Below are 288358 nucleotides of genomic sequence, written 5' to 3'. Positions count from 1 at the left end.
AAATAATATTCAACATATAATTTTTTTTTTCAATTTACAATATTTTACTACAACCTGAAATTTTTTGGTACAATATGTACTTTGATGAACACAGATATCTTTACAGCTATTTACATATTTAAATTTTGTGGAGCAACTAATCAATGTTATTATTTTATTTATTTATTTTNTTATTTATTTTTTTAACGAAGGTTCACAACAGCAGAGGTCATATAAACCCTCAGGGTGCTGGTGTCCCATTTCTGAGTATGTCGAATGCACGGCCGCTGGGTTCGAACCCGGGACCTATACCTTACAGTGATGAGCGCGTGTCAACCGTTGCGGGCACCGACGCCCCATTATTACTCTCTCACAAATTAATTAATCCATAATTTCATATTATTTTTTTTACAGTTTATATTAGGATAATATTAAGTTATGCTACAATCCGCCCTTTTTGCACGTTCTAAATTGAGTAGCACGAAAAACCATCTGCTCATTGGAAAGTCGCGTTAGCATTGGATTTGCAAATTCACTTCGAGAGTCGTCTTTGTATCCTCTGCTAGATCATGATTATTTATTACTCGAAATCCGAAATCGAAAACTTCTATTGAGTACAACTATATTTTCCAAAAAGTGAATTGCCGTACTCACCCCACCTCAAATTATTTCTACTCACCCCCAATATTCCTCTGGATGGAGGTCCCCTCATTTACGTTAATAACTTACATTCACGCCAACACATAAAACACAACACATAAACATTTAAAATCTCTTATTGTCATGAGGTAACAGCGATCCGTGCTCGCTGACATTCCGTAACGCCACACACGGATCAGTAGGAGCTGCGTAGGTCATTTTGCAGGCTTCGTTTTCTGCAATTGTAAAATTCCTCAACATTTAAACTCCTGGTGCGAAATAGGCTTTCCTTTCCCTTCTCGTCCTGCCCTACATGCCAATAAAAATACCTTGTTCTCTGTTGTATTTTGATGTGTGTTTATCGAGCTTAAATTTTTTAGTTTTTTTTTATATTTTTTTTATTTCTGAACTTTGTCGAATTGTAATAAGAAAGAAGAAGAAGAAGTAGAAGACCGCGAGGCTTCCAAATGATATTTGCCATTTTAACAGTTCTGGTTTCAAATACTGGTCAGAGCCCGTGACTTTTTTAATTGATCATAATATAAACATACGCATATATGTATTTATTAGTCATAATTGTCCGTGTTAATTATATTTTAATTAATTATAATTTTTACCTAAGGTGTTGGTTGTACAGAAAAATCCAGTATTACTGCGGTACTCGAACGCACGACCTTCGGCTGCTCTGACTAGCGGTATATACATAGCTCACGTGGTTAGAGCGGTGTATTGAGCTGAAGGGCGTGGGTTCGAATCCCGCTACTGGCACTAGCTTTTATCTTTAGCTTTCTTCTTTTAGCTTTAAATATAAAAAAAATGTTTAAAACGGTTTGACCCTTCGTATGACATGAATAATACATCATGAGTTTGGTTAATACCACTTTTCATACTTTTATTAAGACGTGTACTGATCCAAAAAGAATGGTGGTTTCCATAACTTTTATTTTGACAAACATCTCAGAATTGTTTTCATTAGATTGAAGAAGTTGTAGTGAGAATGGAAGTTGTTAAATTCGGATAACACTATCCTAGTGATGTAGGTATACTTATTTAACATGCAAAGCGGGCGGCCCGTGAGTCAAGCAGCTAATTCAGATGTCACCCTAATGAACCGTTGTTCCAACCACTTTCCCCCAAAACTGGGAAATAAATAGTTGATCAATTTAACCCCTTGAGTTGGGTGACAGAATGGATGGATTTTTCCGTAAAGTCAAGAACTTCTTGACGTAAAAGGGTCACAAATGTCGCCTTATAATTATGGAGAGGAATAACTTATAATAGGTTAGAAAGTAATAAAAGACAATAGATTCAATTATTTATTCATTTATGAAGGCAATTTAGTAATATATTGTAGATAAGGAACATTACTGACGAAGAGTAAGAAATATTTGTTTTAAGGGGTAGAATTTAAAAAATTTATTTTGGATATGTCTGATGAATGTTGTTTGGATATGTTTTAAAAGAGAGGAAATTCAAGTTTAGAACGGGCAGGAAAACAAATACAGTTGTTTAAATGCTATAAAAATTTTGAAATTATGTGTTTTGCAAAACGAGAAGATTAGCAACATAAAAGATTTATTTTAAATCGATTAATTATAGAGAAAATTTGGGAGTGAAACCTAACTCCTAATTGCTGGAAATTTTACCATAATTGTAACATCGTCTGCAAAAAGACAAAAATTAACAAAAGAAAAGAATCAATATAGTTAATAAATTAAAGAAACAATAGCGGACTTAAATGAGTGGGACGCCAGAAGCAGCATGAAATTCTAAAAATAAACAAAAAAAGACGAATTGAATCATTTGAACCTTGTCCTCAAAATAAATTTATAATATTGCAAGAAGAACACCTGAGATCACACGTTGGTGAGTTTTATGCTAATGAAGGTCAATATTTACAGAACCGAAAGCTTTTGAAACTTCTTGATAAATGAATGTTGATAAACCCGGAAGACGTATGACTCGAACTAATAGATCTGGACAACAAATGGTACAGGGGTTCCATTAGATGAAAAATATCGGCTTAATTGAAATTCTACTGGCCAAAAAATTTCAAGTGATGAAAACTTGCAAACATTTACAATTAAAAAAAAAAGCTGTCAAAATAATTCTTTTTAATTTCAAGTGAACCTTTTCTAAATGCAAATTAAATTTTTAATCTCTTTTTAGCTTTAAATTAAACTTCTTTAATTTCAAAATGACCCTTTTTTTAAAGAAATAACGAACATAGGAGATAGTATGAAATAAAGAATGCAACGTAAAATTCATGTACATTTGCGAATTTTTGCCCATTGTGCGGCGCACAAATAACTGTTAAACATTTACTAACCGAATGCGAACTACTGGCGCCGCACAGAACAACGTGTGGCTTTTCCTCGAGCTTGAAAGAGGTTTTGCAACACAGCAATGACAACAGCAAGAAAGTAATCAAATATCTGAAGCAAATAAATGCATATGGTCGCCTTTAAGGCTTCTCCACACGTGGTTTCATTTTCCCTTCCTGAAGTGAGTGTATTTATTGGCGAGAATGTGTGAGTGTATGGGTGGGTAGTGGTCGGAATATCGAGTACCCCACAGACCCACCAAACTAGGATAGATATCTCTTTGTGTGTTTTTGGTAGAATGAATGTATTTATTGGCGCGAAAGTGAGTGTGTATGGGTGGGTTGTGCAGGAATATCGAGTACTACACAGACCCACCGATTTAGGTTAGTATTAGGCTATAATATCTTTTAGAGTGAATGGGCGGAGGCACTGTTGTAATATTAAATGCGCCAGTGGCTCCGCATTTTTTAATTTGTAAATACAGAATGATTGGTTACTGTTTGAGTGAATGTATTTCTTAGTGCGATAGTAGTGTATGCATGGGTGGGTCTATGGTGGAATATCAAGTACCCCATAAACCCACCACCTAGGTTAACGTTTTAGATTAATTGTAATTTTAATTGTACATAATGTATGCAAGTATTTATTAGCATGAACGAGGGCGGGTCTTCAGAGGAATATCGAGTACTCTGAAACCCGCCTATAGGCTAGGCTAGGATTGAATGTTTGTGAATGAGATAGTTTCAGACCCTTTTCACCACGTGTGGGAGGGCTAAAAATGTAGAAATAACGTCCCAGAACACAACCAGAAAGATCGCCAGACTTCCTACAGAAAAGCTAATTTAAAAAAAATTAAATAAATAAAAATAAATAAATTTATAAAACGTGAGGTGGAAGCAATAGCCCAGGCAGCTAGCCGACCGAAAAAAAAATTTGCGAATTTTTAAAAATGATAAAATTGTTTCTTATCTGAAAATTAATTACAATTAAAATCAAAACTTATATAAAATTTAATATCAAAAGGAATAAAAAATTATTTTAATTGGGTAATTTTGCCCTCTTTATTTGTCTGCGTTTCCCCCTTTATTTATTTCTTGTACGTTTAAATAAATTTGATAACATCTTTCAGGTTAAAACAAAATGAACACAAAAATATACATAAAACAAAAAAACGAGATAATACTCAATATTCAACACTGGTATTATCACTTTTACTGTTATTCATTGTCACTTAGGAGGTCACGAGACCATTGACGTTTCAGTCGTCGGGGAGGATTATTTGGAAAGATGCGGGATGGAAGGTTTCTGACATGAGGGTTTGTGTGTCTGAATAATTGTTTGTGAAACTTCGTAAAAATTTTTTCACAACTTAACGGCACATTGGATATTAAGGTCATAGATTGAATACGTTGGAGGTTGGAACGTTTTGTTGAACCCCAAATTTATAACCCCCATGCCAGGGCTATTGTATTCAGCGGGTTTTTGGGTACAGAAGGTGAAAGTTAAATTTTTTTCTAGGTAATTTTTTTAAATTTTATTTATATTGATACGTGTCTCGGTCAATAAAATTTTTTTTGTACTTCAATCGGAGCTTACATTCGCTCGCTTGATTGATTATTTTCGTATTTTAGCAAAGTAATTTCTAATTTTATATTTTATATACCGATTTTTATTTAATACAATTTTACATAATATTTTCTTATCTTACTTCAAATATCGAATCGACTGTTCTAACTTTGGCATAAATGCACAACAATGATATAAAACCAATTTGAAAAATGTATGGAAATTATAAAAAATATTGTTGTTATGATCGTAGTGCTATCATTTAAATTGAAAAGAGTTAATATGAATTTAAAAAAGGTTAATGTTAAGTTAAAAAGTATTATTTTTCATTAAATAAGTTTAATTTGAAGTTAAAAAGGGTAATTTGAAATTAAAACGTGTTACATTGAAGGAAAATTTTTAATTTGAAATTAAAAAAGTTATTTGAACTAAAAAAAGGTTAATTTTAAGTTAAGAAATATTATTTGGTCATTAAATAAGTTTAATTTGAAGGAAAAATTTTAATTTGAAATTAAAAAAAATTCATTTGAAAGTTTAAAAAATTGATATTAAAAAGGTTTAACTGATTATTAAATTGTCATTCTGATGTAGTGTATCACAAATTTGGGAGGGTGACAGGCGAAATAAGTTTAAACTTTTGAAAAGGGGGCTAGGCGTTCGCAACGGTTTAGGCGTCGATGCGGCGCTCATCACTGTAAGGTAAAAGTCCCGGGTTCGAATCCAGCGGCCGTGCATTCACACCTAACATACTTACAAATGGGCTTATTTTTCAAAAACACCGGCACCCCGAGGGTTCATATAACCTCGTAATTTAAATATCCTCGTTAAAATAAAAAAACAATTGAGAAAAAATGCTAATATGACAAAATTTGAGAGATGATTTGCGTTTCTAAATTATTATTTTTCGATACGATTTTTTAAATAATCTGTAAAATTTAATTAATGAATTTATTTAAAGGTGTACTTAGAAAGATAAATAAATTTAATTTTAACATATCATTAAAAAAATCGTATTCCCAAATAGTTTAAGTTTTGTTTACAATATTACAGAAGACTCAACGAAAACAAACTAAAGTTCTCTCTCATCATTTGAACAAATAAAACTAGAAATAGAAAAAAAAATCATATAAATAAAAAAGGCAATACGTCAAATTCAGCAGAATTCTGGTGTTTGTTTGGTCTCGGAGAGTTGTTTCTAAACAGAAAGGCGAATTATGTTGCCGCCTGGATTTGCAAACACCCGCCTGCATACCTATGGGAAGGTAGGAGTACTTTTCCATGTGGGTGTAAATGGAAGCAAGTGCTTCATTTCACTGAACTGTGAATGGGGTGTGTTATCTATACCAGTCGACTACCAACCCCTTTTACAAAAAAAAATCTAAGGGTATCCTCTCGTTGGAAACATTGGACCAATTTTCTGTTTTCAACATTATATCTCACAGAAAATAATTTGGACCTAAAATAACATGACGATATAAATGAAAACCGTAAATTAGAAAGAAAGTGCATATTAGGATTTAAAACCGTTTTATGAAATGGAAGTTTGTCTTAGGGTCTGTGAGATGAGGCTGATATCCAGAAAAAATTGATCGGAAACTACCTAATTTTATGTTTTATAACTACTTTCACGTAATAATATTCAAACTTACAAACAAATCTTCCATGAGAACAACTTCCCTAAAAACAAATCAACATCAATTATAACCCAGCACTACACAAAACAACATCCTCCACAGTACACAACACATCATCAAACCAATCATACAAAGACAAATCAATATGTATGTCTATTCCATTCTTCCACACATTGTCACACAATTAAGTAAATTTCTCTCCTCAGAACACATTAAAATAGCTTTTAAAAGTGTTAAACAGTAAATACGCTTTTTCCCAAAGTCAAAGACCGAACACCAACAGCCGACAAATTCGATGTAATTTATAAATTAATTAATCTTTTCATGTAAGGTTTAGATTGAAATGAAAAAGCTAGTGCCTCGAGCGGGATTCGAACCCGCGACCTTCGGCTAAATACTCCGCTGCTCTACCACTTGAGCTATCGTGACTTCAATCCACTCGGACACCAACTTCGTATCCCTCTCGTGGCATAGCTGTTTCATTTCAACCAAAGCCTTACATAAAAAGATTAATTAATTTAAAGAAGTAATTTGGTCAATAGACCACTAAATATAATCGATTTAATAAGTAAAACGAAGTATAACTTCACTGATAGCTCCCCGTGGCCACTTCATATGTCGCCGAGAATCGAATCCTGATTACACAATATTTGAAAAATTGCAAAAAGGAGAGAAAATTCGAAAGGTTGTAGGTTGAGATGGGAAGTTGGTGTCCGAGTGGATCGAGGTCACGATAGCTCAAGCGGTAGAGCAGCGGCGTATGAAGCCGAAGATCGTGGGTTCGAATCCCGCTCGTGCCATTGACTTTTTTATCTCAGCTAAAAACCTTAATTAATTGTAATCTATCACTATCTATCACTTTAATAGTGGTTCAAAACAATTTTTTGAACGTAGTCAATTAAGTGGTCTCTTGTACTCTTCAATTTGCCATAAAGTTTTTAGGCCGTTTGAAAACTTTGATTTTGGATTTATATAAGCTGGAATCTGAACATGTATGTACATATATACACATTTTCAGGGTTGAGCTTATCACTTCTCGCTGTCTATTTTTTGTAAAACAATAAATTACTGGCAGGTCTCGAAAATCTTCCACCTCGGGTGTGGGGAGAGAGTACGTGTTCAGACATCGGTTTTATGCGTGCAACACTGAGATTAGGCTCCGGGTGCTGTCGACAGCTAGGCCAATTCAGCACCCAACGCATGGAGTTGTTAGATTCGAACCCATCCCTAACTACCTAACCTTAACCATTCACACTATCCTTCATTCTTAAATAGATTCTTGCCCTTTTACATACCGTTCACCCATTCACTCAATTAGGGTGGTGGTGTATTCGATATTCATCTTTTACACCTATTATTTAACCTAACCTAACTGACTTTCAATGGCGTGCTCAATATTCCGCTATCAGCTCTATTACACTACACATTCACTTGCAGCACATACTAGGTACTCAAACCTATCAGTTGTTTTCTTCACTTTTTGTAAAATATGGTTCTAGTCACAAATTTGTTGTCTACAACTATCCGGATTTCAAACATTAAAACGCATCATCAATTTTGAAAGAGGTGGTCCTTACAAGCACGTCTCTCGACACGAATTGCCAGAGTGAACCCCAGTTTTAATGTAGCTCAATTTTGAACGTGAATTGCAACTAAACTAAATGTTATCCTAATAAATATTGTAAGAAAGTAATTTTTAAATAAGTGATTAATCTGTAATGTAATTTTACATTTTTTATTTCAAAATTCTCAAACCAATCTAGTTCCCTCCTTTTATTGAAACTGTAACACTATTGTATTGAAATTTAAATTTAAATTGTGTTTTGTCTCATTTAATTGGTTCTTAAATTCAAAAATTTGTTTGATTCAGGCAAGGCTTCTTTAATTCACGTTCTAATTTTTCTGCTGATTTGTCATATATATTTAACATCGCAATCATTACAAGTAAGTTTGTTAACCCCGCGTTTTGACAAATTGTGAACCTTAACGTTCGGATTTGAGAGGAGGCTTTTAATTTAACATGCGTCTCTAAAAGCTAATCTAAAACCTTCTCGTTTAAAAATTCAATTCAATTTAACTTAATTTAAATATTCAATTAATTATACACAATTTTTTTCGAAATGAAATGAATGAAATGAGAAGTTTGTGGCATGGGCTATCGAAGTCACGGTAGCTCAAGTGGTAGAGCAGCGGCGTATTGAGCCGAAAGTCGTGTGTTCGAATCCCGCCTGTAACACAAATTTTTCATTTAAAATAAAATTGTGTAAATTAATTGAGTATTTATATATTTAATAGAAGCTGATAAAATTTAGTATTAATTTAATTTAGTCAACAATTCATGTCGAGAGTGGTGCTTGTTACTCTTTCAATGATAAGTATAAATTCTTGACATTCGGATTGTAATAAACAACAAAGTTGTGAGGAGAGCCATATTTTATAAAAAGTGAATCTACATACTCACCACGTCTTCATCATTTCTAACTTAAGTCTTATTATACAACAATGCAAACCAGTTTCCTCCAAAAATTGAGGACCCAGATACTCAATGCTGAATAAGCACGATTCTCGGCTGGCATTCCTACACGCTCTCCATACAGAGCCAAGAATTGCATACTTCAGTTAAGAAGGTGGGACACATCGACCAACCTTTCTTTACATACCGGACATATAACCTGGCCATGACCAAAAAGTAAGCAACCGTGAGTCCACGCCGTTTGAATAATCTTGTCTTGTGTTATAACCTCCCTTTACAACTAAACCGTTTATGCACCCTACTACTGCAAAAGGAAAAGGTTTGTAATGTTTTTATGGCCACTTGAAATTTTTTTAATTTGATCAAAACATCGCTTCTCCTGAAAAGCTGCATTTTATCTTTTTCGGTACAGTTTTCTACAAAACCTATCATAATGAAACTATTAAGTAGTAGAAAACAGGTATATAAAAGGTAGCGAGCAATATTGACCACAAAACACCCTTATTTAGAACTTTTTTTTTTCAATGAATTGGGAAGTTTGTCTCGCAATCGCTGTGCTAGGGTCTTTTTAAAGAGTACATAGAGTTAAATATTTCAGGGTATATATATATTAGGGTTATATGGAGCATGGTCATAAGTTACAACCGTACATATTCAATTAGTTATAACAAGTTTACGGCGAACATTTCCGCGAACTCACTAGTCTTGCTGGTTATTCTAGCTGTTTAAATGGGCAGCCAGCATTTTTCGGACCACAGGATTTTTTTAATTATTCCGTTTTATTAAACTACAACCTTTTAGTGCACAGAATAAAATTTATTATGGAGATTCGGAGATTTGGAAGCTTTTTTTTAGTGTTGCTAGTTAAGCATTCTACTTTGAAGTGTTTGTAAAGTTCCATTTTTCTCCAAAACCTTCGTTTTACTGCAACGATTATTTTTTTGTTTTCTAGACTAACAATAGGGAAACAAACAGAGTTAGAAATATTGATTTATAAAACGAGGTGAGATATAAATTAATTCATAGAAATGATGAATGGTGCAGTGAGTGCGGTGTTCAATCCTTTTAAAAAAGATAGTTCCTACTCACAGTAAGTATCGCTTACTGTGAATACAATCTATCTTTTTAAAAAGGATTAAATTTATTTTCTATACAAATGAGAGTTGAAATTGTTGAAAACTTTAGGTTGTTGCCGAGTAACGGGTAAGTATTTTTTTTCAAAGCTAGGAATTTGTAGTATATAAAGCGAAATCCAAAAATAAGATGGATTGGGTGTTACAGACAAAATAGATTTTGAGAAAATAGTACAGAAAAATGACAACATTTTGCATCTCTTTGAACAACTAAATAACGCTTCAAAATATGATAAAAAAAGAATTTTTTAGCGTTTGAGCTAAAACAACAGTCGCTTTAAAAAAATAAATTTATATCAAAATTTAAATCCACCGAGGAAGTGGAGTTAAAAAACAAATAAGAAAAGCCCAGTTCATCCAAAAAACTACCCCTCAAATCAAGTAAATTTTCCCTTTTACTCATACAATAGTTTAATAATGGTAATTTTATCCTTAATATTATCCTAGTAAGAACGTTAGTAATGATAGTAACTATAAAAGAAACAACAACATGATTTGATCAGAACTATTCATTGAAGATGACGCAATGCCGAAACGCATTTGAGTATTTCAACAAACCTGCCAACGCGCAGAAACCCAGTAAATGACCTTATGCCGGTTCAGCATGGGTTCATCGACTTCATCATCAATTATTGTATTTTTCTTTACTTGGAAATGTATTCAATTTACTTTTAAAAAAGTTGTTATTGTAATCGAACATTTTTATTTTATTTTGATTTAAAATCTCGCACATGGACAAATCCTGTCACACTCAAACTCCAACTTGACAACTTGAATCATTTAACTCTAGCTCAGTTGAATAAAAAAAGAATAAAACTTATTCCTGTATAAATTGAAGTTTGAAGCAAAATACACTTTTTTCCCCTTTTTCCTCAAGTTATCGAATTAAAAATAATTTTTCATTTTTATCATAGGATCTTGTATTTTTAAATAAAGCGTTGATTGCATTTCAGTCTGAATTATATTAATCATCTTGGGGACGCAGTGTTCTGTTTCGATCGGTGCCATCCGTTCATTTAGAAGAACAACTCATTAAATTATGCACATTTCATTTTTATTCATAGCCCTTTGTCCGAATGGGTTAGCATGAATTTAAAACAGCAGTGACCCTAATTAGTTTACATGGGGAAATAAAAATTTTCGCCGTTAGGTGGGCGGGGTATGCGCAGGACGAAAACATTACTTATGGAGTGGTTTAAGCAGAGTTTGGCTGGCTGGAGTATGATTGATGCTACGGCTCTGTTCTGTGTAGCAAATAGCCAAATCATTGTATTGTGTAGTTGAGTGGAGTCTACGTGCTTCGCATCCTGCCGCATTACGAGCTCGCTTTTAATAAATTACTCTAAGGATCGATCATCCCGGCGCACTCTTCAAATTCTTCAATAATACTTAGGGCCTAACAGAATCGGTGCCATTTTTCAGCGCAATATTCAATCCGATTCAGTTCTCTAAAAGAAGCGATTTCTTTCTTGGGACTCTCTTTTAAACTGGTGATAAATCTGAACGATTCTTCCGAATATTTTGAATTGATATTACATAAAACCAATAAATACAAATGTACACAGACTATTTCTCTTGAAGGAGTACTTATATAAAATGGAATAAGATTACAAATATCTATTAACTAATTATTTTTTGTCTATCTGATTTGGTGGACCAAGAATGTTCTGCTGAGAGCGATCAAGTTCATCAGACACGTTCGTACCTTGGCTTTACGGGAGCAAAGAAAAATTGAGTGTGATCGTCCACAGTACTTCCGCATGTCGAACTAAACTGTGGCCATTGAGAACTATGCCTGGGAGACCAAAACGCTGGATATTCCAAAAAATAGTAATCTACTCGGACAGTCAGGCTGAACAGGTAGTCAGCCGTGAAAGGTTCAGAGATATGGAGAGAGAGAATTGAAGCACGGTCCGACATTAGGAGTATACTAGGGATGATAGATAAGCCAACACAATTTCAGTGAGGACACCTATCAGCCTTGAACTCTTTGGCTACATACCAAATTACAAACATTGTCTTTCCATCAGGAAGGTTATGATTCCTCAGTTCAGAGGGAAAGTATTTCAAGGCAGAGGTGTGTGAAAAAGGTCTTGAAGGACCATCATGCCTGTTCAGCTTGTAAATAATTGGAATGTAGTTTCTTTTTTAGAATAACAGGACGAGTATACTTTCACCTCAGCATGGTTGCTTACGTAAAGTAGCAGCAATGTTATATGCAACCACCCAAGCATAGTTGCCTGAGGTGGTACCAATGTTACCAACATATACCTAACTAAAGTTGGTAACCGTAGCTGGTAGCAATGTTTTCACCATCCACTTCAACATAGTTGCCTGCCTACTTGCCTTTTCAATTTTCTCGTGGCTTTAACCATTTTTTACATATTAGTTCTGTTGTATGTAAAGTAACGAACCTTCTATGATGAACGTTCATTGCAAACTAGGGAATCTACCATAAAATTGGACATTCGAATCTTTCTTTCAATTTTATATGACTCCACAGCAAATGGACTTTGTAATTCATAATAAATTTGTGCTTCATTTAATTTGTAATGTTTCGACAATCCTATATTTGCGTAATATTAACTATAACACCTTAAAAAATAATTTTATTTTTTTGTTAAGGACCCGTCTAGAGACAAGGGCTAGCCTCCCGTTTATGGTTTATCACGTCGGTCCAGCTTAATGAGAACGGTTTCCCCTTTTCCCTATTTTGGTTTCATTGTTCATTGGAGGAGTTCGGACAATACCAATTCGGCGACTTATTGGTGAAATCATAAATTGGTGAGGGTGGAATGAGGGGCAATTATTGCAAGGACGTGAGATAGTGGGCTTGAGCCCAGGCGAGGCACCTGGGAAGCTCCCACAAAATCAGTTGTGGGAATGCGGGATCCCATCCCAGCCGAGGGATGCTAATCCCATCCCTTTCCAGGGCCGACAAAGATCCAAGATAACGTGTATAGAGGCCCTGTGGGTCCACTCAACCCAATCATCTACCCCAGGCCATCTCAAGAACCGAACCATTACCCTCTTTCTGTGATACATTAAATCAGATTTGCGATCAATTACTAGATTACTCGCAAAAATCCCATTACGGGGGGGAAAGATTAGTTTTATTGTTTCCAGAACATTCTCAAAATTGCTATTTCAGCAGGCATGAAGAATAATGTGACAATATTAAATCCTGCAAAAGACACACTTCTCTGATTTCTACAATCCATCTATCAATACATCTGAACATTTAAGACATAATTTTAGTTTTTTAGATTAAATAGCTTTATTTTTACTTAAAGCATTGCTACATTTACGCGGAAAAAACAAGCATCACCATGAATTTCTCGCAGCCATATTTTATTAAAAATAAATAATCGAATTAAATATTTACTGTTATAAATTTAGTACGTCAACTTTGTTTTCTTGTTTTTCTTAAAACCAGGAGGAATTGATTGAATGAAATATGGTGAAAAACAATTAAAATGAAAAATGATCAGAAAAACATTAGTTATTATGCAAACAAAAATACATACAAATTTGTGGTGTTTAGTGACAGATAATTAATGATTATTTGGATATCATGAGATGCGCTCTGGTGTGACGTAGGTTTAGAAAAAAAAATTATTTATCGTGCAAACATTTTTATCTTTATTGAGATCATGTTCAGGGCCTGGGGTTTGTAAATATTGTTTAAATTATACAAATACTATTTACTATATTATACAAATACTTGTAGTATGTAAAAAAAAGAATTTATACAATGATAGAAATTTTAGACTCAATCAAAATATTTATACTCACTCAAAGTTTTTGTTTTCTGTGTAGATGTGTCATTATTCTGTGTCGTGTTGAGATTGCCAGAGAGATATTGATGTTTTTTGTTTATATACGTTGGATTTTAAATGGGTGGGAAAGGAATTAGGGATAGAAAGACATTTTTCTATGAGGAGTTGGCTTGGACGTGAAAAGAGCCGACAATGGGAAAAATTGGTAATGGTTCGGCCTGATTAACATTTCAGGATTATACAGACCGGGGTAATTAGGGAAAAGGAAGGACAAATTGTTGAAGAATTAACCTGTGTAGAAATGTTTGATGTGTAGAATGTAATAATTGTTTTTTATGTTGTATTATATGTTTGGTGTGAGATATGAATGTTATTGATATTGAATTTGATTAACAGTATTATCGTAGCTGCGACTGAGTTTACATTTGTCCGTTCTGTAATTGATGATTTGTTTATCTCTGTTGACCTAAACCATTTCTAAAAAGTTACATTTATGTTTGTTTTGTTCTGTGTGTAATATTTTTGGATTGTTGAAGTCAAAATTGTGTTGGTGTTCAAAATGTTGGGTAGCCAGTGCTGTAGAATTTTTTTTGGGTTGTTTGCAAAAGTAGATATGTTGTTTTATACCATTATTCAGATATTGGGATGTAATTCCGATGTAATTTGCCGGATAATTTAAACAATTCATTTTATAACTTACATCCGACTTAATTTGTTACTGGTGTGGGATCTTTAATTTTGAAAAAAGCGTGCGAATAGTTTTATAGTTTTTGAAGGCTATTTTAAAGTTATCAGAAGAGAGAATTGTGTTTAATTTATGTGATAAGCTAAGCCGTGAATGAATGGGATGGATATGTATATTGGTTTGTCTGTACTTGATAGAGTTGATGTAGTATTATTAGTAATAGTGGATGGCGTTAGTGTTGAGTTGTAGTTGTTGGTAACTCTATTGATTAAGTGTCCTCATATAAAAATATGTTTCTATCCCTACTTATCCTTCCCCACCCCTTCGAAATCCAACGTATTTAAACATAAAACAGCAATATCCCACTGGCACTCTCAACACGACACGCAAGAATGGCCCAATTACGCAGACAACAAACACTTTGAATGAGTTCAAATACTTTGATTGAATCTAAAATTTCTTTGTATAAATTCACTTTTTTCCCACATCCTACATGTATTTGTAAAATTTAAACAAAATTTATAAATCCCAGGCTCTGAAGATGATCTCAATAAAGATCGAAACGTTGGCACTATAAAGAAAACGTTTTTGTAAAACATACGTCACACCAGACCGCATCTCATGATCTCCAAATAATCATTATTTATTAAGTAAAGAGAGAAAATGTGGATTTTCTAATTTATTAAGCGGTTTTTGCATAACTCTGACCAATAAGGAGATAAATGAAACAAACAACGTATCTTGTACGAAACCTACTGAAGAAAGTTCACCTTGGTTAACGCACAATCTGTAATTGATGCGCTGTTTAAAAATCAGAAAAAAAAACTTTTTATACGTATAGCATGGTTATACACTTCCGAAGGCTTTAGCTGCAGGAAACAAATCTGTTTTTAAAAACCCATTTCCCACCACTGCGTACTAAATATGTTTGAATGCCTGATAGATTAATACCATTAATAATGTGATTACAATTATGAGTAGCCTCTGAAAACGACCATTGCCGCGTGATGGAGTATGATTAATTAGGATAAAGAGGGAGGTGTAAATATGAGTGTACGGTTTTGGGCGGTGGTTGACGGGAAGAAAGATAAATGGTTCAACACAGCCTAGATAACCGTTAACTCCCCTAATAGCTTCTCCTTATTAGGCCATTGATTGATAAATGATTTCTCTTTCCACCGACAGCTAAGCGACACTCCTCTAATTCCAACAGATCCCGAATGTTACAATGTCTGTTTTCTTCCCTTTACACAGATTACTTCTTAAACAAACTTTCAAACCAGAAAAACCTTAAACTTCAAGAAACCAAAGTTTTTACTTTTCTAGGATTTATTTTTTCCATGTGAAACTCATAAACATAAAATTTCTTGTAAGAATTACATTATCAAAATAAGCACCATTTCCTTGATTCAATTATTTTATGCTTTATCATTTATTACTATTAAAACCTGTTTAAAAACATTGAAAATGATTTCAGGGTCATTGGGGGTACATCATTTGCCTTTATGTATGAGATATGTGTTAAGAAGTATTTACTAGCATGAATGCAGGTTGAAGGTATAGGAAGGGACCCCCCCCCCAACGCGGAATTGAATGCCATATACCTCGCACCGAGTGTAATACATCAAAAACAAGAAAAAACCTCCTGTATAGTATGCACGGATTTGCTGAGTGCGGTCTCAGGAAAAAAGCCTCCGTGGATCCACTAATAAATAAATCATAGGAACAATTAAAAGTGATCAAAGGTGATGGGAAGGAGGTCGTGCTGTTCTGGATTCTCGGCCATATAGGGATAGCCGGCATGAAGAAGCAGACAAAGCGGCTAAAGAGGCAAACGGACCACATCATCCTCTCCGCTGAGCAGATGAGATAAGATTAATGAAAAATAATGTAAAAGAAAAATGGGAAAATCGCTGGGCACAGTCTTCTACCAAATTGCGGCAGATAAAGACTGGAATTGGTCCTTGGTCCACGGAGGACGCAGGGTCGAGTAGGAAAAGGGCCATACTTAATAAGGTAGTTTTTAATTGTATATAATATGTGTTTATCTGTTGCGTTTTATGTGTTGTGTATTATGTATTGTTGTGAATGTACATTATTAGCGTGAAAGAGAGGATTATCTACCACCCCGAGGAATATCGAGTACTCTGGGGTAAGAGTGTGCTGTCTGGAGAGTGAAAGTAATTTATTAGCGCGAATGGCGAGTTTAACCCGCCCCGAGGCATATCGAGTACTCTGGGGGAGTGAATGTGACCAGATTTGTCTTTCTTGGGAAGTGACAGGATTTTACGCTGGGGAGCCGCCGCATTTTTTACGGGGGCGATGTCTACCGGCTCTTCGCCATTGCGGGGGTTGCTCTATGCTCCGGTCGCTGGCCTGTTTCCGGGTAGGTGGGAAGAGTGAAAATCTTTATGCGTTATGTGTTTATGCTTTTCTTATTCTCTTAATAAGTATTTTACAACCCGAGGTACCTTCGCGAGGAAAGCAAGATAAGCAAATAAGAGACAAAATATGAGAGTCAGTGAAAAAAATGCGCTAAAGGAAGAAAAAACGAAAAATTTTCGCTTAAAGCGCAGAGGGCCGGCGATGACCACTTGCAGTTTGTCGGCCCATTAATAAATAATACAATACAATATTAGCGTGAAAGAAAGACTTACCCTTAACTACATAAAGAAATATAGTATACTCAGGGAAAGTGTGATCGATGTCTACTGTGTCATTGTAATTTATTATTGCGAATAGAATGGTTTATCCTCAATTACACAGAGGAATATCGAATATCGTGTGTATATGAAGATAATATAGTGAGGTAATAAGCATATACTTCATTAGCGTGAATGGAAGGACTCTCTCCTAATTACTCTAGGAAAATGAGTATTCTGGAGTAGTGTGAATGTAATGTATTAGCGTTAATGGAAGAAATTACCCCAAATACCTCGAGGAATATCGAACCCGTTGAAATAGTATTTATGTGATTTATTAGCGTGAATGGAGTGACTTATCCCCAATTACTCTAAGGAATATCGCGTAATTTCAGGTAGTATGAATAATTGTGGTATTTGCTTGTAATTTATTATCGTCAATGAAAGAAATTACCCCCACATATCCCGAGAAATATCATTTACTTTAAGTTAGGATGAATGTAATTTATTAGCGTGAATGGAAGAAATTACCCCAAATACCTCGATCCGGGAAAATATTATTGTAATTTTCCATTTTTAAATATATTTTTGAACTTATGTGAGATGATTTATTAATGTCACTCAATAAATTCAATTCTTTATAGAATAAAGTTAAATAAATCACTACATCTTTATGTACATGATGTGTCAAATACATATACAGGGTTAACAAATTGTTTAACTAAAGCATATTCTAAAAGTGTTTTTCGCGTTGAGAGAATAGGAAAAAATTTTAATGTTTTTACCATGGAACCGGGTCGGAAAAGAGGTTTTCGGGCTCCCAGCGGACACACGATTGGAAGATGATACACGTCCTCGGCGTGCTTTACCTCCTCCTCACGCAAACGATATTTTACTCCGCACAATGCATCTACAAAAAGCGTACCTTTTTTACAGGAAAAACTTGAACTTGGCTTAAAAGTAACGGTTTTTTCTGATGAGGTGATAATCCAAGAAGCAGTACACAGGGTGGAAATCATGGGCCTAAAATTTAAGATCTTATATGAAATTGAACGCTGAGTAACAAAGTTCCTGAGTCTGGAAATCCTCCAGTACAGGGCTATGGTAAAAAAAATCTGACCTTATTTCTGAAATAAGTCAACCGCTGCTACTACCTACCATAAAGCAACTTGAAACAACATTCATAGTGCGTATATTTCAGGGTCGAATGAGACTAAAACCAGCCTGATTGGTTGAGAATTAGAACTTAATTTTTCAAAGTTGGAAGAGTGAGGGGCAAAAAAATTCACCGTTTCTGACATTTTTGTAGATAAACTCAAACGATGCACCCCTTTCTAAAAAATGTTCCGAAACAAAACTTTGTCGTGCTGGAATTTTCCGACAAATTAGCGAAAATGAGCGTAGTTTGGACTTCACGTAAAAGGTGCAAAGACAGGGGTACATTGAACAGTGATTAACAATTAATTTTATTATTGACAAACTTTTGTAATGGTTTTTTTAAAAGAATAAAGTGAAGTATGAAAGTAATATTCATTAAAAACTTCGTACAATTTGAAAAATTGTAAAGTAACCTCTTCAGATTTAACGTACAATAATTCACTCAATGTTGGATACCCATTAGAAAACAGAGTATTTCAATTTGTGTAAAAGTAATAAATTTACCGGGGGGGGGGGTAGCCAAGTGGTTAAGGCGTCAAGATCTTGACTAGTAGATCCCGCGGTCGTGGGTTCGATCCCCACCGTCGCCTCTGGACTTTTTCTGACGCCTAAGGGGACCGGTGGCCTCAATTGAAAGAAATTGACACGGCATTCATCAATAGAAGGAGCGGGATCAGATCTCAGCGACCCTGAATTTGGTCCAACCCCCTTCAAAAATGAGTTTCTTCGATGGAAGAACACCGGCACACCGGGGGCTCAAATTCACACTTGTGTTGCGATCCCCCCAAAAATGGAACCCATTGATAAAGTACAATAAGCTGTACAGCTGCAGTGCTCAGGAGAGAACTCCTCCAGTCTCCTCCAGTTCCTGGTATCCATTGTAAAAAAATAAAAAAATAAAATTTGTCAAAATTATAATTTTTCATCAATTGAACTGGGGTTGGTCTCATTTGACGAATAGTTCCATCACCGATAAAGTTTTTTTCGGAATATTTTTTAGAAGGGGTGCATCTTTTGAATTTATCGATAAAAATATCAGAAACGGTGACTCTTATGCCCCACCCTTCCTAACTTTGAAAAATCTCGCAAATTATAATTCTCACCTAATCAGACTGGTTAGAGACTCATTCGACGCTGAAATAAATGCACTATGAATGTTGTTTCGAGTTTTTTTTATGGCAGTAGTAGCGGTTCACTTACTAGGATATCCGGAGCCAGGTTTATAGGACCTTTTTTACTCAGCGTTCAATTTCTTATAAGATCTTGAATTTTTGACACATGATTTGAGGCCAGCCAGTATTATATATAAATTTTATTTTCTAGTCCACAATTATTATGTTAACGACGAGGATAGAGTTTGCAAGTAAAGGAATGGGACGATACATATTCTAACTAAATATCAGCCGTGAAACTAAAACTTTTTATCATTTTTTTCCAAGAGCGCGAAAGTCGTGGTGTGAGATCAGAATATGTAACAAATAAGAATAAGAAAAAAGTGACAAACGGTTTAAGTTTCGGGCCGGTAGATTTGTTTACGACGTTCACCAACTCCCGCTATGTAAATGTTAGAATGAAAATAAAAGTTTGCTTAGGTACTTTTCATGAAATTATACCGTCGATGCGGCGAGCGGAGTTGAATGTGGGTCGTGATGGAAGCGAGAGGGGACATTTACAAGTAAGTGCGCATTCATGATGGCGTTTGGTGTATAATAAAGGTGTACGAGGATTGTGACCGTCGTCTTCTCTTATCCTCAGCACACATTCGCTACATAGCATAATGATGGGCCTCCGAGTATTTCTAAAAGTCGAGTACCATCTCAATGAAATATGGGCCTCATAAAATAACTTCAGAGTTGCCATATTGCTTTATAATGTGGGAATTGGTTGGATAGGGAATTCATTCTCGGTGTTCTTCACACGTGATGCGAATCAAATGCGTAAATCTTTATTCGCTTCCATTCTTCAGTCTCCGCGGAAAGCCGGATCTACCTCGCCCGACATTTTTCCGATCGGCTTAAATACAAAGCGAAGCATATTCGGTCTCCTTCTTGTGTTTTTCATTTTTCCTAGAGATATGAATCCATTGATTCGTTCTGCTTTTTATACGTGATGAAAATGATTATTGTTGTCGTTTACCTTCCACAGGTTCCCCATTTGAATTGAAACAACACAGAAAGAAGGATTTTTTTGCGTCATGGTGTATCGCGGAATGGGATCACTACCACATTACAATACTTTTTTCATATTATCCTCTATAATACCTATATTAAGATTATTGTTCTGAGTAGTATCAAATACTCTGAGGTAGTTTGAATGTAATTTATTAATCTAAATGGAGTTGCTTATCACCAATTAACTTCGAGGTATATCTATTACTCGGGGATAATCTGAATGTAATTTATTTCCGCGAATGGAAAGGCTTGTCAACAAATACCAGGAGGAATATCGGATAGTTTGAGGTAGTGAAATGTAATTTATTATTTAATCTTTATGTAAGGTATTGGTTGAAATGAAAAAGTTAGATCNATTTGCAAAAAGTGGATTTATATTTCAAGAAAGTTAATTCTATTTGTGAAACGTGAATTTGATATGGTATAGTATGAAATTATTTGCGAATGTACGAATTTTAATTTGAAAACAGACGAATTTGATTCGGAAAAATGGTGAATTATATTTGTAAAAGAATTCAACTTGCAAAAGTTGAATTTGTAAAATAGTGAAATTGATTTGCAATTAAAGAAGAATTTAATTTAAAAAAATTATTACATGTCTTTTGATCGCTCTCTGTGTATTTATTTAATTATTATTTATGTATATATACATATATATATATTCATTTATTTATTTATTTAAGTAGTTATTTTAATTTTCATGGTTCACAACCCATCTCTTTGCTGCTATTAAGAACGACTATGCATCGTTATTTACTTCGTCTTGTTTATTCTTCCTGGAAGAACATATTATTTTTCTTGTTCAACTTTAATCGACCTTTTACTGAACTTAACTAAAGGCGGTAAAGACTAGAAACGTAAGTCATTGCGAATAGACAGACGACCTGCAGTTATCAGTTTCGATCAACGCGTTCCTTCACATTTAGAAGACACCACCTACTTTAATGTCTCATTCCGTCAATATTAAGTCCCGAGAAGCAATAAAAAATAACCTGTTTTCATAGATTACTGCTTAGACAAATATGCTTTTTCAACATTTCCAAACGTACATAACGCCAATAAAATCTGTTTAGATAATAAAAATTGGATTGTGATTTACTATACCTGACAGATAATAAAACAACTCCTAGGTTGTTGGAAAAGCATTATTTTAAAGTCTTCTTCCAGTGATTGTGTTTTTCTCGAATTTTCAACCACGTGTTTGGAGGTCTATGCGCTCTAGATGTTCAACGAAGCGCTTATTGACGATTTTTTCCGATAGCTTACCAACCCACTTAGAAGAGTAATGGGGCGGGAACTAGAGGCAAGGTGACCCGGCTTTCCAGCATTATGGAACGATTGATTTTGCATATTTTCACCCATCTATAAAACGTGATTAACTGAACGTCTTGTTGATCAGGGCGGCTAAATTAAAAACTTGGTTCACTCACATAGAATTGGACATAAATCCTATCCCTTGTGTTGTGTTAACTAGTAAAACTGATATTAGTTTATTGTTGTATCTTTCTGTTTGTAATCCATGCACGGATAAATTACATGATGGAAACCACAAATGATTTTAAAATATAAAATCCAGGTGTGTGAATAACTCAATGTGAGGTACTGACTGATCATTTGAGTTCATTCTCTTATTTCATCATATTTTTTTATCAAAACTTAAAGAAATATTAATTGGTCAATCAATGAAAACTTACAAGTTGATAGCAAAATTAACATAAAACCAAATTTAACTCAATTTTAAACAAAAAACTAAGTTCTTTCTCAATAACTATTTTTCTAATACAAACCTTTACTATCAACTATCCACTGCAAGTGCAATAGAAGTTTGAATTTTTTTTTTTTAAATGGCCTTGCCTTTATTTGCATAAGCCAATTTTTTACTATAGAATTACTAATTACTATGAGGATTCCTTTGTTTTATGCTTCAACACTCGCTTCTTTTAAAAATTTATACAATATTTTAAAAACTATTTCTTTTTCTGATGCTATTAAGGAATTAAAATTGAATGGCTTTTCTACTTCCGTACATCTATATATACGATTTAGCATCATATTTCTCGCACTTTCATGTTCCGGGCAATGCAATACAATATGTTGCATTGTTTCCGGCTCATCACACGTCTCACAATTAGGGGAGGGTCTTAAACCAATTCTCTTTAGGTACGCCCCACACATGCTATGATTGGGCCGTATTCTCATTATTGTTGAGAAAAATGCCTTACTTCCTTTCATTGTAGCTACCCAGGGGTTGAGTCGGGGTTCTGGGACCAACGTTTTAAAAAAGAAACCAGCGCTATCATTTTTATACCAACGTTTCCATTCATTTGTCCATTTTTCCGAAAGTACTCGTTTTATGTCGCTGCTAGGAATCTAGATGTTTTGGACCTCTCCATTTGTAGTCGCCTCTTTTGCCAACTTGTCCACCGTTTCGTTGAAGACCACTCCACAATGGCCTCGACACCAACTTATGGTTACTAACTTATTTTTGACCTCCAAGTTATATGCTTTACTAATTGTTTCTGAAACTAAGTAATCGCAGTTAGCCTTTGGGGAAAACTTTTCTATCTGTGTCACTGTGCTTCTACTGTCTGTGAAAACAGAGAATTTTGATTCTACTAACGAATCTATATAATCTAAAGCTTTTAAAAGCGCATACATTTCTGCCGAGAAAATAGACAATGTTGGAGGAAGCGAGAATTTTCTATAAAATTTATTTACTGGATCATAAATGGCACAACCTACTTTTCCGTTCATTACCGACCCATCCGTAAAGATCCAGTGATGATCTGGTCTACGATGATTCACCTCTTCTACGAATAACTTATTTGAAATATGTGCAGGATATTTTGAATAATCCTGTAAATAAATGGTATTCAGAATTGAATGTTTTTATGGCGTAAATTGGCCAGCAGAGAAAAGGTCACTTCCCCTGAAAATTTAAAAAAAAAACTCTTATCGGTATAATATAACCCATTTTTCACATTGAATAGAACCGTTTTTTTAAATTTTGTAGAACAATAATCAAGTCGTAGCTAGAAATGTAAATTTAAGGTTAAATTTAAAAAGGATGAATTTGACTTGCTAAAGAATGAACTGGATTTGAGAAATAGTAAAATTTATTCGCAAAAGGTTGAAGTTGATTAAAAAAAGTCAATTACATTAGATAATTAATAATTAAATAATTAATTTACAAAATGGTGAATTTTATTCGTAAAAATTAATTTAATTCTCTTAAAATAAAATTTATTGATAAAAAATGGAATTTGATTTGCAAAATGGTTAAATTTATTAATGACTTTGATTTGCAAATGAGTGAATTTTATTTATAAAACGGTGACTATCATTTTTTAAAAAATGAATTAGAGTATGGCCACGTGAACACGAATTACAAAATGTAAATATGAATTCGAAAAGGTTGAATTGCAAATTAATTGAAACTAATAAAGAAGAATGAATTTAATTTTTAAAAAGTGACCTTAATTTGTAAAGGGGAGAGTTTGATTTATTAAAGTTAATTTAATTCGCTGAAGAGTTAACTTATTTATTAAAAAGGTGAATTTTATTTGCAAAAAATGGATCTCTATTTCAAAAAAGTTAATTCTATTTGTGAAACGTGAATTTGTTTTGGTATAGTATGAAATTATTTGCAAATGTACCAATTTTAATTTGAAAACAGGCGAATTTGATTCGGAAAAATGGTGAATTTTATTTGTAAAAGAATTCAATATGCAAAAGTCGAATTTGTAAAATAGTGAAATTGGTTTTCAAAAAGAAGAATTTAATTTAAAAAATGTATTACATGTCTTTTGATCTCTCTCTATGTATTTATTTAATTATTATTTATGTTTGTATATATTTATTTAAGTAGTTATTTTAATTTTCATGGTTTACATCCAACAGAGTAACAGAGGTATTTTGATTTGCAAAAGGAATAATAAAATTATTAAAAGGGTGAATTTGATTTTCAAAAGAATGCATTTGATTTACAAAAATGTGATCCTGTTTTGTAAGAGTGAATTTTATTTGCCAAAGGGTCAAGTTGTTTTGTAGAAGTGGATTTAATTCATGGAAAAGTTGAGTTATTTTTCAAAAAGGCGAATTTAATTGGTAAAAAAACAAATTTGATTTGCAAAAGGATTAATAAAATTATTAAATAGGTGAATTATTTGCAAATGAGTGAATATAATTATAAAACGGGTAGATTTGATTTTAAAAAATATGAATTTAAATATCAAAAGATTGAATTTGATTTGCAAAAGGGTGACTTTTATATGGAATAAGGTGATATTAATTTGCAAAAGGGTGAATTTGATTTGCAATATGGTTAATTTAATTTATTAAAGGCTGAATTTGATTGAAAGGTGGATTTTATTTTAATAAAGAGTGACTAAAGGGTGAATTTGGTTTGAACAAGAGTGGATTTAAATCGCAATAGTGTTACTTTAATTTTAAAACTTCCAAAACTACCGTAAAGGAATATACAAGTATTTATTACTACAAGAGAAATAGAGAAATTCTAAAATATAAATGCATTTTTGTCAGCTTTGCCACTATTATTAATAAATTATAAACATATGTCATTGTAATTTCATTATATTAGTTCACCGATCGAGATGAACAGAGTGAAAGAAATGTCCGGCAGAATAGTAGAAATTAAAACAAGTAATATTCTAGTTTTTTAAATAAAGTAACAACACATTTTACCTAACAGGAAAACTCGGAATATTTGAAAGATTAAGCCCCTACTGTACCGAATAATGGAGGGGGGATCTGCGGGTTTCTGGAGAATGAAAACAGCCGAGACAATCGTCTCCAAGGTAATCCGAAAGCGTCGACATCCACATTTCAATTCCGGGCTTGTTGAAAGTTTCTCGAATAAACGCTGAAAAGTTTCTAATCCCAGTTTCACAAGAGATTCTAAAACAATAGATTTTCCAATAGATTTGTTTCTTTTAACGATTCTATTTATACACCGGAGATTATTACAATAAATGGTTTTAACATTTCTTTTCGCTACCTCCTTCTACCATTATATTGACACGGTTTCAATTCAAGTTTTTCCGTCATTTCGGCGTTTGTGATGTCAGTGGTTTAATTCTTCATTTTTTAACTAGTGTGTATCTGTTTTATCAAATTTGATACAGATATTTTTATGATAATTACCGCATATGTTTTATTGAGATTATGTAACGTTTTGAGGAGGCCCGAGCCCCAGAGTCAAAATAACCTAAGAAACTTCCGGTCCCATGGATCTGATGGGATTTTTCAACAAAATCTCGTTTATATTTGATTTCCGACCTAAATAATAAGTACAAAATAAAAGAAGAAGAAAAACGAATAAAAGTTATACTTTTTTTAGTCATTAATTTAGTCATTAATGTACAAGCATGCGTTTTGAAAGATAGAAAAATATTCCTCATTTTTCTCAAGCCATAACGCACTTATAATGTTAAATTAAATTAGAATTACACTCAGAAGACTTGAACCTCTTGGAAATTAGAAAATTGCTTGAGAGAGCGAAAGAATTGTCGAGCAAGTCACTTAGCCCGAAGAGCTGTCAATTAAGATTAAAAAGCTCTTGTCAAAAGAATCAACCGAATGACTCCAAACTGAGATCCAGCCTTTTGTCAAACCGGGTGTTTTGTTTCAGAATTAAACTCTTGAATATTGTCCAAATCTGATTAATTCACTCTACTACGACTTCACAAAAACACGTTCGAGTATAATCTGATGGCGAGAAAAACGTCTCGGATTTATTCTCACGTTTTTATTTCCTGGGGATTACAATTTTTAATAAATTTATGTCTATAATTTTGACAATTTTCGTGTCATTTATTAAAATTGGACATAGTTAAAACCAATAGGGAAATATGGGCTTTGTCTTATAAAAATATTGTACGTATTTTGTTCTTTGCGTTTACTAGATAATTATTCTTACGTTCTGGTTATTTTATTTTTTAAATAAATATATTTTGTTTGCAAGGCGTTAGAAACGTAACAAATTTGCATATTTGGTATGTTTTGTCATCATAATGTACTCTTCGAGCCGTCATCGTCTTCGACTCACTTTGCTCTAAATAAAACATGGTAATTACATCTCTTGCAGCACGTTATATTACGACAGAGACCTATAATGGTACCGAGCTGTAAAATATCCAGGAAACATATGGAAAGAGGAACGTGGACCAGGGAAGGCAAGAATGCGATGCAAATCAACTGTGGAATCACCTTAGGAATCGGCAGGTGGAATCTTATCCCTTCTTCGTGAACGTGACAGTTTCTGGAATTTAACACGTACAAAGACCTAGTTCAAACCTAGGTGCGTAACGTATCTACCTTAACTCCGTTTTGAAAGGACGATTTCATGATTGTGTAATTTCTATTAGAAAGAAGACGTTCTGTCATTTGTTGGATCTCTCATTTTTTGAAGTTTCCTGTTCTCTTTTTGAAACTAGGAAGACTTTGTGAGCGTCTCTGGCACGCAAAAATTTGCACAGGTACCAGTTTTTAATTTATTGTTTGTTTAGCTAATTTTCATTTATTTTATTTTACATAATATGTATCTTCAAAATGAAGTAAAGATTGTTTCTTTTTTGACGTTTTTTAATATTAATTAGTACCAAAGAAACCTAGGTATTTTTGAAAATTGTTGATCCACCTATGAAAACCCTGGGATTCCCAGGTACCAAGGATTTTTCCTCAGGCGTATTGTTTCGACTGTAAGTCTATTAAAGAAAATAGGCCGCTGAAGTTGGTTCAGAATCGTAAACCGGTACGTTTTGTGGAGTCCCGGTCGAAGAATCAGAAGAGTCACCGACGTTGACAAATCCCTTCAACGTTCAGGCCCTTCAACGATTCCCAGACCCCGCCCGCCAACTACAAAATACCTCCTCCAAGTCGAATCAAGTCAAACGTGACCCCTCGTTTTCTTTCCCTCAAACCATTCTGTTGTATTCATGGCATAATACATAATAACCTAAATGTCAAATAGAAACAGCCTAATTAGAAATTGATATAGGCAATTTCCATGGTAAGTGGTTTTAAAGATCATCGAAATAGTTCACTCCTTGTCGTATAATCGCTGACATGGAATTCTTTCGAGGTACATTAAACAGATTTGTCTCTGATGAAGATTAAATTACCGCAATCTCAAATTTACTGTTACATCATCAGTCTGAAACTCAAGCAACATTGAAAGTGTTAAACGAGCAAAGTTGGGAGTGAAATTGTTTTACATTCGCATTATAATTAATACAATTAAACTTCATAGATATAATGCCTTCTATGGATGTTTGCTGCATTCCAAATTTTTTTTACTTCTAACTAGAAAAAACTACATTTAAAAGCTGTATGCATGTAAAAAACGATGGCGTTTTGAAAGTGAAAGCGAGTGAACACTGATTAAAGATAAACCGGGATTTGCTTTTAATTATCTAAGGATACGAGTTCAAAATATAATTCCACTAAATTAAAATTTTCATAGAAAGAAAATTGTCGCGATCTCTGGCATCAGAGAACAATATCACACTGTTCAATTCGGTGTTAGTGTTTTAATTAAATTAATTTCTTATATCTATAACAGATTCACCTGGTTAGGTGTGATTTCACAATACTTCAATATAGAAATTATTTGATTTTCTCAACTGTTTCTTCAATCTATGAGGGGTAGCAAACGTTCTACCGAAGAAAGTGTAAGTTTTCTTATTTCTAGATTGACTGCAACTCCTACTAGATGTATAATAAATTTGTTATGCGTATTTTCCGCAGTCTATGCGTTTTTGTTTCACCAATATATTAAGGTATTTTTGTTGGGTAAAGACCGTCAGAAAAGTAGGGCTATCATTACCAGCAACTATTGAGTGCATTACAATCATTAGTTTCGTGTATTATTTTGCTTAGTGAGGTATGAATCAGAAGCAAGCGGTTTACAACAATAGCGAATCGTAACATTTTGGCAACAACTTAAAGTTATGACAAAATGCTACGCCGATTTTTAAAAAAACATGTGTTTCTACATTAATGTATGTGTCTATAATTAATTATGAAGAGTAATGATTTACTTGTAATTGTTCTGTAAATAAACGAATTGTTTCAATCTGGTGAAGAGGTGTTGAGAAAAGTGTTCAAATAATTAAAAAAAAAACACATTTTCATGAGAAGCGAATTTCTTTTTCGTTTGACCTCCAATTTAGGCCATAAGAACCATTCATACCGTTTCTTCTTGCAGTAGTGTATTGATATAAGATGGGTTGGTTTGCACAGTAGCTTCAGACACAAATTATACATAAACGAAGAGAGTTTTCAAATAGCGAAAGGGTTGAAATTTTATCTAGGCAAAATAGACCATTTGTTTCAAAGATTTCAAAAAATTAAGTGAAGCACTTCTAAAACTAAACTTTCATGGGATCAGTTTCATTCTCTGCCAAGAATGTTGTAGTTTAATAAAAAGTAATATTTAAAAAATAGTTTGGTCCGAAAAACGGTCCCTACCACCACACACAAGGGATACTAAATACGCAAGACTTGTGAGTGTTGCGGAAGTGTTGGTCTTGGGTTCCAAATTTTGATCCAAGATGAGAACTTAAACAAAATATTTCAAAAAAAAAATTGTATTACTTCAAATGCTCAAAAGCATTTTTGCTTAGATTCTTCAAGAAATATTATAGTTTACCGTGATCTGACATATTTTTATAAATGTATTAAATTAGTTCTTCATTAAACCAAATAGATATAAGTAAATCATTATAAATTCCATATTTATATTATGTTTTTCGAAATTTATACTTTGAAAAATTTATATCCAATTGCATGTTATTAATTGACTTATGAAATAGTCGCTGATCGAATGGGATCCAACGGAATGAATTGTCACTTAAACCCACGTTTATTGGATTATACCAATTTCCATTTAATATACAAACCTGACTATTCTAATGCAAGTGAAATTGAAACTTGTACCCTGTATTCTCAGTCTGTTTCTTCAAGTGAATTGAGAAATAATAGCTTTTATTAATGAGCAAATGAAGACTGAATTTGTTCCAGTTCGTGATTTTGTCATGCACTGTTATTCTTTCGGTCAGCTTGCTAATATCAGTATGACTTGAAATTCAAAACATCGCGCCAGGAGATGAAAACACGCCCTATCCATTGATAATATAAAGCGTTATTCGCTAAACTCACGAATAGGAGGGGAAAAGCCTTCACTCGCACAACGGCTGACACCTGATTCCTTCATCCTAGCTCCTTGTTCCTATAAATTAAAACCAAGAGTTTAAGGTAAAAGGGTTACAGATTAAAATGGATGAAATAAAGGAAATTTAATTATTAATTAATAACATAAAGGGTTAGATTAATTAGATTTATTTGTTGCATAATGCAGACAAATACGTTTTATATTAAAATCAGTCCCCTCGTCGGACGTTTTAGCAAGAACGAATTAAAAAATCGTGAAAACTTTTTGTATTTCGGAAATGCACTTTATGTTGCTTTGCAATATTATGACAACCAAGGTTAATAATTAGGCCATCGACTCTTTAACGTCTTTCCAGTAACTGATTAGTGACCGTTAGTCAGTGATTATTCGGAGATCGTGAGGTGCGGTCTGGTGTGAAGTAGATTTTAGAAAAACATTTTCTTTATCGTGCCAACGTTTCTATCTTTATTGAGATCATCTTCAGGGCTCAAAGTGTTTGTTTTCTGCGTAATTGTGCCATTCTTGTAGGCCGTGTTGAGAGTACCATGACACACAATAATGGCACAATTACGCAGAAAACAAACACTTTGAGCCCTGAAGATGATCTCAATAAAGATCGAAACGTTGGCAGGATAAATAAAATGTTTTTTCTAAAACCTACGTCACTCCAGACCGCATTTCACGATCTCCGAATAATAAATAACTAATTTATTTTGAAACGTGACAAAATTGAAATATTTGTTAATAACATTTTAGATTTTGACGTGTCAGAATATGCAATAATTTAGTAAATGTCCATCTCATATATTGCTGGAGATGAACATTAAATTTATGTAGAAAAATTAGAATTTGTGGAATATTTCCTAAGGATAAATTTATCATTGTCTGGTGCAACACATATTCTATTACAGGGCTAACCTTTATTCAGGGAATGTATTAATTAGCGTGAGTGCTTTGAGTACGCAGTACCACAGACCTACGAAAGAAGGGTAGTTATTATATTTCATGATAAAACGTGACAAAATTTTAGATTCTAATTTGGCAGACCAGGCAGTAACTCAAGCAGCGAAAAAACTCAATAAAGGATAATAACTCAAATTATTAGTTATTATCCTTTATTGAGCTTATTCGCTTGGGGGTTTTGTGTATACAGCACTATAGACCCAGAAAAATTGTTTAGTTATGATTCTATAGAGCCTACACTTTTCTTTTAACAGTACTACTTTTTGAAAGTTTTTCTTTTTTTATGAATGAATTTATTGGTGTGAGTGATTACGTAAATGAGGGTGCGTTTTTGACCGTATAAAAAATACACAGGTATCTGTGAGACATATCTATTACATTAGAGTGTGAAAAATTCGTGCCGCACAACCACAGGTGTGATCTATTCACAAGTACAAAAATTCTATAACAAACAGTGACTGGAGAAAGCAATAGATGGGATACCTTAAATTTACCCGAGCAATCAATATTTCCTGGTCCAAGGAAGTGTATGGAAGTATATCTAGTGATTATATATATATATTTGTAAAAATTAATGACTATCGGGCTGTATATGTATTACTATTTAATTAGACAGAGCGTCCTTTCCCAAGGTGGTCGCATAGAACGAATCTGATGTAATTAGTTGATAGCTCGAAATGATTCTCACTTTAATAATAAACCACTCGGCGCCGCGTTGGCGGAAATTTAAAAGAGCCGCTCTCTCTCGTAGCACCCATGCACTAATTTAATGGTGAAATTGAGCCAGGGGTACTCCTGGGCAAGGGGAATATTGCGAGGCAGTTAGAGGAGATTTAGTGGGAACGTTGGGTTTATGTAATATAGCAGAAGGGAGGTTGAATACCAGCTGGGGAACAGGCTTGAACAGCTCATGTATTAATTATATCACCACACATGCCTTAATTAACCTACTGTCAAGCAGGCACCAGCGTTTTTAAGATTGGGTTTAATCCTAAGAATTAGAAAAAACGTGCCAAGACAACGCGAAGTCCTAGTGTTAAGGAAAAGATAAAAAATCCTTCAGACAAATGATGGTAAGAAAGTAGATTCTTTTTGAAGAAATAAATTGCTCGTCAATTGAATTTTTATGACGAGTAACAGACAGCTTGAATAACATAACATAAGGGGCCTTCATGGAGAAGAGGCTAAAAAGTGTGTCAATTCCTCAACTTTTATAACCTTTACCCCGTCGATTACTGTCATCCTTCTTTCATTGCAAATGTTTAAAAGAAAGACTTGTATTATTGTAATATCTATAAAAAAAAGAAAGAGTATTCATAGCTAAATAATGCTGAACTGAATTTTGGGCAGGACATCTGTCATTAAATCGTTTCAAGAAACAAAACAATAAAGTCACAGCAAAACGGCTAAAGGAATGAACTAAATTCAAAACATCATCAACCATACCATTATACCAGACTAATTTCTGCATAAATAATTGAAAAATTAACCACAAAACAAAAAAATTAACGGTAATTGTTAAACCAATAAACTGTTGATACATTATTTTCTGTTTCGGCTGTATTGATTGATAAATATGAATAAACAGATGAACGAATGAATTCTATTATGGTTAAATATATACAGTTGAAAAGAAGCATAGAAATATTTTACAACAAAACAAAAAATATCTTCTTGGTTAAAAGCGTTAAAGAAAATAGCCGTTGGCCGTCTGCCGAATTGTTGGACCTTAGAAAAGCTTTCCAATTTAAAGCTTTAAAACATTATTGTAAATTACGACTTTCATGTTCGAAAATCAACAAATCAATATGGTTCAATTCTCAATGTTTGAAATTAAACCTAACCCCAACAAACATTCTTACTAAATGTGTGGTGATTAGTGACCGTTAATCGATAATTATTCAGAAATCGTGAGGTGCGGTCTGGTGTGATGTAAGTTTCAGAAAAATATTTTCTTTATCGTGCCAACGTTTCGATCTTTATTGAGATCATCTTCAGGGCTCAAAGTGTTTGGTTTCTGCGTGCCATTCTTACGTGTCGTGTTGAGAGTTATTACATTTTAATAAAGGCGACGTGGCGGGTTCTTGGGATGGGCATGTATGAGTGGCCTCGAGCAGAAGGGTTAGGGTGCGTCGAGAAGTAAGTTTGGGATAGTGCAGTTAGTGACGTAGTAAGGAGCTTTGACGATTTGTCTGAGGACTTTGAATTGAAAGAACCCCAAAATTCAACCCCGTACGCCAAAAGTGGTCGCAGTAATGTCGTGTATAAGGTTAGATTAATTTTCAAGGTCTAGACGGATTTAGGTCCTACGACTCTTAGTAGATGTTCAAGTCTTCTGTTAAGTTATTGATGATCTCAATAAAGATCGAAACGTTGGCACGATAAAGTAAATTTTTTCTGAAACTTACATCACACCAGACCGCACCTCACGATTTCTGAATAATTATTCTTTCTAAATTAAATAATAAGAGCAACTCTCGTACAATGTAAATGCCATAAAACCATATCAAATAATGAATTACATAAATTTTATTGTGAAAGTAGGTAGGTATAAAATGATTTTACCAATATCTTGTTCACATTAAGCTATTGTTTCTACTACATGAGGATAAATTAGATTACAATTCGCCGTCAAAAGTTAAATTTATCATTGTCAAAAAAAATACCATGGATAAAAAGATTAAAAGCATCAAGTACATTATACGTAAAAAACTCACATCAACTCCAATTAAATTTTACCCACGGGTGATAAACTTAACAAACATGATCCTAAATAAAGAAGAAAACAATTTATTAATTAAAGGCTTAAACTTTTTCACAATAACAGCACTAGATACAACGAAACTACTATCCCTTAGTTCACCAGTTGAGTGTAGTAAAACAAATAGAAATATAAATGTGCTGAAATAATTAAACCAAACTCGATTAACATAAATGTCAAAAAATTGAAATATCCTATCTATGAAGGGTCTATTTATATGAAGGTTAAAAGTAATAACAACTTTAAAACCTTAATTAATTGAGTAATAACAACGTTATTTTAAAAGAGGACAAAGGAAACACACACACGTTTACCACAGTTTTACTTATTAGGACCAAATCGGCCGTATAAGGCCTGTACAAGGTAGGTTTATTTTTGCGGGTCAAGACAGTACAGTCTGTATAGTGATAGCAAAAGAAACTGAAACTCACAGACAGATACGCGACTCATCGGTAAACATAATAGAATTCCAATTGGTGCTCTCTTCTAGGTGCTTGCTGCACCATAGTCTCCTGAGTTGCTAGTGGCAGGCTGTTGCTGCAGATCCTCTCAAAAGGTCAAACGATGCGAGGCCAATCGGCCTTGCAGCAATGACAATATTTCTGTCCTCCCTTCGCGTCGTAATGCCAGGCCTCCTATTGGCACTTCCAGTCTCTCGGAATCGGGCTAAAGCCCGGGAGACGACGCTCTGAGAAGCACCAACTGCCTCTGCGATATCCAATTGCCGGTGACCTCGATGACTCCTTCGCGCAATAATATTGCGATCTTCTGGTTCAAGATTATGTCTTTTCATGGTTAAAGAGAATACAAATGGATTAATATGTAGAAAAGACGAGAAAAGATGCTCTTTATAAAATGAGTAATCTTCATGTTTACTACTCTTAAGTAAATCCGTTATTAAAACTGAGGATTAACATTTGTTTGTTTTTGGTTTGCATTTTCTATTTTATTTCATCCAACTAACAAGAATATATACGTTAATTTAATTAAAACTAATACAATAAGAATAAATTAGAAACATCCCTATTGATTTTTGCGCAGTTTAGATTGAGCATTACACTATTTAAAAGGAGTTGTTGAAGATTTTGAGCATCATGAGTCGAAGGCTAATAGGTAAGAGGATATGTCTTTGGGATCAGTATGAAATCTTATTTCTCCCCCATTTTTTGTATTTTTCCAAACGTTCTTTGTTAAATATAAATTATATAGCTGTTCCAGTTCGTAGTTCAAAGACAGATTTTTAAAGGTTATTTTTGGCAACTGTTTTTATTGTAGTTAAAAGTGACTAATTGAGTGACCGGACGATTTTATTTATTTATTCTAAAAAACATACATTTCCACGCATGAAAATTCTGGTTTTATTTTGAAGGAATTCTTTGAACGAGCTAAATAAAAGACGTGTAAAACGAATAATCCCGTGTATACGTTATGGTATATTAACATATTTACACTGTTTACCCCAGTCAAATAAGCTCTCAAAGAGTGTCAACTGTCTGCAAAAGGCAATTACTCATTTTCATCGTAATTGGTTTTTAAAATAAAAAACAAAGAGGTTTTAAATTAAACAAAAATTATTAAAGAACTCTCACTATGAACGATCAAAAACAGACGAAACGAGCCCCTTTGAACAAAAAAGGATGTATTTGTGAAAATGTCAACAAATATAAACAGTTTTGATCCAGTCTGACACTTAAAATCAGAAAATTAAATTATATAAATTTCCATGGTTAATGTTGTATACGATCATGTTTTAACTGTCAACATAAAGATAACTAAATAGAAACTTTGTCTTAGATTCAGTAAAAAAACAAAGAAATGAATATTTTATCCACGAATATGACCTATTACAAAAATAATGTAACAAATTAATAAAACGAAAAGGTCTTTCTTAAACGTGATGAAAAACCTTTAAGAACCTGAAACACTAACTGAAAAACTGACTTACTAATCACAAAAGTAGGCAAGATTAATGGGACCATTAAAAAAATCAGGCTGTAATAACAATACTAGAAATTTTATTTAAAAAAACTTTACCATTATAAATATCAACAAGAACTCCACAGAAAAATTTTAAAAGAACATCAAACACACCATGTATAAATCACCTCTGATCAAAAACACTTAAGAGTCAAGTATGAAAAATTTGCTAACAGGGCTCACACTAAAAGTTAAACTAATAAAATTAATTATGAATTCCAATTCACACCCACATACAATCTTTCATAGCAAACATAGCACAGCATTGCTAACGAAAACAACCACGTACTGGCGGATTTGAACTCCTTACAGGAAAAAATAAAATTAACAATATACTTAATTTTTGACGTATATACTATAAAAAAAACTAAACCTCTTATTAACTCAAAATTATTTTTTTAATTAAAATTAATTCTGTTTATCTTGAAAAAAAATTAATATTAAGCTAACCGTTCATCACTTCAAATGATCGCTTTTTAATTTCAACATAACCCTTTCTTTAAAAAAAAAAACGTTATGAATTTTTATATGTGATTAAGACACAGGCTTATTGTAATTAAAATAATAAAAATAATTATTCAGAAATCGTGAGATGCGGTCTAGACACGCAGCTAATTATTCAGAAATAATGAGTGCGGTCTGGTGTGATGTAGGTTTTAGAAAAACAATTTTTTTATCGTGCCAACTTTTCGATCTTTATTGAGATCGTCTTCATCGCTCAAAATGTTTGTCTTCTGTGTAATTGTGCCATTCTTGCGTGTAGTGTTGAGAGTGCACCACACAAATAAAAATAAATTAATTGAACTCTTAAATAATTAACATAAGGGAAAACAATGAGAAAATTACTTGCCGAGAGTAGCAATGTTTCACTCACCTTACAATTCGCTCCTGCAGGATAACGTCCGTCGGTCCGCGCCCAAGGCCTTAGAGATTTCCTCCGGAAATGATGAGGAAATGCAGTTAACACCTTGGCTGTGAAACATAAACAGCACTTTTCGGAAGATAATTTTCACGTGTTGCAATACGGATGAGAAATACTTCGTTGAGAGGGGAAAGATGTTAACTAATTTTATGTTAAGAACAACAAGGCGCTCGGCCAAAGAGAAAAACGTGTGTGTACTGAACAACTGACGGAAACAAGACCAGCCTCACACCGTCCGCCAACTAAGCCTCTCATCATTCCGCAAGCCAATTAGAGGTCGGAGGCTTCAAATAAAGAGAACTGAATTGAATTTTAATAAGAAGTTTTAATAAGGAAATATAATAAATTACACTTCGGCGTAAACAATATGTAAAGCGAAATTCCCGTTTATTTGTGAATTTTATAAAAACATAAAATAAGTTCTTATCTAAAATACAGCCTGGAAAGTAAATACAATTTAAATTAAAAATTACATATAATTAAATATTAAAACAAATGGTTCTTTTATTAATACGAGATTTACTAAAATTGGCCTATAAAGAAAATCATTTAATTTTTGTAGGTTTAGTTTTAATTTTAATTAATTTTCATGTGGCACTTTATATTTGTAAGAACCAATTTTTAATTTTAAACAGTTCTCAAATTAAAAGAAGAATCCTTTATTTCCATAATGATTTTATATAATTCTTAAACAACTTGACATTTTTTAAGAATTATAAATAATTTGTCCTTTAAAAATCATATGAAAAATAATGAAAAAATAAATTGATTTAAAAACAAACCTAAAAACGAATGATTTTTCTATTAATGAATTTTTTAAAGTTATTTTCGATTAAAAAATAAAATAAATACAAGAACCATTTGTTTTTCAATTAAATTTCATATAAGTTTTAATTTTAATTAACTTTCAAGTCCTATTTATATAAGATGCATTTTCTATTATTAATAGATTTCTCTAATTAAAATAATATTCCCTTGTTTTTCTAATATACCATTATTTTTAGTTTCAGATTGCACTGAACTAAGGTATAAAGAAAAGAAAATAGGCCAGGGTGCAGTGCTTAGGAAACAAAAACTCTCGCTCGCTTTTGGTTTGTAGCCTTGCTACGCCTTAATACTTGAAAAATTAAAAATATATAAACATAACAGCATCAACACTAAAAAGAAATCATAACTCCAAGCATTACTAATAATCCACGTACATAATTTACACAGGACACAGGATCAATGTCAAATATCTCGATTATTTTTACACGATGTGATGGTTGAACTTTATTAGACATACACAGCGAGACTGGGCAAATTATACTAGTTCAGAGAGTTCATGAATAATAGGAATTTCGATTAATTATCCTTTTTATCTAAGGTCTTGGTTGGAAAAGTTAGTGTCACGAACTGGACTCGAACCCACTACCACCGGCTCAAAATGACGCTCCTCTAACAACTTGAGCTGTTGTGACGGTGGTGTCACCATTGGTGTCTGAGTGAATCGATGTCACGATAGCTCAAGTGGTAGAGCATCGACGTATTGGTCGTGGGTTCGAATCCCGTTCGTGACACTACCTTTTTCATCTCAACCAATATCTTAGATAAAATATATAATTAATTTAAATAATTAATACGGTCAATTATGACTAAACATATATTAATTAATATATGTGGTGATTAGTGACCGTTAATCGATAATCATTGAGAAATCATGAGATGCGGTCGGGTATGATGTAGGTTTCAGAAAAACATTTTCTTTATCGTGCCAACGTGTCGATCTTTATTGAGCCCTGAAGATGATCTCAATAAAGATCGAAACGTGGGCACGATAAAGAAAATGTTTTTCTGAAACCTACATCACATCAGACCGCATCTCACAATTTCTGAATAATTATTAATTAATATTATGAATATTGATTATTTTAATATCAATCTCGTTGTTATTTAGTTGTCCTTCACTTCCTCGTGCGGTCGTCCATTGTTATAACTTTATAAAAATACAAGGGTATTGAAATATAAATCGACAAGAATTTATTAAATAAATAAAATAAATTTCCATAATTAAAACAAGTGAAATGTTATTACCCTTTGGGGTCATAATTGCAAACGACAAGGAATTATCTAAACGTGCGGGAAACGAGGCGTTAACGATGCAAGTGGCCGGAGGAGTTTTGACTTTCATACTTCTCGTAGTTGTTTGAATGATAGCGGCCCGTCTTTTAGACCGTAATCCTCGGCAGGCGATTCTCAAGGCAATCATTTTACGGCGTTATTTATTACTCGGCACTTTATCCTGAATACATATTTGGGCAAGAGGATTCCCGAATAGGAATAAAGTAAGCTAAAGCTGGTAAATCAAGTGAAGGTTGTCCCAGGCATTTACACAGGGCAATTTCCACCGGGTCCCGGCTCCATTCTGCACATTCGATAATGATCATAGGAAACTGAAACATCGTTGCCAGTTATTATACAGGGTGTCCTTTTTAGATGAATTTCTCTTGAACCAATAACGCTATCAAAAAAATATTAAAAAAATACGCTTTAATATTTTTAGCCTAGTTTCAGAGAAAAACTGTACAAGGTACATCAGGCCCAGTTCAATTTTCAAAATTTCAAATACGACCCTGTACAGCCTTACAGATCATTATAAACGAGTTTTTACGCTAAAAACATTAATGCAATCGGATTTTAAATTTTAAACATTGACAAAGATATGGCAAAAGGTTTTAAAAAAAACAGTCATTTGGTTTACAGTTTATTAATCCAATTTCATGTACAAACTGCCTGCCTTGCGTAAAAATCGAAAGATTCGCTCTTTTCAACCACTCTGCACCGGGGCTAAAAGTGATAGAATTAGGGGAAATGGATTGACAAACATTTTCTATCCTTTGCCGCAGAACTTCCTGATGATGTTGCTGGGTTATGATTGGCGTACACAATGTGTTTTAAATGACCCCACAGAAAATAGTCAAGTAGAGTTAAATCGGGTGACCGAGGAGGCCAACACACCTATCCCTGCTGTGACTGTTCAAATAACGTCTTACCTGTAAGAATTGTGTGCGGGGCATCATTTACGTTTAAATAAGCCGCAGTTAATTTTTTTCCGAAAAGTCCACATCAAACGTTGATACTGATGACAAGAGTACAAAATTCTCGGATTTTCCTCTGCCCACGTTCGAAAATTTATTATGCCATTAGAAGTGAACATGGATTCATCAGTTCATAGAATATATGGAATAAAGTTGTCTTCAGCGTTTGCGCAAGGAACGTTAGAAGCCTGTCATAATCACAGTCCTGAAGTCCCTGGACAAGATGAGACCGATACAGCTTCAAATTGTAAGTCCGGAGTACATCTCTAATTTTATTCTCTTCAAATTCACTAATTTCGTGGTCCGCTTGACCAATTAATACATTACAATTAATTAAGGTTTTTAATTGAGATGAAAAAAATGGCAAAAGGAGGGAAAGCTCATAAGGTGGGGTTGAGATGGGGAGTTGATGTCCGAGTGGATCGAGGTCACGATAGCTCAAGTGGTAGAGCAGCGGCGTATCTAGCCGAAGGTCGTGGGTTCGAATCCCTCTCGTACCATTAACTTTTTTTCATCTCAACTAAAAACCTCAATTAATTCTAATTTTATTGTTTGAAAAACTGAAAATCCTTCCAACATTTCGGAGAGAGCAATTCATATTTTCGCGACCATACAGTAAAATATTCAGATTTTCGTCGAAATTACAATACCGGTTTCTTTTTGCCATAACTTTGTCATTTTTAGACCAGCTTAAAATCCGATTGCACCATTGTTTCCAGCGTAAAAAATCTTTTTATGTGATTTGTCAGGATGTACAAGGTCGTATTTGAAATTGTGAAATTGAACTGGACCTGAGGTACCCTGTATAAATTTTCTCCGCACGTAAATATTTGAAACTAGACTAAAAAAAATTTAAACACGCATTTTTTTATAGAGTCACTGGTTCAAGTAAAATTCAGCCTGGCCATCTAAAAATAACAATCTGTACTTTAGGAGTAATAACTTACTCCAATTACCAATCCAGCTGCACGATGGACAATTTATAAAAGAAAACGTAAAGAGTAGAAATTACCTTAAACAAGCTACCGATCGTATTTGACATCCGGTCTTGCTGTTTTGGCTCAAAGACAACCTTCTCTTCACCTATTACCTTAACCTTCGAAGCTACCTCACCAGTAGTTCGAGTCATTGAAGGGTTGGCGTATTACTGAAAGCTACCTTCTCCTCGCTGGTTGTATTTCAGGAGAGTGTTTTGGCACCGTACTGTTTCGGATGTACACAGCTGACCACCCATCCCATCCTCAAACTACCACCCTAATCCTTGCAGACGATAATGACAATTCTTTAAAGTAACTCTGATCTCAACCCTCACCAAAATTGGCAAAAATACTGCTGCAATTGGAGAGGGCAAAACTCAGAGGAGTGGTGGGACTACTAACCGGTCACTGGTATCTGAGAAAACATCTACACAACATGGGTATATACAGCGATGACCCCATTTGCAGATTATGTAATGAGGAGGAGGAAACAGCCACTCATATCATCTTCGAATGCGAAGCAACAGCTCAATGAAGGTTTAACCTAGCGTACGAAAAAGACACAGGGAACCAAATTGCAGCAATAACAGTCAATGACTTGATGCTTCTGAGAAGAAGGATTGAGTCTATTGACTAAACTAGGGAACTGGGAAGGTACAATAAGCCAGAAGGCTGCAGTGCCCGGGGAGTGCAAACCCCGCTTCCTAGTATCCTTTTCTACCATACCATACCAACTCTGATCTAGTCATGTCCACTCCTAACCCTCAAGAAAACCTCACACTACTGCAGTCTTAGTATCAAAAAAGACTAAAATTAAATCCAGAAGATTCCGCTTACATAACCTTCACTATCGGCAAAAAGATCCGTCCTTCACTCTATTTCAATCAAAGGACAAGTCTAACGTGAAATCCTCACACACGATTGAAACAACAAGAAGTTATGAAAAGTTACATAACACTTTCAGGTTTTCTTGATAAATGCTCTAGCTTACCACTTTTAAACAAAAGGTTGCTTTATAACACCGTTGTGAAGCTGATAGGGACTTACGGACTGGAAATGTGGGTTCAGCCAAACATTCCAATATCATCCTTATCGAGAGAGCCTAATCCATAATCATCAGAAAAGTCCTTGATATTTCCTTTTATTAGCCCACCGAAACTAGCCATACAGACCTAAATATTCCTTTCGCTCAAGACTTAATCCACTCCCGTCATCGTCTAATTCATACAAACCTCCTAACCACTACAAATCCTCAAATATAAAATTCCCGACGAATTCCCTCCAACTCTCCTTCACCGTTTAAAAAGACAATGGCAGAGAGATCTCCTTTCCAGTGATAGTGAAACAAATCTCCATTGAACAGAAAACAATTAGGACTAATAGGAGTTCTACTAGTTGGTGTCTTCTCCATTCTTGTTTATTTATTTATCTTATACTTTCATTTTTAAGGTAAGTTATACTTTCATTAACGATTTGAAGGTAGTTGTAATGTACTGTAAATATATATAAAATCACCCGACATAAATATGTGAAAGACAAACTTCGAGACCATGGTAACCTTTAACATTAAAAATTGAATTTCTTTTTATACTAGTACATTGTCTTAAAATATTTAATAAAAAGGTTGTACGGTGTTTAAATTCGTAAATTCTTCTCGGGTACTTTTTTTACTCACGATTTTGTATAGCAGCGTTGGCTATACGAAAATCCCACCTTTCTAGTTTTTTTAATGTTTTAATTTTGTACGTTGTTTTGTTAAAACTTTATTGTTTTTAATAAAACCTACTCTTTGTGTTTGTAACTTTTAAAACAAACGTGTTTAATTTTGTGCTTTTTAAGAGGGGGCAGTGAACGTTTTTCGGACAGCTGTTTTTCTCCTATTTTTGTTATTAATCCACCTGTACTTGATGGATATCAAGTTTTTAAGTATTTCATATTAACACGATTCTGCTCACTACGCTGAATTAAACTTAAAGTATTACCATATTTTGGCAATTTCATAGTCATTTATTTGTCCAAAGGGAGTATAAATGAAAATAAAAATTGCTATTTTCGGTGTTCTCGCACTAAATTTTATGTATTATGACCAGTATTTTTTTTTTTTGAAATTAATATACTACAAATTCAGTATCGAAGATTTTTTAAAAATAGAAAATCGTTAAGTTTTGGCAACAACCTAAGTATGTGATAAAACATTACCCCTTTTTTATTTTAAAAAAAATTATTTCTCATCCCCACTTGGTATTTTGTTAATCAACTGTTTACTACAACTGTCCAGTCATTACATTGCAAAATAATAAACTATCGTTTAAATTTGATAGATTGTTTCAATGGAAAGAAGGTGTTTTAGAGTAATGTGTACATAAAAATACAATTGTTCAGGCCAGCGATTTCAGATTTATTACCGTTTAAGCGGGTAGCAGCGACCATTTTTCATAAAATAGTTGGTTTTCCTATGCTTATAACTCTATTTTTAATCGATGGATATTAATTTTAATAGACAATTCACATAGAGGGGAGCATGTACGTTATGTTTTTCCCAATGTTTTATTAGCGTATGCAATTCTTGGTTACAATATATAATTTTATGAACATGGATTACAGCAGATTTACAGCTATTTAAATATTTACATTGTGGGGAGCAAATAATCAATAATATTCTTTCACTTCCTTCCCTGAATAAACTTCACTGCCTGCTCCTCAAGAAGGAGGTTGCAATGTAATTTCCTCTTCAGACGCCTTATGGGTTTGTAAGGATGGGTTCTGTTGGACATGGCTTGGGCAGACTGTTGTTGACGTGTACACTGTGCTGACGTGACGTGGCCCACGTGTTTCCTCGTGTGATGCAAAAAAACCCAGATGTTAATTTAAATAGGAGTGTGCGGAACTGACAACAAGAGGGAACGTGCGGACTGACGGGCTGAACCCACCACACGCTTCCTGACGCGTGTGGTACCAATCGAACTTTCCAGTTATCTTCAGTGAGTGCGAAGGCCTGTTGCAAGAAAGACGGCACGGAAATGGAAGAGCTGCTGATTGAGTATGCCCGGAGCAACCCTGTTTTGTATGATCCGTTTTCGAAAGAGTACAGAAACCAAAATCGTTCTTCATCCTGTAAAAGTTGTGGCATCAAATGATGAAATTGTCCATGCTCCCTCCGAGTCTCAGTAATTGGGTGGATCCATATTCGAGTAGATTCCATCGCTGCAATCAGGCATTAAGACCCGGCGATTTCTTCTTCTTCATCAAGCCCATTTAAAAGCATGTTCTGGTAGCTCTGCGTCATTCCTCTTTGAGAGAGAACTCCTCTATGCTAAAGAAAACAACCGCTCATAAAGCGAACAAAACATCAACTGACGGACTACACTCATCAGTGTAGTGTGTACAATTGTACACGTGTAGTGTCATCTGACGAGAGGCCTGACGTGGTGGGTAAACACAGCTTTAGGGTTGTGACGCTACAGCAGGTTCGCGTCAGCTTGACCAAGCGCTCCCCATTTCAATGTTGTAAGGGATTGTGGGAAGAAAAAGGCCATTGGTATTCCCGGAAGTTGTGAAGGCGAGTCGCGAATCTATCGCTACTAACAATAAATAAAATAAATAATGTATGTCGTACGAATTAATTGCAGATTGTTATTAACATTAAGCTTCTATTTATTAAATGAAAATGTTAACGCGTTTCGGTAAGTGAGGCAGGACATATTTCACCTCAGCGGGAATGACGGCTTTTCGAGAGAGGGACATAGTGAGAAGAGATGTAAGGTATTTGTTCATCAATATTTGTTTGGATTGAAACATTGTCAACCTCAGAATGAGGAGTGAGGGTTTCGTGGACATGTCGAGCAAATGTATCGGCTTTTTTGCTTGGTCAGATTTGGCCCATGAACCATCGTCTCAACTTTACGTTTAAGCACCATACTATAAAATTTTACAGTAATTCAGAAATGTCTCAGGGTTAATTAGTTATTCAAAGAGAAGGGAAAAAAGCTGCCATTTTTCAGTACTATTTTCTATTCAGCGTGATTGATTACAACCAATATTTTTTTTATTTTCTTTGACATTTTATACTACAAATTCCTAGCTATAGATTTTTTCAAAATATTTAATGTTTACATTTTGGCAACCATCTAAACTTGTGACAAATTTGTTCAGCCTTTTTATATAAAAAATATATATACTTCTCAACTCCTGAGCGTTGGGTTTTCAATATTGCTCGCAATCTTTGGTTACGAATTATTACTCTATAAAACGGAAAAACAAATATTTTGAATGAATTATGAAGAGTTTTGGAAAAAAGTATACCGAAATGTGGAAGACTACCACTTGTCAGGAGAAACGAGTTATTACCCATTTTACGCAATAAAAAAGTTGTAAACCAATTTTTTGTAGTAGGAAGTTGATAATTATAAATTTTAATTGAGAAAGGACGTTTTAACAAAAAGTTAATATCCAAAAAACCTAAACTGTGGTTGGTCCAAACAACTATGGTGCAAGTTCATCAAGACAAAATTCACCCGAACACTTGATTCGCAACTTTCAACAATCATTTGAATCCATAAACCGTATTTCATGAAACTATATGATGCTACGTTTCTTATTTCTTTATCACATAAAAAAAATCGTTCAACTATATAAAGAGTTATGGAGAAAAGTGTACCGAAACCTGAAAAAATATTTCAGAGGAAGAAATTTTCTGATCGAGCTCGAAATTTTTCCGTTTGCCCGAAGAGGTTTTAGTTCGTGAAAATAAAAGTATGTGTGATTTTTTATGAGAGAATATACATTAAAAATCTTCAAAAAATATGAGGGATGGCCTAGTTGCACCAGAGCCCGATTTTTAACGTTAAAAAAAATGTATGAAGCACTTTTAAAGTCTGGGCCGCTTTCATTCTGTCCAGAAATGGAGTTAATTTAATAAATAATAAATTGTTAAATTGTTATTATTGTAATTATTTGGACACGATCGCGATCTTACAATTCGATTGGCGGTTGCCAAAGACAGAAATAAAACAAAGAAAGACTACGTCAAACATATTTTCCGAAAATAAAAATATTTTGCATCCCCTGATATCTTTATAAACAAAACTCAATTCACTTAGATTCTGCCATTTTTGAAATTGCATTACGACTATACCATCTTGACCGTACACAAATCACGAAAAATTGGCAATTTTCCAGCTCGGAAAATTAATTCTGATTTTCCCTAGGCGGCCCTATTGCATGAACCCATTTGTTATACTATTTTAGGCTTTGTAGATGCAAGTAAATTATGAAGAGAGAAAACTATATATATATATATATATAAGTTATGGTTTCGATGTAAGAAACTAATTTTTTAAAAATAACGTTTATTCAATATAAACTATAACTTTACCCAAGGATTCTATTTTAAAGTGTATATACTGTTCGGAGTCCCGAGTGGATCTGACAAAGAGGGGTCTTACAATACAATCTACATTTTAGGCTTACAATACATTCTCTGAATTTGTATAGGGGTAGAATCATTTGTTGCTGTATTAGTGGTTTCGTGAAGGCGTAACTCCTCCATGCCCAAATAAAGCTCCGGAGGTGGCTGATTGATGGGGGGTTGCAATCGCCAAGGGTTGTCTCCGCTGCGATACCATGTGAAGACTCCATAAGCTGAGGCTATGACCTATGAACAGTAGACTGGCATGGTCCGTATGCTCATAGACGTTGAAATGTAGGATGTCTTGATGATTGGCGAAACATGGTTGAGTTTCAGCTCCTCTAATCCCAATTTTTTAATGTTAATTGAGAATTTTGGCTGTTGATTCCTGCCTAATCCGAGCTTAACGTTACTAATAATTGTCGGATGCCCAGAAGTTTTGGAAGAGTGGTACAATCGTCTGTTCTTGTAGACCACTTTACTGCCGTTGATGTTCAGAAATACTCCGTTCAGTCGTTTTACTGCAGTCCCATCCTGGCGGCTTACACTAACAGATTCTTCAGTAGGAAATACAGCCAAATACTGGTTGAGCTCAGGTATCCAAGTCAGGTGATTGTCGGTTACGACGAGTTCTGCGTATGTACAGTTCGATGGATCACCAGAAAGAAGTAAGGCCTTGTCGCACAGGTTGTCCTTATGGTTGATTTGTTCGTATGAACATAGATACAATTTAGTTTGTTTACAATTATTATTTAAACTTAGTATATCTATTTTATGAATATGCGTTTTGGGTTTAAGAAAATAGTTAAGATCTTTAAAATAGATCCTACACCATTAAATAAACCTCTTTTTATTCTAGCATTATTCTTATTTTTTACAAAAACTATTTCTAACTTTTCTACAATTACATGTTTAGTGTGATTAATTAATTTTAACAATATGCCTTGTTTTACTACTATTATCAGTATATAATCTACATTTTTACTATTTAAAAAAATATTATTAGAGTATAAAATCTTAGATACATATACATAGACGAAGAGGGGTCTTACAATGCAATCTACATTTTATGCTTACAATACATTCTCTGAATTTGTATAGGGGTAGAATCATTTGTTGCTGAATTAGTGGTTTCGTGCAGGCGTAACATATATATATAATATACANTTAAAAAAAGGTTTTTTATCGAATATGACAAGTATTATACTTTAAAAAATAAAGTTAGCTAAAATAAACTAAATTTTAAAAATACTAAAGGATTTCATCTATCTGTGAATATTGGGAAACCACCCTTGATTTTTTCAAAAACTATTCAACTTTAAAAAAAATTAATCGAGATGTTTTACATAAAAGCTCCATCTCACCTATTTCAATAATTTTATTGTTGTTAAAAGGTGTTATTCGCCATTGTTTCAATTCCAAAATGATTTTTCGTATAGAATTTATATTTGTTTATCACAATAGCATACATACGCATTCCAAATTGAACTTTAGTTTCGGTAGTTAAGTTAAATTTAATATATTGAAGTATACATGTATTAGTAAGTTGACACCCTGTATATATTTAACTTTATACTTAACGTTCCTGAGATGGAACAGCGTAAATTAGAAAGGAATAAAATGGCACCCGAACATTTTTATCCTTTCAGAATCCAATTAAAATTGGTAAGTTGAGAGGACTTTTTTTCACAGCCCAGGATGACTTTTAAATAATGAAATCTCCGGAATACGAAAGTATTCTGTAATGGGACACGTATGAAACCCTAGGTGAGTACCTTTCCCTAGGACATTTCGACTGACGGGTTCAATTTTTTTCAATATAGAGTCGTATCACTTTTGATTTTCCACGGGTGAAAAAAACGGGTAACAAACTCAAAGATTGTTCTTTTTTAAATGAACATAATAAAGACGATTGCGGGGTGTCTAGGCGTCAAAAGCCTAATTTCCATATTATTGTGGTTGATAAGGCGAACTTTGTACCTTGCGTGACCTAGTATATTCTACTTATTAGATTCTGTTAAACAGTAATTCCTATTGTTAAACTAACCATTTCGTTTCAATCGCACAGGCAAAAATGGACGATGTACACACGAACTTATGTTCACGGGGAAATATTTTGTTCTAGGGGGTAGAAAAACTCGAAACTTCAACGCGAAAAAAAATCTTTTTTTTAATATTAATTATTTTATTATTTATCAAATATTTATTGCCATAAATAGTCGCAAGAGTTTCCGACTACGATAAGTGGTTCAAATAATTTTTGAAAATTTTGAATCAAGAGTTCATGTTTGATCAGAAAATATTTTCTTTTTTCATTTGGTTCATAGTTATTCAAACAAAGATATATTTTTGACTATATTGAATTAAATGAATTGATTTTTTTTTTTTAATTTGAGAATCAAGTGTTCGGGCGCCTTGATAAACCTGCAACTCACCTTCCCTTAAGCTTTTGGCAACTCATCATTTGTAACAAACGAACTTCTCAACGAAAACATCGTCTATCAACCCCCATGAACAAGAAATATAGATTTGAAAAGTTTTTATTGCTTGGATTTGAGAAAAACGGTAACCAAGCGAGCCATTGCTCCTTTTTGTCCTCTGTTTGAACAATTAAATGACCCTGATATATTACTGAATTACTGTAAAATTATTAAACATAAAGTAAACATTTCCAAAGTAGCAATTTTAACTGACCCGAAAAGTGTGGTATCTCCTTTTTAAAAACGAGTAGATACTCCAGCTGCTATACGCAACTTGCAAGTAGATGTAGATATTATATTGCCATCGAAAGACTATCTATATACATGGACGCTTAGGCTACGTTGACGGGAGTCCCTGTAATACGTACGGGGTAGTGGATGGAAACGGTGATGTGCAACTTATAGCCTATCCTGTTCCAGCGGCATTTTGCCTACTCGTGGCGCCACTATTAGGTTCTCTTAGGAGACTGAACAAAAAGAAGACCGCAGCCTGCTCGTTCGATGGAGAAAAGACGTAGCAAATACAATTGGGGCGGTTGTTTCGGGGTAGAACGAGTGTAACCTAAAAAGGTTGAGCTTGCGAAGCCCTGGGAACAACTGAGCCAGGAGCTGGCACAATGTTAGTGCCTCTTGGACGATATGTTATTGCAGTAAGCCGCAGAAGAGGGGTATGTCTAGTGTCGTTCTCATCATCTACGAGGTGCCCCTAATAGGATTCTTGTTCGAAGAAATTGCAAGAGGTGTAGGGGGCGGAGAAAAGTCAGAAGGGGCGGTTGGTCTCCGAGGTGGAGCGGGCGTATCCTGAAATGGCGAGCCTGCGAGGCTTCGGGGACTGCTCGGAGCTTGGCGGGTTGGTTGCCTCTTGGAGGATCTCGATGAAGACATACCCCAGAAGAGGTGGATCAGTAGATCAGATCACATTGAACGAGGGGGTGGGATACGTGTGAGGGCAAGCGCATCTTGAAAAATTCTCTTTTTTCTCAATCCAGTTCCTGAGACTGTGCAGCGGGTGCTCCTAGGAGAAAATAATGATGTAGCCTTGAGAGCGTAACACTCTCTAAAGCACAAGCTGCACGGGTTTCCTGGCGACCATGATCGCCTTTGCATGCATTTAGACGATAAGACCAAGGAAGTGTACAGCATGCGAGGATGCCAAGACTACGCCTACACAGTCTCTCGAGATGCGTTAAGGGAGTTGTTGGGTTGCGAGCTGATCTCGGACGGCGGGTGCTGCATCAGAGGCACACGTGGGTTAGGGTACCAGATCCTGTCCTTTATATTTATATGTACGGACCGGGGAGATGCATAACCATCTGAACTGCGGGACAGCGAAATTTCGATCCAGTTCAAGCCCAGCTGCATGGGTAAGGACTCGCAGTGGCTTAGTAGCGAGACCCGTAGCGGGTACCTAGAGAAGAGGTTGTGTTTCATCCGTGGTCGAGGACTAGAGCCCTTGCGAATGACCTCCGAGTAACCTCCCTACCGCGCGGGAGTTGGAGCGATCGGACTGCCGAAGTGTACAGCGTACGAGGAGGCTGTCTGAGCTGACGGAGTCCCATAATTGCGTGAGGAATGGTGGACGGAGGCGGATGTTTTTCGGTGGTGCCGTCTGGTCTTCCTTTACCGAAAGCATGGCCTCCACTAGGTGGTGGTTAGATGTTCCACTTAAATCGAAAGCGCGGTTGGAGCCTATCCGGAGGTTTCGACGCTAGCGGAGCCCCTACACCCAGGGAGTTGTCTTCCCTATCTAGGGAGTGCGCGGGAGACTTGGTCGATGCATATCGACCCCTTTTGGGTATCCCTTTACGCGCGGCACACGGTTGACTGCACAATGTTAACACACCCCGTCGGAAGGGGCAAGCGGGAGAAGTCGACATGTCGGCAGAATGCAGCAGCATGACATGTGGGCTTCACCGAACCTCACGGTTTAAGCATATTTTCCGTGCGCGGAGGTGAGCTTCTAACTCGAGAATCTAAACGTGTGATAAGGCCGATGTGCCGGGTGCGCACGTTAAAGAACCTCAGTGTTAAAAGACATTGCGACCCCCCCCCCATAATCGCGGCAAAACAAATATATATATATATGTATATATATATATATATACAGAGATTGACGTATTTATGTTTTTTACAAGCGATCCCTTATTACTATGAAGACCGACTCAGTCCCAACATTTCCAAGGATTGAGACGAGTATAACCCAAAAATAGGTCGAAAGCTTGGCAGTAACAACTGGATTTCTTCTTTAAGACAATACCGTGATCAAGAGTAGTGGCGATAAAATGTCTCAGCTTTATTTTTATAACAAAATAAATTTCTATGCTCATGAATGTGTAAGTGGGTAACGACTATTTTTCGTACGAACAGTTTGTTTTCATTTTTAACTCTAATACTACTCGATGGAAATTAATTTTGGTAGATGTTTCACATTCAGGAGAGCCTGTACTTTATGTTTAAGCACTAACGTTAAAACTTTACTCTTTCAGTAATGTTTTAGGGTGTTTTAAACGAGTAATTTGTATTTTCGGATGCGAAACATTAATTTGATTGTGTGCATCATAGAGTATTAAAAGGCAAGAAAACTAATACAAATTAGTACATATCCTGTATTATATACCATTTATCATGTTTTACATACATACATTCAAATACAAAAAACAACTGGACACCGGATGTTTTTTGTTGTTTATTTCAAACTATATGTATCTTTATCGTAGATTACAACATACTAATGTAAATCCATACCAGTTTTTTACCTAATTTGGCACTGCATTGTACTTTATTATTTAGGCCAATTATTTCATATTTTAAAACAATCTAAAATTAAAAATATACAATTAGTATGAAAGTTCTTCTTATTCTTTAAATAACATTTATTGTTTATTTTAAATAATTTTTCATGTGGTATTTTAAATAAGAACCCATTTAATATTGTTAACAAATTCTTAAATAAAAAATACTACTTTATTTTTATACTTAATTTTATATAAATTTATAATTTAATTGTAATCCATTTTCATGTGACTTTTTTGCAAGAACTAATTTTATATTATCATCATTAAGTATTAAATATAAAAACGAGTTTTGTACTTTAAAACACAATTTAATTTAAAGGAAGAATCTTTTAAGATATGCGTTTAATTTTATATAGTTTTACATTTTGTAAAAGCGTAATTGTTTTGTATTTAAAACATCTCAAATAAACAGGAAAATCACTTTAATTAATTATTGTAATTCACAGAAGAATCACATTCACATCCTTATATTTTTTAACGCTTTAAAGAAAGGATTAATTTGAAATTGGAAACGTTTAATTTGAAATGAAATGGTTTGTTTGGAGTTAAAAAGCGTTGATTTGAAATTGAAAATGATTAATTTGAATTTAAAAAGTGTTAATTTGTCAGAAAAAAGCTATATGTCGTGAGATTTCTTCGTGTGTTCCACGCTTGGTTAAGCCCAGAAATTACACTGAAGATGGCGAAATGCCAGAACACGTCTGACAGACCAATCCAGCGAGGATAGGCACTCTACATTATCCGGTACCTTTATATTATATATACCAATACATGTTGAAGCAAACTGCGTAGATAATAAAATATGGATTCGAACTGTAACTTTACTGTTGGGAAGAATAACAAAATTTTGGAGAATGTTTTAATTCTATTTGGTGTTTTTGATTTTTTTTGGTAAAATTTAACAGCTTAATCTTTTGTTTCAGTTATAACTGAGCTGGTGGAGGCCGTGGAGGGGAAAAACGTTGAATTGCCCTGCAATGTAACGCCGCCCGGTCACGATAAAGTTTACATGGTTTTCTGGTTCCGGGAAGATGCTGGGATACCCCTTTACAGGTAAGTAATTACTTTTACATCTTAGCTCCCCCCCCCAAATGACTTTGCATCTTGCGTAAATAATCAGTTTCTGAGGGCAGTTCCAATTGGATTGAAATTAAATTTCACGCTCCTCTCTCATGGGTGAAAACAGTAAAAAAGTCTTATTTTCTCGTGAATTACTTAAAATCCTAGAAGGTGGAGAAACAGTGCCTTCTGATCGTACTGCCCTGATTGAATGGAGGGAGAAAGAGGGATATGAACGTTTGTTTATTTTATCCCATGATTCGTTCCATGAACAATGGTCTCCTGGTGAGGATATTTCTTCTTTTTATATTGATAGATTCTACTCGTATAAGAGACTGCATAGATACAATATAAAGCAAATATCTACGCAAACATTTCGTATACGTACGTTTGACTATTTGCGTAAATTTCATGCGCATAGATTTACATAAGTTAAAATGTCTTCATTTTCTTAAGCCTCTTTCATAAAACCTAAGACTAATAAACCTATAGTGTTAAGATTTATAGAATTATTATTTATAAATTTATCTAAATAATAATCCTTTCAATCCAGAGTAAAATTTAATTTAGAAAATTGCCAGTTCCTTCTTGATAAGAATGCTTTTTATCTCAGAATGCTCCTCAAATTCAAATTAATAAAACCAAACGTACTAGGAAAAAGGTGTTTCATTTAATAATGATGCAGACACTCCCGGGTGCACTGACCGAACTTAATTCTTGTCGAGTTAATGTATAATCCAAATGATAAATATTTCACGGGAAACAAGTCCGATTCCGTTGAAATTAAAATTAACGACTAATTAATTATGAGCGTTGTAATACGGACCTGTGTGTCGTGCCGGAAAAATTCTGTAATAATTATGGATTACGAGACGGAAGTTTACCTTTTAAACAAGAAACTCATATTGTATGTTAAATAGTTTAGCTATTTCTTCAACAGTGACTAAACAGTGTACAAAAAAAAATTAAAAAGATGAATACGTACGATCACGATGAATACAATTAAATAATTAACCAGTGGATTTATTCTAAAACTTAAAAATTAGACTCTTTTTAGAACCATTTTTTTTTTGCTTTGATGCATACGGCCAGGGTTCCGTGTTGCCGGCGACACCACCCGCCAAACCCGTGCGAGCCGACCAATGCCGCCCCCGGGAAGAGCTCACCCTTTTAGACTTATTTTTCGACAAAACATTTATTTTATTTTTTTATTTTATTTATCAATTACATCAACGATATTTTGGACGACAAAATAATATAAAGACACATTTGATGGCATTATCATAAAAGATAATTTTACATTCATTGGGCGAAGTGTTTTGTTAAAATGTACATTATATATATTCAATTAATTAAGGTTTTTTCAGTTGAGATAAAAAAGTCAGTGTCACGAGCGGGATTCGAACCCACGACGTTCGGCTAAATACGCTGCTACTCTACCACTTGAGCTATCTTGACTTCGATCCTCTCGGGCACTAACTTCCCATCTCAACCCCACCTTTTGAATTTTCCTTCCTTTTTACCATTTTTCAAATGTTTTTCGAATCCCTCTCGTGGCACTGACTTTTTTTATCTCAACTTAGAAAACCTTAATTAATTGCATGTTATTAATTGGTCAAGTGGACCACGACAAATAGTGAATTATATATATTTTTACATTTTTCCCTTCCTGACAAGTTTTTTTTTAAAATTTAGGAGTATTCCAAGGGAGACGGGGTTGTTTGATTGTCAAAAAATTATATATAATTGGAACAGGATGAGTCCAAGGATATAGCCTTGAGATACATCAGCATCGCTCAGTTGGAAGAGAAATGATCGGACGGAAACTAGGAATTGTGTCGAAATAGGAGAGTGGGAAGTTACACACCATTATCGTCTATTAATTAGGTAGTGTTTTATAAACATTACATGAAAGCATACTGAACTGGCATTATGAAGTTTTCATTTATGACGAGAGCAATGCAGATGATAGGGCCAACATCAGAGCCACTGACATTCTTTAAGCGAGTTATGTTGTTAAAATATTTATATTAATTCAAGAAACAGGATAGGTCTAAGTTTAGCGTCGGCGAGCAACAACGGCGTGTAGTTCGGAGAGAGAAGTTCGTATTAGAACTAAAAATTTTCTACATAAGTGATAGGAGAGAGGGAAGTTTTTATGCCAGCACTTTCTATCCGGGCTGACTGGTAGTGGGTTATAGTCAATGCATGAAAACAAACTGAACGGGCATTATCAGGCTTTCATTTATGTACACAGGAATGCAAATGATAGCGTAAGCATAAGAACCATTTTTACATTCTTTAGGTAAGGTGTTTTTTTAAAAATATACAAAAAAAATGGATTCAAGGATAAAACCTTCAAATACCGATAATAATGTCGTTCTGTTGGTAATAAGTTGATCGAAGGAAACTCTGAATAGTTTCTGATAAGAGGGGTAGACTATTTTTATTTATATTCCATCAGTCTACTGACCATACTATTATTCCGGATAGTGTTAAACAACTTTGGCATATCGACTAAAACCATCCAAGAATCGTTACATTAAATGTTAGCGTTAAATTGTCTACTATCTAACTAGAATATTATTGTTCAAATTTTATGTTTTTCCCGTTTGGTTATAAACGGATTGGAAGTCCAATAAAATATTGTATACCGTAAGGGGAGCTGATAAATTCTTAGTCATAACACTATTCGAAGCGTTTTTGCTTACAGTGCAAAACTACTTATGCTCCAAATAAGAATAACTATACCGGGCTATTAATTATGCATAGAAAAAACATAACTCAGTTGTGGTTATTGTATAACGCAGATTTGTTTTTGAGAAGAAAAGTAGAAATTTCAAGTGGATCAGATGAAATGTTTCGAATGACTAGGGTCGTTATCGAGGGTTTCCGAATTGCCAATCCTCAGATAATCACTGTCAATTTCTACTCCTTTACTGTGGTTTTGCTTCTGCAAGCATATCAACCGATTTAAAAAAACAAAAACTTTATGGAGACACAAATCTGACTAGGTAATACCAATGGACTTTATAAAAATCTACCACTAGAAAAAGCAAGTTTAAAAGTTATTTGTTTATATTTTTATTATTATTAGCTTATATTTTTTTAATTTTGAAGCAACTTATAGAGTAAAGTAAATGGCGATGGTAATATTGGTTTTTTATACCATTTAAAATGTTATTACATGAGTGTTCTCCCTTCAAAAACCATGATATGATCTAAACGTAATGATTTTACACATGAACTGTTCCTCAAATGTATACACACATACTTTACAAAATATAAATTTTTAATTATTCATGGAATGCAGTGGTAATATGCGGCATGCCGCTACTCGATAACGCGAATGATATCCTGGGCGCAGACGTCAATCGCACATGTGCGTTCATGAGTCTTGTAAATCAAATAAGTCATTTGCGAAAACAAAAGGCACACAGCCGTTCGTCGACCAACCTAAATGGGAGAAACGTTCTAAAATCCATTCATCCGAATATCGAAGACAGCCGGGGGGTCGTTTCTACAAAACGAACCACTGTATTTGCTAGAAGGTTTTAACTTTTTTTTCACAAATATGACTTCACGTTTATTTATTCATGTAAATTTCGACAGGATTATAATTTGTGATTATTTTAAATTTTGTTTACTTTGGCCCATTAAGCTCGATGGCTGGCAACCTACGTTCAAAGCTCAATCTTGTCTAATCTTCCCGAAATGAATATCTACGTCATTTCATAAAAATGTGGCACAAAATTGGATAAAACCTACAAGGCATGCAGTAAAAATATTCGCTTTGGTTTACTTTCGTTTACCACGGGTCTTCTCATGAATGGCGGAATGCATTTTAAGTCTAAACCTTTTTTATGATTCTAAGCATCTGTTGCTTCCAAAAATTGCATTAAATTAAAAAAAAAATATCACGGTTGTTGGGTGCCATTCAAAGCGTAACGCGGACCAACCAATAGTTCCCTCTGCTTTCTGAATCTCAAGTGCTCGTCATCGTCGAATCCGATTTAAACATTAATTAAGTTGATGTAATTTACTGAGCGTCCTGGGTCACCACCATTTATGAAAACCAACTTACGAAAAAGTCGAATTCGTAAAATTTGCGAGCTAGACTAAACCCTCACGACTTGTGAGTGTTGCGAAACTGTTTGTTTTTATGCCGTGTTGTGTCAGTCAGCTTAATTCAGTAGAAAAAAAATTATAATGTTCAAAGTCCTGAAAACTAAACCTATAACCTGAAATTAATTATTTAAAAAAATTTCTGAATTATGTGAATTTTTTTAAATTTGATTATTTGAACATATGTGTATGTTCATATAATCAAATTAACAAAAATTCACTTAATTCAGAAATATTTTTTTAAATAATTTATTGCAGGTTGGGTCGGGAAGACCTTTACGAACTCCTCCATGATCCTCCTCAGCGAATTTTTTCAGTTTTTGTAAATTCTTTTTTCTTCGTGCTTTATTAAACTTAACCTCGCTTTTTTCAATCTGTATTGCACATTAAAATGGAACGGCTTTCTTAAGCTCATCCAACCTCTTTCTCAGATAATTTGGCCGTTTTTTTAGGTTTTCTCTTTCGGGCTTTATTGAACTTTGCGATTCGTACATTAATTTGTTTTACGTTTCGTTGGGAAAGATTTTCCGAACTCTTTAAATTGGAAGTTCCATTTTAATCTTTTATCCTGTGTAGGGATTGATTAGTATCTTTTTTCTAGAGAGGATAAGAAACTGCTAAATTGACTGAATAAGAAGAGCTTAAAAAGATTTTTACAAACGTGAAATAAAAAAGTGCTATGAAGTATAATAAAGCACATGTGAAAAAGGATTAAAACAACTACCAAATTGACTGAGGAGGATCTTGAAGGGTCTTCAAATGGTTTTCCAAACAAAACATAAAATAAAGAATGTACAGTAGAGGTTATGAACTTCCTTACAAGAGGAGAAAGGAGAAAACTGCCGAATTGGCTGAGCACGAGTTAAAAAGAGATAAGCTAAGTGAAGGTCAAAATGAGTCTGCCTTTTTATCTTACATTACTCTAGAATATTGGTCTTTTATGCACAATTTCCATTATTATAATGAAATATCGTAAAGTTTTCTTTTTCATATCGCCCACGGGTGTTTCTTATTCCTAATATTACATGTGCATTCTTCTGCTGCACCAATTTTCTACATATGCTTCCGGCAGCATCTAGCAGTCTTATGTCTTATATGCCTTGTCATTTTTGCCTTAAATCGTGATTATACCGTTATTTTATGCGATGTTCTTTGATAAAGTTTTTCATAAAGCATGCCTTTGTCATATAATATGATCGTATTGAACCGATGACATACTGTCAGCCTACTGTTTGATATTAATTTGCTATGTCGCAAAAGGGTTCAAGACCGGTAGGTGCCCTCATCAAACTTTCCTTGGCAAGTTAAGTTCATCCTTTTTGCCCTCTGCTTAGTGCCCCGTGATGCCCAAACAAAATTTTGTTTTGTCTTCGAGGTCTATGACGGGAACTTTACAGGCTTTGGAATTTGGATTCCTTTAAATAGGCAGTAGGAATAAGTGTTTTTTTTTAATTCCAAGACTTAGGGGCATTAAGCCCAAAGGCGCCAGCAAACGCTATCTTATTTTCACCAAAAAAGTTAGTATAAACTAGCTACCGTACTACCAATTTTAAAGGAAACAGAAAACACGTTAAAAATAAATTTGGAAATTGGCTGGTTAAATTCCTTTTTCACTTTAGCACAGTTTGTAAGAATCTCTTGTCTTCTTAATTTTTTTCAGATATCAACTTTAATTGAACGCATGTTTTTAAATTTTAATTTGTCGTTATAAAATAGTGATTTAAAGTTTGCGGGTAAGGGATCACATTTCAAATAAAATCGTGAGATTTCTCACTGTTAAAAATAATGTCACAGTACGAACATTATTTAAACTTAGTTATATTTTATCCCTGAATTTTTCTTCAACTACATTTGTTAAATAAAATTTTCCTGAAGAAAAGGAGCAATTATTATGTTTGAATAAATAAAGTTTTTATAGAGTAATAAAGACAAACTCGAAGGCGTAACGGGAATGTCGGTGAAGGAGCATTTATGTTACAACCCCCCCCCCCCACGTAACAATGATTAACCGCTCCCGGGATCTTCCTACTGTTTAACCCCCAGCCCCTTTATTTTCAGTTATCCGCGGCCCTGACTGATATTTGAAGAAATACCTTTACCTACATTTCCTTTTTTTTTTCGTTTTTCTTCTTTTTTTATGTCGGCAACGTTGAGCAATCCCTTTCCATTTTTTGAACCGCCCGAGGCTGTTTTTTATTGACAGTTATGATAATGTTCCAAGTTTATTTGAAATTTATTGCACTTTTCGATAAACATTTTCCTCTCTTTATTTTAAAGAATCCTTCTGTGATTGCCCTATATAAAATCAAGTTAATTTATCTTTACATTTTTTTTTAAATAAAATTATTTATTTTGTAAAAACAAATTTTTTAAAGGAAATATCTCAACGTTATGTGTAGGAGTGAAACATATTTAATAGAAAAAGGTAAAGATCGTTCCGTGGTTCGTGGTCAATTAAATGATGAAATCATGATCATAACAGTCAAAATTTATCTTTCAAAGCAAATACTAATTTATAAGAGGAGTTTTGCCTGAACCTTAATAAATTCTATTTGGTCACAAGTAAATTTTGCTTTGATCCGATTACTTAACGCTATGCCCTCACGCACGTTTAAATCACGGCATCAACATTACTTGCATGAAATTTGAGATGTTCCACCCCTCTTTGCTAATTTATCTCAGAAAGCGGAGGATCTGGAGGGTGGTTAATTGGCTTTTCTCGCATCCCTACTACTTTACCGTTAAATTATTTTTAAACGTAACATTTTCAATTACATAAATGAACTCCTGTATGATAATGTTCAAATAGCTTAAATCAAAGTCATCTTCAATTTTCGTAATCAAGTCGCTTGTTATAATTTTGACTGTCTTTTGAATTACGAGATATTCGAATAACATCAAACAATATAAACTTAAAATTAATTTAACCCTGATAACATTAATTTTTTTTTTTTTTTTTTTTTTTTTTTTTTTTTTTTTTTTTTTTTTTTTTTTTTTTTTTTTNGAGCACCTTCTTCAGATTGGATGGCATGCCTACGCGCTCCCTGTAGGGAGCCAAGGCATGGCATGTTTCCAGTATGTGGGACACATCGAGCAACCTTTCTCTGCATAAGGGACAAATTAATTATTAATTATGTAGTAAGAAATTTTATTACAAATGAGAGGGAATAGAAATAATAAAAAAAAAACATAACAATCCCTGTTTTTTTGTTTAATTTTCAAATCGTAGCATACATTTGCATTTGAGGATTCATCTATCCATTCCATTTAATGAAAAAAATCATTTGAAAATGGGTCCCCCAAAAACATTACTAGTGAAACTTTATTTTCAAGTATTTTTTTATTACTATATTTATTTCTATTGAACTATTCGGAATGGAAACCGATGAATACGATTGGAAAAAGGGAGAAATTTTATTCATTTAATTATGAAAAACAAGAATTTTATTTGGAAAAAAGTAAATTTGATAAGAAAAAGAGTGAATTTGAATTAAAACATCGTTAATTTAATATGCATACACAAGAGTGAAATGGTTTTGAAAAATAGAGAATTTGATTGACAAAAAAAAGAAAGAATTTATTTGCAATAGGTTTTATTGGATTTACGAAAAGGTGAAGTTGATGTTGCAAAAAGTGGGTTTGATTTGCAAAAGGGCAAATTTGATTTGAAAGAGTGAGTTGTATATGAAAAGTATGAAATTGATTTACAAAAAGGCGAATTATTTTTCGAATGGTGAAATTGATTTCTGAAAGGGTAATTTTAATTTGAAAAACGTCATATTAAAGTTGCGGTGTCGTGGTTGAATTATTGGGCAGTATTGTTTTATTTTTATTTTATTTTATTTTTGTTTTTGTGGGGTGGGTATCTTGTTCTAAAGCTTTTCCAATAAAAAAGAGATCGAATTTTTATTATCAATGCCTTCTGTCTCTTCTTAAAAATATTTCAACCACTAGTTTTCTGATTTCGTAAAATAGTAAAAAAGATAACTTTTGAGATGTTTTCAAAAGAAGCCTTGTTGACGACAAGCAATATAATATGAAATCCAATTGTTCCAAATTTAAAAAACAAAATTTATTGTACAATCCTTTCAAAAGAGTGAATTGTTTATAGTTTAAAATAGGCTAGGGAAAAAAATCATTAAAACGTTTTGTACATTTTCGATATTTTGTTGTTTACATGTGTATTTACTGAAAAACTACCCAGGTAACAACGAAGTAACACTGACATTAACATTAACTACAATTAATTAAGGCTTTTAGTCGAGATAAAAAAGTCAATGGCACGAGCGGGATTCGAACCACGATCTTCGGTTAGATACGCCGCTGCTCTACCACTTGAGCTATCGTGACCTCGATCCACTCGGACACTTACTTCCCATCTCAACCGCAGCTTTTGAATTTTCCCTCCTTTTTGCCATTTTTCAAATCTCGTGTAACCGGATTGGATTCTCAGCGACAAATGAAATGGCCACGGAGAGCTTTAATGAAGTATACTTCATTTAATTCATTAAATTCACTAATTTCGTGGTCCGCTTGACCAATTAATACATTACAATTAATTAAGGTTTTTAGTCGAGATAAAAAAGTCAATGGCACGAGCGGGATTCGAACCTACGATCTTCGGTTAGATACGCCGCTGCTCTACCACTTGAGCTATCGTGACCTCGATCCGCTCGGACAGATAATTACGTTCTTAGGTAAGCAATAAAATGCGATTCTTATTCATTTAGGAAAACGTTTTTCGTGTAATACGCCTGCAGACCTACAATTTTAGATCATTTCTGTTATAAAAAAATGCTTTGTCGGATATAATTTGTATATTTGTGTAAATAATCCAAATTGAAATCAAAAGTTAAAACAATCTTTGATTATTAGGTTGAGAAATAGCGTTGTACGTACATTGATCGATGTGAATCGAGTATATATCCATTAATCTCAGTTCAAAAGGACCCCTTTTCCATTCTCGATATACCGAAATCAAGATTATTTTCTTTTTGCAACAAACATTGGTTGAAATTCAACAGCGTATTGTGTTTTTCCGCTACGATTGGATAAGAATAATGTTAGCTTACAAGTTAGTACGATATTTAATTAATCGTTTGCTCGGAATCCAATAAACATTATTGCATAATCTTTCCCTTTGGTCCTATTCGTTTCGAGGAATGCAATTGTCGGCCATAAAATTCTTTTTGTTTTAAAACTGATACTCGAATAAAAGTAGGCGAGTATCGGTGGGAGGAGATGAACGCAGAATCTCGCTCATACACCGGGTCCGAATTCAACCGGAGTAACGGAATGAAGAATTTAAAGAAACTTAACAGGCCTTCTATTGACGTAGGAAGCACAAGTAACTTCTAAGGGAGAACTGAAGAAGAAAAAAAAAGTAACTTTTCTTATTAAGAAAAACGAGAAGAGAAGTTTTAAGAAAAAACCCGTTTGATGGTGGGAAGCAATGATAAAAACTACTACAGAATGTTGATAAATTACACTCGTAACTGGAAATTCCTTATGTACAAAAATCGTGTAGTTTTATATTACAACTTTTGATTATTGCTATCAAACTGTTTATTCTCGGGTATAAAGCAAGTATAATTTGAAAGAAACGAAATCGATATTGAGGTAGAACAACGTAAGTAAAACATGACGCTGCTTATCACACCGCTCTATATTATTAATTTGACAGATTACGTCCAAGTCGAACCGGAAAAAAGTGTGGATAAATAAAGAATGGTTTGTCGTGTATAATTTGTCTAAAAGTTGAAGTATAGGATGAAAAGATTTGAAAGTTGAAGCTATTAAGGTTTTCGAAGAAAAAAATATCGAAGATACTTGAAAAGTGAAATTTTTGATGTTTTCGAAAAAATCGGGGGCATTTGAAGGGGATGCTTTCTTTTATGATTTTGGAAAAAATCTGAGGAGTAAGAAAGGTTCTAAAAATAGAGGTGAAAAAACAAAACAAAAATGAAACTGAGAAATTATATGAAAAACATAACAAATATACGATAAAACCGACTATTCGATATGGAAAGGAACACGAAAATTAAAGAAATCAAGTTCTCTCACTTAGAAAAAAAGACGGCTCACTGGTGAGAGATAATAAAGACAAAGCGAAGCTCCCATTTTCGACCTGATAACAAGAGAAATTTTGAAAAATTTCCCGAAAAAAGGAATTTTAAAATTGGGGTATTTTTAACGCAGCAATATGACTTAGGAATGTCTATAATGTTGTTTAAGACATTTCATTAGTTTCAGAAAGTATTTTACATATTGGGCACAATTTTCGAGCCGATAGGTATTTGAAGTCCATGAGAAACCATGCTAGGAAAACCAGGTAGATCACCACACGGAGTATCATGCTACCGCCCCTTCACATTGCTTCTTCAGTCATCTCAAATTATTCAAAAAGTTATGCTAAAACGACTGGAACCTTTCATTAAAAAACGAACATTATACCAAGCTACCAGTTTGGTCTCATAGCCAAGCACTTAACCAGCCATTTTAAAATTAATGTATGTCTCATTTGACCAATTTTAATAAATAAATGTTTGATAATTTAAAAAATTGAATGGCAAAAGTTTTGAGGGTTTTAAAAAAAATCGTAAACATTTGAAAGGCAAAAATTATTGAGGTTTACGCAAGAAAAAAATCGGAGGCATTTGAAAGGCGAAATTGTTGGGGTTTGCGAGAGAGAGAGAGAGAGAGAGAGAGAGAGAGAGAGAGAGAGAGAGAGAGTGAGAGAGAGAGAGAGAGGGAGAGAGAGAGAATTGGAAATATTTGGAAGGTAAAAGTTTTGAAGTTTTCGAAAAAAATCGAAAGCGCTTGAGTGGAGAAATTGTTGAGGTATGCCAGAAAAATCAGAGAAATTTGATCATCGACATTTTTAAAATTTTCAAGAAAAATTCGGAGCTATTTGAAGACGAAAGTTGGAGATTTTCTTAAAAAAATCGAATACGTTTGAAAAGCTAAATTTTACAGTTTGCGAAAAAAATCGAAAACATTTAGAAGAATAAAATATTGAGATTTTTGAAAAAAATATAGTCATTCTTGAGGTTTCTAGAAAAAAGCGAGAGATATTTTAAGGCAACATTTTTAAGATTATCGAGAAAAATTCGGCAGTATTTAAAAAGCAAAAGTTGTGAAGCTGATGAGATAAAAAATTGAAGGCGTTTGAAAAGCAGAATTTATAGGATTATAAGAGCAAAAATCGGAGGCATTTAAAAGGCCAAATTATTGAGTTATCCCGAAAAAATAGGCATCTGACAATTTTTGATATTTTTGAGAAAAATTTGGAGGCATTTAAAAAGCGATGTTCCTGAAGTTTTGCGAAAAAAGCACAGGCATTTCAGACGAAATTGTTGATATTTTGTGAAAAAGCAAAAACATTTGAATAAAAAATTATTTTAAGTTTTCGAAAGAGAAATAATTGGAGGTGATTGAAAGGTGAAATTATTGAGGTTTCCGACAATGTCGATCACATTTGACAAATCAAATCTTTTGTGGTTTTCAAAAAAATCAAACGTTTGAAAGACAAAATTTGGATATAATGATAGTATTTCGAACTGGAATAAAGCAATGTTGCTACAAGATAGTTTATGTGTATAATATAAAAGTTGTTTTTCCGCGCTCTCTAAAAGAAAAAGATTTCTGGAATGTTTCTTTTATTTTATGTATTTACGTACACAGTACTACCTAGACGTAAAGGAGAAAGCATAAAATGGTAATCACAAAAAAAAACTGACGAGAAGAAAAAGCCTTGCCGGCCCGTGTTTTCCTTCCACCTTTAATTATACGAGTAAAACAAGGATGTTTATCTTGTGTTTACCCCTTTTCTTTATGTAACACAAGTTTGATACTCCCTTGCCAGTCGAAGCCCTTTTGTCGACTTTCCTTTGGAAAACACCCGGTCTAATAAAGGGTAACCTAATTGGTAGCCAGTCTTCTTAATTGGATTCGATGGACGCTAATTAATTCCTAACAGGAAAATTTTTAGGCTTACGTTACCAATGTCTAAGAGCCTTTCGCACATTAATGAGGGTTAGGTAATAAATAAACAAGACGTGAGACTTCATAATGATACAAAAAGCCTAAGGAAGGATTTTTACTTGAGAACTGACAACCCATCCTGGGTAAAGTTTGTTTCGTAAAGTTCGGCAATGGGTAAACTTTATTTATAACAGTGTATCCGTCTATGTATTAGCGGGGTAAATATAAATTTTTATTCACAATTGAAAATGAATCCCTTAAAGAATTATAAAGTCGGGTGTAGTGTGTAATCTTTTTTTTTTTTTTTTTTCCGTTAGTCAGTGCTTATCTCCGATTTTGCACCAGGTCACAACTTTGATCATTCTGTTTCAAAACCCTGTTAAATTGTTAATCAAAAATTTGCAACGTAAAAGTTCGGAGAAATCTGACGAAATTTCAGCTTTCAAAAATTCCAATTTTTTCAGTCTTCATAAATCTAATCGATTTATCCTATTTGTTCTAATATATTGACTTATAAATGTGCTAAAAAAATATATAACCAAACCTAATTTATATATTATGTTTAAATCGTTAAAACAACTATTTTGTGCAGATTGTAAAATATATACATCTTGAAATTTTCTATGAATAAACAACATCCTTAGAGGTATCGACCACTTTTCCCGCCTGATCATTCTGGATCAAATTATGGCCAAATTTAGTTGTTACTGCCCAGCTTTCGACCTATTTTTAAAATCATCATAGCAAGACAATCTTAAATATGACTACATATTGATATATTTAAGTTTTTTTACATTCGATCTCAAATTTCCTTGAAGACTATAATAACAATAACAAGGAATTGAAGGTCATCAAGAAAATTTAAGATCGCCTGTAAAAAACATAAATGTGTTAATCTGTAAACATATTTAAAATAGTTTTATTCCGATGATGACTTTAAAATAGCTTGGTAGTAACTGAATTTGCTTTTTCTTCAGTACCATACATCGAAACTGAACAATGACAAGAAACAATTTAAAACTAAATATAATTTGTAAAATATATAAACGAGCTACAAACGTTTTCATTTTTCATATTAACTACCATCTATCTCTTCACTGAATTATTAAAAATAATTTATTTTAAATTAATAATTTATTTTAAATTAATAATTTATGTGAACAAGAAGATAATATATGTATACACTCAGCGAAATAATTGTTTGTCAAACGACAAAACTCATTTAATTTCCTTTGTAAACTAATTACATTTACAGATGAGGAAATCTTCAAATGTGACTTCTTGAAACTTTTTAATTGTATTCTCGTTTTAATCTAATTTCCATTGCGATTTTTTCTCCCTCAAACTACCCTTCTCTTATTAAGTTTAGCGAAATTCCGGCCCCGAAAGAGAACTAGTCGCCCCTTTTGTTCTTTCTTGTGTTTCAGGTTCTAAAACTTTTCATTTAGACTTTAGTTTAGATTGAAAAATTAAAAATGGTTCAATTATTCATGAAATTGAAAGATTAACAATATATTTAGGGAAAATCTCCACAAAGTCATGTTATTTACCCTTTCTTATTTTCATTTAAAGTGGTTTATTGGAAATTTTTAATCAATTAAAATAAAAAAACACGATTTATATTATAAATACGCACCCCGACCTCCCAAGCCCATCAGGCACACCATCATCGGACCCAGACACCCCCTCCCTACCAAGCAGAGCCCCAGATTGTTTCTTGTCTAATAAATACCACTTCATTTTCTTGATTTATTATTTCTATGTTATTTAATTTTTTATTCATTTAATTCTTTTTATCTGTATAGTAGATCATATTTTATTTATTAAATTGGCTGCTATCAAAAAGCTGAATAATTTGGCAATATTTTCTTGGTTGTCCCCTGATTTTTTCATATAGCGTATTCGGGAGAGAATAAAATTTTCTTAAGTCATATTGTATGCAACATGATAGTAAAATATGTTTTCTTTTTATATGATTTCATTGCATGCTTCGTCACGGGTTTTTCTCTCTTGACTTCTCTTCAACCTAAACGATGAAGGCCAAGCTTTTATGGTAGACTTAATTTCACGAAGTTTATTGTTTGCAACTGAATGCCAGGTTTTGTGCTATTGTAAATATATTTTACCACCACCTACTTAACAAGGTTTCCATCTCCAACTGCCTCCTTGGAAGCTATATCAGTTCTCCATTGCCGAGGATTCCCGAGTGACCAGGGATCCAGAGAAAAAATACTCTTTTCCCTTGCTGCTCAAAACGTCTCAATGAGTACAGTAGATCCTGTACCATAGGGTTATTGCTGAAAGGACGATTAAGGTGTCACAGTGAATAACCATTATTTGCTCGTCTGGATTGATAATATTGGAGGATTTATTTATGGCTATCATTTCTGCGCTGAAGTTTGTGGCGCAATTTGACTTTCTGTCATTGTCTCTGAAGAATCTTTTTTTTTTTTTTTAAATTTAATTTATTTATTTGTTACCTATACAGAATTGTATACTATACAAATATGTACACATGCATGAAATATCACACAGCACAACACTAGCACTAATGCCAGCACTGCACCGGTAGGACACATGCTTTGAGGAGCCAGCCATTGCTGGCACTCAGTTTATATGATTAGGGATCAAGGAGGTCCCGAGGCCATCGTCGGTTGAGGCGTCGTGGTGGGTTGTCAGGATGGGAATGAGTGGATAGGGCTCGAGCCGTATGGTTAGGATGGTTTGAAAGGTTGGTATGGAAGGTTTGGAATCTGGACTGGATTAGTTCGTTGGCAAAAGGAATGTTGAGGTCTTTGTGGATAGTGAGGTTAGTGACATAATAGGGTGCTTTAACAATTTGTCTAAGGACTTTCGATTGGAAGGACTGGATGCGCTGGATATTGGAAGGCTTGGCAGTGCCCCACAATTCTACTCCATATGTCCATATTGGTCTTAGTAAAGTCTTGTATAGTGTTAGTTTTGTCTTAATTGTCAAAGTCGATTTCGGTCTTAAAAGTCTTCGTAGTAGTTGAAGTCTTGTATTAAGTTGCTGTTTTTTAAGTCTTGTGAAGAATCTAAGATGTTCTTTGAATCTAATTTCCTTCCTGTTTTCCAATGTATGTGTCTCCGCATTGACATGTGATGCTAAAAACACCGTTATTATATAGCGGGTCAGTTATGTCAACGTTTCTTTTCAGCAGTTTTCCTGTGTTATTTTTGGTCCTTAGTGCTGTTTTCAGTCTAAGTTTGTGGAACAAGTTGGTTAGTCAAGTTTCTTTTTCTCTCTATGTGAATGTTATCCATCTGTTGTTGATTTGTTTTTCATTTTTTCGTTATTTTTAAAAGTTTTTCGTGGCAATGTTCGTTTTTGTTTGTAGTTTTCAGCAGTGAGTGGGATTGTTTTTAATCTGTGTATCATGTGTCGTAGTGCTGAAAGTTTATGTTGGTGAGGGTAGTTCGATTGTGCGTCGGTTGCAGTGGGTATTCTGTATATGTGGAAGTCGAGTTTCTTTATGGCTTTGGTGAGTGTCATGTCTAGGAAGTAGTTGCTGTTGTTGTTTACAGTTTCTATGATGAATGTGATGTTTGTATGCATTGTGTTATTGTCCCTTAGTATGTTTTCTGGGGATGAGTTTTCTGTTATGGCGAGTATATCGCCGACGTATTAAGATGGAATATTCCATTCTTACCCATATTATTGGGCAATGTTTCTCTTCATAATTTTGGAGAACACATCTGCAAGAATGGCAGATGTTGAGTGCCCAGTTCCTAGACAGACTTTTAGGGTGTATATGTCATTTTTGAATTTGAAGTAGTTTTGTTCGGTGTTTATGGTTTTTAGAAATGCGGAGGCTTTTAAAAGGCGATATTTTATGGGTATTCGAGAAAAAAATAAGGTATTTAAAAATAATTTTTTTTATGTTTTCGGAAAAACAATGGGAAGCATTCACAAGGCTAAATCTTTGAGGATTTCAAAAAACTAAATCATTTGAAATACAAAATATTTGAGGTTTAAAAAAAATCGAAAGCTTTAAATATGCAAAATTTATGAGATGTGAAAAAATCGGATGCATTTAAATCGCAAAATTATTGAGGGATTTTTTTTTTTTGGGGGGGGACGCTTTTGAAAAAAAAAAATAGAAGACATTTAAAAGGCAACGTTTCGAGGTTTTCTAATAGAAATTAGGGGCATTCATTTTTTTAATAAAAACCATTTTATTTAATAAAAAAATTTAAAAAAACTGTTGAAGCAACTTTGAAAACCAATAAATACGACATTTTATATCAAACAAATAATATACATTTTTGGGTTGAAGGATCAGATGTTTTCCATCTGGTTCCTGTTCTTTAACCTAATTATTATTCAGTCTTCTCCATTTCATCGAAATGCAAGGTTATGACAACCACTGGAATGCTGGTTCGGTTTACGTACATTCAGATTATGTCAAGAAGATTTAGATTTTATGTCATTTTAACCGATAGAAAACAACAAAAACTGCTCAACCTTTTTTTTTTTTTTGTCAAATTCTATTTTTTACAGAGGCAAGGTTTGCGTAATTACGCCCATTTCATAAGGGCCGAACTAGAAACCATATCCAAATAATTTTTGCGGTGCTTTGTTTCTTGTTAAGAAATATTTTAACCCACTTTGCTAAATAACTAATGAGTGTGGAAAAAGAAAATTGATCATACACATTGCCCTGTTTGTAAAAATCTGTTTGGGCTATATATAGTCAATCTTATATATATATATATATATATACAGGGTGAATTGCTACTCGTGNACGAGGGTTCGCAACAGCAGAGGTCATATAAACCCTCAGGGTGCCGGTGTTTTTGAAAAAAAGCCCATTTGTAAGTATGTCGGATTCGAATGCAGGGCCGCTGGATTCGAACCCGGGACCTTTAACTTACAGTGATGAGCGCCGTGTCAAAGACTAAACCTTGCGGCCACCGACGCCCCCATTTTATCCTCTATTGTACAACTAACCAAATTGAGAGTCATACGGTACTTGATATTCCCCCACCGACCGTCTCACACTACACATTCACGCCAATAAATACATTCACTCTCAGCACACCCCAAGGGCACAAAACTATTAGTACTACGTATATATAAAAATCAATCACCTATAATATAACTAACCTAATTGAGGGTCGATGGGATTCTCAGAATTCCGCCATAGGCCTTCTCACCATTCACACGCTTAGTCATTATTAAATGCATACCATTCTCTCAGTTAGGGGATGGAGTATTCCATCATTCCTTTTACCTATTATAAATCTGATCTAATTGAGGGTCAATAGGGTAGTCGATATTCCGCCATCAGCCTCACCCTACATATTTACACTAATAAATACATTACCTCTCAACACATTGGTGGACACTGAACTATATACAATAAAACAATACTGTTTCCTCCAAGAATTTCTACAGGGGGCCTGGATATTTAAGCACAATTATCACATCAAATGACATTCCTACTCTCTATATGGAGCCAAGGAATTGCACTCTTAAGTTGGACACATCGAGCAACCTTTCTCTACATGCCAGATGGGAATTTTGGCCCAAATGTGAGAGTCTTTGTGTCAACCTCGCATAGCCTATCCTTAACCGGGAGATGATAACAGTTTTTCTACGAGTCAGATCCTCCGAGGGTCCCTTTGAGTGCTTTTGATACATGAAAGCCTCACTAATTGTTTATTGCTTTGTCAGAGTCCGAGGGCCGAATAGCGGTGTTTAAGTCCGGAGGTTGGGACTTCCCGGCTTCCTCGTCTGCCTTTTCATTACTCCCCAGACCTATGTGTCCGGGTACCCAGACAACAACCCCTGTTTTACCGAGTAGCTGATTTGTGTGTTATTGCTATATTTATTTCCTCCAGCTTTTTACATAGAGAGCATTTACTAATAACTAATCTTTTGGAAGGAACGAATTGATATTACGATGTAAATTAATCCATTGATGATCATTTGAGCAAAGACGATTAGAAATGGAAGTAGTTTCTCAATCGTCGAATCGGAAACTGGCAAATGATCCGACGACATTACCCGATATGCCTTTGTTAAGGAGCGTGTTACAAAAACTTTATACAGCCTTATTTTGATTCATTTGAGAACTTTTATCACTTTGGATGGATGGTCGGGCTCCTTGAAACCAAACTTTCCCGACATCTATCTAAATAAGTCCGGGCGTAAAAGTGAACCGGTATCGTAAACGGGTTACATAATCAAAATATATGAACGCCTACGGGAAAGAATCGTGGAGCACTATTTGGAAATATGATGCGGTGTCATGTGTGGCTTTATCCCCGTTAAAAGACGCCGCCCGATTGAATGGAATTGAATCATTCATCTATATTTTCCAACGGGTTTCAGTAAACCCACTTACAACGCTAAGTGCCCCCGATCGGCTCTACTTTGTTACAACGCCGTAACATAAATCTTTCAGCCTTACCGACATTAATAAAATACTTTTCAGATAAAAAAATATCATCCCTGAGAATATATAAGTCGAACGAGAGAAGACAATACTATTGTAGACATCGGTTCAATCCAAATATCGGCATACGCAATTTTAATTGATCTTGGTCTAATAAAAAGACACAGATTATTACATTGAACATAGTAGTTGAGTCAGAATATCGATCGAGAGTCATAGTTCTCTTCAGTTATCATATTGTATACAAGGTAGGCAAAGACTGTCAGTTTCCTTGGAGGGATGATTCTTCGTTTATCAGCCTTTTACGGAACGAATCTAATTGTCTATTGACTCTAATTGTCACAAATCCTTGCGAATTAGGAAAATTCGTTCCGCGCCAATATGAGCATTTTCTACCCTATTTTTTTCTATTTTTTATCCCTGTTATTATAATTTTGATTTCAAATCATCTTGATTATACACTGTGCATTTTTCAATATTTATCGGACGAAGAATATAATCTGATAGTCGATGAAAGTGATATTTGTGAAACTGACCATGAAATTGATAATCATGCCAGTTCGAACATGGTAATGAAATAATCGATAACGACCGTGATGGGTTGTTTCTTTTTCTCGGGAAAAATACGTAACAAAATGCCAGTTAGAAAAGTGGCGATGCTCAAATTGAATACCACATAAGTCCACATTTTAATGTACAGGTTTTTCAAATTGAGGTCAATCTTTTGCGTTTATTATAATAAATTGACTCTTTTGCTTATAAAATTCTCTCTTTTGATAATTAAATTCACCAACTCAGAATTAAAACTTATTCTTTTGCAAATTAAATAATTTCTTTTGCTAATCAAATTATTTATTTTGCAAATCAAATTAAACCCTTTCGGAAAATAAGTTCATTCTTTCATCAAATAAAATTCACTTTATACTAATCAAATATTCCCTTTTGTATATCAAATCCACACTTTTGCTAATCAAATTCACCTTCTAGAAAATCGAATTTACCCTTTTCCAAATTAAATTCATTCTTTTCCAAAATCAAATTTATTATTATTTTTATTTACGGTAAATTATGACTGCTAAACATATATTGTTTATTATTTTTCGAATCACATTCATCCTTTTGTAAAGCAAATTCTTTTTTTTCTTTTTTTTGTCACATAGAATTCACTATTTAATCAAGTTTATCTTTTAGGCAAATGAAATTCATTCTTTTCCCAAATAAAATTCACTTTCTACTAATCAAATATTCCCTTCTGTATATCAAATTCACACTTTTCCTAAACAAATTCACCTTCTTTAAAATCGAATTCACCCTTTTGCAAATTAAATTCATTCTTTTCCAACAAAAACTTTATTATTATTTTTATTTACGGTAAATTATGACTGCTAAACATATATTGTTTATTATTTTTCGAATCACATTCATCCTTTTGTAAATCAAATTCTTTTTTTTCTTTTTTTTTTTTTTCAAATAGAATTCATTATTTTGCCAAATAAAATTCACTATCTAATCAAGTTTATCTTTTGGCAAATGAAATCCTTTTAACAAATCAAATTCTCTCTTTTGCAAATCAAATTTGTTCTTTTATTAATCCAATTCATCCGTTTGCAAACCGTGTATTTCTACATATATACCTTGTTTTAAAAAATACCACCAACTAATGTTAATTAGTAAGTAAGAAATCTATTACGAATGATTGAGTAAAAAATTATTTTAAAAAATAATAATCTAAAATCGCATTTCTTTAGTCACGTTTTTACTGGATAAATTGTAAAATGATTATCGCAATTTTCATCAAATCTAATGCATGGATGAACCAGCAAATGAAAATGTAGGCTGACATTTGTAAATAAAATTTCATTTTTAAACTTTAAAGAAATGAAAAAAAAAACACTTTCAAGTATTGAAAATAATTAATGCTAGAACGTCCAAGTATAAACAGAGTATGTATTTGCAAAAGGGTGAATTTATTTTGCAAAACGGAGAATTTGATTTGCAGAGTAAAGTATTTATGTTGCAAAACAATCAATTTGATGTGAAAAAAAGGGAATTTGATTTGTAACAGAGTGGATTCAATTTGTAAATCTAGGAATTTAATTTGTAAAATAATAAATTAATTTGACAAAAGGGTGAACATAATGTATAAAATAATGAATTTAATTTGCTAAAGTGGCGAATTTGATTAGTTAAAGTGTAAATTTAATTGGCAAAATGGTGAATTTGATTTGCTAAATGTGAATTTAATTTTGCAAAATGGTGGATTTCATTTGTTTCAAAGTGAATTTAGTTTGTTAAAAAGTTGAATTGGATTTGAAGAAGAAAAAATTTACTTTGTAAAAAGGTCAATTTAATTTGCAATGGGGCAAACTTGATTTGTAAAAAAGTGAATTTATTTGGTAAAGGGTGATTTGGATTTGTAAAATAATGAATTAATTTTGCAAAAGGCTGAACTTAATATACCAATTTGGTTTGGTAAATGGAGTATTTAATAGGCAAAAGAGTAAATTTAATTTACAAATGCTTGAATTTAATTTGCAAAAGGGTGAATTTTGTGAATTCTTGTCATACCCTTAGGGTGTTGCTGATAATAAATCAAACCAATACAATTGTCTGTTGTATCCCCCGTTCTGTACTTATAACCCACCGTCCAGTTCCAATTCGTCAAGAAATTTGATTATTAGGCCCGGTTTTAGTGGTTTAGCTACTGTTACATTTTACATTCCAAACCATTTCCTTATGCAGGTAAAGCGGGGAACACACTTACCCGATTAAACGCTGTGCGACGCTACCCAGTACTACCCGACGCCTTGTCACGTTTTGGTAGGGTGTGCACATCTATGCGACGTCAGGCGCACGCTACGTACAATCACACAGCATGTATCACAGTAATCACTATCTCAATCGCAACGCCTCATTTGTTCTTAATGCATTATTTTGAGCAAAACAAAGTAATAAATTGTTAGTTAAATTTTATGAGACAAACCATGTAATAAATTGTTAGTTAAATTTTATGAGCAAAACCATGTAATAAATTGTTAGTTAAATTTCATGAGCCAAACCATGTAATAAATTGTTAGTTAAATTTCATGAGCCAAACCATGTAATAAATTGTTAGTTAAATTTTATGAGCCAAACCATGTAATAAATTGTTAGTTAAATTTTATGAGAAACCATGTAATAAATTGTTAGTTAAATTTTATGAGCAAAACCACGTAATAAATTGTTAGTTAAATTTTATGAGCAAAACCACGTAATAAATTGTTAGTTAAATTTTATGAGCAAAACCATGTAATAAATAGAAATTATGAATGGTAGAGTGGGTGTGGAGTACAATCCTTTTTAAAAAGATGGTTCCTACTCACAGTAAGCCTTACTGTGAGTAGGAACCATCTTTTTAAAAACCATGTAATAAATTGTAAGTTAAATTTAATTGTTTTAAATAAAGTTATTTCGGTGTTTTGATAAATTTTCTTCCTTAACCATCATAATTTAATAATTTTTATAAAAATGAATTTTTGATCTCGTTTAATTTGGTTTACATTAAAATAAGAATGTTGGAATTAATATAACGACAATTATTACATATAATTAGTTTGAAATAAACTACAAAAAATATCAGTGTCCTGTTCTGAAGCTACTCGACGAAAATGGTGTAATTTTATGTGCAAAACCACGAAATAAATTGTTAGTTAAATTTTATGAGCAAAACCGTGTATTAAATTGTTAGTTAAATTCATTATATCAAAAACTGGTATTTCGGTGTTTTGATCAATTTTCTACCAAACCATTAAAATTAATTTTAAAAAAAAACTAATGAATTTTTGATCTCGGTTAATTTGGTTTATATTAAAATAAATATGACGTAATTAATGTAACGACAATAATAAATGTAGTTTGAATAAAAATATGAGTGTCCGGTTCTTTTCTCTTCGACTGTACTCGATGCTACCCGATGAAAATCTGGAGAGCGGGGATCGCAGAGCGTAGAGTAGGGTAGCGTTGCATGACACGGGCAGATGTGCACGGGGGTAATACAATCTTATGGAAAATTGGACTGTGGACTTGCGTCGGGTAGCATCGGGTAGCGACGCATGGCATAGCATCGGGTAAGTGTTCCCGGCGTAAGTGGTGTGTCAGTCTGTTAGTAAGTTCGTGGGGGGTTTCTTCTGCTTCTTCGTAGGATCTGCACTGTGTTGCTCCCTACCACTCTTCCTCAAATTGTCATTCAGTCAGCTGGTGACCTGTTTTTCATTTTCATTATTTGAAAAAACGAAATACGTACAAATTTGTACTGCGTATTTTAACATGTAAAGGCTACAAATAAATTATTTATTAAAAAAAATTATAATTAAAAAAAATGATAAATAATGAAATGTATCTATTTTGTGTATGTATTTAAATGTCTTATTTTGATAATTATATCTTTGAATTAGTAATGTTGAATACTTTCTTAAGATACCAATAGAAAGTAATAATTTTCTCAGTTTCTGAGCAGAATGTTTTACCAAGTGTTCTTTTATATAAAATTGTTGGACCGAGCCGGTCAGTGAAAAAGATTTAATCTCTAAAACCTCAACTCCATTTAGATTTAACGGAAGTGGATTTCATTCATTAGATAATTTCATTAAAATTACAACGCTCTTCTTTCTGTTGGGCGTTTCATATTTTAACCTCAACCTCCCCATCCACCAGTTGGGATTTAAAAAAAATATATATATTATATATATAAAACAAGTTGACAATGAAACGGTTTCTGCGGTTGAAAAGGGGACGGCTCGTCGGAGTTTTATAGCGATGGAAAGTAAAGGGTGTCCTCCCATCTCGCTCTTAAATGAACTGATAAGGCCGAAACATCTCGTCTCATATATATTCGTGTACACGCACTCTGGGTAGAAAAAAACTCTGTGATATATGTACTTGGACTAGATCCGGTCAGCTTTCCCGGAAATCAGTTCCAATAACAAATTTTTACAGGCTGAAATTTATTATACGACGGATGTTTAGGAAAGGAACTGATAAAAAGTGTTATTTATGAGAATCGCTTATCCTTCCCTCTTTTCCAATTTAATATAAATAAATAAATTAGACCTTTGGAAGTATAAATATTCGTAGGAGTGCGTCTGTCAATTTTGCAACAATACCTTCTTCATAAATTCTCTTTCGCGCTGAAATATTATTCAGCTGTTTTTAATGGCGTTTTATAACTAAAAATTCGTAACATTGTGTGTTTACATACGAATAATTGATAAACAAGTGCTTTAATTTAAGAAGGTAACTAGATAGGCTATCAATAATATATCTTCTGAATTTTTTTATGTTGCAGGAGTTGATTAAGAATTATAAAAATTATGTATGTCCGCTTGGAAAGGTCGTCAAAGTTGAGTTTTTCTCTCATTTTGTCAAGTGTAGCTATCTCGTTTGTTTGAATTTTTTGGTGGTTCCTCCTTAGATCTGGTTGTATTCCCTTACATCTCAGGAGTCTGTTGACACTCATATTCTCTCTGGTTTCTGTTTGTCGACTTTTTGATTAAATGTGGCGTAATGACGAAATTGTTTTCTATATTTCAACATAGTGATATATTTTATTTTGTACAAATATTTGTTTATTTATAAATGCATATTATACGAAAAATCAAGTTTGCCCTATTGCAAATTAAATTGACCTTTTTTACAAAGTAAATTTTTTCTTCTGCAAATCAAATTCAACCTTTTACCATGTCGGTAACATAATAATTATTCTTTGTTACGTTCTTGAAGAGTGCGAGGTGTTCTTCTTAACTACTTTGAGCCAATGAAGTCGGCAAATGACATGAGTTATTTTCTAAAAAGAAAGTTGTTTTCTCGGGCTTATCCTCGGCCTTCGCCTAGGCTCGGCATTAGAAGTTTCCCCTAGAAGACTTAAAGATCGTTTAAAGGAGTTAGAGTTTGTCTGATGTCCCCCCGGAGATCCAATAGATTGAAACTCTCCCTCCGTTGTTTTCCACATTTAAAACTTGGCGCGTTTTACAAAGGAATTAGGAAAAACACGGTGTCAAGGCGGTTACGTAATAATTTCAAATCCCATGTGAATCCCCACTGATTTATGAACGTTTAGAGGAATATACACAAAAACGTTTTTTTAAAATACAAAATCGGACGTGTATTGAAAACGATGGGCAAATTTTTGATTATCCGTACAGTAAAGATTAATTTTTGATTTTGTATCGATAAAATGCTTATTTAAAAATAGCCATCTTCCTGAATTGATTGTTCATGTGAGGTATTACAGCGTGAATATTATTATTTATTACAATTATTTAATGTTTTTAGTAGAGATAAAAAAGTCAATGGCACTAGCGGGATTCGAACCCACGATCTTCGGCCTGATACGCCGCTGCTCTACCACTTGAGCTATCGTGACCTCCATCCACTCGGACACCTACTTCCCATCTCCACCGCACCTTTTGAATTTTCCCTCCTTTTTGCCATTTTTCAAATGTCGTGTAATCGGATTGGATTCTCGACAACAAATGAAATGGCCACGGAGAGCTTCAGTGATGTATACCTCATCTTAAATCATTATTTATCATAACTCAAGTGGTAGAGCAGAGGCGTATCAAGCCGAAGATCGTGGGTTCGAATCCCGCTCCTGCCATTGACTTTTTTATCTCAACTAAAAACCTTAAATAATTGTAATATATTAATTGGTCAAGCGGACCATGATATTAGTGAATTTAATTATTATTTATTAAGGCAGAATTTAAGCCACGAATATACTATTTTATGTAAAAATAATATTGAACCATCATTATTTTTTATCAACGCCGTAACAACAGTTTACAGAAACCAGCACGATTTTTTCATACTTTGTTTGTTTAACCAAACTTTTAGAAACTGCATTCCGATTTAGATACGCTTTTTCTTTTCATGAGTGTCAACTAAACTTTGAATATTCGACGTATTTCATTAATTTTTCAACATCATTAAATTGTTCACAGTGAGGCCAAAATGTCGCCATCCATCTTACCATTTTTTCAAAACCTAGTCGTTCGAATATCAATGAAGAATTTCTTTTCTTTTGTATCTCATAGATTCCTACAAATTCTTTGTTAGTAATTATCGAATAAAAGCTTTTGTGTAATTACGTGAAGATATATCAAAACACCTTTTGATGAAAAACGTACGAGCCCTCATCCAGCCCTTTAAAATTCCTTTTTAACTTTAGATATAATAATTGAAAAAAACATACGGCAAAAAATGGAGAAATGGATTTTTCAGGTATGCCCAAAATTGAAAAATAAAATGAACTGATCGGTACGATTTATATTTATCGCTTTCTGACGAATCATTTTTTCAGGATATTTTTAACAAAAAAAAGGGCGATCTGAGGAAAAATTGCTCAACTGATTTTCCAGGATAATATCTCAATAAAATACTTTGGTTTTGGTACATTTCCTCGAAAACATTTTGTTCAAACGAGTTTTCTTTTATTTCTTTTTTTTTTGTAACCAGTAATAAGCAAATTAGATGTTATTTTATGAAACACCCTGATATTGACAAATACATTGTTTGTTTAAAACAAAGTGTCAAATTTTATCACAAATTGTAGGTTGTTGCCAAATTGTTGTTCTTTGTCCAAAGAAAATGATGAAAGGTGAAAAAATACAATTTTTCTGGAGAAGCGATTTTATGATTGTGCTTGAATATCCTCTTGCTGCCCAGTTCAATTAATAAAACGTTAGGTAGTCACCGATTAATTTCAACGCAGCGAGGTAAGAAACGGAGTTTTAGTTGGGCAAATAATTTTTTCACAGAACAAAAACATTTCTGATGCACTTTTAAACCCTAGAATCTCTTGGGACAAGTAGTATCATTTTTTTCAAAAACAATTGGCACCAATAATAAAATTAGTATTAGGGGAAAAATTATACATGAATATGCGTTTTTGGTCGGAAAGACAATCATTGTCCCCTAATTAATGCGAATTATTTTGCAGCAACATTTCAATTGAATGAACCACTCTCTACGATTATTTGCTTATATTGTTCTTCAAACTGATAAAATAATTGATTCAACATGATGAGATGTGAAAAAATACAATTTTCCTTGAGATGCGTTTTACTGGTCGAGCATATTGAGGAGTTATGAGAATGCATCAGTCTCACTATATAAGAGCAAAAGAAGTTTTAGAAACTTACCAAATTGTTGCTAATCGTTTGATAAAATGTAAATGGTTATATAGCTGGTATTTCGATCGCGATCGATTATTTATTTATATCAACATTTGCTGTGAAAATGTTTAATACGCACAAGGACCTTCAAGGTAGGTCAAGAAAACTATAATTTACTTACGGGATATAAAATGTAAGCGATCCTTGAGGAAAAACAACTCGTCCCATTGTTGGCATTCCTTCAATCATGTTTATTTGAAAATAAATAACTCCTATTTCGGATGATCCATAGAAAGACAATAACCACCTGATTTAATGGATTTTCAACTCAAAGAAACGTCCAAAGAAAACTTACTTATAGACTCGAAGTGATACTCTTTCAGATTTTCTGTGAGCTGTATTTTTTTTTTTTTTTGTCATGAAAGTAGAAAATATTGTACTGCTACACAAAATCTAACTGAAATAAGATTTACTTTCACACTTCGTGTACGTTTTGAACTCAATGTCCTGAGCTTTTACGACCCTAGCTAAGCCCTGGACATAGCAATATTTTTATTGCAAAAATTTCATTCATATAACTAAAAGTTCTTACAAACTACATATAATTTTTTTAATCGATCTTTCGTTCAACGTTTAATTCAACGAGAAAAACGTCTAGCATTGTAATAATCGCAGTTTCTATGGGCTTATAAATAAATAAGTTTTTGACGTTTTCACACACGACTAGATAAGTGAATTACAGAGATACGAGCAGGTTAAGGCAAGCTTTTTCTATTAAGCTTTCAATTATATATTTCAAAGGTAAAACTATTTATAAACTCTTTTTGCTTACAAGAAAAGGCTTACTTTTCGGTACACATTTCTCAAAACCATCATATAGAAACGATTCTTTTTTCACTTTATAGCGACATAATAAGAAAACTATCGTAGTGAGCGGTATTTTTTAAAACACCCAAGAGCTGAGACATGCACTGTTTGTATAAAAGACGAAAATATTTGTCACAAAGTAACATGGTTGCCAAAATTAACGAATCACTACGTTTCATAACCCGTCGTTACAAGTGTGTAGTCTACCAAGAGAAATAAATGAAAAAAATGGTAGTTGTTAAGATAAACAAATAAAAGCTTGATTGTTTCAGATATAACGATAGTCCGTTCGGGGAGTGGGCGTGCGTCCGAAGTTTAATTTTTATTTATTTATTTATTTTATTTTTTTCATTAGCCTATATGGCAATAGCCGTGCAATTTTTATTTAGTTACCCTTTTCCCGACACAACATTCACACTTTTTTCCACACAGTTTTATTTCCTTTAAGAATCTTACTATTGAGTGATATGATACCCATTTAGATTACTTCAACTTAAAATTGTTTTATACGTGAGCGGGAGTTTCAGGTTTTGAAATATGCATTCGAATCATTTTTCGTTTTATTGTTATTTTTGGGGTATATCATAATTAGGTGATCGAAGGTCTCTATTTCTGAACAGTAGTCACATAAGTTTGAATTTATTAAGTTTTTTTTAGTAGATACTCATTACAGATTGCGTGATTTGAGCGTTATTTACATTTAATTTTGCATATTTCCTTGTTTACCGCAGTACCCTTAAACCAGCAAGTACCGTATTTAAGATGTACGGATTTATAAAAACTTTCTTTATTTGAACGATGATATCTATTTAACCAAGAGTTGACATAATATATTTTTAGTTACTATGGAGTTCAGAATAACATTGGGATAGAGATATATCCTATCCTATCAGAATAATGTAGACAACGTACTTTCATCGTGAACAACAGATTCATTTGACAAGTGATCCATTTTTGGTGGGGTTGAGATGGGAAGTTAGTGTCCGAGTGGATCGAGGTCACGATAGCTCAAGTGGTAGAGCAGCGGCGTATCTAGCCGAAGATCGTGGGTTCGAATCCCGCTCGTGCCATTGACTTTTCTATCTCAACTAAAAACCTTAATTAATTATAATATATTAATTGGTCAAGCGGACCCGAAATTAGTGAATTTTTTGTTATATGTTAAATCTGAGTATGCCCAAATCCATGCAAATACAACTTTTCCTTTCTTTTAAGACTATTTAATTTCTCCAAAATATCAAATACGAGTTGGTTGTCGGTAGCCTTTAAATTTTGATTCTGAAATTTTAGTATGCAGCTAAAACTGTCCATGATTACCATGCATTTATTAATCGAAATAGAGCTTAATAAGTAGCTGAGGGCCTTTGAAATGGCGTAAAACTCAGCTGAGTATATACTGTGGCAATTTAATCATACATTCCAGCTTGTTTGTTGGGTCATAAAAAGCGCAACCAATATCTTTTTTATTTTAGAACCGTCTGTATAAATACTGTGAAAACGCGATCATTAGTCAATAAGCACATGTCGAACGATGTAATTTACAATACTACAATTCAAATGTTGGAAGTTGGGAAAGGATTATGTATCAATTTCGTCGGCCAGCGCGTCGTACTTAGTTTGGTACATGGCCAGGTTATCAAAACTTGTTATTGACTTACAATATTTGTTAACCCTCGAAACGGCTATCAACAAGTAGCAGCGGGTTTGTTTTTTTGGGCCAATATTTATATGTCAACGTTTGAGGACAAAGTAAACATAATTTGGAAAAGATATACGGATCTCCAGCCATTGTTTTTAAACTGAATTTATGTGAAAGAATTAGTCTTCTGAGGTCTAAGGGTAGTTCAATAGAGTCTGTTCGAATTATGTCGATTGGTAAAATCTTATATAGCCCAGACATAGCCGAATACTTTTATTTAGAATAATATTTTTTTGACGGTGCAGCATTATCATACAGAAAATATTTCTAATGGTAGCTCTATAAAATAGTAGAGACATCAAGAGATCTGCTCCTCATCGGTTAAAATTTTTAAAACGTTGAAAAATATTTCGGCTTTCTTGCATAGATTATCTCTTTGCCTATTCCAACTCAATCTTCTATCTGAATAAGACCTAGGAACTTGCATTCTTTAATATTTTAAAGCGTTCGCCAACAAGCAATTTTGTTTCCTCTACAGGGGGTTTTCTCTTCCTGGTCAACGGACATACAATCGATTTTTCCGTCGACACAAACATTGCGTTTTCTGATATCCATGTTTTTATAACTAACATACTTTGATTCGTTTTAAATATCGCGTTTTTAAATTACTTGTGTTTCTTATAAAAACAGATATAATAATAAGTTCTTTACGGCTCGAACTATATGAATTAATATCTTATGTATAAATTGCAAATAAAAGAGGGCTTAATATGCCTCTCTAGGAAGTGCAACGTGAACTAGACCTGGACCTATTACGGTATCCCCAATTTTTAAGGATATTTTTCTTGTATATATTAAATTAATGATTTGTTTATAATTTGGGCGGGGAGGTCAATTTGTTTCATTTTGGGGCGAAAGTGACAAGATCAACTTTGTCGTACGCTAAGTTAGTGCGAGAAGAGCACAAGCACCAAGAGGTAGTGCGAGGAGTTGTACTTTTTCATTTTTGGTACACTTTTCCCAAATCCTCTTTATTATATTTAAATGATTTTTTTATTCATTTTGTAGAACATTAATTAACAATTAATCCTAACGAGCAGTATTTTTTAAAAACACCCAGGAAATGAGAAATACATTTTTTTAAAGAAAAAAGTGTCAAATTAAGACAGCTGCCAAAAATTAAAAAATTAAATTCAGGGTTTTAGTTGAGATAAAAAAGTCAATGGCACGAGCGGGATTCGAACCCACGATCTTCGGGTAGATACGCCGCTGCTCTACCACTTGAGCTATAGTGACTTCGATCCACTCGGACACCAACTTCCCATCTCAACCACACCTTCTGAATTTTCCCTCCTTTTTGCCATTTTTCATCTTTTTTATCTCAACTAAAAACCAGTGGTAGAGCAGCGGCGTATCAAGCCGAAGATCGTGTGTTCGAATCCCGCTCGTGCCATTGACTTTTTTATCTCAACTAAAAACCTTCATTAATTGTAAGTAAATAACATTGAAAAATTAATAAAATGTGATAATATTATTAACTTTGATGGTTAAACTGAAAGTAGAGACAAAATTGAAAAAGAAATCCATGTCATACTTAAAATCCATCGAATGGAAGTGAAGTTAAGCAAACGGATGGGATAAAAACCGGTGGTTCTTCTGTAAACATTCGTTATACCTCCGTTCTTCTCGTGTAGAAATGTGTGGTATTTAGTGAGCATTAATTAATGAATCTCCAAATAATCATTCGTTATACCCTTGAGTTGAGAATGTAAGTAAGGAGAGTTAACTGAAGAATTTTACTGTGAATGTTCTGCAAAATCGGTGGATCAATCTTTTTCCAGACCTTTTTTTTTCTTCAACAATATACGCAAACAATGGTTCCATTTATCAGAAATAAATAAAATAGAATCATTACTACTGGTTAATGTTTTCTTTTTTTCTTAGTGACCGGTTATTTCATAATATGTTCAAGTCGTTCTTAACCGCTCCTCACGACATCAACGAACTACTGGTTGATTTTCATTATTAATTTTCAGTTTAATCGAAAACCCTTTAGATATGTGGGTAGTAGGATATTTTCTCCAGCGTTTGTCTATTTTTTCCAATTATTTACTTTAATGCTTAAAAACAGGAAATTCTAAGGGCCGGATGAGGGCTCGTCCACTTTTGAACAGAAGGTGTTTTGGCCACGTTCACATAATTAAACGAAAGTGAAAGCCTTTAATCAACTAAATTCCTTTCGAACTGAAGAGAGAAAATTTATCCTCTGCCGCGTTATTTTTTCTTTTGAACCCGCATAACGGAAAATGAAAAAATTCGTTTCCATCAGTTTTCACGTAAACCGTCACATCAAGCACATCATGGTTGAATTACCTTAAAATAAATATTCATGGATGCAATCAAGCCATGTTTCCGTGGTCCGAAGTGCCACTCGCGCGACTAAAAATAGCAAAAAACAAGATTTTCCGTTTTTGAGCCGATGTTGTCCGAATAAAGCACTTTTCCTTGTAGATCACATACAATTGGCAATAGCAGGAAATGCATTGTTTATTCGACGTACCTCCCAACTCATTTCGCGACCCTTGTTAACTCACCCTCGCAGCAACTCGGCAAAACTCGTTCTGTCCGGTGCCATGCTGACAAATTTCGAATGGTCTTTGATTAATGATTTTTATTCTTCTGAGCCATCAAAATAGATAAATCTGTGTATTAGTTTTTTTAATGAATATTAGCCTTCATTACGAAATAAAGCTGGTGTATGATGTTGAAACGTAATAAAAAATATGAATGCCTTTTATATAACTGTGAAAGCAAAATGTTACATCATTGACAAGTGTGATATTATTTTGTATGGAAAACACTTCTGAATAAAATCAGTTTCTATACGTCAACGCTTCAGAAACAAAGATGGACTAAATGCTTCTGGTTGGTGTAATTCGTCTCATTTCAATTCAGCTTCTCGCTTGTATGAGCTTTACATGAAATTCAATCCTTAATAGATCATTCATCGTGTGTAAAGCCTTTTCAAAAGATTGACATTTATGTAGAATGTACGTACAAGGACAAAAGGTGACTTGAATTTCAATATGTACAAATGATGTACACACATGGGAGGAGTATCAACTTTGTAATTCTGAAAATTATTTCGTAATTTACACGTTAGATCTCACAGTGTGCGTAAATTGATTCTGAAGTGGTTTTTAGATTGACTATATGAACGTTTGTTTTAATCGAAACCCTGTCCATTAAATTTTACCTTTCGAAAAAATGTATATTGGCAAATTGTCTAATGAATATTACACGAACGTTTGAAATAAGGTCATTAAATGCTTGGGGGAAGAAGATTCCAGGAGGTGATGCGGGGAAAGAGACCTTTTTGCCCCTCCTAACTTCCTTGGAATGATACAGTTGCCGTGGCTATAACCAGCTTCAAATGATATTTTGCGGATTTTACTGCCCCCGGCCACGGCCCTCCGAAATTAGGAGCACTTGGACGGCATAAAACACCACCTTATTTCCTTTTAGTACAATTTATAGCCTGTTGTTTTTGAACGTTTGTTTTAATGTTATGTACTTTAAAGAAGGGAGGAACGACTCTTTATTTTCAGGGCTCAAATGATGTTATGCCTTTTACAAAATTAATTTATTGTTTTATAGCTGTCTTTAAAGGAGAATTCCCCTTAATGACACACAAAATTTTGCCAGGGCCGAACGATAAATAGCCATACTTCCGTATAAAATCAAGCGGACTTGGAGCTTCGTGGATCGCCACGGCCATACGAATATATTAAATGATTAAAAGGTTGATTAAACATATATGCCTCATATGTTGTGCTTCTGTTCAAAGCAAGTAGACAGCATGTAGAGAAATCTTGGTAAAGAAAATCAGCACGAAGTTGATGCAGATATGCACCTGCAATCGGTAACTTTATGTGAGGTTATACAGAATGTATCTGGAGTTGCATGGAACACTTCAGTCAATGAGAATGCCCTAGGTTTACCTATTTCGCTACTTTAGTCCAGCAATTTGCCACTATACTCCTTAAAAATGAATCTTGAGTCAAAATCATGACAACCAGGATGAATCTCATAGATGACATGCAAACCTGGAATTCAAGTAATGTTTCTGACTGGACACGGTCGCTTAAGAAGTCATTTGTTCCAGATATAATACAGCTTCATGTCAGGTCATGCCAAAATGCATCTCAAGTTGCTTGGAATTCTTTAGTCAGTGACAATAATCTCCTCAGGTTGGTGGCCACTCAGCACATGCTCCTAGGCCTAAAAATTCGCTACCAAAACACAAAATTAGGATCCTTAATGAGTACAAATCCAGATGGACAGAGAAGGGATAGTATACCCTACAGTACTAAGATAGCGGCACACTCTGGCAGAGTGACTCAATGCTTTAACCCCATTTAAGGGGAAGTTATAATGTGTCTGGTTTACGTGGTTAAACTGAAGAGTCAGTGACAACAATGCCTTCAGATCCCTGATAATTCACGAAATAGGGCTGATGGGCAGGTCAGCCTACTGATCAAGAATGTAGTATAAATCGCGACTTAAGCCTTAAATGTTCTACAAAAACACATTAAAAACGAGATGCTGAATGAATCAAAATACAGAGGGACAACACCCAATACTAGAATTCAGGAAATTCTCCTGTCTGGACCCTGTGGCCTAAAAAGGTAAGCGTACATATATGCCTTCTACATACATAACATACATACACATATACATCGTACATAACTTCTGGCAAAAGACACATAGAGAAGGTTTTGGCAAGAAGAGGAAGAGACCGCTCATTCTATGCTTCTGTAAGGATAATGGTTTAAATTTCTAATTCTGTGGATGAAAAACCACACGCAGTCTCCTTCGCAGACCAACCAGTATCACTGATTAATAGCCTCAAAGCTGTACCCTCCTGTGCGGTGATGTCAAAATGTATTTAGTGTAAACATGTCCTGTGGTTCTTGAGCACTCAGGGTATAGAGGTGGCAGGTCAGTTTCTGGCCAGGATTGGTATATAGCACTAAGCTACAAAAACCCAATGAATCCATGAGTCCAAATTCACATAGATCAACGGCCAACCATAATACTCCTCTTTTTCGAGAAATAAGTGTAGCCTGAAAGCGAACTCTTTATATGGAACGAGTGATAGCGGGTCCTGGATCTCTTGCTTCGACGGTTCTGATTCTGCTCAGAATCTTCAATGATACTTCGTTGAGTGGTGCGAGATATGGTCGTACCTGACTAATAGTCTGTAGCCGACTAGGGAACTTATAAAAGTAGATGGACACGGGTCTGTTTAGGTCGAGGTGAAGGAATAAATATGTTAAGTAAGAATAAACTACAAATGTACTCAACATTTTAACTTAATTGAAACAAATTACGATCCAGCTATTATCGCATTGAGCGGAACACATATAATAAGTGTCATCTTGGGCTAAATCAATGGGAACAATAGTACAATATCTGCATAGTTAGCGGTTATCGTACATGCCAAGACGATTTATCTATGTAAACTATTTCCCAAATTAGCACATTTCTTCGCAAACATTTACGTCTGATATAATGTTTTTAATAATAGATTTTGTATATAATTTTGCTTCTGTATGCTTTTATAATTTTTATACATACATTTCGCCTACGATACATATTTATAGTAAATACATATTTCTCTTCTAGCCCCATCAGATTCAGACCTTCAAAAGTTTTGAGAAAAATTTCAGAGTTTTTATCTCTTGTTATTATTTTATTGTGAATAGGTATATCAACATTTTCTTTTAATTTCATTTTGTTAGACAATTTTGTTATTTGTTAGATGTTCATAATGCTTACCAAATGGTAAGCGAAGAGTATGTTTGCACTTTCTTTTACCATCCATATTGATGGTTGCGTGCCACGGTGGGGCATCCAGTGCCATTTCTTTTCCTGAATAATGGCAACTATGCACTGCCCCTGTCATGACAATCTTTGTAATTTCTTTAATTAATCCTGATCCTTATTTTCTAAGAATTTTGGTCATCTTCAAAGAAATTTGAAAGCTCGTAAAAGTTGATATTCTCAGAGATTTTGTCTTCCGTTTAGTTAAGGTTTCAATAAAGACAAAGACAAATAGATCTCATGGAGTTTTAATGAGAATTTCATTGATATAATTACATTTTCAGTAGGAAAAATATTTAATAAGATACGAAGGAGTTTGTAGAATTAACTTGTGTAAGTTTGAAATAATCTAAAAAGTGAAATATCTCGAACAATTGACAATCAGACTTCGGACAATAAAGACTATCTTAGTGTTTATGGTTGGACAATAAATACTTGTTAGTCCAAATTGACATGTAGGATCGCTCACCTCTGAAAGTATTGATGTCTGTTCAAGGGACTCCATGTTTTGCCAGTAGTCTATTTTTGGATATTCAATGTTTTACTAAAAAAAATTAAGCCCAGAGATTTTATTGCTTTAAATGTTTGCATAGTGTTTTTTTCAAATATATATATAAAGTTAAATAACTTCAACTGCGGATTCCTTTTTTAAAAAAACTTTATTTTTAGAACAAGTTTAAACTAATTTAACGATGTACTCTCGGCAAGCTCTAGGCAGGAATCGTAATTAAAAATACAGAATTAAATAAGTAGGTCTCTTGGGAGGGAGAAGGTAGCTGACTACAATACTAGGAATGACACCTGCATTTAAGCGTTGTAAACAGATAATTTCACATAACTTACATATAAGTGAAGAGTGGAAATTCCAAATGTTCTAAGTGCATTCTGTTATTTTTTGCAGGAAAGCAATAGAACTGCGTAAGTCAAATGGTAACTCAAAAAATTGAAATGTATTCTATTGGTAATATAAGCGGGTATAAGAATACCCGAATCGAATTCGAAGAATACGAAAGATCGCAGCTAGTGCAATGAAAAACAAAAACAAACTCCTTAATATGCAAAAACTAAGAAATTGAAGCAATGTTCTATGTACCGTGGTACATAGAACTCTTTGAATGAAAACTATATTGATAAATAGATGGTAAACCTAAATAATTTAACAGATGATGTTAACGTATAAAGATAAATTAAAGTTTATTTATTTAGAATGTTTTGATAATAGTTTTGAGCAGTTTCTAGCAAAAAATCCAACATGGCAGAGAAATCTTTTTTTTTCGGCTGGAATAGTTTCTGAATCAATGACATAAAAACATTCTTAATATCATTCAATTAATTAAGGTTTTTAGTTGAGATAAAAAAGGCAGTGTCACGAGCGGGATTTGAACCCACGACCTTCTGCTTGATACGCCGCTGCTCTACCACTTGAGCTATCGTGTCTTCGATCCACTCGGGCACTAACTTCCCATCTCATAGTGGGACGTTTCCGCAAGTCTGTGTCAGTGAATGTGGACACATACTGGATAAAACCTGGGTCATCTTTGGAAACTTTTATCATAGTAGCCTTTTTTAATTGGACAATTTACTTTTAATATAGAGTCACAGGCGTGTTTTGAGTTTAGAAAGTTCCAATGTTTGAGATTAACTACGGAGAACGGTTCCCCTGTAACGTTAGCTGATGCCAAAACAATTTGTAAATCTGTCGGAGTTAAACATTTGGAAACCCTTTTCTTCTTTTCAATAATGGCGAAGTCTCAATCACGTGTTAAAAAGCTATGACCGCTTAGAAATTTCTGAACAATCTCTTCAAAATGTCCAAGATGCACCAAAATCATCGTTAAAAAAATAAGGGTGCGGTTGTTATTTTGGCCTGCACAATTATCTGACCACATAACCAATTTCTTTCTGCCGAAAATCTCATAAGAATTCACTAGAAGTAAAATGCAGGGTCCAAATTCTGATTCTCCAACTGGCTGATATGACATGGCACATAGAACCTTTGGAAAAATCTTATGTCCCGTACTTAGACCGGTATCTTCTATGAGGAACGCAACAGACTACTTTTAAAGAGGTTTGCCACATAGAACATTGTTAAAGTTATTGGCGATGGCACAAAGAACATATTAAGAAAAAATCTCAGAGGAAATTGGCATTTAGACCGTTTGGAATATCCACTCTTCATATATGCTCTATAAAATCGTTTCCCCTGAAAAGTTGTATCTTTAAACCTCTCATGTTCCGTATACAAAATAGCGTGAACGGTCCACCACTGGTGAAGTAAGTGCCAGTAATGATACTAATGATCATGCGCGCGGAGTTGGGGTGAGGAGTGCAAATGCGCAAGTGGTTAGTGTGGGAATTGCACATGCGCCCAAAGTTAGCGAAAAGAGTACGCATGTGCCCCGTACGTTTTATTTCGCCTTTGTCCAAAACTTTTCATTGTGGGAAAAATTCGAGCTCGATCAAAAACCGTTTCTCCTGAAGAATAGTATTTTTTTCACATTTTTTTTCAAACCCCCTCGTCACATGGAAACGATTTTTTTTTAGTTTTGTAGAGCAGCAATAGGAAAAAATTCGTATTGAACAATATTTTTAAAAAACGTACAGATGCTGAGTGTGTATAAAAAAGAATACGATTTTGTCACAAATTTCCTACTCACTGTTTTTAATGGTCACTATGCCGTTAAATATTTAAGCAGATTTAAATTCTATAGGCAAAAGCCAAATGAGAGTATAAAAACCTATGTGATGCTTCGCGGAATATCCATTTGAATTAGCTTCACTTGTAAATATATGAAACCTATGGTATTCTGTGGTAGGAGGGGGTGGAGAAGTAGTTTTTGTTTAGAACTGAAAGGGGTGGAATCTGTTAGAAAGGGTGGGTCATGTGGATATCCGAGGTAATGAGCTTATGAGTGAGGGGGCCAAACGGTAGCGAGCTTTAAAGCCGTTATCGGAGGTAATCCTCCCAGCGACCCACCTTAGATATAAAGCAGCGCATTAAAAGTTTAAAATGGCGGAGCTAAAAGGACGGGGTGAACTATAAATAAAAAATTATTGCTAAGCTACCTCCGGGTTAATAAACGATCTGGCTTGTTGTTGCGGGTGTACTGCAGTTTAATTTTTACAGGCTGCCCTTTCTTTGCACACAGGTAGTTAAATTCAAAGAAAATCTTTACTGCACGATTTCTAAATTGAAGGCTTTAGACATTGGCAGAGGTTTGATATAAAGGGAACTTGTTGTTATTTTTTTGTAATTGGATTAAATGATTGGGAATGATTTAGACGATTTACTTCCCTTAGTAAAAAAAACTCTCAGATAAAATATATACGTATACGAATACATTCAAAAATAAAATGTACGTATTCAATTTTTACGCAAAACATTTAATATTAGTTAACATTAAGATTTTTGGTCTGGCCAAGAATGTAGTATAAATACCCAACGGAAGCCTTACAATTTGTCACAAAAACAAATTAAAAATGACATGCCGAATGAGTCAAAATATGTACGGACAACACGCCAAACTGGGATTCAGGAAATTCTCCAGACTGAACACAGTTGTGTAAAATGAAACATATGTACAGTAGGTATATATGAAGACATAAGATACTACTGGCAGAAAATACACTATGTAGGTTGCAATAAGAAGAGGGGATCGCTTATTCTGTTTCTTTAGAGATCTATACAGGCTTAGGTTTCTAAATCTTGGTGATAAAAAAAACCACCAGCTGTCTCCTACACAAGCATCAAAGCTGTACTCATGTGAGGTGATGTCTGTATGTATCTAGTATTGCATGAAAACCTTCAGTCGGTGATAATGTCCTGGGGTTCCCAGGCCTTCAAGGCATAGGGGTATGCAAGTCAGCATACTGCCCAAGATGACGGTATAAATACTTGGCTTAGCAATTAGACACAAAAACACATTTGATCCTTAATGAATCCAAATCTATCAAGACCAGATAATGAAGGTGATCTCTTGTTTCGACGGTTCTGAAAGAGCAAAAGCCGGCAAATAAATTATATATGTATACGTATATATTATGATATGAAATATACGTATTCTATTTAAATAAATCAATAGGGGTTACTATTCAAATTTTTTTTCTAGCTATGATTTTGACAAAAAAAGGGTGTGACATTAAGGGTGCTCATTGCTTTGAACAACGAAAGATTTCAACTTTTCCTTTTTTAGTTTTAGAAAACTACAACCCTTCCTGGACATTTTGGATCTACACGCTAGCCATTTTGACAACTCAAAATATTTTGATTTTATTTTTGAAATCTTTAGTATGGAGCTATTGCGCCAAGAACCTTTCAAAAAATCAATCTCTTTTATGAATTTCCTTCGATGAAACTTTTATTTATTTACTTTAATTTTTGTTTATAAAGTATTTCTCTACAGATTACAAGTGCTAACGTACATTGGTTTTATGTTCGATTTATACAATACTAAAAATTTACACTAGATATAAAGAATGAAAAAAGAAGTAAAACGTAAATATTTTGTATAATTTATACAAAATAAAATTAATCGAAAACATGCGCTAATTACAATATACAACACAGAATGTATTGTTAGAAAGTTTTTCGTGGACGACGTAAATAAAAGCGATATGCTTCTGGGAATTCAATTTTGTAAAAATCGCCCTTTCCTAAGAAATGACATTTTAGAAACATAAGGGACCATTTCAGAGATCCTAGTAAATATATGCGCGCGCGTGTGTGTGTGTGTGTGTGTGTGTGTGTGTGTGTGTGCTTTTTAAAGTCGGTACTAAAACATTAGGTGAAAAGATTGACGATTGTTTGTTTTGTTCGAAATACTTCATAGATACAGATAAAAAATCCCACTATAAAAATACTTTATTTGTTCCTCTTTACATCAACGGAGTCCTAGTTTTTTTATTTCCTAGTTATTTAATTTAAAAATCCTTTCACCTACCAATCTAAAATGCCACGGAAATCTTGCCTGCGAAGTTTGATTAATTTTGGTCTGGTAGTTTTTTTAATAATATTATTGAAAAGGTAAAAACAACTTATTTTTGCAAAAAAAAAAATGCATAATTCCATTTTAAAAAATCACTTTAAACATAATTCGATATTTAGACCACTATCTTGTTTAGCTGTTATTGAGTGTTATAATAAATAAAAATTAAGTAATGGAGTACAAACTTTTTTAAGATTTAAATTAAACGATCTTGCACTTGTAAATTTAAACAAGATGCTGCAAATACAGGAGAAATTAAAGTACCTTTGATATCCATTATTACAAAAACGACCTTTCATGGTTGGATTTTAAAGACATTTCATTTTTTTCAATTTTGCGTTTTGCGGATATTTCACGGATTCACGGAAGGTGTTTTTGGCGGACATAAGCGAGACAATTAAACAAGCCCGTCTTTATAGGATGGGTCGAAGGAAGTCTAATAAAATACCCAGTTCATTTGNTATATATACACATATATCGTTTCCGAACGATCTATATCTAAAATTGGTATAGTCAACACCGGAAGGAAGATTAATATCGTCCCCGGCCGTTATAATTCACGGCCGGGTCCGAAACAAATTATACCCCATGGAACCAATTTTACCTTGGTACTGAGAATCGTCGAATCACTATATTAAAAAGTATCTATGGCATCCAGGTTTTTCTAATGGTAACGAATGTATGACATTGTTACCCTTTCGACATCTCTTTCATTGGTATATAAAAAATCGATAAAGGCGTAACAGATTTTTTAAGACCTCTTCCACATAAAGCAGCCAAATTAATTAATCCCTTTTCTGTCTGTCTTCTTTCTTCTTTTTTTCATACATACATATATACAGGGTGAGTCATTTTTTGACGCACCATTGGAAAATCAACGTGGGTGCGTTTAAATCTGACTCAAGGCCTATTTCTTTTGATTTTAACATTAAAAAATGGAAGTGAGTCAATTCCGGTGCACCATAGGAAAATCAACGTTGGTGCGTCTAATTATGACTCGGCACATTTTATTTTGTTAGTCTCGTACCAAAAAATAGGCGAGTCACTTTTCGACACACCATTCGTTACAAATTAGTTTTAGTAGGTTGGAAGAAAAATAAACAAAATCAATATTATTAAAACATTATTCAAACACAATGTAAAAATTTAAAAAAAATTCATCACAAATTAATTTGATTAAGGTTTAAGTATTTTTTTCTGGTAAAGTAAAAAAATTAAATAAATGTAACAACTCCTTTTTTCTGGTAAAGTAAAAAAAATTAAATAAATGTAACAATCTCCTTTTTTCTAGTAAAGTAAAAAAATTAAATCAATGTAACAATCTCCTTTTTTCTGGTAAAGTAAAANATCAATATATAAATAAATAGGAAAGAATGTATTTAAATGATAAAACTGGTCAACCTAACATGCATTCGTGTAAAAATTTAAAGGCAAAACTAAAAAATCAAAACGTTTTAAATTATAGCTGGTTAAGAGACGGTAGGATAATGTTTGAATGAGAAAAAGCCAGCTCTCACAAAGGAGTTTGTAGTCTGAAAGGCGAAAGTGTCAATAGCTCAAGTTATGATAAATAGACATTACTTTTGGGAAGAGTCAGGTACAGGTGGGTCCTCTTTATTTCCGCCCAGGATATGGGGACCCCAAAGAACATTTATATAATGTAAATTTACCCTTTACGCTTGACGGAACGATTCGAATAAAAAATAAAATGTGTAACAACAATTATTTAGGTAAAACAAGAGTAAATTTTTTTGCCTATTTTATGAAACTAGGCAATCCATTGAATTACTAGTACCATTGATACAATTGCCCCGTGGGCTGGTTAATTATTAATTACATATTTTAATAGCGATAATAATCTTACAAGGGTTCAAAGAAAAACGAAACAAATAAGCTAAACAAAACGTTGAAAGATTTTTTACATTATTCATTGATTTGCTGAACCATTTTTCAGCAAATCGAATTGGCGAATCTATCTATATTTTTCTTAATCCTGGAAACTATGATTAAGGTGAAATATTAAAACAGTTAATACCCTCAACGGCAAAAAGAGTTATACTTTATCGTTTCAAAGCAAATAAATAAATTAAATAATAAAAAAGGTTTGTTAAAAATCCTCGAAAATGCTGCGGTGATATTGCTGCTGTCGGGTTGGGAGTGGAGAAATCGTGATGTACGGGGTTAGTCCGCAGTTACATTTTTTTCACACAAAGGTGGCTGGTGGCTGGATATTAACGAAGGTTTTTCGCCTACAACGAATACTGTCTCTTTTGTCTCTGAGCCTTTTGTTCTTCAATTTTACCTATCTTCCCTCCTGCCTTATCTACAAAAAACATTCCGGCCTTCCTCGTCACTCACGTCCTAACCCTACTATCCCATTACAACTTGATTACTGTAATTTGATGTAAAATCTTTTAATAACTTTTTTTTTATATTTTAAGAATATAAAACTTAGTAGAGCGTCAAAAACCAGACTGTGAAACGCAAATGCAAAATATAAGACGTGTGGTGATTATTAGTGACCGTTAATCGATAATTATTCCGAAATCGTGAGATGGGGTCTGGCCAGACCTCATCTCACGACTTCGGAATAATTAAATATAATAAGACCTTCGATAACCTTAGAGTTTGTCGTCCAGTAAACATCCATGCAAAAGCTATTTAACGTTTTAACTAAATTCACTAGTTTTCGTGGTCCGCTTGACCAATTAATATTTTTCAATTAATTAAGGTTTTTAGTTGAGATAAAAAGTCAGTGTCACGAGCGGGATTCGAACCCACGACCTTCGGCTAGATACGCCGCTACTCTACCACTTGAGCTATCGTGACTTCGATCTACTCGGACACTAACTTCCCATCTCATAGTGGGACGTTTCCGCAAGTCTGTGTCAGTGAATGTGGACACATACTGGATAGAATCTGGGTCATCTTTTGAATTCTGTCCTTCAAAAAAAGCATTTAAAGGAATAAAAAATTAGAAGATATGAAATATAAGCATGTAATTCATGAATTGAATGTATAGTTTTGTTTAAATATAAAATAGTTGTTCTCTTTGAATATGAAAATTAATTACAGTTAATATTAACAATTTTACCTACAAAATTATAAATAAAAATAAAGGAATTGTCCTTTTAATTGAATTAGGAATTAAAAAAATAAATGATTTCTTATACAAAATACCACATGAAAATTATCAACAATCAAAATAACAATTTATATAAAATTAAATATAAAAAATAAATTCTTCTCCTATCAATCCGAGGTCTTTTTAAGATATAAAATTATTCGTGTATAAAATAATTATTTTATTCGTTTTAAAATTTCGTATTATTAGTAGTCATATTTTACGAGGGAAATTCAACTATGAGGCTATACGAACCCTTGGGGTGCCGGTGTTGTTGAAAAAAAAGCCCATTTGTAAGTCATAATTGTTTTGTATTTCGCTTTATAAACTTTTAATTTTAATTCATATCGTATGGTTTTTAAGAGGACATTCTTTTATTTAAAAAAATGATTATTTGGAGATCGTGAGAGAGGTCTGGTGTGACGTAGGTTTTATAAACAAATTTTCTTTATTGTGCCAACGTTTCGATCTTTAAGAAGATGATCTCAATAAAGATCGAAACGTTGGCACGATAAAGAAAATGTTTTTATAAACCTACGTCACACCAGACGGCATCTCACGATCTCCTAATAATCATTGGCTAACGGTCACTAAACACCACACATTTAAAAAAATCTCGAATTAATAGGAGAATGATTGTTATATATTTTAATTGAATTAATTAATGTTTTTATGTAAGGTTTTGGTTGAAATGTAGTCAGTGTCACGAGGTGATTCGAACCCACGATCTTCGGATAGATACGCCGCTGCTCTAGCATTTGAGCTATCGCCACTTCGATCCACTCGAACACCAACTTCACATCCCACCCTACAACCTTTCGACTTTTCCCTTCTTTTGTCCTGTTTAGTGAGATTTCGAGTGAATCGATGTCACGATAGGTCAAGTGGTAGAGCAGCGGCGTATTTAGCCGAAGGTCGTGGGTTCGAATCCCGCTCGTGGCACTGGCTTTTTAATTTGAACCAAAACCTTACATAAAAAGATTAATCAATTGAAAGAAGTAATTTGGTCAAGAGACCACTGAATATAATGGATTTTAATTAACTTTCTTGTGTATTTTAAATAAGAACCCGTTTTACGTATATTTTTAAAAACATTATCAAATTAATTGATGAAGGCTTTATTTCTAATCTCAATTTTATATAATTTTATAATTGTAATGTAATTAAAAATAGAATTACGATACCTCCTAGGAGGCCTCTGGCCTCTCTCTGATAGATCAGGGGGAGTCACCCACCTTGGTGCCTGAGCGTCTCCGAGGCTAGGCACTAGTCGGCGCCATCGACTTCTTTGGTCATTTCGGCGCCCTTACATTCCCTAAAACTAGTCATTCTCACACTCACTCATACAATAAATATACATACTCCTATACACAAACCCAATCACACATGCATATCCTCTGTCTAGAATCCGGGTCGGAGGGTATTCGATATTCCTCCCCGACCCGGCTTGGCGGAGCAGCGGTGGAGCCTTTAAATGATATGCTGCACCACCACCCAGCACACTCCTATTCTAACATAAACTAAAACTAAACTTTAACCTATGAAATAAATACCCCGCTATATACAAACCATTATCCCAATATCTCTTAAAAACCTAAAAAGTTTTTTCTTAAACTCGCTGCCATGCTCGAGCATTCTCCTATAATCCGGCGGTATTCCATTTCGTTCCCTATGTCGCTTTTCAGCCTTTTGGCTAAGATCAAAGTTTAATTGTAAATAATTATCAAATGGTTTTTAAAAAACCAAATTGTTTTATGTTTAAACAAAAATTGCAATTGTGCAAGAACTTTATTTTAAAAGCTTATATTTCATATCATCGCCTATTTTTTTAAATATTTTATATAAGGTATTAAACCTTTAATACCTATTTTATATAAGGCATTAAACTTAATTAATTTGAAAATAAGAATCGTTCATTCAAAATTAAATGACAGAGGACTGTGAAGTTAAAAACGTTAATTTGACATTAAGTAGAGTTAATTTAACTTTAAGACGGGTTAATTTGAAGTCAGAAAGGTTATTTTGATATTAAAAAGCATTAATTTGAAGTTAAAAAGACTTATTTTGATTCAAAAAACGTGGAGCTATATATGCCATCGACTTGACAGTTGGGCATAAATGATTTATTGGGTTGAGAACTCGTTTTTAGGAGAGTTTGGTGATAGGATCGAACGCACATAGGTCTTTACTTGGTGACTTATTTATGGTTAGATTTAAAAAAGTTTTATGTATAATTTTCATACGTATAGATTTATATATATATATATATATAATTCGATATTTCTCAATTGGCCACATTCACGCTAATAAATGCATAAAATCTCAGAAGGTTGTAGAATCAATACTATAAACACTGACAGGCAAAAAATTCCACCCAGAACTAAACAGATTATTAAAGCTGAGACCCACAACTTCCCACCGGTATATCGGATTGATTTGTTCATATTTTTATACAGGGTGAATTGCTACTCGTGCTACAAACTTCTCCAGTAGATTTTTCACCCTAAAATGAACAAAAAAGTTCATATTGTCCATGGTCCGATTCTCAACCATTTCAGAGTAATTTCGCTTTTTATCGATTTTGAAAGATATCACGTCCTGGCGTCGGAAAATCGTGATATCTTTTAATCTAAACATTTCTCTTAAAATCTATAAGCACCGTTGAAATCCCCGTTAATTTTTAGAGAGAATCAAAATCATAATTCCATTGAAATTTTTTAATTTAATTTAATGCCCATTTAGTATGTAATGCTTAAGAAGTTTACAAACAGCTAGAAGGTCAAGGAAGAAAGACCCAAACGTTTTGCCACCTTCATCTTCTTATTGAAAAATTAACGGGGATTTCAACGGTGCTTATAGATTTTAAGAGAAATGTTTAGATTAAAAGATATCACGATTTTCCGACGCCAGGACGTGATATCTTTCAAAATCGATAAAAAGCGAAATTACTCTGAAATGGTTGAGAATCGGACCATGGTCAATATGAACTTTTTTGTTCATTTTAGGGTCAAGAATCTACTGGTGAAGTTTGTAGCACGAGTAGCAAGTCACTCTCAAACATTAGCAATCCTTGAACCACCATTTTTTCTCTTTTTGTCATCAACATCTTGGTCTCACAACCACTAAATAAGAAAATGACGAGTGCGTTGGAAGCGTTATTAAATCAGGTAGTTTTCCTCAAATTTGCTGCCTTCTGAGACTAAAATTAGAAACTCTGGATTACTTTATACACTTTCCGATTTACACAATTTTCCACTCTTTTTGTAGTTCTGGCTGAAATAAAACACAAAAAATTAGCCCAAACATTTTGCCACCGTCATCTTCTTATTGAAAAATTAACGGGAATTTCAACGGTGCTATTAGATTTTCAGAGAAATGTTTAGATTAAAAGATATCACGATTTTCCGACGCCAGGACGTGATATCTTTCAAAATCGATAAAAAGCGAAATTACTCTGAAATGGTTGAGAATCGGACCATGGACAATATGAACTTTTTTGTTCATTTTAGGGTGAAGAATCTACTGGAGAAGTTTGTAGCGCGAGTAGCAATTCACCCTGTATATTAATCAAATTTTCACGTTTTTCAATGTTTGTTAATTGAGTCTATGTTTAGAAAAGTTAAAAAAAATGTAAATTATGTAAATTGCTAAGGAAAATGAAAAATGAAAAAAAAAGACGGACAGATAAAATTTGTTTTAATTTTGTTTTAGATTTTTAATTAACATTTCAATATCGCGTATTTCCTCCTCTTGACTTAATTACATCTTGAAGACGCCTCGGCATACTTTCTACCAGTCTGGAAATGTATCTTTGCTGTAAGTTAGCCCATTCTTCAAGAAGAGTTCTTTCAAGATCGTTGAGTTTATCAGGAAATGATGGACGTGCTCTTATTCGGCTTTTGAGGTTATCCCATAAATGTTAGAAGGGGTTCAAGTCTGGAGAACGGGCTGGCCAGGCCAAGTCCCTTATGTTATGCTGTTGTACTATGCGAGCGACATGGGGACGGGCATTATCGTGCATTAGAATGGGGATGAGCAACGCATGATGTTCCAAAATTTCACCCAAATAGAGAGTACCCGTCAAAGACCATGAACGAACAACCAACTCTGTGCGACTCTCCAATACAATTCCGGCCCACACCATCGCTGGGTGATGTTGAAAGGTTGGTTCTAGGAAAAATTACAGGCTTTGTTTACTTATACCATTCATTTCGCCTTCTACTCACTCTTTCACGCCCATCTGGAGATCGGAGAGAAATCTACACTAATCTATAAAAAGTACAGCAGACCAATCGTCCAATAGACCAATGGCTGTGTTCTCGAGGAAATGCGGGCGGTGCAACCCCGCCCGTAACTCCGTGTTTCACTTACGGGGTGAAAAGCCATCAGTCCATACTGATTTAATCTTTTTCGAGCAGTGCTTTCAGAAATTTGGACACCTCGAAATTCCTGGAGCTGATGAATCGCTTGAACGACAGTAAGGTGCCGGTTTCGCAAAATTCTCAAAGTCAAAAAACGGTCATCGTGTGGTTCTGTTACCCTAGGACGCCCAGAACTGGGCCTTCTATGGTAGGACCCAGTTTCTCGAAAACGTCTAACGGAGTCACGCAGAGTTTTGTAGGGAACTCTGATGGCAATAGCCGCATACCTGATGGATCGTCGATCATCAATAAGTGCCATATCACAGGCAACATCCTTACAACTAAATGGCATTTTTAAGTTTAAATATTAAAATTAAGAAAACAAAGATGAAAACTAAACAGTTAATAGCTTCAGAATTCAAATGAGACTGAATAAACGATTTAAGCATGTTTTCCTCTAATTGATATTCACAATTTAAAACAGAGCATAAACAAATATTTATTGATAAAAACAATGAGGCAAATTAAGGGCAGAACTGTCCTTTATTGAGAAAATGAAAAAGTGTCAATTGGGTGGAATTGTTTCCCTATTAGTGTACAACTTTCCTTTGGAAAATAGTAATGACTGTTTAAAGAAAAATATAAACAAAAACAATTTTTTGTGAGCAATATATGTTTTTTCTGAAACCAATTTGGAACTGTTTTCGCCGTTTTTCATAAATCGTAATGAACTTAATGAAACTGAAAAAGAAAAGGTAGTTCACCATTTGATAAATCTGTAATTATTGCATTATTTAAAAGAACAGTTTATGATTTTTAAAAAATGTTATATTTTTTGTGTGGGTGAGCTTTGAGTTTATTGGGTCTTTTTATTAAGTCGTACTGGATTCAAGATCACGATGATTAAGATTAAAAACAAAATACGCAATGATATCCTTTATTATATAGTGTTTACAAAATGTTATACAAAAATGAACATGAGAACAATTAATATTAGTTTTGGAATGGATGTTGCAACATCGGAACCTCGGGTGTAGACGAGCTTCTTAATACCCAACCAAACAGGACAAACTGTACTACACTGAAGTGACTGACCTTTCTTAGCGATGGTCTTTTTTATTTTCCCTTTTACACACTTCCGGACCGGTATAAGTTCATACAGTACACTAGTAAAATCATAATTTTCTAATTTTTAGTATAAAATTTTTTAATGCGGTCGAGACAGATATGGGCGAATAAAAAATCATTTAAATTACCACAGTTTCAAAGTGTTTTTTAAATAAATTGCTTGATTAAATGAGTAAAGTTGGGTAAGTCCCGTGATCCAGGAGAATTTAATTCGATTCTATGTTGTTTTTTGTATTGGGTTGTCCGGAAAATAATGCAGGATTTTGGTATTAAACAAAAAAAAAGAAACTAGTTACTTTAAAGCAATGTTCATTAATCAANAATGAGTAATCCTGTAAACGTAAACAGAATATTTTATATAGATTTTTTTTAATGAAAACTTAAAATCCTGCATTATTTTCCGGACAACCCGATAGGTAAAAGCGTTTGGCCTCTCTGAAAAAGCCATTCGGCGGATTGGAAGGAGATTGGGACGTATCGGATTTCCTTCGATTTGTTAAAAAGCGTTACGGGCCCGTAAGACGATCCCCCGTAACACGGCATTGACGAAATGCAACTCCGCCGTCTTTGAGGCATAATAAAAGTTGAAATAATTTTTTTACAAATCCAATTTTCGGCTCAGCGGTTCGCACAAACCCGAAATCGAGGAGATATCCGGGGATTATTAGCATACAAATTTGAGCCATCTTTATTTCCTATTATGGAAAGGCATTACTCAAAACGGTAATCTGAGACGGAGGAAACGAGCCGGCCTGTATATAGTGGGTGTATATATTGTTTTGGGTTACGACCCCTCTTTATATATGACCTGAGGCTTTTTCATATAACATACTCTCCGTTATAAGTTGAAAAGCGGTGCCTACCCTCCGTTTCTGAGAGCAACAAACTGACTCCCTCTCACCCCCTCTTCGAAGCTCTTCTCACTCGTTCTTTTTTTCATATCTATACTTCCTACTTAAAATCTCAGTATATCTTAAATTCTAGATATATCACGACCACTTATTATTTATTTTTAAAAAAATTAACTTTATATATACTGTGTGGTGATTACATCCCAATATCTGGACAAGAGAGTAAAGCAACATATCTATGCAATAAACCCAAGCAAAATCCTACAGCACTCGCTACCCACCATTTTGAACACCAACACAATTTCGACTTCAAAAATATTACATACAGAGTTATTCAGATATCGTGAGATGCGGTCGGGTGTGATGTAGGTTTCAGAAAAACATTTTCTTTATCGTGCCAACGTTTCGATCTTTTATTGAGATCATCTTCAGGGCTCAAAGTGCTTGTCTTCTGTGTAATTGTGCCATGAGAGTCTCAACACGACACGCAAGGATGGCACAATTACACAGAAGACAAGCACCTTGAGCCCTGAAGATGATCTCAATAAAGATCGAAACGTTGGCACGATAAAGAAAATATTTTTCTGAATCCTACATCAGACCAGACTGCATCTAACGATTTCTGAATATTTATATGTACTGTAATTACCTTATTTAAAGCCTTGTTTATTTAGTTTTTTAATTAATAAATATAATTATAAATTGTAACACGTTGGGAAAACGGAAAAAATGTGTAGACCTCTTTTTGAAGTATTTTCTTAAAAGAATATTTAATACTCCCCAGGAATACAGATTAGCTATTATACATGCTGTCAACATACAACTGTCAAACCTGGTTTTAAAAAAAAACACTCATTGTTTGTGCCCAGTTGTACTTTGGACTGTCGGTCTCTCAGTTCTGCCATTTTTTGTATTTATTGTAGTTGTTGTCGAACCGTCCTGGTGAACGAATTCTAATATTTATAAACTGATTGTCTGGTGAATAAAACTTTGATGTTATTCCCGGAAATCGTGGAGTTCGTGTTCTCGAAATCGTGGTTTGTCGTCTAACCCTTTCTTTCGTTGATCGAACTGTTCCTGTGGCGAGATCTTTGACTCCACCACGTGGTAAAGGTTTTCCGCTCCTTTTTTTCCAACACATACTCCTGCAACCCTCGTCGGTGAAGGAAAGGAGTCGACGGAAGACATGTGAGATTTATTTTATTATGATTTATTATTTATTTCTGTTCATTTAATTTTATTCGGTTTTGTTCGTTTTATGTTTTTAAATTTAATTTCATCATCATACAGTCCATTGTCCCTGGCGCAAATGCTCAACCTAGAAAAAAAAGTTGCCCGCTTATTTAAAAAAGAATTATTTTCATTGAATACGAATATTTTGTTTTTAACCCATTCATTAGCACATTATCCTAAATTCGTATCTCACCGACCGCTTCAGAAAGAGATGCGGCACTAGTTCGGAAGTTAGACAGTTACAAACCGGCGTCCCACAAGGGAGCATTCTTGGACCCATCCTTTATATCATTTACACTGCTGTCCTACATGTACACCCAATACCATCATCACCATTAGGCGGACGGTACCGCAATTTTGTCCTCGGATTCGAATCCTAGACAAGCTACCTTCAACATCCAAGAACTTGAGCTTAACGATGTCTAGGTGCTTACTGGAGGAGAAGACTGAATGAAGAAAATTGTACTCTATTGTATGTTCACTCTGAAAATCTCTGCACTGTACATCAACAACAAATAGATACCGATTCCCATGCAAGTCAAATACTTAGGACTATACATAGGCAGCATACTGACATGGAATCCATATACGAAATGTAGAAACAATAACTTAACCGAAGACTTGAACATCTACGAAGATTCGTAGGACCTAAATCCGTCTAGACCTTGAGCATTAATCTAACCTTATACACGACATTACTGCGACCACTTTTGGCGTACGGGGTAGAATTTTGGGGTTCTTTCATGCCATCCAACGTTCAGCGTACTCAATCTTTTCAATTCAAAGTCCTCAGACAAATCGTCAAAGCTCCTTACTACGTCACTAACTGCACTATCCCAAACTTACTTCTCGACGCACCCTAACAATACTGCTCGAGGCCACTCATACATGCCCATCCTAAGAACCCGCCACTTCGCCTTTATTAAAATATAATAACTCTCAACACTACACGCAAGAATGGCACGCAGAAAACAAACACTTTGAGCCCTGAAGATGATCTCAATAAAGATCGAAACGTTGGGACGATAAAGAAAATGGTTTTCTGAAACCTACATCGCACCAGACCGCATCTCACGATTTCTGAATAATCATCGACTAATCACCACACATTAAAATATAATATTAAATCGATTAGGTTTCGTGGTCCGATTGACCAATTAAATTCTTTTCAATTAATTAATCTTTAAAAACCAATTAATTAATTAAGGTATCGGTTGAGATAAAAAAGTCAGTGCCACTACCGGGATTCGAACCCACGACCTTCGGCTTGATAGGCCGCTGCTCTACCATTTGAGCTATCGTGACTTCGATCCACTCGGACACCAACTTCCCATCTCAACCTCACCTTTTTTCAAATTTTCCTTCTTTTTGCCGAAAGAAGTATACTTCACTAAAGCTCTCCGTGGCCATTTCATTTGTCGCTGAGAATCAAAGAGACTGCACGACATTTGAAAAATGGCAAAAAGGCTCAAGTGGTAGACCAGCGGCGTGCCCAATACCTTACTTAAAGATTAATTAATTGAAAATTATAATAATAAAGTTATAGCTAAATAAAAATGGTGTGGAATATTTTCATACTCTTCCTACAGCGACATTCTTAATTCCAGCAAATTCTCTGGTATCACTGGGCGACTTTTTAACCTCTTTGAAAACTCGCTCCAAAGGTGTTCGGTAGGTTCGGAATGCTGGCCACTCCAAACATTGAATCGAAACCCATTCCAAGTACTCACCAACGATATTATCTGTGTTGGGCGACGCATTGTCATGCATAAAAATAAAATCGATAGCAATTAGTGGCAAATAAAGAACAACTTCTTCTGATAACACATCTTCAATGTATGGTGCACCTGTTAGTGTATCTTCGGTGCATTCATGCCTTAAAGGCCAGGTTATGAGAACTTCCATAGAAATTCTTGCCCAAACCATAACACCGTCATCTCCATGGCTTCTCCGGAGTGAAAACGTTGCGGGGATATATCGCTTCTGTTCTTCCCTGAACTCTCTCGGCCGTCAGATAAAACCTTATATCATCCGAAAACAAGATTTTAGTCCAATCTGGTTCAGGCCAATTGATGTGATGTTTGGCGAAACTTAACCGAACAGTTACATTTCTTGTAAGAAGGTCTAGAGCCAGTGTTGGGCAAAAATTAGTCATGTCTAATGATTAATGATTGATCAATCAGACCGTTAGTCATGTTGGTAGTAAATGACTAATTTAGTCATTAGTCACCATATGTGATTGATGGCTAAATTAGTCATGATTAGTAATTAAATACGAGGCATGACTAATTTAGTCACAATATAGTTAGTCGTGACTAAATTTCGATAAATCTTGTACAAATGTGTACTCAAAAAATGAAAAATACACAACTTCATCACTTTTAAAAAAATTTCTAACATACATTTATTCCATCAAAAGGAAAATACTTCAACACCTTATTTAACAAAAATCAATCATCCAATTATAAGTAAAACTATGTCGTTATGAAAAGCCAAAAAAATAATGATAATAATAATAATAATAAAATTTTAAAAAATCCTAGAACAAGCTACGCTTAGAAAAGTAAATATGTTTACATAACCGATCAATGGAAAAAATATTTCTTTGAATTAAAATTTATTCCACTTGAAAGTATAGATTTCTACATTATGTGGAAAATACACCATCAAGCGGTCTTGATTGTAATAAAATAGAGATGTAGAATAATCATGTAACTGGTTTTCTTTTATGATAACAATTTTTGAAGGTTGGCCTTGAGAACGACTCTCATCTCAAAATTTTTATCCGGAGTCTGTTGGATTTTGGTAAGTTGGTCATTGTAGCCAGAGTTGGGCAAAATCTAACTAATTCAATCATGATTAAGAATTTTGATTGAAGTTTAATCATGATTGAATTAGCCATGAGTAAATTAATCATTATATGATTTAGTCATGATTAATTCAATCATGAGGTATGACTAAATCATACTATGGTTACTTTACTTATGATTAATTCAATCATGATTAAACTTCAATCAAAATTCTTAATCATGATTGAAATAGTTAGATTTTGCTCAACTCTGTCTGGAGCAGACCAACCAGCAGGACTTTTCGCACGTAATCCAGCATCTGAAAGTCTTCGCCTTACAGGGCGTGAACTTCTGAGTTGTTGAAGTCGTTGCTTGATCTCCACAGCCGTAGAATGTCGATTACGGAATACATTGGAAACAATAAAACGATCATCTCTAAGGTGTGACAGGATGGCGACCTGCCTTCTTGAATACCCTCCAGTATCTTAGTAGTGATGGAAGACCCTTCGGACATTTGTTTTGGAACTGTTAAGCACCCTGGCCACATAAACTTGATTTTTTACATCTTCCGACGATGCTATGATTCTAGCCGAATCTATATCACTTGAAACCATCACTCAAACAAATTTGAACTTGCAAGTGGTACAACTGAAAAAAATCGAACCACCAGAACGTTACAGAAAAACCAACATATAAGTGATTCACTATTCAAAGATCTATTTACAAAATCTTATTGTAAACACAAGTGGGAGTTTTATGTACCTCTAATCCTTTAAAACGGACCAAATATTGTTGTAAGATAATCAGTGAATGATTGTCTGACAGATGATTAAGAATATTATTGTTGGTAATTTTTTGCGTCTCAGTGTAGAATATAGATGTTTTAGTGGATTAACGATTATTTCTAAATTAAGTTTATTTGTAATGCTAGTGAAAGATCAATTCATTCTTCCGTCGGCAAGATTCGTAAGTACAAAAGCGTTTATGGTTGAAAGATAAAAATGCAAGTCAAGCACGAAGGTCTGGTTAGGCTGTTAGTAAGCGGGTGGTACAGAGGTGGTTTGCCAAGTTTAGAAGAGATTTTTCTCTCGAAGGCAACGAACGCACAGTAAGGCCGCCGACGACCAAATTAAAGATTTAATCGAAAACCGACCACGGTATACCACTCGAGAGATAACGGAGTCGCTTGTGTCAAAGGCGGCCTAAGTTTACAGCGTTTGTGTTGGACATCTCGATCCTAGATTTATTAGGACCATTACATTCCAAGCGTTAAGAAAGCGATTAAAACCTCAGATTGGTGATGGGGAAATGAAAAATCGTTTTTATGTAACAATCAAGTTCGATTGGAGAACGAGATAAATCTCTGTTCTAACCTTCCCGATTTTTTTGTGAAGAACCCTGCGAACTGCACGGGTAGAGACCTTTTTCCCCGATGAACAAATAGTTTTCATTTTTAAAAAAATTTAACTTTATTTCTATTCGATGGATATAAAATTTGGCATACGATTATTTTCCCGGAAAGCTTGTATATTTTGTTTAAGAAGCAAACTCAAAAGGTTAAGGGTTTCACCAATGTTTCAAGGTAATTAATTGTTCAAAGAGAGAGAAAGACGGTAGCATTTTTCGGTTTTACGTGCTTTATTGCAACCAGTATTTTTCCTTCGTGTATTACAAATTTCTAGCTATCGAGTTTTTAAAAATCATGAATCGTTAATTTTTGGGAAATATCTAAGATTGCGACCACCTCCAGCAACTTTGTAGCGATGGAAGGCCCTTCAGACAGTTGTTCTGGAACTGTTAAGCACCCTGGCCACATAAACTTGAGTTCTTCCATTTTCCGACTATGCTATGATCAGCTAAAACCATCACTCAAACAAATTTAAAACTTAAAAATTTTACAACTTCAAAAAGTCAAACCACCGGAGCGTTAGAAAGAAGCTTTACAGAAAAACGATTTATTAAAAATAATCCTATTGTAAACATATTGGGAGATTTTATCTGTGTTTTATTTACTTCTAATCCTCTAATCTATTAAAACGGATCAAATATGTTGTAAGGATTATCTAAGTGATTATTAAAAATATTAAGGGTGGCCACTTTTTTTACCACTCAGTTCATGAAGTAAACATTAATAAAATCTAATTCCTCTGATGCCACTCGGGCTCATTTTGTTTTGGGTTTAGTCAGAAAAACCAGTTTTTCCTTCCTTCCTTACTTCGACGTAACCGCATTTGCGGAAGAGGGCCTGGCTCCGCTATACTCAATTTAAAGCCGAAAGAGGAATCACCCTTCCATTTTTTTCGTCGCTCGAGGATAACACGAAGTCGGCATGTTCATTATGCCATTCCATGTTAACGACGTTGACACGGGGAAATGGAAATCCTGTTAATTCACATTGCCACTGTGTTATGTGAAAACCGATTTCACGATCAAAACAACCCCGCGGCAATGACAGACAGTAATGACCGTTGCGTAGTGCTGTCCAATCTAGGATCGAGGAATAATCAGTTAATCAGTTTGTGGATTCTTTACGTAGGAGATTACTTTAGTTGACATGGAATAGCTAAAGATTTCTAGCCTAAACGAGGTCAAAAGCTTCGGTATTACCAGCAAAAGAATAGCCATCTACACGGACAGCCATGCGGCATTGAAGGTAATACTTCATCGGTAGCAAAATTCAGGCATTGCGGGCCTAAACAGTACTTTTCTTTGGGTACCACGGTGCAAAGAGGGAACGGGTAGACTGACAAATTGATCAAGGAAAATACCTATCCGCCCAGAACACTCTTTGGCATACAAAATTGCCAAAAACGAAGATCCATCCAATAATAGGTTAACAATATAAATGATATTTCAAGATATTTGGGGTACATTTTTAGCTTTTTTGACTCATAATAATAATTCAGAAACAATGTTTGGTGTTTAGCAGCCTTTAATTAATGATTTTTTGGAGATCATGGGATGCGGTCTGGTGTGACCTAGGTTTAGAGAAACCTTTTCTTTATCGTGCCAACGTTTCGATCTTTATTGAGATCATCTTCAAGGCACAAAGTGTTTCTTTTCTGTGTAGATGTGCAGTCTGTCGTATTTAGAGTACCACTCTACACAGAAAACATACACTTTGATCCCTGAAGATGGTCTCAATAAAGATCGAAACGTTAGCACGATAAAGAAAAGGTTTTTCTAAACTCACTAATTTCGTGGTCCGCTTGACCAATTAACGTACTACAATTAATTAAGGTTTTTAGTTGAGATAAAAAAGTCAATGGCACGAGCGGGGTTCGAACCCACGATCTTCGGCTTGATACGCCGCTGCTCTACCTCTTGAGCGATCGTGACCTGGATCCGCTCGGACACCAACTTCACTAAAGATCTCCGTGGCCATTTCATTTGTGGTCGAGAATCCAACCCGATTACACGACATTTGAAAAATGGCAAAAAGGAGGGAAAATTCAAAAGTTGGGGTTGAGATGGGAAGTTGGTGTCCGAGTGGATCGAGATCACGATCGCTCAAGAGGTAGAGCAGCGGCGTTTCAAGCCGAAGATCGTGTGTTCGAATCCCGCTCGTGCCATTGACTTTTTATCTCAACTAAAAACATTAATTAATTGTAGTTTTTCTAAACCTATGTCACACCAGACCACATCTCACGATCTCCAAATAATCATTCAGAAACAATTTTTATTCTATTTCGTAAGGACCCCCTTAAATCATGTCCTAACATCTCAAAGAGGCTTTTGATTTATCGTTTAAGGATTAATGAAAACTCGGTCAGTCAAAAGAAAGAGAATAATCGATTTCAACTACTAGGAGAGACTTCCCTTCGACAAATTATATTTGTCTAAAGACTATATATTTAACTGTTTGATAATATCCTTTGTTTTAAAGATTCTGTAGAGAGAAAAAATAAGAGAAAAGCCGATTGGCGGATAAGGATGGTAAAACTTGTTACAAAGTTTGTTTCTTTTGTATAAACTTACTCAGGGGGTGGAAATTCCGTGTAATAAATTTAGTCAATTATTGGTCGAAAGCAAAAGGATGTTAGGAAAAGAACAAAACAGTTTGAATTAAGTAAGATCAAGTATTTGTGGCGGGTATGTCATGGATTGTGGCCGGTGAGTGTTTAACGAAGGGAATTAAGTTTGTCGAGGGGCTGGGAGAGATAAAGGTGAGAACAAATTCAAAGGAGAAAGTTCAGTTAACTACTTATCTCGAGAGGGAATCAGTTGGAAGTTGGTCGGTTAATGAACAATAGGATGTGTTCTCAGTTTTCTCTCACACGCCCGCAGTTTCGACATCTCTGTTCATTAGTTTAGATCATCACCTTCAATTCCTAAGGACAGTCGAAATCCAACAAACGACCACCCTTATTCACGAGTTGGTGCCGTTCTGAAACAAAAATAGACTCTTTATCTATAAAAGGATCAGTGAACACTGAGTTTAGAAACTAAGTTTACTTGATCAAAGTACACGCCGAATCCCACAAGTATCCTTTCGCGACTCCGCCCCACCTCCGACAACGGCAGACGTTCCTCATCCCCGCCGTGATTACAAACGAGACGCAAAAGACAATATTTCTCTCATAATTCTCCCAGTTACGGAATCTTCCTTCTTTATGTAATTTCTCATACCGAGTACCATGACATTGGTCCCCTCGCCCGGGTTATACTTGATTACTAGGCAGAAAGGGCGTTTTCCGGGATCAGTGAATTTACGAGAATAACGTTGATTTATATGGCCTTGGCAATTTGTCATCTATATAGCGGTTTTGAACGCTTATAAATACAACAGGATTTATCCAGTCGAGTTGGACTAATTAAAAAAAAAATTCAAACTCGATTTCCCCTATTAGCGATAGTCTCAACAACGTCTATTTTCATTTTTAAAATACAAAAAATGTAAAAATGTAAAATGATATGAGTCTGATTGGCCTTTTGGACGAGACAATACTCCAGAATTAATAGCAATGGAATGCCTGAGCATACTCAATTTTCTTAAGTCGATGCCCAAAAATGTTGTGATCATGTCCAGAAACGTAGCAGCACTAAATTGTCAAATTTATTTGCACTGTCATTTCTATATGGCTCTAATTTGTTTCGTTATATAAATGGATGTTTTTTTCCCAGCATCATGGAAATCGCGCTTATTGCAGATTTTTTAAACAAAAAACGAAGCAGACAAGACCAATCTTATCTATTTTTTTACAAAATATAAGAAAAAAGGACATAATTAAAAACTCACTGATATAATAAACTGATATAATAAAATTAAAAATATTACTTCGTGTTTTTTAAAACATTTAAACAATCGAGCGTTTAGAAGACCATAAAAAAATGAAAATTAAAAATAAAATAATTAAAAAATTTAAAAAAATTAAATATAAAAATCATGCTTCTTTTTTGAGTTGTGATTTTTTTAAATGTAAAATTGGGCTTTTACAACCCACGATTTCTAATATTTCTCAAATTGAAAGAATAATCCTTTAATTTTATATTTTATTTTATAACATTTTTAATATTGTAATAGTTACTGTTTTTAAGAACCACTAAAATAAATTTTGTATTTCAAAAACTTTCCAATTAAACAAAGAATCAGTAGTTTTTATATTTACTTTTATATAATTTTGCTTTTTATTTTAAATTAAATTTTCATATGGTTTTTTGAGAGCCCATTTACCCTTTGGTTTAGAGTTACTCTATAATTTAAATAATCTCAAATACTCGAACAAGACTTTTATTTTACCCTGCTGTCAGTTGGTTAATGCTGTAAAAAGCCGTTTTATATATACTTAAAAAAATATTCTCTAATTAAAAAAATAATTCTAAGGATATTTTTATGTTTAACTGTATATAATTTTTTTAAATTTTAATTGAAATAAATGTTCAAATAGCCCAATCATTTTATATTTAAACAAAAATTGTAATTATGCAGCAATTTTACTCCATGCTTATATTTCTTACTATCTCCTATAGGTTTAAAGAAAGGATTAATTTAAAAATAACAAGTGTTAATTCGTGATTACAAATCGATGAATTTGAAGTTGAAAAGATTAATTTGAAATTAATCCGGAAATCAAAACGGTTCATTTGAAGGTAAAATGGGCTAATTTAAAGTTAAAACGGGTTAATTTGAGAGCAATAAGAGTAATTTGAAATTTAGAAAAGTTAAACACAATACATAATAAGTTTGTTTTTAATTAGAAAATCTTATTTTTGGCATTATGCAACACCAATTGAACATTGAATTAGGGGGAAAAATAGTCAAAAATTGCATATTTTGTTACATTAACTTAAATATTTTGTAAACGAGTTAGCAGGAATTCTGTACTTTTAGGGATAGTAAATCCGTTTACATAATAGGAAAATTTGAAGTAATACAGAAATAAGAAGTCAAATTCGAATCATTTTGGTAAGGTCACGTGATAGCTGACTCTATTGCCTACTTATTTTCACAAATTCCTTCGTTTTATTATTTCACACTTCTGTCAATTTGTATAGTCCGCCATTATTTATCCGAGAGGCCTATCTAAAAAGACCACTGATAATTTTAGATAAAATGTATCTCCTAGATTATATTTAGCCTGAAACTTTAGACTAGCTTGTCCGAACTTTTGCTATAATAAGGTATATTTTGCCTTTTCTATAGTATCCAGGTACTTTATTGTAGAGAAATAGGTACCATTTGCAAAGTAGTGCTGTGTTGTATCTGACTCCTCTAGACTCAGTCCCATTTTTTTAAGTTGTATTTTATAATGTGTAATGAAAGAGGGTAAATTAAATATAAACGATACTTTTTTAAATATATTTTCTGTCATAAAATAACCACGTATACATTATTTGATTCAAGTAGATTATGTTGATATGTATACTGTATAAACAAAGGGATAAAAATAAAAGTTAAACAAAGGGTCAAACGTGAAACATTGCTTCACGAATAGAGCGATAAAAGAAATATCTGTGTGCTCCTCGTGGTATACAAATTTCGTTATTGATTTGATTCTATATATCCGAGGAAGCGGCGGTTATTCGTCTGTTGTGTGGTTGAGCTGTCCAATTCTCACCCGTCTCGGGGTGAAATACTGTTTTTCACCCATTTGATAAGCTCGTATTTCAATCCATTAAGTGGACTCGTGGGGGCTCCAGTGGAGCTTTTAAGTCGTAAAGGTGCCTCTGTCACTGCACGGCCATTTTCCAGGGACCCCGTCAGACAATAAGTTCACTCCCTCACTTGTCCTTTTACCCGACTCTATTGCCTACTTATTTTCACAAATTCCTTCGTTTTATTATTTCACACTTCTGTCAATTTGTATAGTCCGCCATTATTTATCCGAGAGGCCTATGTAAAAAGACCACTGATAATTTTAGTATTCTAGGATTTACTAGGTGTTAACGGTTTAGGTAGCGTTAGTCACGGTTGTGGGCTCGATTCCCACCGTCGCCCAAGGAATTTGTGACCCATCACCCTACCACAAAAAAACATCAAAAATACAAACTTGGCTAATGTGGTAAGCATGACGCGAAATAATAATAGTAATAACCTTATGGTTACAATTAATTAAGGTTTTTAGTTGAGATAAAAAAGTGAATGGCACGAGCGGGATTCGAACCCACGATCTTCGGCTAGATACGCCGCTGCTCTACCACTTAAGCTATCGTGATCTCGATCCACTAGGACACTAACTTCCCATCTCAACCGCGGTTCGAATCCCGCTCGTGCCATTCACTTTTTTATCTCAACTAAAAATCTTAATTAACTGTAATACATTAATTGGTCAAGCGGACCACGAAATTAGTGAACTTATGGTTACAAACGTTTTTGGGATCAGTAGCAGATATTGCTGCAAAGGGCGATACTGTATCCTGCTATTTCAAGAAGGTCCGTTGCTTTGCAAACTGACTTTTCTATCAATTATTTTAAAATGTACAGAACAAGATGCTTCTAAAGCGTCACAATAAACTATTAGCACTGTTACTTCTAAGTTAATAGATTTTAGAAGTAAACTGCCAAACATGCCTAGTTCTAGTTACTTCTTAGTTAATACATTTTTGTATCCTATTCATGGATTGTACACATTGCAAATTGACAGTATTGAATTCAAAAGACATGAGCTAAGAAAACATCCATCTTGGACACTGTCTTTGGTCCTGGCCAATAATATTCTTAGAATGGGAAATAAAAGAGGGGGATTGAGTAGTAACGTTAGGTTGGATTAACACATTAGAGTGAAACTTTATAATATAGATCAATTCTTTAACGAAACAATGGTTAGGTCATTGTGGATAGTGACATTATTGACGTAATAAGGAGCTTGGATAATTCTTCAGAGGATCTTGGACTGGAATGCTTGGATTACTCGGAACCCCACATGACAGATAGCTCGAAATAACGGTTATTACGTCATTAGTTCGTTTATTTTAGTAAAAAGAAGAATGAAGTAATTTCTGTTGTACAGAAGGATAATGATTAAAGCCAAAATTTTGGAGGTTTTCGGAATGGGAGGTCTCTTTAAAGAAGGGAGTGTTAATGTCATTGTGGTATTATTTTATTTATGTTATTTCTTACTGCATAAATTAGTTTGACATTAGAAAATTGGTTGGAGGTAGCCCAGTTTGGTCAAATAGGTCGAAGTAATGTTTCTACAGTGCTAGTTTGTTCTTTACAGTTTGATTTCAGTGATATATGTCTTCGAAGTTGCCCAAGTGTCTTTGAGTCTCGTGTTGACTTATATTATTCGTAAATTTTATTCTTTAATGAGTTATCGACAGATTAACTCGTATTTTTCATGTACTCGAGTTAAATACCAATACCATACTGACAATAATTAAGGCAAAAGTATAATCTCTAGGTATTTCCATCAGGTGTAAAATCGGAAAATTCAAACTAAAAACGTCCATACATCAGACAATGGGTCAACAATAAGTCCTCGGTTGCAATCAATGTGATTGCAGGGCAGAGGAATGTGAAAGAATCCACCAAAAGACCATCGCAAAAACTAAAGGCAGAATTGATTAACGTAGGACGTGATAAGACTAGAATGATAACGTAACTGCTGACTAGACACTACAGACTACGGAAGCTCTTCTAGAAATGGGAAGTAACAAAAGCATGTAGAGATATTGCCAGAAAAGAGTGGAAACATCGGAATAAACGCTGTGGTGGTGCCAAGACCTAGATCTTAACAATAGTGGAGGTTATCCAATAAACCAATATTGGTCGCGATGCGTAAGGGCGTCAGAGGCTAATTCCTATTACCCTTAACTTTACGATCTTTATTTCAAGTTTGTTGGGAAGGCCTTTTCGAACCTGAACCCCTCACGACTAATTTGGGTCCTTTTCTTGTATCCTTCCTTCTTCGTGTTTTATTTATTTTCACAAACGATTTTTTTATACTTTTTATTTCATTTTGTTTGGGAAGGCTTTTTCAAAATTCTCTGAGCTCTCCTCAGCCAATTTTGTAGGTTTTTTGTCATCTTTACTTTTTTGTGTTTTATTAAACTTCCCAGTAAAATTTTTAAATTTTTTATACCACGTTTCTTAGAAAAATTGTTTTGCTAAGCTCTTAGCTCCTTCTATACCTAATTGGCATTTTTTTGCCCATTCTTCTACGTGGTATATTGATATTCAAAGCGCTTTTTTTCATGTTTTATGTCACTTTGGATGCGAAGGGCTTTCGACTGCACTCGAGGACTCTTCGCCCAATTTGGTACTTTTTTCTTTAGTGCTTTACTGAATTTGACAGGTTGTTTTATTACATTATTTATTTCACATTTGTTTAGGAAAGTCTGTTCGAACAGCTCTTAGACAATTTGGTAGTTTTTTTTATATATAGATTTTTCTTCGTCCTGTTTTATTGAACTTCCCACCGCTTTTTGTACATTTGCTGTATCATGTTTGGTTGAGAAGGATTTTCAAGCTCTACTGACAAAAATTATTTGAAAAAAGCGTCGTGGGTTTCATAAAAACACGAAAGATAACCGTTAAAAACTGCATATTTGACCTTTTCCGTTTATAGAAAAAAAAGAGGATAATCAACACAATTCTAAAGGAAAGTATAAAAAACTGCCAAATTGGCCGAGGAAGAGTTTAGGTGAGCTCAAAAAAGCCTTTCCAACTAAACGTCAATGATTTATATGTAGAAAACGAAATCCTTGTGAAGTTCAACAATAAAAAGAGGACAAAACTGCAAAATTGCCTGAAGAGAAGCTTACAGCAGATTGCAAACGGCCTCCCACCAAACATCAAATAAATAATATAAAAAGCCTTAATGAAGTTCAATAAACCACGAACCCCAAAGAAATTATTGTTATATGTTACAAGCAATTTTATTCATGGTTCGCTAACATTTGTAGCAATATTTTTATGCAATGAATGGTGACTCAAATAAACAAATAATAACAAATAAAATGTTTGAGATATTGTGTTATATTAGAAAATTAACAAAATCCGTCGGCATTGGTTTTAACTTTTTTAGGGTTGTCCCTTTAATTAAACTGGCCGTTATTTGATTTTTCGTTCATATTTCCTATCGTCGTGGTAAATAATTAATGAATACATTTAAAAATAACAAAGGAGGAAATGCCAAAGCCCGTTTGCTATTACAAAGTGCGGTTCATGTCTTTAATGAACAGTCATCAAACTAGTGTTTCATTTCTTCACCTGCGAACTTGTAATTTATCCTAATTTGCATTGCGTGGTTGTTTTCGGATAGAAGGGCCCAGGCGTGATCCTATAATAGGGGCAAAACACGCTAATAGCCTTTGCACACATCTTTCATATTTAATAATTTTCGCATTCGGATGCCTTGTTTTTATATTTCCTCGTGAATTGCGGGGGCTTAGGGACGATTAAATCCGCCTTTCAATGTTTCCTTCCTAAAATCGAAAGGCGTGAATTCGAGGCGAGGGAAACGGCACCCCTCTGATATTGGCTCGCCTTTTACCTTTTATTGTGGCAATCGAAGGAGATTTGAAATTACAGTATTGAACTTACTTACACCGTCCCTTTACAAAATTAGCCCTTTCTGCAGAAGCTTGATACCAAACGATTCCCAAATCCCTTCTAAATACAAAGCATTATTATTTCACGAGTCGACCATAAATTGACATTAACATAAAATTTTAAACTGGTATGTAATTTTAAGCTAATATTTCTGTAAATACAAAGAAAATTCAGGAATTCATTACATTAAATCACAAAACGGATACTATTCCTAATTATTTATCCCATGTTCTTCTTTTTTTACTGAACTTTACAGGCCTTTTTGTCTACATAAAACTATTCGAGCTCCTTCTTCCAGTGTTCATCATTTCTATTAGATAGGTTTTATTATTCTCTTTTTTTCTAGAAAGGAAAAAAGATCTAATATGCGGTTTTTTATCCGTTATCATTCTTGCTTGATTGCTTGATTGAACTTCAAGCATTTTTTAAATTTCTCATATTACTTTTGTTTTGGAAAGCCTATCAAAGCTTCTTTGAGCTATTCCTTGCCATTTTTGCAGTTTTCCATTTTATTTTCCTTTACTGAACCTCACAACGCGTTTTTTACATGAACGTCATTTACGTTAGTTGGAAAGGCATTTTCGAGCTAACCTGAGCTCTTCCTCGGCTAATTTGTCACTATTTTATCCTTTCATTTAAAACAGTTTTTATTATCTTCTGTTTTCAACTAAGGAAAAAATCAAATATGCGTCTCTTATCCATTGTCTTTCACCTTTTACTGAACTTTACAGCGCGTTTTTTCATTATTTTATAACAGGTTTGGTTGGAAAGGTCCACGTTCCTTTCACCTTCTCCTTAGCCAATTTTGGAGTGTTCTCCTTTCTATTTACCGTATTTAATATCTAATTTTTATCAGGAAAGGACAAAAATGGCTCAATATTTACGTTTTCCGTTCTTATTTGAGCTTTATCGAACTTCCAAGCGTTTTTTAATATATAACATTTCTTACATCACTTTTGGTTAGGAAAGCCTTTCAGAGCTTCTTTGTGTCCTCCTCAGACAATTTGGCAGTTTTCCTTTCTCTTTCAATATTCAACTTTACAACGTCTTTTCTTGCATAAAAGTATTTTTCCATTGATTGGAAAAGTTTTTTAAAATCTTATTTAAGTTGCTCCTAAGCTAATTTGACAGATTTTATCCTTTACCCTTGGTGTTTTATTAAACTTTACAGGGCTATCAATGCCTGTATTGTAAAATAAGTTGTAAGCAAGGTAACATGGACAAAGATTTCCAGCCCTTAAGGTATCAGTGAATCAAAATCTAGTAAATGCACCCATAACCTGCAAAACGTGGGGACTAACATCAATGCCAGGGCTCAAAGGAAATTCGGCTAATGGATAAGCAAACTGGACTGAGAAGGATCGGAAAAGCAGTTACATAATAGATTTTTCGATCTCAGGAAGGTTCCACACAAAATGAAAAATAGACGAATTCATAGGGTTGCCAGACTTAGTAAACTCATGGTTTAAAGAAACCTTGCCAAAATTGGCAAACACAAAGTAAAGCTGTGATAGCAGGCTTTATATAGGTCACTGAAATCTTTAAAAAAACACCTAAAAACTGAATCTCTTTAACACTGAACCAGTGTTGATGCAAACTCCACCAAAAGATGAGGAATAAACGCCACCATCATTATCATCGAATGAAAAATAACTGCTCATTCCAGATATAACCTAAGGTACCATGATGACCGGGGAATAAGTCTTTCTTGAAATAAGGATCAAGTCGGTCTAACTGAACCACAAGCAGTACTTGATTAATACATGTAGTATCATCCGCACAGTCATCCGGGTAAACCCAGTACCAAGGTTCATGCAAAACGGCAAATCCGGTCGACCCAAGTAATTATCGAAGAAATTTTCAGGCTGTTTGGCTACTGATATTGACAAATACCCCTGGCACTATGTTTTTAAATATACTAAGGCAGCATTTAAGTGTTATTTGTGAGTGTTAATCCCCGAATTCTGGTCTTCCCAGCATTGAAACGTCTGGAGTAAAACCATCCTTTCAAATTGAATTCCATGAAAACCGGGGTAATGACATAAAAACAAAAATGATTGAGAATTGTTATTTTTTTGTCCGAAAAACTCATTTTGGAATTTAAAAAATTGTCATTGTGGCAACAGCTGACCAGCAGGTGGTCAGGGTGGCAAAAGAAAAAGTCGATACATTTGCTCGGCATCTCCATGAAACCCGCTTACTCTGAGCCTGAAATGGTTCAGTCGAAACAGATATTAATGAATACCTTATATCTCTCCTCCCTATGTGCGTCCCTCCGAAAACCGTCACTCCTGCTGAGGTCAAGTAAATCATGCCTGGAACCCCAAAACTCCTTTTGACCTAATTACAACCCAGATTCTTCAACAACTCCCTCAAAAAAACTATTATATACCTCACATACCTCTAAAATTGTATATCAATACTATCAATTTACCCTTACTTTGAAAATATTCGAAAATCATCTTTTTCCATACACCTGGCAAACCAGTTCAAAAAGCCCCAGCATATCGTCGAATTAGTTCACTTCCCATCATGTCCAATGTATTTGAAAAAAAAATATAAACACTATTGCCAAAATTAAACTCCTCTAAACTTCTCCCACATCATCAATTCGGCTTCCGATCCACAGCCCAGCAAGTGTTTCACATTGTAGACCGTGTATCCTCTCATGAGCGCAAATAATGTTGTATTGGAGTCTTTTTTGTTGTTACACAAGGGTCTCCTGTACAAATTAAATCGTGTTCTTCCAAATACACTTTACTTCATCCTCCACTCTTATCTACAGAGCTGTTCTTTAGGGTCCGACAAGGATCAGATTACTCTGGATATTGCTCTTTTGTTGCGGGATTTCCAAAGGACTTGTGCTCGGACCAATCCTCTATATCCTTTATAACGCAGATGTTCCCAATAAACCTACCACCCTCCTTCATCTTTTGCCGATGGCACACATTTACTATCCTCTAATCACGATCCTGAGGTTGCTTCGGAAGTTTTGCAGGGACTTATCGCATGTATCGGAGATTGGTATAGACAATGGAAAATGAAGATAAATGAAAGCAAGTGCATCCACGTCACCTTTACACGAGTAGAAGTGCTGGAGTGAGGTAGTATGTTGTGAAGGAGGTGGTGAGATGTGCTGGCGGTATGATAAAGTGGAGGTAGAGGTGGAAATTGTAAGGTGGGTTAAAAGGTATTAGGTTAGCTAAAGTGGAGGCGGAGGCAGGTTCACCGTCAGACCCCGTAGGTGGAAGTTGGGGTAAGGTGGATGTGGAAACTGTGAGATGGAGTAAGGTGGTGGCAGTGCCAGAAGTTTTTCTTGTGTCTACTTAACAACCTTCCAATTCGTAGAAAATCAGTAGATGTTTTCCACGGGTTTGGTGTCCCAATGTTCGTCCTTACAGTTTTAAAATCAGTCACTAGTTCTTCTAATAAACTTCCTTTTATCTAAAGTTGATTTACATTCTATGTACATTTTGCAGCTTTGCAGCAAAAAATAGCGACAGTTTGAATTTATAAAGGCAGTGCTATCTATTGTCGTTGTTTTTATGTGTACCGACAAATTTTCAAGTTATTTGTATTTTATTTTTTTGGAAAAGGAATCGCAGGATTTTACAAAAGTTCAGCGAATAACAAACCGCAAAGTATAATTTGGTAAATAACTCTCTCCCTAAGCCGAACCCCAATGGAAAATCATCAGATAAATTTATCAGTATATAATTTATGAGAGGAATAGCTGATTACCAACGGAAGATCTTCAGTAATGCTCCTGCTTCCACCTAATGGGATAGAATTGATCGGGAGGGGCAAGTTCAATTATTTCTATGAGGGGACTGAAGTTAGGGTGAGCGGCGTCCTCAGGGGCCGACCCCTCCTTCCGACGATGCTGAAACTTGATGTTTAATGTATTTGTCAGCCCGGAACAAGACAAATACAAAATAGAAGAGTCAAAGGGGATTCTGTTCGGAAACGGGGAAAAACGAGCCGAGTTATTTGTCAAGAGACAAATTTTTAATTAGACTAATTTGGCATTCCTGCCCTCTTTCAAATTCAACAAAATTCGTTTTTCCGTCGGTGACTTAACAGTAAGGAATTCGAATCTCCAGCCTTTAAAAACAGGAACCTTTACTGGGGTTTCTTTCCTAAATAAAGGAAAAACACAAAGTGAAACGAGGCTCGAAGAAAAAATCTGCAATCTTGGAATTACATTAAATCCATTAAAAAGAAACACTCTTAAAAAACTTTAAAATAAGACCATAGGATAAGATGCGCGAAAAGAATCTCTAGGTTTTAAGAAGAGAAAACATTTTCACTTCATTGACTTTTATAGTTAGTTTTTCCCAGAGCTAATACAGAAATACATCATTCAGCTTACATCTTCCTCAAAAATTATAAAAGCCACTGATCTCAATAAGCAGATTTCAGATATTGAAGAATGTTTCACCGGTGCCGTGGTAAATATACATACCGATTTGTTATTATAACAATAATTATTCTGTTAATAACTAAAGTTCAAGGCATTAATATAACAGTGTATTAATATTAATATAATAGTTATCCTTCTTACCCAAGAGTAAGCTTTTGATGCCCGATTTGGTTTAGTCATAAGCAGATTATAAGTTTATGTTTCACTGCCTACACAAACGTCTCTTTGAAGTTCCGATAGTTTGTATATTTGACAATATTTATACTCATGTCGTTTGTGTTTAACAATTTTGCCCTTTTTTAAAAGATCAAAATGTCAAACATTACCAATAACTACCTTAGCGACTTGTATCAACCCCCAAACGTGTAAAGTGTTTCTGATTTAAACTTTGGTAGAAAATTCACTAATTTCGTGGTCCGCTTGACCAATTAATATATTACAATTAATTAAGGTTTTTAGTTTAGATAAAAAAGTCAATGGCACGAGCGGGATTCGAACCCACGATCTTCGGCGAGATACGCCACTGTTCTACCACTTGAGCCATTGTGGTGGGGTTTTGATGGGGGGTTGGTGTACCCGAGTGTGTCCGAGTGGATCGAGGTCATGATGGCTCAAGTGGTAGAGTAGCGGCGTATCTAGCCGAAGATCGTGGGTTCCCACTCGTGCCATTGACTTTTTTTATCTCAACTTAAAAACCTTAATTAATTTCGTAGAAAAATTCGAACTTGATAGGAAAATCACATCCCCATGAAAACATGTATTTCTTCGCCTTTCGGCCCAATTTTCTCCAAAACTGTTGATTATATTAAAGACAATTCTTGTCTCCATTTTAAAGATCAATAATACGCAAAAAAAATTAACGAAACATTTTTGTTAAAAACACCAAATAACGGAAAAATATTTTTTCTTCCATTAAAAACGAATAAAACTGTGTTACAAGTTTAAGTTGTTGCCCACAATTAATTGCGCATGCGCACAGTTTTGTTAAGAGGCATGCGTAGGCGCTAGGCGTTAATGCAAGGAATGCACATGCTCCTGAAGTTAGTGCGAGGAGTACGCATGTTCGATGTAGTTTTTCGTTACACTTTTCTTCCCAACTGGTCATCACATAGAAACGATCCTTTTTTTTTCTTTTCGGTACACACGTTTCCATAACTATTTGTCATACTAAAACAACTCTATTTTAATTTGGAAGATCAATATTAGATGAACAAACATAGTGGCATTATTTTTGAATTTGTTGAAGTAAATATTCTTTTTTGTTAAGTTGTAAATGAAGTGTGCTGATGTGTCTCTACCTGAATGAACTTACAACTCGCCATTCCTTACGCCTATTTTAAGTCCCTAGTTTTATATATATGTATATTGTATCATACCCTTCCCAACTAAATCGTCGCCCATAGAGAAATGTGTATATTGGTTATTTTTGTTTTTATGATAATGGCAAAAATATTTACGAGCTGTATCGGAAAATTGTTAAAAACAAATTATATTCACTAATTTCTTGGTCCACTTGACCAATTAATATATTACAATTAATTAAGGTTTTAAGTTGAGATAGAAAAGTCAATGGCACGAGCGGGATTCGAACCCACGATCTTCGGCTAGATACGCTGCTGCTCTACCACTTGAGCTATCGTGACCTCGATCCACTCGGACACCAACTTCTTATCTCAACCCCACCTTTGGTGTCCGAGTGGATCGAGGTCACGATAGCTCAAGTGGTAGAGCAGCGGCGTATCTAGCCGAAGATCGTGGGTTCGAATCTCGCTCGTGCCTTTGACTTTTTTATCTCAACTAAAAACCTTAATTAATTGTAACAAATTATATTATTGCATTTTTTTTCTAAAACCCTTCATTATATTAAAACGATCCATTTTTAATTTTAATTTTGTACGAGTTCTCAGAAGTCAGACCCTCAGTCTCACAAGGGAGTATTCTTGGTATGTTCCTTTATACTTCTGACCTACATATATACCCTTATACCATCATAACCAACTACGCGGACGATACCGCAATATTGCCCCCAAACTAAATCCTATCCTTGCCTAACATTAAGAACAGCTTGAGCTTTCAAAGACTGGTGTAAAAAGTGGAGCACAACACTAAATGAAGAGAAACGTACTCAGTGTCCGTTCATATTGAAAAACGTCTTCCCCTCCACTGTACATCAACAACAAAGAGATATCGGTTTTCATTCACGTCAAATACTTAGAACCAATCGTAGACAGCAGACCGACTTGGAATCCACACACAAGACTAAAGAGACAATTATGGAACGCAAAACTTGGACAGCTACGAAGACTTCTAGGAGCGAAATCCGTCTTGACTGTCAATTCTAAATTCTTATACAAGACATTCCTGGGACCACTTTGGGCATACGAAGTGGAAATGTGAGTTTCTACCAAGCCATCCAACATCCACCACATCCAATACTTACAATGAAAACTCCTCAGATAAATCATCAAAGGTCCTTACTAGTCACAAACCTCAGTACCCACAACGACCTCAACATTCCTTTTGTCAACGAAACGTTCCAGATTCCAAAAGTTTCACATCCTCTCGATGCTGTCCATGTTAACCCTCCTGCTCGAGCCATTCCCATCCCGGGAACCTGAGAATCGACGATGTCCTCGCGACCTCATTGCCCCTTAACTCCTCACAATGAGTGCCAGCTTTGGCTAAATACTTTTGGCAGGTGTCCTCCGAGTGCAGCGCTGTCATTACTGTGACCATGTGAAAAATATGTGTGAACACATTTGTAATATGATGAAAATGTTGTAGAACAATAACGTGCAAACAATTGTAGCGAGAAATGTCTGTTAGACACTCCCAGAAGCAGAGTAATTCTAGAAATTTATGAAAAACCTACCTGCAAATTTATAGTGTACTGAGGGAAATAAAACGAAAAAATATTGATTGTAACAGACAAAATTAGTTTTGAAAGAACCGTAGTCAATTGTCGTTTATTTGTACAACTAAAATAGCTCAACAGATTGCTGAAATACGGTAAAATTATAGAGTTTGATGCTTAAACTGAAAGTATAAACTCTTGTGAAAAAGGAAATTTGTAATAAAATTAAAAAATTAAAATTCATAGAATAGAAGCCGAGTTAAAAAATAAAAAAATAAAATAAAGAAAACCAAAATAGTTTTACTCAGTTGATAATCACTATATTGTCATTTCATTTTAACGTTACACTAAATGTCAGATCTTCATTAGGTTGTCCTGGTAAACTGATTTTTACAACTATTAAATGGTTACTTTTGGTCTGATTTTGCCCAATTTGGATATATTTGTTTCTAAAACTAAATGTTTCATTTTTTTATATTACAATTTAAACAACTATCTAAAACTGATGTTCTTTCGAACCTATTATCACTGTGGGGTATTAATTAAAGTGTATAAAACATTTTTTTTAAAGAAACAACTTAAGAAACGTCGTTGAAGAAGTGAAAATTTGCGATAACCCTGAAATGGGTTCACGCCTAAAATCAACGTGCTTAGAGAGTAGGATATAGAATGTATTTACGATTTTAAACGACAAAGTTTTAACCGCAGTTTGCCCTAATGCTACTACCAGAAGGAACATGGGTTCCATTAAGTAATACGCCTCCCGGGACTGGTTCAACTGGCCAACTGCCTTTAACGCAAAAGGACGATTATGTGCGATTATTCTTCTTTTTTTATGGATACCTAAGCATTTAAAAAGCCCATGCAAATAATAAATGAGTATATTTTTACTGCCATTTCAAATTAGCCTTGCTTCTTATATCAAGACAAAAAAAATTTTTTTGAATTAATTTTGACAGTCAAAATTTTTGAAAATATCTTGGACTATTTTATCTTATGGCTTTTTTCTTTCTTTTATTCTTTTCGACTAGTCGAAGGTCGTGGGTTTGAATCACACTTGTGATACTAATTTTTCAACTCGACCAAAAACCACAGATTTTACCTTTATATTGTTCGGTAGGGTTTCAAATAGTCAAAATATACAACTTGTTCCTTCTCCTTGACCAGTTATCTGATGATTGAACAAAAACAAAATATAGCAGAATTGTCACCGAGTTATCAGCAACTGAGTCCAGTTCCGATCAGGCACGACCTACTCTTAGGGCGCTGACACACGGAGCGGTTTTGACCGAAGCCTTTACCGCTAGGTTTTGCTAGGTTGTGACACATGCAGCGGTATGATGTGCGTTTTGGCCGAAGCGGTTTTGTTTTCTCTCAGTTATTAAATGTATCCTACAGCAGTGCATATAAGCATTGAACGTCGCAAGGTGTTATTTTGCAGTTTGTGTAACAAGTCCTGTTTAATAAATATATTGTTCTGTAACTGTATGTAACTTCGTGTATTAGTTACAGCCTTACAGACCATTCCCCCCATGCGATACTTTTTTTTTCTTTGATGAACATTCCATGGAACTGGCTACAAAGTGAAATCTCACAGTTTTCTACACACTACGTCTCATTCGGTTTTCTTTTCTCTATGAAGTTTTGAAAAATAGTCTTTAAAAATAAATATTAAATTGATTTATATTTAGATGGTATCTCGGGTAGCCGAATAAGCGTGTCAGACTCTCGGCTTAGATCCTGCAGTTGTAGGTTCGATTCCCGTTTCTCTCCCCCCAACAACAAAAAAAAATCAATCCTCTCTGATCAATAAAAGTAAAGTAATTCCTGTTCAGATTCAAGGAAGGTTTAAACTACTTTTCATTTTTCATACCATAATTTAAAAGGCACAGAGCTGGGATTTGAACGAGGTCCCCTTCCTCCTCCAGATAATATTCAAAACAAAATCTTTATTAAACTAGTTACTACCATGTATCACCGACAATCATACGCATACTTTGTACCCGTAAAGCTGTAGAAATCATTTAATTATAGGGTGATGTACTTTCAAGTAGTTGTAAAGTTAAAAGAGGCCCTGGAGGAAGGTGAGTTCGTTTTAAAAACGGTTGTTACTGTACAGCACCGTACAATCTGTAAATACTTAGATTTTTTCCTCCATTTGTAGTGGTGGTTAAGTATCAATATGTAAAGCTCTAGGTGTCAGGAAGTTGAGAATTAGCTAAAATTCTATTATTTCTTAATCTTATTGAACTGGCATTGGCCCATTCCCCATGGAGTTCCCATGGATGAAGAGATACTTCTGGTGTCTCTGTAATCTTATTGAACTGGCATTGGCCCATTCCCCATGGAGTTCCCATGGATGAAGATATACTTCTGGTGTCTCTGTTGTACTATCGTTGGAAGAAGAGAAAGGAGAAAAAACACAGGTGAATGTGGGTTCATCCAATTGTCGAGAAGAGAAGCGAAAGAGGGCATTTTAAGAATTTGTTTTCAGAGATGAGGAAACACCCTGAAGAATGTTTTAACTTTACCAGGATGTAAATGGGCAGTTTTGACGAGTAACATAGTAAAATAAAATGCCGCATTACAAATTTTTTTCTCCACGTCTATTTTTTGCATCTTAAAAGTAAATTAGAAGACTGAGAACCAAATAACCCTTCAAGAAAGTGGTGTACGAACAGCTCAAATAAACGCCACGTTGGCTTAGGGCTAGCTTATTAGGGCTGATGCAATACTTGGGTACCACTCACCGCCTGGCGTTTTCAAAACCGACGCGTTGGGTCATCTACGCCACCGACCGACTCGGTTTGAAAACCGACAGGCGGTTACGACCGCTACGTCTGTCAGGTTAATGCAACAACAATGAACGACTCACCGCCTCGATTTTTCTCGCGGTAAACGCTTCAGTCAAAACCGCTCCGTGTGTCAGCGCCCCTCCGCTCACTGAAAATTTTTATCCTTCGCCTGGTTCTTTTAGATATTATATTAATTATATTGACATATTTTTTAACACAGTTAGCCTAAATTTTGCCTAAAAATAGACCTTTTTTCAAAGGGTAATCTACATACTCATTTTCAGGTACATCAAATCCATTAAGTTTTAAGAAAAATAAAAGCGAAAATGATTTAAAAATCGGTTCAGAAAATGTGTTAGATTTTGCAAATAGATAGTTTATAGTTAATTAGTCAATTATGGCACCTTGAGTTGAAATTTGAGGTATAAATTTTTTTCAAGAAGCGATAGGCGAGGTGCCTATACATAATAAATAGCTCGAGCGATCCCTTTAGTTTCCCCGTATTCATCTTAAGGCGATCATTGTCCAGGAAGAAATTGAGATTCAACGGAATTACCACAAACTGATTAATGTTTAATGACCTGTAGCTATTGTTAAATTATTGAGTGGCATTGGCTGGTGATGAACAGAGATAGTAGCTAGACTAATTAGGTATTGAGCGGTCTCCCTCGATTTCCTCAATTTCAACTCGGGAAGCCATTCGTGCCCTTCTCAGGCCGCATTTGATTAAACACCGAAATCAATGTGGATGTCAATAAACGCTAATGATCACGGATTAATAACAATAATATTATAATTTGAATGTAATCGCGAATTTATGAACGTTTAATGTCCCTTGCGACTTGACCGTTTGAGAAGGAAAATTCGGTACGCGTATTCTAGACAAATAAAACATCAAACATGAAAGTAATAATGACGAGTTAGATAAACAGACTTGAAAGACAACCTCTCAAAGTTTAGTTCATAAAATCCAAACATTGTAAAGATCATGAAGTACAGATAATATTATGAACTATTTTATTTGGTTCGTGGTCCGCTTGATCAAATAAATTCTTTTCAATTAATTAAGGTTTTGGTTGAGATAAAAAAAGTCAGTGTCACAAGCGGGATTCGAACCCACGACCTTCGGCTAAATACGCCGCTACTCTACCACTTGAGCTATCGTGACTTCGATCCACTCGGACACCAACTTCCCATCTCAACCTCACCTTTTTTCAAATTTGCCTTCTTTTTGCCGAAAGACTTTACTAAAGCTCTCCGTGGCCATTTCATTTGTCGCTGAGAATCAAAGAGACTGCACGACATTTGAAAAATGGCAAAAAGGCTCAAGTGGTAGACCAGCGGCGTATCCAATACCTTATTTAAAGATTAATTGATTGAAAATTATAATAATATAGTTATAACTAAATAAAAAATTAAACTGAATAAAACAATTTTACTAAAATTGTTGCTATGAAAATAATGAAGAAAATATTCAATTCAGTACGGAGTAATTCTTCCTCTTGGATTGACCCCCGCTTGCATTCAACGTGTCACCGATTTTATTAGATTTTGACCACCTCTACCACTATTTAGCTTGTGACACTGACTTTTTTATCTCAACCAAAACCTTAATTAATCGCAAAGAATTTATGACCTATGTTGAAGTAATTCCAGAATAAAGCAATTGATATTCCTAATAACTTGAAAAAATAATAATATAAATGACTGTTCATTAAATTCAAGTAACCATTTAAAAAAAAAGATCTTAGTTAAGTTTATTTTTAAGCCGATTGGCTTGTGCTCATTTCGAGAGTCCTCGATTGCAAGCGATGACTAAATATTGTTGAAAAATCCCAACCCGAATACTAGGTTTTGGATTCATTCGAAAAAACGGTCAGAGGAACAAGCTGTCTTTTGAATCTTGTATTTTGTTCCTGACCAAAACTGTTGACGTTAATCCCAGTATTCAAAAGCTAGGCAGGGTGTTAAAAGTTTGAAAATTGAAAATTTCTTGTATGGATCGTCGAGGATAAAGCTAAACCGGAGTATGGTTCATTAATTGTATATCTAGTCCGAAATGACAATTTTGTCTCGCCCTACATATTACCCCGACGTCGATAATTCAAAAATTCTTCTATTGCCAGGTCAATGGCGATGTTTTCATGATTGGAATTAACAATTAATTTATTTTAAAAGACTTTATAAGTAACAATAAGTTTAATAAAATACAAAATCGCCTGTTTATCGGAACAGAAAACAGAAACAAACTGAACAACTATGTCAGTGGGAAAAAGGTCGTCCTGGCATGGGTTCCCGGGCACGTTGGTAACCGGGAAAGGACAAGCAAATAAGGCAGCAAAACGAGACCTCACCCAAGATGTATGTTAAATTTATAAAAGAACAATTTGTAGTGCAATAAAAAACGAATTGAAAATTTACTGGACCTAAAGAAATAATTTTAAATTATACAAAATTAAAAGACATCGGTCTCTAACCTGCGGAGGCTGGGTCTAGAAGAGAAAAGGTTACACGTAGTTCATACCAAGATCACCCACGGACACTGCGCAAGAGCCGTTGCATGGAGAACTTTTCACGGTACCAGACTGCAAACAAAGAAATATGACAACCCAAATGACCTATGCACGGCCTTGAAGCAAAGCACCAAGAACCGATCGCCGATTCCGAAGAATATCGAGTACCCTGTGGTGGTGCGAAGGCGAATCAGATTGTTGTGGTTTATCTTGTTTATGTGTGATTGTGTTTGTTATTTATGTTATTTTACCCACACTTGACGAGTCCCTGAGGTACAGAGAGGCTAGCAATCGGATAAAGAGACGAGAGAGTTGGTAATCGTTATATCATAATATAAGAGGTTTAAAACGTGAGAAAAAATAAGAAAAGAAAAGCTGAAAAAGATAAGGTTGGCGATGATCAATGTATTGGGTTGTCCGGAAAATAATGCAGGATTTTGGTATTAAACAAAAAAAAAGAAACTAGTTACTTTAAAGCAATGTTCTTTAATCAAAATAATTTCCCATACTCTCAATACATTTCTCCCAACGTGTTGGTAACTTATTAATTCCGTCTGAGTAGAATTCAGAATTTTTAGAATTGATAAAGTCAATAAATGCATTTTCCAGTTCCGTTTGATTTTTGAATATTATGTGTTGTAAGTAGTGGTCCAGGTGTCTAAAAAAATGGTAGTCAGTAGGCGAGAGGTCCGGAGAGTAGGGTGGGTGAGGCAAAGTTTCATAGCCAAGCTCCAATAATTTTTGTGACGTTACACGTGACACATGTGGTCGAGCGTTGTCATGCAACAAAATGGGCCCTTTCCGATTGACCAAAGAGGGCTTCATTACTGCCAATTTCTGATGCATGGTATTAATTTGGTTACAGTATGATTCAGCATTGATGGTTTCGCCAGGATTTAAGAAGCTGTAGTGTATTAAACCAAATGAAGCCCACCATACCGTAACCATTACCTTTTTTTGATGAGTTGGGGGCTTTGGAAAATGTATTGGAGCTTCTCCTTTGTCGAGCCACTGTCCAGAACGTCTAGTGTTATCGTAGAGAATCCACTTTTCGTCACATGTAACAATTCTGGCCAGAAATGGGTCATTTTTGTTTCGACAAAGAAGTGATGCACAAACATCAAAGCGCTGATTTTTTTGGCGATCGTTTAATGAGTGTGGAACCCAATTTTCGAGTTTTTTCACTTTTCCAATCGCCTTGAGGTGGTCAGCGACGGTCGTTTTACTGACTTTGAGTTGCTCTGCAAGTTCTCGAACAGTTGTTTTGGGGTTTTCTTCCACCACTGATCGCAGAACATCATCATTAAGAGAGGAAGGCCTTCCACGACCTTCTTCATCTTCAAGGCTGAAATCTCCCTCCCGAAATTTTTTAAACCACCTTTGCACAGTGCACTCATTAACACAACCCTCGCCCCAGACTTGGTTAATGTTTCTAGCCGTTTGGGCTCCGCTTCGGCCGAGTTTAAACTCGTAAAAGAAAATCGTACGAAATTCTCGCTTTGACATTATAAGGATGACTGAATTATTTCCAAGTAGCGGAATGCTACAGAGGTAAACAAACAATATCATTTGGAAGAGGATTAATAAGTGTTGACATTCATACAAATGAGTAATCCTGTAAACGTAAACAGAATATTTTATATAGATTTTTTTTAATGAAAACTTAAAATCCTGCATTATTTTCCGGACAACCCAATAGTTTGCCGGCCCCAAGAGTAAAAAAAACATTACCACATAACTGGCAGCAATAATTACAAAAAGCCCATACCTAGGAAACCGTGAGCAATGAAGACCTAAATATCTTCTAAACAATTCAGTATTTTGTTAAAGAAAAACAAAACTCTTCCGATAAAACCATTAGCAAAGATCGGACACAACAGGCAATAGTTTATGTGCAAAAGGGTTAAATCCTTATTCCTCGAAATAGAAAAACACATTGTAATAAAACCGTTTTAAGAATTTACGAATTATTTGTGAATGACGTCTTTTTTAAACAAACTCATACGATGCAATAGGTTAGGATAATGTCAATAAGGTCCCATTGATCTTTAACAAAGGGTACACCCGTAAAAGGCAACATGTTAATTAACGGAGAGTAGAATTAGAAACAATCACCTAATCTCACTTCAGTTTAAACGGTATTTTCACTCGGGCTATAGTTTTTTTTCATCAAATTAACGATCTTTCACTTCAAAATAACTTTTTTACAATTTCAAATTAATTATTTTTAATATGAACTGTAAAATAAAATTCCTGTATATTAACATTTTTTAAATATTTCTTTATATAAAATAATTGAATTCTTAGAAGACCATATAGAAATTATTAAAATTAAAAATGATGTAAAATTAAATATAAAAATGAAATAGTTTTTTTTTAAATTTGAGAATTTTAGAAAATTATACCATGGGTTCTCCTATAAAATACCTCATGAAAATAAATTACAATTAAAATTAAGTGATTTAAAATTAATTTATAAAAACTAATAATTTTTCTAGTAATTCGAAATTTTACAAATATATAATTTTTTTTAAAATTTCGTTTTAATAGAAGGTGCAGATATATATTTTTAATATACAGCGTCCTTTCTGTCAAATTAACCATTTTCAACTTCAAAAGAGCTTTTTTTATTTCAAATTAACTCCTTTTACCTTTCAATTAACATTTTTAATTTTAAATTAATTTTTATTAATGTCAAATTATCACTTTTTAATTTTAAATTAATCTTTTTTAATATCAAATTAACCCTATTTTTTAAACAATTAAAAAATTTTAGGCGCTGGTTTGAGTACTTACAATAAAATTTATTTATGTTAAAATGTCTGCATAACATAATTTTTTTTAAACATGAAATAATTTTGCTTTTACCAGACCGCGTGAAAATCAATCGCAACCAAAATTAAAAATTTTATAAAATTAAATACAAAATTAGCATATTTTTTATTGGAGATTTTAAAAAATATAAAATGGATTCTTATATAAAATATCACGTGAAAATTAATTAAAAGTTATATAAAGACAAATGATTCATCTATTGATTATAGTTTTTTAATACAAACTAATTGGTCTATAAAATAAATATTTTGTATTCAAACAAATCTGGAAATTCATTGTTTTTTTATATTTTTTACGTAAATTTTAATTTTAATTTCATACGTTATATATATTTTGATTATAAATAATGTATATGGTACAAAAATTTGCAAATATACAGGAATTTTACTTTGCATTGATTCGTTTGAAATTAAAAACAATAAATTGGAAGGTTTAAAAGGTTAATTTGAAGTTAAAAATATGGAATTTCAATTTACAAAACGCTGTCAATCTGTTTTTTCTTGGTTTATTTCGTCCACAACTCTTTACCCTATTCTTCCAGATTTCCTACATCATCTTGACAAATAAATTATAACAACCTTTATTAAAATATCAATATATTTTACACTTGAAATTGGTTGAAAATGTTTCTTGCTTTTACAATTTTTCTGTTGTGAAACGAGGTTTTATGTTTTGGGTCGTAACAATATTTTGATGAATTATTTAATGAATAGTGCCAAGTGGTTCTTAGGCGATAAAGTCAATGATTTTATTTGTTTCTAAACCTCTGAGGACAAAGATATTTTTATCGCTACCGTTTTAGTCCCGCAAGTAAATAATCCTCTTTAACAAGTTGATGGTGGAAGCGTAAATAATTATCGGCCCTGGGTTTACGTCGAAATTGTACCTTGGCAGTTAAAAGGCGTAATAAGTCGGCTGAGGCTTAACCTTAAAGACCCACTAAAGACCTGAGTGGGCCCCTGCGAAAAAAGATAACGAAGAAATTGCGATCTTTAAACATCTTCAATTATTGATACTTAAAGGGAGTCTACTAAATCTTTTATTCACAATTCATTGAGCCCACCCTTGACGGGGATTAATGGGAGAATCGACGTCAAAAGCTCGTTTACTTTATTTTGTTAAACGGGATGCTTTTAAGTCTTTTTTGCCCACATTAATGTGTTAACGAACTGTAGGTCAGTGAATAATGGAAAACACATTAGTTGTTTCCTATAATAAACTGGTAATAAAATTATAATAAATCCTAACATACGTTAGGATCATACATCATGTTTTAGCCATTTACATGCAGTTATGATATTAGTGACTTTCGTCGTAAAATTAAAGTAAGTGTTATAACTAATGTGCAACTAGTGTCTTTTTAAAAAATCGTAATATGTTAACGGCTTTTCTTGCTAAGAGTGTTTTAGCTTCGTTACAACATAAACTGAAGGGCGAAAGAAGACATTAATTACCACGTATGGCCAACTCGTAGTTGCATTATCATTCATTTCTTCTACCAGGTTACATTTTAAAACTCCACCTTTTTTTAATTTAGGTCTGTTTGTGTGGAAGATGAAGGTGAAGAGTTGCAAGAATAAATGTTACACAACCGCTAATAATGAACTGAATGAGTAATGAATAGGAAAGAAGCAACGAAATATCTCCTCGGGTAATACTTCAACATTCTCAGTTTCGTTAATACAATTTCTCTTTTCTTCCATTAGGGCACAGCTGTGGCTCGGTGTTTAATTTCCGGGCAAAATAAACAAGCTGAGGGAAAATCTTCAAATAACTCTATTTTAATACGGAGCTTAGCTTACAGGAACAGGCGATTTATGCTGCAAAATACTGAAATATTGATACCTTTTCTGACTGATAGTGGACAGACAACAGATTGGACAATGGAATCCATTCTTTCTATACCTTTTGATGTAATGCTATAATTATTTCTTTTTTAATTTGTGTAAACATTTTCTTCTTTGTACTTACGTATGTTAACCGAATATAAAGGATTTCTAAGCCGACTTGCTGTTTACGCTTATTTGTGGCACCCTCTATTGCAACTTCGGGCCATCAAAATAGGTTTGGACACGAACGAGCGACACAATGCTAGCCGACAATACAAATATAAAGAAACTAATTAATAATTAAAACTATTCATTTAAAAATCGTGAGATGCGGTCTGGTGTGATGTAGGTTTCAGAAAAACATTTTCTTTATCGTGCCAACGTTTCGATCTTTATTGAGATCATCTTCAGGGCCTGGGATTTACAAACATTGTTTACATATTACAATTACATTTTGGATGTGGACAAGTGGATTTATACAATGCAAAATATATTTTTTTATGTATTCAATCAAAGTATATTTTGCATTGTATAAATTCACTTTTCCACATCCAAAATGTAATTGTAATATGTAAACAATGTTTGTAAATCCCAGGCCCTGAAGATGATCTCAATAAAGATCGAAACGTTGGCACGATAAAGAAAATGATTTTTTGAAACCTACATCACACCAGACCGCATCTCACGATTTCTATATAAATATCGATTAACGGTCACTAATCACCACACAAATAATTAAAACGCAAAATACAACATGCTTTCTCTCCGAACTTACAAAAACAAAATCTGCTTTCATAGGTTAGATGAAAATCTGAAATGATGGTAAAACTGTTAGATATTGAACAAACACGTTTAATATTTAATTCTCCGACTATCAATATGGTTTTTGCAAACGCCATTTAACTATCCAACAGTGCCATAGTGTGGTAGTCATTTTCTCCTCCTATGTTGAGTTGGGCCAGTACTGTTTTGGGGCCTTTCTCGACGTAACCATATTCCGTCTGTTCCTCGGTATGTTTTGGAATGCACTTGTCCATGGTGATAGAGATAGTGTCCACAAAATCCGTCGTGTAAGACCCATCTTTTTTTAAGTGTCGTTAATGTGGTGGCTGTTTATGCTTACATCTGGCAGCTTGGCAGTTTTATACACCATGGGTTTGCGTGATTTGAGGATTCGCACTACTTATGACTACGAATAGATTGATGACCCCAGATGAACTCAGCACAGCCCATAGAGTAATTGAGAATAGTATGAAAGTCGTATTGTAAATTTGTTTGGCCCCCCTCGTCCGCCCTTATCCCACAGGTAGTTGGATGTTCATCCCTGCTGTATGACACCTTACTTACTTATTGAGTTGGAATTGGCGTGGTGTTTTACCTTATGTTGGTAAATTCCGCTCTTACCCCAGTTTCATTTTTAGAACCAGCCGTGTATATGCGTAGGTATTCTGGAAAAATTGAATTCAGCATTGAGTTAAACTTCTGGCAGTACCCTTGAAGAGGATCATCTCATGGTAGATGAAGTCAAGTCTGATTGTGAGTTTCATCATGGTTTTAAAGTTCCCAACATTGGTAATCCAAATGATTTCTCGGGGTTCGAATTAATTTGCGGTGCAAGCTCACCGAACAGCGATATTAGAAATGGTGTTATTTTGTTGACCAGAAGTTCTCCAGTAGATTTTCGATGAGTGTTGACATCTGGGACATAAGGGAGTTGTTTGTCATTGGTCTTTCTGCCAGGAATTTTTCTGCAAGTTTGTACCTTCTTATTATAAACGGGGATCTTTAGCTTCTACTAGATAGGGTGTTGACGTCAAACCTTCTAGACTCGAGCAGAGGGATTTGTTCTGAATTTTGTTTACCTTAAGGGCGTATGTCTCGGCCGCATCATGAAAGAAAAAACTTCCATAATCTCATCGATAGAGTTCAAGAGATTTGTGAACTAGCAGTGACGATTTTACGGTCTTCGTACTTGTTAATTAATACTTTTTATGATGTTTATTGCTTTTTCGCAGGTAGCTACTATATGTTCGATCTGTTGGGTCCAAAGGAGGTTTTGATCCAAGCGCACTTACAGTAGTTCAACGGATCATTGCGGAGCCATGCTTCCTAATCTCTACGTGTATTGCGACGTTTATTTAACATGATGGCGGAGCATTTCTCTGCAGAGCTATTTAGTCCGTGACTGTTTAAGCTGAATGTTCTATATGGCTTTGTTTATAACTCAGATCGTTGCTTCTAAGTCAGGTACGTCAAAAATAAGGACGATTTAAACTGGAGTCCAGCAAGGTAGCATTTTTTGGTACTGTGTACATTTTCATACGGCAGCTCCAAAAACTACCCAGTCACATATCCCTAGACCTGTATTTTGCTAGTGATGTCCAACTTCGAAACGTTCCTTTTCTACCTATGCATCCCAACACCACCTACCACCTACGCTACTGCAATTTCTAACTCAAATCCCTCCAATAACAAGGAGCATATTGATCTCATGGAAAATGGTGCAAAATGTAGAAAATAAAAATTAACGTGGAAAAATTACCAACCTTGCCCACGCGTATACGTCAAAAGCAAGGAACTGCCGGCATCTAAACATGTGAAATATGGATGACTGTAGACTTAAGCGGCAACAAATCGATTTGGACAACCAAAAAGACTTCTAGAACCGAAATCAGACAGTAAAGACTAAAAGAAGGCACAAAAAGGATAAAAGACAAGGTAGACAACTTGGCAAAAAGCGGGGTTTACCGACTTAATTGCAACGATTGCGATATTAAATGTATAGGACAAAGCAGTAGAGAAATAAAAACGAGAGTTAAAGAACACTGGCCTAAATCGGACAAATTTTCGAAATTTAAAAGAAGCGAAACATAATTTCAATTCAAATATAAATACAGCAGTGTTATATAGTTTAAACAAAGGGAGAGAACTAGATTGATTTGAGAAATTTGAAATTAAAAAATGTAAAATTGAACATGTAGATAAATGCATTCATAATATCATAGATTTTGATCTACCTCCCATTTTAAATATGTACATAAATAATATTAAACGTCCAAATATTTAAATTAATTAATCTAATTGTTATTAATTTTATCATAATTCACTAATCTATTACTAAGGTATTATTCTAATTTAATTTTTATCTTTTATTTTTAATCACTGATTTATAATTTTTTTTTTACAGTATTTGCTAATATAATATTGGGTTGTCCGGAAAATAATGCAGGATTTTAAGTTTTCATTAAAAAAAATCTATATAAAATATTCTGTTTACGTTTACAGGATTNAATTATTTTGATTAAAGAACATTGCTTTAAAGTAACTAGTTTCTTTTTTTTTGTTTAATACCAAAATCCTGCATTATTTTCCGGACAACCCAATATATACTTGTGTTATAATTCCCGCTTTTCGCACGTTCAAAATTGAGCGGCATTAAAAACCTGCTTTTCATTGGAACGTCGCGTTGGCAGGGGTATCGACGGGTTCACTTTTGCAATTCATGTCGAGAAACGTGTTTGTAGAACTCCTTCAACCTGATGATGAGCTAAAAGCTCGAACTCTGGATCTTTGCAAAACAACTTACTGTGAGTAGGAACTATCTTTTTAAAAAGGGATTAAAAAGAAGGCTGTAGAAAACAACACTTTGACCTATTTGGACATACTGGAATTATACGGTGTAAACATAATTCGTAATTAGACGGCGAAAACGTTAGTAAAACCACCGCACTAGATATGACCAATTCCACACCATCAGCAAGTGTTTTTATTAAACCGCTACCAAATGAAACTGTATTTTTCTTACAACGATACAGAGATTTCTGACCGAAATCGATAAAATTTGGTATTCATTTGTGGTTAAACTATTTTGAGTTTAAAAGCTAGGAAAAAATTTGTTACGTATAAATAAAATGTACTATTTAAATAAAAAGTTATGAAATTAAAGATCAAGTACAGGCTAGCTTCATAATTTATATAAGTATTTCATGTGCCAGCTCAAAAACTGAGATATATTTCCATAAAAATGCATTTTATAATAGCCCAGTATGAAAATTATTTTTGAATAATTTTTCACTGCAATTAAACTGTCACCATGAACAAAAGACCGGATCGGTGCACGTCTGACCGAACGTGTGAACGTTTTCTCATGACCCGGTCAACCAAAAGCTCGGGTCGTTTCCCGAACGAATCAATCAATCATTTTTATTTAGAGTGATGCTATCCGTTGTAAATTATATCTCGCATGTAAATGGCCTGTGTAAACTTGATGTAATATCTCCTTCTACATGCACGGCTCATTAATAATGAAAATCCCACCGACAAAGCCTTCTTTGCAAACTCCTGTTATCATTGGTAAAGCTCAAGTACTTACCTGATATAATTTTCCTCACAATTCGAGAAATCCCAAGTGTCAAGGTTCTTTTAATTATTAATTTTTGTTTAACGTGGTTTTGTTATTTACATTTTTTGTTTTATTCTTTACATTTTATAACATGTAAAACATATTTTTTCTAATTTAAATTCGGGTCACTATTCTGTGTATTGTTTTCAAGCATTCATTAATTTACCGGTTGTATACAATATTTATTTTTATACAGTACATGAATACATAACAAACTGTACTTTAAGCAATACACACCCGGCAGGACACTAATAATAATGCCAACATTGCACCCGGAGGAGACGTTTTATGAGAAACCAGTGAGGTGGTCATCGTAGTTCAAGGAGGCTTGGGGGTTGTTTTGCTAGGAGGTAGTAGTGATGTTTTACGTAGGGATGTTTTACATAGGGATGGATTATGAAGTCAAACTGAAAGGAGCGAAAACGAATCATTGAAGAAAGGAATGCTAAGGACAGTCTTGATAATAAGATTAGTGACGTATTAATTACCTTAAAGAATTTTGACTTTTGACAAGAATGCCTTCCATAGTGCATACTAATTTTTCATTGCGTACCCATAGCTCTGCTCCGTATGTTCAAATAAATTAAAGTAATGTTCTGGATAGGGTTTGTTCAGTCCAAGATGATTTCATAAGCCTTGTGTAGGGATTAGATGTCACTACCGCCTAGGCATAGTCCTAGCAAGAAACTACCTCCGTCTATAGTTAAATACTTATTTAACTATAGATGGAGGTAGTTTCTTGCTTTTAACGTATCCACCATGGCAAGGCTTATTGTTAAAGCCAGGAACACACTACCCGATGCTACGCCATGCGACGCTACCCGATGCTAAACCGACTCCTTGCCACGTTTTGGTGGGGTGTGCACATCTATCCGACGCAAGCATACGTCGCGTACAGTCCACAGCGTTTATCACAATAATCACTATCACAATCGCAACGCATCTTTTGTTTTTAATGCACTATTTTGAGCAAAACCTTGTACAACCATGTAATAAATTGTTAGTTAAATTTCATGAGCACAACCATCTAATAAATTGTTTGTTAATTGTTTTAAATAAAGTTACTCCTAACCATCATAATTAAACAATGTTTATAAAAACCGATGCATTTTTGATCTCGTTTAATTTGGTTTACATTAAAATAACATGTAATTAATATAACGACAAAATTACGTGTACTTAGTTTGAAATAAACTACAAAAAATATGAGTGTCCTGTGCTGATGCTACCCGACATTACAAATTGGTGTAATTTTACGAGCAAAACTATGAAATAAATTGTTAATTAAATTTTATGAGCAAAACCGTGTAATAAATTGTTCCAAGTTTAGTATATGTACCGCCGAAGCGAGTACAATAAATTGTTAGTAAAATTCATTATATCAAAAAATGTATTCCGCTGTTTTGATTAATTTTCTACCAAACCATTAAAATTAATTTTTTAAATAAAAACTAATTAATTTTTAATCACAGTTAATTGGTTTATATGAAAATAAGTATGTTGTAATTGATATATCGATAATAATACATGTAGTTTGAATAAAAATATGAGTGTCCGGTTCTTTTCTCTTCGACTGTACTCGATGCGACCCGACGAAAATCTGGACAGTGGGGATCGCAGAGCGTCGGGTAGGTTAGCGTGGCATAGCATCAGGTAGATGTGCACGGGGGTAATGCAACCTTATGGAAAATCGGAGTTTGGATTTGCGTCGGATAGCATCGGGTAGCGTCGCATGGCGTAGCATCGGGTAAGTGTGTTTCTGGCTTAATTCTTCCTCATTCAGTTTCGTTTTCGACATTTTGCACCATTTGCCAGACCATGTCAAAGTCTTGAGTTATGTCTAAGAACGCAACCGAGCAGTACTCTCGGTTCGCTAAATCAAACGAAACAAACTCATCATCCCTGACGCATTGTTGAGTCGTGGAATGACAGTGGTGGATAGAACGGTGCAAATCTAGGATGATTATTAATCATTAGAAAGAAATCATTCGTGGATTTTTGACATTACAGGGAGAAGACAAATCCGTAGAGATATATAACTTGGAAGGTTTGTGAGGTCAGCTGTATGAATGGTGTAAAGGAGGGGACTAAAAATGCTTACTCGCGATTCGCCGGCTAATATCGGTCTTATTTCTGAGAACTTATTGCCAGACCTTATTTTGAAGCATCCGTCTGTTAGATAGAATTTTAGGATTAGGCAATAAAAATTGGTTTTGCTTGAAGTGAACACCCGTGTGCCAGATCCAGTGAAAAACTTGAGTCATGTCGTATAACGCACCCGAACAGCACTATCTGGTCTAAACCAGAGGATACGTAGTCAACAACCCAGAAACATGGAATAATCGTGGAATTTCTATGGACGAAAGCCGAAACGGTAATAAGGAATTGTTTTATGTAAGTCGAAGGTTTTTACACAACATACAAAGTAGTAAATAGCAAAAGAGTAAATAATCAACCCAAGTTCCTTAACGTTATGATATGAACTTAATCTAATATCTGATAACTCATTGCAGCACCTGACTTTGAAGCAACGATCTGTCCAATAGGATTTTAGGATTATGTATTAAGAATTGGGCAGGAACTGATTTAGTTTGAACTGAAGGGTGGCTGACCCCATGAAAGCTTGAGTCATGTCTAAGAACACATCCGAGCCTCATTTTTCTCTCAATCTAAGAAAATAGAACAATCCTGAAGCATTGAGGAATCGTGGAATGACAAGAAGAGAAAGCGAAATGATGAAATGTTTTATGTAAATGTGAGATGAGAATTAGCCATTTTAAGACGGTCTTTCGAGAAGTTATGGATGTTTATGAGAATTGTGGGAATTATAAGATCGCGTCCGGTGGATAAAGGACTTTATTTCAAATAGCTCCCAAGATTTGACTGAGGGATAAAAAGATGTAGAATTGTTTCTGCCTTATCTCATGTGTAGTTATATCAGGATGAGAAATAAAAGTGTGTTTAAAATAATTTGCAAAGAGGTTGCAGTAATCGGATGGGGGAATAAACATTGTCACATTTCACTATTTTTTTAGTAGACAACCAAAGATTCAAGGAATGTGCTGTACTGCTAGGACCGGTAAAAAAAAGTTTACAAGGTAAAGGTTTTATGTAAAGGGGTTTTCTTTGTTTAAGTTTCTTCGTTCTCCTGAAAATAAGAAGAAATAAGGAGTGATCAGATTATAGGTTAGTCAATTAAATAAACTTTTTATAAGGTATTGGTTGAGATAAAAAAGTTAGTGCCACGAGCGGGATTCGAACCCACGACCTTCGGCTAAATACGCCGCTGCTGTAACCACTTGAGCTATTGTGACCTCGATCCATCCGGACAGATAACTACGTTCTTAGCTAAGCAATAAAATGCGATTCTTATTACCAATTAACTCCGAGGTATTTACTCGGGGATAGTCTGAATGTAATTTATTTCCGCGAATGGAAAGGCTTGTCAACAAATACCAGGAGGAATATCGAATAGTTTGAGGTAGTGAAATGTAATTTATTATTTAATCTTTATGTAAGGTATTGGTTGAAATGAAAAAGTTAGATCATTTTAAAAAGATAGTTCCTACTCATAGTAGTTGTTTTTAACGATCCAGATTCGAGCTTATAGCTCATCATCAGGTTGAAAAAGTTCTACAACGTGATGATGGAGGATTGAACACCGCACTCACGCCACCATTCATCATTTCTATGAAAAAGTTAGTGTCACGAGTGGGATTCGAACCCGCGACCTTCGGCTCAATCGCCGCTGCTATAACCACTTGAGGTACCGTGACTTCGATCCACTCGGACACTAACTTCCCACGTCAACCTCACCTTTCGAATTTTCCCTCCTTTTTGCCATTTTTCAATTATAGGTTTTGTGATGGAAGTTTTGGGTCCCATGACAGATGCGACGAAGAAATATATTAGGAAGGCGATCAGGATCAAAAGGACAATATTATTAAATGTAAAGCTTATACATGAACTTATTTATGAACGTATTTCTTCGTTTTTTATTGCCTAGAAGTACATCCCCATTTTATTTCAAGGCTCGTACGAGGTAGAAACAGACAGTAGTAGTGAATTTCGATTATTGTTTACATTAAAACTGCATTGTATAAGGTGTAAAATCCGAGGTGTGTAATGTACTGCGCCCTTTAAGAGATGTTGAGTGAGTCCTTGTTCAACAAGAAAATTGATTAGTAGGGCGGGTTTCAGTGGTTGAATTCTTCTACGCTTACGTTTTACAACCCAAAATACTTCCTCCTGCGGGCAAATGTGGAGCCACAGTTTGTTAGTAGCTGTGCTGGTATTTCCCCTGCGTCTCTGCAGAATTTTGACGAGCCCTATTGTGTTACACCAATTCTTTTCAGTTAGCTATTCCGTCTGCAGTGTCCTATTAAGAACTAATAGTAAAAATAAGATAATAAGAACAAAATTAAGGATAAGAATTGAGAAGCCTGTTTGGATTCGAAGTTCTTTTCTGCTTCCTTTACTGCATTCTGTTGTTAATTCTTTCCAAAATTTATTTGAAAGATCTTGGATTGTTTAAGTCCAATGAGTGAATTCCAATGTTTGCTCACTTTCGTTTTGTCTTTTTGTCTGAGATATTCATTGATAATCCATATGGCACAGAAGAGCTCAAGACATATCAACGGTTTGGCCGCCCATTTCCTTGCTAGAGCGTCCGCTCTCTCGTTGCCTTCTACTCGCACATGTCCTGGGAGCCAGCAAAGGGTGACTTTATTGTATACACCTAGGCTATTAAGTTTAGTTTTGCAATTCAGCACTATCTTTGAGCAAATAAAACATAATTTGAGTGTTTTGATGGCTGCTGGGCAATCTGACATGACAGCTATGTACTTGTTTGTACTAGTTTTCCAAATTGAACTGGGTACATCTTTCAGTTGCATAGATTTCAGCCTGGAAGAACTGCAAAATATATAATGTTGGAAGATTAGAGGCCGACAAAGAGCTGAGGTCGTCGATGCGATGGCCGTCTGCCTGTTTTTATGTCTTTTTCTGGGCTATCACGCGCATTTTTCAACCTGCAGCTATTTGAGCGTCTCGACCGGTTATTGACTCTGTAATTATAACATAAATATTTTAAAACATTTTTTTTTCAATACTTATCTGCTTCATTACAACGGAAATTCAACATGAGCCTTCGGCTTACAACACACTCCATTCATTTCATTTTTTCTTTGTTTTTCACATTTCCCCAAACCCTTAATAATGTAATACACATATTTGAATGTCGGGGCGAGCACGTTTCATTCGCTATGGCCGAGAATATTTATATTTTCCTCGTGATGGGGAGGGGTCTATTGTTTTCCATTGTGTGCTAACTCTTTTATCATGGCTTTCTCTCTCATAGCCCTCACCCGTCTCCATACACTAAATCTTGCCTCTATTTACATAAATTTACTATTCAAAAACTGATAAATAATAAGTTTAACAGTCGCCCATATCAAGCAGATCCTTAAGTGTTTTATGTTGACGTTTGGGGAAAAAATCAAACACAATTAATAAATTATATAATTTTGTTTCTAATTGGCATTCCCATTTCAGTGATGTTAGTATATTTGTTTTGAAAACAGACGGAATCAATTTACAAACAAACAACAAATCGTGGGTTTCACAATTGTTTATTTTCTGTGATCCGTTATATACACTCAAAGACAAAAACGAACCAGACACTCGTATTTATTCGATTATTTTCCATAATAACTAAGAATATATATATTTTACGAGTGTAGTTCATGTACTGACCCATGTCGGGTTGGAATGCGAGGCCGCTGGATTCGGACCCAGGACATTTACCTTACGAGCATCGTGTCAACGCCTTAACCGTTGCGGCCCCCCCCCCCTGTTGCTTACCTTTATATGGTGTTATTAATCGTTTTACACTCTTTTGATTAAAAATAAAGAAAATCCAGGGCTAAAATGTCGAGGTGAAACAATAAATTTGGGTAAAATTGTTTTCTTAAAAGCGTGGTTTTAAGTCGAGAAGATCGAGCATATGCTTTAGCCAACGTACCGTCCATTACATAGCCCAAGAACTGATTGTGCCGCGCTCTACCATTACGACTACAGCGGTTACACATCGTCGAAAAGAAGGTAGCGGACGACAACGTGGTACGACGGTAAGAGACGATGGTTTTTTTTTGCCCTTACCGCACCACGGAACTGTCATTTAAAGGCTTCCTTGATATGTCGTCAACTCCAAACGGTGTTGCTTGTTTTAAAACGGTCATCCGATATTCCTGGGTATAGCCTAGTCTCCAGACCTCCCGATTCATGTTCTTTACGACCGGAGAGGTATCGAGAAGAAAAGCGACTATTCACAAAAATTTTCCTTGAACGTGAATGATGGGGGAGTTGTTCTCTGAGTACCGGTTCGTTGCAATCAGATGACCTGGAGCTGTGGATGTGGTAAACGCTTTGCTTCATGTGCCATGCGTCACAGTCTTTTCAAAGAAAATAAATTACCGTATGGGGTGGAATCAACGTCACTCGTACCAAACTGATTATCATGCAGAATGGATCTTTGACTGCACTAAGGTAGTCTGTGAAGTCCTGGGGATTCCGGTCGCTCACCGAAGAGCACCTATGCGGAGAATGGCTGCCTAAGATCCCAATCCGACCTGTGGGCCGTGAGGCCATGTAGTCTCGGATTTGCCCACTCGAGATGACTGGTCGGGACAAAGCCGATTCGTTCGGCTCTTGAACGGTCATCTCTTCCACCCAGGGAGTTATAGCCAACTTAATATGGAACTAAAACGATGACGGGTGGTACAGTGTGGACAAGTATCAGGGCCCAAGAAAGGTGTACCTCGTATCCTTATCCACGTCTCTTTCTCAATCCAGGTTGCTTCATTCGTCCCTGCGACCTCTCTCAACCTTTGATTACAAGGGGGGGTGTCCAGGCGCAAAATAATGGTGTAGCCTTCAGGGCGTGGCAACCACTCTAAAGCACAAGCTGTACTCGTGTCGGCCCCGGGTCGGCATGGGGCGGTGGGTGCTTTATCAGAGGTACACGTGGGTTAGGGTACGAGATCTGTCTGCATAGACGGGGGAGGGTGCATAACCATCTGTACTACGGGGTAACAGAAATGTTCCATGGTTCAGCCCCTGTTACACTGGGAATGGACTCGTCGTTGGATGTGGTAAGACCCCTGGCGGGTACCTATAGAAGAGGCTGTCTTCTATCTGACCTTCGCACGAAACTTGCGTATGACCATCATTATTCAACCGGCCTCACGGGATACGAAGGATCGGACAACAGAAGCGAATAGCGTTGAGGACGCTCAGACTACGCTGATGGAGTCCCCCGAATGCGTGAGAAGTGGCGGATGGAAATGGGTAGTGAATCGGATGCGCCTATTCGAGTGCGCTATGCACTCAGGAGTACGTAATGTGCTAGATTGGCGGCTTTTACCGTAGGCAGTGGGTGGTTAGCAATTCCACTTTAAACGAAACCACGGCCGGAGCGGATCCGGAAGTTTCTACACTGGGGGAGCCTCAATTCTCTGAGAGATAGAGTGGACTTCTCTATCTAGGGAGTGCTCGGGAAACCAGGCTGGTGTATTTTGGCCTAGGTAGCCCTTTGCGCGCGGCATACGGTTCGATGCTTAATGCGGACCTGACCACTCGGAATGGGGAAGCGGGAGCGAGGTTGTCTTGGCCCCTTGTGGCTGAGCTGCCTCTACACCAATGCTGCGGCAGTAACACTCTTCTGTCGTATACTGAGGTGCGTCAGTTCTCACCTTGAGAATCAAAACGTCCGATAAGGCCGGAAGGCTAGGTGCGGACGTTAAAGATCCTCATTATCCTTTTATAAACGACCGAGTATACGCGAAAGCAATGCACTAAGGTACATTGAAGAAGTTCTGGTGTGATCCCATTTGCTCCATTTATTGAGGAAAGGTTTGAGTTAAGGCATGATAATGCTCGACCACATTTAGCTCGAATTGTCACCCATTTCTGGAGGATGTAGGGATTACCATAGTGAATTAATTGGCCAGCACGTTCTCCTAACATGAATTCTATAGAACATGGGATCTATGGGGACATGATAAGAGACGGGTTAGACATCGTTCGCCGCCTTGAACAACCTATGACCATCTTCGAACCGCTATTGTTGAAGAATGGGATTCTCTTTCACATAACGAAATCCGATTGCTTCTTTACTCGATGCCTAGAAAACTTAAGGCCCTCCGTGCGGACAGGGGGGGGCGATTATTGAGATCAAAACTTGGTAATAAATTGTCAGTTAAATTTTAACCCCTGCTTAAAATTTTCTCGATTTTCAATTGCTTAGGTAAATTTTCTTTTAAACTATCATAATTAATTAATTTTTTATTAAAACCTATGAATTTCTGATCTCATTAATTTGATTTGGTTTATTTTGAATTAAGTATTTTATAATTAATATAACAATAACAATACGTATAGTTTGAGATAAATGATGAGAGTTTTTTTTGTATGTATATCATGTTGACAATACTGTCCGAAAAATTAAACCAATTTAAATCGTTTTATTTTTATTTATTTTGTCGTAACCTTACAAATTTGTAAGTGGTGAAAGGACCTTGTTAACAGAATGTTTATCGATATTGGCCCCAACGGGACGCTACCGAATTTTATCGTATTCAAAAGGCACTTCAATTGTCGACAAAATCTGTTCTAAATTTGTGTAAAGCTTAAGATGATCACGACTATTAGCGGTGCAGAGAAGAACGTGTAAATCACCCCTATTTTCTACGTGCTTTAGACAGCCATTAATGCAATAGAAAAGTATCGAAAAGAAAGAAAATTTGTTAAATGAACGAATAATTTTACCAAACAGTCTCAGAGGTCGTGGTTGTATTTGGGATAGTGAGACATAGGGGGAAAATAAAGGCGAGGGCGGCCGTCGTAACGAATGTCAAGTCAATAATTTTCCCCCCCTGGAGATAATTCCTTATCTAATCTCTTTTCTGGTACCTCCGCTAAAGAAATAGATGTACAATAACTTTAATGGGTCGTGGATATGTTATTTATCCCACTCCTATCCCGATAGTATTTTCCTAAGTGTGAAAAGGCTGATTACTTCCTCCCCCTTCTTTGGCAACTTTCCAATATCTCCCCAAACGGAAAATCTATGTCCTTTAAGAATACCAAACTGGCTTATGTTGAGAAAACTCATAACAGTATCTTTATTTTGGTTTAATTTTCACGTATATGTATGTATGGGTAAATGTATAATGGGCGGACAAACAGCTGAGGTCATCGCCGACCCTATGCGTGTTTTCCTACTTTTTGTAGTCTTTCATGCGTATCTCTCGTTTGTACCTCACGTTTTCAACTAAAGAAAACAGACCAAAATCCAAACTATATACATCACTACTCTATACAAATATAGAAGCTTGGTCACATTCACTCTCTCAGAGTACTCAATAATCCTCGGGGCGGGTTGAAACCCACTCCATTCTCGCTAATAACTGACTTTTACTCTCCAGACATCACACACTCCCCTAGAGCCCTAGAGTACTCGATATTAATCGAGGCGGGTTAAACAAGCCCTTCATTCACGCTAATAAATTACATACATTCCAATAAATTAACATAAACACAACAATCGGTACAAACATAAAACTCTGGTCACATTCACCTCCCAGAGTATTCGATATTCCTCGCGCGTGGTTGAACCCACTCCATTCTCGATAATAACTTAATTTTACTCTCCAGACGTCACATACCCCAGAATACATTTTTTTGCCTATATTGAAACGAAAAGAGATCAATGGCAAAAGAGCTATAGTACTAGTCGAGAGCATAGGAAATAGTCTCATCTGATTTGTCATAAGTTTTTATGACATATTTTGTTTACAAAATGTGTAGAATAAATCTAGTTATGCGCGAGTTAATACGAGTTATACGCGTGCGCCTGTAGAAATCTTTATAATTCAACCCTGTTAATCGTAAATACGAAATCGAATAAAATCGTCTGAACTCACGATATATCAGTGAATTTTACTAATTCACAGCCAAAGAAATATCCACGATCCAACATTTTTTGCCGCAACGGTTTAGACGTCGACACGACCTCCTCACTGCAAGGTAAAGGTCTAGGATTCGAATCTCGCGGCCCTGCATACAAACCCGACATACTTACAAATACTTTTATTTCACAAACACCGGCACCACGAGGGTTCATAATTATAACCTCGTAGTCGAAATACCCTCGTAAAGAAAGACTAACAAGGTGTAAATTATGTGTGTTGTTAATTTATGAATTTATGAGGGTTTTTTTAGTTTTGAATGTGTTGTGTTGTGTTTGTACATCAGTGAGTTTTTAATTATGTCCATGTTTGGCAATTGACAGTCCGAAAACATATCCATGGTACAATGTTTTTTATGTCTGGCCGATAAAATTGACGCGCTTTTGAAAATAGAAAAAGGTGTTTTTGTGAGAGCAGGTTGATCTATTTGATAGGATAAGATAACAAAAATCCCTTCCTTTCGATGAACATGTTTTTTCAGACAATGGACTATTTTATCACACTTATATCTTAGATATTCATGGGCTATTCAACATAAAAGGCAAAAAAGTTTCAAGCAAAAAACAGCAAAATCCGAAATGGCTGTCGATTAAGCAAAACCTGAAATATTTAAATAATTTAATTAATAATGTAAATTGTTCAACAATTACTTAATGTTAAAATAACATATTCAGAGAAACAATCGAATTAGTAAACGAAAATAACTAATCCTTTACAGGGGACAACAGAGATTCAGTAACGTTTAAATACAACAGTATAACCTCATGTTATCTTAGGGAGTTTGTAGTGTTAAACTGGGAAGCTTATTACAACGGGCTCATATCGATAAGGATGCTTGGAATAACAATTAGTCGGTTCGGGAAACTAAATTTGGATATTATCAACTCCAATTATATTCAGTGTTTTTATAAAGATATTTGTTTGTCGTTTGGTCAACATTGACTTTCATTAGGTTATTTTATACTCGGATTATATTTAGGGTTTACCTGCACCTCTTCAGGTAATTTTTTCGGTATTTAAGCTCTTAATATTTTCGAAAAGGGGGAAATGCGGAAACCGCGAGTGAACTGGACGAAAGGGGAGATCAATAGGGACCTTACAAGGTAACAAGATCCAAGTTGAGTCGGTCAATGGGGCCATACGGGTCCCTTTCGAGACGCACTCGGCCTATTACCAAATCCGAAAATGTAGAAAATTGCTACGAAGCAATAGACTGTCAACTGCGCATATAAAATCTGAATTTCCCAAAATATCGAATAAATAGTGCACTTTCTAAGAGAATTTACTTGTTAAAATTAAGTTTACGAACATTATTTGAACACCACTCGATAAAATTATTTCTGATTAGAAATATTGTTGTGCTCTAGCATTTTTTTTTAGGTTGGGGGGAGGTTTCCAATAAGGATTTTAAAAATCCTTTCCTCCATTGCGACTTATATGTATAGATCTATTGTGGAACCCCTATAAATTGTAACCATACTTTGGAAATGTGTGGTAATTAATGACCGTTAATCGATATTTATTTAGAAATCGTGAGATGCGGTCTGGTGGGATGTAGGTTTCAGAAAAATATTTTCTTTATCGTGCCAACGTTTCGATCTTTTATTGAATACTTTTCACATAGTCTAATTTTCCAACAATTTAGCTTTCCTTTTCCTATTTATCCCCTTTCTATATAATCCTGAAAGGATAATCTGACCGAAGAATTGCGAACACATTGTTTCCCTTTGTCGGCTCTTTTCACTTCAAAGAAGCCGACGCCTTACACATAATTGTCTTTTATATACCGACTTCCTTCCCCACTCCTTCAAAACCCAACATATATAGACATAAAACAGCAAAATCTCACTGGCACTCTCAACACGACACGCAAGGATGGCACAATTACACAGAAGACAAACACTTTGAGTGAGTAGAAATACTTTGATTGAATATAAAATATACTTTGCATTGTATAAATTCACTTTTCCACATCCTAAATGTAATTGTTAAATGTAAACATTGTTTGTAAATCCCAGGCCCTGAAGATGATCTCAATAAAAGATCGAAACGTTGGCACGATAAAGAAAATGTTTTTCTGAAACCTACATCACACCAGACCGCATCTCACGATTTCTAAATAAATACTTTGGAAAGTACACTTTTTCCTTCAGTGCCTTTTCGTGAACCTTTTGTGGTATGAGAATTGCCTTATCGAGGTGGCTATACCGTAACCTAATGCTTCAAATTTCCAAAGGCTTTGTGCAGATATCTCTGGTTCCTCTGACATTGCCAGCAAGTTTCCTTTTATGCTTTACCCCTTTTTTTTTGGGGGGGGGGGAGTTAAAGATCAGTGCCCATCATTCTTTTTGAGATATTTGTAAAAATCCTGCCTATATTTTTTCAGTTACAACTTAAGCACATACCCCGGTGCAGCTAGTTGAGGTTCAGGTCCCATGGGTGAGAGTGCTGCCCCGTATTTGGCCAGTTGGTCAGCCTGTTGATTTCTTTCTATACCTTCATGCCGGGACCTCACTTTAACGCAATCTTGTGTTTTCTTAAAGCCTTTCGGCGATTTAAGCCCCTCTCAAACAAGTTTGTAGTTGAAAGCATACGCATTTAGTGCCTTTATAGTCGCCTGACCAGATTATATAAATCTGTGCAACTTTCATGCTTTTCATATTAATTCCTGTGAACGGAGTTCTATAGCATGTTGTAATTCAATATCAATGTATCAGCTACCGTTATAGAACTTGTTCCCTTGTATTTCAGATCTTTTGGCGCTCTAAAAAGGCATTTTTTGTACATAAGTAAGGGAGGAATGTCGAGAACAGTTTTGATACCTGTATTGGGGAAGGTATATGCATTGCCCCTGTTTTAAGAGTTTTTAGCTTGCTATTATCAGCAAAGAGCAAGTTAACATTATGAAGAAGAACATCAGCATATTTTCTTTTGATACCAAATTTAGGTTAATAATTTTTGGCAGACTTATTATCTAATTTTTCCTGGACCTTATTTTGAAACATAGTGGTTTCAATCTTTCTTGCAAAATCGCTCCTGCCCATCATCCGTGATCTTCTTTGATCTTCGTCATATAAAGTTAATACGAAAAAACAAAAGGAAAAAATCAGGATTTAAATCGGAGTAATGGAAGAAAGGGCCGAGCCGTGAATGGTCATAATTGCCGAGTAGTGAAAGAACGCCGACATAGAACAAGACTCGACTAAAGGGCTATTATATTCCTGTCGGGAGGCCCGGATGAAAAGTCCCCTTGAGGCCGACAGCCCACTTCCACAATTCAAAGCTCAACCCGTTGTGCTCGCGTTGCTAACAAAAAAAAACTACAAAGAACAATCCCCAGAAATTTACCGCCATTACAATAATCCTCTTCGTATAATCCAAATTTCATTCCTCATATGACTGAGACAATTATTTTTCTACCGGCGACGGGCAAATCGATGGAGGGTGAACATTGAAATTATTAATGAAGCTTAATTGCTTCGCTTGAAGGTCTCAAAAAAATCTACGCTTGTTTCCATTATATTACAAATTTACCGTGAGCCGAAAATAAAAAGGGTATGGTTTTGACAGAATTGATGAAATTCAATGATGAATTTTAATGTTAAACAATATAGCAAAATATGTATTAAAAATGGCATAAATAAGGCTAATCTCTTCTTTTTTACGAACTACTTGGTCATCGCCAGTCTTAAATTCTTTCAAGCGTTTTATTCCTTCTAATTCCTTCTAGTTTCTCCAGCCAAGCAAAATTATTGACGTTATGTGATATAACGGTAAGCGGCATTCTCTTTTGTTTAAACTGCTGACCTCTGTGTACCTCAGGGCCAGATCAATTGTGGATAAAATACACAAATAACAAACCCAGTCATTAAAATTAAACATAATAGTATGGTTAGCATTAACTCTACCACAGAGTACTTGATATTCTTGGGATGAGGGAGATAAGCCCTCCCATTCACGCTAATAATTACATTTACCACAACATTTTATTCACACGACCCCAGACACCAGAATACTTGTCATCAACGGGGTAATTAGGTGTCAATTCACTCATGTCAATAATAAGTCAATTTATTCATGCAAATAAATTCACTCGTTCGATAAATTGAATATATTACAAATATTAAGGTTCAAAGATCTACGTTTCAAAAAATATATATAGCCCTGACATATTCGCTCAGTGATCTATGCCTGCTGCCGTGCATCCAGTACGCTCGTAGGTCAGGATGTTTTTCTTTGCGGATTTTATTATGTGCAGTCTGTTATTATCTGTTCGACCGTGGTTTTTACCCAACGGGTAGCTAGGCGGTCTCAATCCTATTTGTTGGCCGTGTGTGATCTTGGTATGGCCTATGCCTAACTTGATATAACCTTATAGACCAAGCCTCCGCGGACCAGGTACCGCTGTCTTTTTTACATTTGTACATCGTGCTTCTTTCGTTCGAACGGATTTTCCATAGATTTTTTTTATTGCATTAACAATCGCACTTCGTAAATCCGCTGGACGTACAGAATGGGTGGGATCGCGAGTCTTATAGTGCGAATTCTCAATTTCAAAGTCTTTTTCTAAATTTAAAATCATAAATGTGACAAGTTTCCTTGGATATGTGTAGAGATTAGTGACCGTTAATCTATAGTTATTCAGATATCGTGAGATGCGGTCGGGAGTGATGTAGGTTTCAGAAAAAGATTTTCTTTATCGTGCCAACGTTTCGATCTTTTATTGAGATCATCTTCAGGGCCTGGGATTTACAAACAATGTTTACATTTAACAAATACATTTAGGATGTGGATAAGTGAATTGATACAATGCAAAATATATTTTATATTCAAACAAAGTATTTCTACTCACTCAAAGTGTTTGTCTTCTGTGTAATTGTGCCATCCTTGTGTGTCGTGTTGAGAGTGCCAGTGAGATTTTGCTGTTTCATGTTCTTATCCACATCCTAAATGTATTTGTTAAATGTAAACATTGTTTGTAAATCCCAGGCTCTGAAGATGATCTCAATAAAAGATCGAAACGTTGGCACGATAAAGAAAATGTTTTTCTGAAACCTACATCACTCCCGACCGCATCTCACGATATCTGAATAACTTTCCTTGGATAGTTGGATTTTCTCAAAATTGCTTTTAGGTGAGAAGTTAGAGCTTGAAGAACCGCTTTCTGCGCCAAGTTTTGATACATGGGGCATAGATGACGAACATAAACAACAAGGATCTAAGTTTTCTTGTATTGCAGTTGTTAATTAACCTAAGGGGTGGAATTGCTCTCCTCCAACTACTGGCCTTGGTTTCAAATGTGAGTTGAAAAATGCTTCCCTTTTGAGAAGGCCTACATCACTTTTTGTATAAATGGCCCCCTTCGTGTGCGAATTTCGTCGAATTCACACGAGTAAACTTCTATCGCCAAGGTGGAAATTATGACTTTTTGTCAGGCCAAAAGGGCTGGAGGCTTTTAATTATATTTCTTTCCCAGATCTTGAAAGATAAGCACAATTGGGCTGATGACTTAGCATTTTTTCAAAGCAATAACGCCATTCCATTTTCAGTTGTTTTTCTTTTTTTACTTTTTCTTACAATTTTGTTTCCAATTTTATTTATTTAAACAACAAAACTTTGGAATAAAATTACAAACACCGACCTTTCTGAAACGGTTATATTGAATAATTAATTTTAAAAAATTCATCCTGATCCACAACATATTGTAATATACCCATTGTGCTTTTTAATTATTAAACAAAGTGTTTACAATTATTCGAAATACTTGCGAAGTACTATCGGCGTTTTGAAAAATGATATTGTACAAAACATATGAACGATTGCAATCGCTATCATTTCATTACGAGGGAGGGCGTATAAAGGGGTACGGTTGGTACGGGACATTTATTAAATGAGAGGAAAAGGAGGGAAGATCGTGTGAAAAATGTATGGCTGGAGGTGAAGTTGTAATTAAACACATTTATTAGAATTTCCCATTCCAACTTATCTCTCTTTAATAACCATCCGAAATTTATGCCGTTGAAATAAAGAAGGAACTTTTTTTCTCAGTTTTTCCTTTGTGCTTATTAGTTTGAAGGAAATTTGAATTAGTCTATTTAACCTTAATATGTTACCATTTCATATCAATTTTATAATCTAAATATCCATCAGTTTTGGTTTATTAAACACAAGTAATTTTTTTTTCTCCGTAATTCATTACGATTTAGTTTTACATGTTTTAATATTGAAAATGGTTTAAATTTTTAAATGAAAATATTGCTGTTTTCAAGTTGTTTAATCATGAACTAAAGAGTTAAAAATCTGATCTGGTAATGCTAATTTTTGTAACGAGTAATTTTCACCTGCATCCGATTTCCATTTGTGTCGATGTAAAGCAAACCAGCAAACAATATTCAGAGCAATTAATTTTGCCCAATCAGACATTTGATTAATTACAAATCGTAAAAAATATAAAAAATTAAAACTATCAGTAAAATCCAATCGAAGGCAAAAGAAAAGGCTATTCTCAAAATTGTATTTTTAAAAAATTTCCCTTTGCCCTTTTTTCAGCTTAATTGTCGTATTGTTGCATCATTATTGCGGGAAACTGCGGAACAGAAGCCAAAAAAAATTAGTATTTCAAGTTTTTATTAACGGAAAATCCCTCCACACACAACTTAGTTGGATAGTTAACAATTTAATTTGGGCAAGAGGAATTTTAACCTCATCATGAACACCGGAATTGCTTTAGAATATTCGCAGTCCATTCTCTTTTGGGAGACAATTTAATTGCACCAATCGCATTTGGATTGTACACTATAAGACAACGAGCCCTCTACTAGAAATTACAACAAAAATCAATATGAACAAAATGCACAGATCGAATCTAAGTGTGAATTTTTGAAACTTGGAATTGACAGGGAGGTGGTAATTTTTTCAGAAAATACTTCACGAGAGAAACGCCGAATGATGATGCTCACCTATTAAAAATATTTCTTCATATTCATATTTATCTTAATTTTATTTTAGGAAAAAAGTTTTTGTTAACATTGCATTTCAGTTTCAAAATCGGCTCGAGTTTATTGAGATTTTAGCTTAGTATTGATCAGAACGTGGTGTTTTATTCGAGAAGGAAAAAAATTATATTTGAAAAATCCCTCAAATTGAGTGTGCAAAAAAGGTCCTATCATGAACAAAAAAGGATAAGCTAAAAGTGCGCATGCGCCCGATGTTAGTGCAAGGAGTGTGAGCCCAGTGAATGAATAACATCATCATCTTGATTGCATGTGCCCAGTGATTGTGCCAGGATGCGTATCTATACTGGTTAAGCCTGATTCTTCATTTTTTGCCAATTTATTTATATTGTTGCACGCCTTTTCAATCTGCAAACGTTTCAATTTTTACGCCACCCATTTTTGGAAAATAAAATATTGGATTTAGTATGCTTCCTTGGGGTACTCCCGTATTTATTGTTCATAGTTTTGATTAGCGATCTTCTTGTTTGGCTGTCTGTCAATTACGTGGACAATATCTACATACTGCTTTGGTTGCATCCCTCTTGATTTAATGATAAGTCCTTCATACGAAGGCTTGCGTTTCTGGCTGTGAAACATTAAGGGGGAAAGCAGGAAAATTTAGTTTTTCTTTAGACACTAGGAACATTTGATTTTGAACGCAGCATTGCATAGGTATGTTAGTTTAACTAACTCCCTGAAGAAATAGACCAGAAAGAGGATTAATGTATAGACAACTCTACTGTTTGCTAAGGTCAACCTTACGATACAAAAAATTGTATCTTTTTAAATTGAATTTGGATGAATAACATGGATAAAGTTATAATATAGGGGATAGGGATAGAGATAAGAGAGGCGGCCACAAGGCCTACTGCACCTCGCCCTAAATAGTTCTATTGTGCTCATCTGTTAATTATAACTCACTGGCCAGCTTCAGGATATTAACCAGCCTCCACAGCTTTGCCAGCGGTTCCTTGGTGTAGGAATTTTTTTTACCCTTTCCACCACCCCGCCGTACCTGAGGAAGACCCCATACCGGCGACAAACGCTTTAGCTTAATCGAACTTGTATATCTAACGGATTTCAAATAAATGGGATAAAAATACCTCCCCGATCTTTCCTTCAGGCGAGACCGCTGGTCGGTTTTTGAAGGGACAATATTTTCATTTTAGAACCTAAAACTCTTCCCTTGCTGGTTTCCCCTTGCACATTTACTTTTCCTTGGTTTTATTTTCTATCTATTTATATTATCTAAAATTTTCTTACTAAGAAGAGGAAAACAGCCCGGAACCCTAAACCTAAACCTATGTTTAATTAAGCAATAAATAAATAACGGTAATAAACTCTAACAATAATAACAATATTTAGGACTTAATAATTAGAATAAATAGAAAAAATAGCGACTTGTTCATTTAAGCGTATTTGAGACAAAGTCTTTTAGTGCTCCAAAAGATTTGATATCACAGACTAGCTTTTGGAGATTAGGCGGCCATTCTGCTGAGGTGATGGTCTTTCGCAAACGTTCTCTTTCTGCATTGAATTTGATACAGCTGAAGAGTTTATGTTCGGCGTCTTCTTGAGTGCTGCAAACGGAGCATAAAGGGCTTTCTCTTTTCTTATATTTATGAAGATAGCTTGCGAAGTTTCCATGTCCTGATAGCAGTCGGGGTGTAGCCATTTTGCTTTTTGTCTTTTTTTCAACGTTTGGGAAAAATTTGGATGTTAGCCGACCTTTATTGCTATTTGTCCATCCTTGGTGTAGGATCTTGCTTCTAGTTTTTTCTTGTCCTAGTTGCGAAAACCTGCACCTACATAATAAAGTGATGAACTGGATGCAGTTTGCATTGGCAAAAATAGCGTTTACGCGAAATGAGCATTCACCCAGAGTTAGTGCAATTTTTTTGAATTGAAACAAAATCCCTCCCTCATTATTTGATTATGTCAGTGGGTTTTTCGAAACAGTACAAAAAATAACCATTGCGATTAACCTTAAGTGCAATTTTTTCTTAGCAAGGCGCATGAATAGATTAAAATTACCCACATGGCGAATCGGTCGTGCCGGTTTAACATAGGTTAGCGCCGTACTGGCCTCCCATATTTATTACAGTTAAGATAATCACCACACTTGCAGGGTTGGATATTTTTCCCGTTCCGTCGAATTGTCTGTAAATGACAGTGTTTCCTAATCTGAGCCTATTAGTGTTAGAAAACGTGGCAACCGTTGAGTCAGCTTCTATTGTCACGTCGATTATTAACGCCGTGTGGCAGGGTGAGCATTCAGCCTGAGTTTGCTTGTCAGGTGGTTGATTTGAAGGGCGGGCTTCGTACTCGGATAAACCTAATTTCAAATGCAACTCATTGTGGTGTTACGCCTACGAGGTGACTGGGTAACAAAACGCTAGACGCCCGTAACTTGGCCATTGATCGGTTCCCAAATCATCCTTGCTTGTTAAAATACATCATCTGTCATACATCTGCAACGTCCTCATCAAGTCGGCGACGGTCCCGTTATAACATAGACTGTCTTCCCCCGCACTCGCACTAAACAAATTAGCATTCCTCGGATTACCAGTTCGGGGTTAAACTGATGTTTTCTCAGCTGCATAAGGTCCCAGTCAGTTAGTGTGAATACATAACGTACGCTACAATGTTTATTGAGTCGGTTTGAGTTTTCAATCCATCAATCTAAAATCTCTTATCAATTCTTAGGATTTTTTTTTTATAAATATACAAAAGCTTTAAATTTTAAATAAATTTCAACTACATACAGAAAAAAATGTGTATTCTAAAACCATCCAACCTCAACTGTTAACGGTAAATAATCAATTATCTATGGAAATGAAAAAAAGTTACAGGAGATTCAATCACTCACAAATAAATAAAATATGACATCAGTTGAACAATATAAATTACCGTGAACTACACCCACGGAAAATAAATTAATTTTTACACTTATCTATCTATATTTATTAAAAAGGTTATTTAATTGTACAAATGTAATTAAATTAACTAAAATCAATAAAGATTGAAAAATGTGATTCCATTCGTCGAAAAGCTTTTTCTTATGATGACAAACTAATCTTTTAACAATTAATTAAGGTTTTTAGTTGAGATAAAAAAGTCAATGGCACGAGCGGGATTCGAACCCACGATCTTCGGCTTGATACGCCGCTGCTCTACCACTTGAGGTATCGTGGCCTCGATCCACTCGGACACCAACTTCCCATCTCAACTGCACCTTTTTGAATTTTCGTTAATTTTTGCCATTTTTCAAATGTCGTGTAATCGGATTGAATTCTCGACGACAAATGAAATGGCCACGGAGAGATTGAGTGAAGTATACTTCATTTTTAATCATTAAATTCACTAATTTCGTGGTCCGCTTAACCAATTAATATATTACAATTAATTAAGGTTTTTAGTTGAGATAGAAAAGTCAATGGCACGAGCGGGATTCGAACCCACGATCTTCGGTTAGATACCCCGCTGCTCTACCACTTGAGCTATCGTGACCTCGATCCACTTGGACACCAACACACCAACTTTTATCTCAACTAAAAACCTTAATTAATTGTAATATATTAATTGATCAAGCGGAACACGAAATTAGAGAATTTAATCATTTAACTTAGTTATTTCGACGAAAACGTTATCACATGTTTACACTTTCTTGTGAAACTCTCAGTAGTTGAATAATATGTTTTTATTCCAGTGACCCTCAACGCATCCCAGAGACTTTTGAAAACGGCCCAAATAGTGAAATATGTTTTCATTGACATTTCCCGGATCCCAATGACTTGAATAAAACGTATTTCATAAATACAGATTGTGTGAACACTAGGTGCAAGTACATTTTAGAAAAAGAGAAAAAAAAGTAGGTCGGTGGTGAGAAAATGGTTGATATAAAGGGCAAGCCATTGCCACGGAGCGACAATAATTTTCTAAGTGCTGCCAGAAAGGACCTCAGAGCCAACTGGAAGGACATTATCCTACGAGCACAGAAGGCGAAAGTCGCACCTACAACATTTACTTACTCTTCATGGCACACGAGAAATATCTTGGTCCCAGGAGGACAATTATTGCTTTATAATGTTTACGGTTGATATTATCTTTATCGGTTTTCGTGTAATTAACTAAAACTATTTGAACTGTGATCCAAACTTAAACATTGATGTTATTCGTGAACTGGAACAAAAACGGAAATGTTCCCTTTTATCAACTGTTATTATATAAAATCAATCATTTTCATGCACATAAAATAAAGCTTTTTACACTCGGTTTAACAATTACTCGAGTATTTTATTTCTTGCAAAGGAAATCGTTGTCAATATCCTTGAAAGCCATAGGAAAATGTGTATCAGACGATAAAACTCTTTACCATTTAAATTAGGTCACACTGTTGCCAAAAGTCACTCAGAAGCGGACAGCAGGAAGAAAAACAAATCGCGGCTATCCTTTTCGAGCCACACAACCATCTTTGACTCTTATAGCGTTTTCAGGTCATATCTCAGCACATTTATTCAGTTCTCAGATTTAATTTAGGACAAACCTATTCGGAGATGAATGCGAAAAAAGATTGTTTCAAGCAGAGCTCAAAGGTTGCATTCTTACAATGCCATGAAAAAGAGAAAATTAGTGCGCACGAATGTCCATGTATGCAAACATTCGATCAAATTCACTTTACTTTTTAATTTATCTTAATGTATATCCGTAATAATTTTTCAAAGTCATATAGTTATCACAAAGAGAGGTAGTGACAAAGTTGACATTTGTCGGTTTAAGTTTCTCAAAATCTACTCTGCACATTACAGCCGATATTTTTCTTAGTTTACTACGCGTAGCTTTTTTTTAAAAATAGTGTATAGTTAATATAAAATAGTATTTCTATTTTTGCTTCAGAAAAAGTATTCAATATGATGAAGTGTCAGAGAAATAAATTTTAAAAAATCCCGGGCGCATGGGCACACTCCTCGCAGTGACTACGGGCGCATGTGCAATCCTCCCCCTTATATTTATAGTTTTTGTCCACAGAAAATGATAAAAGGTGGAAAAATTCAAGATAAGCCATTTTCTGATCGAAATCGAATTTTTCCCTTTGCCGCCCATTTATGGCGTTAAAAATTTAAATTAGTGATTCTTCTAGCAGTTGGAATTTTATAGACAATGTTTTAGTTCTGAAGGTACTTTTTGAAACAGAATATACATAAAAGTCAAGAGTCTTTAAACATAATGCCATGTTGCAAACATTGAAGCACTACTACAGAGAAGAATCCAGTTTCATTCATTTCAATGATTAATTCTTTTAAAAAAGGGCCCAATTTCATTCATATCGCCTGAATCAATCTAATATTTTAAAAGTTTTCCAAATCAAACATTATTGGATCTGCGAAAAAAGTTTCTCAAAGTTCAAATTACAGTTATTATTAATATTATTGAAATTGATACTATACTGTGGGCGTTTACAATAGGAACGTTTTGCTTTGATTTTTTCCCAATTCTGAATTGTTCCTCCAGTGGAAAACAATCGATACAAACTGCTAATAACAGCAGCCGTTCAGATCGCTACATTGGAGTCCGGCAAACTACCTTGTCGGTTCATTGATTTGTCAATATTGCCGTTCCTCTTTATCGTATTGGTTTTATTTCAGCACTACTTTTACTACTATTCAACTGCATTTGCCAGAAACAGTTCAGACTAAGATTGTCACTTTTTCATTATGTTGACGTTGGCCTATATACAAGGTGGTCGGATACTCGTATTACAAACTTTGCCAGTAGATTCTACATTCATAAAGGAAACAAAAAGCACTAAGCTCAGGTATCATTAGTTCAAGGATGGTGCTGGACTGCAAAACCAAATTAAACATATTAGGTATGCAGAATAAAGTCAGCCTCTGCTGGGTCCCAGGACACATGGGAATAGAAGCCAACGAGAAAGCGGACACCCTTGCAAGGAAAGGAGCTGCCACTGATAGGACCCCGAACTCTTCTGTGGCATAGGAATCCACACTATTAACGAATATCTCAGACAGAAGGACAAAAAGAAAATGAAGAAAAAATGGAATTCAGTCATTGGACATAAACAATCCAAGAATCTTCTAACCAATTTTGGTAAGAAAGAAATCACAGAATGTGTCAAAGGAAGCAGGAACAGACTGCGAATCCTAACAGGATTCGTAACAGGACACTGCAGACTATATGGACACTTAAAGAAAATTGGAACAATAGATGGCACATGTAGATTGTGCAAGGAGGCAGAAGAGACACCAACACATTTATTAACAAACTGCGGAGCTACATTAGCCCGCAGGAGGAAATATTTTGGGATGTATAATGTGACCATAGAAGAGCTTCAACCACTGAAACCGGGCTTATTAATCAAGTTTTTTGATGAAATAGGATTCACCGATGTGCTTTAAGCAGAGAATGGGGGATACAATAGCTCTTAAAGGGCGCAGTATACCATACCCTGGAAAAATTACATCTACATCTACATCTACATCTACATCTATTAAATGTTTATTAATTCTGATTTGAAATGCTCTCCACCTTCCGCAATGTATTTTCGACGCGCTGCCATCGCATTAAACCCGCAAAACCCGTACATAAGATGTATATCAGCGTATTCTCCATTAGAAAAAGTAGCCATAGTGTTAACAAGATATCATTTAGATAACTAAAAACGTTTTGAATCTTAAACCTCTTCCATTCCAGAGATATACGAGTGGGATCTTTTAAATTCCACATTTTTCATTTCAATTGTAAAAAAAACCGTAACAGACCAGCTTACAGTCTGTTGTATAACGTTCATACCATTGAAAACTCCGTTAAATTTCCAATAAGATGTGATCAATACTAAACTTGTAAATGTTCATGAAATAAGCGTTGTAATAGCTTAGTAAGAAAAACTTACTATGGTGATTCTAAACAACTATTTCCAAACCTAGAGACCAGCAAATTTCAGAAAACGTACTCCATTTAATGTCCTTTTTAGTGGTGTAATTTCTTTTTTTAATTATTTTTTCAAAGATAAAGAAATTGATGGAGGAAAGAAAAAACCGAGGCTGATGGATTCGTAAAGTGGATAATTTAAAAAAAACTTAAGGAAATTTTGATCTATTTGATCTATTAAACAATTATTTTAACTTTGGGTTCGAAACCGAAATACTGCAAGTGTTTACTTATTTACCAACTGGAATATAGTATACGTTACACCACTAAAAAGAATATTAAATGGAGTACGTTTTCTGAAATTTGATGGTCTCTAGGTTTGGAAATAGTTGTTTAGAATCACCATAGTAAGTTTTTCTTACTAAGCTATTAAAACGCTTATTTCATGAACGTTTACAAGTTTAGTATTGATCACACCTTATTGGAAATTTAACGGAGTTTTCAATGGTATGAACGATATACAACAGACTATAAGCTGGTCTGTTACGGTTTTTTTTACAATTGAAATGAAAAATGTGGAATTTAAAAGATCCTACTCGTATAATTTAAAAAAAGTCGAATTTTTTTTATTACAGGCCTGATTATAATTATTTAATTTTTTCATTCAAGCCTCCTGCGTCTCCTACATTTTGTGGAAGGAAAGAATTTTTTTAAATTTAAGTAGTTTTTATTTATGTCAGCCCTCAATTTCCCTTTCCTTCTTTTCATTACAGTGCAGAAAACATCCGCGATATTAAAAATATTTTAAATATTACAAAGACGTATGAAAGTTATTTTAAATATACTATGATAATGTTTGTAATGGTAAAATATGTATGGCTTAATTAAACCAGTAAAAGCATACGTTTGAAGAGCACCTGTCACATCAATATTTAAATTCTCTGTGTAAGGGCAGGTGAAGGAAATGATGGTCCGGGATAATGCTGGGAAAAGAGGGCATATATCTTTGGGTGCCAGTGTTTCAGGCTTTTGCCAGTGTGCTACTCGGGGAGGACCAATAAATAAAAGATTCATAAGACTGTAAGGTTAGTTGTGGGGTGGGAGGGTGACTTTGAGACAATGTCTTCCCTCGTGGATCTTTATGAGCACTCGACGCTACTTCTATCTGTCCAAAACTTTGACAGGCTTAACAACTGTACTCATCTTCTGGCTATGTTTTTACCGAGCGGCGTACTTCATTCCTCTAGACAAAACCCACTGAATTTAATTAATTCCTTGATTCGTCCTCCACGATAAAATTACTCGCCTCAAAGTTTTCCCGTTGAAGCATCTAATTTAGAAGATTGAATTATTTTGCATCCACTCCTGACAATCCCTCCTTCAATGATATTCGTATATATTGTCATTTCATACTTCTTTACATTTTATTTATTAAACCTCATAAATAAATAACATGACCAAATAAATAATAATTACTATAAATCATAATATTACATTTCAGAAACCACATCTTATCATTTATGACAATTCTTATGTACCATGTTATTATTAGACCCAATTATTAAATTTTTCTATTTTCTTTCTTTGATTTACTTTTACAACCAAGTCCGTATTGGTACAGATTCTCAATGAAGATGGTCTAAAGCCGTAAGTGACCAAGTGCCAGCTCAACAATTATCCGATTAGTCACACTCATAGTTGGGCAAAATGTAACTAATTCAATCATGATTAAGAATTTTGATTGAAATTTAATCATGATTGAATTAGTCATAAGTAAATTAATCATTGTATGATTTAGTCATACCTCATGATTGAATTAGTTAGATTTTGCCCAACTCTGTCTTCTGTGCGTCTTAAGAAACGGCGATGATAAGCAGATCCAGAGTTGGGCAAAATCGAACTAATTCTTAATCATGATTGAATTAGTTAGATTTTGCCCAACTCTAGCTACGATGACCAACTTACCAAAATCCAACAGACTCCGGATAAAAATTTTGAGATGAGAGTCGTTCTCAAGGCCAAACTTCAAAAAGTGTTATCATAAAAGAAAACCAAAGTTACATAATTATTCTACATGTCTATTTTATTACAATCAAGACCGCTTGATGGTGTATTTTCCATGTAGAAATCTCTACTTTCAAGTGGAATAAATTTTAATTCAAAGAAATATTTTTTCCATTGATCGGTTATGTAAACATATTTACTTTTCTAAGCGTAGCTTGTTCTAGGTTTTTTTTTGTTTTATTATTATTATTGTCATTATTTTTTTGGCTTTTCATAACGACATAGTTTTACTTATAATTGGATGATTGATTTTTGTTAAATAAGGTGTTGAAGTATTTTCCTTTTGATGAAATAAATTTGTTAGAAATTTTTTTAAAAGTGATGAAGTTGAGCATACATTTGTACAAGATTTATCGAAATTTAGTCATGACTAACTATATTGTGACTAAATTAGTCATGCCTCGTATTTAATTACTAGTCATGCCTAATTTATCCATCAATCACATATGGTGACTAATGACTAAATTAGTCATTTACTACCAATCATGACTAACGGTCTGATTGATCAATCATTAATCATTAGACATGACTAATTTTTGCCCAACACTGGTCACACTCCTATCTTAAAATTATGCAGTTTCCTCACTAGCGAAGAAATCCCAAGGTCCTTAGCGTCTTGGAATATTATCGAAAAGGGTTTAAGATGGAAGGAGTCGTACTGGACGGTGGAATGGGGGTAAAAGATTAAATGGGATCTGATTGTCTGTGTAGATAATATGACGGCATATGAAATATGGGGCTTGGACGATATATGTTTGATTGGAGTGGCTGGACTTTCTGGTGGTAGGAACGCTTGGTTGAACCTCATATTTCAGTTCCATACGTCATGATTAGTTGTATCTGTTTAGTTCTATTCTTTATGGTCGACTGTTGGGGTACCAAGTAAGTATTTTGTCGATGTAAAGTCTCAATATCGGACGGCATTGGTTGCTAGGAAAAAAACAGTGTTATAATAGATTTGAAAAAAGGTTAAGGTTATTTGTTAGGATTTGGTTTCTTTGAACTCCTCTGTTTTTTGAACCGTTCGTCTAAACACAGATGATCCTGTAGGTTTCGGAAAGCCACTACAAAGTCTGGGAGTCACCAGCAAAACCAGAACACTTCTGAAAAATTTCAAACTGCCATAAAATATTAGTTATTGTTAAAACTTATATCTCTTGGAACAGCATTTCAGAACAGAGACAGGAAAAAGTTTTCGGTAAGAAAGTCTTGCCTAAACTAAGTACAGATTTGTTGCATCATTGCATATTACTTAAGCGGACAGCGCTAACTCATTATACACTTAAAGATATTACGGCTGACAACAGCCTGTCCCAAATGGTCTAGATCTCTAATGAAGGACAAAGAAAATCTGAATCAGTACATATAAATAAGCCACAATTTTCAAGACTATGTAGGCAAAAATAAAAATAGTATGTAGGCAATAAAAATCCTTAAAGTAAACAATGAATAAACTGCTAGATCGAGAAGGTCCTTTAGATTCTGAAGGTCACTGGGTCTTGCTGAGGGTCGGGATACTTCTGATGGAATGACATATTCGAAGACTTGATTTAAATCTAGGAAAGCAGCGGGAAGTAATCTTTTCTCAAAGGAGGATGATGTTTTACCCAGTTAATGTGATGTTGTCCGAACCAAAATAGGTCAGAATGAAATTGGACCATTCAAGGAAATAAATATTTCAATTTTTTTTCAAGGATTTTATAAAGTAATTGCAGGAAACTAATAGGCTGATATGATATTGGGAGATTCTGAAGGTTTTGCGGTTTTATGACTGAATTGGTTTTATGACTGATAATTTTCGATGGATTGAGAAGGCAGTTCAAAAAAGTTTACTGAGTGGTGACTGATGATAAATTTGAGCTGGGTGATTGAGTGCTACACTGTATCGAAAGCTTGCCTTGATTAGGAATGCAGTCAGACAGTTTAGCTGGATTGATTCTACTACAATGTGGCACTGTTGAATGACTGAATGGCCTTCCCTGAACACAAATGTATGATTTGAGATAGGAACAGAATCTTATTTATTCACATTTTTACAAGAGTCCTAAAAACAAATGATAAGAAATCTTCAGAACTCTTATTTACAATACAAAATAAAATACAAAAGAGCATTGGTTAGAACAGTTACTAAAGAAATGTTAGAACCATTAAGCATTGGATTCTTAGACAGATGATGGATCTCGATGCACTCGGAATTAACATAAAAATCAATAATTTCAAGAGTACAGCGCGCAAAATTGAATTTTTTTCCATTTTTAAACGGGATAAAACGAGGCTGAATGTTATACGCCGTCAGTTGGAAATAATAGCTGAGCCTGCAAGTTCAAATCGTACTGAAATGCCAGCACGGAAAAAAAATCTGTGACAAATTGTGTTTAAACACAAGATAAAATTTTCAACATATAGAATTTTCCATGCTATCTAGCGAAGGGAAACGTTTTTCTCTCATATTTAATCAAAATTATCTCATGTGGGTACTGTTTTCTATTTAAGGCCGAAACTTTTCATTTATTTATACAATATTTTCTCAAGAAATAGTCAACCTGGAAATAAAATTTAAAGAGTAATATTTTTCATTCAGTTTTTTTTTCATATTTGTACATATTCCGTACCGACGAAACTACATTATGTTAGAAAAAAAATTCACATGAGACTGCAGAAAACTCATAGATAAGTTCATTGATCAAAAGTGAGACGTTCTTACAAAACGAAATTTACCAAATTACGCACAACAGGGCGGATATTGGAACAACTAATTGATTATTAATAATTTTTGGCAAATGATCTGCAAATTTAATTGAATTTACCATTACAAAAACGCAAAAGTCATATTTTACGACTCAGTGTTATCATTATATTAAATTCGATTTTCGGTTAGTTTAGATAGTTAAGACAAGATAAAAATACAAAGTATATGGCAAGTTGAATAAGCAATACTATATTTAACGAAGAAAAGAAGCGATTGATAAAGTTGGATTGAAGGATGGGAAAGTAAGTCCAGCTTTCTCAGAACCAATATATTTAATGGATAAAAAAAAGATAAGAGGATGGTCTATATAAAAGAAAATCGTTTTATTGCCAAGCTTTCGTTCATTATATCTTTATTGTTCAAATTTTATTATAATATATTTAGTTTAAATTTGCTTTTATTTGTTAACAATTTCCTTATGGATGTATCGAAAAATTTATTTTGTTTAAAAAAATACATTTCATACTGTCTCTAGTCGAAAGAAACTGGGATGAAAATTTGAAATGGGAATGTTTTGCGATTCACAGCTTTAAAGAGAGCTTATGAAATTAGAGAAGATTTGACAGCCATGTCATTGTGAGCGCAGCAGGCGCCCACTATTCTCCCTTCCCAACTGGGCCATCTGTTTTCGAGTTTTAGATTTATTGAATTGTGAACTGGGCAGTTTCACTCGGAAAATGTGGAAACGTAGAAAATTGTGCGTCGTTTTGCCTCTTGCGATATAATCTTTCTTTTATTAAAGTGTTTTGACATGAAATTTCACACATAAAAATTTTTCTTTATTTGCCTAACTTATTGCTATTTTTTTATATTATTATTTTCATAGTAAGTTAATAAAAACAATTTCAGGCCTAACTGATGCCATGGTTGGTGATTGCTTTTCTTATGCGAAAAACATATTACGCTCTATTCGGAGATCCTGAGATGCGGTCAGGTGTGATGTAGGTTTTAGAGAAACAATTTCTTTATCCTGCCAACCTTTCGATCTTTATCGAGATCACCTTCAGGTTGTTAAAAATTGTTTAAATTATACAAATACGTATCAGATACTAATATGAACTTATACAAAAGAACTTTTAGGTTTAATCAAAGTATTTTTACTCCTCATATAAGAATGTCTTTCTATCCCGATTTCCTTCCCCACCCCTTCAAAATCCAACGTATATAAACATAAACATCAATATTTCACTGGCACACTCAACACGACCCACAAGAAAGACACATCTACACAGAAAACAAATACTTTGAGTGAGTACAAATACTTTGATTGAGACTAAAAAAATTTAGCATTGTATAAATTCATTTTTTTTTATCTAAAATTTTGCAGCATTCTATAAATTAATTTCTTTTCATCTAAAATTTTCTAGCATTTATAAATTCATTTTTTTATCTAAAATTTTCTAGCATTGTATAAATTCATTTTTTATCTAAAATTTTCTAGCGTTGTATAAATTCATTCTTTTTATCTAAATTTTCTAGCATTGTATAAATTCATTTTTGGGGACCGCGGTAGCCGAGTGGTTAGCATGAGAGACACTCACGCCGCGGTCGTGGGTTCGATTCCCACCGTCGCCTCTGGCCCTTTTTTCCCGATAACCCCCAATTTGAACACACAAGAATTCGTACTATGGCTAATATGCAAGATCATAAGGCCAATAAAAAAAAATAAAATAAAATCATTTTTTTATCTAAAATTTTCAATGCTATTTGAATACTATTCACGGAAAAAAAGTTCTCCTTATTTTAATGTTTTATCTATCTTATTTTCTGTTAATTTCCTAAAATTTATTTTTAGTTCTTTAAAAGATTTATTAATAATTCAAATAGAAATAAAATATGCCTCCTGAAAATATTAATAAATTAATAACATAAATAAATTCTTGGCTAATTTTGAGAGCCTTTGTGCCCAAACAGAATTTTTTTCTGATATGTTTTTGAATATACTGGTCCTAATAAAAAAACATTGAAATAATATTGATGGCAACGGCTATCAGTTGATTAAATAAATTGAGTTTTATTACCCAAAAACTTTCAAGTTGGCGGAAACACCCTCGAATCGCACTTTATTGTTTCCTCGACAAACTCTACCATATTTCATTTAATTGTTTAAAAGTTTTATTAACAAATTCCCGGTGCTTTATGGAACTCCGAGATTGTCATATGAAAACTCAACCGCCGAATAAGACTTATGAGATACGTTTTCATAAAGTGAGCGAGACAGTGAGCCGAAAGCTCGATCAACTGTAAATCGGAATCACGCCCACGCCCAAATGGTTTCTTTCAAGAAATTTAGTTGATACACCGCGTTGAAGTCATAAACACAACAAGGTTTTCGAAGAAGCAATAGATAGGTGGAAAAAAATTTTTTCGCAACCCACCAACTTCAGATCTATTTTTTCCTATAAAAACAGAAGTTTGTGTTTGATTTTTTGTACAAGTATATTTTTCCGGTCTTAAAAGATAAATGGAAATACATATATGTATTTACTAGTCATAATTGACCGTATTAATTATTTAAATTAATTATACTTTTTATCTAAACTCTTGGTTGAGATGAAAAAGGTAGGAGCGGGATTCGAACCCAAGACCTTCGGTTCAGTACGCCGATGCTTTAACCATTTGAGCTAGCGTGCTTGGATCCACGATCCACTCAGATACCAACTCCACATCTCAGCCGACAACCTTTATGTCATGAGTGGCCACGAAAAGCTGTGATATCTCAAGTGGCAAGTTTAATTAATTAAAATAATTAATACGGTCAATTATTACTATTAATACATATATTAATATAATCATTACAGAAGCACTTACGTCGCTAACAGCTTCCCGTGACGACTTCCTAAGTCGACGAGGATCGAATGCTGATTACATAATATTTGAAAGTATGGCAAAAAGAGAGAAAATTCGAAAGGTTGTTGGGAGTAGTTGGTGTCAGAGTAGAGGTCACGATGGTTAGAATAGCGGCGTTTTGAGCCGAACTAGCTCTCAACCAATACAGATAGAAAGTATAATTAATTTAAATATTAAATAAAAATGTTCCAAAGTAAATGCCCACATAGTTTGTTTAAAAAAATCGTGACGTTGAGAAGATAAGTTTGCTGCCAAATGATTAGAAATTGCATTTCTTAAGAATTCTTTATCACAACAGACGACAGAGATGAGGCGATAAATGACCTATTCAATACATAAGTTAATGAACCCGTGACCTCCATGGTTTTAACCTCAACTAAAAAAACTAAAACTAAATTAGAAAGTAATTTTATGAAAACTTCTTCTTTCGAACATTGCAAAAGTTACAATTTTTAAAATGTCCTACGGGCAGACATAAAATAAAATAATTTTAAAAGATTCTGCAAATTTTTATGCACCTAATGGTGATGTTTCTAGAAGAACCAAGCAGTGTAAGTATATTTTGAAATTATTGTACTTGGTTTTCATATCTTCGGAAGAAGAGATAATAAAAAATATAAATGTTTTGATTATGTTATTGTAAATAGTCTTTTTACTTGCTTTTTTATTTGAACTCTTTTGAATTTGTTATAGATATTGAAAAAATAAAATCGGAAAGACGGCTAGGCTTCAAAACTGGGACTGACGATTTCAGAGGAAAAAAGTGCAGCAATATTTGTGTGTCGCAAGAGAAATACTCCCCAATCGGATAAAATTCGTCTAAGTCCTTATGGCAGTAAGTTAGTTGACTAAATTTCTTGTGATAGTCACACATTAGATACGTGGAAGGAAAGTGATAGCAAGTTTTAAATATATTAAGGTGCGTGGCGAAGGTAAAATATGGCCCACCCGGATAACACCCTGTTGATCTTTAAATCTTCGCTTCTTTCACATTTGGATCTGTGTTATCTTTTCTATGATAATGCGGCGAAATCACACCTTAAACGGCTGGATTGTATTCAATTTTGAGGCTTGAGGTATTGCATTGGAGTAATGCAGTCTACTACAACAAACGCTTAGTTTAATCCAATGTAGAGCCTCTTCACTTAAGAAGAGAACGACTAGCTATAAATTTCCTTTCTTCCCGTTTCAAGAAAAATGAACACCCAGTTACGGAATCCCTTAATAGACTTTACTTGTTATCTTCTAATGTCCACAGTCGCACCTATAAAAATAGATCTCTCTTACTCCGCACCTACATGCAAATCAAAGAAATCAGTTTAAATAAAATCGGTCGATTAGTAAGTATACAGGCTCATTGGCCATCGGATTTTCATAAGTCTAACAATACCATTATAATAAAAGACTTACGATAAGCCCCAGAATCAGTGAAAGTTTGTTTTGTAACTGAGAAGAGCCCTGACTCGTTAGTTTTATATATCGATAAATCCAGACCTCAAAACGGAATAAGTGTTGAGGTGCTTGCCGTGGATACGAATTACAGGCTCCTTATAAAACTATACCTTCGATTTCCTCGTTTTTTTTTCAGCAGAAGCGATTGCTCTAGAGTGGAGCTCAATTTATAGAAAGTCAGGTCCCGGAAAAGGCAATTCTATGTTGTGACAGCCTTAGTGTTCTCATTGCCTTCAAACTCTAACTGTCCCAAAGACCCCATCGTAGAAATAAAACAACTAATTCACAACATAACTCTATCTAGTTCCTCCAAGAAAATTCATTTTATGTGGTTTAAAGCACACGACATTAACCCTTTCAACAACGAGGTAGAACTCTTGACTAAAAAGGTACAGTTACAGTTATCTTCTCTGGATATTCGCTCTCACAATAGACACATCGTTAAAAAGAACTAGCAAAGAGAGTACGAATTTTCCAAACAAATCGAAGGCAAATATTACGCAGGTATCCAAGCGTCCCTTCAAACAAAACCGTGGTTTAATAACATAAACCGACCTAGGAGATTTTTCACATACATATGTAGATTACGTCTTAATCATAGCAGGTTACCCCATCACCTCTATAAGATGGGATGGATAAACAGCGAATATTGTGTGTGCGATGGGTCCAGTAGAGCCGATGCAGACCATACTCTTCTTGCATGTATGCTGTGTTCCAAAGGTGGAGAGGCTTTATAACACTAATTTCGAAAAGAGTCGCTCTATCGACTAACATAGTCCAAGATCTGAGGTTAGGTGACTTGAAAGTTTTAGACGCTATATTTTAAACGACTTGGACATTTAAAGAAAATATTTAAATAGCACCTGGGATTGGATTAGGTGCCTCTCCGGTGACGGCGGTCGCCTTGGGGGTGTCGTTTGGGCACGGTATGGTGGAAACATGGGCACGTTTAGTCCCGGGTTGTGGGAGGATGTGGACTTTTCCGTGAGGTGTAAAATTGTAAATGGTTTTTGTCTACATCCTTCTAAAACACCCGGTGGAAAAAAGAAAAACAAACAGTGACCAGCTCCCTGGGCGGCTGCCCGCGGCGTTCGCACTCTGTTCTGTCTCACAGATAATAAATAGATGTATGGCCCATTGCCGAAAGGCTAGGCCAAATTTAAAAAAAGATAATTTTTTATGGTTTTCTTTTTAAAATATTTTGAAGTTATTAATAAAATTATTAAAACGATTAAGTTAGAAGTACTTCTTAAAGGAAAATTTTCTAAGCCATAAACGTTTGTCACACTTAAAAAAGTCTATAAACTGCTGAGGGGACTGTCTTTATTTTTTACATTCTCATTAAAATTGGTGTCCCTAGCTCAGCATCCTAGGCAACTTTCTATTTAAAATATACACATCCGACATTTGAGTAGGGCATCATATAAACGACAATTATCGTAACAAACTGATAACGTGCATTGACGTATTTTCTTCCTGGGCTTAACACGTTCGTTGCAATAAAATTAAGTTAATTGTTTCTTCCTTCCGATATTTGAGGACCACAAAATTGAAGAGCTATTCTGATTAACAAATCGTCAAATTAACAATTATGTGTGGTGATTAGTGACCGTTAATCGATAATTATTCAGAAATCGTGAGATGCCGTCTGGTATGATGTAGCTTTCAAAAAAACATTTTCTTTATCGTGCCAACGTTTCGTTCTTTATTGAGTTCATCTTCAGGGCCTGGGATTTACAAACATTGTTTACATTTAACAAATACACTTAAGATGTGTAAAAGTGAATTTGTACAATGCAAAATATATTTTTTATATTCAATCAAAGTATTTCTACTCACTCAAAATGTTTGTCTTCTGTGTAATTATGCTCTTCTTGCGTGTCGTGTTGAGAGTGCCAGTGAGATTTTGCTGTTTTAACAAAATACAACAATAAAACAGCAAAATCTCACTGGCACTCTCAACAGGACACGCAAGAATGGCACAATTACACAGAAGACAAACACTTTGAGTGAGTAGAAATACTTTGATTGAATATGAAAAATATATTTTGCATTGTATAAATCCACTTTTCCACATGCTAAATGTATTTGTTAAATGTAAACAATGTTTGTAAATCCCAGGCCCTGAAGATGATCTCCATAAAGATCGAAACGTTGGCACGATAAAGAAAATGTTTTTCTGAAACCTACATCACACCAGACCGCATCTCACGATTTCTGAATAATTAACAATTATATTAAACTATGTTAACATACGTTAAACCTACCTTATGTTAATAACATGGGATAAAAGGTGTGTTTTGTATAACAATACATTTTGGCGGCTAATATTATGAAAAAGAATTAACGTGAATTTCATTTGTAAAGGTGGATTTGACCCTTAGCGTATCAGGGCTCTAGGTGTGATTAAAATGAAATCCCGCCCTAAATACGAAGCGGTCAATTACATTAAATACCGTATCAAGCGACAATCAACGAACAACGGTCTGGATTTGTAAAATCGATTGATTTTTTTTCCATTAGAACCACGCCGGCCTTCATATTTCGAGTGTGACGTGACAAAAATTATTGCAATTATGTTGAAACGTGCTTTTCACATACAATATTTGCCATCAGATACAACCCACTTGTTTTAAGCAAAATTACAAATGAACCGAAATAATTGTTGACGAGATGAAAGCATTGAAAATGTATCGCAGAAATTTTTTGATCGACAATTTAAAAAACAATACAAAAATAAGTGGATTCCGAAAAAATCTGACTAGATTTCGTCTTAAGCACATGCGGTATTCGCCGAACGCCGATTGCTTCCGAATATTTACCAAATCTCGAGAGATGCTCGTCTTGGCATTCACACATGCGGGGTTTGTACAACTAGCCAATTGCGGTCCAGCGAATATGTATTTGCCAAGAGCCGTGCGAGTCCTCAATTTACTACCAATCGTGATGGACAACGGTGAAACTGTAATTGCTGCAGCTGCGGTTACAGTTTTTGCAATGGCTACAAACTCAGTCACCAGTCAGTCTCAAAGTACTGTTGCCCCATCTTACTTTCGATCCGTTTCCACGCATCCAAAACCTTGTTCGGATATTTGTGACTCGGAAAAGAACTGTTCCAAATTATTGGTTCAGATCGAGAAACTGCAAGACTGTTAGTTGGGCCAATCCATTCCTAACCGACAGAAACAACGCTATGATGTTCTTTTATTAGTACATCTATACTATCGTTTATTATTGAAAAATAAATAGCAGTGTTGATTGATGTTTACAGTTGATATCCGTACAGTATAGTTGATCCCCGAATGTGTGGATGCTTTGTGCACTTTGAAGCGGACAAGGAAACCGACAATTAGCCGAGCATGGCGAACACCGAATATTGTTGTTCCATGAATAACCGAGCACCCATCTCCACTAGTCGTTATTCGGCGAACTTTTGCTCGGCGTTCGACGAAACCCGCATGTCTGGAGCCACCTTTTCACGATTTTCCATTCGCATCACTATAGCCACATGGAGTAAAGACAAAGTACATGATTATACAAAAAGCATGCGCCTGGAAAAGGAGTGGCAAGAGTAATCACATAATGAAAGGCAGATATTTTAGTGCGAGGGAAAGCAAGAAGACCCCACTTTCACTCAGACCTTTTAATTGTGTACTCGAATGTTAAAAACTAATTGTAATTCATTGTTAGAAATTGAACCACAAAATGCTTCGTAAAGAACGAAACTGGTCCCTAAGATTCGTAAGTTTTGAAGTGGTTCAAATAATTTTTTGAAAGTTGAGAATTAAGTGTTCTCGTGTGTCTTGCCTTGATGAACAAGCGATTCGCCATCTCTTAGGCTGTTTGAAGTCACTGGTCTTTTATATATTTACTATATCAAAAACGACACTTTAAACTTAAACCTCGCCTCTATACGTCCTAGTGAAAGAGACGTTTACTGGGTGGTAATGAAAAATATTCATGGTTGATTAGAAAATTGCTTCTCCTTTAAATTATATTTTTTCACCTCTCATCAATTTCCGTTATCGGGAAGTGCGTATGCAAAATCAGTGCGATGAGTGAATACGCGCCCAAAGTTGGGGCAAGGAGTGCACATGCACATGAAATCAATGGGATGAGTGCGGATGCGCACGGAGATTTTCGCTACGCTTTTCTCCAAAACTCTTCACGCGTCAATTGGGCGGTAATTTCAAAAAGACTAGCTCTCTCAGAATATCGCTTCTTTGAAAATTTGTATTTTTTCACCTTTTGGTACAATTTCCTCTAAAACCATCCGACTCATTGAAATTATTCTTTCTTATTGTTGTAGAGCAGTAATGCGAAAAGAATTCGATTTATTAAAAAAAAAAAAAAAAAGCCCAGGATTGGAGGAATACTTTTGTGTGTAAAAAGGTACCTTTGTCATAAGTTTAGGTTGTTGCCAAGCGTGAGAGACTCTAGGCCCGTGGGTTCAATTCCCGCCGCCTGGAATCGCCTCTGGCCCTTTTTTCACGATACTCTTCCCCCCAATACGAATACGCATTATATGATGATGATGATGATGAGTACTAGGAAATGAGAGATGTAGTTCCTCTAGCACTGCAGTCTTCTGGCTTATGTATTTTCCTAGTTCCTTAGTCGAGTGCAATCGTCTCGATCATTCTTCTGATTCTGTCGTCACTGCAATTCTTTTCCCAGGTTTTCTTTGTATTCCAGATGTGAATCCATTGAGCCGTTGCCTCGGATTCAAGGATGAGTAGCTCTTTGAAGTGTCTTCCTCATCATTTCGTATCCTATACATAAGGTTATCGTTAAATATACTCTAGTTGTGTAGGTGTTTTCTCAGACGCCAGTGACCGATATACAGTGACTCACGTATTTGTTCACATCAGTAAACAATTTTATATTATATCTAGTTTGCAAATCCAGTATTTTTTAATCTAGACAACAGCAATAGGATTGAGTTCGTTGAACTGTTGGTAAACAAACATTCACCCTAATAATCTTTATTTATGTTTATGCTTTTCAATTGAGCCAGTTTATTACGAGTGTTCGTGTGAACAGTTTTGTGACTCGGGTTACTTCATTGCAAATTTCGAAAAAACCATTCAATAATTCGTCTCAAATTTGTTATCAGGTATCATCAATTTAGTTATTTTTCTTACATATTGAAAATATTTCCTTTCCTTAATGGTTATGATCTATTCCGTTTAATTACAGTATGAAGCCATTTTCAACATTTTTGAAAGATCAAATAATAAAATCTCTACAAGAAGGACTTCATTATCGTGAAATTTCAAAAAAATATAAATTGTTATTATTGGGGTGATAACAAAACCTGAAAGATCTTCCGGAATTTACGACAGTTGTTTTAAAAAGAAGAGGAGTGGTCATAAAACAAAATTTTCCAAGGCCAAAAGGCGTTGTATCTACGCGCTCCGTTCGATCAGGACAGGTTGACAATGCTGTCCAAATTCAGCGTAGGCCGCGTGATAATGATATTATGGATGTCAATGCTGAATCAAACGGAGATGTTTACTGAGGCCGGATTAAGAGCGACGGGAAGTTAAGAAACCATTGCTGACCAAAGAGTGGTTTGCTGATCGTGTTCTTAATGTCATGGAATGGCCCCCACAGTCTCCTAACCTTAATCCAATTGAGCACTTGTGGGAAAAACTAAAAAATCTTTAACCGATGCTGCAGGAGACGCTTCAAACTTCGATCAACTTTGGGAAAAAACACACGTTGAATGGGACCTAATTGATCCAGAACAGTACAGAAATCTTGTGAGAAGTATGCCCAGAAGGACTGATGCAGTTTGAAAGCCAAAGGAGGACATACAAAATATTAAAGGACTTTCTAAGACACAATCATATTATCGTTCGCACACGGTAATTTCTTTTCTATTATTATTATTATTATTATTATTATTAATTTTTAAGGGCGTTTTAACGGCTAAGGTCATTTCACGCCCTAACATCCAAACGTTCTATCTTAGGTTAGCTATATCTCTTCTGAGTGCTATAAAGCTCTGACTCCAAACATTCACTTGTAAACTAATTTATCCTATTGCCATCCAAGCTTTAATCTTTCTTTTTTTTCTTTTTAAAATTCTTAATTTGGAAGGCCAAATGTATGCAAAAATTCTATTTTAAATTACATATAAAATTTATTTCTGTTTCTTTTTTGATTAGAATTGTGAATTTTTGTTCCATAATTTAAACATTTCCCATAGGCTGGTATGGCTAATAATAATAATAATAATAGTAATGGAGTCAGACTAGCAACAGTCTCAGCATGAGTATAGGCTCATCCTTATCCTTTTATTCTTCCATTCAAATATGATACATAAACTAATTCTACATAACAATAATAAGAAACAAAACACAATAACACTTTTTTTTTTTTTTTTGAGGGAGATATTTTTCTTATTTAAATTGCGATTTTAGGCATTCCAGTTCATTACCCCGCAATTTGTATTTTCTTCCATTTCATTTTTCCGCTCCGGCAGCCTCAAAAACTTCTCAAAAAAGAAATCTTGCAACTCTCATTCAAACATTAGCAGGCATTCAATGGTATAACAATTTGGGAAAAGGCCTAAATCTCATTATAAATTCCAATAAATTTGAGAAAGCTGAAAAGTGCTCTTCGAAAGAAACACTGGGGACCCAGTAACTCCTGTAAATCACTCGAAAGGTTGAACCTTTGCCTAAAGGGTTGTAAAGTGGGACAGTCGACCAAAATATGTTTTACTGTCAAAATGATGCGTTCTCCACTTCAAATACATCGAGGACAAGTTGGAAGGTTGTTGCCTATTAAAAGCCTATTATGGATTAGCCTGATATGACCTATTCGCAATCTAGAGAGAATCACAAGTTCTTTTCTCTCAAGTTTCTCAGTTGACCATTTATGTACAACTGGCTTAATTTCTTTCATACTATCTCTACAGACATTCCATCTTGCCGCCCACTTTCGTTTGTTTTCTATTATTTTAATAATCATGATAAAGGAATAATTTAATTTTTTGGGTGTTTTTTTGTGTTAAGATAAATAAAACTATTTAAAAAAACTACGTTTATTTAATGTCCTACAATTGTTTTGTAAAGTAAATAATGATATAACCCAATCTGCATTCAGCTGTGAACGAATGTGTCATTGTATATAGTCGTAGCCTCTGAGTTGAGCCTTCTCTAACGGTAAAAGTAATTTTGCTAAAGGCTTGGTAAAGTTTGTTTCAATAACTTACTGTGTCTAGCACCTTTTGTGTTTATCCACTTTCCTTTTGTCTTTTTTGGATTCTGTGATGGAGGAGTGTTTGTTTGTGTTATCCCAAGAATAGGTTCAGGGCCTAAATATGGTCTTGCAGATCGGTTTATTTTGGAAACGTTGTACGCATTCACTGATTAATTTTCATTTGATTTTTTCTATGAGGCAAAGCTTTACTGCTTTGTTAGTGTAACCTCTTGTAAGATTATCTAAAGCACAATCGTTGATGTCATGTAATTAAGGTGGAGGGTGTAAGATGGTTTTCCCCTACAATTCAGACTTTTAAAACAATACATAAAATTATATATTTTGATTTCAATTTTGTCATTTCCAGTGATATATTTACGGAAGTTACAGTTGGAAAAAAATTGTGACAGCACTTGCTGAAAAGAGAAATGAATTGCTAAATTGCATATTGGACAATGAAAAGATGGCACGGGCCGTATTTCAGTAAATGGCGTAATTTTTGGGAAAAAAGGGCTTGTCTTTATGTACACAACCGTTTAAATGAGGTAAAATGAAAACATTCTCGTCTTGTGGGACTGTGTTCTAAAAGAAAACAAGAAATCGGCCCTTAATGGGGTTACTTCAGCCGCGTAACTCATTCGGCGTTTTATTCAAACAGGGGAGAATCACCGAAATGGAACTCGTTGATTGTATTGTATTGTGCAAAGTTCAGTAACCGTAAAAGTGAAACTGAAAAGAGTCGGAACGTGCGAAATGGCGCTAAGATACAGTTTCATGTCCTCTAGGAGGGGGTGAGACAGACAAGGACATGTTGTTCTAAATAGAGTAGAGCCTTTTGTAATATTATTCTGGAAGCGCAAAAGGCATCAATAGTCGGAACAGCAGTGGAAAGAGGTTGTGATGCTGAATCGAATAGCCCAAATGTTTTTCAAGCCCGCTCTTACGGAATGTTCCCAAATTTATTTATCAATTCCTCCCAGTGATCCTTTGTAAGAATAGCAACAACATATTACTCTCCTCTTACGCTTCACTTCTACAATCAAATCCATTTCATTCGGCCTCCTTCTATCCTGTTCTCTATTTATTTTTCCTCTCAAACTCTTCCCAATCCTTACACGTACGTCGATGTATTTAAACACGTGATCGAACAAAACCGACTACACTCTTGAATAAAAACGTCCTTTTTGACGAAATCTTTTAAATTTAACTCTCACGTTTATACAGTATTTAATACTTACTACTGTTAGCAAGCAGCACGTACATTACATAATATTTTAGATTTTTATTTCATTGTTTATCGGTTTAAACATATGAATAATAATAAAAGTCTAAACTGACAAGGTAATTTATTTATTATTTTTTTATTTGGCAAATCGATGATACAAAGAAAAATTGTCGCATTAAAAGAAAGTAAAGTTCGATGCAATTTAAACATTTAATTTTGCAAAGGAAGGCACCAGTCACGTGTTTAAAAATTTTATATATAAAAGTGATTTCAGTATATTTTCTCAGATCTCAAGCATGTAAGAGATTCAATGTAGAAACGAATGACAGGAACAGCAAACAAAATATTGACATTTTTCGACTGTATTAGCCACATGCAATTTGTTTTTATTTCAATTGTCAGACGTCCCACTTAAAAATTCATAACTTTTGTGGAAGTATCATTTCATTTGTCGCCGAGAATCCAATCCGATTACACGACATTTGAAAAATGGCAAAAAGGAGGGAAAATTCAAAAGGTGGCGTTGAGATGGGAAGTGCCCGAGAGGATCGAAGTCACGATAACTCAAGTGGTAGAGTAGCGGCGTATCAAGCCGAAGGTCGTGGGTTCGAATCTCGCTCATGCCATTGACTTTTTTTATCTCAACTTAAAACCTTAATTAACTTTTTGCGCATGTTCACACCAAAGTTAAGTTTTGTGATAGAGGTATAAACCAAGGTATTGAACACTATTACTACAAGTATTATTTGAGTCATCAATTCTTATAGATTCCTTGAATTTAGGATAGCGTTTTGTGAATCGAATGAACTCAATTTTTGTAGTATTCAGCCTTAGTTTCCATTTGTGACAAAACTTACTAATGCTAATCGTTTTCGAAATAAACGGAGAGGGCAATCTTGTTGTTACAAAAAACATTCGCCCTCACGCGTCTTCCGTCGGGCTTAACTTAGAAATGGTCGATCCTATCAAAACTATTCTTTCAGTCAAAGTGGCATAAAAATACGCTTTAGAATCGAATCTTATAATAAAAATATGGGATTCTCATTTAAAATAACAAAGTTAGTGTTATTTCCCAACTAGATGAGAAAGTTATATTACATCTGTTACGACCACGAGATTTCTCGCCAAAATTAAATTGGGGTTTTTTATAAGATGATTTTTGCTAAAGTTAATCGTTTCCGAATTAAATGGGTGGACTATAGAAGTTGATACACCCTGTATAGTAATATTAGTTGTTTATACCTACCTTGTGTTTAGAGTGAATGAGTGCTGTGAGAGTGTCGATGGAAGAACTCCATCACCCTAATTGAATGAATGAATGTAAATAAGAGTGAATTTAAGAATGAACGTGATTATCAATGGGTTTGAAACTGGTTGGAACTGCATGCGTTGGTTCTGCATAGATCTGGCTGTTGACAGCAACCCCTCTCCCACACGAGCCGAACCTCGGTGCCTGGTAGGATAAGGGCGATGACGCACGGAGCGGTTTTGACCGAAGCGTTTATCGCGAGAAAAATCGAGGCGGTGAGTCGTTCATTGTTGTTGCATTAACCTGACAGACGTAGCGGTCGTAACCGCCTGTCGGTTTTCAAACCGAGTCGGTCGGTGGCGGAGACGACCCAACGCGTCGGTTTTGAAAACGCCAGGCGGTGAGTGGTACCCAAGTATCGCATCAGCCCTGACACACGGGGCGTTTATTTGAGCTGTTCGTACCCCACTTTCTTGAAGGGTTGTTTGTTTGTCAGTCTTCTAATTTACTTTTAAGATGNTTCAGAAAAACATTTTCTTTATCGTGCCAACGTTTCGATCTTTATTGAGATCATCTTCAGTGCTCAATAAAGATCGAAACGTTGGCACGATAAAGAAAATGTTTTTCTGAAACCTACATCACACCATACCGCATCTCACGATTTCTGAATAATTAGTTATTATAACCTTTTAAAAGTTGAATGTGCTATCTATCACTACGAAAACGTTTAGATTTTATGCCATTATAAGTGAGAAAAATAAAGATGAAGTCAACAAAACGTTGTCAAATGTTGTATTTTTTTTAATTCTGAGAAATGTTTTAGTTTGATTTTCAATCAAATTCATACTTAGAGATTTTTTGGGGTGCGCAAAACGATTATCAACTTTGTTTCTTCCCAAAAAAATCCCCTCGAAGTCAAGTGTGGTATAACAATTGGTAAATGTACAAGAAAAAATGTTTTTGACAAAAAATAAAAAACAATCTAGGTTCGTTTTATGCACCCTTTAACACCCTTAATTTAAAATTGTTATAGCACAAAAATACATTTTTCCTGGATTCGATGGCCAACTTTTCGTTTAAGCTTCCCCGTTTTCCACTTACAAGTTCATAATTCCTTTGTATTTTATTCAAATGAGTTCGAAAGGTAAACTTCTTTAAGTTTAGGCAATGTTAACATACTTATATTTTATGTCATTGTCAAAGAGAAAAAAGGATGAAATCGATAACAATTCATAAAAATTTATATTTATACCTCCGGTTCTAATTAATTACATTCATAGCAAATTGTTCAAAATAACATAAAAGCTATTTAAAAGAAATAAAAACCTTCCTTACACATCGCATTATCACCGTAGGAAATCAATAATGAACTTTTTGAAAAAGTTAAAAAAAAGTCTGGATTATGGCGAAATAATGACTCAGCGTGATGGACGATCAAGTTCTCCAAGGCTTGTTTTTTTAATTTGACGAAAAACAACCAACAAAAAACATCGGGCTTCGGAACTTGAAATATTACCAATGTCACAAGTCCATTAGTTCCTACAATATTCAATATTGTCTGTTATTATGGATTGCTTGGTCCCGCGAGTCGGTTAAGGCCCTGTCATACTTCCACATAACTTACAGTTAGCCTGCGACTATTTAGAAGAACTAATAAAAATCCTGTTTTACGTAGATGGCTGTTTATCAATAAATATATAAATAGATAATGACATATTTTTTTTAGTTTATAGCACGGAAATTTACTTTTGGGCCGAAGCCCGCGTATGTGTCCGGCATGCAGAGAAAGGGTGCTCGATGTGTCCCACCTAATTGAAGGTTACCCCCCCCCACCCGATTTGAGAATTGTGCTTGAGCCCGGCAGCGAGTATTTGGGTCCCCTGTTCCGATTCGTGGAAGAAACTGGGTTGTTCTATTGTATAAATAATAATTTTTGTGTATACTTACATTGTGTTGAGAGTGAATTTATTTATTAGCGTGAAAGTGTGATGTGACAGGATTGATGGCGGAATATCCTTTACCTCATCGACCTTCAATTAAGTTAGTTCTATAATATGTGCAAAGGGTAATGGAGGAATATCCAGTACTCCATCACCTTAATTGAATGAATAGTATGTAAATAGAAGAAAATGTATTTAACAATGAGAGGGGCGTTGGTGGCCGCAACGGTTTAGGCGTTGACACGGCGCTCGTCACTGTAAGGTAAAAGTCCCGGGTTCGAATCCAGCGGCACTGCATTCGAACCCGACATACTTACAAATTGGCTTTTTTTTCAAAAACACCGGCATTTCGAGGGCTGATATAAACTCTGCTGTTACAAACCCTCGAAGAAAACAGAAAAAAAAACAATGAACATGATTATGAATGGGTTTGGAACTGCATGCATTGGATGCTGAATTGACCTGGCCGTTGACAGCTCCCACCCCGGAGCCTAACCTCGGTGTCTGGACGGTAAGACTGAGGTCTGCCAACAATCGGGGTGGGTGGTTCTCGAGTCAATATATTGTAAATAGCAAAAGCTGGAATTGCCGGGGGACTGCGAGAAGCCAATTCGGCACATATTTGTACATATATGTACGTACCCTTGAGCCTATACAAATCCAAATTCAATCCGAATTTTTAGTATATAGGATAAAAAAACAACCCCAAAGATTGTATAACTATAAGCAAATCTGACTATACAAATTGTAATTATTACTAATAATTAATCATGTTGGTTGAATTGAAGAAATGAAAGGAATTTATAAGGTCGTAAAATTATGACTGTTAAAAATACGTCTGACAGAAAAAAGACAAGCGAAGATAAACCAGAAAGGTCATAAACAACGAAATGTTAATATTGTAATAAAATGGTTAGATTATTGAATGAATAATTAAAATAAAAGTTATTAATTAAGCCTGATTAAAATTTTAATCTTTAGTTAATATTATTCAATACGATTCTTTGTCTAAAAGTTGATCTTTAAGAAATGCTATTTGCTATTACCATGATAAACAGTCAAGCAGGCAGCGCCTTTATTTCTGATTTAATTCACTTTTATTTAAACAACTTTATAAATTAAACATTAAGTTTTGAGAATACTTTAGCCCGACGGTACGTGAGTTTTGAGGGGGGGGAAGTAGTTTCTCTGCGACATTCATGGCGTTGTGCATAATGTTCTGAAATGATACGCATCAAAACAGTTTCAACTCTTTCTTTCATTCTTACAAAACAGTCCATTATGTTTGTATGTTTGGACTCATCAATCACGGGACTTGTGGATCCTTGAGAAAAAAATGCAGCATATTTATTATAAGAAGCGAGACAGAATCACATTCTTTAAAGGGAATAACGTACCAACAGAAAGCACAGTTCGCATTTAAAAAGTGTTGACGTTGCACATGTTACACATTTTGCATCAGAGTGTGCGGCTTTTTAAGCGTTAAAATATTTTTTTAAATATATTAAAAGGTGTAACTTTGTTTGTTTAGTTTGAGATAGTATTCGTTTCGGAAAAATTTCTTTACAAACGCATACATTTTTACTAGGTAGGCAACACCAACCAAAACTTTCACTTTTTTTTTTTGTAAAAAACCACAATTTGAATGACATTTCATTGACCTTTTTTAATGCAGAACGAACGATTCTTATTTTTTACTAAAGTTAGTATTTTTACTTTCGTAGTTTCAACTTTTTAATATTTAAATAAAAAATATTTTGAAAACATAAGAATACGAAAATGACAAAAATGTTGATACTCTTTGTTTTCGTCTTCCCCAAACGAAAAAAGCTAAATAGAATAATTTAAAATTACTTGGATTTTTTTTAGAAATAACACCACTAGGGGTAGAAAACGTTGACGAAGTTTTTAAGCAAATAAAAAGGACAATCATTACATTTTTTTAATTGCTTTAAGGACCTGTTCTTCATGATAAAAAAAACCCACAACATTTTTGCTCTTTTCCTAAAAATGATTGAATCAATTTTACTAAACTTTTACATGGGTATTTGTGAATATATGCCTTATTGTTATGCATAACAAAATTTTCATTAGTTAATGAACTAAGTCGTTTTAATTTGGCAGAATGGTGGTAGAAAAGATAAGACAATTTTTTTTTACTTTAAACTCTTTTCATCATTGCACATAATTTTTACAATTTCTTAGCGATTTTTGTTCTAAATCATCTACTTAACGATTTTAAATTTTCATTAACTACGCTAAAATTTTGAGGAAAGGACACTTTTACTCGAGAAAACTTGATTTTTCAGGAAAGGCAAAAAAAAACTGAAAAAAAGTAAAAAATCGCGCTGGAAAGATGTCAATAGGAGGTTTTCATTGAATCTTGACCTCTCATCGGTAGTTTCGACAATAAATAACAATTATCATGGTAGAACATCGTTAGAAAGTTTTTGAGAACATTTTATGCCGCATTTTCAAGCAATTTTACGCAGTACGCTATATTCTTCCAAGAAGCTGGTCATTGATTTTCGCAGAATCGAACAGGGTAAATTCTGTTCTAAAGTTTTCCAAAAATTAGAATTAGAGCGAATAAAAAATGCAAACGCCAAAAGGTCGCTATAAAAGTACAAATATCAAGCACAAAACCCAAAAGAAAATTGTACAATACGAGAAAGCTCAAGGTAGAACTGAAGGATTCTAGAAATTTTCAAATAAATAAAACGAATTCGTTTTATTTTGATTAAATATCCATGAAAAATTCAGAGACGTAAAAGAAAATATATTTCGAAGGGAATAGAAGTAAAAATAATTTGAAAATGTCCAAAATGTTAATCCTTTACAAACTCATTTTTTCCAAAGTTATAAAATCTAAATTCAATAATTAAAAATGAATGGTTCCATTCTTCGGATTAAAACAAACACCATTAAACTAACATTAAACAAAAGCCTGATTTTTTGTTTTATTTTGTTTCCTTTTCTGCTTCAATTCAAAATTCAAAAAGAGTTCAAAGAAAAATATTTTAAAGAGTAAAAAGTATATGAAAATGTCTTGTTGAAACTCTAGCTTCTATCAAATAAATGAAAACTAATTTCAATAATTTTAAAAAAATACTTCACGTGTTCCGATTTTGGTTTAGCATCGTTAGATGCACAAAATCTTGAAAAGTTTGGCTTTTATTTTTTGGTCTTGTCTGCCTTTAAGACTTTAAAAGACTCACTATTGTAAGGATAAAAGAAGATCTTATGTTAAAAATTCTGGAGGGTTATTATTATTAACCTTAATAATTCTACTAACTTTTCTGTTGCTTAACATGGATTATGTATTCCCTACATTATTTGGATGGTTTCAACAGAATATGATTGAAAGAAAATTAACAGAATTTTTTTAAACTAATCTGTGTCCTGTGCAAACAGGAAAAACAAATTTTCCACTTTCTCTTTAAGAAATAATGTGATTTTTATATTCATTTTTAATATTGGATATGTCACATGTATCGTAAGAAACCAAATCGAAAAGTCGATATATAGAATAGGAAGAAAAACGACCAGGGGGCTGGCCGGAAACTTAATTTTGTTAATACATAATTCATTCGTGTAGCTTAATAACTCGTTTCATTTTTTTTGTAACATTTTTTTCGGCAATGTATAATGAAGATTGTCGGGACATCGAGCTCCGCATGCAAATCCCTAACTCACACAAAAACTGTTTCTCATGCATGGCTAAGGCTTTTCACCAGTATTAACAATTCATAATCATCCTCGTAACAGCCCCCCCTCTGCTCCTCGTCGCTTTTCTTTTTCACTGACTCCAACTTGTAAATATTTATCAAAGGAGTTTCATTTTTATAGAAAATAAGCAACTGGTTGAAATTATACGTTTAGTTACTTGGTGTGTTGTTTTAATGAGGGACTTATCCTTACTTAAAAGAGGAAGCAAACAAAGGTCTGTCTAAGAACGGTGTAAAAACTCTATACAAGTTATCTTAGAAGTAATTTTTAAGAATTTTGATATAATTTGTATATTTTTCATTTAATTAATTGTCTTTTGCGTTTCTTTAGCTTTCGGAAATGAACGTGTTTTATTTTAGAAAATTTATGAGGAAAATGTAAACATCCTTCGTTTATCTTTCAAGTTCCAAGTACACAAGTCTTTTTATGTCTCCTGAAAACATAACTAAAAATATCCAGCTAAAAATCGATAATCGTTGAAAAATTAATTTTCGAAATAGTTTATCTAGGAAATCAAATGAATTTCTGCGTGAGTTTGTTTATTTTTTCTAATTTAAACATTATTTTTAAAAAAACGTTACATTTTAATTAGGAATTCATGTTTTTTCAGTCGAGTCAAAATAAGGATCTACTTGAAATATTGAAAATCGGTTTTAGTGGGTAGCTGAGCAGTTCGGCAACTACTATGAATAATAATAAATTAACGGGCGTTTTACTGATTCATTTCTTTGAAAATGAAACGAGGTTTACCTGGGATCCCAGTTAATGCTGATATCTTGTATACATATGGCTAAGTAAAGATCGGGAGCTGGTGTCTATGGAAATAAATAAAGTTCTAGAATTTAAGCCTAAGGCCACTGTATATCAGGCGAAGACCGTGGATTAAGAACCTAGACTGTCCCAGTGAAAAATTGACATCTACCAGCTGTCTGGGCACCACTAAAGGCAACTAGGTCATCTTCTTGCAACTTGTAAAACTCAGAGCTTGCATCGACAACCCCTTGACAATATGTGACTTTCAGGTAGAGAATTTTTTTTTACGAGGGTTCGCAACATATAAACCCTCAGGGTGCCGGTGTTTTTGAAGAAAAAGCCCATTTGTAAGTATGTCGAGTTCCAATGCAGGGCCGCTGGATTCGAACCCGGGACCATTACGTTACAGTGACCGTTGCGGCAACCGACGCCCCGACTGTGGCTAATGAACACTGTTCCATAGAGATCAAAAGAATGGGCATTGTCAATAAAAGAATAGCGGTGAACTCGAACGCCAGGCGGCGCTGAATTCGACTACCATATCAGTAATAAAGTCCAAAACTTGGGATTGCTTTAAGGGCACGTCAAACATTGAAGAAAATAACATAATCACCCTTGTTTGGCTACCAGGAGCAACAATGAAGAGGGGATTAAATCGGCCAAAAAAAATTCATTCAAATCACTCATAGGCCCAAAACCCTTTCTCAGCATACCAAATTGTTCCATTTGTTTGTACGGTCTGACGATGAATCTGGAATTTGGTAGTTGCTGGTCATTGTCTGTCATCGCTGTGTCGTTCTATCAGCCAAGTACAGATATTAGCATTATTATCTAGAGGCTGGACACACCAGGATGATTGGTATCATACCAAATTGCCAAAATCGTAGATCCGTCAACAATGGGCAAGAGTAAGAACTCGTTTCAGTAGGAATTCCAGGGGAGTACACAAGCTTGTCCTGAGTTGGTGCGAAGGCCTCTGCAGGTTGAGATTCCTCCTGGCCGAGGAAAAATCAAAGCCCTGAAAGATGCACAAGGGAGCCCATGAGGCATTGGAATTGGGTAAAACGCTTAACAACGAGCTCTAGATAATGATGAACATACCACAATAGACCAATATTGGTCGAGGTACACGAGGTTGTTAAGAGGCTGAGTCTTAGTAACCCATTCTAAGATGTAGCAAAACTTACAGCAAGCTTTAAAAAAATAAAATAACCTGAAATGGTGATTTTTTTTAATAATCACTAGCGGATTGATTGGTTGGAGCGTCAGACTCTAAGCTCGAAGACACCAGCGGTTGTGAGTTCGATTCCTACAATCGCCGCTGGAATTTCTTACTCCTCGCCTTCCCGGCTAATATGGCAGACACGGTGCATTTAGGGATAAAACATTTAAGTAAAAATATTTGTTCTTCCTTAGCAAGTTATTTGATGTGTTAAAAAAATCGGCTTGGTTTAATTACAGACATACACGTGTCGTTTCAATCGTGGTGCCTTTATTTAAATAATACATTTATAATATTCTGACAGTAATGTTTGTTTACTTTGTTTTCAGCTTTGACGTAAGGGGAAAGCCTCTTGTGGAAGGAAGGCATTGGTCTGCCCCGCAGGTTTTCGGACCCAGGGCGTATTTCAGGACGGGCCGAGAACCAGCGACGCTCATCCTAAAAGACATCCGCAGGCACGACCAAGGGACTTACAGGTGCAGGGTCGACTTCAGGAACACCCCGACGCGAAGTTTCAGATACAACCTCTCAGTCATAGGTGAACTTTTTATTTATTTCATAGATCTATCAATTTTCCGTTTAAACAAAAAGAATAAACTTGTTAATTATAAATCTGTAATAACACTGCAGTAATCGGTTAAAGTCTTGGCTTAAGGCACACACCCCAATTTTTTTTTTTTTTTTTAATTGTCAATGTACCAGTTGTTCGAAGGAGTTATTAAAAGTCCAACATTCCCAGAGATTCATTATTTATTTAACAATAGTTTTCCTCCTAGTGTTTATTCATAAATAAACAACTCCCTTATTACAGTTTAACAGTGGTTGCAAATAATTAAACTGGTTGTTTACATGTAAATCTAATGTTGGATTACGAGAAACGATAATGTTCTCTAAACTTCTATAACTGATTAAATTTTAGGCAAACCCGTGGGAAACAGGCCTTGTACCATCGTTTGAGCATTATACATTCATAGTAATGGTCACTAAAATCAATATTGGGATTATACTTACCGCGGGTGGCCTCGGTGTTGTCCCGGCCTCCGTGGTTTGCCTCCCTCGACTACCGACAGATGGATCATTTCAGCATCTAACGCATCCGGCTTCTAAACTAGATATAAACTACATACAATCAAACTCTCGATTTTTTAATGATTTCTAAAATATACCCGACTCGTTGTGTAGGGGGGTTGAATGTTCGGCATTCCCGTAGCACAAAATATATCATTCGGTCAGGCTAATTATTCTGCCGTTAACCACTTCAAAATCAACAAATATAGTACATGCAAACAACTCGGACCAACCCGATTTAATTTATTCACATCGGTCAAATGCAAAATTAAACGGCCAATTGCCATAGAGACCTTTAGGGTTTCATTTCAGTTACATCTGTACAGACCCTTTTGTTATTTTTTCCTTCCTATTTTAAACTTCTAAATCTGCGTGTTTTTAATGCGATCAAGATTAACGTGTGGTGATTAGTGACCGTTAATCGATATTTATTTAGAAATCGTGAGATGCGGTCTGGTGTGATGTAGGTTTCAGAAAAACATTTTCTTTATCGTGCCAACGTTTCGATCTTTATTGAGATCATCTTCAGGGCTCAAAGTGTTTGTCTTCTGTGTAATTGTACCATTCTTGCGGGTCGTGTCGAGAGTGGCACTTTGAGCCCTGAAGATGATCTCAATAAAGATCGAAACATTGGCACGATAAAGAAAATGTTTTTCTGAAACCTACATCATACCAGACCGCATCTCACGATTTCTAAATAAATCAAGATTAACTTTAAATAATAGATTCATTTATGTTTTAGTGGTCAATTGACCATGTTACTTCTTTTATTTAAATATTATTTTGTATGTAAGGTTTTGGTACGTTGAGATGGAGAGTTGGTGTTCGAGTGGATCGAAGTCGAGATAGCTCAAGTGGTAGAGCAGCGGCGCATTTAGCTGAAGGTCGAGGGTTCGAATCTCGTGACACTTACTTTTTTTATCTCAACCAAAACCTTACATAAAAAGAATAATTATTTGAAAGAAGTGACTTGGTCAATTGACCACTAAAATATAAATGAATCTATTATTCAAAGTTAAACTTGACCCCTTTAAAAACACGAAGATTACACTTCGACTTACTAGCTCTTTTTAAAATTACATTAACTTCTCAACTACTCTTTATCAGCTTAGATAAAATATGACCTTCTATATTCCACGCCACAATACTAACCATGGCAAAAACTCACCGCTAGACAGAATAATTTGCTCCGCAAATGTCATCCCTCGCTTGCAATTATTTAATTCCTCTCTTAATATTTTTCTGAACCAACTTCACAATTTGCTAAACAAATCTTGACAATATAGGTACATAATTTACGTTAAAAAAATTTCTTTATTTTCTATCTACTTGAATATTATTGCAAATAACACCACATTATGTTAATATTGATTATTAATATAAATATTACAATTAATTAAGATTTTTAGTTGAGATAAAAAAAGTCAATGGCACGAGCGGGATTCGAACCACGATTTTCGGCTAGATACGCCGCTGCTCTACCACTTGAGCTATCGTGACCTCGATCCACTCGGACACCAACTCCCCATCTCAACCTACAACCTTTCGAATTTTCCCCTCTTTTTTGCCATTTTTCAAATGTTGATTGGATTATCGGCGACAAATGAAGTCGGGTTCGAATCCCGCTCGTGCCATTGACTTTTTTATCTCAACTAAAAACCTTAATTAATTGTAATATATTAATTGGTCAAGCGGACCACGAAATTANAAAGGTGTGGTTGAGATGGGAGGTTGGTGACTAGTGGATCGACGTCACGATAGCTCAAGTGGTAGAGCAGCGGCGTATCAATCCGAAGATCGTGGGTTCGAATCCTGCTCGTGCCATTGACTTTTTTATCTCAACTAAAAACCTTAATTAATTGTAATATATTAATTGGTCAAGCGGACCACGAAATTAGTGAATTTAATATAAATATTTTTAGTATGATGAGCTCTTTTTATGTTATAAATAACATATATTTATATAATTTGGTATAAGGAGAGTATCCGTTTATAAATGAATAAATAAATGTTTTGACCGGTTCTCCATCGTCTATGGAATGTACTGTCCTCATTCTTTGTACAAAATCACCTCCAGTAGCTTTCATTTATTGGTCAAATCTTACTGCATCATTCCTTCTAACTCGCGATCTTGCGAATTGTTGTACCGAGAAAAGAGAAACGTGTTTGTGAAAATTATATTTTTGGTGTGTTGTCGTATAATGAATGTAAATAGCGTGTAATACGTTTTCATGTATCTACATGTTTACTAAATAGCCAAAATGCTGAGCCAAATAACGTTGCTTACAGGTGCCTCGAGGAAATGGTTGTTTTTTTAACATTAAGATGAAATGCTGTTTTTTAATATTTATATAACTATATATATATTTATATATATACTATACGTATATAACTAATTTCCAAGGTCATTTAGTCGTTTTATTTGCCTTAGTACACTATAAACTCAACTATTCAATATGATGAATAGTTTTGAAGAATTGTGAAACGAACGCGCTAACTTCGTGCGCCTGCGGAAGCCCCAGACTAACTCCGGGCGCTTGAGCACATTGATGCTAAAAATTAGGACTAGAAAAATAGAATTTTTCGGTAGAGTCGATTTTCTGATAGAGCTGGTGTTTTCCATTCACGCCATAAAAATCGATTCCTCTTGCAGTTGGGAACGCTAGACAATATTTTGGATTGGAAAGTAGTTTTTGACACAGAATATACATAAAAGACAAGTGTCTTCAAACAAGGTAAGGGAAGAGTTGCAAATGCATACATTACATCAAGATACACAAGAACACTTTATTCACAAATTTCAAGAAAATAATTTGAAAAAAATTCTCATGCTCGGAATTTCATAGGACTAGTTTCTTTCTGTATAAAAAAGAGTTTAGTTTAATCAACAAAAATTAACAACTTAATTGTTTAGAACTAAGTCTTTAAGTAGACCGTAATTGATCAGAAAAAACTTTAAATGTCAAACATGTACCCAAAAATGTTCACTTTTTTGACAAACCAGGTATTCATTTTAAAAGTAAACAGAGTTACAGCAAAAAGTTTGAACATCGTATAGACTGGCAATGGGAATTGACGTGGTAAACTAAGACTGAACTTCTCAGTATTGACAAAACACGACAGAAAACAGGAAGACTTTCACTTTGTGGTCTACGGAATGATGATCGAGTACTTTGGTTATTTCCAATAGACCCTAGCGTTGAAGATGGCGAGAGGACAGACCACGCCCAGCAGACCAAAATTATCGGTAACGATCAAATTGTTGGTTCATCATCCAACAGACTACAGGGAGTGATCTGACAAACATTAACTTACAAAAAAAACTGAATTATTTTGTGAAACTAATGAAACAGCATTTTAATAAAGAAATATGAATTTTGCCTAGGGAAAACTTGAAGTAAGTTTCACGTGATAAGACTTAATACAAGGGTTTTTATCCTTCGTTTACTTCTTTCATAAATGAGTTTAATAAATGCCGATCAGAATGTAAAATGCTTGTAAATAGTTTGATAATTTGCACGGCAAAAATGTTTGTTATATAAAAACGAGTTAAGATCAGCATTAACGCGAGTCGTATAAATTTTCGGTGATTTAATGAGTATAGAAAACCCGCAAGCCCGAGAATCGATTGGGTCGTGAATTCCCATCGTTGATTTATGCGGATATGGCTTGTTTTAATTTATCACAATGATTTAGAGGCCAATTATTGCAATACAATATTTTACAATCTTTCTTCCCTGAATATATAAAATGTACTCATTTTAGAATGATTCGCGTTTGGCAAATGTATTCATTTTTAGACTAGGCATTGAAGTGTGTCGTGGCCGCACGGCAAACATCCAATGACAATTTGTTATATTTTAATCAGCGATTAGTATTTATTATTACCATTTGCTGATTCGTTCGGCCTAAGGGGTTAACATATGACTCTATAAGGAAGAAAAATATGGTTGAAATAAAAATAAAACTCCTGAAACATATAAATTTAATATCTGGAGTTTTTATTTATTCTGGAGGTTAGATTTGTGATTTTACGTATAGTTTATCAATCTCTAAATCCCTGTAAGGTTCCTTTTAGATCGGAGGAGTTGTTTCAGGGTTATTCTGATTTTTTTTATTTTCGAAGACGAAAAATTTGATTAAAAAGGAAGTTTTCGGAGTTAAAAAACGAATATGAGTAGTGTATCGTGCTAAAAAAATATTTTACCCAACTTTTTTACGTTGCTCGGTCACAATTATATTCTATCGTAAAATAGAAAAATATATAAGATTTATTATTACCCTTTCTTATACTTCCAGGCTGAAAACCATATTTTAAAGTCATTCCAGTTAAGTAAAATATTAATAATACTTTCAATTAATTAATCTTTATGTAAGGTATTGGTTAAAATGAAAAAGTCAGTGTCACGAGCGGGAATCGAACCCACGACCTTCGGCTCAATACGCCGCAACTCTATCCACTTGAGCTATCGAGACTTCGATGATACTCGGACACCAATTCCCCATCTCAACCTACGTTTCGAATTTTCCCACATTTTTGCCATTTTTCAATTTCATTTTCCGTTTCATTTCAACCAATACCTTACATAAAAATGAATTAAATGAAAGAAGTTATTTGGTCAATCGGACCACGAAATATAATGGAAGTAATAATACTTATTTCACGCTAATAATTCCATGCACGCACCACAGTTCATTCACATTATCCCAGAGTATTCAATATTGTTCAGAGTAATTGGGGATAAGCCCTTAATTCACGCAAATAAATACATTCATTTCAATATATAACACAGATCACATACATGAAGGTACAAAGAACTATCTATGTACATTTAAAAATATTTATGACTCTGAGATATTCCATAACGGATATGTCGTGCCTCAAGGTCGCGGATATCATATTTCTTTCTTTGCAGACTGTTATTATGTGCTGTTCACAACCGGCACCTACGTTGCATCCCCTATAACCTTATAAACCCAGCCACCGCAGGTAAGAGACCGATGTCTTTTTTTAATTGTTAATAATTCGGATGGGTTTGTTTCTTTCCAGCGGATTCTCCATTCCTTTTTATCGCATTAACAATCGTTCTTTTTAAATCCGCTCGACGTATAATATGGGTGGGATCGTGTGGTCTGATCGTAGCTTCGATGCCTTATGTTGTTGTTCTTAACATAAAACTATTTATGCAAATAGGTAGTAAATAAATCAATATTTTATATTTTAGTATGTATCTATCTTACATTACTGTTTGATATTTTAAAATTTATTTAAAAGAGTCATTTAGAGTAGGTTAATCACTGTCAAAGGATAGGACACATCATCTAGTCTCCCTAGAAGAAATTGAGTCAAATCTAATGAAGTTATTGTAAATTAAACAGTATTTTACACATAGTTAATTATTTATTGTATAGTTGTATCAGGACGGAGGTTGTATTAATTCTCTGGTCATTGATCAATTTGACAATTCAATTTACTAGATACAATAATAGGAATTAATAGGACTACTTCGTTGCGGATGAAGTAATCGGCCCTTGGTTATTATTGCAGAACCGGTCACGGTAATGCAGGCCATTAGTGTCGGTCTGTATCTATTCGAGGGTTAGGCAATTATTGACCTCTGTTAATATTTACCTATATTTATTGCTTGTATTTATCTTAATTCCGGCTATAAAACCTGAAAACCCGATAAATTCTTATAAAGATTTTTGAGTCGTAAAAAACTTATTTGATTAAATAAAACTCAAGAGGGGCCGGGACGTCGTCGTCGTTGTTTTCCCGAAGAATAAAAGAGAAGAAAAATGTCCATCTCATTATTCCATGGGAACATTGTGGCTTCGGGCCCTCTTAAATTGACCTTATTGTTATGAGCTCGATTTTTATTGTACGCTTATTATAAAACATCCATTGATATAACTCTCAACAACAATTAGTAACGTTTTCACAATAAATCATTTTGATTTACAAAAGTGGAAAACATTTGCGACGTTTTCAAACAAATAATCCATCCACAATTTTCACTTTAATTTTTTTCCAATTGGCTGATATTCAACCAACCAGTAAATTATGATATACCCGTGGTTCTGATTATTCATAAATTAAATTAACATACTTTGACATAATTCGTTTTTGTTCTTTCCGTACCAAATATTTTACCAATTTTATAAAGTGCTTAAACCAAATTGAAGTTTTATGTAATCAAATTAATGTTCATCGCAAAGCTTCATTATATTAATGTATTGAGATTAAAGAGGAAAGAAAATCATTCCTCCCTTCAACGCAAAGTTATTTATAGGTAGGAAAATCAACAGAATGCATCAGAATTTATATAAAATATATATTTCCATAAATTAACTCCAATTTGTTTAGTAATCTATTATAAAATCTAATAATACAATTAATACTACATTTTAACCATTATCTTTTGAATTTTAAAAAGGTTTATGCTTTATAAATAATTTTTTTCGCTTAGAAACCGTACTATTTCTGGAAGCCAGTGTACAATTTGCAGAAGCGAGTTAACTTTAGCCGAGGAATCTGTGCTAGCTGAAGCTGCATATTGGATCTCGGACCATCAAGAAGAAAACAGGTTTTGAATAATGCTGCAAGATTTGTCTATTTTTTTTATTTTTTGAAAATGTATGAGACAAGAGTACAGTCGCAGTTCGGGACTTGTAGAAGGGGTGTTTATCAATAAATCCATTATATTTAGTGGTCTATTGACCAAATTACTTCTTTTAATTAAGTAATCTTTTTATGTAAGAAACGTGTGGTGATTAGTGACCGTTAATCGATATTTATTTAGAAATCGTGACATGCGGTCTGGTGTGATGTAGGTTTCAGAAAAACTTTTTTTTTATCGTGCCAACATTTCTATCTTTATTGAGATCATCTTCAGGGCTCAAAGTGTTTGTCTTCTGTGTAATTGTATCATTCTTGCGTGTCGTGTCGAGAGTGCCCTGAGCCCTGAAGATGATCTCAATAAAGATCGAAACGTTGACACGATAAAGAAAATGTTTTTCTGAAACCTACATCACACCAGACCGCATCTCACGATTTCTAAATAAATATTTTTATATAAGGTTTTGGTTGAAATGAAAAAGTTAGTGCCACGAGCGGGATTCGAACCCACGACCTTCGGCTAAATACGACGCTGCTCTACCACTTGTGCTATCGTGATTTCGATCCATTCGGACACCGGAAGGAAAATTCGAAAGGTTGTAGGTTGAAATGGGGAGTTGGTGCCTGAGAGGATCGAAGTCACGATAGCTCAAGTGGTAGAGCCGAAGGTCGTGGGTTCGAATCCCGCTCGTGGCACTAACTGTTTCATTTCAACCAAAATTTTACATAAAAAGTTCATCAATAAAATTTAACGCAGACCTCTCAGCAATAAGTTTTCTCCTCGAGTTTACTTTAAATGTATCGTACAACCTCAATTAATTTGAAGATTTGGTCGTATGTCCAACCACACGCCATAATTAAGGTGCTTAGGTAATAATAGTAAAGAAAGGCTAAGTCAAAACAAGTACTTGAAACCAAGGATCGGATAATACTGGCTAAGTTAACCATAATTGATGTTTTTTGTTGACGAGTTTTTTAAGCTTTTTAATCAAAAATTCGTCATGTTTTCTTTTATCGGGCGAGTTTGTTATGTTTTTATATATTGAGTGCCTTTTTTTCAGACCAGTTAAGTTTTTTACAATACGAGTCGGTCAAATTCTTTGATCTAAGTAGTTTTTTGTATGTTTTTGATCAATAGAGTTGGTTAGTTGGCAAACTAGTTTGTCATGTTTTTATATACTGAGTGCCTTTTTTTTCAGACCAGTTAAGTTTTTTATAAAACGAGTCGGTCAAATTCTTTGATCTAAGTAGTTTTTTGTATGTTTTTGATCAATAGAGTTGGTTAGTTGGTTCACCAAACTAGTTTGTTATGTTTTTGCTCAAATTAATTTGTTAAATTTTTTATCAGAAGGGTTAGGTAAGTTTTTGGATCAAAAGAGTTGGTTAAGTTTGTTTTATCAAACGAGTATGTAAAGTTTTTTGTTCAAATTAGTTTTTTGATCAAACAACTTACTTGTGTGAAAAGCCCTTTTAGCACAAAGCTTTTATCTAAAAGTGGAATGAAAATTAATAAATCATTTTTTCATTACCTTCACCCATGTTTCGACCAGCGTTTGGATACCACACAGTCATACGCAAGGAAGCTTCGGATATATAATTTAGAGCGTTTTTTTAGAATCAGGTAAAATTTATTGAATAAAACGAATTTTTATTTAAATAGACGCTGCTAATAATATCTGAGCTACTTAATATTTTAGCCTATAAAAACTGCCAATTTTGTATGTTAATACCGAATAATAATAAACATTTTAGAAAAACTGTGCATTAAGGATTTGACCAAGAGACTAAAAACATTGCACCACAACCACCTTGTAAACGACTAGGTCGGAAAAAGTAGCGCTATGTTAATGCCAAAAGGGCCAAGTGTAAGCTCGAATTTGCTAGAAATCCCTCGACTGTTGGACCTTATTTAAACAAACTACCTCTGAGGGTCAGAGGATTACCCCCAGATTTCAATACCGTCTTCGTGCTCTGAGTTCACTTCCAATACACTCCCTACTTATAATAAATATAAAAAAATTAATAACTTTTTTGATCGTATCAAGAAGTTTCAACTGAAATAATTCGATGTGTTGGCGCATAGCTCCTATTTTTTAATGCAGCAGGAAATAGAGATTTTACGATTTTCCTCTTCCTAAAATTATTTCTATTAAACTACGTTTAATTTTGTTGGATGAATAAAATGAATTCAATTAGTTCTTATCTTTCCTCGTCGGGTTTTTATGGTGTCTCCATTACAGTGTTTAATTATAATTATTTTTTTACAATTTGAATTTTTACGCTGTCTTACTTAGCATGTAAACTTTTATAGTCGTACTCGTTAAATTATTTTTATGATAATAAATAAATTTCAGCTTTTTTTAGCGTCTTGCCCCTCACACTTTAACAGGTGTACACAGCAGACAACCCATTCCATCCTCAATCCTCCCGGACCTTTACAGACGACACAGCGATCCTCTCAAGTAACTCAGATCCTGTCGTTTCCACTCGAAACCTTCAATACTTTACACTAGTGGAGTCGTGGCGTGAAAATAAAATAATAAAATTTAACGCAGACCTCTCCGCAATAATATTTCTACTCGAGTTTACTTAAATAATATCCCCCTTTCAACTGCGGAAAAGGACAGACCAAGGACTGTACATAGACAAACATCTAACGTGGAATCCTGTCATTGTGGACGAACATTGTCATTGTTATAACACAATACAAAGCTCTTTCACGATTCCTGGATACACGCTCTGACTTACCTTTAAAAAATGCTATATAACCGATTATTGAATCCCGGCATGGACTTACTGGAAGCGTGAGGTTCAGCGAAACATTCAAATATTGGTCGCATCCAAACTGTGCAGAAAAATCCTTGACGTTCCATTTAATGTATCCAACGAAATGACCGTTGAAAATCTCAATATAAAACCTAATATATTATTAGTATACATTACATTAGTTCATAGTACAAATGTAATTTAACTTTCTAAAGACGAGTCTATTAAGCTTTTGGAACAGAATAGCCTTTAAAGATTTTGATTAGACGAGTTTGTTAAATTTTTTATCAAATGGGTTTGTTTAGCTTTTTGATTTACGTAACGAGTTTGTTAAGTTTTTGGATCGGACGAGTTTGTTAAGTTTTCGACCAGACGAGGTTGTTAACATATTTATCAATCTAGTTTGATAGAATTTTTTATCAGATGAGTTAGATAAGCTTTCTGATCAAACGACCATGTTAAACGTTGAACAGACGAATTGTTAACCCAGTACTCTTCGCAAAAAGTTACCTCCTCTAGTTTCTTTTTAGTAAAATCCTCCCCTCAACTAAAGTAAGCAAAGCGCAATAATTCGAACAAACGTTCAATTATTCATCATATCCAAACTGCTCATCTTTAATCCTCAGAAAAATCCTTGATGCTCCATTTTATGTATCAAACGACCCATAAATACCTAAATATTCCTTTTGCCCAAGATGCAAAGCTTTCATGATATCAGCCATCTCAAAGCAAAAACTGTATTACTACATAACGAAAATTATTTAGCAATATGATTTAGTATAATTATAAAAATACACTACTTTTTTTAATGAGAATTAATGTTTATTCCAGTCCCTCCTGAATATCCAGCGGTATTCGACAAGTGGGGAAAACAGCTCAATACGACGATTGGCCCTCACGACGAAGGAGACGAAGTGACGTTGACATGCAGAGTTGTCGGTGGTAAGTAATTGCCTTATATTATATACTTTATTTTTTTAAATTACATTCGTACAAGCATAACTGGCTTGTCGAAAATAGTGGTTTCCTCGTGAGAAAGGATTTTCACAATTTATTCCACTTTTTAATAATACAGCCCAAGGATTGTCCAAATTCTTGGCTTGGTATATTAACGTCGAGTGGTTACTTCATTACTCTAATACTTGTTCCAACAGTTATTACATTATAATGGGCTTAATTCTAAATGTATTCGTACCCACTTCAGAAACCGGCCTGCTTAGTTTTGCATAACCCTTAATTATATGGCTTTCTGAGCATAAAGGACTAAAACAGAACAATACGTATAAATATGTCATTAATCCATCATTCAAGCATGGACATGAAATTATTTCTTTTATCATTGTTTCAAATCTTAGAAGTGATCATCATTGATCGGTGTAATAAAGAACAACAGAACTAAGCCATCGCCATTTCGAGTAGTTAAGTGCAATCAAACTTTATTCACGTTTGTGTGTGTGGTGTTTAGTGACCGTTAGCCAATGATTATTTGGAGATCATGAGATGCGGTCTGGTGTGAAGAAGGTTTAGAAAAACATTTTTTTTACCGTGACAACGTTTCGATCTTTATTGAGATCATCTTCGGGGCCTGGGATTTAAAAACATGGTTTAAATTTTACGAATACATGTAGGATGTGGAAAAAAGTGAATTTATACAATACTAGAAATTTTAGATTCAATCAAAGTATTTGTACTCACTCAAAGTGTTTGTTGTCTGCGATGTCGTGTTGAGAGTGCCAGTGAAATATTGATGTTTTATGTTTATATACGTTGAATTTTGAAGGGGTGGGGAAGGAAGTCGGGATAGAACGACATTTTTATATGAAGGCTTCTTTGAGGTTTTTTCAAGTTGTGGGCCGAATTTTATGAAACCTCTTTATTAGCCTAAATGCCCTTTTTGAAGTAGGTTTAAACGATACATAAAAATTCGGTAAGATGGAGGTAAAGTCATTTTTTACTGGAACACTTTTTTGGAGGATATCATAGTCTTCAAATCTGAGGAATGATGCGTGGAATGTTCAACACGACATAACGAAAAAATCGGTTACGACTACCCAGATTTAAGCTTAACAACTTTTTATACCAGGCCAATATATATATATATATATATATATAACTTCATCTTACCGAATTTTTATGCATCGCTAAATATATATTTATATATATTAGAAAAATGTCCAAAGGTTCTTTCCAATGGGCCCAGGGTGCTATTTTATGTTATTTTTTTTCCATTTTTTTCCAATATAAAATTGGAATATAAATTGCAGCCGGCATTTAGAAAATAATAGTTACTCTCCAAGAGCAATTCTTTTTATTTTTTCTTAATTGGACGCTATTATTTTGTTATTTCCAAACGTTATTTTTATTTAATCATCAATTATATACCCAAAAAATGATAGTTACATACTTTTCTTGGAAACGTGTCATCCCTGGATTTGTAAAAACTTATCAATCTAGAAAAAACTTTAAACAGTTTATTTTTAGCAGGGCTCTTCTTTCAAACATGACAGTAAAAAATTAAAAATACAATTTATATTTTGCTAATAGTAATCTACATTTTGGTCGGCCCATTCATCAAATATGATGAAAAGTGACAACAATTTCAAAATGAGTTTAGAAAAACATGCGATACTGCAAAAGAAATCTTTGCCATTCTTTTTAAGTCAAAAATTGTTATTTTTTAGCTTTTCTATTTGTTTGTTGTTATTTTGTTTGTATCGATTTCCTTGTAGCTAATAAAAGTTTGATTTTGTGTTTTAATAGTGAAGATTATTTTTTTAATCCCGCTCCCCTGTTCCGAAGAATATTACGCGCAGAAACATTTTTCGCGCTTCGACCCGACTATTCTTCGTTCGTTTGTCCTTTTGTTGTTTCTGAAAAAGTCAAGTGAGAAGGAGTCGAGAATAGGTGTCCTCTGTGTCTTCGTATCATTATGGGTTACTTTGTTGTTTCCTTTTGTGTCCGTGTGTTTGAGATTGTGTACTTTAGAAGTTTTTTGTTTTTTGTTTTTTTGACTTCATGAATAAGCTTTTGTGTAAGTATTTGTGTTTTGGTAAATAATCATGCTTCAAAGAATGCACATTTTTCGTATGAGCATTAAAGAAACTCTAAAATAATCTGTATCTAAAATAATCTCCTAACATAAAGATACCCTCAGTAGAAAAACGCTTTTTTTTTGCTCGCGACGATATTTGCTTTTTATTTCTCTACAAAATGATAAAATAATTGTTTCACTATGATGAAAGGTTTTCGAGAAAAGTGTACCTGAAGGTGAAAAATACAAATTTTTAAGAGAATCGATTTTCTTATCGACATTAACGGGCGATATACGCCAAAAAATGTTCCACGTGGATTCCTCTTGGTGTAAAGGGTGGAGATTTTTGACTTCGGAAAGTCTTCAAAACAGCAAGGAATCAAGCAAGGAGACACACTGAAAACTCGATTCGCAACATTAATAAAAATATTTGAAGTACTTCATGAATATCATGAGACTAGTTTTACCCAGTGCAACGAAGGCGGTTGTTTAATACAAAAATAATATTTAATGATTATTCGTAGATCGTGAGATGCGGTCTGGTGTGATGTAGGTTTCAGAAAAACATTTTCTTTATCGAGCCAACGTTTCGATCTTTATTGAGATCATCTTCAGGGCCTGGGATTTACAAACAATGTTTACATTTAACAAATACATTTGGGATGTGGAAAAGTGAATTTATACAATGCTAAATATATTTTATATTCAAACAAAGTATTTCTACTCACTCAAAGTGTTTGTCTGGGATTTATAAACATTGTTTTAATTTTAAAAATACTTGTAGGATGTGAAAAATATGCTAGAAAAGTTTAGATTAAAAAAAATGAATTTATACAACGCTAGAAAATTTAAGATTTAAAAAAATGAACTTATACAATGCTTGAAAATTTTTTTAAATCTAAAATTTTATAGCATAATATAAATTCATTTTTTTCACATCCTACATCCAGACCCTGAAGATGTTCTCAATGAAGATCGAAACATTGACACGATAAAGACAATGTTTGTCTAAAACCTACGCCACACCAGATCGCATCTCCCGATCTACAAATAATCATTAACTAATGGTCACTAAACACCACATAAAATAATATTTAAAACAGTTTAGGTCAATTTTACTCTATTTTGCAATAATATTAGAAAGGAAACCGCTGCGATTTTTCGTCTATTATAGTTTAATATGAAAAAATGGGCGTTTACGCACTTCCCACTATCGCTTTTTTTGTCCTTGGGAAATGATGAACTCAAAATTTTACCGTTGCCCAACTTTAAAAAAAAACTAACCGATTATCCCCGCAGTGAGAATTGGATAAGAGATTTGTTTTTTGTTTGGTTTTTACTCGAGAACATAATTTTTGACACAAAATATACAAAAGATTTGCAAGTTTATCTGTTTATCTAAACAAGATACAACACAATAGTTGATTCTCAACATTCAAAAAATTATTCGAAGCACGTCTAATGCTTGGAACCTCATGGTATCAGTTTATTCGGTGGATAAAAAGTTTACGTTTAACCATTAATTTATTTACTTAATCATTAATTTCTTTTAATCAATCACATCGATACCTCATAATGGATTCGAATAGAAGCGATCCGGAAGCGAACAGTAAACGAACAGGACGCAGAACTAGACAAAAGAAGGATTGTGAGGTGGGAGCAGAGCTAGGATAGGATTATCTAGATGTGGATTTTAGATTAGCGGCATTTGGGGGGAAAAAAACAACTAAACAATTATAATTCGCGATATTTGGCGCGAACATTTACGCATGGGTATATTCAATAGAGACCTCATTTCTAGGTTATCCTATGAAGAGGAAGAAACTGCCATTCAGATGTGTATCGCTCAATGGAGGCATCGTAAGGCCAAGAAGGCCTTGCAAAAAGTTCAAACAACTTCTTAAAATAAGTATCAAGACAATTTAGCAGAACTAAGGAACTAGGAAAAGTTCAATAAGCCAAAAGGCGTCAGTGCTTCCTCGTATCCACTTATAAACATCATCATCATCCAACCTTTTACGCGTAATCGTTTGATCATCTAATAATTCGACAAGCAAATATTACTTCAAAAGCTACCTAATTAAATTGAACTATACTTAGTCAACTACGCTCCCTTAAACAGTTAAGATAATCTATTTGTCATTTGATGCTTTTTTTAATTCAATTTCATCGTTAATACCATATAAAAAAAGTTTCGAGCTGAATTACAAAGAGTACTAGAAGTTAATTAGAGTTAACTGAAAAGTTGACTAAAACTTTGAAATAGGCTAAAATAATTATTTAATTTAAAAAACGAATTAATACAAGAGGGACGCAGTTGAAATTAGAATCAATGCGCAATGCTTCCTCCTGAGAAAAAAAGAAAAGAAAAAGAGCATTACAAATATTGGGTTGTCCGGAAAATAATGCAGGATTTTGGTATTAAACAAAAAAAAAGAAACTAGTTACTTTAAAGCAATGTTCTTTAATCAAAATAATTTCCCATACTCTCAATACATTTCTCCCAACGTGTTGGTAACTTATTAATTCCGTCTGAGTAGAATTCAGAATTTTTAGAATTGATAAAGTCAATAAATGCATTTTCCAGTTCCGTTTGATTTTTGAATATTATGTGTTGTAAGTAGTGGTCCAGGTGTCTAAAAAAATGGTAGTCAGTAGGCGAGAGGTCCGGAGAGTAGGGTGGGTGAGGCAAAGTTTCATAGCCAAGCTCCAATAATTTTTGTGACGTTACACGTGACACATGTGGTCGAGCGTTGTCATGCAACAAAATGGGCCCTTTCCGATTGACCAAAGAGGGCTTCATTACTGCCAATTTCTGATGCATGGTATTAATTTGGTTACAGTATGATTCAGCATTGATGGTTTCGCCAGGATTTAAGAAGCTGTAGTGTATTAAACCAAATGAAGCCCACCATACCGTAACCATTACCTTTTTTTGATGAGTTGGGGGCTTTGGAGCTTCTCCTTTGTCGAGCCACTGTCCAGAACGTCTAGTGTTATCGTAGAGAATCCACTTTTCGTCACATGTAACAATTCTGGCCAGAAATGGGTCATTTTTGTTTCGACAAAGAAGTGATGCACAAACATCAAAGCGCTGATTTTTTGGCGATCGTTTAATGAGTGTGGAACCCAATTTTCGAGTTTTTTCACTTTTCCAATCGCCTTGAGGTGGTCAGCGACGGTCGTTTTACTGACTTTGAGTTGCTCTGCAAGTTCTCGAACAGTTGTTTTGGGGTTTTCTTCCACCACTGATCGCAGAACATCATCATTAAGAGAGGAAGGCCTTCCACGACCTTCTTCATCTTCAAGGCTGAAATCTCCCTCCCGAAATTTTTTAAACCACCTTTGCACAGTGCACTCATTAACACAACCCTCGCCCCAGACTTGGTTAATGTTTCTAGCCGTTTGGGCTCCGCTTCGGCCGAGTTTAAACTCGTAAAAGAAAATCGTACGAAATTCTCGCTTTGACATTATAAGGATGACTGAATTATTTCCAAGTAGCGGAATGCTACAGAGGTAAACAAACAATATCATTTGGAAGAGGATTAATAAGTGTTGACATTCATACAAATGAGTAATCCTGTAAACGTAAACAGAATATTTTATATAGATTTTTTTTAATGAAAACTTAAAATCCTGCATTATTTTCCGGACAACCCAATATATAGATTATTATAAGGAAAGATGAAAGTGGAAAAATACAAATTCCATAAGAGCAATCTTCCAATAAAGGAGGGAAACCTTTTTAGGTATTATCGTTAAAGAAGCGCTATCGTTATAATAGGCTCTGGATAAAAACTGTCCGGTAAGAAATAAAAAGACACATAAAAGTCAACCCTATACAACAACAAAAAAGACTGTAAACTAATTACAAGGGATAATGTTTATAAAATTTCAATAAAGTATATGCAAGCTCATCTTTGAATCCTAAACATACAAGCCTAATTAGTTAAAAAGGCCAATAAAATTTTTTTTACAAGCTTTTAGGGAGTTAAAAAGCCGTGCGAGACCTACAAGGTCCCTAACTAGCGCAAACATTACGTCAAACGTTTAAAGATTCAAAGCTCAGTTTATAAACAACACTTTTTTAGAGTTTTATTAGCATTAATTAATTAACTAATTTGAAACTATCGTCTTCTTTTACTCTTTCTTGATTGCTTTGATCTAAGTATCATGCATAAACATATAGCTAAGAAAGCAATTTATTATTAAAAGCATTGATACTTCTTAATATTCTAATGTACTAACTTTACACCATATTGGGTCGTCCGAGAACCTCTTGAAAAATGGCACTACCACAAAGATTTACATCCTCAGTCAGATTGTATTTGGAGTATTTTTATCCATTCCTGTCTACCATGTTTGTAATTGAACAAATATTACCAATAAAACACTGATGATCGGGGAAAGAAAAAAAAATCAAAAACAAAACAGTTGAAATAAGCTCGCTTCCAATTTGCACATTGATGCACGCACTGTGTCCCAAATTAGTATAACCGCAAAGCCCGTCTGTAATTGAATCAAATTTATTCAATGCACATGTCAACCACTTTCAACTGCGCGTTCTTGTCGGATTCGGCGTATATTTCATTCCGAACCGAGACACACGCACACGATTATCATGCGAATAAAATTTATTCAAAGAGCAATATAGTTTAAACATAGCATTAAGGAAAAATATAAGCCAAATGCAGGGTTACATACAAGCTAAATAAACTTTAACAGTTAGTCCCTGACTAAACGATGAAGCATTTTATAACTTTCGTCAAAATAATCGTTTTTAACTTTAAATTAACCATTTCTTTAAAACATTAAAAAAACGTACGATATGGTATCTATTATGAGCATGTAAAGTAAAACACATATTTATTTCCAATTTTTTTTTTAATATAGAATAATTTGTTTCTTAGAAGTCTACATACAAATTAATTCATATTAAAATTAAAAATTGTAAACAATATAAAAATAAAAAATAATAAATGTAAATAAAAATAATAAATATAAATAAAGGATTATTCTTTTATTTTTGAGATATTGAAAATATAAAATTGATGCTTATATACAATACTACATGAAAATTAATGACAATTAAAATTATAGTATGTAAATATGCAAATAATTTTCATATGGCGTTCTAAGAGCCTAATTATTTTTTTTAAGAATTAAAATATATATAGGAAATTTACAAAAATTTTAAATAAAGAGTTAATTTGAATTTAAAAAAGGGTAATTTGAAATTGAAAAAGGTTAACTGCAAATTAAAAAGGTTAATTTGACGGAAATAAGCAATAGACAAATAGAAGATTCATATTTTAATTTTTTTTTTATTTAGAGAATGTTTTTAAAATATAAAATTTATTCTTACATAAAATAAATTTGCCTCTCATATTTAGCTGGTAGATATAAATGATTAATTTTAATTTATTTAGAAATCGTGAGATGCGGTCTGGTGTGATGTAGGTTTCAGAAAAACATTTTCTTTATCGTGCCAACGTTTCGTTAAAGTTCCCAGAAAACAAACACTTTGAGTCCTGAAGATGATCTCAATAAAGATCGAAACGTTGGCACGATAAAGAAAATGTTTTTCTGAAACCTACATCACACTAGACCGCATCTCACGATTTCTAAATAAATGTCGATTAACGGTCACTAATCCCCACAGATTAATTTTAAGTTAAAAAAGGGTAATTTGAAATTGTTTTCTTCTAGCTTCAACTTTAGCCTACTCTCCACCTAGATGTGGTTTCGGTCCCATGGGTGAGTGGGCTGTCTCTTCTTTGACTATTTTGTCAAGTTGTTCATTTTTTATCTTCATGTCCCGGATCCCGTATCACGATAACCTGGTTGTGTTTTTCTAGAGCCGTTAGGCAATTTAGTCATTCCCAGACAGATTTTATCACGAGATTTTAAATTTTCTCCATTGGGCCAAAAGTTTCCTTTCACTGTGAATTTTTGTGTCAGTCGAAACTCGAAAAGTGGCAGGCTTAAAGCGTAACCAATGTCTTGCGAATAAGGGGGGGGGTTGCACGTCCAGGCCCCGACAAATTTGACCCGTCGCCGCAGGAATAGGCATTGCGTTGTCATAAAAGGGAACGACATCATTTTTGTTGATTAACACCTCTCTTTCTTGATGGAAGCACTGAGAGAGTAGGAAGAGTTTCATTTTAAGAAAGCATTCCATGATAGAACGACTAACAAACCAAATTGAAGAAGCGTATATTTTACCTACTATTAACGTAATTTAAATAAATACGTATTATAACAATTTGGACATTTTATTTTCCCGTCGTTTATTATTAATTAGCAAGACATGAATACAAAGATGCAAGAATAAATCTGAGGTCTCCAAGAGTAAGTAGATAAGTAGACTTATATAGAAATTGAGTTGATTCCATTAAACCTGTCTTACAATTGTTCTACGCAATATAGAAATGTGGCTAATTTATAGAAGTAATAATATTGTAGTTATTGGAACCGACAAATGGATTTATGTAAGGGAAACGTTAAAAATACCGCCTTGAAAAGTAGAGTTTTTGAACTTATCCACTTAGCCAGAAAACACAGATTAATTTATTTTAATCTTTCAATCCCATAATCAATCAAAGTATAAAAGAACCAGTCCATACTGTGCCATGGACTTAGTGTTCGTTTCTTGAACAAAAAAATCATCAAAGCACGCATCATGGCGTGTCGGAACGATTGTCGCTGTTGCGATAGGCTCTGAGTACTCGCGCGCACACACCCTAAGAATAAACAAGCAGATTTATACGAAACGAATACTTTTGACTGGGCATGACTTTTGAAGCTGTTTTTCGAATCTTACAACTAAACTTCCTTACTTTCACTACGTTCTCCTAAATTCCTACGCATCCCTATTGGTAATATATCTTATAAATAGTATGTGTAAATAAGATAAATTTGAGTGGTGCGGTCTGGTGTGACGGTTTTAGAAAAACATTTTCTTTATCATGCCAACGTTACGATTTTTATTGAGGCAGGGCACACTCAACACGACACACAAGAATGACACACAAACACTTTCAGCCCTGAAGATGATCTCAATAAAGATCGAAACGTTGGCATGATAAAGAAAATGTTTTCTAAACCTACATCACTCCAAACCGCACCTCACGATCTCCAAATAATCATAACTTTAATTACAATTAATTAAGGTTTTTAGTTGAGATAAATTTAATTTAATGAACATAACTTTAATATTCAACTTGTCCTGAGAGTAACTAAAACAGCTGCGAGAATTTTAGAAACGAGTCTCCAGTCATTGAAACATCAATTTCATGAACAAATCATCCTACATAATTCGTATAATCCTGGACTATCTCAAGAATTTCTTCACTGTTTGATGTCGAAGGTCTTCCACTGAGTTACCTTTTATTGGTCGTATCTACTGAAACATTTCCAATTTATTGATGTTGAATGTCTCTGGAATTCATCCAGCCCATGCTATTGATGGTACTAGTCTTAAAACGTTCTGAATGCCTGTTGGGATCTTACTTCCGCAGCAATCGTAACAAGTTAGACATCTATTGATGTCAAAGGTCTTCCAGTGTGTTGGTTTCTGTTGGATGTCTGACAATCATAATCCAAACGACTCATTTACATCACTATAAGACCTATTTGGACATTCGGGGTCCCACTAAACGGTCCAACCTCCTATCCAACCTATCCAATCCCCACGCCAATCTATCTATGTATCCAATCTTACCAATAACAATGACCTTAATATCCAAATTTTTTTCAAGTTGCCAAAATCCACTCCAAAATTTCACAAACGATTATCCTGTCAACCATCATTTTCAGAAACTTTACCGCATTCTTTCAGATAATAGTCACTGTCTTCGCGACCTCCTAATTGACACCGAGGGTGCATATTAACTGTAATACTTAGGATTGTTTCTATTGAGTATTTTATGTTCTCATTTTCATGTTATTACATGCTGAACATAAAGTTTTTTATTATTTTTTTTTTAATAGCAGGTAAATAAATAAAACATACACACAAACGATTCATAGAGTGAATGAAAACAAAAAGTCAAATAATTTAAAATATATATGAAAATAAAAAGTATGTTATAAAAAAGAAAAGGCGTTTATGAGAATAGAAATTGATAAGTATGGTGAAATATACTAAACCGTATGCCGTACTGAAAAATCTTTCCAACTTTCTAACTATGGAAAAGATTCAAAGGCGTCCATTCAAAGGCCGTTGATTCTAGATGAAATACGAGGGAGTAAAACCACTATTTGTACTAGGGAGAGGTGGTTGTAGAGGTGGAGCTGTAATGTTTCACTTTGTAGATGTCGGTGGAGGGAGGGAGGACCAGGTGCTATGGCTTAAACCCTAATCACTAGCTATAAAATATATAGTAAGCAAGTATCGCTAAATTATTTACATATTATCCTAATGAATTCTTACATAATTTCCGACCTCAGACTTTCCGTTAATCGGGGACCGCTGGCATTGAGTGACTTATTGCGCGATATACCCGGGCAATACTTACGTCCAGGTAAATTACAGGCCACCGTCGCCTCGCACCGTAATATCTACAACACCGTTTTGTACCCTTAAGTGTTATAATCCCCATTAATATGCCTGCATTCCACACTAACGCATAAACCCTAGCACTTTGAACAACAACAAAAGTTAATCAATAATCTTTGGTTTCATTAATTACCGTTGGATACCGCGCTGAACTTGTAATTTATTGATGAATCCAATTCAAAACAAATGCAAACATGAAAATATCGTTTTTTCATCATTCATCATGCTGATAATTTCCTTATGACCCGTCTTTGATGCAAACAGAAAAACATCCAGAAACGGATTCAACTGTATGACGCAGAGGGAAAAAGTTGCGTGGGAAGAGTTTTCCGGTTAGGTTTAAGGAAACTTCTAACACGGGTATCGAGGGAAAATGGAAGGGTCGAAATTAATGTGACAGATTTATTTTTGAATATTTATATTTATAAGATGTTGGTGGAATTTGGTATATCGGCCGAGAAATAATTATTTTTTAAACTAGCATACAACCGCCAACCAAAACCGACTGAAGCAAAGGCTTAAAAAAATTTATTCATTAAAATGTGTAGAGATTAAAAAACACTCAAAAATACATAAATAAAAATTACGATATTTATTATACACTGACAAGCCAAAAATTCCGCCCACTTGTAATATTTGATTTGTATATATTTTTATATATTAATCAAATTTTCACGTTTTTGTCTAAACAAGTAAAAAAAAATATGAAAATGGTTGATGAAAATGAAAAATTAAAAAAAGACGCACAGATAAAATTTGTTTTAATTTTGTTTAGATTTTTAATTAACATTTCAATATCGCGTATTTCCTCCTCTTACCTTAATTATATTTCGAAGATGCCTCGGCATACTTTCTACCAGTATAGAAATGGCTCTACGCTGGAGGTTAGTACATTCTTCACGAAGAGCCCTTTCAAGATCGTGGAGTGGATCAGGAAGTGATGGACGTGCTCTTATTCGGCTTTTGAGGTTATCCCATAAATGTTCCATGAGGTTCAAGTCTGGAGAACGGGCTGGCCAGGCTAAGACCATTAAGTTATGCTGTTGTACTATGCGAGCGACATGGGGACGGGCATAATCGTGCGTTAGAATAGGATTGTCGCTGATTTCATCGAGGATAGGTGACGCATGATGTTCCAAAATTTCATCCACATAGCGAGTGGCCGTCCACGAACAACAACCAACTCTGTGCGACTCTCCATTGAAATTTCTGCCCACACCATCGCTGGGTGACGTTGACAATTGGTTCTGGGAAAAATTACAGACTTCTTACCTTTCATTTCGCCTTCTCCTCACTCTTTCACGCCCATCTGGAGATCGTGGAGCAAATCTACACTCATCTGTAAAACGTACAGCACACCAATCGTCCAAAGATCAATGGCTGTGTTCTCGAGCAAATGCGAGCCTTGCAACTCCGTGTGTTCTGGTCTATTCTGGTCCTCTTACGGGGTGAAAAGCCATCAGTCCATACTGATTTAATCTTCGTCGAGCAGTGCTTTCAGAAATTTGGACACCTCGAACTTCCTGGAGCTGATGAATCGCTTGAACAACAGCAAGGTGCCAGTTTCGCAAAATTCTCAAAGTCAAACAACGTTTATCCTGTAGTTCTGTTACCCTAGGACGCCCAGAACCGGGTCTTCTATGGTAGGACCCAGTTTCTCGAAAACGTCTAATGGCGTCTCCCAGTGTTCGTAGGGAACTCCGATGGCAATAGCCGCATACCTGATGGATCGTCGATCATCAATAACTGCCACATCACGCCCAACATCCTCAGCACTAAGTGGCATTTTTAAGTTTAAAAACTGAAATTAAGAAAACAAAGATGCAAACTAAACAGTTTGTAGCTTCAGAATTCAAAGGAGACTGAATAAACATTTTAAATTCCGTACAAATTAAACATTGAAAAATACTTTATCCTTGTTTTGGATTAAGGTTAAGTGTGTTTAAGTCTAATTAATATTCTCAATTTAAAACATAGCATAAAAATATTTATTGATTAAAACAGTAAGATAGTGCTTGTTCAGGTTCGGCGCAACAGATTATTACGCTATAAGATATCTTGGTTCTTAGGCCCTGGGTTACCTAGAAATAGGACAAATAAAATCGCGTATGCGTTCATTCCGGGCAAACTTATTTTCTCTAAATATCTAGATTTATGTTGTTTCCAAAATAAAACAGAAATGACCAATTTACTGATTGATAAATAAACACATGCGTAACATATAAAAAATGATATTTTGCTTAATCACTTTTAAATTCAAAATACTTTTATATCCCGGGTAGGTTTAAGAAAAGCGGCTAGCAATTTTTTATAGAAAATCTGTCTACATATTAAACCATGGTATTCAAAGTTTACCAAATAAAATTTTCCGTAAAATGATCTTTTTGCTTCAGATCAACCTTTTTTAACTTCAATTAATCCTTATTTTTGTACATTTACGAAGATTTTTCTTTAAATATAATAACTGCATTTTTGCATTTTTAGAAGACAATAAGACAATTTATTGCAATTAAAATGAAAAATTACTTCAAACTGCTTATAATAACCAATATTCTTCTATTAAATCGAGATAAATAATTGGTATGTAAAAAAATTATTTTATATTTTCAAAAAAATCACGAATTAATATGTCATTTATTTGGTTACATTTATTTTATGGTTGAAAATGTGGTGTATTGTATTTCAGTACTTTAGAAATAAGAACAAAATTTTATATTTTAATTAAAATCTCACATTAAAAAAAGAATCTTTTATTTTTATATTGAAATTTATTCATTTTTTAATTTTAATTGTAATTATATAATTATTCTATTATTCTATGATCTTAAAAGAACCCAATATTTTTGTATTAAAAACATCATAAGTACACAGGAATTTTATTTTTAATGAATATATTTTATATAATCTCCTAGGTTTTTTTAACATTTTAACAAAGCTTTAGTATGAAATTGAAAAGGGCTATTTGAAGTTAGAAGAAGGTTAATTTGAAATTTAAAAAAAAGTTAAGGTTTATTAAGGTGAAATTAAAAATAATATTAATTTTTAAAAAATATTATTTTATTGGCCTATTATTTATCTAATTAATAAAAGAACCATTAAGAAAAGAACCATAAAACCGATAATTTTCATATTGTCTTCTAAGAGCCAAATAATTTTATATTACAAAAAAAATGGAAAATATGTACGAATTTTATTTGACATGCGTAAAATTAAGGGCTAATTTAAAGTTAAAAAAAGGTGGGCATCGTTGTCGGCAACGGTTTAGGGGTCAACAGTGTGCTCATCATTGTAAGGTAAAGGTCACGGGTTCGAATCCAGACGCCCTCCATTCACACCCAGCATATTTAAAAATGGGCTTTTTTTCAAAAACAACAACAAATAAAAATACGTTATTTTGATATTAAAAAAAGTAGTTTAAAATTTTTAAAAGCAAATTTGAAATTAAAAAGAATTAATTTGAAGTTAAAAAGGTTAATTGAAGTTAAAAGTGTTATGTTCATTTTGAAAAAGGTTAATTTATACTTAAAGAAGGTTAATTTGAATATTGTGTTAATTTGACGATAAAAACCTTATCGATAAGACTACTCTTTTACATTAACAGCTCGGTGTTTGATTCTCTGTATTTCCTTCAAAATTTCATATGAGAACATAAAACGGCCTCTGTTTTGTCCAGGAAAGCCTAACATTTGGAAGTGAAGCCTTTTAAACATTAACAGTAATTAATTTACGTTTTTCTCCACATATGAAAATAATGTTTTGTATTGATAGAATTCAACAATATGGTATGACTTATTTCTTTTTTTGCAGGAAAGCCTGAACCGGCGGTCCGTTGGCTCGTGAACGGGATCGTCGTTGATGAAGAATTCGAGCACAACGCAGGCGACGTCATCGAAAACAGGTTGAAATGGAGAGCGGTGACGAGGAAGGATTTGAATTCGATATTCAGCTGTCAGGCGAGCAACACACAACTTAGTGAAGCGAGGGAAACATCCGTCGTCCTTCACCTATACTGTAAGAGACATTTCAATGCGTACGACTAAGAGTTCTCCCGGCCCTTTTTTTATATAAAACGTGTGTAAACTCCTTTCTTCCGAAAACTTTGACGTGTTTACCAAACTTTAGAAACGGTTAAGCATTTTTTTTAAGGGAGGGGGATTTTATTTGATATTACGATTTGAAAATTTACCCTTACCCCAAAGCTTTCACTAAAAACATAGTGATAACCTTCTATTCTTTCTAATTAAGTCAATGAAGAAAAGTTTAATTTTATATAATCCGATTAAAGCTTGACAAAGGAACTCATTGTTTTCTTTCCGATTAGCCTGATTGTTTTCACCAGACTTTCCAATGGTATTAGAAATTTTGAGAATACTTTCAATAGCAGGAAGGTTATATAAATAAGTCAATTATTCGGCTTCCTCATTGCCTCTATGGTAGTCAACAAAGTCGATTTTGTTGTTTTTCCCAACTTCTGATCTGGTTAATACTGATGACTACCTTAGTACTTTTACATTGAACCGATTTACCGAGGGTACTTTAATCATAGATTTACTAAGTCTAGCACCTCTACAGTTTGTCCATTTCTCCTTGTGTTTTGCATAGACCCAATGTAAGATAGATCAGTCAATTAAAATTTCTTTTAATGTTTCTCCAGCCAATTTATAATGTTATAAGATATAACGGTAACTGACCTTTATCCTATCGCTTGTCTCTCTGTACCGCAGGGCTTCGTCAATGCTGGATAAAATAACACAAATAACAAACACATACTCAAAAACATGAATGGTTGCATTCACTCTGTCACAGAGTACTCGAATTTCCTCCGTGTAATTAGGGATGATCCCCTTCATTAATGCTAATAAATTACTTTCACACTACCCAAGAGCTACATACCTCGGAGCAATTGGAGATAAGCCACTCCATATACTCTAATAAAATACATTCACACTACCCCAGAGTACTCGATATTCCTCGGGGAATTGGAAATAAGCCTCTCCATTTATGCTACTAAATTATACTCCCACTACCTCAAATATTCTTCGAGGTAATTAGAGATAAACCTTTCCATTCGCGCTAATAAATAATTTACACATAATAATTCATTACCGCAGTATTCTCGACATTCCTCGGGGGAATTAGAGATAAGCCTCTCCATTTACTCTAATAAATTATTCACACTACCACATAGTACTTGATATTCCTCGTATAATTAAAGTCACGCCGTTCCGTTCAGCATTAGCTATATAATATAATATATTTGCAGTCCCTCAAGGCCACGGATAGGTGATCCGGGATTTAGTATTTATTTCTTTACAGACTGGTATTATGTGCTCTACGGAGATATGCTTTTCACCCAACGGGCACCTACGTGGGTCAACTTCATTAGAAGAGGTTCGTATGTATCGGGGTATGACCTATGCGGTAATTATACATTTTCCTTCTATACCGAGTCCCTCCGCAGGCCCTATACGGATGTCGTTGTTACATTTGTATAATTTAGACGTGCTTCTTTTGTTCCAGCGATTCTCCATTAATTTTTATTGCATAAGCAATCGTTCTTTGTAAATGGACGTACATAATGGATGCGGTGGTGTGGCCATCTTGTTATTCTAATTATAGGTTCTGGGCCTTAGATGATCTTGTAGATCCTTCTCTTGACAGCTTTTCTGATGTTCATTATTAAAATTCCTTCGAGCCCTGGCACTGAAATATTTTCAGATTGTTATGCTTTCTCAGGTTTTGGAGCCTTTGGATGCAACCACCAATGTTTAGCGTTTCTATGTGCCAATACTTTTAAAGCTTCTCTGTCTGATCATATGAGGATTTTTTGTCAGTGCGACCTCTTTTAACAAATTTTATGGCCCAAGGATTGATAACCTGTAATTTAGCTTGAAAGGCCTAGATGTATCAGTTACAACCATAATCAGTTTGTTTTTTCATAACTTGGTTGTAGAGCGATCTAGATTGAGTTTAATATTCTCCTGCGTTTTCCGTCTCATTTATAGTCTGTCAAGCTATGCAGGATGTTGCAAAAGACGCGCTTAACTCTCTCTCTATCTATCTCTCTCTCTCTCCCTCCCCCCCTCTTTCCCCACCATCTCTCTCTGTCCCTCNACGTTTTCTCTCCCTCCCTCCCTCTCTCTTTTTCTCTCCCTCCCTCCCTCCCTCCCTCTCTCACCTCACTCTCTCCCTCCTATATTTCTCACTATCTCTATAATTATCTATCCTCCTCTCTCTCATTCTCTCATTTTCCCTCCCACTTTCCCTCGTTTCTCTTTCTCTTTCTCGTGTATATATAATTGTTACTATATACAGCCAAAGAGCCAAAAGTAATTCTATTCGTGCGTTAACTTTGTAAAGAGCTATCTGGGAGGTAAAGTAATTGGATAATAACTATTTGCCTTTGTTTCTTTTTTTTAATTTTGCTACAATTGCTTATTTTGCATCCGCCGGTGAATGATGAGTCGCCCCGTTTAAGGACAATTTTTCTCTCGGTCTACTGAAATCCATTACGGTGGAGGTCATTCACCGTTTCGTCAACTAGATTTCCTTAAAGCTCAATTTAATGGATCCAAGCATACATTAAGGATTAGGCAGATTTTAAATTGAGTTAGACCTATTTTCCTCAGTTCTTTCTGAACACGAGTATGATTTAGAAAACATATATTAGCAAGATATATGAATTAGCGAAGAGAAACGCAACGCAGTGCAAATTGAAGCAAATTTAAAAATGCATGAACGACTCCGTTTTATTAATAGCATTATGAATTTTATGATTCGTTTAGGTATGAAGGGAGCACATTTTGTGATTAAACCTTACCTCTAAACCCGTGAATAATTGCGTTTAATTTTTGAACGGAGCCGCTCGAAACTCTGGCCCCGTGCGGCTCCCGGCTGTAAAATATATTTAACAAGCCTTTTGGATTATTTGAAACCAATAGAAGAAGATGGGAAGAAAATAAATTAATAGTTTATGAGGAAGACTGTCGAGGAGTGTATGTAGGTCACGCCATTACTAAAGAATGGAAAAAAAAGAAAGGGGAAGTAGGGTGGTATTTCTTGTTTTCCGTCGAGATTTTCTTCTAGAGACCGATATATTTTTAAGTGAAAAAAACTATTTCATAATTTAAGATCAAAAGAACTTTACGATGTTTCAAAGCCTTCTTCTTTTTTCTTGTTTCCGAGCCTCCAATGAAGGGGGAATCCGTAATAAACAGCCACATCATTTTTACCGCTGAGGGAGAATCGGATAAGTTTTTGTACCACCACGTATCAATTTGCTTGCCATGTTTCTATATATTGCTTAAAAGAAAAACACACTGTTATATCGGCTTAATGGTACCGTGAAAATACTACACCCAAACATGCATACTTATCTATCATTTAATTGTCCTGTTGTTCCTATTTGTTTGAACTAATAATTTCCTAAGTAGAACAGTCTATTATATTTTGTCTGCCTTAAATTTCTTTGGATTGAAACAGAAAACCTGAAACGTCGAAATTCCAGAGGTTTTTTTACTCTCAGTAATACATTTCAATGCGTGGATGTTGAACAATATTTTTAATTATTCAGAAATCGTAAGATGCTGTCTGGTGTGATGTAGGTTTCAAAAAAACATTTTCTTTATCGTGCCAACGTTTCGATCTTTATTGAGATCATCTTCAGGGCCTGGGATTTACAAACATTGTTTACATTTAACAAATACATTTAGGATGTGGAAAAGTGAATACAATGGAAAATATATTTTTTATATTCAATCAAAGTATTTCTACTCACTCAAAGTGTTTGTCTTCTGTGTAATTGTGCCATTCTTGCGTGTCGTGCCAGTGAGATTTTGCTGTTTTATCTTAATATATTATTAAATATTTTTAATAGATGTCTCCTCCACACCGCAATATCACTACTTCACCCTCCACCAACCTTGGATCCTTTGCCGACGACACAGCTGTGCTATCCTCTCATCCAGATCCCACAATTGCTTCGGGGGCACTCCTTGTACATATCCTGCAAACAATCGAATGTAGCAACACCGGCGTATAAGTGTCAATTAAAGGAAAAGCACCTATGTATTGTACCATTCACCCATGATATTCCTCATTAATACTCTCATGCCAAAAACAGACTGTGTTCACTACCTTGGGTTCCATAAACTCAAGACCTGGTACCAAGACACATGACTAAAAGAACAGTCATTAAACCAACGTTCTGCACTACTCTGGAGTCAGGCAAATCGAACGTTTCAACGAAACACTGACAATCTTCAAGACATTACTTAAACCAATCTGGACGTACGGTCTAGAACTGTGGGGCACTGCTAAACCTTCCAACAATCAAAGAATACAGTTCCAATCCAATGTCCTCAGCCATCATAGTCAATGCTACTTATTCCGCCTCCAACTCTTCACAATGACCTCAAAATCCCTTTCAAATGTGCAAAAACTAATTCCCAAAACATTTTCCACTTTCTACAGTAAACTCTCCTCTCATCCCAATCGCGTTGCCTAATCCTATTCCAATTTCTATATAATCCCCCGAGATGACTGAAGAGGAGATGGCCTCGCTACCTACTAAAGGAGGATTAGTCCTCGCTTATAGTTCGGTAAACAATAATAGTTGTTAACTCCCCACACGACACATGATCCATGTAATTTCTAAACTCAACTCATTTCATATTGTAGTATTGGGTTGTCCGGAAAATAATGCAGGATTTTGGTATTAAACAAAAAAAAAGAAACTAGTTACTTTAAAGCAATGTTCTTTAATCAAAATAATTTCCCATACTCTCAATACATTTCTCCCAACGTGTTGGTAACTTATTAATTCCGTCTGAGTAGAATTCAGAATTTTTAGAATTGATAAAGTCAATGAATGCATTTTCCAGTTCCGTTTGATTTTTGAATATTATGTGTTGTAAGTAGTGGTCCAGGTGTCTAAAAAAATGGTAGTCAGTAGGCGAGAGGTCCGGAGAGTAGGGTGGGTGAGGCAAAGTTTCATAGCCAAGCTCCAATAATTTTTGTGACGTTACACGTGACACATGTGGTCGAGCGTTGTCATGCAACAAAATGGGCCCTTTCCGATTGACCAAAGAGGGCTTCATTACTGCCAATTTCTGATGCATGGTATTAATTTGGTTACAGTATGATTCAGCATTGATGGTTTCGCCAGGATTTAAGAAGCTGTAGTGTATTAAACCAAATGAAGCCCACCATACCGTAACCATTACCTTTTTTTGATGAGTTGGGGGCTTTGGAAAATGTATTGGAGCTTCTCCTTTGTCGAGCCACTGTCCAGAACGTCTAGTGTTATCGTAGAGAATCCACTTTTCGTCACATGTAACAATTCTGGCCAGAAATGGGTCATTTTTGTTTCGACAAAGAAGTGATGCACAAACATCAAAGCGCTGATTTTTTTGGCGATCGTTTAATGAGTGTGGAACCCAATTTTCGAGTTTTTTCACTTTTCCAATCGCCTTGAGGTGGTCAGCGACGGTCGTTTTACTGACTTTGAGTTGCTCTGCAAGTTCTCGAACAGTTGTTTTGGGGTTTTCTTCCACCACTGATCGCAGAACATCATCATTAAGAGAGGAAGGCCTTCCACGACCTTCTTCATCTTCAAGGCTGAAATCTCCCTCCCGAAATTTTTTAAACCACCTTTGCACAGTGCACTCATTAACACAACCCTCGCCCCAGACTTGGTTAATGTTTCTAGCCGTTTGGGCTCCGCTTCGGCCGAGTTTAAACTCGTAAAAGAAAATCGTACGAAATTCTCGCTTTGACATTATAAGGATGACTGAATTATTTCCAAGTAGCGGAATGCTACAGAGGTAAACAAACAATATCATTTGGAAGAGGATTAATAAGTGTTGACATTCATACAAATGAGTAATCCTGTAAACGTAAACAGAATATTTTATATAGATTTTTTTTAATGAAAACTTAAAATCCTGCATTATTTTCCGGACAACCCGATAGATATATTAAGTAAGAAGATAGGTATCGATTCGTTGCCCACTTAATTATTTATTAATTACAAACCATGTAGATGTAGATGTAATAGTCGGGGTGTAATATGCTGCGCCCTTTAAGAGCTATTGTATCCCCCGTACTCTGCCTACAGCACACCGGTGAGTCCTGTTTCATCGAGGAACTTAATTAGTAGGCCCGGTTTCAATGATTCTATGGTCACATTGTACATCCCAAAGCAGTTCCTCCTGCGGGCAGTTGTAGCTTGGTGTCTCCTCTGCCTGCAGTACCCTATTAGGATTCGTAGTTTATTCCTGCTTCCTTTGACACATTTTGTAATTTCTTTTCTTCCGAAATTTGTTAGGAGATTCTTGGATTACCTGTGTCCAATGAGTGAATTCAAATATTCCTTCATTTTCTTTTTGTCCTTATGTCTGAGTTGCTCATTGATAGTGTGGGTTCCTCTGCCACAGAAGCGTTCGGGGCCTATCAGCGGTGTAGCAGCTCCTTTCTTTGCAAAGTTGTCCACTTTCTTAATTATAAACCAAAAATCTACTTTAAAAACTAGCAATTCTTTATTTCAACTGTGGTGTTAAAAAAAAGAATATTGTTATTCAGCCAGTTTAAACTGAATCACGTTGTTAAATTTCGTAATTTAATTATTCGGAGATCGTGAATGCGGTCTGGTGCGACTTAGGTTTTAGAAAAACTTTTTTTATCGTGTCAACGTTTCGATCTTTATTGAGATCAACTTCAGGGCCTGGGATTTATAAATATTGTTTGAATTTTACAAATACATGTAGGATGTGAAAAAAATATGACTTTATACAATGCTAGAAAATTTTAGATTTAAAAAAAAATTTGTAATTTAAATGCATTTTTTGTTTTCAGTGCGCCCCCTGGTCGTAAATATAATAAGCAAGCCGTCGAAGCTGATCGCCGATCATCGCTACGAAGTGACCTGCGAGACTGGCGGTTCCCGTCCACCAGCCGTCATCACGTGGTACAAAGGAAATAGGCTCCTGCGCAAAGTCAGGGTGAGCCGCTTTACACAACTGCCAATTTGTTGTTAAAATACTAACCTCGATTTAAAAGGGGTAACGACCGTTTTTCAGACGAGCTGGTGGTTTTTGTCCTATATTTTGTTTATATCCGGTTCTACTCGAGCGATTTACTTTTTTTTCTGTACCTTCTAGTTAGCACTAAACCTTAAAAATTTATAGTATTTCAGCCATGTTTCAAGGTCATTTAGTTTTCAAAAAGGTGCCCAAAATAGACGGTTTTGATCATTTTCTCTAAATTTTGTTATATCTTTCTTAGTATTGTAAAAATTGTACCTAGGTTTTTTCATAATGAATCGTTAAGGATTTGCAACAATATAAAGTCAACTCATACTAACTACTAACGATAAATGCCACCAACTCTATATAACTACTAAATTTTTTTTTTAATTTTTCTCGCTACGATTGTTTGCCTATTATTGCTATGCAAATGGAAAAAGTATCCTACGATTTGATTAAATAGTTTTGAAGAAAAGTGCAAAGCCTTTTTCCCACTGCGTGTGGCTTGGCGATCCTGGTCTGAACTTTGTCATACCCCATGCTCCTTTATTGCTCTAGGTGACTCGTTTTTCCCATGTACTGTCTGTAAATACTCCGACATCAAAGAGCTTAGAGCTAGACGGTGATAAGGTTCAGTACAGCACCCGTTCCCACGATACGTAGTGGTTGGTTGCAGTTGTACCGTTTTATTTTGAACTGAATTCATTTTTCAACATTTATCAATCATAACTGAACACTATACTAACGTTGATCTCTAAATCAAATCTGGTTTCATAGAAAAGATATACATAGTGGGCGACAAGTGGCCGCTCCAGATTCGCCAAGCGACGAGCCTTTCCGTACAATGGGAACGTTAACGAACTCTGGGCGCATGTGCACTCCTCGCACTAATTGCGGGCCCATGTGCACTACACGCACGTACTACACATGCGCACTTCTCGCTAAAGCCAGGAACACACTTACCCGATGCTACGCCATGCGACGCTACCCGATGCTACCCGACGCCTTGCCACGTTTTGGTGGGGTGTGCACATCTATCCGACGCAAGCACACGTCGCGTACAGTCCACAGCGTTTATCACAATAATCACTATCACAATCGCAACGCATCTTTTGTTCTTAATGCACTATTTTGAGCAAAACCTTGTAATAAATTGTTAGTTAAATTTTATGAGCACAACCATCTAATAAATTGTTTGTTAAACTTAATTGTTTTAAATAAAGTTACTCCTAACCATCATAATTAAACAATGTTTATAAAAACTTATGCATTTTTGATCTCGTTTAATTTGGTTTACATTAAAATAACATGTTGTAATTAATATAACGACAAAATTACATGTACTTAGTTTGAAATAAACTACAAAAAATATGAGTGTCCTGTTCTGATGCTACCCGACATTAGAAAATGGTGTAATTTTACGAGCAAAACTATGAAATAAATTGTTAATTAAATTTTATGAGCAAAACCGTGTAATAAATTGTTCCAATTTTAATATATGTACCGCCGAAGCGAGTACAATAAATTGTTAGTTAAATTCATTATAACAAAACATCGTATTCCGGTGTGTTGATTAACTTTCTACCAAACCATTAAAATTAATTCTTTAAATAAAAACTAATTAATTTTTAATCACAGTTAATTTGGTTTCTATTAAAATAAGTATATTGTAATTAATATAACAACAATAATACATGTAGTTTGAATAAAAATATGAGTGTCCGGTTCTTTTTTCTTCGACTGTACTCGATGCGACCCGACGAAAATCTGGACAGTGGGGATCGCAGAGCGTCGGGTAGGTTAGCGTGGCATAGCATCGGGTAGATGTGCACGAGGGTAATACAACCTTATGGAAAATCGAAGTTTGGATTTGCGTCGGTAGCATCGGGTAGCGTCGCATGGCGTAGCATCGGGTTAGTGTGTTTCTGTCTTAACGCTTATTTTGGTCACGGAAAATGTTGAAACGTGAAAAAATTCAAATTCTCAGGAGAAACGATTTTCTGATCGAGCACGAATTTTTCCTACTGAAAACTACTTTACCCCATAAAAACGTTATACGCGGATTGTTCTTGCTATAGGATGTTGCTAAATGTTTATGTTGTGGAGGCATTTTTTGACACAGAACTGATGTTCTTAAAACATAAAACTTTTCAACAGTATAAGGGATGGCGAGGTGCAAGTTCATCATAGCAAGATACACTTTTGGTTGAATAAAAAATTTACATATTAAAAAATATGAAATACACATTTAATCAAAACTCGAAATCTCATGCGACTTCCCTCATTCTGGGCAAAAATATAGATGTGTACTAAAATTGGATACATATTTATCGACCTGTGTCATTGTCGTTTGTTAAAAAGTGAAATGGAAGGATGGTCTAACCGTAGAAAATTGGTTTTATTATCGAGCTTTCGGTGGTTGCATAATTATTATAATAAATCTGTAATTTAGTTCCTATTTGAATAGAAATTATAAGAAATTAATATTTTCCGATAGACAAAATTATCTTTAATCAGAAAACTATGTAAAAAGCCAATACTAAGGATAGCAGAATACAACTGAGAGTAAAGCCTAGTTGAACTGAATAATTTAACAGTCAGAAGATAATTAGCAGAACATAGTCGTAATATTCGAGCACATTATTTATCATCCGTTGGCCAACGAGAAGAAGCCTATTATTGATTAAGAAAATTACACCTCGATCTTTCCCTGGTTGGGGCGGAGGCATGTGGGTGGGTCGGATGATTGGGAAGATTTCGATAAAGGATAGCAGAAGGGGGCTGCAGGGAAGGCCATGTGGCTAAGCTGGGTTTAAAGAATGATTGGTGTGAAAGACTAGGGTTACCAGGTGGGAATCGGCCTCAGAGGTACTAATCATGCCACTCCGTAACAGTAGGTGATTTTTCTTATTTTTTTCCGCACCTTTCTTTTAAAATTCAAAGTCGATGGCGTTGCAACTTTGATTCATTTATCAGTTGTGTTGTTGGTTTTAAAAGAAATCTATCAAAAATATTTTTACATTTAATATTCAGTATGCTATTCTACATCTTTCATATCACTGATGTACTGAAAACCGCGGGGTGCTAATGATAGTCTCTTATCTGGCCTCTTTGTTTTTTTTAACAATCATAGGTGAAATTAAAAAATTAATTAATAAAATATAGATTAACCAACAAAGAGGAATAAACAGACCAAGATTTTTGCATACGATCAAGCTGCAGTTTCGTAACGTCTGAAATGAGATTCTAAAAAGTAAAATAATTCTTGCCAGACCTGTAATGAGATAAAATAAAATTATTCCCATGCTTTTGTCACACAACTATCGTTCTGTTATCACATAGTGGCAAAAGGGGCAAGTAATAAAAGTCATATAAGCATTATGTAGGGCTTAACGGCGTTCTGCAGTGTAGGGGCTAGAATTTAGAGCTTGCAGTAAGATTAGACCGCCTCTAGTTCATTCTCTTTTCTCCTGCCATGTAATAATTGCAAATATTATTTTAATAATTACTATGTAAACTTCCTATAAATAAGAAGGTATTCCGCTTTCTATACACAATAACTTTATTCCGATTAGAATAAAATGATATATTAATACAGGGTGTTAGGCTACTCACGTTACAAACTGCCAGTAGATTCTACATTCAAAAAGGAACCAAAAAGTCTAAATTAACTATGGTCCTAATCTCAACAGTTTTGGAGTAATTTCACGTTTTTGCTTCAAATAAACAATGATAACTCCAAAACAAAAAGAACGAATCCGTTGATACCATCGAAAACTACGTTAAATTTCCAGTAAGAAGTTATAAATACTAAACTTGTAAACGTTCGTAAAATAAGTGTAAGTAGCGAGAACTTTGAAAAAAAATTTTTTTTCAAAGTTGAAAAACTTACTATGGTGATTCTAAACTACTATTTCCAAACCTAGAGACCAGCAAATTTCAGAAAACGTACCAAATTTAATATGCTTTTTTGTGGTGTAATTTCTTTTTTAATTACTTTTTTCAAAGATAAAGAAAGTGATGGAGAAAAGGAAAAACCTTGGATGACGGATTGGCAAGGTGGAAAATTTAAAAAAAAGACTAAATACTTTTTAAAAGGATAGTTCCTACTCACAGTAAGTTGTTTTGCAACGATCCGGATTTCGAGCCTTTGAGCTCATCATCAGGTTGAAGGACTTCCACAACCACGTCTCTCGACATGAATTGCCAAAGTGAACCCGCTGATACCTCCGCCAACGCNGAGCTAAAAGGCTCGAAATCCGGATCGTTGCAAAACAACTTACTGTGAGTAGGAACTATCCTTTTAAAAAGTATTGAACACCACACTCACTCCATCATTTATCATTTCTAAAAATACTTAAGGAAATTTTGAATGAATTTATTAACCTTTTTTTTCATTTGGGTTCGAAACCGAAATAGGGTAAGTGTTTACTTATTTACCGACACGACTGCACTTTGATTAAAGAATTATTGTATTATTATTCTCCGGAATAAAAGAGTATATCATTCAAAATTTCCTTAATTGTTTTATTATTATTAATTTCAATTAATTAATCTTTATGTAACCCATCTTTCGAATTTTTTTGACTTGAGATGGGGAGTTGATGTCCGAGTGGATGGAAGTTGCGATAGCTCAAGTGGTAGAGCAGCGGCGTATCAAGCCGAAGATCGTGGGTTCGAATCCCGCTCGTGACACTGGTTTTTTTATTTCAACCAATACCTTACATAAAGTTTAATTAACTGAAAGAAGTTATTTTGTCATCGGACCACGAAATCTAATGGATTATTATTAAACTTTCCACCTTACCAATCCTTCAACCACGGTTTTTTCTTTTCCTTCATCAATTTCTTCATCTTTGAAAAAAGTAATTAAAAAATCAATAGCACCACTAAAAAGGATATTAAATACAGTGCGATTTCTGAAATTTGCTGGTCTTTCGGTCTGTAAATAGTAGTTTAGAATCACCATAATAAATTTTTCAATAAAAAATATACATATATATATATTTTTTTTTCAATGTTCTTGCTACTAAAACGATTATTTCACGAACGTTTACAAGTTTAGTATTGTTCACATCTTATTAGAAATTTAACGACGTAGTTTTAATGTATCATCATATTTTTCTAAACCTTTTAGACTTGGAGTTATCATTGTTTATTTAAGCAAGGTCGTGAAATCTTAAAAAAAGGGAAAACGTGAAATTACTCCAAAACTGTTGAGATTAGGACCATATTTAATTAAGACCTTCTGGTTCCTTTTTGAATGTAGAATCTACTGGCAAAGTTGGTAACACGAGTAGCCTGTATATGTTTGATGTAATCACCATAAACTTGGCAATAATATGATTTCATTCATTAAGACTTCTCTTTTAAATATACATAAAAATTTTGCTACAACAATAGAGACGGCATGATGTATATTATGAGAGACATTTCAATTATTTATAGATTTATTTTATTCTCTTACAAATCAGTCTAAAATGGTGTTTTTTGTTGAAAATAAACCACTTAACATATAAATAATACAACATTATGTAATCCCTTTGATTATTAAAGGTAATGACGACCGATTTTCGAAATGTAAAATATATTGTTTTTAATTAAAAAACCTAACTACAAACGTTTCTGAATGAATATGAACTCGCCCCACGAGATTCAGAGCTTTAAAAGTTCTTTAAATAATTTTGTTAAATTTGCGAATCAAGTGTCTCTTGCCTTGATGAAATTGCAACTTTGTAAACCTTTTTAAATATATTTTGTATCAAAAAGTACGCCACCAACTTAAAAATCACTTGTCGGTATTCGACAGCTCGAGAAATCGATTTTATAATGTGAATTGAGCAAAGTGAAAAATTTGTCCTGTATTAGTAAATCTGAAAACCTTTTTCTAAAACGAATTTTGACCTTTCAGTACACTTTCTGAAAAGTTCTTCATTATATTGAAACATTATCTATTTCAATTAGTGAATCAATAATAGGCAAACAAGCCTTGCGAGCAATATTTAGAAAGGTTTTTATTGTGTTTTTATATTAGGGCTGTCTTTATTTTTATGACATAAATCAGGCTGCGAAATGAAAAATTGGCGTACGGACAGATAATTTTCTGGAACCTTGTATTTTTCCACCTTTCTTTGACTAAACAGAACTAATATTTAAAGGAAAACATTTTATGCACAGAATAAAACTGATCCCCTGAGATTTCACGCCTTAGATGTGCTTCAAATAAGTTTTTGAAGTGAGGATCAAATGTTCTGGTGAATTTTGCCTGTATGAACTTGCAATTCTTTTATAAACATTCTGTGTTAAAACTCTATCTCAAATCAAAGATCTTCTATCCAATCTTCACTGTAAGAACAATCGGTTTCTAGTTACTTTTTCGCTTTAATGGAGCGGCAAAAGGAAGATTTTGAGTTCTACTAAAAAATTATTTCACTTGAAAAGTTGTATTTTTTCGCCTATCTTCATCTTCCGTGAACAAAAATGAATTAGCGCGACGTGCACATGTATAGCCAGTGCGAGGAGTGCACATATACCCGAAGTTATTATGAGATATGTGCACGCGCCCGAAGTTAGTGCACGGAGTGCGCATGCTTCCATAGTTTTTCGCACTTTTCTTCAAAACTCTTCATTTTATTGAATATATGTTTTTTTATATTGAACTAGAATAATAGGCAAAAATTCGTAAATTTGAAAAAATACCAGGGAGCGGAGAAATTAATATTTCCGTGTAATAAAGGTGTAACAGTTGGTCAAAATTTTAGTTTGTTGCCAAAAATTAACAATTTACTATCTTTCGAAAAACTTTAGCTACTGACTTTTTCATACTGAGAAAAATATAACAAAATAGATTTTTGATAAAATCGAACTGAAAACTGACAATTTTTTGGCCTGGGAACAGCTGAACGTTTCCGAAAAATTACCAAAATGCAGTTCATTTTTAATGCTTGATGTTTAAATCAGAAAGTACAGACTCTCCTTAAATAAAAAACTTAATAAACGTAAATAATAAAAAAACGGTTGCTACCTCATAGATCATTTTAAAATTTTGAGTTTTATCCATTCATAAAAACTGCATTATTCGGTATTTCGGTTTTTTTATACTGAGATTAACTTTTAAGTGTTCTTTAATATAAATTCCTGCTGAGATTCTGAGTAATACTCCTTATTTGTTCTTTATTTCAGCTTCACTCTGTTGCTCAGGCCTAAGTTTTTCATTATTTGTTGTACAAATATATTTTCATTCCGATAAGGTTTTTCTAACGTAGAGTTTGCGTTTGCACAATAAAACGAGCGTTCGTTAAAAAAAAAAAGTACCTTAGTACGTTGGTATATTTTACAGTACAAGCGCATATACCAGACGTCGCATTTACCAAAACCTCGTTTTCATAAGGATATTTCCGTAAATTAAAAAAAAAGCCTTTAAAGGTTTTTGCAACAAAGATTGGTTTTGAAAGGTATTAAAATTATTTCAGAACTATATGTATACAACTTGTCACCTTGTGGTAACTTTTAATCAATAGTTTAGTATTATGTATTCAATTTTAATGGAACAAATTCTCAATTATTAGGAGGAAAGTGGGGATCAGGCCAACATCACGACAAGCACGTTAAGTTTCATTCCATCGACTGAAGATGACGGAAAGACGATAACCTGCAGAGCCGAAAATCCAAATGTGACCGGATTGTACGTGGCCACACACTGGAATTTATCAGTTGTTTGTAAGTAAAAAACATAAATAAATAGATTTTGTTCACGCTCACACAGTTTATTCAAAATCTTTTTTTAACCTCAGATCCACCCATCGTTTCGCTGAGGCTGGGGAGCACGCTCAACTCCTCGGATATTAAAGAAGGGGATGACGTCTACTTTGAATGTCATATCCGAGCGAATCCGCAGTGGCGAAAGCTGTCCTGGATTCACAACGTAAGTAATTACAATACAAGATTACGTGTTGCCACCTGTTCAACGTCAAATGCAGTCAGCCCAACTGAAAAAGGCAACACAATATCACAATTTGGGAGAAATTGTTTACAATTAATAGTTTATATGTATAGTGTCGTTTTGGCTTATTTTCATGAACGAAAACCAATGTTTTAATGTAACTATCGAGAAAACTATTACTCCCATTTACAGAAACATAATCACACACTCTAAAGTTTTTTTATGGACTGAGAGTAATAAGCGAAAAAATAAATAGTCAGCGATACCCGGTGCGAATGTTAGATTTACCTAAAACCATTGTGCAAGTAGTATTGAGACAAGAAGTTGTACATACAGACATAGAGGAATTTATTCAATTTCATATTCTTAGAATCTACTCTCTTCTGCAGTTTTTCTAGATGTTACAGAGGCATTTGACAGGATGTGGCACCCCGCACTCACTTTCAAATTAAAAAGTATTCTTCCTCACACCTATCTCACCTTGAAGTTCTTATTCCCGGATCGCTGGTTTAAGGTGAGAATTGGCTTTGAATTTTGAGACACACCTTCAAGGCCGGCGTTCCCCAAGGGAGGGATATGACCAATTCGCTACACAGTCTACACTGCTAACAAACCTATACACCCTAACGCCCACATCACGTACTTCGCGGACAACATCGCAATTCTCTCCTCATATCCTGGCCATATCCTTGCAGCAAAAACAACCCAAAGACCTCATTGCCAACTGGTGCACTATATGGCGCATCAAGCTAAATGAATGAAAATGCCGGCACGTGACGTTCACACGTAGAAGAAGTATCTGCCACCAGTGCACATTGAACATACACATAAAACAAAACAAGACCGAAGATACTGACAACTCAATCGCCTACATAGACCCAAATCCTCAATGAGTACACACAACAAACTAATAATACACAAGACACTAATTTAATTGATTTGGACTTACGGAATCGAGCTATTGGGTTGAGCCAAGCCATCCAACATGGAAAGAAGCCAAACTTTTCAATCAAAAGTGTCCTCCGTAGCATCCTCAACGTTCCTTTCTATGTCACTAATCAAACCATCCACAAAGACCAAGACATCCCATTCGTGACGGACGTTATCCAAACACAATTCCACAACTTCCATTCTTCCTCCGACATTCCACTAGCTCAAGTCTTCTCGTAAACGTCCCATCTTAACTATCCTCCATGCCGTCTAAAAAGACAATGGCCTCGTGTCCTCCTAACCCAACCCTAAACCTCAACCAACAATGCTAAACAGTGAGAGCCAATGGCCGACTCGTCTTCTCTATCCCCATTCCCGTGGTCTGACAGTTCCTCCCAAATCTTTTGTTAACAGAAATTGTTAAATGTACAAATTTTTGTACAAAAAACAACACAATAAAACCTAAAAAAAGAATTCTACTGCTTCTGAACTGGCTGACTAGAGATGTCGAAAAAAGGATCGGATGAAAACCACTTACTCTTTGAAATGAATCGGCTCTTTTTCGTGGTTCACACCTCGCGCTCACCAAACTTATATTACCCACAATTCCATGGGTAAACTTTGGCGGATTTTTCGAATTTCGGTGCGCCAAGGGCAATCGTAAAGGTTGATTGTCTAAATTTTAGGGTTTTTATATGAAAGAAACGGCGAACTGTTTAACATTTCTATTTTTTATTATTATCAGCAATAAAGTTCAATTTAAAAAATATTAAGAATTGAGTTAAGAACGTTCAACAACGTTGTTCATTTCAAGTCGCGTTTACAATTGATCAAAAACTTAGTTTATATTATTAGTAAAATGATTGTATTTGATAATATGATCATGTTTATTATTTTATTGATATGATAATATTGTGATTTTGATATTATGTTTAATCATCGTTTATACTGGAAATTGAGGATTGATTTTGTCTGTTTTATCTAGCATAACAGTTGACTTTTCTTCGTTCTTTTCAAACCTTAACAAATGTCATTGGGGGTCGCAGTGACAGAAATCGTCTCTAAGTATTTTGCCCCTCTAGTCCAATGACACCCTCACGGCAGTTTATCGTTAGCCTTTTGAGGGTGGGGTGGAAAAAATTGAATATTTTACTTTCTTTCCCTAATAAAGTAACAACAAATCCTTGCCAGGTGGTTTTTCTTTTCCTTTGTTTGGCCTCGTCCCAACACCCTTCTACGTACCGTAAAAAGAAAACTTTCAGAGGATTAGGTCCGAGAATCTGTAGTGCCAGTGGTATCAAATCAAAAGTAATTAATTAATTATACAATAGTGTTTTGTTTCTGGTTTTAAAAATTTATGAGACAATTTGATCATGGAAGCATAGATAAAAAATCTATAATGAAAAAACGCAAAACAGAAAAGATTAGATTAAAATGTTTATCAATCAACAATCAGACAAATTTTAGACTTGTTTTCTTATCTAAAACAATGTCTTTCATTGTAAAACAATTTTGGACTCTAAATAGTAAAATTGACTTAAACCTAACGCAAAAATGTATATTTCATGAAGAACAGGCTGGGAACGATTTTGATGCGTTAAAAACATTTAAAAGATAAATGAATTCATATTTAATAATCCAGACACACAAACCCGTCAGAGTCACCACACTCAATCACACTTCCCTCGATTCACGCTAATAAATACCTTCACACAATAAAATTCATTCACATTCCCCTAATAAATAGCACACATCACATACCTGAAGGTCTATATATATTTTCAAACATTTTTACCCCTGAGATATTGGATCAGCGATTTGTGCAGGCTGACGAGCCCCAAGGCTACGGATAGGTTATGGGGGTTGTACTTCTTTCTTCGCAGATTTACTTCTTACTTCTTGCCTTCACACAACGGGCACCTGCATTGTCTCAACCCCATTAGAAGGTGTACAAGTGTGATCTTGGTATGACCTACGCATATCCTGGTAAATATGACTTTTTCCTTTTTCCTTTCTCCATTTATTTTTATTGCAATCGTTCTTTTTCAATGCGCTGAAGGTACAGAGTAGGTGGACTCGTCTTGACTATCTTTGCTTAGTGTTTGTTTTTACTGATGTTGGTTCTTGGTTGTAGGTTCTCAAATTCAATCCAAAATACTTAACAATCCATATAGCAGATATATTTTTGATTTTCTAGCCTAAAACACTTAGGATCTTTCATTTTAAAACGATTTTGGACACTAAATGGATAATTGACATAACTTAAATGCAAAAATGATTATTCCATGAAGGAGAACAAGCAAGAAACAGGGTTTGGATGTTTGAAAAAATATAAAGAAACATGAATTCATATTTCTTAATACAGACATCTAAGCCCGTCGGGTTGAGGACGACCTGTGTGATGTGAAAAAGTGAAATAAACTGAAAAATTCAAGAGGCGTTATGTCGGAATGTAATCAATACGACTCACAAAAACCGATGAATAAAATGGAATTGTCCTTTGCCCCGGTCGTTTTCCTGGCTCGGCTGTGTTTCCGCTCTGGCTCGGGCGTTTCATGCTGAATGTCGCCTATCGCTGACCGTTCTCGCTATAAAATTTATCCGATTGGGAAAGGTATGGAGAAAGAATAACGACGCGAGTCATCCATCAATAACCGAAAGATCACCACGGAGTTCCTTTACAAAAGTCTCGTCGGATTCCCGCGCCGAGGGCCAAAGCTATCTATTTTATTCATTCACCCTACTCTAAAAAGGGTAGGGCATTAAGCCGTTATGGGATTGAAAACCGCAACTGAATTGGCATATCTAAACGCTGAATTATCCTTCTTTTATCATTTACAAAAGCAAATACAGTTTCAATAAGGTATTTTTATCCCTCGCCGAGTTAAAAACGGTCTCCACGGAGACACGTCACTCATTATTCCTCTATTATAATGGAAGATTCCTTAACATTTATAGTTTATTCACTTTTAATTCGCATTAGCCCACAATATTCGATATCCCTCGAGGTAATTGAGGATAAGCCCCTCTTTTCATGCTAATAAACAAATTCTTACACTAAAATTCATTCAAAGTTGTGTTGCTTACGTTTTGTTTTAAATAAGTTCGTTGTTATTACATTGATCACCACAGCAAGGTTCATTTTTGTGTCAAAATGTTAATACTTTTCACTTTAACCCATGTATTATTCTAAGGGGATATCTGTCCCAGAATAAATTATTTTGTGTGGTGATTAGTGACCGTTAATCGATATTTATTTAGAAATCGTGAGATGCAGTCTGGTTTGATGTAGGTTTCAGAAAAACATTTTCTTTATCGTGCCAACGTTTCGATCTTTATTGAGATCATCTTCAGGGCCTGGGATTTACAAACATTGTTTACAAATTAGTGGTGATTAGTGACCGTTAATCGATATTTATTTAGAAATCGTGAGATGCGGTCTGGTTTGATGTAGGTTTCAGAAAAACATTTTCTTTATCGTGCCAACGTTTCGATCTTTATTGAGATCATCTTCAGGGCCTGGGATTTACAAACATTGTTTACAAATTACATTTTGGATGTGGAAAAGTGAATTTATACAATGCAAAATATATTTTTTATATATTCTATCACCTCAAAGAAGCCGACGCCTTATACAAAAATGTCTTTTCTATACCGACATCATTCCCCACCCCTTCAAAATCTATCGTATATAAACACAAAATAGCAAATCTCACTGGCACTCTCGACACGACACGCAAGAATGGCACAATTACATAGAAGACAAACATTTTGAATGAGTACAAATAATTGGATTAAACGGATTTCTATAATTATTATTTCTATAATTAATTTGTATAAATTCACTGTTCCACATCCAAAATGTAATTGTTATATGTAAATGTATAGAGATTAGCTCCCGTTAATTGATAGGTATTCAGATATCGTGAGATGCGGTCTGGTGTGATGTAGGTTTCAGAAAAACATTTTCTTTATCGTGCCAACGTTTCGATCTTTTATTGAGATCATCTTCAGGGCCTGGGATTTACAAACAATGTTTACATTTAACAAATACATTTAGGATGTGGAAAAGTGAATTTATACAATGCAAAATATATTTTATATTATATTCAGTCGCAGCTACGCCAATATCATTAATCAAATACAATATAGATAACATGCATATATCATTACATTAAATTCCCCACATCAAATACTTTTCACATAGTCTAATTTTCCAACAATTTAGCTTTCCTTTTCCTATTTATCCCCTTTCTATATAATCCTGAAAGGATAATCTGGCCGAACTATTACCAACACATTGTTCCCCTTTGTGGGCTTTTTTCACTTCAAAGAAGCCGACGCCTTACACAAAATTGTCTTTTATATACCGACTTCCTTCCCCACCCCTTCAAAACCAAACATATATAAACATAAAACAGCAAAATCTCACTGGCACTCTCAACCCGACACGCAAGGATGGCACAATTTCACAGAAGACAAACACTTTGAGTGAGTAGAAATACTTTGTTTGAATATAAAATATATTTAGCATTGTACAAATTCACTTTTCCACATCCCAAATGTATTTGTTAAATGTAAACATTGTTTGTAAATCCCAGGCCCTGAAGATGATCTCAATAAAAGATCGATACGTTGGCACGATAAAGAAAATGTTTTTCTGAAACCTACATCACACCAGACCGCATCTCACGATTTCTAAATAAATAAATTATTTTCTTCTTCTTCATTTTAAATCTGCAATAAGTACAACGTGGTGGGGCCGTGTGTTCTCGTCTTGTTTACCTTTGCTCGTAGTTTTTTTATTGGTGTTTATTCTTCTACGTGCTCAATTTCAATCCAATCTTAAAAAATCTTGCTATTAGCCAATCAAACAGCGTGAATTAAGTTTCAATGTTTATGTTAAGGAGGGCGTATTGTAAACATTCGGTTCCTTCGTTCTTTGATCCCCAAACTACCCATGCCACAGTCATTTTTTAATTGTATCCATCCTCTTTTCTTAAAATAATAATAAATAAATAAAACCATTGTTAACATTACCTTCTCATATCATCTGTTAGAATTTATTCGAGTAATTCTCAAGGTGAGTCAAGCACAAGTCGAAAAATTCTTGAGTGGTTTTTTAAGAACGGAAATTCGTTATACAGAATTAAGAAGGTGTGTATATAACAAATCTGGAACGTGACTAAGGATGAGAGCTAAACCCAGAAGATTAAAAGCCTTTATCAAATTTAACACACTCGCGGTAACAGTACATTGCTCGGCCGCCTATATAAACCCTTATCCGCCCTCCAACCATTCCAATTTAAACAAATTTAATTCATTCGGGTATATTAACGCTATTCAAGAGATACGATGACTTTTGTACGCCTAAAACTGGAATGATTTTTTTACAGGACTTATTCCTTCTGGTATTTCTTTAAAATTCCTATGATTTATTAGGTAGAATAAAAACTTCCTGTATTAGTCAGAAATCTCAATTATAAACAAGTAATTGCACTTGTCTGTCATTTATTTATAAAGCCACCCAATCCAACGCACCGACGGAACTCGAACAAAAACCGACGAGAAAAAAGCTCAATTCCTGGCACAATATCTCTCCACAGTATTCACCCCTCACCCTGACGTACAAGATCAACCCTTTATTAATAAAATTAATGAAGAATTAAATATCCCTCTTCCCCTCTCACTCCCTTCTAAACCTTTTACTCCCGAAGAAGTCAGTCATGTTATAACTAACTTTCCTGAAAAATAGTCCCGGTTACGATCTCGTGAACTCTAATATGCTTCATGAACTTCATGAAAAAGCAATCGTATTTATTACATCCCTCTACAATGCTGTCCTTAGAACACCTCTTCTTTGGAAGTTCTCCTCCGTTAGTAACATGCCTAAACCTAAAAACCTACTCACCCCGCCTCCACATATCGCCCTAACCGTCTTGGCCTTCTTTGCCCACTGTTCCTAAGCCGTTGCCGGCTCTTTACAGTTTCTTAGGCGCTTTGTCTAGGTTTTTTATTATAGACGGAAGTGGCATGGGGGTCAGAAAGAACGAGAAAAAAAAACATGGAACGTGCCTTCTCTGAGCGCTGTCCCTGAGCCGCATATCGTCCTATCAGCCTTCTCCCCATCCTCGGGAAAGAACTTGAAAAGCTACTTCTTCTTCGTCTATCCGTCATCGAAGACTTAAATATTATCCCTAATCACCAATTGTGATTCCGCGGCTACCACTCGACTATTCACCTAGCCCACCGCATTACGACACCAAGGCCAGCTCCCTCGAGCTAAAACAACAATGCCCGGGTGATATCCAGGCCTTTGATCGGGTATCGCAGAGAACTTGTGGAAGCTAAAGCGCATCCTTCCATTTCCATACTACCTTATCCTCAAATGCTTCCTAACAAACCGATATTTCCAAGTAACCCAAGGCACCTCTTCCTCTTCTAGTTTTCCCATTTTTGCCGGCGTCCTCTGGAAAGCATGCCTGTTCCGTTACTTTACCCTTTCTTTACAGCTGATCTCCCATTGCATTCCAACGCCTTTATATTCACATGCGCCGATGTACGACAATCTTCTCCATAAACCTTGATATTGTTATTTCTATCAGAAACGCAACCTCCAATCCCATTTTCATCTTTTTGAACCTCTGGCTTCGACAGTGGAGAATCAAGTAAATATTCAAAAATCTAAATACTGAGTTTTCACTCTTAATCGAAAAACTCTCCCACCTGTGTCTGTTTATACGGCACCCCACTTCCTCCAATAGTATACCATATCTTGAACTTTACTTGGACCCAAGACTTACGTGGAATCCCCACACACGACTAAATTTAATTGGCTGCAACCAGAGTTGGGCAAAATCGAACTAATTCAATCATGATTAAGAATTTTGATTGAAATTTAATCGTGATTGAATTAGTCATAAGTAAATTAATCATTGTATGATTTAGTCATACCTCATGATTGAATTAATCATGACTAAATCATATAATGATTAATTTACTCATGGCTAATTCAATCCTGATTAAACTTCAATCAAAATTCTTAATCATGATTGAATTAGATTTTTCCCAATTCTGGCTACAATGACTAACGGTCTGATTGATCACTCATTAATCATTAGACATGACTAATTTTTGCCCAACACTGGCTGCAACCTTAGATATAAAATGCTGAAAAACAAAAGAAATAAACTGACATTTCTTAACAGCAAAAAAAATATTATACTCTACACTTATCACCCTAATTTGGATCTATGGACTTGAACTGTTCGCCAAGCTTTCCAAACTTTTTTTTAAATTAAATTTCTTTATTAAAACTGGCCTTATTAGACCAACCATTAATTTTACAATAATATTATAGAATAAATAAATGTTTACATTCTTATAAACCCATTGGTACAATAAGATTTACATTTCACTATTCACTATTCACTTTTAACTACACAAGTTCTTATGGCTTTGTTCTTTTTAATCTTCTGACCATGTTTCGGTTATGTAAGAGTTTGGTCGCTTCTACATTCTCGTGCTGGCTGAGGCGAGCCTGGTGTTTGGCGGCAAATCTTTGTATTTCCGCCGTGACTTCAGGGATCTTAAGATCCCTATGTAAGTCCTTATTCCATATGTACCAAGGTGCATTGACCATGTTACGTAAGATTCTATTTTGGAGTGTTTGTATGATTTTGATATTGCTGTGTTTGGTACAACCCCATAGTTGAATACCATATGTCCACATAGGCTTTATGACTTGTTTATATAATAATATTTTATTTTGTATAGCAAGATTGGAGCCACGTCCTATCAACCAGTATAGTTGTCTTAAACCTATTTCTGTCCTTTTTTTTCTTCACGTGTTCTTTCCATCTCAGCTTGGCATCTAAGGTCATTCCCAGATATTTAGCTGTATTGCTGTATGGTATAGTAGTTCCATCGATTATGAGCGACGGAACATGGTCCACCTTTTGCTTTCCAAACTTAACAAAATCCCATCCTTACAATCCAAAATCCTTTCCACAATACTTGCTTCTCCATTCCACGTCACCAATCATATATCTACAACGATCTCAACATACCGTACCATACTTCCCATGACAACCCATTAATTCGCAACCATGAGCTGGTCATGTTTGCCCTTCCTTCCAACCCTCATAGAAGACTGAAGCGCAGATGGCCTCGCGACCATCTGATTGTGTAACTTCGGCAACCCTAGGGTCCGCTGTAGACTTCTCGCCATAATGGCCAATTACGGCCACTTTCACAGGATGGTGGCCGTTCAAATCAATCACGCCAGACATGTAAATTTTGCATACAATATTGTATATCCTTGTAAATAACATAATTTTGCTTGTTGCATTTTGTACGCAGTTGTATAATAAATAAATTTAAAAAATTGTAAAACCTCGGATGTTATGTAAAACAAGTTTTCATACAGTAATACAATATTTTTTGACTGGAAATATGTTATATATTCCATAACCATCTTTAATGTTTCCCCTTTTTCATAATCGCAAGGGTCAACATGTAATAATTTACAGAAAATAAGGAAAGGTCAGAGCATTTTTTCCTCTTGTTTCGTTGGTCATGGGGCCACGTGAGGGTGATGAGGCAGGGGTTGATATAAGTTAATAGGCATTAACCTTTCTACACATGGGTCGGAGAAGGGGTGCAAAGGGAATTTATCATAAGAGGAACCTTCTGCTAACTCGACCGCCCTCGAACTAATCCCCCTCTCCTTTCCCCCTTCTATCAACTTTCCCTCGATTCAAATATTTGATTACAGAAGAACAAGTAGCCAAGAACTACTATATTAACTAGCATTAAGTCAACGGAAATTACAATCGGGCCAAGATCGGGATCACTAGCAACCCGAATCTTGACCCGGAAACATTTCAAAACGGTTCAACCGACCTTATGATTGTTTAGTGCACGAGTTGATTTATCCCATCGGCTACCCACAATCTCCGATCCCCTTTGGTCAAAGATCCATCGAGGAATTCAGCATAAAGTTTGAAAAATATAACGCCGTGAAAACTGCCTACATACACATTCAAAACAACAGATATCGTAATCGTAATATCTAGATGAAACAAACAACATGAAACATAAATCCAATAATTAACCACAACAACAGCACACAGTGAACTTACACATCAGTTTGTTCCAGATATAAACTTTCAATGGCAAACTTCATTAACCCCTGTCATCGTATTACAACATCTTAAATTAAAATAATTGCTAAAACCACTACGAATTTTTGAGATATTGTTTATGTATAAGCCTAACAATTAAAGAGGAAAGGTTCAATTCCAAACAGTTTTTACACGGAAGAACACCTGTTTTTTTTATCATTTGTTTCTTTAACCACACGTAATCTGACGTATTTAACTTTTATATACATATCTTTTTGAGGAGAGTGTACTTTCTCTTTAACTAGCATCTCTAAATGTTTACTGTGCAGCAATCCAGCAATGTTTCAAGGTCATTTAGTTGTTCAATGAGTGCCCAAAATTTGTCATACATCGTTACCATTGTCTCAAATTTTATTTGTCTGATTATAACAATTTTTTAGTTTTATTTTTTACTATGAATAGCCAGTTTTTAAGAATAGTAATTCCTTATTTTTTGCCAAAAACGGCAATATTTGACACCTTTTTTATATAAAACATAATTTTTTTAAATATTGCTCTCCGGAATAGTTTGCTCTTTATTGGTGTACAGAAATTAAAAAAAACGGTCGTTTCAAAATGAAGAATTTTGAAGGCAAGTGTAACGAAAGGTGAAAAAATACAACTTTTCCCCAGAATAGATTTTCTGATCGAGATCGTATTTTTCCCATTGCCATAAAAACTCTTCATGCCTATTATTCGAGCATTATAGGGTTAAATCCTTGCTCAAAACTTTTTAAACGTTCGTGGATTCACGGATTTAAGCGGTTTATCTTATTTAAGACTATTCAGTAATTTAAGATAACTAATTCGCACTACGGTTACTTTCGTATTGTTTAAAATGTAAGGATAAACGTGTAGTATATAGTGACCGTTAATTAATGATTATTTAGAGATCGTGATATGCGGTCTGGTGTGACGTAGGTTTTAGAAAAACATTTTCTTTATCGTGCCGACGTTTCGATCTTCATTGAGATCATCTTCAGGGCCTGGAATTAATAAGCTTTGTTTAAACAATAGAAATACGTATAAGATATGATGTACAAAATATAGAACTTTTAGGTTTTAAAGTTTCTGTGCTCACTTAAAGTGCGTGTTTTCTGTGTAGAGTGTCATTACGGTGTGTCGTGTTGAGAGTGTTAGTGAGATATGATTGTTAATTAATATTAACGTTATATTACTTAATGTTTGTGTTTATGGACTGGTGTGGGATCTTTAAATTATAAAAAATTAAAGATCCTACACCTGTAACAAATAAGTCTGATATAAATGAAAAAAATTAATTGCACAAATTGGCCGGCAACTTACATTGGAATTACATTTATGACTGCAAACAACCCCCCCCCCAAAGAAAAAAAATCTACAGCACGGGCTACCCACCATTTTGAACACCAACACAATTTCGACTTCAAAAATCCAAAAATATTAAATACAGAACAAAACAAGGATAAACGTAACTTTCTAGAAATGGTTTACATCAACAGACATAAACACAGCATCAATTATATAACAGACACATGTAAACTCAGTCGTAGGTACGATAATATCATAAATCGAATTCGATATCGATAACATACGTATCACACACAAAGCATATAATACAAAATATAAAACAATCATTACTTTCAACATATCAAGCATTTCTAAACAGTCTAAATCCCCAATAATCTCTCTTCTTACCCTAATAATCCCGTTTATAGAATCCTTAAAGTATAACTAGGCCCAAACGGCAAACCGGCCCTTTTTTCCTTTGTCGGTCCCTTTTACCTCAAAGAGCCGACTCCTCGTAGAAAAATGGATTTCTATCCCTACTTCCTAACCCACTCTTAACCCCCAAAATCAAACATGTATAAACAAAAAAAAAACATTAATATCTCAAGTAGAAATGTGTGGTGATTAGTGACCGTTAATCGATATTTATTTAGAAATCGTGAGATGCGGTCTGTTGTGATGTAGGTTTCAGAAAAACCTTTTCTTTATAGTGACAACGTTTCGGTCTTTATTGAGATCATCTTCAGGGCCTGTTGTGGCATTCTTGCGAGTCGTGTCGAGAGTGCCAGTGAGATTTTGCTATTTTGCGTTTATATATGTTGGATTTTGAAGGGGTGGGGAAGGATGTCGGTATAGAAAAGACATCCTTCCCCACCCCTTCAAAATCCAACGTATATAAACACAAAATAGCAAAATGTCACTGGCACTCTCAACACGACACGCAAGAATGGCACAATTACACAGAAGACAAACACTTTAAGTGATTGGAAATACTTTGATTGAATATATAAAAAATATATTTTGCATTGTATAAATTCACTTTTCCACATCCAAAATGTAATTTGTAAACAATGTTTGTAAATCCCAGGTCCTGAAGATGATCTCAATAAAGATCGAAACGTTGGCATGATAAAGAAAATGTTTTTCTGAAACCTATATCACACCAGACCGCATCTCACGATTTCTAAATAAATATTAATATCTCATTGGAACTCGACACAGAACCGACACATATCTACACAGAAAACACACACTTTGAGTGATTAAAAATAATTGGATGAAACATAAAATTTCTATATTGTGTTCATCATCGTATAAATTTATTTTCACATGTTACATGTGTATTTCTATAATTTAAACAATGTTTATAAATCCCAGGCCCTGAGGATGATCTCAATAAAGATCGAAACGTTGGCACGATAAAGAAAATGTTTTTCTTAACCTACATTACACCAGACCGCATCTCATGATGTCTAAATAGTAGGGATAAACTATTATTTTAAAAAAAAAACTCTTTAGATAAATTGTATTAACTGCTTTTCTCAACTCTTAGAAAAACCTTTTAGAATACAATTAATTATAGAAAGAACAATAAAAATGTTTCGTGATTACCGTTTATCGTGTTTTATCGTTTATTCTCAAGAGGTTGAGATGGGATTGGAAATGAGAGGCAATTTATTATTTTGCTTTTGTAAGGGGGGAAGAAAAGCAATCGATAAAGCAATACATGAGCTGTATCTCGCCATAATCTAGTAACTCCATGAATCAATCCTCTTCCGATGATTATCATTTCCGTATAGGCGGATTATATGAGGTCTAATTTTATTCAAAACCTCCATTCTAGCAGGAACTAAGCCAGGTTGCCTGATTGATGTCTATTCGAGGTCCTCTGTAGGTTTAATCCTTGCGACTTGACCCTTCAGTGGCCAGATGCCATCCTCGGATCCACCATTTAGCTACCAGCTCACTTATCAGGAGCATTAATGTATTCAGCTTTTGCAATGTGCAAGAACGAAAGAGCCGTCAATTATGAGAAAAAATACACCAGGTCAAAAAGCTGTTGGCGCATAATTTTAATAAAACATTACAATTAATTAAGGTTTTTAGTTGAGATGAAAAAAAATCAATGGCACGAGCGGGATTCGAACCCACGATCTTCGGCTAGATACGCCGCTGCTCTACCACTTGAGCTATCGTGACCTCCATCCACTCTCCATCCACACCAGAATCCAATCCGATTACACGACATTTGAAAAATGGCAAAAAGGAGGGAAAATTCGTAAGGTGGGGTTGAGATAGGAAGTTGATGTCCGAGTGGATCGAGGTCACGATAGCTCAAGTGGTAGAGCAGCGGCGTATCTAGCCGAAGATCGTGGGTTCGAATCCCGCTCGTGCCATTGACTTTTTTTCATCTCAACTAAAAACCTTAATTAATTGTAATGTATTAATTGGTCAAGCGGACCACGAAATTAGTTAATTTAATAAAACAGTACTACTATTTTTGCAAAATAATTATTAGAAAATTTCCTGTCTCATAGTAACCAATGAACTATATAATACACACGGTGTTGATTTATTTTAACGCCACTGGTTTTGTAAAAAATTGCTCAACCGAAAAATAAAAAGAGAAGGAAAATTAGAGGATAGTCAAACTTCAATCAGCCCTTGTCCGCCAGTTTTATATATTCGGACCGATTCGGGCTGAAATAGTTTTCCCCATCTCGATCTACGCCGGTCCGACTGAGAAGAAATGGTAACCGGTTTGATGAAACGGGTTACATGATGAAGGCAGGCCCGTTGGACCCCACATCAAAGCCCGGTTCGGGGCTTATCCGGTTACATTGAATATTCTCCCCCGCCGCCAACCCGGATGCCATCATTATTGTCTCATAACTCAGCGGTTCATTGCAGACTAATTTCCATTAATTCCGGACCACTTTCTCAGAAACGTGAATGCAAATCGGGTATCAAACGGCTTGGAAACACCTTATATATTGGAGTTGGGAGGCATACGGTTTTTCACTAGGCTCACTTACAAAAATTTGTTATTATTTTCAATCATTAGCAGTTAAACTTCCTTCAAAACGAGCTACCAAAAGTTACCAATAATATATCTAAAAAAATCCTTTTTTCTTCCTGTTTCATCTTTACACGTACTTGGAGGCAATAGATATATTTTCGATTGAGAAAAGCATTAGTTTGACTGCCAACTCTCCTGGCCAAACGAAAAACAATCAAAACATAAGAAAAACAACAACTACAGAAGTACATTTAATGTGCAATGCTAAAACTAAGTAATTCTGTCATTCCACAAGACCCCAAACATTATTTCAATTGAAGAATAAAAACTGTTGCTCCGACAAAAATCATTTTAACCTGCAAAGTCTACCTTTAACAGTGGCTTCATTAAAACCACTCTTTTTTTAATGGAAGCCAAACTGTAGAATTACACAAGATACTTTGTCCATCTTTCTTCCTCTGGGAAACTTAATTCAAGAAAGCAAGAAAAACGACTCGATTTAAGTTGAAGGCACGCACGCAGGCACACTCTCACAGGCTTAAAAGTTTTAAAAATACGGCCTGTAAGAGTGTATTTTTTTACATTCAAGAAATTCGATTAGCCATCTAGGGCGCCGGGGCGTAAAACTAGACGCGATCTTCTCGGGGGGAAACGATTACGGTCGAGGTGAAGACATTTCAGGAGGTCTCCCATCTATTTTTTAAAAAATGTTTTTTAACAAAAAAAAGGGCACCGCGAAGGAAGAAATTCCCCGCTATGCTTTCGTTATCGCGGCGTTTGTTTATTTGTCTTACTTTAAGGGGGTAGCGATTGATTTGCAGACCAAAAAGTGCAATTCATTTTTATTTATTAAACAACTTTTTTGTACATAATGAAATTGGTCCTAAGGGAGGCTGAGGTTTAGAAGTCCTTAAAATAATTTTTTGATAGTTGAGAATTAAGTGTTGGGGTCTTAATGAACTTGCAAATCTCCATCCCTAACGCTATTTGAAGTCTCTGGTATTTTATGTTTATTCTGAGTCAAATACTTCCTTTACATCCAAAAAGTCATTAGCAACTACTAATGGCCAAAGGAATCGCTTAAAAAAGTTGAAGTTCTTCACCTTTCGGCACATTTTTCTCTAAAATTATCCTATTGAAACAATTTTTTTAATTTTTAAAATTTAATTTTTTTAAGCGATAATAGGCAAAACATTATAGGACAACGGGAACAATTCCAGCTCGGTCAACACCTTTCCCCAAAACTATTATATTGAAACAATTTTGTTTTATTTTGCCGAATATGTAAATAATTTACGAAGCAAACTTTAAGAATAACCCCAGGAACGGAGAAAGAAATGTATCTGTACAAACAAATGTATTGAAAAAATTTTAGGTTCTTGAAAAAATTAACAATTCATTTTTTTAAACCCCTAGCTACGAATTCGTAGTGTAATAAGAAAAGTAAAACAACAAAGATTGGTTATAATAGGACGGTTTTTTTTTAATTGGTGCCAAAATAGGCAAATTTTTCAGCATCTCTTTAAATTATTAAATGACTTCGAAAAACTACAGAACTATGATTAAACTTTATAATTTTGAAAAATTGCAGAAATATGATTAAGTTTTATAATTTAATGCTGAAACAGAAAGCACAGACTCTCCTTAAAAAATAAATGCTTCTTAAAATTAAAATCGAACGGTCGCAAAACCTTTAATAATTTTTTTTCATGAGATTCTTAATTTGTATGCACACACTTCTCTCTCTCTCTCACTCTCTCTCGCTCTCTCTCTCGCTCTCTCTCTCCCCTCCCTATAGCTACAGGGTTTTAACGGGATAACGTGAGGTTTCATAAGGTATCCTAACTGCGCGCTATTTTTTTTAACGAAATAAATCTATTAGATTTGACAAATATTAATCATTATAATTAATATGTCATTGCAGGTATATTATCATTCATATTAGCTACGTGTCTCCTTGTATATTGTTCATGATAAATACAATCAATTTAATTTGTAGAGACGTTTTAACGTAAAACGGAATTATTATTCAGAAATAGTGAGATGCGGTCTGGTGTGATGTAGGTTTCAGAAAAAATTTTCGTTATCGTGCCAACAGGCACTCCCAACACGACACGCAAGAATGGCACACTTACGCAGAAAACAAACACTTTGAGCCCTGAAGATGATCTCAATAAAGATCGAAACGTTGGCACGATAAAGAAAAAGTTTTTCTGAAACCTACATCACACCAGACCGCATCTCACGATTGCTGAATAATCATCAACTAACGGTCACTAATCACCACACAGTAAAACGGAATGATTATTTGGAGATGGTGAGAAGCGGTCTGGTGTGACGTAGTTAGAAAAACATTTTCTTTATCGTGCCAACGTTTCGATCTTTATTAAGATGATCTTCACGGCACACAACACAACACTTTGAGCCCTGAAGATGATCTCAATAAAGATCGAAACGTTGGCACGACAAAGAAAATGTTTTTCTGAAACCTACGTCACACCAGACCGCATCTCACGATCTCCAAATAATCATTAACTAATGGTCACTAAATACGACACACGTAAAACGGAATGTATATCGATTCAATATAATTTGTAAATCATGTTATATAAAACTGTGTGTAAATTCATTTCTCTATTTGGATAAATCCAGGTGGGCGTCAACTGATTCCTTTGTCAAATGCTCAAAGGAAAATTAAGCCCATAATCGTATTGCGACTGATCCGATTCAGAACCGGCTAATATCATCGCTGGAATTCTCGGTATCAAGAAATTAATTATCTTCGTTATCTTTTAATATGTCTGCGTGTGTTTATCTCTTTGACTAGATGAGCTGAAAAGCACGACGAATGCCTCTAATTAATTGACAATATTTTTTTCAGGGTGAACTGATGAGCCACAACATGTCGGCGAGGCTGATTCTCATAAACCAGAGTCTTGTACTGCAAAAGGTTACAAGGAGCAACAGCGGTATTTATTCGTGTCTTGCGTCGAACAACCAAGGAGAAACACTGAGCAACGAATACCATCTCAGGGTGAAATGTACGTAAACTCATTATTTCTGTACACTCTGCATGTACGAACATAATTCATTAACGCGAAACGGTTTTATTCTTACAATTTATTACTTAATTAAAAATAAATTTAATTTTGTGCGTGCATTTGATAAAAAAATTGACATGAGCTAATTTACTTTCATTTTAAGTTTAAGCATTATCACGTGAACGAAACCTCCGAAAATAGATGTAAATAACTTGTTGCCCTTAAATGTTCCTTCAATTTACCTAATTTGCTGTAATTTAAAATTTTAATATTGGATGTTATTTAATAACAACAGACGAAAGAGTATTTTGTGCAAATGCGACATGACTCGTGATGGTGCTATGCAAATTTCCCAGTTATTATGGAAACAAAATTATAACCGATTAGCTTTATCGTTACAAATGGGTTTTGACATAAACTGCGCATACTTATGCATGTGTTCAACTTCAGATTCGCCGACTTGCCGGAACGACAGGGTGATGATCGTTGGCGCTTCTCGGGCCGAGAGCCTGGACATACAGTGCCAGGTCGACGCCGATCCACCGGCTCGCAGTTTCAAATGGAAATTCAACAATTCAGGAGAGACGTTCGACGTCGGCTCAGAACGATTTTCAAGCAACGGTACTTTTAGCGTACTCAGGTACACGCCGATTGCCGATCTCGACTACGGCACTCTTTCCTGCTGGGCAGAAAACAACATCGCCGTCCAGGGAGTGCCTTGCCTTTTCCAGGTCGTCGCTGCAGGTCTGTAAAACATAATATTCAATAGATTTTTCTTTTATATAGCTTAATCTATTATAGAGCTTTTTACCAGAACACAAAGCTTTGTTAAGGGCTCCCTTGATTAATTTTCTATGACTTGGCTATTCCTCTCCCATGAATATGTGTCTAGACTTTACACACGTCTTCACACCAACGCAGGAGAGGTTCCACTGTTTCTTCTTCTTTCTAGTACTATCAGCACAGACTTCAGCTACTCTCATTTTCTACATATGCCTCTGGAGTCTGCAGAGTACAGTGAGCAGACCTCACTCTACCTAGAGTCATATCATTCTTTGTCCTAACAGGTTCTAGGCTTATTAGTTATATTGTTAGTTTTTTGGGATGGTACTTCGATGAAGGTTTTCTCATGTCCTGGAATACAGTCCCATTCAACTGATGACTTATTCACAACCCACTGTCCAATGGAACTACCTGTTTGTTTGTTGTTCAAGGACGGATAAATGACCTCATCGAACTATCATTGGCTAATTTGTCGGCCTCCTTGTTGCCCCACTTCTCTGTAGGTTCTGGTATCCAAAGAAGAATCATTATTTTGTTTGACCTGACGCCTTACAAGGTCTTGATGAATTTATTACCGATGACCTAAGTGCCACCTTGTTTTTCGAGAAGATGGCTATTCTTTTATTAGCAATACCTAGCCTTTTTGATCTCCCTAGCGCTGTGTTAAACAGCCATAGTATCAGCCTGAAAGACAGTGGCACATTGCCCAAGGCTATCTTCAATTATGTACATAGATACAAGCGCCTGACCCATATTCTTGTATTCGTGGAGCATCTATATACAAGAGTCTCTTTCTCCCAGTCTGCTGGTTTTGTCCGTTTCTCCAATTTATTTTGGTACAGAGATTTATCTGGACAGCAATGTAGTTACTTGATAGGGTTTAATAAGGTGTATTTTTAGACACAAGCTGCTCTCACACCATTCAGGTTTTTGAAACCATCTGTATAAACGTAGGTCACGCTCTATATTATAAGAAACTTCTGTTTATTCTTGGCTTGTGGCGTTGCTGTGCTTAGCTAGAAATAGAAAAATATTTAGTTTTACAAACGTTGAAGCAGCTCGTTTTCTCACTAGAGGTACTACATAAAGCTGTATTTCTTTAAAAGCAGAACTTTCATACTCTCATAAATGCCGGTAAGAACTAGATGTAATGTGGTATTTTAAAAAAATTTCTGAGATGGGGTTTGACATGGAAGATATTAAAAGTGAAATTTCTGTCAATGCGATTTCTTGTGAAAGGAGGTTATCCTTTTTTGAATCTAAAGCAGCAGACAACACAGAACTGATCTGTTCCTTGTTTTACGTACCAAAAATCAATCATACGGGACATCTTACTTTTCTTTATAAGATTCTCTAATATAAGAATACAAGACGATGTAAGTCCCGCAATTTAACTTAATAATTATAACTGGCAACCTTGAGATGGACAATTGAGTTATGAAAGTTAAGACATTATGGATACCTGGAGTTAGAGACGAAGGAATGAGATATTGCTAGCTTTGTTCTTGCTTAACTTCGCCGTTGCGTACTTAATAGAAAGGCCCTGTCGAACTACACCGATACATATAAATGGTATGCATGACTATGAACTATACGCCTACTAACATTTGGTACAATTTCGTAATTTTCTTGAACGCTTTGTACATTTCCCACACGAATAAGTTCTTATTGAGATTGATGTTTTCAGGGAAACCTTATCCAGTGAGGAATTGTACCCTTGGTAACGAGACGACTAGTTCTCTAGTCATTTGGTGCATTCCGGGATCGGACGGTGGAGTCAAACAGGTCTTCGTCCTCGAGCTGTACGTTGGAGGTGCGACAACTCCGCGTTTCAATGTCACCGCTACCGAGACGCCTTACTTCGTGCTCACCGACCTGGAGATGGACGTACCTCTCAAAGTGTCCATTTTCTCAGTCAATTCGAAAGGGAGAAGTGCCCCGGTCAACATGGAAGAGATCACGCTGAAAGATCCTCAGAAAAGAACAGGTAACCTTGTAACCATTGTTTTTGTATTCAGGTCTTGTTCTAAATTAGTATATTCCTCCCAACGGGGTTTTAGACCGGTCTTTTAGATATTTCAAGTTGCGTCATATTATTTCTTAAGCGACTGTCTTGAAAGTTGTACCTTCACAGTCTGTCCATAAGTGATCTGGACAATGTACAGATCGCGTCCAAATTTTTTTCAGTTGCTTTCTATTCCGATGAAAATGTTAAGAATTTTGCACCGGAATATAGACATTTTAAATAATGTGAAATCGTCAGGACGTCAGGATTGGATGCGCTAGATGTTGGAACCCCACAGTTCCACGCCGTATGTATAAAATGGTACCAGTAAAATCTTCTATAAGGTTAATTTAGTGTACATGGCCAAAACGGATTTCGGTCCTAGAAGTCTCCGTAGATGTCCAAATCTTTTGTTAGTTGTTAAGTAGTGTCAATTTTTTTTCCCCTTTCCTAAAAAGTTTTTTAAGGTCAGGAATTTTCCAAGAGACACGTGGAGTTTTTGAAAAACAGGTTATTTTATTTCATATTTTTCATCGACGTTACGGTCTATTTTCTCTGCCCATCATCAGAAAATCCTAACAAAAAGTACAGTTAATTATTACATATTTCAACAGTAGTAATTAATATTATTGTCATATCAATTAGGTATCGTGGTCCGATTGACCAACTAAATTCTTTTCAATTAATTAATCTTTAAGTAAGGTATTTGTTGAGATAAAAAAAAAGTCAGTGTCACGAGCGGGATTCGAACCCACGACGTTCGGCTAAATACGCCGCTGCTCTACCACTTGATCTATCGTGACTTCGATCCACTCGGACACCAACTTTCCATCTCAACCTCACCTTTTTGAATTTTTCCTCCTTTTTGCCATTTTGACACCAACTTCCCATCTATCCGAGTGGATCGAAGTCACGATTGCTCAAGTGGTAGAGGAGCGGCGTATTTAGCCGAACGTCGTGGGTTCGAATCCCGCTCGTGACACTGACTTTTTTATCTCAACAAATACCTTACTTAAAGTTTAATTAATTGAAAAGAATTGTCATAATTATTCCTTTTATGTAAGGTCTTGGTTGAGATCCCGCTCGTGACGCTGACTTTTTTATCTCAATCAAGACCTTACATAAAAAGGATAATTACTTGAAAGAAGTAACTTGGTCAATTAATTGGCCACTAAAACGGAAATATGAAAATAATATTAATTGCTAATTTTTAATTCACAAATTTCGTGGCCCGCTTGACAGATTAATATATTACAATTAATTAAGGTTTTTAGTTGAGTTAAAAAAGTCAATGGCACGAGCGGGATTGAAAAATGGCAAAAAGGAGGGAAAATTCAAAAGGTACGGTTGAGATGAAAAGTTGGTGTCCGAGTGGATCGAGATCACGATAGCTCAAGTGGTAGAGCAGCGGCGTATCAAGCCGAAGATCGTGGGTTCGAATCCCGCTCGTGCCATTGACTTTTTATCTCAACTAAAAACCTTAATTAATTGTAATTAATTGCTAATATTGAAATATGTAATAATTGACTGGACTTCTTATTATGATTTCTGATGATGGTCAGAAAAAATAGGTAGAAACGCAAAGAAAAATATGAAATAAAATAAACTGGTTTTGGGAAACACTACATGTCTCTTGGAAAATTACTCACCTTAAAACTCTTTTTAGGAAGAAGGGGAAAAAGGAAGAAAACAATAATTTTTATATGAAATATACTACAAGAATTTGGACTGTTATTTATCAAAAACCTATTTTCTCCTTTCACTGTAAGAAAGATTGTGTAAATGAAGTATCAGACGTTAGTTGGCCTGTGGGCAAAACATTGTTGAAACTTTCCATTATAAAACATATATTGTCAAAATATATGCGGCGATGCCGCGTAGGTTTACATAATAAGAAGAAGAAGCAAATTGGGAAGGAAGGTGTGTTTAACATAAGATGTATTGTTACATAGCTTAGCGTTGAGTAGCCATTCAAAGTAGGAAGACCACTCTCGTCAAAAGTTACCCCGCGCTTTTCACATTCTCTCAAAAATTCAGAGGGGCTCTTAAAGGCGATGTTCATTTATATTCATAAGGGCATTGATAGGAAGTACCACCCACCTCCGGCTCCGTAAACCCTGTTGTTAGGAAGTCCTAACACCAACGTTGCCCGATCAGGTCTTCTAAGGTATATTGAACGTAAAATAAATGTTCCTTCCCTAAATACCCTTTAACACGGGGACTTCGACTTAACGGAAGCCGAGCTACGTTAATACACTCTTCTGAATTTAAAAATATACAATTGTACTGTAATTTAGAGCCGGTTCCATCCCAATGGTTTGTACGGGCTGTTTCTTTTTTCTAGAATTGAAACGAACAAATTGCATCTGAAAAAAAGTTCACAGTAAGCAAGATTAAAACGAGATAAGAAAATGGTTCAATCTTCTTTATCGATATAATTGTAAATTTTTTAGTATAACGGATAATTGTTTTCTTATAGTGAGTATAAGTCAATTTTGCTGCATCAATTCACTACTCAATAAATTGAATAATACATTTATCAAAATAATGTCTCAATATGTGATTTTTACTAAGTCTATTCTTCTAAGTATTTAGGAACCATAGATAAACCAATTGTGATTTGTAAAAATATTCATCCTCACATTAAACAAAGTTTACCCTCCCGAAAAATATAAAATTGCGACGTGTTAAAGATTTCCTTGAATGAAAATGGTAGTCCTGGTGAGTAGTGCAAGTAGTTAAATACCGACATGAACACGAGGATCATTTTCACCACACAACTTTGACCCTCACTTCCTTCCTTGGCTTTCTGTTGTTCGTGCAGTCATGAAATTTCTTCCGAAACTTAAAACTTACGAGTAAACTTTCTGCGACTATCGCATAACTTTTCCCCGATGCAAAAAAAGTTTAAAAAAAAGAGAAGGTGTTTCGTCATTTTCCAGATCCGTAAATATATCAGTTTTTCTATTATTTTCGAAGCTTATCTCTTTCAGTTTTATTCTCTCTCTCTCTCTCTCGTTTTCTCCCTCTCACTCTCTTTCTCTCTCACTCTCTCTCTCTCGTTTTCTCCCTCTCACTCTCTTTCTCTCTCACTCTCTTTCTCTCTCACTCTCTCTCTCCCCCTCTCTCTCATTCTCTCGCTCTCTCTCACTCACTTTCTCTCATTGACTGANTTCTCACTCTCGCTCCCTCGTCCTCTCTCTCCCTTTCTCTCTTTCTTTCTTTCTCTTTCTTTCTCAAATTCACCTTCTCTCTCTCGCACTACTTTTTCTCACCCACTCACTCTCACTCTCTCTTTCTCTCCCTCTCCCTCTCCCCCTCCCCCTAACTCTCTTTCTCTCGCTCTCTCTCTCTCTCTCTCTCTCTCTCTCTCTCTCTCTCTCCCTCCCTCCCTCCCTCCCTCCCTTCCTCTCTCTCTCTCTCCAGGTGAAGAGTGTGATTCTATCATACTCTGTATAAACTCATACTCTGTCAGCAAGGACTTGAGGATGAGGAAATGTATAGACGGTCGCGAGCAAGCACAGTTGATAGTATAAGTCCATAACACAATGGCAATGTTGAACAGTAGAGACATTACTTTTAAATCCAAATGACGTTCGAGGATTATAATAGAGGTTTCGAGGATGTTCAAACTGTTCAATAACATGAATCTAAAAAAATTAACAAATAACAAGAGAATCCACTAGATAAATATAGCTTATAAATTGTAAATCCGAGAAAACGCATCGAAAGACAGATAAGAAAATGGTTCAATCATCTTTACAGACAAAGTTTATAACTTTTTTTATTACAACAATAAAACTCTTTTTATAAATCTAGATGTCGTAGATGTTTTATTTTTATTTTTCAATCGATATTGAAACTCGTATGGAAAAGTGGTCGGATGAAAAATACGATTAGGTAGACCTCTTTTTTTAATTATTTATATCGTGTGAGACAATTTTGCCGACGTTTAAACTGTCCAATGCAATGTCGCTGACCCCGTCCGGTTTCAGCAAAAAGCACGTGTTCTTTTCTGGGCAAATTTTATTATTTAGGCCAATTTTCACAACCGGCGTCCGTTCTAATCGAACTCGTTTTATGCCCCTAATTTTTATTAATTAAAATCATTTGAAAGGAAAATTAATTTCTCTCTGCGTTACCATGGTGAATTGTTATTGGATATGGCAAAATGGTCCGATTAGGTATTATGAAGGAAATCCATTTCTAAATTAATTTACTTTAATGTAACAAAACAATGTTGTTTTTTAACGAAAATTAAAAACTACCCCGCCTCTCAGTATAATCCTTGTAGTTCAGTGTTTAGCACGGTGAATGGTGCGGTGCAACTAATTAGTTAAGTACAACAGTAAGTATTGATGAAGTTAGGAATTATTTCTGGTAGGTAGGAAGGATGGAGAGGGATGCGGTCTGTACTACCGTGGGAACAGCCAACTGGCCCCCAAAGCGCTAAAGATTACAAGCTTACGAAAGTTACTCATCCAACTTATATGACAACGAGGTTTGGAAAGTAAGTCTGCTTACTTGAAGGGACTTGTGGCCTCAAACCTGCCAACATATCTACGTTAATCACCGAACCTCCTACAGGAAATCATTTACAATTTGATCAATACGTCATGCGAGCTAATGTGATGATAACTATGGTTTGGTTCATTCCAATTTGTGAGAACTCGGCCATTACCATTATCACCTCATTGCGAACAAAGTGAAATACACGTCTGCAACATAGACATTTTTGGTCAAAGGGTTTAATGAAATATTTGAAAAAAATTTCAATGAAATAACAGGAATGTTTGGTGAAATCAGTTAATTTAATTTTTTTTCCAAAAACACTTTCCACTTTTGCTTTAATTAACAATAATAAATTAATTTGTTTTATAATAAGAGGTACATTTTAAATTAACTTGCCATCCATACTGTGCTCACTCCCTCACTCTCAAATTCAGACTCGCTCACTATCTCTTCCTCTGTCATTCGCTCTTTATTCCCTACTCTCACTCACCTATTCACTCTTTCTTTCTCACTTACCCTTTTTCTTACTCACTCCCTCTACCTATTTGGATTTCTAGCGTTTTCTCTCTCTCTCTCTCTCTCTCTCTCTCNCATTCTCAATATTACACTTTTTTACGAATGATTCGCATTTGTGGCTTTTCTCATGTTTCTGTGCTATTCTCCCTCATACATCTTTGTATGTGTGAATAAGGAACTTTTGTGTTGACAGTCAGTAAGCTTTCAGCTTCTAGATCTACATTTGTTGTGTGTGTGTGTGTGTGTATGTGTGTGTGTGTGTGTGTGTGTATGTATGTGTGTGTGCGTGCGCGCGTGCGCGCGTGCGTGTGTGTGTGTGTGTGAGAGAGAGAGAGAGAGAGTGTTTGGATATGAGTATTTTGATTTTATAGGAAGTGTTTAGATCATTGTTTTTATGCCGTGTACGGCGTTTCGAGGTCCTCGACTAGAGGCAGCGGATGACGTTTCCGGTAGAAAGGAACGTGATATTTTAATAGATGGTAAAGTGAATAAAAAGATGGTACAGTTTTAACTATATCTACACCCTATACCGTGCAAATACATTTTCGATGTGTTTTTTACTAAACTCCGTTTCCTCCCCATATCTTGAACCGATGTTGTAATAACATATTTCCATTTGTAATATTCGTTTGTTGCCGGCGATGGTTCCGTCTAAAATTACAACTATTCTCCCGTCAGTTAAAGCATAAAAATATGTTCGAGGGTGGGCTCCGCTGAGTAGAAAGCAGTCTCACATTACCGCTCCACGGCAGGAATGGAATGACATAGCATGGTTTCGAATCATGTTGCCCAGCATTCCCGATTGGCCGAACAGCAAATTCCACACCAAAATTACAGAACAGGCCGAAATCGGTTGTGCTAATTAGAAAATACGTGAATAATGAGAAAAAAGTTATTTCCTTTTAAATTCACAGTCGGAGAATGAGTTAGATCGTAAATAAACAATCTACTTGAGCGCTTCAGAAATCATTAAAATAAACAACGTGTAATAAATGCTTTTATATGTAACTTAATGTTATAATTTATTATTCATTTATTACAGTTAGCCTAGCTTCAACTAACTGGGACCGAATCCTCTTCAGATTAGCCTGATAGTTGAGATAATTCAGAAACAAGTGGTAAAACTTGTTTGCTTTATTAATGAATTGACAAACCGGATCCTGCCTACGTTAAAAAATAACCTGAAATTTGTGTAAAAGCTGGACAAGGGCGATTGTGAAGGCGGTTCTGATCGTTTGAACTGCCTATCCCTTTCGGTCTCACGGATGCGTTTAGGCTTGTCGCAATCTTCAGTTTTAATATTAAATAATACTGTGATCCAGGAGCTCAATGTCCAACTTTGGCTAACGTATTTTAGCTTTTTTTAGCACCGATTAAAACAAGGTGGGCTATGCTGATTCGAACCCACAACCTGGCATGAGTCAGATGATCCAACATTCGGTCTCCTTGGTCCATAGTTTTCAATAATTTTGGTTGAAACCCATTGAAGATGGCAACAAGACGAATCTTTTGGTTTTGAAGTACGTGGATCTGCAGATCAAACAGCTCAAGAGGCGTAGAATTTTGTAGGATTGTTGCCTAATACGACATAGCCAACTGTATGAAATTTCAATCACCGACAACATACTAGAGCCGAATAAAACAATTAGCAGCATTTATCCTCTTAAGAATGCGCTTGTCTTTTCTGCTCAATTTCCGACAAAGGTGGTTATTTAGGTGGGGAAAGGTTGACACAGAAATAATTACTCTTAGACTGTAGTTCTGCAGTTCTTTATTTCAATCCGTGCACTTGTAGCACATATACCATTTTTTTAGAATTCGTACTACGTTGTAACACTTCGTATCAATCAATTGGTCAACAAAAATGTAATTTATTGTACTTCTCCCGTGACAATAAATCGATTACAACCCTACGTTATCTAGTTTTTCCTGTCCAGCCCTAAAAAAATCGTCTTCTCGCATAAAAATATGAAGAACCATAAAAAATTTACTAAAATTTATTAAGGGTGGGCTTCACATAAGGGATATACAGTGCAAATTGTTTGGACCTATCGGCAATCATATAAAGAGAAACAGTAAATTTTGAATTTATATGGTTGTGTTTTAAAGAATGTAGGACGATTTTTTTCTGCCAATCTTCTTTTAACACGGAGTTCTTTGGTATTTGTAAATTCGTTGAGGTGGATGGATATGGGTGCAACTGTGAGATCCTGCTTAAGGAGAGATCGTTTATCAGACCAAAAAAATCGATTTTTAAATATTTCTTTCTTTAAATGAAATTTTATGCATGGAATGAATGGTGGGTCTCATGAAATTCCGATTTTTATAAGTGTTTTAAATAATTTTTTGAAAGTTGGGAATCAAGTGTCCTGCGTGTCTTGCCTTGATGTATCGTACTTGTAACTCGCCATCGCTTAAGCTATTAAACAGACTCGTCTTTTACGTTTATTCTATGTCAGAAAGTACCTTCCCATCATCGTCTGTCGACTGCCTGCTACAAGATGATTCGGCTTCTTACTTTTTTATGACATAAATTGTGAGCTGCAAAAGGAAAAATTCGAGCTTGATCAGAAAATCGCTTCCTCTGAAAAAGTGGTATTTTTTTACCTTAAGGTAGACTTTTCTTCAGAACTCTCCATTATTACAAATAATTAAGGTTTTTAGTTGAGATAAAAAAGTCAATGCCACGAGCGGGATTCGAACCCACGATCTTCGGTTAGATACGCCGCTGCTCGACCACTTGAGCTATCGTGACCTCGATCCACTCGGACACCAACTTAATCTGGTTAACTCTCTCTAACCACTCGGACCATCTCAACCCCACCTTTTGAGTTTTCCCTCCTTTTTGCCATTTTTCAAATGTCGTGTAATCGGATTGGATTCTCGACGACAATTGAAATGGCCACGGAGAGCTTTAGTGAAGTATACTTCATTTTAAATCATTAAATTCACTAATTTCGTGGTCCGCTTGACCAATTCATATATTACAATTAATTAAGGTTTTTAGTTGAGATGAAAAAGTCAATGGCACGAGCGGGATTCGAACCCACGATCTTCGGCTAGATAGGCCGCTGCTCTACATCCCGCTCGTGCCATTGACTTTTTTATCTCAACTAAAAACCTTAATTAATTGTAATATATTAATTGGTCAAGCGGACCACGAAATTAGTGAATTTAACTCTCCATTATTTTGAAACGATTCTTTTTTATTTTGTCCAACACTATGCAAATCAAGCACTGTTTAAAAAACACCCAGGAATGAAAAATAAATGTTCTGGTAGAAACAAAATGTGTAAAAACTTTGTCACAATATTAGGTTTTTGCCAAATTATTTGCCTTTTTTAAACCCGTAGATCTAATACGTAGTGGCCCTGAATACGGACCCAACATACTTACAAATGGGCTTTTTTTCAAAAACATTGGCACCACGAGGGTTCATCCTTGTAGTTGATATACCTTCTTAAAGAACTATAAATAGTAAGAAAGAAACATATCTTCGTCTGACGAACGTTTTTAAAATACAGAACTTTTCTAAATGGTGAAGTTAGGTTTTATGTTAATTTCAAAGGTTTAGTTCTAATTTCCTAGTAACGCTTTATATTAAAATCCACTCTATTGTTTATAGGTGAAGGCGCCGACGTTGGTACACCCCCGCTCCTTGGAATCATCGGCGGAGCCGCAATCACGTTTCTTCTCATAATCGTGATTTTTGTATCCAAAATGAGGATGTCCAACCACAACTCGCCGGCGATGCAGTGCAAGAAGCCGACTCCTCCGACGTTCAATGCAAAACAACAGGTCAAAGATGCAGACGAAAGGGATCCAGACATAATACCAGCGAAATTTGGTGAGCTTATTACCAGTCATATATCTGTTTTTAAACAGCAGAGTTTAAGATGTTTTTCACGTAGTCGGAAAAATGCCTTTGGGAAGAAGACCCCTTGAAAGCTTGTATTTTCATTTGAGAAAGTCCATAATATACATTGGTTGTTGAATTGTTCATAATGTGAGCGAACCATTTTTATCCACCACTAACATGGCTAGGGACGTGCAATCCCCGATTTTAATGAGATATTTTTTGGTGATACTAGGTCGAAAAATCTTAGACACATGCCCGAGCGTTCTTTCCAATGGGCTCCAATTGAGCCAAGAATATTTTTTTTAAATAATTGAATGTTTTTTCTGTTTTTGTTGTGGATGTGTTTAAAGTTTATTGTTTATAAATCAATTTTTTATAGGTAAGATAAGGAGATAGGAGGTAGGATCGCAAAGACGCTTCTAGTAAAGTAGTCCCAAAAAAATTTTTTTTTGAAAAAAAAATCAATTCAAGGTAGTGTTAAGCACTTTTTAAAGCACATAATGCAGAATTTTTATAGACATCGAGAAACAGTTATATTTGGGTTAGATTAGTCAGAGCTAAAAACACACAAAAGCATCTTTTGTCTTCAGAAAGAAAACAAAGACCCACATTAAGGTGGAGAATATGTTGCCATTCGAAAGAAAAACACTTAAGCATGCTTTATGTGTTATCAGAAAAAAATACCAGTATTAAAGTGGAGAAAAAGTTGCTATTAAAAAGCAAGATAAAGCATGTTTTCTTGTCTCATAAAGGAGAAAAATAAAGCACGTTTTTTCTTCAGAACAGAAAAAGTAACACATTAAAGGAAAGAAAAAAAGCTGCTTTTGAAAAAAAAACACTAAAGCATCTTTTCATTGCCGGAAGAGAAATAGACCCATCTTAAGGTGAAAAAATACTACTAACAAAAACAAACTGTAGCATATTTTTTTCTTCAGAATGGAAAAGGAAGAACCAAATTAAAGGAGAGAAACAGCTACTTTTGAACAAAAAAATACTAAACCATCTTTTCTTTTGATAAAAGGAAAAACTACCCATATTAAGGTGGAGAAAAAGTTGCTATTAAAAAAAACACTGAACCATTGTTTCTTTCTTCAAAAGAGAAAAAAACCAATATTAACGTGGTGAAAAATTGCTATTTACCAAAAAAGAACCCATTGAAGCAGTCTTCTTTCTTTTATAAAAAAAGATCTACATTAAGGTGGAGAAAAATTTGGTATTAAAAAACTCACGGAAGTATCTTTTGTTTGTTCAAAAGGGAAAATAGACAAATGAAAATTGTCAATTTTTTTACGGTATCAGATGTTTCAGATTAAAAACTCCTAACTCCTCTGGATTTTAGCCAAATTCAATAGTTTTGTTGACATGTTAGAATGCTAGATGGTTTTATTTTAGCTTATGTCACCAATATTTCGATCTTTTGTCATTATAATTGCGAAAATAGGGATGAAATCAACACAAACTGTTCAAATGTTTTATTTTATATCATCTGTAAACGTTTTACAGTGACTCTTTTTTTGGTATTGCGTGTATTTTATAGGGTTGTAAGCCCTTGTGAAGTTTCCAGTCGATCGATGTAATTGTTTCGAAGTTAGCGCCATTTTTGTGATTTTCGAAAAAAAACCGTTTGAAAGGTAAACACTTCTAATAAAAATATTTTTTGATAGAAATTATAGTTGAGGTTCCGGCTTTAGAGATTCTCTCGACATGAATTTGTAAAAGCGCCAACGCGACCCAACGAGAAGTTGGTTTTCAATGTAGCTCAATTTTGAACGTGCGAAAAACGTGAAGTGCGACACCACTAAATATTGTCCTAATAAATCCTGTAAGAAAATAATTTTAAATTAGTGATTAATTTATATGTAAAATATTATTTAAGTAAATTTTTAAATAGAAGGTAAATCAAAACCTATTATATTATTTACGCATCTATCTCTATGTTTAATTTTACATTTTTTTATTTCAAATTTCTCAAACCAATACAGTTATCTCCCATTGTTGAAATTGTGTAACACTGCTGTATTTCAATTTAAATTGAGATTGTGTTTTGTTACATTTTGATAGTCGTTAAATTCAGAAAATATGTCCGGTTTAGGCAAGTGTTCTTTAACACTCATTTCAATTTCTTTCCCGCTTTGTCCTATAAATATTTAATATCGCAAACCGCAAACATTACAATTAAGTTCGTTTTAACGAGGGGAAAAAACCAATTGTAAGTATGTCGGGTTCGAACGCAGGGCCGCTGGATTCGAACTATGAACCTTTCCTTTATAATGATGTGGGCTGTATCAACGCCTGAACAATTAAGAAGGTAAACCCGCTTTATGACAAGACAACCTTATCTTTAGGTTTTTAGAGGATGTTTCTATGTGAACGCGTACCTCGAAAAGCTACTCTAAAGCCTTATATTTTAAGGATTTTACCTAATTTTTCTGATAGATCACACAAGTATGGCAACCTAAAACTAATGATTCATTTTTTGTGGGGCGGCTGAGTCCGATTGTTGCTTCTTTTATTTTCTTTTCTTTTTCTTTTTTTTTCTTTTAATAAAGCAACAATCGGACACAGCCGCCCCACAAAAAATGAACCATTAGGTAACCAGTGTTGGGCAAAAATTAGTCATGTCTAATGATTAATGATTGATCACTCAGACCGTTAGTCATGATTGGTAGTAAATGACTAATTTAGTCATTAGTCACCATATGTGATTGATGGCAAAATTAGTCATCATTAGTAATTAAATACGAGGCAAGACTAATTTATTCAGAATATGACTAAATTTCGATAAATCTTGTACAATTGTGTGCTCAAAAAATTAAAAATACACAACTTCATCTCTTTTAAAAAAATTTCTAACAGAAATTTATTTCATCAAAAGGAAAATAATTCAACACCTTATTTAACAAAAATCAATCATCCAATTATAAGTAAAACTATGTCGTTATGAAAAGCCAAACAAATAATGATAATAATAATAATAAAATTTAAAAAAATCCTAGAACAAGCTACGCTTAGAAAAGTAAATATGTTTACATAACCGATCAATGGAAAAAATATTTCTTTGAATTAAAATTTATTCCACTTGAAAGTATAGATTTCTACATTATGTGGAAAATACACCATCAAGCGGTCTTGACTGTAATAAAATAGACATGTAGAATAATTATGTAACTTTGGTTTTCTTTTATGATAACACTTTTTGAAGTTTGGCCTTGAGAACGACTCCCATCTCAAAATTTTCATCCGGAGTCTGTTGGATTTTGGTAAGTTAGTCATTGTAGCCAGAGTTGAGCAAAATCTAACTAATTCAATCATGATTAAGAATTTTGATTGAAGTTTAAACATGATTGAAATAGTTCGATTTTGCCCAACTTTGGATCTGCTTATCATCGCCGTTTCTTAAGACGCACAGAAGACAGAGTTGGGCAAAATCTAACTAATTCAATCATGATTAAGAATTTTGATTGAAGTTTAATCATGATTAAATTAGTCATGAGTAAATTAATCATTATATGATTTAGTCATGATTAATTCAATCAATGACTAATTCAATCATGAACTTAACTTCAATCAAAATTCTTAATCATGATTGAATTAGTTAGATTTTGCCCAACTCTGTAGGTAACAATCAGAAAAAATAGGTAAAATTCATAAACGAGAAGGTTTTAGAATAGCTCTTAGATGTACGCATTCACTTACGGAAAGGTTTGTAACTTACAACAAAAGCATAAAGACGTAATTTAAAAATTACTTAAATTAGCTAAATACTTTGTCTTCGCTCCAAGGTCCATTTCCATCTAGTATAATCAAAAAATGTTTCATTAAAATCGTCCATCTTCCGTTCTCTCTAATAGTCGAAACTCGATGGACTGTCCAATTAGGACGGATAAGAGTTTATGTTGAAAATACCCATTATTAACAGCTGTTGGAATCATTACCCGGTGTAATCTTTACGAACCCGTCTTCAAATGAAGTTTGCGGTAGAGGAAAATCTTCGGATATAACGATGGACAGAATAAAGGAAGGATTCCGTGATACCTATAATTTAGAACAAAATAACGTAAAATGTTTAAACTGATAAAGTCTAGAGGAAATGCAGATAACGGAACAAGAATTGTTACGGCAAGAAATTAAAACTGAGTTTTTGCGTAATTACTAAGGGGAATAAGATTGCTTTCATTTTGCTTACAAATGTCTCTATTCAAAGCATATCGCGTTAGATTTCTCAATTATTCGTTTAGAAGAAAAAACATGGATTTACATACGTAATGTTTATGTAATAAATTAAAATATACATTTAAATATTTACTATTGGTGTAGATTTGCTTATCGTTCCTATATAAATTGAAAACGCGTTCATATTTTCAATTAAATGCTATTGTGTCGTACATTGTATTTTGTTCTATTTTTATTTTTCAGAAGGGAAAAAAGACCCACACTAAGGGGGAGAAAAATTTGTTATTAAAAAAGGTGTATATTAAGGTAGAGAAAAATTTCTATTAAAAACACACTGAAGCATCTTTTTTCTTCAGAAAGGAAAAAGGCCCTTTCAAGGTGAACAAAAAAGTGCTTTTCATAAAAACACACTAAAGCATCTTTGCATTCTTCATAAAAGAAAACAAGAGCTATATTACGATGGAAAAAATCTATTAAAAACACACTAAAACATCTTTTCTATAATCAGAAGAGAAAAAATGCACATATTATGCTGGATAAAAAAATTGTTGCTAATAAAAAAAAAACAGTAAAGCATGTTATCTTTCTTCAGGAAGGAAAAAAGACCCACATCAATGGGCAGAAAAATGCATATTAAAGAAAACAAATTTAAGCACCTTTTCATTTTTGAGAAAGGACAAAAAGACCTACATTACGATCGAAAAATGCTATTCCAATATTAATAAAACACACTAAAGAATCTTTTCTTTGTTGCGAAAAGAAAAAAGATCCATATTAAGGTGGAGAAAAAATTAGTATTAAAAAAAGACCTGAAGCATTTTTTCTTTTTCATTATCAAACAAAGGTATGGAAGTATCTTTTCTTTTTTAAGGAAGGAAAAATGACCCATATTAAGTATATAAAAAGTTATAATAAAAAAAACACTGAAATATCTTTTGTCTTCGGAAAGGAAAATCGAATATTAAAGTGAAGAAAAAGTTGCTATAAAAAAATCAAACTGAAGCTTTTTTTGTCCTCCCAAGGAAAACAAAATCAATATTAAATTGAGGAAAAAGTTGCTATTAAAAAAGCTAACTGGAGAATCTTGTCTTTCTTAAGGAGGGAAAATCGACACATAGTAATTCTTGTCTATCTAATAAGGTTTTTTTATTTAAATTTTAAACGTTAGTAACGTGGCAAAACATAACGTCTACGTAATAAGATAAGTTTTAATAAATTTAGATAAATATTTTGATATCAAAAAGTTTTATTTTTATTATTTAAAACCTAACCTTATTTGACATTATACTACTTTTGTACGTTTCAGTGCTTTTTATTTTATCCCTATGTTGCTCTCACCCCCTGGGAACTTAACTTCCCACTGATGACATCTGCCGGAATTCTTTAATACTATTTATTTAACCCTTTCGTTTTTTTATTTAGCGTAGGTTTCTAAAAAAACACAATTACACTATCAGATAACGATGCAAACATTTACTTTTTAAAACCATCAAACTTGGAAGTTTATTTTTAATCCTGAAATAATGAAAGTAAGCACTGTACAATAAAGTCAATTGCAATTTTCACACAAAAAATCCCATTTACGACGTAAGATTAGCACATTACGAACCCCCAAAAGCTGAATAAATAAAGGCAAATTTAAGTAAATTATATATTTTTTAAACCGTTATGAATTGCACAATGTGCAATACAGTCGTGTAAACTCCTATCAAAATACCTTTTTCCCAGTTTTTTTTTTTTTTTTTTTATCCAGCTAAGGAATTACATCTATTAACAAAAAAAATTAATTGCAATGTACAGATGTCGTTGGTCTATTTATTGTGCGATTGTCACTTTTTCTCTTGCTGCCGAAAGTCGGCCGTGATGTAAAACAGATATGACAGCAGTTATTTTTGAACAGGTTAGCTTTTGGCTCTTCTTTTTGCGAACGAAACGTATTACAACATTTAGGATTGTGAAACGTTTCCAAAAATATCTTCAAAAAAATGCTCTGAAGTCGGTAAGATCAATTAACCCACTTAACTCGTACCAATAGGTAATTTCTAATTAAATTATTACATGTCTATTTATTTTAGATCTGAAAATCGCTTCTAAAAAAATTAGAAACTGCAAAAAAAATTTAAGTCAAAAATTAATTTTCTCATTGGCTCCTACTACTAAAGCCCACAAGTTCCGAGTTTTTTGGACTAACAGCTTTTTAATAGAAATGATGAATGGTGGAGTGAATGCCGGTGTTCAATCCTTTTTTAAAAATATAGTTCCTACTCAGCTCAAGCTCGAAATCCGGATCGTTGCAAAACAACATACTGTGAGTAGGAACTATCTTTTTAACAGCTTTTTCCCAATTTAGTTTTCTTTAACATCACTTCTACTCGAATTTCAATTTTGAATTCATTTCTTGTTGAGGAGAGTCTTGTTTACGTACTGTTTAAGCATAATAAAAAGGGTCTCATTTCCGATATTATTTTCTCAAATTCTATTTTGTGTAAATAATAAATACACTTAAGTCAATTTATTAGTGTCATATTTTAATTAGTGGAGTCAACGATGAAGCTTTTTTTTAATAATTCAAATGGCCTGTTACTAGATTAAGCATAGGTTATAAGCGGTTCACCCGTTCACCGACGGGGGCACCTGATCCTGAGCCAAAGCCCACCCAGGTGCCTCCTTTACAGAGAAAGGTTGCTCAATGTATTCCACATAATAAAGGCTTGTATGCTCCATAAAGAGAGCGTGTAGGCATGTCGCCAATTTTAAGAACGGTTCTGTGTCCCTTTTGAAGTCGTGGGTTTTTTTATAGTATATAGATCTGTTTTATGAGTTTGGTTTGAATGTGTGTATTTATTAGCGAGAGTGGTGAGAGGTGATTGTGAAATATAGCATTACCATCGTCCCTTCATTAATGTATACTTTTAGCATTGACGGCGGTATATTTATAAAAGTACTCAATCGACCCTAATTTACATGAGATTATTACTATTGTGTGTAGATCGATAGAGAATATTGAGTACTCCACCGACAAATCAGAACGAGTGCAAAATACATAGATTTGAATGTATTTATCTGTGCGATTGTATTATAGAAGTTAGTTTAAGCAACAATTTCTTAAATTATTTTCAAATGGTTTTCCCCATATTTTTTTTAATAAAATCGAATGTACAAGATGAATCTGCAATTAGAAATGTATTTCAGCATTTGAAAAACTTTTTTTCTAGGTTCAGTGGATTTTGAAAAAACCAGGGGGACACTAATATTCTAATTATTTTGCGGGAAAAGGCGGTCCAGGTTGTTTAGTTTAGCCTGCCCAATAGCTGTCAAATCAATATACAGAACTGTACCAAATAATTTTTGTTTATTTGCATATGATTTTTGCTTTCATATAATTTCCTAATGATTTTTTTGTTGTAGAACCGAGAACCCAGGCCGAAGGTCCAGCACCGTACACACAAGGCAAATGCTCTTGGTCCGATTCGAGCCAGGTAATTATTTTGTCCCGTTTATTCCGGCATTTTGTAAAAGTACATATTTTGTTTCTGATTTGTAGACATTTCGAGGTGGAGGAGATACAAGAGAAGGCATTGAACTAAACGGACTGGCCATTAAGGAAAAGCTTATGGCCGGCTCTCTACCAGAAAGCTGTGTATGATAAGTTTCAACTCAACGTTGTTAAAAACCATGCTATTTTGAACTTGTACAGTGCATCGTTTAATGAAAAAATTAATACATATTATAATGAATGTTATAATTCCAGATATTCATTATCTTTTTAAATGATAATCTTATCCTTTCTCCGTGGCTCATACGCATAAAATAAAATATTACGAGATGAAATCGATCCTTTGATTTGATTTAGTCTAATTATAATGTTGCAAAGGTATTTAAGATTTCAGACAAGTCTTTGGATTTCAATGTGAAGCCTGAAATCGCCTCCTGAAAAAATACGTTTCCGATTAAGAATAATGTGGTCTCAGGAGTAAAACTTATCGAGACAGAAGAAGGCAGACGGTTGGAACTCGAGGGTGAAAATTCGATAGAGGATATAAAATAAAATAAAACCATGATAAGAAGAATATGATGAGTAAGGAGGAATAAAATATCAACAGGTGGCAATTGATCACCTTTTCAGACGCCAGCTCACAGATGTACTTTTATTAAAATTGGTAATCCCTTTCGCTTTCATCCCATTACATTCGTAGAAATCCGACGTAATTAATTCAAACGGATTTATTTCAGTTTTAATTGATATTATTGCCTGATGTTTTTTTTTATTAAATAAAAATCCACCGGTTCGAATAAATATATACGAGGAATTCTCTTATTCAAATTAAACTTTGATGTAATTTTCTGATTACATAATGTACATTATATTGAAAAACCTTTGAAGTTTCTATATTTTCTATATAATTTCAATTGTTAATTTTATATCATATCTGTTTCATTCAGGCCATAAAACATATTAAAATTTATTTTTCAAATATATTTTTATACTAAACTGATTGATTTCTTCAGATTAATCAGCTGCATAAAACATAACGAGAAAAGCTCTACTTGCAAATGCACTGTTTTTAGAAAACAATAACATACACACCAGAAAAGCTTCAGGATACGACTTTTTACCTATAAAGTACATAAATGACATAGTTCATCCCTATCCTCTTACGTTCCAGTAAAATCCGAAGTCCGTCAAGGATGTATCCTTAGCACGATGCTTTTTAATATATACACGGCTATCCTCTCTGCACACTCAAACCCATCATTCGTAGCCATCGAGGGAAGTGACTTTGCCCCCCATTACCCAGAAAATGAGTACTTAATTCTTCATACAATAAGAACGATCTTTATTCTTAGGAGGCAACGATTTTACCGCCTCATCATCCCTATCCTATGTTCCGGTCAACTTCCTCAAGGATATAACGTTGGCCAGATCCTTTTTACATTATCCACTAATGATATTCTTACTTCTCCAAATCCCCAACTTCGCCGTTGAAATGGCTATCCTCTCGTCTCACTCAATCTCATTCGTTGTAGCCACCCGAAGAAAGTCAAAATAGAACGATCTAACGTCTCATTGGTCCAGGTTCTACTGTGCAGTGTGGTATGTTCATGAGGTGAACTTTTCCGACCCTAGAGCTAAATCAGTATTGCTCGGGTGTCTTTCTAAACAGTCCAGGATTTCGACCTGGTATGGCACCTCGGCTTATGTGAAAACTCAGGAAGATACTTCCCAAGTTCTCAGTACTTATTGCAATCTATCACATCTCATTCCTATATTATTAGAGTAAAATTTCCAAGGAGTATCTTTTCCAGTAGATACTGATGACATTCCTACTCCAGTCATCTCTATGGACATTTCATCATTTTAAAACGACACAGCCAGCCTTTCTTCTCACTCCTTCCCATCCGTTGTAAGCTATCAAAGCGACCTCACCCGATAAGTTTCAACCAACGACTAAAACACTCTACGATATGGACCTACGGAATGAAAGTTTGGGCTGAATCAACTTTTCCAATCAAACATCTTAAGAAAATCCTAATGATTCCTACATATACGAAAAAACCCGTCAACACTGACCTACATAATCCCATTTGTTCACGACCTTGTGAGAAGTCGTTATAAGGTTTTGAATTTAATCCCGTTTCCACTCTTCCAACCCTCTCGTCCGATAACCTTCCACACTAACCCCTTCTGGAAATCCTCCCGTTGAGAGTGCTCGATTGATCTGCAAATATACTTTTACACTAAACTGTTGATTGTTTTTAGTGTTTATCAGTTGGACGAAACAACGAGAAAAGCTCTACCTAAGGTCCTGTTAGAAAATTGAAAAAAAATCTAGAAATCAATTGGAATTCCAACGATTATGTGGACAGTATATTAAAAATATTCGATGTATCGTGGTTAAAATTACAACGGCCCTTTGCTTAAATAGATTTTATCAGTTTGTATATAAACGGGTTATATAAAAAAGTAGACATTTTCTTTTTATAGATGTTCATAATTCCAATAATAAAACAATAAATATAAAATGAACAATCAACACTCTCATTGGCCATATATTTCAACATAAATTTAAAATGAGAAAGATTAAAATAAAATACATATATATTGTAGCAAAAGCAATCTATCAAAACAATTATGAATCCTATGATTTTTTTTAAATTTGATCGTTTTGATTTAGTGATCCTGAATACATGGGAATAAACAGGATGACTTTTTTGTGTCTACTTTTTTTTTTGAGATCACAAGCCTTCAAAAATACATTGTGTTTTCACTTCTCATGTCCCGACTGTCTCCTATATAGATCAATCCTGTGAAAACCTTTTACAGTTCTTTTTGCCAATAAATTGACTGTAAAAAAAAAGTCGAGTTTAGAATGCGACTGCATAACAGGAGCGCGATCGGCGGTTCTGATGGAAGACGGAAAACGTTATCGATTTGCTCCTCTCTACGGCACCATTAACATTGCACTCTGAGTATTTCCTTGTTTAAAAAAAATTGACATCCATTGAAGAATTATTTGATTCTTTCTTTTTCATCCAATTGAACACACAAAGTCCTCCATGAAAGATTTACAAGTAATAGGATCAACTCGATTTTTTTCCGAAAATCCTTCAGAAAATTCCCCCGATACATAATAAATTTTAGAAATAAAATATTTATGCCTACAGCAGAGAAATGTACGATATTTTATAAAATAAGGTTTTTTTTACATTGAGATCCAAAGATTGAATCATTGAATTAATTCATTATGTTCCATGTAAATTGGTGTATATAAAGAACAAGTGGGTGTATGTATAGTAATAAGAAACATTGTCTTCTGCTAAATTTATAAAAAGGGTGTAAACTTAGCAAAATAATTATTACATAAGTGTTGTAGTTAATTGTATACTATTATATTGTCTGAGAGAGTGTTGATCCTTTCCCTACCCCAAAATAAGCCTCTAAAACCCAAAACCAGTTTTTTTATATAAAAAAACAAAGAACGAAGGAAAATAGGTGTTCTGAAATCAAATTCCTTCAAAAATTTAATTGGTAGTTGACTATGTGTAAACCCAATTGTTGTTGAAGCTTTGTATTTAAGAGGAAATATTTCTAAAGTGAATTTCAAAACTATTGTGAGTTAGCTGTGATATTAAGCTTGGACGAAGTAGCAAGTGTAATGGAATGTCAATATGAAATAAAATTATACACACACGTAAAAATTGTATACTCTCTCCCCCTAGCTTCACTTGTAAATACTATACACTAGTAAGTGTTATTTTGTACTCCAACTTTCTGTATATAGAACCTTAAAAACCTAATAATGAGTTGTAAATTAAACGTAAATTGTTTCTAATATGAATAACATTATTTATGTATTTATGTCTAAAAGCTGTGCGGAGTATCCTGTAGAGAATTTCTTTTTCAAGTCCCAGCAAGGAATGTGTGTCGTTTTATATATTGTCGGGTAAATGAGTGCTTCTCTTTGCTTACATATTAGATATTAAAAGTAATAGAACATCACAGTACGCCGGTAATGGATTTTAAGAAGTTAAGCAAATAGATTTAAATGTTATTTACTTCTGTATTTATTGTAAAATAAATAGAATGTACATTCTTGTTTATCGCTAGTTTTTTATCAGCCCTTAATCTTCGAATAGATGTATAGATTTATTTTTATGGAAGAACAACAGAAATATCTGAAATCGGGTAATCCTGGGGAAAAAGCTCTTTTCTTTACTCGAGTAAATTGTTAGAAAAGTGTTTGTTTTATAGTTTTTCAGACAATATATTTCAACTTTAACCCAGTTTTCAAGCGAGCCTTGGTGACGTCAACAACGTCTAGTAGTTTTCAACTCCCATACTATACTCGGCAGACCGACAAACATATTCAAACTATAAGTAGGATGAGGCATGAAGTTACAAATTCCATTTCTGCAAATTTTGCTAGTTTCGCTTGAGGTCGATTTGAAACTTCACGTCTCTAAAGCTGTTTAGCCGCTAAGTCATCTGGAATAAAACAACAATTCCTGCGCCGATTGACTTGGGAGAAAAAAAAGTACGAATACGTCGAAAAAGAATTATTAAATTGTAAGAATGCAAGAGGAATTTTGTGTTTGAACTCCGTTTACAATTAACGATCACCTTATTTCCTTCCGTTATACAGCCACAATCCAATCCTATTTGCTAATTTTTTATTTATTTTTACCCTATGCATATTACATATTACATATTACAAATGCGATCATAGACGTTTTTTGACACGGTCACAACACAATAATAATGCACGCTCTGCACCGGAGGACACAGGAAATGCTGTCACTCAGTGTGTAGAATGAGGGGCTAGGAGGTCTCATGGCCATCGACGATTAAAACGACGCTGGTTCTCGAGATGGGAATGTGTTGAGAAGGCTTGAGCAGTATGGTTAGGATGAATCGAGAGGTTGGTGTGAAACTTTTGGAATCGGGAACGGATCAGTTTGTTGACAAAAGGAATGTTGAGGTCGTTGTGGATAGAGAGATTATTGACGTAGTAAGGGGGATGGCTTGGCAGAACCAGTTCCACTCAGTATATCCCAAGAGGCCGCAGTTAAGTCTTGTATACGGTTAATTAAGTGTTAACGGTCAGCACGGTTTCCGGTCCGACAGTCTTCGTAATTGTCCAATTTTTCTATTAAATTGTTATCTTTTAAGTCTTAGGACTTCACGCTAGTCTGCTGTTTAGGGATAAACCTCAGTATTTAACTAATGGAAATCGGTATTCCATGTCAGTCTGCTATCTAGGTATAGTCCTAAGTATTGGTGGTCTTGTTGATTTACAATTTAGGGCAAAACTGATTATTCAATGTGAACGTACACTGAGTGCATTTTGGTTCATTCACTGTTGTAATCCACTTTTTGCACTAGACATCGATAAGCTCACGATGTTCTTCGATGCTGGAGGTAGCTTTGATAGGATTTGAGTTAGGGGACAAAATAGCGGTATCGTCCGGGTAGATGACGGTATTGGGATGTATAGTAGGTCATCAGTATAGATGATATTTAAGGTAGGACCAACAATATGCCCTAGTGAGACGCCGGCGTGATTTCTGAGAACTAGCTGCCGCACCTCACTTTGAAGCAGCGGTCGGTTAGGTTACTTACAACCGTGCTGAGTCGGCTGGCACAAGAATATCGCTCCTAAACGTCATAATTTTCGAGATAAACTAAAAAAAAAAAAACGGCAAAAAAACAGATTTGTTTTATTTTCTTATTCGATGTAAAATGACCTGCTGAATCTATAAAACAATAATTAAGCTCGTAAAACCAGTAGTTTTCGAGATAAACTAAAAAAAAAACTGAAAAAAAAAATTCCGCGATTTTGCATGTGTTTTCAATGGAAACGACCCTGCTCCCTGCTGAGTCGATTGGCGAAAGAATGAAGCTTGTAAACTACATAGTTTCCAAGATATGGATACTGAAAAGGAACAACAACAAAATATTAGATCAAAAAAATTTTCCACGTATTTGCACTTGTTTTCAATGGAAACGACCTTGATTGGCGCAAGAATTAAGGTTAAACCTCGTAGTTTCCGAGATAAACACTAAAACAAAAAAATTGAAAAGGTTTTTCTCGACATATTTGCATTTGTTTTCAGTGGGAACGACCGTCCTGAGTCGATTGGCGCAGGAATTAACCTCAGAAACTATTAAGGTTTACTAGGTGAATTCCTAAAAAAAGATAAATACCAAAAAATATTAATTTTTCCCATTTTTGCACTTGTTTTCAGGTGAAACGGGCCCTGCTGAGTAGGTGATGATTTTACTAATGATTCATTCATTCAAATTTGATCTTACGTTTCTATAGACTGTGTTACCCAATTATGAACACGGCTAAACCACGTTTCTTCAAAAAGTCCCCGCTATTTGTGCAATATGGATCATTTTCGATTCACTCTTTGAGATCAAAATCTTTTTCCGCCTTGATTTTTATTTATTTTCGAGTTGAAAATGTTCTCTAACCATCTCTAGAACACGAGTTCATTTTTTCAAGTATTCTCGGTCTCCAAGTCCTGAGAAGTACTCTTTGGCCAATAACCTGATCCTTAAACACCAGATCCCCGACATCAGCAAGACTACACGAGACCCCTTCAAGCCCGGCCCCTGTTGCTCCGTGTGATAAAGTAACTGGCGACCGTTCAAAAATCAAACATCCCATAAATAAACCGTAGACCACAATACAGAAGGGAATTTACGGCGAATTCGGAACAAAAAGTGACGATCCGTAATGAGTTGACAGAATGAGGAGGGAAAACGTTACTCCTGACACCTGTTGTATGGTACTAATCTGTAATATTGATCCCGAAAATTTTTTCCTTCAAATCTATATAAAAAGATTCGATCGATAAAAAAGATGCCGTTTTTCAAATGTCGTGCAATCAGGATTCGATTCTCGGCGACACATGAAATGGCCACGGGGAGCTGTTAGTAAGCTATACTTCGTTTTACTTATTAAATCCATTATATTTAGTGGTCTATTGACCAAATTACGTCTTTCAATTAATTAATCTAACTACTTAATCATTGAAAAATGGCAAAAAAGGGAAAATTCGAAAGGTAGGTTGAGATGGGAAGTTGGTGTCCGAGTGGGTTCATTTAGTGTTGCGCCCACTTTTAACACGTCTTTGAAAGCTCAAGCTGTTCTTAATGTTAGGCAAGGATAGGATTTGGTTTGGGGGCAATATTGCGGTATCGTCCGCGTAGGTGGTTATGATGGTATAAGGGTGTATATGTAGGTCAGAAGTATAAAGGAACATACCAAGAATACTACCTTGTGAGACTGAGGGTCTGAATTCTAAGAACGCTTACAAAATTAAAATTAAAAATGAATCGTTTCAATATAATGAAGGGTTTTAGAAAAAATGCAATAATGTAATTTGTTACAATTAATTAAGGTTTTTAGTTGAGATAAAAAAGTCAATGGACGAGCGGGATTCGAACCCACGATCTTCGGCTAGATACGCTGCTGCTCTACCACTTTAGCTATCGTGACCTCGATCCACTCGGACACCAACTTCCTATCTCAACCCCACCTTTGGTGTCCGAGTGGATCGAGGTCACGATAGCTCAAGTGGTAGAGCAGCGGCGTATTTAGCCGAAGGTTGTGGGTTCGAATCCCGCTCGTGGCACTAACTTTTTCCTTTCAACTAAAACCTCACATAAAAAGATTAAGCAATTGAAAGAAGTAATTTGGTCAATAGACCACTAAATATAATGGACGTATTTATTTAGGCTCAGTCTTACATGTAATTTAAATAAATTGAAATATGAAGGGTTTTTTCCAAAAGAATAAATTTTTTTGAAGGATTAATATTCGTTTCATATGAAATCGATATGGCCGAGTGTAGTGGCACAAGAATTAAACCCATAAGGAGAAGGAGAATATACGTTGGTTGACGCAAGAATTAAACTCGTTAACCACAAAATCGTAATAAAAGTAAAATCCAAGAAGAAAAACTGTTTCGACGTATTTATCCACGTTTCCTATGGAATGGACCTTTCTGGGTTTGTTGTTCAAGATGAAAAAATGTATTTTACCGTATTTATAATAATTTCATATCGAATCCATCATGGAACAAGTATTAAACGCGGTCAAATCAACATTATCTAGCTTTTTAATTATTCGCTAGGATTTTGAAATTTCTATAAAAATAATGATAACGCAAAGTAAATAAAATACAATAAAACGTAAACTCTCTTGGGTAGATTGGCGCAAGAATTAAACTCATTAACCTTATAATAATCGAGATAAACTCAAGATTTTAAAAAGAAAACTGTATTTCGATGCATTTATACAGATTTCCTTTAGAAAGGAATTATCATGCGTATTAATTATTCGTTAGGATTTTGAATGTTCTATCAAAAATAATAAATTTAATGTGTAGAGATTAGTGACAGTTAATCTATAGTTATTCGGAGCCCCGACCGCATCTCACGATATCTGAATAACAATAAATTTAATTATCATTTGGAGATCGTGAGATGCGGTCTGGTGTGACGTAGGTTCAGAAAAACATTTTCTTTATCATGCCAACGTTTCAATCTTTTTTGAGATCATCTTCAGGGCCTGGGTTTTATAAACATTGTTTAAATTATACAAATAACTGTAGGTTGTGGAAAAAAGGGAATTTATACAATGCAAAAAAATATTTTTTATATTCAATCATCTACTCACTCAAAGTGTCTATTTTCTGTGTAGATGTGTCATTCTTGTGTGTCGTGTTGAGAGTACCAGTGAGATATTGCTGTTTTAGGTATATACACGTTGGATTTTGAAGGGGTGGGGAAGGAAGTCGGGATAGAAAGACATTTTTGTATAAGGAGTCGGCTTCTTTGAGTTGAAAAGAGCCGACGATGGTAAAAACGTTGGTAATGGTTCGGCCATATATCCTTTCAGGAATATAATTATGAAAAGGAAAGCTAAATTGTTGAAAAATGTTCGATGTGTGGAATGTGATGAATGTTTTATATGTTATATTATATGGTTTGTGTGATGTGATGATATATGTATATTATCGATATTGAATTTGATTAATGATATTGGCGTAGCTGCGACTGAGTTTACATGTGTCTGTTCAGTAATTGATGCTGATATAAACCATTTCTAAGAAATTACGGTTATGTTTGTTTTGTTCTGTGTGTAATACTTTTGGATTTTTGAAGTCGAAATTGTGTTGGTGTTCAAAATGGTGGGTAGCGAGTGCTGTAGGATTTTTCTTGGGTTTTTTGCAATCATAGATATGTTTCTTTACTCTCTTGTCCAGATATTGGGATGTAAGACCGATGTAAGTTGCCGGACAGTTTAAACAATTGATTGTGTAGATTACATCAGATTTATTTGTTATTGGTGTGGGATCTTTAATTTTAGAAAAAAGTGTTTGAATTGTTTTATAATTTTTGAAAGCTATTTTAAAGTTATCGGACGTGAGAAATGTATTTAATTTATGTGATAGGCCGTGAATGAATGGCAATATGTTGGTTTGTTTGTATTTGATAGATTTGATGTAGTATTATTAGTAATAGTGGATGGTGTTAGTATTGAGTGGTAGTTATTGATTATGTGTTTAGGGTAGTGATGTTATGGAGGATCTGTTTGTATATCTTTATGTTCTTGTGATGAAATGATTCATGGCTTTGGGTAATAATTCTGCGAAGTAACCCTTTGGCCGTGTTTATTATTGTATGAAGAAGATGGTGAGATGTAAAGTTGAGGTAGCTCTCTGTTTTTGTTGGTTTTTGATACCAATCTGTTATTAATGTGCCATCTGGTTGTCTTATTACGAGTGTATCTAAAAATGGTATTTTTTTGTTGTTTTCGATTTCATGTGTAAATTGTAGTCGTAGGTGAAACCTATCAAATGTATGTAATGTAGTTACAATTGTTCTGTGGGAACTGCTGTCAATATTTAAGCTACGTATTTAGTGAGGAAGGGTAATGTGAAAGGTAGTCGTGGTATGACTGTGTTTAATAGATGTGTCATAATTATGTCTGCAAGTATCGGGCCTAGGTTGCTACCCATGGCTATGCCAAATAGTTGTTTGTAAAAATGATTGTTATATGTAAAATATCCGTTAATACAACAGTGTCGAACCATTGTTGTGAACGTGTTTTTTGATAGACTTGTGTGTGGGCAATGTTGGGCCATTTATCTTTAATAATGTTCAGTGTTGTGTCTATTGGAATGATGGTAAATAATGATGAAACATCTAGGGATATGAGAGAGTAGTGTGAGGGGATGTGAATTTCATTAATTTTGTTAATGAAATGAACTGAAACATTTACATTATATGTGTTATTTGTGATGTTGAGTATATTGGTTAGGTATTTTGTCAAGTTGTATGTAGGAGTATTTACAAATAAAATTATTGGTCTAGAGGGTGGTGAGGTTTATGTGTTTTGATAGATCTGTATAGTTTCGGCGGCTTTGGAAAATTGTTTTAAAGTGATTTGTAGGTATATATGTCAATTTCTTTTTGTTTAAGTGTTTGTCTGTTTGATGAGAAAAGGGGTAGGGTCTGATTTGATTTGTTTTAAAATACATTTAATTATATAGTATAAACTCTTGATTCTCAAAATAAATTATATAAAACAATAATACAAAGAGAAAAATGAATTTGATGTCGTGTCCGTAAGAATCGACCATCCTGATATTTATACTAGTTCCCTATGGAATCAATCATGCCGCGTCGAATGGCACAACAATTAAGCTCGCAAACATCAAAATGCTGTAGCTTAGTAATTATTCATTAAGATTTTGAATATTCTATCAAAAATAATAAAATTAATAAATAGAAAACATAAAATGTAAAAAGTAAACAACCCTCCTGAGTCGATTGATGCAAGATTTAAGCTCGTTAACCTTAAAATAAGTGAGATAAACGCAAGAATCTAAAAAGAATGCTGTATTTTGATATATTTTTAGTCCATTTTCGTTCGAATCCATCCTTAGTGGATAGGACGAGAATTAAGCTCGTAAACCTCCAAATAACCAACACAAACGTAATACTCCGAGAAAAACATTTTTTTAAATAAGTATATATGAAATAGACTCTGTCTGGTCAATAATTACGATTTGTAACTTCAAAATAAGTTAAATATATGTAATAGTTCGGGAAGAAAACACTATTTTAACTTATTTATACTAGTTTCCTATTGAATCAATCATCGAATCGAATGGCACAAGAATTAAGCTTTTAAATGTCCGAATTATCTAGCTTATTAATATTTATTGAATTGTAAAAGTTCAATCTCAAATAAATAAAGTAATAAATATTCAACAAAAAAAAACCTTCAAAGCAACCTCCCTGGGTGATTGATTCAAGAATTAAGCTCGTTAACCTCAAAATAATCGAAATAAACGGAAGAATCAAAGACTAAAGTTTTTTTTGTACTCGTTTATTATTGAATATACCCTCGTGATATTATATTTTAGATTTTCTACACTGTTATTATGGTTTCTTTGTTGTTATTGTGTAGTGAAATTGGAAGACAATGAAGCAGAGATGAAATCAGAGGGGAGGGAATCTGGCTTAGATGACGTACCTGATGACAATGGCCAGCCGAATATTAATTTATTCAACGGATGGAACCGCTAATAGATAACCTGCCTTGACGTACTACATGACCAAGCCCTTCCACAATGAGGCAAATTGAGCATCCCCTTTACAAGTTCTGCTTGTTCATTCAAATTTCAATTTAATTTAACTTTAGGTACTTGGACCAAAATGAAACTATGCAAACAATGGCGATTAGTTTCAAGACCGTCGGAATGGCCTTTTTGGCCCGATTGGCTCGAATTGTCCGTCCTAACTTGCCTTTGATGTTGTTCTTTCGAGTGATAATGTTCCGGCGACACGTTTTGTGATTTAATCGACCATTCTGGATCGTTTCCGTGCCTTAAATGAAAATTAAAGTGGATAAATAAATAGGTATATCTTTCTACGAATTTTAACTGTATTTTTAATTTCAACAACCAGTTTGTATCTTGTACCAATAATCTTCTGTGTAAACAACGGTTTAGGAAAAATTCTAGAACCATGCGAACTATCTCTGCATCCAATAAAAAAATAGTACGTGGAAAGTTTTGCATATCCGTAATTTCTATATTTCACATCCATCCAGTTGGCTGGAGTGACAGCAGTGCCTTATTATGACCTTAATGATGGGAACCGCAGGTGTCAGCAAAATGGCTAGTACTGAATAAGTAAATATAAACTCGAACGCACTACCGGTCCCAGTTTGCTCTCGGTGAGGAAGACCGCCGGTTCCAAAAGGGAAACGATGAACCTCATTCATTTCATTGCTGTTTTCTGCCTTTCCGAAACGTGGTCTCTTCCAATCCAGCCATTGCAAAGCAGTAAGTGCATTTATAACAATACTAATTCGATTGTTGACTTTTCTACATTCACTTTAAAAAAATCCTTTCGAAATAGACACGATATAGGTTTTATCTTGGTTCATTTTTTCTCCACTATTGTGAAAAAAAGTTTTTAGCATATAACATATTTCACGACAATTTCTGATTACATTATAGGAATATTAAATAGTTTGTTGAAGTCGTTGAGGAGCGATCAGCAATATTAAATATTTCAAAATTTTAAAAGCCTGATTGTTCCTCTCAAGGGTTTATATTCTATATTTAGGAAAGATGAATTTTAAACGAATGATTTTCACTAATATTTTTACTTATTGACTAAAATAAATTACATCAAGACTTTTGGCAAAAAGCTGTTTCAGGTTATGATATACAATACACAATTGTCCATCATCATTTTCACGCTTCTTGACAAAAGCCGCTAAATACATCTTTTCCGAAGAGATTCATTCTGAAAAAGGGGCCATTTTTCCCCCTAACATAAGGCAGCTTAGAACAAATTGCTAAGAAATGATAGGTATTTCTTTTATAAAGCAAGCGAACAATGGATACAGATCATTAATATCCCTATACGGTTTCAAAGGTAGATTTATCAATTCTCCCCGGAGCTTCCATAATCCACCTTATCAGAGCCTAAATGACCAACTTGGATAATTACAATTTAAAAAGAAATTCTATTATGTCATGTAAATAAAATATTGATCTTTATTCAAATTCACTAAATGAATTTTTGTTTATTTTGTTATTTTGAATATTTTTTACTTTTTTAATCTTGACATTCTCATCTGCAAAACAGCCTTACGAAATCCATTAGATTTCTTAGTCCGATTGACCAAATAATTTATTTCAATTAATTAATCTTTATGTAAGGTATTTGTTGAGATAAAAAGTCAGTGTCACGAGCGGGATTCGAACCCACGACGTTCGGCTAAATACGCCGCTGCTCTACCACTTGAGCTATCGCGACTTCGATCCACTCGGACACCAACTTCCCATCTAAACATACCTTTCGTATTTTCCCTCCTTTTTTCAAATGTCGTGTAATCGATGAAGGATTGGATGCGCTAGATGTTGGAACCCCACAGTTCCACCCCGTATGTACAAAATGGTCGCAGTAAAGTCTTCTACAAGGTTAATTTAGTGTAGACGGTCAAAACGGATTTCTCTCCTAGAAGTCTTCGTAGCTGTCCAAATCTTTTGTTAGTTGTTAAGTATTGTCAAACTTTTTTTTCCCTTTCCTAAAAAGTTTTTTAAGGGTCGGAATTTTCCAAGAGACACGTGGAGTTTTGAAAAACAGGTTATTTTATTTCATATTTTTCATCGACGTTACGGTCTATTTTCTCTGCCCATCATCAGGAAATCCTAACAAAAAGTACAGTTAATTATTACATATTTCAACAGTAGTAATTAATATTATTGTCCTATCGATTAGGTTTCGTGGTCCTATTTCCCATCTAAATTATTTTCAATTAATTAATCTTTAAGTAAGGTATTTGTTGAGATAAAAAAGTCAGTGTCACGAGCGGGATTCGAACCCACGACCTTCGGCTAAATACGCCGCTGCTCTATCACTTGAGCTATCGCGACTTCGATCCACTCGGTCACCAACTTCCCATCTCAACCTACCTTTCGAATTTTCCCTCCTTTTTTTCAAATGTCGTTTCAAATGTTTCAAATCTATTCGATTCTCGTCGACAAATGACTCCCGCTTGTAACACGGACTTTTTTTATCTCAACCAATACCTTACATAAAGATTAATTAATTGAAAGAAGTTATTTGATCAATCGGACCACGAAATCTAATCGATTTAATACGTAAAAAGAAGTATATCTTCACTAAAACTTTCCGTTGCCATTTGATTTGTCGCCGAGAATCTAATAGATTTCATAACTTACTTCAAAATATACTTCTTAATATTGAAACAACTCTCTATTCATTTTTTAGTCCAACAATAAGCACACAATCGCAGCCATTAAAAAACTGTAAATATTTGTCTCAACTTTACTGTACTGCCAATAATGATCGAATAAATTAAACTAAAGGATTTTAAAAATCCTTTAGTTACAAATTCGTAGTATACTAACTGTTCGAAAAATAATTGGCTGTATAGGATCGATTAGATTTTGAGCAAATTATAGCGAAAAATGACAACACTTTGCCTTCTCCTTGAACAAACAAATACAAAATTTCTAAAACAAGGTAAAAACTTAGATTTTCGATATTTAAACAACAAAAGACTGTCGTGAAAAAATAAATGTGCATCAGAATCCGATTCCGTTAAGTAGAAATTGTGTTAAAAAATAAATAAATCAAAGGGAACTACCACCTGTTTGTCCCATTCTTCTGAAAAATTGTATTTCATCTTTCGGTACCCATTTCTGCAAACATCTTCACAATATTGAAACGATTCTCTATTCGTTTTGTAGACCAATAATAGGCAAACAATCGGAGCGAGAGATATTAAAACGAAAATTACCCAAATGAGGCTAAACGAATTTTTTTCATAAAAAATAAGGTGTAAAAATTTGTCGCAACTTTTTTGTTGTTGTCAATGTTCAAAATCCTTTAGCTACAAATTCGTAGTATAACAAGAAAAATAAACTAAAAACTAATTGGTTGTAGTTGACCAAGCAGATTTTGTGATAATGAGAGCAAAAAATGCCAACATTTTGCCTTCTCTTTGAACAAGTGAACAACCTTAAAAAAATACTAAAACACGGTACAAACATAAAATTTTGAAAACAGAAAATAAAGAGTCTCTGGAAAAAGAAACGCTTAATTAGATTCCATTCGATACTATCACGAGAAGTGGCGTTAAAAAATTAATTAATTAAAAGAAAAATAACACCTATTAATCCTTCTTCTGAAAAATTGAATTTTTCAGCTTTCAGTACATTGTTATTCAAAACAGTTCCTATTATTGAAACGATACTTTTTTTTTATGCCAATAATAATATCGAGCAATATACGTGTGTTAAAAAATATACCCAGGAGAGAAGGAATAAATTCTTAGTGAAATTTTTTGCACAAAAAAGGAACAAACGATTATTAAAAGCACCTTTTTGTCTTCCCTTTGAATATCGACTTGCTGAAAATTGCTGAAATACAGTAAAGTTGTATAGTTTAAATGCACGCAATGTCCTCATAAAAGAATGTATATCAAAATTAAAAACCATCGAGTAGAATAGAGTTTTAAAAAAATATTTTACAAAAAGTCAAAATCCTCAAAAAATCGGTCGCTGCCCGTTAAAAATATCAATTTTTCTTATTAACCCGTTAATAGATACAATTGTAAAACTTTACATAAAAATAAATGAGTCTATAGAGTTGGAATGTCTGATGTATAATGTTCTATAATGGATTAGGGCAAGGAAGAAAAGAAATAAAAAACTGATACTTCTCTCTTCCCTGGTCTTCTTCTCGACGGGATATCAAAAAGTAATTTCTGTATTTACTAATTACCCTGTTATTAATTTACATCTAGCTTTTCTATTTTTCGTAAATTGTCTATCTAATCTTCCCAATTATTAAGGCGTCGCATACATTTTTTCCCCGACAAACTAGGTCCAAAAATGCAGACAGATATTATGGTGACCGGTGTTCCGGACATAAAAATTCTTAACTCCTCTGGATTTTAAATTAAATTAAATATATGAAAAGGTGTACCAATCAAAAGATCCAGTGAAATATACAAAAAAATGGCTTTAAAAAATGTAGCCTTCGTTTTAAGCTCTTTAAAACCGTTTCTCCTTTTTGATCTGTGTCTTTTTCCCTTCTGTACAAAGAAAAGATGCTTCAGGTCTCATACAAATAAGAAAAACCAGGATGAGATTCACAAAAATCCCCTAACTGTTTTATTTTATATTTTCGTCCTAAATTATTTACAGAGATCCAATATGTACCACTGCAAGTAATTTATAACGATCTAAACTCTTGTAAGGATTCAGTCGATCGGCGAAAAAGTTTCAAAATTATCGCCATTTTTGCGATTTTCTGAAAAAATCAAAGTTAGTGCAAAGACAAAAATTTGAAAGATAAAAATTCCCGAACATTTGTTTTCTGAGTCATTTTGGGCAAAACAATGGCTCTTAACTTTGTTTCTTGCTAAAAATTTCCTTAGGTATCTGTTGATTTGTTTTTTGACGTAAGATAGGAAGGATTGTACTAGTTGAGATTAAACATGTAGGAAGGTACAAAAATCATAAGACGCTTTAAGTAAAGTAGTAAAAAATAGTTTTTTTTAAGGGTTTACAAATCGTAAGATGTTGTCAGTAAAGTAGTAAAAATAGTTTTTTTTTGTTTTTTTTTTTTAAAGGTTTACAAATCGTAAGATGCTTTCAGTAAAGTAGCAAAACAATAGTTTTTAGAAAAAAAGGTTTACAAATCGTAAGATGCTTTCAGTAAAGTAGTAAAACAATAGTTTTTTGAAAAGAAGGTATAAAAATCAAAAAACACTTTCAGTAAAGTAGTCAAAAATAGTGGTTTTAAAAAACAAAAAGGTTTACAAATCATAAGATGCTTTAAGTAAAGTAGTAAAACAACAGTTTTTAGAAAAAAAAGGTTTAACAATCGTAAGATGCTTTCAGTTAAGTAGTAAATAATAGTGTTTTTAAAAAAAGGTTTATAATCATAAGATGCTTTCAGTAAAGTAGTAAAACAATAGTTTTTTGAAAAGAAGGTATAAAAATCAAAAAACACTTTCAGTAAAGTAGTCAAAAATAGTTTTTTGAAAAAAGGTGTACAAATCAAAAAACACTAGTAAAGTAGTCAGCAAATAGTTTTTTGAAAAAAAAGGTATACAAATGATAAGATGCTTACAGTAAAGTACTAAAAAATATTTTTTTGAAAAAAAATCGCACTCGTTTTAAGCATCCTTTTTTATTAATATGTTTCCTTTACGTAGATTACATGTATTTCTTAAAGTAATGTATTGTGATGAATAGTGTAATATGGTGATAACTTTGAGTAAACAACAATGAATTCAGAACTGATGATAAAATTAACTAATCTATAACAAATCAATCAATGATTTTAAAATAACACGACAACAAATTCATAAATCATTTCAATAAGTTTTAATTTTATATGTATGTAATAACAACAGGAATTTCCGTTTTGATTTTGGAAACGAATTTTAAACACCCTTGAATGCTGTTAAATACTAAACATTTTATTGAAAACAAAAATAGGCATTTTTGGATTACTAAAACTAATTTTTTCCTCCGATGTCTGATGTTTCCCACTTAAAAATCTTAACTCCTCGGGATTTTGTTCAAATGTAACGTTATTAGAACACTTGGAATGCTTAATTTGTCCTCTTTCAGCCTATTGAACAATGTTCAGATGTTGAAGTATTATAAGTGAGAAACATTAGGATTAAATCAACAAAAAATCGAACATTTTATTTTTTATCTCCGGTTTAAAATGATTTACAGAGAAAAAGTTTATATTACTACGAATAATTTGTAAGCTTCTTAAAGCGTGTAAAATTTATGTTCTTTATGAGAGATTGTCTCAAAATGATGACAGTTTTTGTGAGTATTTTTGAAAAAATCGGATTCAATTGGAAGGAGAAAAAAAATATTTTTCTTCCCCTAAAACGTATATCCTGTGGTTTATGGTAGTGTAGGAAACGATAATCACGTTTACTTCTTGCTAGAAAATATTTGACCCTATTTTTCTCATATCGCTCAATCACTATGACAAATTATTGCAAAAAATATTTTTTATATTCCATCAAAGTATTTCTACTCACTCAAAGTGTTTGTAAATCCCAACACATTTCCTTAGTTTTATAAAGTTTTTCTAGATATTTTCACCAAATTTTAACAAGATTGATACACGAAATCAAGTTGAAGTAGTCGATAGGCTAAATGCGCTAACTCACAACTCTCGACTCAACTGGGCGTTCAAATTCGAAAAATCGAAAAAAATACTTTTCAGATGTTTTTTTAGACTTTTGATATTTCCTTAGTTTTATCAAGTTTTTCTAGATATTTTGACCAAATTTTAACAAGATTGATACACGAAATCAAGTTGAAGTAGTATAGAAGTATTTTGAGTGAGTAGAAATATTTTGATTGAATATAAAAAATATTTTTTGCATTATATAAATTCACATTTTTCCACATCCTACATGTATTTGTTAGATTTAAACAATGTTTGTAAATACCAGGCCCTGAAGATGATCTCAATAAAGATCGAAACGTTGGCACGATAAAGAAAATGTTTTTCTGAAACCTATATCACACCAGACCGCATCTCACGATTTCTGAATAATCATCGACTAACGGTCACTAATCACTACACACTACGACAAAATTGCATTGAACATAGTTTTTTTGAAATGGCTGGAGAATTATTATTAAGTATATCATCTATTTATTATCAATGCTACCATGGGTATCGTAGGTATTTTATTTAAAATACATCACTTCCGACAGGTGATGCAACTGGCGGGAATGTATTTGGTATATATACACCTAAAACAAGATAGATATTTTTTATTTGTTTTGAACAATTTATGTAATGGAAAGGTCAGTTTCAGTAAATAATAAATAAATAAGATACTTTTTTTAAGAAGCACTTTGAATTTTTTGCATTAGTTTTCATGAACGTCCTTAGAACTGTTGAAATTAAATTGTAAAGCTTAGTAGCAGGTGCATCACTGTTTTTTCAAGCCTGACAAATTTGTAACATCGTGAGATACTAATTATCTTTTCCTCATTAGTTTTAAGGCTCGATAATTTCACATGAACTCTCAAACTTTAACAAAAATCTAGTGAATAAATAGTTAAAATTTTATATTTACAGAATAATGGTTAACGTTATTTTTCGACTTTGGTTGTTCACTTTTTTTTTTTTTTTTTTTTTAACAGTAACCCTACAGTGGAAAACTTTATTGTTTTCTTTTACCCTATTCCATTATGATTACAGGTTTTCTCTCACCTTGTAATCTGTTTGATCAATATCTTCTTTGTTCTTTACATTTAACTATTGTGTCCAAGTTTGTAATTTTATTTACATTAGATTCAATAAATTAATTTGTTACGATACAATTAACGATAAGTGTAAATCCATATATTTAGTGGCCTATTGCCCAAATTACTTCTCTCAATTAATTAAACTTTTTATGTAAGGAATAGCTTCTATAGTGACGATAGTTCAAGTGGTAGAGCAGCGGCGTATGTAGCCGGAGATCGTGGGTTCGAATCCCGCTCGTGGCGCTGACTTTTGCATTTCAACCAAAACCTTACACAAAAAGATTAATTAATTCAGATAAGTATAAATTTTTATAATGTTCAATGAATTATCGAAACTCAGAAAGTCTTCTTCGTATTGGTAGATTAACCTGTTTTCATCATCTGGCCCCGTTCCTCCAATAGTCAGAATGTGTGGTGTTTAGTGACCGTTAGTTACTGAGTATTTGGAGATCGTGAGATGCGGTCTGGTGTGATGTAGATTTCAGAAAAGCATTTTCTTTATCATGCCAACTTTTCGATCTTTATTGAGATCATCTTCAGGGCTCAAAGTGTTTGTTTTCTGTGTAGATGTGACATTCTTATGTGTCGTGTCGACAGTGCGGCACACCCAACACGACACATTCCTGAATGATGTGCGTCCATGACAGTTCCCCACCTCCACAAGGACAGTCTGCATTTTCGCTGATGTGCACGCGTTTCAAATATGCTCTGTTTTTTCCGTGTCCCGAGGGTGCCATAGTTGTCTTGTACGTGTTGTACGTGTGGTCAAAGATGGTGTTCCTTCTGTCGTGAACTGGTGGAAAGTAGCTTCTTGTAATTATGCCCTCATCTGCCTTTATCCACATATCGTTCCATTTGTGTAAGCTTAGCTTTTCTTCCTGTATTTTAATGTAGGAAAGAGGTACTTTTATAAAAGAAACAGCTAAGTTTCCCTTTTTTTGTCACAGCTTTCACCAGCTCGGCGGCTTTTTCATTTCCGTTGTGTCCTATAAGCCTTGACCCACCTCAAGGAAATTTTCCATTGTCAATTTTTCCGCAGTTCCCACAGCATATCCCCAATTTATTCTGCAGTTAGATTGTGTTTTGTGTGGTCTTGAATCACAGCAAGGGAAACTGCACTATCTGTTTTCAGCTGTCGAGTTCTTTCACCATGGCCGTTGTAGCGTAAAAACCATCCTCAGGCCTCGTTAATTGGTCGTAGCTCCGCCTAATTGCTGGTACACCATGATGTCAACGATCTTTACAAAAATTGTATTTGGTTTCCGACCTGGTAAATGACCGCTGCGCATCCCTCCATTTCGTCAATCCGACTACTGAATATTCACTATGATTATTGTCTCTGTTGTTATTGTATTTTTTATTAGGTTAAAGTTGGGTCTTACAACTTCTGTATTGTTGTTATGTTGTGTTTTGTCTTTGTTTATTGTAGATATTTTGTCCAATTTTTCTGCTTTAGTTGTTCGCTACGTTTATTGCCTCCTTTTTATGTGTTTTGTCTGATTTTTACGTTGATTTTTCTTTTGTTGTCCGTTTTGTTAGATTAAAGTTAGGTCTGCCAATTTCTGTATTGTTGTTCTTTTTTGTCTTTGTTTAGTGTAGATGTTTTGGTCATTCATCTTTATTGTTTTGCGTTTCGTTTCATTTTTCTTTCTTTCTGTGCTTGTTTATTAAGGTAAAGTTGGGAAATATACATTGCCCAGGACAAAAAGTCGAATTACTAGATTAACCCCATTCTCCATTTTTTATACGTCACCACTTTTCTACAATTTAGCAAAAATTTCTGCATTTTGGCTCCACGTAATTAAAGAAAAGGGTATACTGCTTATTAAACGATGAAGTTGTTATGAACTTTGCAAAGCTCTACCGTAATTTTTTCCAACGACGTTGCAATTTATTAATTTTTTATAAATATTAAATTTTGCAGTTTTTGAAAGATTTAGAGTTTATTTTTCTGCCAAACGTTACATTTAAAACTCTAGAAGAATGCCTTCTTAAAGGAAATGTTTTTTTTTTCTTTTTTTTAGATTTCTCCAAACATAAATAGTTCAGGAGCTACGAGTAGATTTATGACAAAAACCGTAGATAGTTGGGGAAAACAAAAAAAAGTTCAATATCTGCGAAATCTTTAAGAATTGAACTATGGTTCGTACAAACTTGTTTGTCGCATTTGAAGTGTAGAAGACCTGGCGAAATTGTTGTACTAGTAATGAATCGCCCTGTATATTTCGTCTCATTTTATAAAATTCTGAATAATTATTTTTATCCTAGGCAAAAAATCGATTATATGTTAACCTGGATATACATCTAAGACAAAAAAAAACCATATTTAAAAATAATATGTAAATTATTTTAAATATTTTTTCTTAGGAAAAGTTCTATAATAGGTTTCTCTTTCGTTTTTTCTTCGTTTTCTAGTGTTCATTGTTACAATATTAAAATATATTATATTTCTTCCTGAACTGCGATAATCGTTTTGGTGTAAAACTGCTCAAATGAAGTGCGTCCCATTTCTAATATTTTTTATTATGTTTTTTTCTGAAAATTGTTATCTTAAGAAAGCGAAATATCACAGTGTACTGCTTTGTGAACACTATTGCCATAAGTTGTGTACATAATTTGTTATATCTCTCCGTTGTGTGACGAGGGTGTCCGTTTAAACTGTTTGATGAATCAGTCATCTGGATGATGGGCACACGCTATCTGGTGAAAATATCAAATTAACTCATATTGGAGGTAATGAGAACTAAAGTATTCAAAGCTAGGATTTCTCTCTTGGCCAACAATAAAAGTACACCTTTTTTACTAGGCGGCATAAGACTGATAACATAGATAGATAATTGGCCCGATATATACAACTGTATA

General features: G+C 34.5%; 2 protein-coding genes and 1 non-coding gene across 3 annotated transcripts in view; all 3 read left to right on the top strand.

The window, feature by feature from the left end:
- The first annotated feature begins 6869 nt into the window (after positions 1-6869).
- Trnah-aug lies at positions 6870-6942 on the top strand. The gene has a single exon. It is a non-coding gene; the product is annotated as a tRNA-His (tRNA).
- Positions 6943-51669: 44727 nt separating this feature from the next.
- On the top strand, positions 51670-270158 carry LOC106665324 (hemicentin-1). The gene is made up of 13 exons (XM_024226915.1): positions 51670-51788; positions 188670-188878; positions 199625-199735; positions 214192-214395; positions 221239-221384; positions 228977-229127; positions 229202-229332; positions 246614-246773; positions 247224-247517; positions 249244-249543; positions 258215-258436; positions 266030-266100; positions 266166-270158. Exons 1-13 carry the CDS (start codon positions 51745-51747, stop codon positions 266265-266267), a joined length of 2145 nt encoding a protein of 714 aa, XP_024082683.1. The 5' UTR covers positions 51670-51744; the 3' UTR covers positions 266268-270158.
- Positions 270159-278365: 8207 nt separating this feature from the next.
- The window catches only part of LOC106665392 (putative uncharacterized protein DDB_G0282133), a 17032-nt gene continuing 7039 nt past the window's right edge, over positions 278366-288358 (top strand). The window contains exon 1 of the mRNA XM_014391791.2: positions 278366-278494. Coding sequence (XP_014247277.1) covers positions 278419-278494 — 76 coding nt within the window. The 5' untranslated portion in view covers positions 278366-278418. The remainder of the gene's footprint in view (positions 278495-288358) is intronic.

This window comes from Cimex lectularius, unplaced genomic scaffold (genome assembly GCF_000648675.2).
Source record: "Cimex lectularius strain Harlan isolate CLEC.00 unplaced genomic scaffold, Clec_2.1 scaffold9, whole genome shotgun sequence".
Taxonomy (NCBI): domain Eukaryota; kingdom Metazoa; phylum Arthropoda; class Insecta; order Hemiptera; family Cimicidae; genus Cimex; species Cimex lectularius.
This window is presented reverse-complemented; position numbering and strand designations above follow the sequence as displayed.

What these genes read in the sequence shown, in the direction of transcription:
- LOC106665324 (XM_024226915.1), top strand. Translation starts at nt 51,745, where the DNA reads ATGGTTTTCTGGTTCCGGGAAGATGCTGGGATACCCCTTTACAG. An exon ending in GCTGGGATACCCCTTTACAG is followed by an intron (nt 51,789 to 188,669) that starts GTAAGTAATTAC and finishes CTTTGTTTTCAG; the next exon opens with CTTTGACGTAAGGGGAAAGC. An exon ending in AGCTGTCCTGGATTCACAAC is followed by an intron (nt 229,333 to 246,613) that starts GTAAGTAATTAC and finishes TATTTTTTTCAG; the next exon opens with GGTGAACTGATGAGCCACAA.